The sequence below is a fragment of the Artemia franciscana genome, unplaced genomic scaffold (genome assembly GCF_032884065.1).
Source record: "Artemia franciscana unplaced genomic scaffold, ASM3288406v1 Scaffold_509, whole genome shotgun sequence".
NCBI classification, from domain to species: Eukaryota; Metazoa; Arthropoda; class Branchiopoda; order Anostraca; family Artemiidae; genus Artemia; species Artemia franciscana.
Genome location: NW_027065491.1, coordinates 180749 through 441162, shown reverse-complemented (window position 1 = coordinate 441162; position 260414 = coordinate 180749). Strand labels below are relative to the sequence as shown.

Genomic DNA, 260414 nt, shown 5'->3' with positions numbered 1-260414 from the left:
TGGCTATCTCAAAATTTTGATCCGGTGACCTTGGAGAAAAATGTGCGTTGGAGGGGGCCTCGGTGCCCTCCAATTTTTTGGGCACTTAAAAAGGACACTAGAACTTTTAATTTACGTTAGAATGAACCCTCTTGCGACATACTAGGACAACTAGGTCGATACGATCACCCCTGAGGAAAAAACAACAACAAAAAAAAACAAAAAAGTACGTAGCCGTTATCGGTCTTCTGGCAAAAATACAAAATTCCACCTTTTTTATGATAGGGGCTTGAAACTTCTACAGTAGGGTTGTCGGATACGCTGACTCTGATGGTGTAATTTTGTTAAGATTCAGTGACTTTTAGAGGGTATTTCCACCTATTTTCTAAAATAAGGCACAGTTTCTCAGGCTCGTAACCTTTGACCGGTAAGACTAAACTTGATGAAACTTATATATTTAAAATTAGCATTAAAATGCAATTCTTTTGATGTAACTATTTGTACCAAAACTTCGGTTTTTAGAGTTTTGGTTACTATTGAGCCTGGTTGCTCCTTACTGCAGTTTGTTACCACGAACTGTTTGAAAATATAACTTGTCCATGAATAAAAGTAATATATTCTACTATAACGTTGAGATAGAACTTACCAATGTCTCAGGTTTTCCTGTCCCTTATTTGTTCTCGTTTTTTTTTCTGCCCATTGTGAAAATTCAAATGCTAAACCGTTATCTGACTTGTAACCAACCAAATTCCAATGGTCAGCTGTTACCAATTAGACATGTGAAAAATTTAAATTCCCTTTAAATCCGGTCGTAATATCTCAGAGTCAACAGAGTTTAAATATTCTGGTACAACCCTCAAGAGAGCAATTAAGCCAATGAGAAAGGAGGAAATCTCGGTACGTATTTCAATGCTATCTTAATAGAATTAGCTTTCAACCTAGGAGATTGACCTTAATATCCCTCCAGTCCATAAATAAGACATTTGGGTAGAATTTGTATATTCTGTTCGTATTATCTTTTGATAGTTCATACTTATATTTTTCTTCAATCACTATCCGTCGCAGTCCTTAGTCTGCTACCAAACAACCAATTGATTTATATTGCTTTCTAACAATTCAAAATTGACAATAATCACTTTTCCCTAGAAAATTCGCTTAATCGCTAACAGCTTGAAAAGATTAACATCATAAATTATCGACGACAAATATAATTGGAAATCGATTTAATTACTGTCGCATGGAAAAATTTTGCCAATAAGCTATATTTGATAACTTGTCAATAAGTTGTATTTGATAACTGTTAAGATAACTTAAAGCTTATGACAGCAGACCTACAAATTAAGCAAAGCAAAATTGCAACATGAGATTACTAAACAGATATACAAGAACCAACATAATAAAAATATGAAATAATGACAATAAACTGAAATCAAGAGATATAGATATCCAGGTAAACAAAAACAAATGGAATTCTAAAAAAAAAAACACAAAAAGAAAATCCCAACTAGTAGATTTGATAAGAGCCTTAAAAGGTCCATCGTGTGGTATTTGTTTGTTTTTTAGTCGGCAAATTTCATCGAAAAATTTTGAGAAACATCGAAAAATTTAATTTAATTTTCTCATTGTTTCATTTACGTGGTATTTTAGGTCTTCGAAGAGAAGTGGGGAGGGGAGAATTGCCGATGTCCTCCTGTTTTCCATTACATGTTGGCCAAACTTTTGTTTATTTTCAAAGTAACACTAAGAAAGAAAACTTAATTAAATCGGAAAATTAGTTCAATTTACTTTCCAGCTTGTGGAAAATTACCATAGCAATGTCTTCGTTTTTTTACTGCTTTTAAGCCTATTTCAGCAAATATTGACGTCAGAACTGAAGGTGGATGCACTTTGGGGGGGGGATTTCAAAAGCGAAGAAAATAGGCGGCACTTATGTTAGCCAATACACTCCCAAGAATTTGGATCTATAAAATCCAACAATAACCGGCTACAATAACATCCTAGCTATATTTTTATAAATATTTAGCTGGTATTTCGGTTAGATTAGGTTACATTTTGCATCTAACCCCGCAATACTTAGCACACACCCCCCCCAATGTGCAAATATACAGACCAGACATTATATATATATATATATATTTATATATATATATATATATATATATATATATATATATATATATATATATATATATATATATATATATATATATATATATATATATATATATATATATATATATATATATATATATATATATATATATATATATATATTCCAAGCGTCTCAGTTATTTCGACCCCATACTTGTAGATCCAAATTCTCGAGTGTGTAGGCCTACTGGCTAAAAGATAAGTACCAAATAGGCAAATCGTGACCAAAACTTACAACAATTTTCAGAATTTTTAGGGTCAACAATTTCAAAAACATTTGTTCTTCTATGTGCGTACGTAATATAGCTGTTATGAGGGTATAAGTAACTTTTCCCGGGGGAATGACAAAGCAAACGGATTAGCACTGTAAAAGAGTGGCTTTTCGCTATCTTAGAAAGAAATTTTTTAGCTAGGCAAATATCGGCCTCTATCCTTCCTTTCCAAAAGGACACTGCGATGTAGGCTACTTGGACACTATTTGAATTATAAAAGTGAAACTTTCAGAAAGAGCAGTAAAGGACAAAGACACACTTAAATGAAACCCGAAAAGAATTTGAACACTATTTGAATAAAACTTATTTTTATATTTTGATTTGGGGAGGGGGGGAATCAGATAGGACAATAGCCGGTTAGTTTGCAATGAATAGTGATATATAGTGTCTCTCCATGGATGTTCAAGTTAAGATTTGGGGTTTACCAAGGACCGAAGAAAAGGTAATTGTATTTTTCCAGGACAAGGGGTTGTTGCCCAATACAAAACAGAGCGTCAATTGACACACCATGACGTTGTACTCTTATGAGAAGCAACATCTTTTGATGTTTAACCTAACCTTACCTTAACCACACTTCCCTTCTCGGGTGTTTCTCGTATAATACATAAGTACCCTTATTTTACTTACTCATATAGGCGTATTGCTTCACCACCCCCTCTCCCTCTCCCCCACCCACTATTGACAAATCTACAGCACACAACGTTTATAGTCAAAGACTATTTAGATAGCTAAGAAACAAACGTATCTCCAAAGTCAGAATTGCATCCTGAACAATATCGACGGACGAGAAGTCCGTCAACTTAAGTGCTCTTTATTGTAATCTTGTTTTACAGTAGCGAACGGTGAACGCCAACACTTTGCAGAACGCTGCCCGAACGACCTAAAAAAGAGTAGCGCTGTTTTGAAGGGTGTATGAAGTGACCCGTGATTTATGCATTGGGGGTGGGGGAGTACAGGTAAAAGAGGTAATGTGTCTTTAAAAATGAGGTAGCCTAAGTAATTATTTACAATCGTTTAAAGTAGTTTTTAGAATTTTTTTAGTTTCCTTATAACATGTCCCTATTCTTGAGGTTTGCCAATAGATATACAGTACACCTGAAGCCCTATCAAAATTGTTTTGAATCTCTGGGGCAACAACGATATCCTATTAGTGGCTGCCCACTTCTAAAGGAAATAGGACTATGCCAATAGGCTTCTAATAAAATAAAATTATTACCATTTTATTCCTTTTTTTTATACTCTCTTCAAATATCATGGTTGCTATTCTGACAATGATATCCTGCCCCCCTTCTGGTTGAACAATAAACAGTCTTATTAATATATCTCTCCATAAAATCTAGTGATAGGTATACGTCATAAATTCTTTGATAAAATGGATTTTCTGTAGTCTCGACTCGCCATTGATCTGTGACTGATTAGCCTATAATATTTAGCGTAGTCTTCCAAAATATTTTTTGAAATGATTTTTAAAAGGATAGGAATGGAAGGAACATGATAATTTGATTTTCTGGAAAAATACTACTTGCTAAAAAGTAAAAATTTACTGTTTCAGTGTTTTCTTTTAGTTTGTACATTAAATGCCTCTGAAAATTTAATAAATGGAATTTTCTGAATGTAGGCTAATGAAGCAAGTATAGCCTAGCGTTTAGTTCAGGAGAGGGGATAAACTGTATTGTTACCAAATAAGCCAACTACTTTGCCAGGTGGTAAATAGTCGGCGTTACTGAATCGTAATTCTATCGCGTTTCAAAACTAGCCTAGGCCTACTAAAAACGTACAGACCAAGAATATAGCTTAGACCCACGAAACGAATAAATTACCTGTATTTCTTTTAACAAGTAATCCAATTTTTATAGATATAATCCTTGATATTGACTTAGTATCCACATCTGATCACTTTTAAATTTTTCCTGGCTCAAATAAACCACTCCGAGGAGAACGTGCTTCTCCGGAGAGCCGCCCCACTAACACACGTATCTGGCTATAAAAAAGCCGTATCTTCGATTTGGAAAGGTAAGTTGGCTATTATTGTCAGTGTAAACTGATTGTAAATAGTTTTATTTACAATATTTATATAGGCTAAATTGATGACAAATTTCAAAATTAAATATCGACTCAAAATTTCGATGATTTTCAAGTAACCTATCTAAAATAAGAAACACTAAATAAAAAAATACCGCACATATGAAATTTAAAGTTTTTTATCTGGCTATACAAAATGCCGTATCTTCGGTTTGGAATGGTTAGTTGACTAAAGGTGTCAGCCTAAAATGGTTATAAAAGCTTTTATTTGCAATATTTATGTCCATAGAGACCAAATTTAAAAAACTAATGATAGGGATTCACTTCCAGGCTTGTCAAGGTGACGTCTTCGAATATCAGGGAAAAAGAAAGACTAAATATCAAAATGTCCGAACATATGGGATTTATAGTCTTTTACCAGGCTATCAAGTTTTAGCACTTTAAAAAAAAGCTTCCTATTCCAATTAAACGGCCCTTGTCTTTATCAAGTCATTCTTAAGAAATTGGAACAAACAGTCAAACTTTAACGCAAAGAGCAAGATACTAAGGAGGGGGACAACCTCTTCATATACGTAATAATTTCTGTTCGTTTTGAGGTTTGATGTTGCTCCTTAATTTCAGCTGAAACAACTTGTTTTCTTATATTTAATTTATAATCATCTTTCAAATAATGCTGGTGAAATCTAGCTTATCCTCCATGACAGATTCCCTCTCTTCACTGGAAACTCCTCCGTAGAAGACTCCCCCACGTAAAATACAACGCCTCCCTTTAAAATCCCCTAAGGACTATTCTGTCCTCGCTGAAAATCCCCTCCCCCTGTAAAGTTTCTTGTGGACGATTCAGCCTGAAAAATTATCCTTAGCATACTTTCATTTGAAAAAGACTAAGTTCTAGTTGTTTTTTCGATGAATCTGGCAATCCCCTACTCCGTGGAAATTTTCCTGAAATCTAAACACGCTGAAAATTTTGCATAACAATTTCCCCGGAACATCCCCACATTCTAAATTGAGTAGGTAAAGAGAAAGTATGACAAATAAAAAGAATTTCGTACAGAAATTCTGCCCAATCCCCCCAGTGTGAACCGAGAAATCCCCCTCGACACGGAAAGTTATGTCCCTGGAAACTTACCTCAAGCCAGTAATACCAAGAAACCAGACCAACCGATACAAGGAGCCTTGTGACATCTGAAGGTGTGTAAGCTGAGGGAAAGCTGTACCAATTCGAGAAGAAATAAGAAAATGTGATTTACCAACATTCAAGACCAAGTAATTGGTATTAAACTACAAAATAACTCTCTCGAATAATGCCACAAGGTTAGACTTGATATCACATTCCGTCTTCCCAAGGGTTTCAAAGGTATCATCAGCAAAAGCAACAAGAGAATCTTCATTAGAAGAAGTATTGGAACACGACTGAGCATCAGGATGACATAGTTTGCAGCATGCCAGAGGCCTGGTATTTTTTACTGCCGAAATCAGATCATTAACATAAATCAGAAATAAAATGGGACCAAAAACAGATCCCTGAGGAGCACCATAATATACTTTAGAAGGGCTCCGGAAAAGCGGATCAATTGAAATAAGCCTACCAGAAATATGAATTAAACCAAGAATAAGCGTTTGATCTTATACCAATATGCGATAGTTTCTAAAGAAGAATCCGATGAATCAAGGAATCAAAGGCTTTACGAACATCCAAAAATAAAGCAGCCAGGATATGACCAGAATCTATTGCCAAATGAATGAGATTCAATAAAGCTGCGCAAGTATACTCCGTAGAGTGACTCGCTTGGAATCCAAACTGGAAATCTTGCAAAAATTCCTTTGCATTCAGAAAACTAAGAAGCCTGGATAGCATAGCCTTCTCAAAAATTTTGCTTAAAACAGATAGGAGGGAAATTGGCCTATAATTAGCAAGATCACTCCGAGAACCACCTTTATAGAGTATTATAACCTTAGCTCACTTGAGAGATTTAGGAAAAACTCCTTTCTCGAAAGACAGATTGACGAGCTTAGTCAATGGTGACAGAATAGCAGGCAGAATGGCACGGATAACCCTTGCAGGAATTTTGTCTGGTCCTGAAGAGGATGATCCTTTAAGAGCATTCACGATACGAGCTAGCTCTAATTCAGAAACATATATCAAGACCATCGACTTCAAACACGAGGGTTCAAGAAAGGCTCTAAAATCGCAACGAGAAGTTGCAGAGCTTGCAGAGGAAGCAGTTACCTTTCCTATATTAGCAAAATAAGGGGTAAGCTCTAGGTGAATATCTACATCTCCTTGGACGGTTTTACCATCGATTATCAGCATTGATGGAACTGAAGGTAGAGGGGGAGTAGGTATAAAAACCGAATTAAGTAAATACCATGTCTTCCGAACATCCTTCCCACATTCAGAAAATTTCCTATGATAATACTGAGACTTTGCCTTCCGACACAGAGAATTAAATATATTCATATAGGCCTGGAATCGTTTGGAATGAGCTACAGATGATGAAGCCTTGTAAAGCTTCCACAAATAATTTTCCATTTCTAGATTTTATGGAGACCTGAAGTCATCCATGGATTCAGTGATGCTATCCTTTTCAAAGTATGGGTCGCTGGACCCCGATCGCAAATTTCCAGGATTCCTTCTTTTACTAAATCATAAAAGGTTATCGTTTTTTGAATCCAGGAAAGTTTCACATAATCCTATAACATCAGGAGTTCCATCACTAACGATCCATGTCAGCTCATCAAAAGACGATCAAAGTCACTGAATGTTAAGATGGAACACAGAGAAAATATCATCTCATTTAGAGGAGGCAGAACAATTTAATTGCGAAACATACTTACTTTTAAAAGTCAAATTAGAATCATTATTCTTCTGATTTCCACTTCCAATTGAATTATTAATTATATTTTCAATATCTAAAGGATTATTTTGTAATTCAAGTAAGTGTTCCCCCAAAGAGTTGATTTACTCATGGTGGATAGCAGTTCCACCCCACGACCAAACCCACCAGACCACAGGCATAAGGAAAAAATATAAGGAAAGAAGAGTAAAAATTAATATAATCAAGGTATGGATAAATAATGATAATATAATCAAGGTAAGGATAAATAAGAAAAAGCAGGGAAAGAGAAGAAAAAAGAAACAGGGAAAAACTAAGAAATAAACAAATAATCAGCACTGGTAATATAAACCATTCGATCATAATCATAATAATAATATCACCCAAACACATCAGACCACATAGGACCCACTACAATAGTTTATTCAACTTCAATACATACCAAACAAACATACTATCTAATAAACTAGTCATACATATAAACACAGCACTATCAAACAGACCTATTATCATACAAGCATAATTAATTTTATGAGATCATATACTCATTTTGGCGATTTCACCGTCATGTTTTTTTTTTCAATACTAGTAATTAAACTGAATGCTTCACTGATTGTTAGTTTTTAAATTGAGCCATTTTGCCGTTTGATGATTAGGCAGGGGGGTAGACCTTTGGACAGCCAAGAGTCAATTCCAAAATCGCGCAATTTAAATTTCACATTAAGCAATTTCTTGCAAACGTTAAGAATAGACTTAGGTGCGTCGTCTGTCAAAAATATTTTCTCAAATCCTCCAATATTTTTGTTTTTCAGTTTCTTAGCGTTCGACAAAATTTTCGTTTCTGATTAACTTTGACGGCACTTCAAATTTCAAAAAATTCACATTTTCCCTGAAATCCACCAACTTAGCTGAGTTCGGAGCTGGTAGATCAAGGCCCTCAGTAACAACTTTGGACAGCAGTTCATGTGCTTTTACTTCATCCTGATTTTTCACATTCCACATCACAAAATGTTTATCGTTTTCTTTACTTTCTAATTTCATCAGAGTAAGTGACCATACTGTTCATATGCGACTTGAGCACAACATTTTCCCCCACCACCACAGAAATTTGGTTTTTGACGCTAGTGATCTCTATTTCAACATACTGAACACGAGGTGTCAACTGCGCAACTTCTTTACTTGATTCAGAAACAATTTCCTCCAATCTTTTTACATTATTTAAAAAAAATTTGATATTACATTTTAATGCCTCCAACGTGGCAGTATCTCTTGTAACTGTGTCGAAAATCAACCTAATGTTTTCTGCTAAAGACCTTATAGAAAGTTCATCACCTTGGCTCGTTGCCGTAGATGCAGACAAGTTTAGAGATTCTTCCATTTTTTTCTTCTTTGTCTTCCCCATGCTTGAGAAAATTATAAAAAACAAGATATCAAAGTTTGACTCACGGCAATAAGATTAATCACGGCTAGTCTTAATTGTTCAACTTGACCAATTCATTCCACTTGTAAAAGGTCCTTGTGTGAAGAGATTTTACTCGGCTGAATGCATTCAGGTGTTTAGCATTTTCTGGAACCTAATAACACATTGATTTCCAGTTTACTAATTGACTTGGTATATGGGGACAATTATTTTTATGCTTATTTATTAGAACTTGACGACAGGCTTTTATTATTTAAAAGTTATCCCAGTCAACTTAGATCCAAAAGATAATTATCCAAAACTTAGTGAACAGGTTGGTTAAAGAGTTCAAGTACCGTAACTCAAATAAACAATATTCTGTTCTAGCAATATCTAGATTGAATAAAAACCAGTCAAACCAGTCTAATTAGTTTTATCCTTTCAGACTAAATGGTCTTCACACCACAAACACGAATGAAAGACTGAGTCAAAGTAGTATTATCGATATTACTTGTGATAGTATTGAATACTGGTAGTACTACTAGCAACGGTAATATTAACCTATTGCCTTTTATTCAGTAGAACATCCCTCTCATCAAGTTCTGGAAGTTTCAACTTAATACAATTAACCATTGCTACGACATTGCTGATATATCTTTTTGGTGACTTGTATGCTCATGCACATCTTGAAATGTCAATCTCAATGTTCCTATCCCCACAAGTAGTTGCAATAGAAGTTGTAGTAGCAGTTGTATTAGCAGTAGTAAATTTAGCAGTAACAGTAGCATTAACAGTAGTGGGCATGTATTGTCTTTTGGCGAGATGATCTTCCCCTTTAAGCACTCTTTGAAAGTTCCAAATTAATGCCCAAATCAATTCTTGAGTTCTTCAATTCAATACCAAATCAATTCTTGATCATTCAATTACCTTCCTCACTGGTGGCAGGCTTTTACCCTCCCCCCGGAAATTATCCCTCTCCCTTGCGGAGAACTCCTGCTTCCCCCTGAATCCCCCCGTGGAAAGTACCCATCCCCTTGCGGAAAATACTTCCGTAAAACACCCCCACCCATTATCCCCCCGTGGAAAATACCTCCCCCCATGAAAAATAAGGCTTTACGAAATTAGAATTTTATTTGAGTTTCGTTTTCCTATTTTTCGTAGGGGAAAGAAATTTTGGTACTTGTGTAATATACCCCATTAACCCAAGCTTACGAAGTGTAAAACCCAAGAATAAATCGGTTTCTTTGTTAGTTTCTGTCAGCTTGGCGTGAGACTATACAAAGACAAGTGACAGAATAGATAGGATATATATCATTTGGGCTATATATTTGCAGACAATGTGGAGGGGGGAGGGGTAGAGCATTTCGACAGTTTGAAGTCAGAAGACAATTCTTACTTCATAATATGTAGAATAATTTTTTGTACCTAACACATTTTGCATGCAGATCCGCCATGCTCTACTCCCCTTCCCTAATGTGCAAATATAGAGCCAAAATTTGTTTCTAAAGTAACGAAGAAACTACTAAAGAAACCGGTTTCTTTTCCAATTTTACACATCGTAAACCTGAGTGAGTGACGTATAATACACAAGTATTGGAATTTTTCAAGAAGAGAGAGTCCGATTACCCGGTATTTAAAAACAATTAGAAATCCAAATTTTTAAAAATTAAGGAAAATCATCAAAACTTAAAACGAAAAGAAATTATTACGCATATGAAAGGAGTTGTCCCTTCCACAAGATTTTGCTCTTTAGGCTAAATTTTTACTTTGTATCCTTTATCTTTAAGAACAATTCCTGAGACACAACGGCCGTTTGATTAGAATGATAAGCTTTATTTTAACATTCTATAAAAAAAACTTTTTTGCGTAAAGAGCAAGGTCTTACAGAGGATGCAATCTCTTTCGTACACATAATAATTTCTGTTTGTTTTAAGGTTTGATGTTGCTCCTTACTTTCAGTTGAAAAAACTCGTCGTTTTATCTAATTCCTGATCGTTTCTCAAATAATTAAATAAAAAAAAACAATTTTTTTTAAATGAAAGTAAGGAGCGACATTAAGACTTAAATCGAACAGAATTTACTCCGTATATGAAAAGGGCTTTTCCTCCTCAACGCCTCGCTCTTTACGCTAAAGTTCTACTCTTTCTCTTAACTCTACTTCTTAAAACAGTAAAAAACTTTAGCGTAAAGAGCTGGGTGTTGAGGAGGAAAGCCCCTTTCATATACGGAGTAATTTCTGTTCGTTTTAAGTTTTATGTCGCTCCTTACTTTCATTTAAAAAAACCTTTTTTTTATATTTTATTTCTGGACGTTTTTTAATAAATGCATGTTTTGATCTTGGCTCTCCGCACATAAATAATTGAAACGAAATTTGCATATTAAATTGTTTTGGCTAAATGACTTTCTCATAGTTTTAATCGGAAGATTTTGAGAAAAAAGGAGCGAGGGAGGAAGCCTAGTTGCCCTCAAATTTTTTGATAACTTAAAAAGGTAACTAGAACTTTTAATTTTTTACGAACAATTTCATTAGTAAAAAATATACGTAATTTACGAATTAACTTATTCGTATGTTCGTATGTTTTTTACTGCGTTCTATATGTTCTATATTCGTATGTTTTTACTGCGTATATGAGGGGGTTCACCCCTCACCGATACCTCGCTCTTTAGACTAAAGCTTAAATTATGTCCCAATTCCTTAATAATGACCCTTGAATCACAAAGGCCGTAGAATAAATAGTTGAAATTACTAAAAATACTTCAGCGTAAAGAGCGAGGTATTACGAGGAGGTAAACCCCTCATATACGTAATAATTTCTGCTCGTTTTAAGTTTTAATGCTGCTCCTCACTTTCAGTTGAAAAAACTTTTCATATTTATTTTTTCATTGTTTTTTTTTTAAATAATACTAAAAAATTCTGCGCCCCCTTCATTGAAAGTCTCTTCCCCCATGAGATGTTTTTCCATGGAAAGATCCTCCCACGTAAACCCCCCCCCCACCTCAAATCTCCCTCCGAAACCCAAAAAATCCCCCTGAAAACGTCCGTACACTTCTCAGTAACCATTACTGTACGTAAACACAGGCCTTTGTAACAGGTAAGTTTGTAACTTGCAACCCCGCCTACGGAGACTGTGGGGCAGTAAGTCGTCCCCAAAGACATAGTTATTAGGTTTTTCGACTATGGTGAATAAAATGGCTATCTCAGAATTTTGATCCGATGACTTTGGGGGAAAAATGAGCGTGGGATAGGACCTAGGTGCCCTCCAATTTTTTGATCACTTAAAAATGGCACTAGAACTTTTAATTTCTGTTAGAATGAACCCCTCGCGACATTCTAGGACCATTGGGTCGGTACGATAACCCCTGGGGAAAAAAACAACAAAAAAACAAAGAAACACGCATCCGTGATTTGTCTTCTGGCAAAAAATGCGAAATTCCACATTTTTGTAGATAGGAGCTTGAAACTTCTATAATAAGGTTCTCTGATACGCTGAATCTGATGGTGTGATTTTCGTTAAGATTATATGACTTTTAGGGGTTGTTTACACCTATTTTCTAGAACGAGGCAAATTTTCTCAGGCTCGTAACTTTTGATAGGTAAGACCAATCTTGATGAAAGTTATATATTTAAATAAGCATTAAAATGTAATTTTTTATGTAACTATTGGTATCAAAATTCCAGTTTTTTTAGAGTTTCGGTTACTATTGAGCCGGGTCGCTCCTTACTACAGTTCCTTACCACGAACTTTTTGATACCGGGAAATCTGGCTCTCTCCCCGTGAAAAATTAAAAATTGTTTTCTGACTTCAGACTGTCCAAATACTTTAACCTCCCCCTCATGTGCAAATATTTCCAATCATTGTGTGAAAATTATATATTTCCTATCTTTTCTATCACTTTTCTATGTCTCGTTTTACATTAAACTGAAAGAAACTAACGAAGAAACTGGTTTGTTCTTGGGTTTTACGCAGCGCAAACTTGAGTGAGTGGCGCATAACACAAAAGTACCAAAATGTCTTCCATCCACAGGAAAAAACAAAACAAACATCAGTTAAAATTAACAAATGTAAAAAGCCTTATTTTTACGGGGGGTATTGGCCGTGGGGGAGGGGGGTATTTTCTTTTGAGGGTCTTTTCTGGGGGGTAATTTTGTGCGGGGGTATTTTCCACGGGGTATTTTTCTCGAAAGGTGGCGGGGGGTATTTTTTGTGGTGGTGGCGGGGGGGGGGGATTTTCCTGGGAGATTAACGCCTAGAACCATCAACGAGCCCAGAGTCCTCAGGACAAGGACTGCAAGTTAGACAATTCGCTCATTGTTTACACTTAGTATAGGCCTATGCTGTCGAAAAAGGTTCTAGGTATCTACCCCCGGTGTTTATCCCCCCTCCGTAAAATACTATGTGTTAAACATACATAGTATAAAACATATGCTAAGTGTAAAAAATGAGCGGATTGTCTAACTTATAGCCCTTGTTTCGAGGACTCTGGATTGGCGGACATCCCCATAGACATAATTACTGGGCCTTTAAACAATTCTAAGCAAAATAGCTCTCTTTCAATTTTGATCAGATATATTTTGGGGAAAGACAGGCTTGGGTTGGCTGATTGCCCTCCATTCACTTTTGACTCTTAAAAAGGGCAGTAAAACGTGTGAATTACAATGAGATGAGCTCCTTCCGATCGAACGTTTATACGGATACCCGTTCCATATGAGCCTTATATGTCCCAGACATAACTTACAACCCTTCCTCATGGGCTCTGGGGGATTGTGTCCACCCTAAAGACATTGTTACATGATTTTTTTTTGTTATTGCTAAGCAAAATGTGTATCTCACAATTTCAATTGAATGCGTTTTAGGAACAGAGGATGTCAGGGAGGGAGGCTAGTTGCTTTCAATCATGTTTGACTCTAAAAATGGAGCTAGAACTTTACATTTCAACTCAAATGAACCTCTTCTAAAGTTCACATGACCACCCCTTCTATGAAAACATTTTATAACCCTGGGGCATAACTTACTACCCTTACTCCAGTCTCTGGAGAATTTCTTCCATCCCGAATGTCATATTATGTGATATTTGGACTCTTTTTGACCAAATGGCTATCCCAAAAATTTTGATGCAATTCTAGAAAATACGACGTATGGGTGGGTGGGGGTTGGCAATCTATGATCACTTTCACTCTTAAAAAAGAACTAGAACATCTGATTTCCAATCCAATGAGCCCCCTTCGAAGTTTATGCTGCCGTAATTTCCATAAAAACCTTATTTGCCCTCGGGGCATAGTTTACAACCTTTACGCCGAGGGCTGTGGGGGGATGTCAACCTTAAACACCTAATTTTTAACTACGCTGAACAAAATGCCCATCTCAAATTTTTTATTAGATCTGTTTTAGGAATTTATAGGCGTGGGGGGGGGGCTTGTTGCTTTCCAATCACTTTTGATTATTAAGAGAGGTCCTTTCGATTTCCAGTCGAATGAGCCTTAATGACAACAAATGGCCATCTCAAAATTTCTATCAGATACATTTTGGGAAATACAAGGTGGGGAGGGGGTGGAATCCACCCTTCGATCACTTTGGATCTTAAAAAGCCTTACTAGAACTTCTGATGACCAATCCAATGACCCTCTCCAAATTTTAGACGACCATCCTTTCTATTAAAACCTTATATGCCCCAGGGCATAATTTATGATCCTTGTGCTGAGGGCTTTTGGGGGGTGGGGTGTCATCTTCAAGGACATACTTTATTGACCTTTTAACTACGCTGAACAAAATGACTATCTCAAAATTTGATTCGATGTGTTTGGGGGTATGGCTTGGGAGGGGATTAGTTGTCCTCCAATTATTTTTGAAATTTATAAAGGGCACTAGTCCCTTCAATTTCCCATCGAATGAGCCTTTTTTGAAGTTTTTGCGACAACAAATTGGTCATCTCAAAATTTCTACCATATAAAATTCGGGAAAATGCAAGGTATTCAGGAGGGGGTATCCACCGTCCAATTACGCTGAATCTGAAACAGGGTAGTAGGACTTCTGGTTACCAATCCAATGATCCTCCTTCGAAGTTTATACAACCAACCTTTCAAAAGAAAACATTATATGCCCCCAGGGCACAACTTACAACCCTTACCCTGAGAGCTCTGGGGGGGGGGATTTTATCCTCAAAGGCCCAATTTATAGATCTTTTAGCCACCCTGAACAAAATGGCTATCTCAAAATTATAATTGGATATGTTTGGTAAAATGGTGGGCGCTGAAGGGGGGTTTGTTTTTCGCTAATTATTTTCGACGATTAAAAAGTGAACTTGCCCCGTCAATGTCTAATCGAAAGAGCTTTATTCCAAGTTTCTATGAAAAAAATGGAAATCTCAAAATTTCTATCAGATGTATTTTGGGAAAATACGAGGTTTGGAAGGGGGGGGGCTACCTACAGTCAAATTACTCAGAATCTTGTAAAGAGGACTAGAACTTCTGATTATTGCACCAATGAGCTCCCTCTGAAGTTTATATAATCACCCTTTCTATATAAACCTTATATGCCCCCAGGGCATAACTTGCAACCCTTGCCCTGAAGGTGTTTTTAGGGGGGGGGATCAAAGACATAATGACTGGACCTTCCAACTACGTTGAATAAAATGGTTATATAAAAGTTTTGATAATATGTTTTCTAGGAAATAGTGGGAACAGAAAAGGGGTTAGTTACCCTCCAATTACTTTTCGCTATTAAAAGGCACTAGCCCTTTCAATTTTCAATTGGATTAGCCTTTTTCGAAGTTTCTACAATCACTCCTTCGATGCGAAGTGCCCTGGTCTCAAATAAACCAAAAACAACCAAAAAAAATAATTCATTGTGCCCACATCGCTATTTACTCTGGCAGTGCTATTGCGCTGTCTATGACCAACAAATTGAAAGGCAAATAGTCACTTTTTCACAAATATGTTTTCCACAAAAATATCTAATAAAGAACTTTAAATAGCTATTATTTTCTGCATATTAACAAGTCCCTAAACTCTGCCTTTGGGAATGACATGACCCCTATCAATTTCTGGGTATAAAATCGTAGGCCATAAAATTTGCCCATCGTTAAACGTTGTATTTTTTATTTTGAAATGCATGGGCATTTTTCTAATGAGGAGGATTCCCTGGGCAAATTTTACACCGAGAAGGGGGGGGGGGTTCCCTGACATCCTCTGAAAAAAGGTGAGATGCTAAATGCTTAGAAACATTCAACTAAAATATTTCAAAGAAGCAATATCAAATTTTAAAGCGAACAGAAGCTATTCCGTATATTAGGGGCACTGCCTATGACCAAAAAGATTGAAAGGCAAATAGTCCCTTTTTCACACCTGTGTTTCCCCCAAGATATCAGATAATTTTTTTAAAATAGATATTATTTTCAGCTTAGTTGACAAGTCTTTAAGCTGTGCCTTTGGGAATGACATGACCCCTATTAATTCTTGTGTATAAGGCCATAGGTTATAAAATTTACCCATCATTAAATATTGTATTTTTACTTTGAATTCCATGGACATTTTTCGATTGGGGAGGATTCCCTGGGTAAATTTTATACCGAGAAGGAGGGGATTCACTGACATCCTTTGAAAAACGGTGATCTGCTAAATTATTACAAAAATTATTTAAAAAAATAGATTTACAATTAAATTACAAATAAAAAATTATTTACAAAAACATTTACAAGAAATAGGCTTCGAAATCAATCACAATTTATAGCCAGCATTATGGATACAAAAGGTGTTGATTGCTTATCCGTCTTCTTATTTGATTTTCTGTCGATTCGGTGCTGACTACACATTAAACTCGTGAAGATTTATATTTGACGTTTACAATCATTGGTTGAAGTATAATTACCCTTGCATTATCCCATTTTTTTTAAAGTCATTCATTTATTTTATTTTAAAACCAAAATTACAATTTCAATAAATATTTCTCCCCAAAATATTTTATTTTTACGTCACTGTTTACCATTTATTCATTAAAACTCAAAATTTCTTATTTTCCTTATTTGTAGTTTATTAGTCAGGCTGGGATCGTGAAAAAGTTCTTAGAATGAAAATTGGTTCGTGAGGTAGAAAAACAAAAATCTCGGAACCACTGCTCGAAACATTATATTAAAAAATGATTTGATATCGAATGATCTCGAATATTCCTCGGATTTTTCTGTTCACAGCGCTACCTTTATTAAACTCAGTTACCGCCGAGTGTTCTCTAAAAGAAAAGAGCAGCAGGCTTAGCACGATGCAGTGAAAGAAATAGTCTATATTATCTTATTTAGATAGGTTGCTAATGATATTTTTGGAATTGGCTGCTAATAGTTCTTTCTTAAACAGTCAATACAAAGTTCCGTTTTTGGCTAGAACTCTAGAAAATAGGGTGTTTAAGAAGATAGTAGCCTAGTTATTGTTAGGCTAACATGTTTTTCCTGTGATTCACTATACTTTGCCTTCAAATCTCACCCTAATGCTCAAATGCACAGCCCAAGCTGTATATTTCCTAGGTAATGGGTTTTATGGCTCTTGGTTTTGTTTGCACTGATTCAATTTTCAGAGAGAAGGGTTGAACTATAACTGATACATTGCAAAATACATAGAAAATGTAGAATCCCAGTAATGGGCCTCTTTAAAATTTGCTGAAAAATTCTATTTCTGAGCTAAATATGGCTAGACTTGCTTCAGCCTTGGGTTTTTGTCAACAGTTGGAAATGTTGAGAAAGAAGTAAGTTAACAAAACAAATTTTTCTTTGTAATATGTAGGCAAATTGTAGTTTCCTCTACGACTTATTTCCTTATTTGCAAATTTATGGGCCAAATTAGATTTCCCATGCATTTTCCTAGGATATGGGTTTTATGGTTATGGACCCTTGTTTCAACTTAACATCCACAAATTGAATCAACAATTATGAAACTATGCGGTTTATTTTTAAATGGGGGGAGAGTGGGAGTAAAGTATGGTAGTAGCACCCTCAAAGTAGGGTATATGAACTAAAATTTTTTATTAATATAAAGTAATTTTTTTTAACATGTTTCCTTTTCAATAGCCCCAGTTGTAGGCTGACAGGCTACCAGCATAGTGTTAGACACATCTCTGTTTAAAAATGAAACAAATGAATTGGGTATACAATCAAGGCAATTGAGAATGAAACCATTTACAGTTATGAAAACCACTTAAGAAATCCTAAAATACATACTTATATCTTTTTTAAAAGTACTTTACAATACCTTACAACCCCCTAAATATATAGTACAAATTCTTCATTTCCCTTTTTTTTATGTTTCTTGATTAGACTGCCTTTTTGTTCACTGATTTAACACCATAAAAGCAACATTTGCAAAATGTTGATAAGACAAATGCATAGGAAATTGTGAACAACCTTTTAAAGTACTGTTTTGGTAAAAGGATAATTCTTTCACCAAACAAGGATAATTATGAAAAATTAGAAAAAATGAGGTATTTTCAAATTACAAATGGGTGATTGGATCTCAATGAAATTTGATATTTAGAAGGATATTGTGTCTCAAAGCTCTCATTTTAAATCCCAACCAGATCTGGTGACATTGGGGGGAGTTTGGGGCTTGGTGCGAAAAATAAGCAGAAGTATTAGATACATGATTTAAATAATTGAAACGGATCCGCTCTATTGGGGGGGGGGGGGGGCTATTTCTGAAAAACTAGAAAAAATGACATATTTTTAACTTACAAAGGAGTGATTGGATCTTCATGAAACTTTGTATGTAGAAGGACCTCATAACTTAGATCTCTTATTTGAAATCTCAACCAGATCTAGCATCATTGGGGGGGGGGGGACCAGACATCTTAGAAAATACTAAAAGCAGAGAGATCAGGATGAAACTGGATGGGATGAATAAAAATCTGTCTAAGATACATGACTGACATAACCAGTCCAGATCTGCTCTCTTTGGTGGAGTCAGGGGGGGGGGGGTAATTTGAAAAAATTAGGTATTTGTAACTTACAAAGGGTCACCATATCTTAATGAAATTTGATATTTTGAAGGATCTTGTGCTTTAAAGCTCTAATTTTAAGTGCTGATCAGATCCTGTGACATTGGGGGTGTTGGAGGGGGAAACCAGACTTCTTGGAAAACATGAAAATTGGGGTATTTTTATCTTACAAATAGGTGATCAGATCTTTATGAAATTTGATATTTAGAAGGAATTCATGTCTCAGAGCTCTTATTTCAAATCCCAACCAAATCTTTTGACATTGGGAAGAGTTGCAGGGGGAAATCTTGGAAAATACTTGGAGTGGAGGAATTTGGATGAAGCTTGGTGGATAGAATAAGCAAATGTCCTTGATACGTGATTGACATAACCATACCGGATTTGCTCTCTTTGGGGGAGTTGGGGGGAGGGGTTCAGTAATTTGGCGAGTTTGGTGCTTCTGGATGTGCTAGGATGATGAAAATTGGTAGGCATGTCAGGGAGCTGTACTAACTGACTTGATAAAGTCGTTTTCCCAGATTCGACCATCTGGGGGGCTAAAGGGAGAGGAAAAATTAGAAAAAAATTTGGTATTTATAACTTTCGAGTGTGTGATTGGATCTTAATGAATTTTGATATTTAGAATGACATCATGACTCAGAGCTTTTATTTTAAATCCTGACTGGCATTAAGCCTCTGATTTTCATTTATATGCATCTATTGATTCATAGAATTTTGTTAGAGCTCATACCATATGAGCTCTTGGCTCTTCTTGCCTTGTCACAAGTGCCACATGAGCTCTTAGCTCTTGTTTATAATAAAACTTTTCTTTCTGCTGCTGGGTTAATGTTAATTTAATAAGAAGAAAGATTTAAGCTTGAGAAAAGTAATTTGTAACATTCTATCTTGGGTATTGGCTTGGATAACTTTCTGCATTTTGTTAATTATACTAACAAAAGTAGCAGCAAATTAGAGCCTTTATTTTTTTTATATTTAACTCTATTTTTGCTTGGCCAGGTCTAATCTCAGATAAATTTCTTGATTTAAAAATATTTTTTCAATGTATTGACAACAGGCTTCTTATCTCAAACATAAATAGATGATATTGGTTGATATGTAAGACTAGACTAGTTGAGAATAACCAACTACAATCTTGGAAAACTTAAATCATGTAAAACTATACATACTATACATAATATACTATACATACATACTATACAGTATGTATAGTATATACTATACATAATATACTATACATACATACTATATATACATACTATACATATATTAAAACTATACATACTGCACAGATTTTAACAAATTCAATGATGAAGCAGTCTACTTCTTAGATTGTATGTTAGAAAGTTTACAAGGATTTAACTGTTGAACTATCCAACTAATCTTTTGTTTAGGATTGAACAGTATTTTTGAAGATTAGACTAAAGATTTAAATTTACATCTTATAGAATAAGCTCCAATATTGAATATCAATGTATTTAAAACAGTCAGAATTTTTTAGGGGCTATTATATTCTGGATAATCACATTCTCATGAACAAAATTCAGAAAAATTATTAAACTATCTAGTATAACAGTTTAAAATAGGATGATTACTGTTATATTTTTGTCTTTGAAAGGATGTGTGGTCTTTGAAGTTAACTATCTAGTTCTTGGTGTTATAATAAATTTTACACCCAGATTGGTAGAAATAAGGATATATGGTGTCCTAGACTAGGTAAATTAGATAAAGAAAAAGAAACAGTAATGGCTACAGGCTACTGCAATTTTATAGGTATTACAACTATAGTTATAACCAATACAGTATTTAGTTGTACATGGCCTATACCTTTGCATGGTGTTCAAATTACAGTAAATCAGCTAAACCAATAGATTTTGTTTTTGTAAACCAAAGACTGTTAGGATCAATACAAGATCAAGGGCATATAGGAGTACTGTTATTGATGTTAAAAGTAAAGATTACTGTCTAGTAGGGTTTATGGCTCATTCACAGCTGAAATTAAGGAAAAATAACTACATTTCAGGAAGGTATGCTTTTAGTAAACTTCATGATGATAATTTGAGGGAAAATTTCCAAGAACAGTTGAATACCAAACTCGATAGTTTGAAACTTGACAGTGTAGAAGATGGATGGAATAATTTTTGGAAAGTCACATGTAAAGTTGCTGATAAAGGTACTAGTTTTTTTTTTAACTTTAGCTTATATTATGTGCTCAGTCTCATTGAGAAACAGTTTTTGGTCTTGCTTCAATTTTCTTGCCCAAATTGACAAAATTCTTGCCCCGATGCTTTAAAAGAAAAAGGCTTTTGCCAGCTTTGCCTCTTACTCAGACTATCAGTCTTGGGTTTTTCATCATTTATCCCTGTCTCTTAACTTATTTATTTTAGGACCACCAGCTTGATTTTAATTCTAAAATCTAACTGTTTTAAATTTGCCTAAAGATGTAAATCTATTAGAGGTGAGAAAAAAAAAATTACACAAATAAGTTCGTTTTTTATGGACTTCTGTCAATTAAATATAGAATATTAACTTAATTCAGGAAGGTTTATATTTGTTATTTAAATTGTGTTATGAAAGAGAGAAGAAGAAGAGGTTTTAAAGTAAAACAACGGAAAGAAGCGCATCAATATATTTATATTTAAATAGAATTACAAATTAAAATAACTTTTTTAACGAAATTGAATATTTTAACATAATTTTAAACAAAACAAAAATTTATAACTGAAATCAAATTCAAAAACATTAATTCTTTCTTGATTCTAGTATGATGCACTAAAACTTTGAAAACATAAGCCTTACTTTTAATTTAAAAGTTTGAAGGGCCATAGAAAAAAAATGATGTACTAATATCAATGGCATTGTTTTTATGGCACTTGGTATTAACCAAGTGACATATAGCAATCGCAAATCCTGTTGGTCTGTCTGTCCTGGTTTTGTTACTTCAGGCACTTCCAGGCAAGCTAGGACGATGATTTTTGGCAAGCATATCAGGGACCGGACAAGATTAAATTTGAAATAGTCATTTTCCCGATTTGATCATCTGGGGGGGGGGGGGTTTGGGGGCGGTTAATTCGGGAAAAAATAGAAAAAATGAAGTATTTTAACTTACAAACGGGTTATGGGATCTTAATGAAATTTGATGTTTGGAAAGATATCTTGTCTCAGAGCTCTTATCTTAAATCCCGACCAGATCTGGCGACATTGGGGGGAGTTCGGAGGGGGGGGGGTGAACCTAAAATCTTGGAAAACGCTTAGAGTGGAGAGATCAAAACGAAACTTGGTGGGGAAAAATAAGCAGAAGTCCTAGATATGTTATTGACATAACTGGAACCGATCTGCTCTGTTTAGGGGAGTTGGGGGGGGGGTTAATTCTGAAAAATTAGAAAAAATGAGATATTTTTAACTTTCAAAGGAGTGATCGGATCTTAATGAAATTTGAAGTTTGGAAGGATATCGTGTCTCAGAGCTCTTATTTTAAATCCCGACTGGATCCGGTGACATTGTGAGGAATTGAGGGGGGGCCTAAAATCTTGGAAAACGCTTAGAGTGGAAGGATTGGGATGACACTTGGTGGGAAAAATAAGAACATGTCCTAGATACGTGATTTACATAGCCGGAACAGATTTTCTCTATTTGGGGGAGTGGGGGGGGGGTTAATTCTGAAAAATTAGAAAAAATTAGGTATTTTTAACTTGCAAAAGAGTGATCCTATCTTAATGAAATTTCATATTTAGAAGGACCTCAAAACTCGATCTCTTATTTTTTATCCCGACCGGGTCCAGTGTCATTGGACTTGGGGGACCGAAAATCTTGGAAAACGCTTAAAGCAGAGAGATCAAACTGAAACTTGGTAGAAAGAATAAGCACTAGTCCAAGATAGGTGACTGACATAAACGGAACGGATCCGCTCTCTTTGGTGGAGTTTGGGGGGGAGGGGAGTAATTCGGAAAAATTAGAAAAAATGAGGTATTTGTAACTTACGAACGGGTGGTCATATCTTAATGAAATTTGATATCTAGAAAGATCTTGTGCTTTAAAACTCTCATTTTAAGTCCCGACCAGATCCGGTGACATTGAAGGGAGTTGGAGGATGAAGTCGGAATTTTTGGAAAACGTAGAATCAAGGTATCTTACGAATGGGTGATCGGATCTCAATGGAACCTGATCTATAGAAGAATTTTATGTCTCAGATGGTCCATTTTCAATTCGAATCGGATCCAGGGACATAGAGCGTCGGAGGGGGGGGGGAAACATAAATCTTGGAAACTGGAAATCTTGGAAAATGCTTAGAGTGGAGATATCAGGACGAAACTTGATGGGAAGAATGAAAACAAGTTATAGATACAATATTGATATAATTGGTACGGATCCGTTCCAAATGGAAATTTCTAATTTTATTTTGAACAATTAAATTTGATTGGTGGGCTACATGCCTCCCACGCTCCCCCCTCAAGTAATCCATGTGTCATATAACCCTCACCACGTATTGCTTGGGGGAAAGGGTTTCAAGTTGTACTCCGCGTTCATATAAGGTTATTGTGGAAGAAGTGGTCATATCAACTTTCGAGGGTACTCATTTGAATGAAAAATAAAAATTCCGGATTTCTTTTTAAGAATCAAAAGTGATTTAAGGGCAACAAACCTCCAGAGCTGGGATGAAGGGTCGTAAGTTGTGTCTGGGGGGTATATAAGGTTATTTTTGAAGGGGTGGTTATATCAGTTTTTGAAGAGGCTGATTTGATTGGATATTAAAGGTTCTAGTTTTCTTTTTGAGAGTCGGAAGTGATGAGAAGGTGCTTCTAGCCTTAACCCCTAATGCATTGCCCCTCCAAATTTAACAGATCCAACCTATGAGATAGCCCTTTTGTGCAAACTTGTCCACGTGTCTTAACAATGCCTCTGGGTTCGACACCCCCCTTGGCCCCAGAGCTTATGGTGAAGGGTTGTAAATTAGGCCCTGAGGTCATATAAGGTTATTTTGGAATTCATTACTGTCAAATAATGTGAAATCTAAAATTGGTGTTACATATTAACCCTTTAAAAATGTATTAATTCTATAATTAATTATATCATTCCACTTTACATTATTTTGTAGGGGAAAAATATTTTTCATGGTACCCTCATTCTTTGACTTTTTGTTTTGTTATTCAAACTTTTTAAAAATAAAATTGTCAGTTATTAGCTCCCTCGTCATTTTACCCTCTTTCTCCTAAGATTTTGCTCTAGATCTAGCTTCTCCAATATATACTCTTTTTTTTCAATATTCAACACAGATACTCATGCTAAACTAGGTATATTTGAGGGTACTTAGCACAACCGGTATTACAACGGACTAAATTGAAAAAAAAAATGACAGAAAAATATTTCATATAGGCAATAAATGGGTTTATCCGGAGAAGGGGGTACACTGCAGGGTAACGACTATTATGTTGAAAAAATATTATGTTGAACGACTATTATTAAAAACGAGTATAGACTAAGGAAATTATTAACAACTGAAATGAATTTTACAACCCCCTCCTTCTTGATGTGAAAATATATACTCTGAATGCAAAAGATTTTCTATTATTTTTGGAAAACTGTTAGAACAATTTGCGTTGTAAAGGGTTCTTAACAAAACTCAGTGACAAAATAGATGTGACGAAACCAAACCTTATAAATAATAACTGATCTACTAAACCGAAGGCTTAAAACACCCCTAAGAGTCTCATTATTTTAAAATATTGTTTTTACTAAAACAGGACAATTAACCAAGCTTAGTAGTACTTTCTGGTATATTATTTTTGATCTAGATATTTTAACTTTAAATTTCAATGAGTCAAAATGTGGTTTTCCCTACATTTTTTTTTTTTTTTTTTTTTTTTTTTTTTTTTTTTTTTTTTTTTTTTTTTTTTTTTTTTTTTTTTTTTTACAGATCTTTTTTTTTAATGGGATCATTCTGAATCCCACAAATAAAAGGAGAATAGTATCCATCCCTGTCTCTGAAATTTTGTGTGTAAGTGACTGGCTCTGTGGACCTCGCTCCCATAAGAACCTTGACTGAAAAAATATGATGCCATGTAAATTGTATGGTTGTGATGTTTCCTTTGAAGTAAAAGTTCACCTGGACGATTGAGTTATGATACCCATTATCATAACTTAAGGTTCGCTGTTTTTGGAAATAAAGAATGATTTCTTTGAGTGACTAGTGTAGTTGACTGCTATAAATATTAAAACAAATGGGAAAATACTTTGACAACTTCTAAAGAAGAGATTAAACTACACTTATCTCTGTCAAAGGCAATATGAGGGCATCGTGAAGAACGAAAAGATGGACCCAAGTGAAAGGCTAAGAAATAAATTTACTAATAGAGGCGTTAAATCAAAGGGGAAGGGGGATGAGTTGGAGAGGGGCAAGGGATGGAGAGAAAAACAGAGGGATAATGTAAGAGATAGAATAGAAGATATTTGAGATTTTTTGGGTTTCGCTTTTGTTAAATATACCTTTAGCATTCTAGTGTTATTTACTCTTTTGTATATTTATCGGAAAGGAAACCAAACTATTAGTTTACGTGTATTCTTTTATATCTAGGAGTTTTTCGAAAGCTCCTATGAACAATTAGCCAAAATTTCTAATTTTAAATCAACAAGCAAATCAATTTAAATAATCCGTTTCTCAGCCTATTAGGAGAATTATAACCCCAACCACATACCTCAAAGAAAAGTATTAAAAAAAACAAATTAATAAATTTTCTTTAAGTAATTTTCGACGGAGGGAGTATTCCGTAGATAAAGGAGGGTCCCAAGGGGAATTTTTGGTAAAGGGATGGATTTTTTCTAGTGGAATTATCTAACGGAGAAGATTTTCCACAAAAGAGAGTTTGCTTCAAAAGTTCATTTTTTATTACTATTTTTTTAGCTCTAACAATCGGCTGGTGGAGAGCCTTGTCAAAATATCTGTTTTTATTTTCTCTCTTCGTTTGCCCATCGGCTAGAAATATCCGTTAATTTCTAGATGATAATTCCTTGTTTGTTGTCATACGTCATGGATCTTTTTGTAAAAAAAAACAACATTTTTGTGTGTGCAAAAACCTTGTATTTCTAGAAGTGTATGCATTTCTTATCAAATTAAAGTCTGCGCAAAAAGCTGCAATTTGACGCAGGTCTATCTAAATTAGGATGGTGAATTTCTATTCTTTTTTTTTATTATAATTTCAACAAAAACCTACATTTATGCGTCAATTTTATTATATTAATTTGGATTTTCTTATTATTCATACAACTTTAATCTAAAAAAAAAAAAAAAAAAAAAAAAAAAAAAAAAAAAAAAAAAAAAAAAAAAAAACAGAACAAATTCTGAAAATATAATTGGGTAGATGGATAAAATAGATTCAAGGCTATTGATTATTAGCAAAACTAACTCGTTGAGTTAGGGCAAAAAGTTTCAATCACTTTAAACAGTGCAGTAATCAGTCAGTGGATCAATATAGAAAAAAACCTTCAACGGTAATTATGTTCTATTAGAATTATATCACAGTATATACATACAGAATATATAGAGACACCCTACAAGCAAGTAAAGTCTTGTTAAAATCTTGTTTTTCATTCCCCCCTTATTGATTTTAATTGATACTGAGAAATAAAGGCTCTTGATGACTAATGAAAAATTTGGGAGGAGGAGAACCTAGAAAAAGATGAGCAGTAGTATACTCTGTACAAAAGAGTAAATAAATAAAACTACAGGAATAGAGTCGTGGAGAAAACCCAGAGTTGCAAAAAAGACGTAGTTCAATCATGAGAAAAAAAAACAACTAAATTCTTCGAGTTTGTTCTCCCCCCCTCAACACAAAAAATGTACGTGGAGAATTAGCTAAAAAGTCAAACTTGTGAGAAAAACAGACTTCGATATCGTTTACTGTTTTATCCAAGTTTAAGATCAAACTCAAAAAGCACTGGCAACTTTTTACGAAGTACTGAGTCTTTGTTAGGTAATTTGCTGCTACTTACGAGTCGTATGATCGACGTTTATTACTCCATGTGATCTTGAATGCCTTGAACGGTAGGGGGCGAGGGAGGTAGGTGATGCCAGACGCCAAGAATAATTCGTCAATAGTGTTTGCAGACTGAACAGACTCGACGTATGTTCACCATCAGTCAACCTTCATCATCCTATCAACAATGTATTTCCGGTCTGCTTTTTTGAAATGAGACGCTCTTCTTGCTTTCCGAAAATGGCTTCAGCAAGCAATCGGTACAGCTTTTAAGTATCATTGCTTATCTCCGACATTTTGATTTCTGTTGCTACTCAATCTCAAATATGTCAATTTCATTTCAATATATCAATCTCAATTACCCATTTCCAAGTAGGCTCTCCATTTTAGGGTTCGCTTGTTGATGCACCTCTGCCCTCTTCGATAGTGGATCCATTCATTTCTTTAAATTAAGACCAGCAGTGCTAAATCTAAAGAGGAGGAGGAAGCTTGTCGAGGGAGGAGGAGGAATATCTGCTTTTATCTTCTCTTTTTGTTTTTCAAAAAAGCTTAAAATTACCCTCGTTTTCTATATTATATTTCCTCGTTAGTGTCAGGTATTTATATTTCCTATCAAACTCATGTATTTCTTTTCATTTGTGTTTATATTTCCTGTCATTTGTATTTCCTATATCCTATGAAATTTGACACACGTTTCTGGTTGTTTTTTTTTATAGCACTAAAAAAGATTGTAATTTGATGCAAGTTTCAGGTCTCTATTCATCAATCTTTAAGTTTCAGGGTTGTGAAATTATTGTGTCTGTATATTGTGAAAATATAATTAGGTAAATGTATAAAATAGATTCTAGGCTATTGATTATTAACAAAACTGACTCATTAAGTTAGGGGGAAAAGTTACAATCACTTTAGAAAAGACTTTAATCAATTTAATTAATCAATTTAGTAGAAAAATACCTACAAATGTAATTGTGAGTTATTAAAAATATATCAGAGTGTATACAGACATACAGAATATATATAGGCGCCCTACAAACAAGTACAATCTTTTTCTGTTTGGTTTGATCCGTCTGACAAACTTTGTTTTCCTTCAGTTTCCACTTTTTACACTGTCTGATTTTTGCAAACAGAAATCCGTGTACTCAACAGACAAAAATAGATAGATGAAAAACTTTGCTTAACTGATTTACAAGTGGAACAGGAGGACGGGGTATACTAAATTGTTCATACTTATGTAATGTTCATACTTACCTCTTTGATGTCACATTTGATGACACATTTTTGTCTTAAAAACCAGTAAATGTTTAGAATTAAAAATGAACGAATATTGCATACAATATGAAAACCCCTAGTACAAAAATGTTTGAAAAGTGTTGAATTGAAAGAAAATAAATAATTTAATTCGTCAGAAGTTTGTGGTGTTGGAGGCTATTGAACCCTTTACAGAGTGTAGTTAAAGCCAAATCTTTTCGAAAGGGGAAATATGGTATTTGATAGATTTTAAACTTCAGTATGTTGCTTTTTGCCCTACGTGTTTTTTGAAAATATCAACCCCTGTTTATACGGGTAGAAAAAAACACTAAAATTCCAGCAAAAATGATGAAAATAAGCACGTACAACAGAAGGGCAGGATGTACTCATCATTTACAATTATTTCTCGTTTAGTTTAACGGCTTTCTCTCTGGTTTTTTCAAAGTCCACATCTTTTTTTGGGGTTTTACTGTTTTAAAAAGAAACTGTTTTGGGGTTTAGAGTTGAGAGAAAGAGTCAAACTTTAGCGTAAAGAGCGGGGCGTTGATGAGGAAGCAGCCCCTTTCATATACGGAGTAATTTCTGTTCGTTTTAAGTTTTAATGTCACTCCTTACTCTGATTTAAAAAAACTTATTTTTGTGTTTAATTTCTGGACGTTTTGAATTAATGCATGTTTAGATCTTGGCTCTCCTCACATAAATAATTAAAACGAAATTTGCATATTAAATTCTTTGTGCTAAAAGGCTTTTTCATAGTTTTAATCGGAAGATTTTGAGAAAAAAGGAGCGAGGGAGGAGGCCTAGTTGCCCTCCAATTTTTTTATTATTTAAAAAGGCAACTATAACTTATAATTTTTTACGAACGTTTTTATAAGTAAAAAATATGCGTAACTTACGAATTAAATTACGTAGCGAACTTCTATATTCCTCACTCTTTTCATTAAAGCTTAAATTTTGTCCCAATTCCTTAAGAATGACCCCTGAATCACAAAGGCCGTAGAATAAATAGTTGAAATTATTAAAACTACTTTAGCGTAAAGAGCGAGGTATTACGAGGAAGTAAACCTCGTAATACCTAAACCTGTTCGTTTTAAGTTTTAATGCTGCTTCTCACTTTCAGTAGAAAAACTTTTCATATTTATTTTTTCATTGTTTTTTTTTAAATAATGCTAGAAAATCCTGCGCCCCCTCCATTGAAAGTCTATCCCTCCATGAGAAGTTCCTCCATGGAAAGATCCTCCCACGTAATCCCCTCCCCTCAACACTCCCCCCAAACCAAAAAAATTCCCCTGAAAACGTCTGTACACTTCTCAGTAACAATTACTGTATGTAAACTCAGGTCAAAGTTTGTAACTTGCAGCCCCTCCCACAGGGACTGCGGGGTGGTAAGTCGTCCCCAAAGACATAGTTATTAGGTTTTTCGACTATGGTGAATAAAATGGCTATCTCAGAATTTAGATCCGGTGACTTTGGGGAAAGAATGAGCGTGGGAGGGGGCCTAGGTACCCTCCAGTTTTTTGATCACTTAAGAAGGGCAATAGAACTTTTAATTTCTATTCCACATTTCCGTAGATAGAGGTTTGAAACTTCTACAATTACGTTCTCTGATATGCTGAATCTAATGGTGTGATTTTCGTTAAGATCGTATGACTTTTAGGGGGTGTTTCGCCCTATTTTCTAAAATGAGGCAAATTCTCTCAGTCTCGTAACTTTTGATGGTCAAGACTGATCTTGATGAAACTTATATATTTAAAATCAGCATTAAAATGCGATTCTTTTGATGTAACTATTGGTATCAAAATTCCATTTTTTAGAATTTCGACTACTACTGAGCCGAGTCGCTCCTTACTACAGTTCGTTACCACGAACTGTTTGATTACTTCCCAGTAGTTCTGCTTAATGTCATTATTTCCATTTTTTCTTCCAATTTGACAGATAAATACATACGAATCGAAATAAAATTTGTTAAGCGCATCATTCATGTTGGTGTAAAGCTTAAATTGCTATTTAACTTTATTTTTTCTCGTTTTTATGTAATATAGCTCTACTTTTCTATGAAAAACTTCTTTATTGGTAAAATTTTAAAAATTATTTTTTTCAAAAACAAAACGGATGCTGTCTTGTCACTGCGAATCTGAACATTTAAAAATACAATTTGCCCTCCTCTCAACTAAAGGCTTACATAAAATTAATATACCAAAAACCAAATGGATGTTGTCTTGTCACTGATAATATTTTAGCATCTATTCCCAAGTTTTTTCAATAATTTTTTTTTATCGCTCTAGTCTATTCTTTTAATTTCTACGTATCAATTGGGCTGAACATGGGACCAGTAGGCTGGGTAGGGGTGGGATATATTAACAACCAACTGGAATAGCATATCGGAAAAAAACACAAGAATAGGAATTGATTAGTATGTCAACTTCCCACTATATCAATTATGAATTATCGCCTTCATTTACCGGAATTGCAGTTGATATGCCGTATCTCCCTATGTCCGTCCATTGTTGTTGCCTTTCGTGTGTCGGTATTTGTACATGTGTGGGATGTACAGTTGTGGGTGTTGAGCCCCTTTAATATGCAATTTTTTCTGTTTTTATATCTCATTTATTTCAGCCTTTACTTGTTCTCTCCGAGCCTTTAATCTCTCAAAATAAAAATTTTGGATATGTTTTGAGTAAGGGACCTCAAAAGCAGTGATGGATCCAGGGGGGCGAGGTGTATACATCCCCCCTTGAAGAGGTGGTGGATTTGTGGTTGGGACCGTTTGCTCTGGTTTGGGTTGGGACGAAAGTTATTTTTTTTTATTGGTTTTTAATAGTTGAGGTTTTAAAAAGCTTTTTATTATTAAGAATGTTTCTTTCTCCAAAAAAGTTTGAGACAAGGTTTAGTCACTTTGTGCGGTCTCTGTTAGATTTTACTAATTTCGCATACCACCGAAAAGTATTTAATTATATTTAGGTTTATCAAAGGAATCTGTCTGTATTACCACAAAAGCCAACTGGGAGGTGAAAATCTGCATTCTGTATTAACAAGTAGGGGAAATTTAAAATTCTAACTTCCTTAGGCTGTCAAAATGATATTTCAGGATTGTGCTGTCACAACGTGGCTGAAAAGCAAAATATTCACTTCTTTTTTATTTAAAAAATTTGTTTTCCAGTCTTGCTATAACACTAAGGTGAAGAAATTTATACCATTACTTTTTTTGGCTGTTTTTTTTTCGTTTTTTTTGGGGTTTGCTTTTTTGTAAAGCAGGTTTTTTTTTTTTTCAACAATGTTGTTTTTTAGGGGATTTGTATAATAGAAAGTAAATGTAGTAGAATTGCAAAAATTATTAATTTGAGTTTTGGATTTTGGTGAAGAAATAGTTGCCACTTTACTGCCTATTTTCATCTAATTAAAGCTCTGCATTATATGACATATCACCTCCTCTGTTCATCCTAAAACATTAAAATAAAGGCAAAACTCTTTAGAACTTTAATAAAAGTTCGTATAAGTATACACTTAGAACTAAGTATATGAGTCGAAATACTCCTTCCAAGGTCGGAGTAATCATTTAAGAAAAATAAATTTTCGAAAAATTTTTTATAAAAGAAGGTAAATAACTACGTGTTAATTCTTTTTATCTAAAATGAATCCTTATTTTGAATCAGAAGAATGGTATTGATTTTTTTCCCAAACATTTACTAATAAAATGTTAATAAAATGTTTCTTGCGCACTTTCATTGGAAAGAGACTGATTTCTAATGGTTTTTATTGCACTTGGTATTTACCAAGTGACAGCGATTGCAAATTCTGTCGGTCAGTTGGTCCCGGTTATGCTAGTTTAGTTACATCCAGATAAGCTAGGACGATGAAATTTGGTAGGCGTATCTGGGACCAGACCAGATCAAATTAAAATAGTCGTTTTCCCGATTCGACCATCTGAGGGTGGGGAATGGGAGACGGTTATTTCGGAAAAATTAGAAAAATGAGATATTTTTAACTCACGAACGGGTTATCAGATCTTAATGAAATTTGAGATTTAGAAGGATATCGTGTCTCAGAGCTCCTATTTTAAATACCGACCGGATCTGGTGGCATTGGGGGGGGGGGTAGGATGGGGAAACTTAAAATCTTGGAAAACGCTTAGAGTAGAGGGATCGGGATGGAACTTCGTGGAAAAAACATACACAAGTTCTAGATACGTGATTGACATAACCGGAACGGTTTCTCTCTCTTTGGGAGAGTTGAGGGGAGGGTTAATTCTGATAAATGAGAAAAAATGAGTTTTTTTTTAACTTACGAAGGAGTTATTGGATCTTAATAAAATTTCATATTCAGAAGGATCTCGTTACTCAGATCTCTTATTTTAAATCCTGGTTGGATCCAATGTCATTGGGGGTAGTTGGGGGGGGGACCGGAAATCTTGGAAAACGCTTAGGCTGGAGAGATCAGTATGAGACTTAGAGGGAAGAATAAGCACAAGTCCTAGATACTTGATTGACACAACCTGACTGAATCCACTCTCTTTGGGGGAGATGGAGCGGGTGTTAACTCGGAAAAATTAAAACTCATGTTTGAAAGCTCTTATTTTAAATCGCGGCTTTCATCTGGCGGCATTAGTTAGCGGCATTAATCTGGTGACTTTAGGGGAAGTCGGAGGGGGAAGCCGGAAATCTTTGAAAACGTTTATAGTGGAGAGATTGAGATGGAACTTATAAAATATCGTAGATACGTGATTGACACAACCCGACTGGATCCGCTCTCTTTAGGGAAGTTAGGGGGGGGGGGTCCAGTACTTTGGCGAGTTCAGTGCTTCTGGACGTGCTAGGACGATGAAAATTGGTAGACGTGTCAGGGACCTGCACAAATTGCCTTGATAAAGTCGTTTTCCCCGATTTGGCCAATTGTGGGTGGGGGGGGGGGGCTAAAGGGAGAGGAAACGTTTAGAAAAACAATGAGGTATTTTTAACTTACGAGTGGGTGATCGGATATTAATGAATTGTGATATTTAAAAGGACCTCGTGTCTACGAGCTCTTATTTTGAATCCCGACCGGCATCAAGCCTCTGATTTTCCTTTTAAATTAATCTATTGATTCTTAAAATTTTGCTAGAGCTCATGCCATATGAGCTCTTGGCTCTTTCGACCTCGTCACAAGTGCCATATGAGCTCTTAGCCCTTGTTAAAATCATGGTGGTAATCCCCTCCGTGAAAAATTGTCCAACAAAAGGGTATTTTTCAGCAAAGGTTTTTTTTATGGGGGGGGGGGGGGTACAAAAGAAACTTAAAATTGCATCAGAAATGTGAAATTGATATGTACTCCCTTATGATTTCTGAGTATATTTCAGGTCTACGCTGTTATTCTGAAAGTTAAGAAAAACATTAAACCCCAAATGATCAGAATTTATTCCGTACAGGAGGGGTATTGCCCTATCCTTATCCACACCTCCCTTCAAGTTAAAAAAAACTTAGGAATGCACTTGTTAGATCTGAAATTGAGAGTTCTAGTCCTTTTTATGAAGTCATAAGGGATTGGAGACCAACTAGCTGCGTGGAGGTGATATATTGCGGGGGGGGGGGAGGGGTATTTTTCCTTGTTTTTTTTCTCGGGGGAAATTCTCGCGGGGTGTATTTCGCGGGGGGGGGGGGTATTTAACGCTGGCCGCCAAAAAAGGACAAGGAAAGATAAAGAATGACCGCGTATATCTTTAGATGCGTCAATTAAGGCATGCTTGATACCGATAAAAACCAGAAGAGAACAGAAACGTCTAACAATAAGAAAAGAGGCAATTGCAACTAATCAAGTGAAGAAAATAAGGGGACAATCATAATTGCTCGTCAATAAAACTAAAAGTAACTAAAATCTAACCTGCATTAGGCTGGACTCTTTGTTTCCTGGATGGGGTTGGAGTATCTTTAATACATTTGGTATGCTTTTTTTGTGGGGGGGGGGATTGTTTTTGGTTTTCTTTTAAAAAAATATTTTTTCTAGTTTTTTTTATCTCTTCTTGTACACTTCTTGCTGTTCCATTTTTCTGGTTTCGTATTGCTTTCGTTTTTATTGTTTTGTTGTGCTAATATAAATGAATGAATAAATCTTAAAACGAGCTCAGTAAAAATTGAATATGCACATCGAACTTAAAACAAACAAAAATATTTTACTGTTGTAGCATAAATGAATCCCAAATTGAACAGAAACTAAATAAACAATCATAGTAAACAAACATACAATATTCACTAACATAAGTGAACAAATAAGCCTTAAAACGAATAAGCCTTTAATTAAATATGCGAATCAAGATTGAAGCGATCATAGATCAGTTCAAATAGGAGTATGGGTACTGCCTCCATCCCTAATATCAAAATCCTAAAACCTTCTGCGTCATTGAAAAAAAAAAAAATAAGTTGCTGTAAAATAAAATTTTGAACTGATTGGCTTTTCAGCAGTTGTAATCACTATATATCAGTTATTTAGTTTAACCTTATTTCTTCCTAAGACCGTTCACGAGAAATTTAGTTTCACTACAAACAAGAATTTTGCTGCTACTTCCTTTCCTACCTTTAAAAATCTAAAGCCTACTGCGTCATTGGAATAAAGTTTAGAATAAAGTTTTGGGTACATCCTATGCTACATCATACTGCTTTATAGAAGAGCAGGAACGAGCTAGTTTTTGAAAATCTATTTTGGTGGACAGTTATCTTGCCTCTTAATCATATTTTAGTGTGATAATTTTTATTTATAGGGTTCTTGCGTTAATAGACCTGAAGGGCCAAACAATTATGACGAAGTATTACAATCAGACATATGGAATTGCTGTAAATCTATACACCGATCAAATCTACTTTTGAATTAGATCGAGCGAAAAAGAAGGTAAGTCTTAAAGCCCAATCACAGTGATATATCACCAATTCTCACTTTAAGATAACTAGATTTATAGAATTTACGATTGACAAAAATATTCTAATGGATGCCAGTTAAAGGTCAGTGTTGATAAAATCTCATATTGACCGGACCTTTTGGGTTTTTGTTTTAAAATCTACTGTTATCAAAAATGTTTGGATAACTTAATACAGAGAATAGTCAAAACTGAAATATTAAGAGAAATAACAAATTTCAGGAACATTTTCTGAAATTTCTATGACTTTCATAGATACTGTGGATCTTCCCTTTGAGCAGTTGTATTTAGAAGGTGCTGGGAAATCAATTGACAGTTTGCTTCCCAAACAGTTTCTCTTATTTGTGAAGTCTTGGACACATTTGACAAAAAAAGCCCGAAACTTGAAGAATCCACTTGAGGAGAAATTGCGCAAGTCATCAAAGTGACTTTCATTCATCATTGCCCTTACACATTTCAAAACTTTCAATCATCATTTATTATTACTCTTTTGGACAAACAACAAACATTCAGAGCAGGTTTAATAAGAGCCGATATTTTTTTTATACTGTATACAATAGATATGTGCTTCGTAAGAGTCCTGGTCTTTGTTTTCACATAATTAATAGGCGTTTTGTATAACGTTTTGTCAACACTGCTTATATGCTCGGGGTCTCTTAAATCGTTTTCATCATATGCGTCATTAATCTGTAACCAATTTTTTTTCTAGTCAAAAATATTTAATCATATTCTCTTGGTGGTCAACCTTTCCCATGTCCTTGCAGTCCTTAATGTGTTGTTGAATACATTTTCCTTGAGCCGTATCACTACTCTTTGTTGCTGAACTCCTGTCATTTACACAGTCTCTGTTTTAACCAATGCCTATTTGCATACCATTCTTCATTTTTTCCTGCTTATCAATGTCAAAATTCACTTTGGTTTCAATTTTTCTGACACCTTTGTTTTAAAGGGGGTTCAGTAACCATTCTTGTTGATTTTAATTCATAGTCTCTAGAACACTTGATATTACTTCTTTGAACCTTGGGCCTTTTGCACAAATATGTGATCTCCTGTCTTAGTATTCGGTGCCACGAATACCTCTTGTCTTCTTTTTTGACCCATAATCTGATTTGAAATTACAAATGAAATTAAAAAGACACATAATTTACTGTCATGATAACTATATGGACAGGTCTTCTCAGAAGTATCCAAAATCAAAGTAAAGAGCGATGTGGGCACAAGGTATTATTGTTTTTTTTTCTATTCTAGACCCGGGCACTTCGTGTCGAAGGAGTTGTTGTAGGAACTTCGATAAGTGCTCATTTGACTCGAAATTCATTTGTCCAGTTCAGTTTAGTTTTCAGTTCAGTTTGTCTATTAACAAAAAACAAATCACACACTGTAAACTAACTACACCCTAAGAGAGCACTGCCCGTAACGGGTGACAGTATTCATTTATTCATCAAGAAAAAAAAATATAAGGTAAGGAGTAATCGGAGTAATCCTTACGAAGGAGTAATTGGATTTTCATGAAACTTCATATTTGTAAGTACCTTGTAACTCAGATCTCTTATTTTAAATCTCAACCGGATCCAGCGTAATTGGGGGGCAGTTGGGGGGGGACCAGAAATCTTAGAAAATACTTAAAGCGGTGAGATCAGGATGAAACTTGATGGGAAGAATAAAAACCTGTCTAAGATACGTGACTGATATAACCGGACCGGATCTTCTGTCTTTGGTGGAGTTGGGGGGGGGGGGTAATTTTGAAAATTGAGGTATTTGTAACTTCCGAAAGGGTGATCAGAGCATAATGAAACTTGATATTTAGAAGGATCTTGTGCTTTAAAGCTCTAATTTTAAATTCCGACCAGAATCTGTGACATTGGGGGGAGTAGGAGGGGAAACCGAATTCTTGGAAAACGTGGAGATTGGGGTATTTTTATCTTACGAATAGGTGATCGGATCTTAATGTAATTTGATATTTAGAAGGAATTCATGTCTCAGAGCTCTTATTTGAAATCCCGACCAGATCTTTCGACATTGGGGGGAGTTGGAGGGGGAAACCTTGGAAAACACTTGGAGTGGAGGAATCGGGATGAAGCTTGGTGGATAGAATAAGCAAATGTCCTTGATACGTGATTGACGTAACCGTACTGTATTCGCTCTCTTTGGGGGAGTTGGGGGGAGGGGTTCAGTGATTTGGCGAGTTTGGTGCTTCTGGACGTGCTAGGACGATGAAAATTGGTAGGCGTGTCAGGGAGCTGCACAAATTGACTTGATAAAGTCGTTTTCCCGGATTCGACCATCTGGGGGGCTAAAGGGAGAGGAAAAATTAGAAAAAATTAGGTATTGATAACTTACGAGTGGGTGATCGGATATTAATGAATTTTGATATTTAGAAGGACATCGTGACTCAGAGCTCTTATTTTAAATCCTGACCGGCATTAAGCCTCTGATTTTCCTTTGAAATCAATCTATTGATTCGTAGAATTTTGTTAGAGCTCATACCATATGATCTCTTGGCTCTTAGCTCTTCTTGCCTCGTCACAAGTGCCATATGAGCTCTTAGCTCTTGTTGTAACTAGTTGCGATTCATGTCTAGTATTATGCTGGTGAATTTCATCGTTCCTTCAAGAAACCGACATAAACGGCTCAGGTGCGGTATATTTGCTTACTTTATATAAAGTTTCGACAATGTTTTTTTTATGGCACTTGGTATTAATCAAGTGACATATAGCGATCGCAAATTCTGTCGGTCTGTCTGTCGGTCGGTCCGTCGGTCTAGGCACTTCCAGGTAAGCTAGGACGACAAAATTTGGCAGGCATATCAGGGACCGGACCAGGTTCGTTTTTGCGATTTGACCATCGGAGGGAGAGTGGGGGGCCGGTTAATTCGGAAAAAATAAAAAAAATGAAGTATTTTTAACTTACGGAAAGGTCATGGGATATTAATGAAATTTTATGTTTAGAAGGATATTGTGTCTCAGAGCTCTTATTTTAAATCCCGATCAGATCTGATGACATTTGTGGGAGTTGGAGGGGGGCCTAAAATCTTGGAAACGCTTAGAGTGGAGGGATCGGGATGAAACTTGGTGGGAAAAATGAGCGTAAGTTCTAGATACGCTATTGACGTAACTGAAACGGATCTGCTCTGTTTGGTGGATTTGGGGGGGAGGGGGATGGTTAATTCTAAAAATTAGAAAAAGTGATGTGTTTTTAACTTACGAAGGGGAGATCGGATCTTGGTGAAATTTGAAGTTTGGAAGGATATCGTGTCTCAGAGCTCTTATTTTAAATCCCGACTGGATCCGGTGGTATTTGGGGGAATTAAAGGGGGGAACCTAAAATCTTTGAAACCGCTTAGAGTGGAAGGATTGGCAGGAAACTTGGTTGGAAAAATAAGCACAAGTCCTAGATACGTGATTGATATAACTGGAACGGATCCACTCTCTTTGGGGTAGTTGGGAGGAGGGTTAATTCTGAAAAATTAGAAAAAAATGAAGTATTTTTAGCTTACGAATAGGTGATCGGATCTCAATGAAATTTGATATTTAGAAGGATATCGTGTCTCAGAGCTCTTTTTTAAATCCTGACCGGATCCGGTGACATTGGGAGGAGTTGAGAGGGGGGGAACCTAAAATCTCGGAAAACACTTAAGAGTGGAGGGATCGGGATGAAACTCGGTAATAAATATAAGCATAAGTCCTAAATACGTGATTGACATAATCGGAACGGATCTGCTCTATTTGGGGGAGTTGGGGGAGGTTAATTTCGAAAATAATAGAAATAATGACGAATTTTTAACTTACGAAGGAGTGATCGGATTTTAATGAAATTTCATATTTAGAAGGACCTCGTAACTCAGACCTCTATTTTAAATCCTGACCGGATTCAGCATCACTGGGAGGGGAGCAATTGGGGGGGGGGAGGAACCGATAATCTTGGAAAATACTTAAAGCGGAGGGATCAGGATGGAACTGGATGTGAAGAATAAAAACAAGTCCAAGATACGCGACTGACATAATCGAACCGGATCCGCTCTCTTTGGTCGGGGTGGGGTGGGGGGGCGTTGTGGGGGGGATAATTCAGAAAAATTGGAATAAATGAGGTATTTGTAACTTACGAACGGGTGACCAGATCTTAATGAAATTTGATATTTAGAAGGATCTTGTGCTTTAGAGCTCTCATTTTAAATTCCGACCAGATCTTGTGACATTGGGGGAGTTGGAAGGAGAAACCGGAATTCTTGGAAAACGTGAAAGTTAGGGTGTCTTTATCTTACAAATAGGTGATCGGATCTTAATGAAACATGATATATAGAAGGATCTTATGTCTCAGATGCTCCATTTCCGACTCGAATCTGATCCGGGGACATAGGGGGTTGGAAGGTGAAACAGAAATCTCGGAGAAAGCTTGGAGTGGACAGATGGGGATGAAACTTGATGGGAAGAATAAACACAAGTTCTAGATACGTGATTGACATAATTGGAACGGGTCTGTTCTCTTTGGAGGAGCTAGAAGGGGGGTTAATTTGAAAAAATTAGAAAAACCGAGGTATTTTTAACTTAAGAACGGGTGACCAGATCTTACTGAAATTTGAGATGTAGATGGAAATCATGACTCAGAGCTCTTATTTCAAATCCCGACCAGATCTTTGACATTTGGGGGAGTTGGATGGGGAAATCGGAAATCTTGGAAAACGCTTAGGGTGGAGGAATCGGGACGAAACTTGGTGGGTAGAATAAGCATATGTTGTAGATTCGTGATTAACGTAACCGTACTGGTTTCGCTCTCTTTGGGGGAGTTAGAGGGTGGGGCTCGGTGGTTTGGCGAGTTTGGTGCTTCTGGACGTGCTAGGATGATGTAAATTGGTAGGTGTGTCAGGGAACTGCACAAATTGACTTGATAAAGTTGTTTTCCCCGATTCGACCATCTGGGGGTCTGAAGGGAGAGGAAAATTAGAAAAAATTAGGTATTTATAACTCATGAGTGGGTGATCGGATCTCAATGAATTTTCATATTTAGAAGGGCATCGTGGCTCAAAGCTCTTCTTTGAAATCCCAACCTGCATTAAGCCTCTGATTTTCCTTTTAAATCAATCTATTGATTCATAGAATTTTGCTAGAGCTCATACCATAAATAGATAGATAGATAAGTGTATTTCAAAAAACCCGTGGGCCATATACACAAAAATATAAATAGATAACAAGCAAGCAAGGAAATTAACAACAGTACGAACACGCAAAAAAAAAAGAATTCAACGTAAAAAGTACCTAATCTAACTACAAAAGAAATTAATCATATAAAACTTTTTCTTCTTATTAAAGATTTATCTACATATACTCCCACTCGAAATATTGTGGTTGGGTTACTATTTTGTAGAATACCCGGAAGCATCAAATTAACCCCATGCAAATAAATTTCCCGTAAATCCAAGAGCACCGGGCATTTCTGGAGAAAATGATCCAAGTCTTCATCATCATCTTTACAAAGGGGACAAACATACCGCCTATCAGGACCAACTATCATTTTATTTTTGTCGAATGTTTTTTGCCTGTTCTGGATTGGAAGACAATTTGCCCTAAGCTGAATCCAACGACGTAGAATCATAGCCGGTAAGTTAAATTTAAAATAAATTTCCTCCCCAAAACTAGGTTTTGCCTGATTATAATGTTGCAGGGTTGTAGAATCAAAAACCAGCCCTTGCCAATGCTGAATTTCCTGACTCTCTAATATAAATCGTACCTGGCTTTCTAAATTTGTTGGTACATCACGAGAGCAAAGACCATTATTCCATAAATAAGGCATTCCTACTTTTTCTAGTAATGATTTAATTTGGGATGGCCACGAGGTTTTTAAGCCACATTTCAACATATCTTCATATGCCGCTCTCACTAGTCTATCTTCATTACTCTTAGTTAACTTCAACCAGAATCTAAGCATTAAAATATACCTACGTAGCTTTAAAGAAAACAGGCCCATATCACCTTTCAGAATCTGTGAATGAGTTGTCTGATGTAGACCAAACACTCTTTTATAATACTGGAGCTGAAGGGACTCCAGTTGCTGCACCGTTTCTCCACCCCATATCTCTGCTCCATATTCTATCACGGGTAAAATTTTTGTGTTAAATATTCTTTTATGCATTTTTAGGTTTTTGATCCCCATTATCGTCGGGTTTCTAAATATAGCTGACATGGCCACCCTACCTCTCTTAATTATTTCATCAACATGACTCCTTAGGCTTCCATTATCCGATAAGATAAAGCCTAAATATTTTATTCTTTTACTTATAAATAGTTCCTTATTATTAAATTTAAATGTATATTTTTCATCTGAGTTCTTGGCTCTTCCGGCCTCGTCACAAGTGCCATATCAGCTCTTAGCTCTTGTTTTTTCAAATATTGATCTACTGATTGATCACTGTCTTTTTGAAGTGATTGAACCTAACGAGTCAGTCTTGTTAATAATCAATAGCCTAGAATCTATTTTATCCATCTATCTAATTATATTTTCACAGTTTGTTTGACATTTTTTAGATTAAAGTTGTAGCAATCATAAGAATCAAAATTAATATCATAAATTTGACACATAAAATGTAGGTTGACATTACTATTTTGGCATTTTTGACATTAACCGTTGACATTACCGTTTTGTTGACATTACTATTTTGACAAAAAAAAAGAATTTCTCTTGGAATTTCACATGAAACTTCTCTTAAATTACAGCTTTTCTTATTGTCAGGGCTTTTTATAAGAAATACATGCACTTCTAGAAATAAATGGCTTTTGCCAAAAAAATGCTGTTGTTTTTTTTTACAAAAAAGCTGCATGACGTTTGGAAAAAACAAGGAATTATAATCTAGAAATCGAGGGTGATTTTAAGCATTTGTGAAATAAAGAATGGTTAAAATAAAATTATATGTTTCGACTGGGATCTCCACCAATCTACAGTAAAAAAACAACCAAAAATCGAACAAAAAAACAAACATTTGAAGCAAACTCTATTTTGCGGAAAATCTTTTCCGTAAGAAAATTTCGCTGGAAAACCCCGCCCCTTCACCGGAAATTCCCTTTGGGACCCTCCTCTCTATGGACTTTTCCATCTGCGGAAAATCACCGAAGGAAATTTTGACATTAACTTATTTCTTCAAATCTTTTCTTTGGGTTTTGTGGTTGGGGTTTGAGCTCCATTATTGGATTGAGAAACAGAATATTTTAGTTGATTTACTTGTTGATTTGAAATTAGGGATTTTGGCCAATCATTCATGTGAGCTTTCGAAAGACTCCTCGATAAAGAAGAATGTACAAAAATTAATGGTTGGGTTTCCTTTCTGATTAAAGTAAATAGAAAATTACACTAAAATGCTAAATGAATATTTTGCAAAAGTAAGATCCAAATTATCGCAAATATCTTCTATTCTATCTGTTACATCATCCCTCTGTTTTTCTCTCTATTCCTAGCCCCCTCTACACCTCGTTCCTCTTTCATTTACCACCTCTATTAGTAAACATATTTCTTAACCTCTTACTTGGCGCTCCTCTCTTCGTTCTGCTCAATGCTGTCATATTCCCTTTGATAAAGATAAGTCTAGTTTTATGTTATCTTTTAAAGTTGTCAAAGATTTTTTTTGCATCTGGTTTTATATTCATAGCTGTCAACTATTTTATTCAGTCTGAGAAATCACTCTTTATTAAAATAAATCGCAGTCTTTAAATTGTGATAATGTACATCTTAGCTTCACATATCTCAGTCCATTGGGTCAATTATAAGATCTTCAAAGAAAAAATCCTTACCGTATAATTTACAAGACATTTTAAAGTTTATTTTTTCAGTCACGGTTCTCGTGGGAGTAAGGTCCACAGAGTCATTCACTTACGCACAAAGTTTCAGAGACACGGATGGATACTATACTCCTTTTATTTGTGGGATTCAGAATGATCCCATCAAGAAAAAAGGCTCTGTAAAAAAAAAAAAAAAAAAAAAAAAAAAAAAAAAAAAAAAAAAAAAAAAAAAAAAAAAAAAAAAAAAAAAATTATGACTCAGTGAAATTTATTTTTAAAATATTGAATTCAAAATTAATGTATCATGAAGTATTACTAAACCTGCAATTGTACAATTTTAGTAAAAATTATATTTTGAAATAATTTGACTTTCAAAATAAAACACTACTGCTAGCTTTCAAAATAAAACATATTGCCCTGACAGTGTACTCCCTTCTCCTGATTAACTCATTTATTGCTTTAATAACATATTTTCCTGCTATTTTTTTTTCATTGTTTAATCCGTTCTAATACTGCTTATGTTAATTAGCCTCGAATATATCCAGTTTAAAATTAGTGACTGTGATGAATATTCGCGAAAAAGCACTTTCAAATGTTAAAAATTTGAATAATAATCCTACATGGAGTGTAGCTCTTGTGTATGTAATACTTTTCATTTGATTCATTTTTCAGGGTAAATATTTTACCTATGATAAACTTAAATTTCCACTTTTTGTTGTGTCTGATTTTTGCAAGCAGAAACCCCTATGCTCCACAGACAAAAGATAGATAGATGAAAAGTCTTGCTAAAATATGGAACAGTTACAAGTGGAACAGTAGGGTGAGGCATACCACCATTTAGCAACGTCCACACTTTTCTCTTTGATATTGCATTTGATTCCACATTTTTGTCTTAAAAATCAATAAATATGTAGAATTAAAAAGGAAAAAATATGGCTCAACATATGAAGAGGGATACAAGTTTTGATTGTTTTGCTTTTCGTCTGATCCCTTGTAAAAAAACAGATAAATGTTTTGTATTTAAGCCAAAGTTATATTTAATTATTCCAGTTTAATTTTATTAGAGTTAAAATTGATTGGAGAGTTACAGGCGCCCATGCCCTCTTTCTCGCAGATAGTCCATGTGTCATATAACCATGCCTCTTGGGCTTACACAGCCCCCCAGAGAGTGGGGGATAGGGCTGCCATTTTGGCCTGGGGGCCTATAGTTATTATGGAAGAGGTGATAATGCTAACTTTGGAGGATGATCGTTTGATTGATCTTTTAAAAGTCTAGTTTTCTTTTTAAGAGTCAAAAGTGATTGGAGGGCAATAGGCCCCTGAAGCTTGGGGGACAATGGTTGTAAGTTTTGCCCCAGGGGTGTATAAGGTTATTTTATAAGGGGTGGTGATATATACGCTGGAAGAGGCTGATTTGATATTAAAAGTTTTGTTTGTTAAATCGATTAAAGTGCAGCTAGCCCCTCTAGCATCCTTTCCCCCAAATATATCTGATCAGAATTTTGAGATAATGTTTTGTTAAAAATAGTCCACTTGTCATATAACACTGCCTCTGTGGTTTACACTGGCCCCCAAAGCTTACGCAAAGGGGCTATAAATTTTGGCCCTGGGGGTATATTTGGTTATTTTAGAAGGGTTGGTCATATCAACTTTGAAGGAGGCTTGTTTCATAAGAAATCGAAAGTTCTAGTTTCCCTATCTTATGAGTTAAACGTCCTAGAAGAGCAACAGCCCCTCCATGCCCTCTTTTTCCCAAGTATATCAAATAGAAATTTTGAGACAGCAGCGTTGTTCAAAATAATCCCTGTGACATATAAAAATGCTCCTGGAGCTGACAATGCTACCGATCTAGGGGGCAAGAGTTTTAAATTGTGACCTTGGGGCATATAAGGTTATTTTCGATGGGTTGGTCATATCAACGCTGATAGAGGCTCGTTTGATTTGAAATTTTTAGTTTTATTTTTAAGAGTCAAAAGTTATCAGAAGGCAACTAGCCCTCCTAACGCCCTTTCCCCCGAAATGTATCTTGCCAAAATTTTGAGAAATCTCTGAGGTTGACATAGTCCCCTAAGATTTGGGAAAGGGCTCTAAGTTTTGTCCTGGGGCATATAAGGTTATTGTGGATGGGGTTGTCATACCCTAAAGCCAATCTTCTTTTAATCAATTAAAACCCTAAAGCCAATCTTCTTTTAAATGGTTTGTATTGCCAGTTAAGGTGCTATTGATTTACATGAATTGATATAAAATTGATACAAAATTGATATAAATCGACATAATTTGAGCCTCCATCCTGGGACTATTCAGTCCACATGGACAGTGAAATAAGAAAATTGGTTCTAAAGCAAAAATTAAATTAGAGTGTAGGATTATGAGGGAAAGAATTAGGATTGAACTCTAAATTTATTTGAATCAGAAATCAAAACACAAAGAAATAGAATTCAAAGGCATTATAATTAGGATTTTAAAATAAAAAATAGAATGCAAAAAGTAGATTTAGAATCCAAACAACTACATTAGAAAGCAAAAATGAAAGTAGGAAATTCTTGGCCATTTCTCTTGGTTTTCTTCGGAGCTCTTATGAGCCTTTGACAAAACTCAGAAACTAAGAAGAGATTAAATAAAAATATTCCTCCCACTAGTTTACATGAGTTGTTCAGAAGTCAAATCGATTAAAAAGAACTTCTCAGATTTTCTAGTTTGAGATTTTTTGTTAAAGGACTTAAAGGACAGAAATCTGTTCAAAAAGTCGCTGAGTAATTGATTTATTGATTGATTATTTGACGAGTTGTTTTTTGCCAAAAATATGAAAATATTCTCCTTGCTAAAACGCAAATAAATAAACTTTTGAAGAATCCTTGACATCTCTTTAAAATAATAGCCGGAAATGTATCATGTGTTTCTTTTATTTGTTCTATAGAATTATTTAAATTAGCCTCTTACCGGTATATGCCATGGTTAGCATGAGAATTAGAAAATGTGAAACTATTTTGCCAGAAAAATTTAAAGGTGTATGTGGCATTTCCCTAAAAGAAATCGGAAAAAAAGCTGTAGAACAATTTGTTCAGTTGTCAAACTGAACAAGTTCTATTGTTAAGCTAGCTCGTTTGTTCATTTATTCTCATTTTGTCCTCAAGTTAAATATAAGTTTCTATTGTTTCCTTTTCATAAGGGTTTTCCTGTGGAATTTATATTATGTAACATACCGTATTTGATACGGTAATAATATATTCTCCGAGCCTTCAATCTCTCAAAATAAAAATTTTGGATACGTTTTGAGTAAGGGACCTCAGAAGCAGTGATGGATCCAGGCAGGGAGGGGAGGGCAAGGGGTGTACGCCTCTCCCCTTGAAAAGGTGGTGTATTTGTGGTTTGGGTAGGGACGAAAGTAATTTTTTTCGTAATTGGTTATGATGGCACTTGGCTTTAACCAAGTGACATATAGCGATCGCAAATTCCGTCGGTCGGCCTGTCTGTCTGTCCCGGTTTTGCTAGTTTAAGCACTTCCAGATAAGCTAGGACGATGAAATGTGAAGGATGATTTATTTTGTGAGGAAGAATGAACAGGTGACTTTGGGTAACAAAACATTGATCAAGCAGACAGCTTAATTGACCTAGGTAGTATTAATAGTAAAAATGGTGGGTGCATTGAAAATATTAAAAACTGAATACCTAAGTCCCAGGATATTTTTCCACAGTTGAAAAAAGTTTGACAGGATATGAAGAAAAGTTTTCAAGCCCAGATTAGAATATTGGAAGCTAAATTGATGATAGAGTTAAGTATTTTGTATTAAGTATTAAGTATTTTCACTTTACTTAGCGAAGCCAAACAAAGGTTGCCGCATCATCTCACGTTGGCCTTGCTACGTAGATCTAGTTTTTGTCTTACTCTTAATTGTTGCATTCTTTATAGTATATTCAGAATGTGTGCATTATATTCGATGTTAAGTACATATAAATTGAAATTGAAATATTCAACTAGTATTTACTGACGATTTTGTAATTTTTTTTTGGGTTGCCACAATAGACTATTAATTTTTTTTGCCAAGTCTGTATAAAACATTGTGGGTACAACGAATCAGATATACCAAACTTTCGAAACAAAACTGAATATTTCGCATTAAATTCTGACCTATAAAATTTAAGAATAAATTATATGATTTTATCAGCAATTATTTCATAGTCAACGCTACCTATGTTCGAGATGTATGCTTTTTTTCAAAGAATATAGATGGCAATATCAACTTGTTATAAATGACTGATCTGTTGTATTTCCAATCCCAATGTGCCATCACAGCTTTATGCTAGTATTGTTTGGATAAAACTAACGAGTGAGTATGATGTCTGAATACAAAATACATATTTCTTGTTGCTTCAACTCAAAACATTATAATTAAAATCAGTTGTTGCTAGAACCAATGTTATTTTATCAACATTTTCCTTTTCTCTGTGATTTCATTTATATTATAAACATTTCAATAGCATTTACCCTAATTCATCTTTTCAAAAAAGTAGATGTCACTTCGTTTAAAAGGAAAGTAAAAATTCCACACCTACTATAATTTTTTTAATCCTCGATCACTCTTTATCTGAGTGATATATGCTTTCAAAATTCGATCTTCAATCTCTATAGTTTGTTGCATATACTACTAGTTTTCTTGCTGTGTTTGTTTCATAGTTTTCTTAAAGCAGTAAATGTATATAGTTTTTTGTTAATATTCACTTTTTGCTGTTCAACTTTTAATAAAAATTTTGCGAACTTCAAATTTGAAGGGCCATGTAAAATTCGCAAAATTAACTGTCGATTCTTTGTTTTTTTTTCTCATTATATTACAAAATTTATAATTTTTTTCTGCAAAATCTATAGTCTAACATTTCCCAAATTGTTCAATAGCCCCCCCTCCGCCAATTCTTTCGGTAACACACTCTTGAGACATATCCTTGTGCCTGAAGGCACAGGTTTGTACAAAATTGACACATTTTCATAAATTATAATTTCTCTTTCTTATTCCTAGAGACTTCACGTAGTTGCAGTTAAATGATATAGCTTGTCTCGAGAATTGCTCCTTTTATATAAGCATAAAAAAATTTGTGTAATCTCTTTAATGATTATTATCTTGTAAAATATTCTATCAATGCCTGGTAAAAAGTGAATTTTGAATATAATTAAGAATATCTTATTTTTCAGTAAGACGACAAGACAGTTATAGCTTCTATTTCTCCTTCGCCGGGCTTGACAATGGATAATAAGAGTTTGAGTCAGTTGAAACCATAGATGATGAGTATCGTCTTCTGTTCAGGGTAAGATGCAAGTTTTTTCCTTAAAATTCTTTAACAAATTTCTTGCCCTGATGCTTTAAAAGAAAGACTTTCGCCAGCTTTGCCTCTTACTCAGACTATCGGTTTTGGGTTTTTCATCAATTAGCCATGTCTTTTCACTCTTTAATTTTAAGGCCACCAACTTCATTTTAATTTTGAAATCTAACTGTTTAAATTCGCCTAAAGATGTAAGTCAATTAGAAGTGAGAAAGAAAAAAATACAACAAATAAATTAGTTTGTCAATGGACCTCTGTCAATTAAATGAAGGATATTAACTTAATTCAGGAAAGTTCAGATTCCATAGTTTAAATTACGTTATGAAAGAGAGAGAAGAAGAAGAGGTTTTGAAGTAAAACAACGGAAAGAAACACATCAGTTAAATTATATTTAAAACAATATTACAATTTAAAATAACTTTTTGAACAAAATTGAATATTTAAATATGATTTTAAACAAAACTAAAACTTATAACTGAAACCAAATTCAAAAACATTATTTTTTTCTTAATTCCAGTGTTAGGCATTAAAGCTTTGAAAACAGAAGTCTTATTTTTAATTCAAAAGTTTGAAGGGCCATAAGCAAAAGTGTATGTACTAGTATCAATGATATTGTTTTACGTGAAAAATTTTCAAGATCTGCGTTTTTCCAGTTTGGAGCAACTGTCAAAAGTTGCCATGAGAGCCTACCTGATGTTGGTTATGACCCATGACCCGAAGAAAACATAGAGGTTGGCAAAAATCTGTTATCAGTATTCTTGCTGTTACCTAACCGGTGCAATTGAAGCTGAAATAAGCCCTAATTAAAGGTATAAATACGTCTGGGAAAGCTTAGTTTAAATAAAGGAAAAGTAAGGTAGTTTGGCCATTGGGTGGGAGGGAAGTTTGAGCAGTGAACATCAAATGATGAAAGGTAAAAACACGTGTGGAATGTATAAAAGCAGTACCAAAAAGTAAAAATTTGAATGAACAATGTATGGTAGCAATTTAAGGAGGAAGGTCAGAAAACTACCCCGAGCTAGAGGCATGGGGATTTAGATTGTAAAAATAAGCTGTGATATTGAAAAGCAAAAATTAGCTGGTACAAAGGAACGATAAAATTCCTTTGTACCCGGGGTTATTTTTAGCTGAAGGGAAAGGAATCAAAAATAAGAAACAAAAGAAGCAGATCTAAGAGAGGCCTAAGAGAGTCCCCCTGATAAGATTGATGCAAAAATATGCATGGAAAAGGGACGTCAATTTTAATAAGATTAAGAAAAACCTGAAGACTGGGGAGGGGTGGGGGCTTAAGCAAATAAATAAATATCAAACCAAAATGCTCAGAATTTTGAATTTTGTACATATAACCAAGAGAGAGAGAGAGATAGGTTTATTTAAACAACATCGTAGCTAACAGCTAATTTGCGTTGCTTCACTATGCTAAATAACAAATTAACACACACAAAAAAAGAAGAAAATATCACACGGCTTTGTTTAGTAAATCTGTAAAAAAAGGTACAAACGAATTTGCGTGGCGCTTCGTGCGTGAAGCTACTGGAACCAGTTTATTTTGGTGACGCGTACGGTTGTTGGGCGGTGCAGTAGGTGGTAAGATGTCTCAATGCTGGGGTTTAGAGAGAAGAAACTTCCCAAACCTCAGGATAATCTGCTCGTATCTTTGGGCCAACGTGGGGAGGTCGAGTTTAACAAGCGCTTCACCATAAGATAGCTGTCGATCGCCAATAATAATGAACACGGCTCGCTTTTGCACCGACTCAAGTTCTTGGATGAGGTATATAGTACGCAGTGCTGCAGGCCCCCATAGTGGGCTTGCATATTCCAGAACTGGACGGACGTATGTAAGATAAGCTAGCAATAGGCACTGGACATCACAGCCAAATCTACGCATTATACTCAAAGACTGCAGACATGCATTTGCGTTTTTAACAACATTTTCAACGTGCAAGCCGAAAGAACAATCACTTGAAAAATTAACTCCCAAAATCTTTATTGAGTCGACAATCGGAAACGGAACATACGGTTGGCTGAATGTGCGCTTCAACGGATTAAAGCGTAAGAGCTTTGACTTATTCGTGTTAATGATCAATTTAGAGACATTGCACTCGGCAATAAACGCATCGAAGAAATCGTCACTGAACTCTTTCTTAACAATCCCGTTTTCAACTAAGTATTTCAATAGAAAAGAGATATCGTCTATAAACTTGTAATGATCCTCATATTCGACTAGTAGGTAGTTGATCACGGCTATAAATACAATTATAAACTTGTAATGATCCTCATATTCGGCTAGTAGGTAGTTGATCACGGCTATAAATACAATGGCAGCCAACTTTGTGCCCTGCGGAGCTCCACATGTTATACCTGTCCAATCGGAGTCAGAATCCCCCTCAAACAGGGCATAAACACGCTGTTTCCTATTAGATAAGAAATCCATAATCACGGATAACACGTGCTTTTTCGCACCCATTATCTTCAAATTTTGGCCAGCAATCAGGTGGTTAATGAAATCAAAAGCTTTTTGGAAGTCTATTGCACCTAGATCCAGGAACCGATTACCTTTATCCAGCCATGTAAGTATACAATCATACATGCGCACTAGATAAACTGTAGTACTGCACTCCTGGAGTCCACCATACTGGTACTTATCGATAGAAGAACTGATTTGGTCGAGCAATCAACGGAGTACAAATGCTTCCGTAACTTTAGCCAGGCAGGGGGTTATCGAGATAGGACGCAATTCATCACATGCTTTAGGGGGGCCTGACTTCGGAATAACCCGGATATATGCCTTTTTCCAAATATCTGGGAAAGTACCAAGCATGAAACACAGGTTAATCAACACGGATAATGGCTTGGCAATGAAGGGGGCGTATTCACGAACAAGTTTTACAGGAAGTTCCGAAGGATAGGATGCACTGTTGGGCTTAATTTTCATTAATTCTTTGAAGACGTCTTCTTCAGTGACTTCAATAACTTCCTCTTCTGAGCAGCCGTACAAGAGATCGGCTTTTTGGGACTCGGTGGGTGGAGGGTGGGTTGTGCAGATTTCAGTGAAGAAGGAGTTCACATCTGTCGCAGTGAGAAGTTTGCCACTATCGTCCAATATTCTCACACTAGAGGTATGGATTTTCCCGACATTTTTCGAACAGACTGATGCCATTTCTTTGGATTACTGACGCGCATAGGTGACATTGATAAACGGCCATATTGAAGTTTGGCCTTCCGTATTACAGTGACGGTGTAATTTCGTAGTTTCTTTGCGTTTACTACATCACCGATAGAATATAGGCGGCATCTCTCACGGATGAGTTTCTTTATGGCAGGGGTAATCCATGGCTTATCAAACTCACTAATGATAACTGACTTGGTGGGGAAAATTTCGGTGTATTTGGAGTACAGAATGTCACTGAATCTTTTAGTCTTTTCGTGGATGCTTGGATCCCCGTCAACTTCTGGGAAATCATAATTGCCTATCCACTGACCATAGGCTCGAATGGCAGAGTCCGTCAGCGGGCGGGTAACCACGCGGCTTAGTTTAGGCTTGGGCAATGAACTGTGGGCTTTCCACAGAATAGCAAAATGGTCGGACTTGGCCACTGGTCCGAGAGAAACAGGATTACAGTAGTAGGACTCACAGTTCGTAAAAATGAGATCCAGAATGCTGCCTGAGACGTGAGTAGGCATGTGAACCACTTGTTTAAGGGACAGACTGGATGAAAGCCAGCCTTTTTTCGTCTGGTTGGAGTCGCCTGCTATGATAAAAGCAGGATTACTATAGTGGATCCGAAGCACATCGACAGTCTTTTGCAAGTAAGAGACAAGGTCTCGGCGATTCTTTGCACTTTCTGGGTAATATACTGATGCCACAATTATGCACGAGTATAAACGGGGCAAGTACGTCGGTCTGCACATCGCCCAGATTACTTCATGGTTCGGATTAGCGAGATCAGAAAGGAGTTTACAGGGTATATCTTCTCTTACGAACAGACCAACACCGCCCCCAAGTTTCGATAGACCACGATTAGAGCGAGTGTTCAAGAACACAGAGTATACAGCCACACGACCTGTATTTTCGTCGAGGTTCCATGTTTCAGTAACGGCTGCTATGGCAATGTTGTTCTGGCGAATAACAGCTTCAAAATCTTCTGTTTTGTTGCACAGCGATCTAGTGTTGCAAACGAGGAAGTTAGGAAGGCCACGACGAGCGTTGAATGTAACAGGTCTTAGGATAAGAGGCGGCTCATTGGCATAGTCGTTAACGGGCAAACTGTCGAAGCGTTCGATTACGGGTAAGTCTGTGAGACTCGATTCAGTCGGTCTGCCTACATTGGCGCGGGTGTCACTTAGAGCGGATAAGTTACTCGGTTCCACTAGGGGATTCCTCCTCTCAGAAACGTGTTTACCACTTCTGCAACCGCGACTCGTTTTAAGGGGAGGCTTAGAAGTAGCTCTACTGTGAACAGTGCTGACATCTAAAAAAGGGACTGTAGCAGCATCTGGTGGCTTCGTCAGAAGATTAAAAGTCACCAAGTTCGAGAAAGTAGATGGCGGCACCGTATACAGGGGTGAAGAAAGGTCAAATAAATTATCTTTCCTGTACTTAATTTGCATATTGATGGCACAGAAAACTGTCAGGATAGCCACTGCTTTAAATGGTTACCCAAGCTACTGAAATAACCCAAGAACAAGGGAAGCGTAAGGACCCCCTCACCTATTCCCCGCAATTCCCCTCAAGACATCTGTCTTGAGAACAGTTTGGCCATTGGGTGGGAGGGAGGTTTGAGCAGTGAACATCAAATGATGAAAGGTAAAAACACGTGTGGAATGTATAAAAGCAGTACCAAAAAGTAAAAATTTGAATGAACAATGTATGGTAGCAATTTAAGGAGGAAGGTCAGAAAACTACCCCGAGCTAGAGGCATGGGGATTTAGATTGTAAAAATAAGCTGTGATATTGAAAAGCAAAAATTAGCTGGTACAAAGGAACGATAAAATTTACTGAGAGAGACGGGGATATTTTTAGCTGAAGGGAAATGAATCAAAAATAAGAAACAAAAGAAGCAGATCTAAGAGAGGCCTAAGAGAGTCCCCCTGATAAGATTGATGCAAAAATATGCATGGAAAAGGGATGTCAATTTTAATAAGATTAAGAAAAACCTGAAGACTGGGGAGGGGTGGGGGCTTAAGCAAATAAATAAATATAAAATCAAAATGCTCAGAATTTTGAATTTTGTACATATAACCAAGACATCTGGAAGGGTTCGTTCTAGGAAGTAGTTCTATTATAGGAAATAAATCATTAAATAGATTCAGAACCCTTTTCTGGTATTTCAATTGGAGTAATTAAAAACCACCATTCCGTGTGGTAAGTAAAGTAGGGACATATGAGAAAATATTGGTAGACGGATCAGAAGGTCCTCCCAGTGAAGAGGGACATGGACAGGAATATGTTAGTCTAAGAATACGCAAGCGCCTCACATTGTGGGTCCATAAACACTTTTAAATTCAGAGTTATGGATTTTATATTTTTTGATCCTATTCGGATTTTGTGTAATAGCTTGCGGTGTAATTTCATGTGACGTAAAAAAAAAATTCAATAAAATTCTAGTTATTTGAGTTTTACTTTCATTAGCTCTTGGGCTCAAAGTATAGCTTTTATGATGTTAAACACTCTAGGTCACGGACCTTTTGAATCCCCCCTCTCCAAATTGATATCCCAAAGATTGCACCTAAGATTTTTTATTCCCCCTTAAAAGTTTTGCCAACCTCGGCAAAGTTTCAAAACTGTCCTATACGATTTAGTACTGCTGCTCTTAATTTAAAGAAATGGTTGGATCCATTATCAAAGAGGCAAGACGTGCCTCAACAACCAAACCCAAAAATGGATACTTGGAAATGGACAAGTTTAAATATTCGAGATGGAGTAGCATTAGAAACTGAAACTTTCGCGATAATAAATGGTGCACAAAAGCTTTACCAATTGCTTGCTGAGGCCGTTTCCAGAAAGCAAGAAGAACGTCCCACTCCAAAAGAAACAGACTGGAAATTCTAGCAAAGATTCAGTACTACCTGAAGAGTTGCCTATGCCTTTTGGATTTGATAATAAAATTTGATAAAACAGTGAACGAGATCCACTTTTTAATACAGTACTATTTTTTCAATTTAAAACAATTTGGAGGCTAGAGGGGGGAGGTAAATTGTAAAAATCGTCTCGGTTTCTCTTCAAAACTGAACTGTTTTTTACTTTCATTTGACGCGTTTTCTCTATAGTTTCAGTATATATTTTCCCCAACATATTCAAAAGGCGGGGCAGCAATAAAGATACTGTAATAAAAATTTATCGGTGTTTTTTTTTGTCTTCTTTCTTTTTTTTGTAATAGCTATGGCATGCGGTGTAATTTGATGTGACGTAAAAAAAAATCAATAAAATTCTAGTTATTTGAGTTTTACTTTCATTAGCTCTTGGGCTCAAAGTAAAGCTCCTATGATGTTAAACACTCTAGGTCACGGACCTTTTGAATCCCCCCTCTCCAAATTGATATCCCAAAGATTGCACCTAAGATTTTTTATTCCCCCTTAAAAGTTTTGCCAACCTCGGCAAAGTTTCAAAACTGTCCTATACGATTTAGTATTGCTGCTCTTAATTTAAAGAAATGGTTGGATCCATTATCAAAGAGGTAAGACGCGCCTCAACAACCAAACCCAAAAATGGATACTTGGAAATGGACAAGTTTAAATATTCGAGATGGAGTAGCATCAGAAATTGAAACTTTCGCGATAATAAATGATGCCCAAAAGCTTTACGAATTGCTTGCTGAGGCCGTTTCCAGAAAGCAAGAAGAACGTCCCACTCCAAAAGAAACAGACTGGAAATTCTGTGCTGAAAATATGTTGAGAAATGAATGATGTCGTACAGGCTTTAAATCTGTTCAGTCTGCAAACACTACAGACGAATCGTTACTGGCCTCAAGCATCACCAACTTCTCCCCATCCCCTAAGCACCCAGGACCTTCAAGAACATGTGGTGTAATGAATGTGGATCACATGACTAGTAAAGAGTAGCAAATTACCTAGCAAAGATTCAGTACTACCTGAAGAGCTGCCTATGCCTTTTGGATTTGATCTTGAAATTTGATAAAACAGTGAACGAAATCCACTTTTTAATACAGTACTATTTTTTCAATTTAAAACAATTTGGAGGCTAGAGGGGGGAGGTAAATTTTAAAACTCGTCTCTGTTTCTCTTCAAAACTGAGCTGGTTTTTACTTTCATTTGACGCGTTTTCTCTATAGGTTCAGTCTATATTTTTCCCAACATATTCAAAAGGCGGGGCAGCAATAAAGATATTGTAATAAAAATTTATCGGTGTTTTTTTTTTTGTCTTCTCAGGATAGTTTGATTTTTCTTTTACCCAGGACATTCCTCCCGCCCCAAATTTCTGTTAGATTCTAAGAGCGTTCATTTCTCAATATTAATTAAAATCAATAAGGGGGGGGGGAGGCCTTATTGATTCTACTTACTTGATTTACCTGATTATATAGATGATTTACCTGATTATACCTGAATTGATTTACCTGACAAACAAGGTTTTAACAAGTCTTTAGTTGTTTTTAAAGCGTGTTTATATACTCTGTATGTCTGTGTATACTCTGATATAATTTTAATGACCCGTAATTACCGTTTTTTTTTTTAATATTCATCCACTGATTGATTACTGTCTTTTTTGAAGTGATTGAACCTAACGAGCCAGTTTTGTAAATAATCAATAGCCTAAAATCTATTTTGTCCATCTATCAAATTATATTTTCACAATTTGTTTACCGTTTTTTTAGATTAAAGATGTATGAATCATAAGAAAGGCCAAAGTATATCATAAATTTGACGCATAAAATGTTGGGTTTTGTTGACATTACTGTTTTCAAAAAAAGAGAAAAGAGTTTCTCTTGAAATTTCACATGAAACTTCTGTCAAATTGCAGCTTTTTGTATATGTAGGACTTTTGATAGGAAATATATGTACTTCTAGAAATAAATTGGCTTTTGCAAAAAAAAAATGTTTTGCTTTGACATTAAAGCTGGATGACGGCTGACAAAAAAAAAAAGGAATTATAATCTAGAAATCTAGGGCGATTTTACGCATTTGTGAAATTAAGAATAGTTAAAATAAAAACAGATTTTTCAACAGGGATCTCCACCAACCTGCAGTAAAAAAAGAAAAACAAAATGAAAAAGAAAAAAAAAGAAAAAAACACCTTCGAAACAAACTCTGTTTTGCGGAAAATCTTTTCCATAAGAGAATTCTGCTGGAAACCCCCGCCGCTTCACTGGAAATTCCCTTTGGGATCTTCCTCTCTGCGGACAATTCCCTCTGCCAAAAATCACTGAAGGAAATTTGTAACATTAATTTATTTCTTTTAAATCTTTTCTTTGTGTTTTGTGGTTGGGATTTGAGCCCCATTATTGGATTGAGAAACATAATATTTTAATTGATTTACTTGTTAATTTGAAATTAGGGATTTTGGCGAATCGTTCATGTGAACTTTTGAAAGACTCTTAAGATAAAGAAGAATATAAAAGATTGATGGTTCGGTTTCCTTTTTGATAATTAAACCAAATAGAAAATCATACTAAAATGCTAAAAGAATGTTATGCAAAAATAAGATCTAAATAAACGCAAGTATCTCATATTCTATCTCTTACATTATCCCTCTGTTTTTATGGCACTTGGTATTATCCAAGTGACATATAGCAATCGCGAATTCTGTCAGTCTGTCGGTCCCGGTTTTGCTACTTTAGGCACTTCCAGATAAGCTAGGACGATGAAATTTGGCAGGCGTATCAGGGACCGGACCAGATAAAATTAGAAATAGCATTTTTCCCGATTTGACCATCGGGGGGGGGGGGCGTTAATTCGGAAAAATGGAAAAATTGAAAAAATTCTGAAAAATTAGAAAAAATGAGGTATTTTTAACTTACGAACGGGTGATCGGATCTCAATGAAATTTGACAGTTAGAAGGATATTGTGTCTCAGAGGTCTTCTTTTAAATCCGGATACATTGATACGGATCCGGATACGGATCTGGATACATTGGGGGGGGGGGAGTTGGGAGGGGAAACCTAAAATCTTGGAAAACACTTAAAGTGGAGGGATCGGGATGAAACTTGGTTGGAAAAATAAATACAAGTCCTAAATACATAATTGACATAACCGGAACGGATTCGTTCTCTTTGGGGTGGTTTTTTTTTTTTTTGGGGGGGGGGGGCTAATTCTGAAAAATTTGAAAAAAATGAGGTATTTTTAACTTACGAATGGGTGATCGGATCTCAACGAAATTTGATATTTAGAAGGATATTGTGTCTCAGAGCTCTTATTTTAAATCTCGACCGGATCTGGTGACATTGGGGGTTGGGAGGGGGAAACCTAAAATCTTGGAGAACACTTAGAGTGGAAAGATTGGGATGAAGCTTGGTGGAAAAAAAGCACAAGTCCTAGATACATGCTTGACAGAACCGGAACGGACCGGCTCTCTTTTGGGTAGTTGGGGGTGGGGGGTTAATTCTGAAAAATTAGAAAACATGAGGTACTTTTAAACTTACGAAGGAGTGATCGGATTTTAATGAAACTTCATATTTAGAAGGACCTCGTAACTCAGATTTCTTATTTTAAATCCTGACCAGATTCAGTGTAAATGGGGGGGGGGAACCGAAAATCTTGGAAAATACTTAAAGAGGAGAGATCAGGATGAAACTAGGTGGGAAGAATAAAAACAAGTACAAGATACGTGACTGACATAATTGGACTGGATTCACTCTCTTTGTTGAAGTCGAGGGGGGGGGGGCAGGAATAATTAGAAAAATAGAAAAAAATGAGGTATTTGTAACATATGAATAATTGATCGGATCTTAATGAAATTTGATATTTATAAGGATATTGTGCTTTAGAGCTCCGATTTGAAATTCCGACCAGATCCTATTACATTGGAGGGAGAAACCGCAATTCGTGGAAAACGTGAAAGTTGGGTTATCTTTATCTTACGAAGAGGTGATCGGATTTTAATGAAGCTTGATATATAGAAGGATGTTATCTCTCAGATGCTTAATTTTCGACTCGAATCTGATCCGGGGACATAGGAGTCCCTTGATCAAATTTTCATAATCTTGGAAAAAGCTTAGAGTGGAGAGATGGGGATGAAACTTGATGGGAAGAATAAGCACAAGCTCTAGATACATGATTGACATAATTGGAACGGATCTGTTCTCTTTGGAGGAGCTAGGGGGGGGGTCAATTTAAAAAAAAATTGAAAAATTGAGGTAGTTTTAACTTAAGAACGGGTGACCGGATCTTAATGAAATTTGATATTTAGAAGAAACTCATGTCTCAGAGCCCTTATTTCAAATCCCGACCAGATCTGTTGACATTGGGGGGAGTTTGAGGTTGGAATCGGAAATCTTGGGAAACGCTTAGAGTGGAGGAATCGGGATGAAACTTGGTGGGTAGAATGAGCAAATGTTGTAGATATGTGATTGACGTAACCGTACTGTATTCGCTTTTTTTGGGGGAGTTAGGGGTTGGGGTTCAGTGCTTTGGCGAGTTTGGTGCTTCTGGATGTGCTAGGATGATGAAAATTTGTAGGCGTATCAGGGAGCTGCACAAATTGACTTGATAAAGTCGTTTTCCCCGATTCGACCATCTGGGGGGCTGAAGGGAGAGGAAAAATTAGAAAAAATGAGGTATTTATAACTTACGAGGGGGTGATCGGATCTCAATGAATTTTGATATTTAGAAGGACATCTTGGCTCAGAGCTCTTATTTTAAATCCCGACCGGCATTAAGCCTCTGATTATCCTCTTAAATCAATCTATTGATTCTTAGAATTTTGCTAGAGCTCATACTATATGAGCTCTTGGCTCTTCCGGCCTGGTCGCAAGTGCCGTATGAGCTCTCAATACTGTCTTTTTTGAAGTGATTGAACCTAACGAGTCAATTTTGTTTATAATCTATAGCCTAGAATTTATTTTTTCCATCTATCTAATTATATTTTCACAATTTGTTTTGCATTTTTTAAGTTAAAGTTGTATGAATCATAAGAAAGTCCAAATTAATATCATAAATTTGACGCATAAATTGTAGGGTTTTGTTGACATTACTATTTTGAAAAAAAAAGAATTTCTCTTGGAATTTCAGATGAAACTTCTAATAAATTACCGCTTTTTTTTTCGTTAGGGCTTTTGATAGAAAATACATGCACTTCTAGAAATAAATGGCTCTTGCGAAAAAAAAAAAACGTCTTTTTCTTTTTTACATAAAAGCTGCATGATGTTTGAAAAAAAAATAAAACAACAAGGAATTATAATCTAGAAATCGAGGGTGATTTTACGCATTTGTGAAATAAAGAATGGTTAAAATAAAAACAGATTTTTCAACAGGGATCTCCACCAACCTGCAGTAAAAAAAAAAAAAAAAAAAAAAAAAAAAAAAAAAAAAAAAAAAAAAAAAAAAAAAAAAAAGAAAAACAATGGATCTCCGCCAACCTGCAGTAAAAAACAACAACAAAAAATCGAACAAAAAGAACAACCTTTAAAGCAAACTCTGTTTTGCGGAAAATCTTTTCCGTCAGAAAATTCCACTGGAAAACCCTGCTCCTTCACCGGAAATTCCCTTTGGGACCCTCCTCTCTACGGACTATTCCATCTACGGAAAATCACTGAAGGAAATTTGTGACATTAACGTATTTCTTTTAGATCTTTTCTTTGGGTTTTGTGGTTGTGGTTTGAGCTCCATTATTGGATTGAGAAACAGAATATTTTAATTGATTTACTTGTTGATTTGAAATTAGGGATTTTGGCCAATCGTTCATGCGAGCTTTCAAAAGACTCCTAGATAAAGAAGAATATGCAAAAATTAATGGTTCGGTTTCCTTTCTGATAAATAAACTAAATAGAAAATTACACTAAAATACTAAATTAAAATTTTGCGAAAGTAAGATCCAAATAATCGCAAATATCTTCTATTCTATCTCTTACATCATCCCTCTGTTTTTCTCTCTATTCCTAGCCCCCTCTACACCTTGTTCCTCTTTTATTTACCACCTCTATTAGTAAATATATTTCTTAATCTTTTACTTGGCGCTCCTCTCTTCGTTCTGCACAAAGCTTTCATAATCCCTTTGACAAAGATAAGTCTAGTTTTACCTCATCTTTTAAAGTTGTCAAAGATTTTTTTTTTACATCTGGTTTTATATCCATAGCTGTCAACTATTTTATTCAGTCTGAGAAATTACTCTTTATTAAAAAAAAAAAAATTCGCAGTCATTAAATTGTGATAATGTATATCATAGCTTCACATATCTCAATCCATTGGGTTAATTATAAGATCTTCAAAGAAAAAATCCTTACCGTATAATTTCCAAGACATTTTAAAGTTTATTATTTCAGTCATGGTTCTCATGGGAGTAAGGTCTAGAGAGTCATTCACTTACGCACACAAGTTTCAGAGACACGGATGGATACTATACTCCTTTTATTTGTGGGATTCAGAATGATCCCATCAAGAAAAAAGGATCTGTAAAAAAAAGAAAAAAAAGGAAAACCAGATTATGACTCAGTGAAACTTACGTTTAAAATATTGAGTTCAAAATTAATATATCAGGAAGTATGACTAAACCTGGTTAATTGTCCAATTTTAGTAAAAAGTATATTTTGAAATAATAAGACTTTTAGGGACGTTTTATACTTTCACTTAACGAGATCTGTAATTACTTACAGGAGTCGGTAGCGTAATGTCTATATTGTCAGAGATTTCGTTATAACTGTCCACAACACAAATTTTTCTAACATTTTTCAAAATAATAGAAAATGTATTGCATTTATGCATTTCAGGGTATAGATTAGCACACTAAGTTATTTCTGTGGTTAATGAATTACTTAATGTATGCTAGTTTTCAAAATAAATCATCTTACCCTGACGGTGTACTCCCTTCTCCTGATAAGCTCATTTATTGCTTTAATAACATATTTTTCTGTTATTTTTTTTCCATTGTTTAATCCGTTCTAATACTGCTTGTGTTAATTAGCCTCGAATATTTCCAGTTTAAAATTAGTGACTGTGATGAATATTCGCAAAAAAAGCACTTTCAAATGCTAAAAATTTGAATAATAATCCTACATGGAGTGTTGTTCTTGTGTATGTAATACTTTTCATTTAATTCATTTTTCAGGGCAAATATTTTACCAATGATAAATTTGAATTTCCACTTTTTGTTGTGTCTCATTTTTGCAAGCAGAAACCCCTATGCTCCACAGACAAAAGATAGATAGATGAAAAGTCTTGCTAAAATATGGAACAGTTATAAGTGGAACAGTTATAAGTGGAACAGTAGGGTGAGGCATACCACCATTTAGCAACGTCCACACTTTTCTCTTTGATATTGCATTTGCCTCCACATTTTTGTCTTAAAATCAATAAATATATAGAAGAAAAAGGAAAAAACATTGCTCAACAAATGAAGAGGGCTGCAACTTCTGATTATTTTGCTTATCCTCTGATCCCTTGTAAAAAACAGAACTTCGAAATGTTTTATATTTAAGCCAAAGTTACATTTAATTATTCCAGTTTAATTTTTTTAGAGTTAAAATTGATCGGAGGATTACAGCCACCCATGCCCTCTTTCTCGCAGATAGTCTATGTGTCATATAACCATGCCTCTTGGTTTTACCCAGCTCCCCCCCCCAGAAAGTGGGGAATAGGGCTTCCATTTTGGCCTGGGGGCCTATAGTTATTATGGAAGAGGTGGTCATGTCAACTTTGGAGGATGGTCGTTTGATTGATAATTTAAAATTCTAGTTTTCTTTTTGTGAGTCAAAGTGATTGGAGGGCAATAGGCCCCTGGAGCTTGGGGGATTTTGGAAGGGGTGGTGATATATATGTTGGAAGAGGCTAATTTGATATTAAAATTTTACTTTGTTAAATCGATTAAAGTGCAGCTAGCCCCTCTAGCATCCTGTCCCCCAAATATATCTGATCAGAATTTTGAGATAGTGTTTTGTTAAAAATAGTTTACTTGTCATATAACACTGCCTCTGTGGTTTACACTGGCCCCCAAAGCTTACGGAAAAGGGCTATAAATTTTGGCCCTGGGGGTATATTTGGTTATTTTAGAAGGGTTGGTCATATCAACTTTGAAGGAGGCTTGTTTCATAAGAAATCGAAAGTTCTAGTTTCCCTATCTTATGAGTCAAAAGCCATAGAAGAGCAACAGCCCCTCCATGCCCTCTTTTTCCCAAGTATATCAAATAGAAATTTTGAGACAGCAGCGTTGTTCAAAATAATCCCTGTGACATATAAAAATGCTCCTGGGGCTGACAATGCTACCGATCTAGGGGGCAAGAGTTTTAAATTGTGACCTTGGGGCATATACCTTTGTCGTCATTTCTATAGATTATGAGCAATGGTTTGATTCAGCTTATTGAAGACCTTTAGCAAAGGTATTTTCTTTTTATGGTGTAGCCTAACAAACAAATACATCAAAGTAATTAGTGCTATGTACATAAATATCAAAGCTAAAGTCAAGGTAGTAAAAGAGGTTAGTAGCTGTTTTTTTTTCAAAATCAAGAGTTAAGCAGTTTTGTGTTCTATGCCTATTTGGATAGATTATTTTGATGGACCTGGTTTTAAGGAGATAAGCAAAGGCTATTGTAAAACATGGATTGAAGGGAAGTAAACATTTCTTGGAGTTAGATTTTGTTGATGATTTTAGCATCCTAGATGAAAATATGATGAAAATGAATGAGCTTCTAGACGTTTTGCAAGTTCAGGGTGCTACAATAGGTTTGAAAATTAATTTTTAGTAGACTAGGTTGTTAAGGCTAGGAGTAAGTCAAAATGAACGGGTGACTTTGGGTAACAAAACATTGATCAAGCAGACAGCTTAATTGACCTAGGTAGTATAATTAGTAAAAATGGTGGGTGCATTGAAGATATTAAAAACTGATTACCTAAGTCCCAGGATATTTTTCCACAGTTGAAAAAAGTTTGACAGGATATGAAGAAAAGTTTTCAAGCCCAGATTAGAATATTGGAAGCTAAATTGATGATAGAGTTAAGCATGGTTCTGAAGTATAGGTGCTTCAAAAAAAAAGAGGTGCTTTTTTTTAGGGATTAAGATGCTTTCCAAAGAAATTGCCAATAGATTGTTTTGGGTACCCAACTGACTGACCATATTTCAAACAGTAGGCTATACAAAAATGTGGTTCTAGTTTGCGTACCTATTATTTGTTTCCTGTGTATTTGATGGTAAGACCAATTTGGTCTCAGTGGTAAGAAATGCAAGGGATTTAACAACTTCACAACTTAACAACTTCAGCGTTTAATCGAAGCGAGGGAACAAAACCAATGTGTTGCGAGTGTTCTCGCAACACTTTACTTGGCGAAGCCGAAAAAAGGTTGCCGCATCACCTCACGTTGGCCTTGCTACGTAGATCTAGTTTTTTTCTTACTCTTAATTGTTGCATTCTTTATAGTATTTTCAGAATGTGTGCATTATATTCGATGTTAAGTACATATAAATTGAAATTGAAATATTCAACTAGTATTTACTGACGATTTTGTAATTTTGTTTTGGGTTGCCACAATAGACTATTAATTTTTTTTGCCAAGTCTGTATAAAATATTGTGGGTACAACGAATCAGACATACCAAATTTTCGAAACAAAACTGAATATTTCGCATTAAATTCTGAACTATAAAATTTAAGAATAAATTATATGATTTTATCAGCAATTATTTCATAGTCAACGCTACCTATGATTGAGATGTATGCTTTTTTTCAAAGAATATAGATGGCAATATCAACTTGTTATACATGACTGATCTGTTGTATTTCCAATTCCAATGTGCCATCACAGCTTTATGCTAGTATTGTTTGGATAAAACTAACGAGTGAGTATGATGTCTGAATACAAAATACATATTTCTTGTTGCTTCAACTCAAAACATTATAATTAAAATCAGTTGTTGCTAGAGCCAATGTTATTTTATCAACATTTTCCTTTTCTCTGTGATTTCATTTATATTATAAACATTTCAATAGCATTTACCCTAATTCATCTTTTCAAGTAAGTAGATGTCACTTCGTTTAAAAGGAAAGTAAAAATTCCACACCTACTATAATTTTTTTAATCCTCGATCACTCTTTATCTGGGTGATATATGCTTTCAAAATTCGATCTTTAATCTCTATAGTTTGTTGCATATACTACTTGTTTTCTTGCTGTGTTTGTTTCATAGTTTTCTTAAAGCAGTAAATGTATATAGTTTTTTGTTAATATTCACTTTTTGCTGTTCAACTTTTAATAAAAATTTTGCGAACTTCAAATTTGAAGGGCCATGTAAAATTCGCAAAATTAACTGTCGATTCTTTGTTTTTTTTCTCATTATATTACAAAATTTATAATTTTTTTCTGCAAAATCTATAGTCTAACATTTCCCAAATTGTTCAATAGCCCCCCCTCCGCCAATTCTTTCGGTAACAAACTCTTGAGACATATCCTTGTGCCTGAAGGCACAGGTTTGTACAAAATTGACACATTTTCATAAATTATAATTTCTCTTTCTTATTCCTAGAGACTTCACGTAGTTGCAGTTAAATGATATAGCTTGTCTCGAGGATTGCTCCTTTTATATAAGCATAAAAAAATTAGTGTAATCTCTTTAATGATTATTATCTTGTAAAATATTCTATCAATGCCTGGTAAAAAGTGAACTTTGAATATAGTTAAGAATATCTTATTTTTCAGTAAGACTACAAGACAGTTATAGCTTCTATTTCTCCTTCGCCGGGCTTGACCATAGATAATAAGAGTTTGAGTCAGTTGAAACCATAGATGATGAGTATCGTCTTCTGTTCAGGGTAAGATGCGAGTTTTTTCCTGAAAATTCTTTAACAAATTTCTTGCCCTGATGCTTTAAAAGAAAAACTTTCGCCAGCTTTGCCTCTTACTCAGACTATCGGTTTTGGGTTTTTCATCAATTAGCCATGTCTTTTCACTCTTTAATTTTAAGGCCACCAACTTCATTTTAATTTTAAAATCTAACTGTTTAAATTCGCCTAAAGATGTAAGTCAATTAGAAGTGAGAAAGAAAAAAATACAACAAATAAATTAGTTTGTCAATGGACCTCTGTCAATTAAATGAAGGATATTAACTTAATTCAGGAAGGTTCAGATTCCATAGTTTAAATTACGTTATGAAAGAGAGAGAAGAAGAAGAGGTTTTGAAGTAAAACAACGGAAAGAAACACATCAGTTAAATTATATTTAAAACAATATTACAATTTAAAATAACTTTTTGAACAAATTGAATATTTAAATATGATTATAAACAAAACTAAAACTTATAACTGAAACCAAATTCAAAAACATTAGTTTTTTCTTAATTCCAGTGTTAGGCATTAAAGCTTTGAAAACAGAAGTCTTATTTTTAATTCAAAAGTTTGAAGGGCCATAAGCAAAAGTGTATGTACTAGTATCAATGATATTGTTTTACGTGAAAAATTTTCAAGATCTGCGTTTTTCCAGTTTGGAGCAACTGTCAAAAGTTGCCATGAGAGCCTACCTGATGTTGGTTATGACCCATGACCCGAAGAAAACATAGAGGTTGGCAAAAATCTGTTATCAGTATTCTTGCTGTTACCTAACCGGTGCAATTGAAGCTGAAATAAGCCCTAATTAAAGGTATAAATACATCTGGGAAAGCTTAGTTTAAATAAAGGAAAGTAAGGTAGTTTGGCCATTGGGTGGGAGGGAAGTTTGAGCAGTGAACATCAAATGATGAAAGGTAAAAACACGTGTGGAATGTATAAAAGCAGTACCAAAAAGTAAAAATTTGAATGAACAATGTATGGTAGCAATTTAAGGAGGAAAGTCAGAAAACTACCCCGAGCTAGAGGCATGGGGATTTAGATTCTAAAAATAAGCTGTGATATTGAAAAGCAAAAATTAGCTGGTACAAAGGAACGATAAAATTTACTGAGAGAGACGGGGTTATTTTTAGCTGAAGGGAAAGAAATCAAAAATAAGAAACAAAAGAAGCAGATCTAAAAGAGGCCTAAGAGAGTCCCCCTGATAAGATTGATGCAAAAATATGCATGGAAAAGGGATGTCAATTTTAATAAGATTAAGAAAAACCTGAAGACTGGGGAGGGGTGGGGGCTTAAGCAAATAAATAAATATCAAACCAAAATGCTCAGAATTTTGAATTTTGTACATATAACCAAGAGAGAGAGAGAGATAGGTTTATTTAAACAACATCGTAGCTAACAGCTAATTTGCGTTGCTTCACTATGCTAAATAACAAATTAACACACACAAAAAAAGAAGAAAATATCACTCGGCTTTGTTTAGTAAATCCGTAAAAAAAGGTACAAACGAATTTGCGTGGCGGTTCGTGCGTGAAGCTACTGGAACCAGTTTATTTTGGTGACGCGTACGGTTGTTGGGCGGTGCAGTAGGTGGTAAGATGTCTCGATGCTGGGGTTTAGAGAGAAGAAACTTCCCAAACCTCAGGATAATCTGCTCGTATCTTTGGGCCAACGTGGGGAGGTCGAGTTTAACAAGCGCTTCACCATAAGATAGCTGTCGATCGCCAATAATAATGAACACGGCTCGCTTTTGCACCGACTCAAGTTCTTGGATGAGGTATACAGTACGCAGTGCTGCAGGCCCCCATAGTGGGCTTGCATATTCCAGAACTGGACGGACGTATGTAAGACAGCCAAATCTACGCATTATACTCAAAGACTGCAGACATGCATTTGCGTTTTTAACAACATTTTCAACGTGCAAGCCGAAAGAACAATCACTTGAAAAATTAACTCCCAAAATCTTTATTGAGTCGATAATCGGAAACGGAACATACGGTTGGCTGAATGTGCGCTTCAACGGATTAAAGCGTAAGAGCTTTGACTTATTCGTGTTAATGATCAATTTAGAGACATTGTACTCGGCAATAAACGCATCGAAGAAATCATCACTGAACTCTTTCTTAACAATCCCGTTTTCAACTAAGTATTTCAATAGAAGAGAGATATCGTCTATAAACTTGTAATGATCCTCATATTCGACTAGTAGGTAGTTGATCACGGCTATAAATACAATGGCAGCCAACTTTGTGCCCTGCGGAGCTCCACATGTTATACCTGTCCAATCGGAGTCAGAATCCCCCTCAAACAGGGCATAAACACGCTGTTTCCTATTAGATAAGAAATCCATAATCACGGATAACACGTGCTTTTTCGTACCCATTATCTTCAAATTTTGGCCAGGTGGCCAGGTCAAAACTCGGTGGGTGGAGGGTGGGTTGTGCAGATTTCAGTGAAGAAGGAGTTCACATCTGTCGCAGTGAGAAGTTTGCCACTATCGTCCAATATTCTCACACTAGAGGTATGGATTTTCCCGACATTTTTCGAACAGACTGATGCCATTTCTTTGGATTACTGACGCGCATAGGTGACATTGATAAACGGCCATATTGAAGTTTGGCCTTCCGTATTACAGTGACGGTGTAATTTCGTAGTTTCTTTGCGTTTACTACATCACCGATAGAATATAGGCGGCATCTCTCACGGATGAGTTTCTTTATGGCAGGGGTAATCCATGGCTTATCAAACTCACTAATGATAACTGACTTGGTGGGGAAAATTTCGGTGTATTTGGAGTACAGAATGTCACTGAATCTTTTAGTCTTTTCGTGGATGCTTGGATCCCCGTCAACTTCTGGGAAATCATAATTGCCTATCCACTGACCATAGGCTCGAATGGCAGAGTCCGTCAGCGGGCGGGTAACCACGCGGCTTAGTTTAGGCTTGGGCAATGAACTGTGGGCTTTCCACAGAATAGCAAAATGGTCAGACTTGGCCACTGGTCCGAGAGAAACAGGATTACAGTAGTAGGACTCACAGTTCGTAAAAATGAGATCCAGAATGCTGCCTGAGACGTGAGTAGGCATGTGAACCACTTGTTTAAGGGACAGACTGGATGAAAGCCAGCCTTTTTTCGTCCGGTTGGAGTCGCCTGCTATGATAAAAGCAGGATTACTATAGTGGATCCGAAGCACATCGACAGTCTTTTGCAAGTAAGAGACAAGGTCTCGGCGATTCTTTGCACTTTCTGGGTAATATACTGATGCCACAATTATGCACGAGTATAAACGGGGCAAGTACGTCGGTCTGCACATCGCCCAGATTACTTCATGGTTCGGATTAGCGAGATCAGAAAGGAGTTTACAGGGTATATCTTCTCTTACGAACAGACCAACACCGCCCCCAAGTTTCGATAGACCACGATCAGAGCGAGTGTTCAAGAACACAGAGTATACAGCCACACGACCTGTATTTTCGTCGAGGTTCCATGTTTCAGTAACGGCTGCTATGGCAATGTTGTTCTGGCGAATAACAGCTTCAAAATCTTCTGTTTTGTTGCACAGCGATCTAGTGTTGCAAACGAGGAAGTTAGGAAGGCCACGACGAGCGTTGAATGTAACAGGTCTTAGGATAAGAGGCGGCTCATTGGCATAGTCGTTAACGGGCAAACTGTCGAAGGGTTCGATTACGGGTAAGTCTGTGAGATTCGATTCAGTCGGTCTGCCTACATTGGCGCGGGTGTCACTTAGAGCGGATAAGTTACTCGGTTCCACTAGGGGATTCCTCCTCTCAGAAACGTGTTTACCACTTCTGCAACCGCGACTCGTTTTAAGGGGAGGCTTAGAAGTAGCTCTACTGTGAACAGTGCTGACATCTAAAAAAGGGACTGTAGCAGCATCTGGTGGCTTCGTCAGAAGATTAAAAGTCACCAAGTTCGAGAAAGTAGATGGCGGCACCGTATACAGGGGTGAAGAAAGGTCAAATAAATTATCTTTCCTGTACTTAATTTGCATATTGATGGCACAGAAAACTGTCAGGATAGCCACTGCTTTAAATGGTTACCCAAGCTACTGAAATAACCCAAGAACAAGGGAAGCGTAAGGACCCCCTCACCTATTCCCCGCAATTTCCCTCAAGACATCTGTCTTGAGAACAGTTTGGCCATTGGGTGGGAGGGAGGTTTGAGCAGTGAACATCAAATGATGAAAGGTAAAAACACGTGTGGAATGTATAAAAGCAGTACCAAAAAGTAAAAATTTGAATGAACAATGTATGGTAGCAATTTAAGGAGGAAGGTCAGAAAACTACCCCGAGCTAGAGGCATGGGGATTTAGATTGTAAAAATAAGCTGTGATATTGAAAAGCAAAAATTAGCTGGTACAAAGGAACGATAAAATGTACTGAGAGAGTCGGGGTTATTTTTAGCTGAAGGGAAAGGAATCAAAAATAAGAAACAAAAGAAGCAGATCTAAGAGAGGCCTAAGAGAGTCCCCCTGATAAGATTGATGCAAAAAAATGCATGGAAAAGGGATGTCAATTTTAATAAGATTAAGAAAAACCTGAAGACTGGGGAGGGGTGGGGGCTTAAGCAAATAAATAAATATAAAATCAAAATGCTCAGAATTTTGAATTTTGTACATATAGCCAAGACATCTGGAAGGGTTCGTTCTAGGAAGTAGTTCTATTATAGGAAATAAATAATTAAATAGATTCAGAACCCTTTTCTGGTATTTCAATTGGAGTAATTAAAAACCACCATTCCGTGTGGTAAGTAAAGTAGGGACATATGAGAAAATATTGGTAGACGGATCAGAAGGTCCTCCCAGTGAAGAGGGACATGGACAGGAATATGTTAGTCTAAGAATACGCAAGCGCCTCACATTGTGGGTCCATAAACACTTTTAAATTCAGAGTTATGGATTTTATATTTTTTGATCCTATTCGGATTTTGTGTAATAGCTTGCGGTGTAATTTCATGTGACGTAAAAAAAAAAAATTCAATAAAATTCTAGTTATTTGAGTTTTACTTTCATTAGCTCTTGGGCTCAAAGTATAGCTCCTATGATGTTAAACACTCTAGGTCACGGACCTTTTGAATCCCCCCTCTCCAAATTGATATCCCAAAGATTGCTCCTAAGATTTTTTATTCCCCCTTAAAAGTTTTGCCAACCTCGGCAAAGTTTCAAAACTGTCCTATACGATTTAGTACTGCTGCTCTTAATTTAAAGAAATGGTTGGATCCATTATCAAAGAGGCAAGACGTGCCTCAACAACCAAACCCAAAAATCGATACTTGGAAATGGACAAGTTTAAATATTCGAGATGGAGTAGCATTAGAAACTGAAACTTTCGCGATAATAAATGGTGCACAAAAGCTTTACCAATTGCTTGCTGAGGCCGTTTCCAGAAAGCAAGAAGAACGTCCCACTCCAAAAGAAACAGACTGGAAATTCTAGCAAAGATTCAGTACTACCTGAAGAGTTGCCTATGCCTTTTGGATTTGATAATAAAATTTGATAAAACAGTGAACGAGATCCACTTTTTAATACAGTACTATTTTTTCAATTTAAAACAATTTGGAGGCTAGAGGGGGGAGGTAAATTGTAAAAATCGTCTCGGTTTCTCTTCAAAACTGAGCTGTTTTTTACTTTCATTTGACGCGTTTTCTCTATAGTTTCAGGATATATTTTCCCCAACATATTCAAAAGGCGGGGCAGCAATAAAGATACTGTAATAAAAATTTATCGGTGTTTTTTTTTGTCTTCTCAGGATAGTTTGATTTTTTTTTGCCTAGGACATCCCTCCCGCCCCAAATTTCTGTTAGATTCTATGAGCGTTCCTTTCTCAATATTAATTAAAATCAATAAGGGGGGAGGCCTTATTGATTTTACATACTTGATTTACCTGATTATATAGATGATTTACCTGATTATACCTGAATTGATTTACCTGACAAACAAGGTTTTAACAAGTCTTTATAGTTGTTTTTAGAGCGTCTTTATATACTCTGTATGTCTGTGTATACTCTGATATAATTTTAATGACCCGTAATTACCGTTTTGTTTTTTTAATATTTATCCACTGATTGATTACTGTCTTTTTTGAAGTGATTGAACCTAACGAGTCAGTTTTGTTAATAATCAATAGCCTAAAATCTATTTTATCCATCTATCAAATTATATTTTCACAATTTGTTTACCGTTTTTAGAATAAAGCTGTATGAATCATAAGAAAGTCCAAAGTATATCATAAATTTGACGCATAAAATGTAGGGTTTTGTTGACATTACTATTTTCAAAAAAAGAGAAAAGAGTTTCTCTTGAAATTTCACATGAAACTTCTGTCAAATTGCAGCTTTTTGTATATGTAGGACTTTTGATAGGAAATATATGTACTTCTAGAAATAAATTGGCTTTTGCAAAAAAAAAAAAAATGTTTTGTTTTGACCTAAAAGCTGGATGACGGTTGACAAAAAAAAGAAGGAATTATAATCTAGAGATCGAGGGCGATTTTACGCATTTGTGAAATAAAGAATAGATAAAATAAAAACAGATTTTTTGACAAGGATCTCCACCAATCTGCAGTAAAAAAAAAGAAGAAAAAACACCTTCGAAACAAACTGTTTTGCGGAAAATCTTTTCCATAAGAGAATTCTGCTGGACTGCTTCACTGGAAAAATTCCCTTTGGGACCTTCCTCTCTGCGGACAATTCCCTCTGCCGAAAATCACTGAAAGAAATTTGTAACATTAATTTATTTCTTTTAAATCTTTTCTTTCTGTTTTGTGGTTGTTATTTGGGCCCCATTATTGGATTGAGAAACATAATATTTTAATTGATTTACTTGTTAATTTGAAATTGGGGATTTTGGCCAATCGTTCATGTGAACTTTCGAAAGACTCTTAGATAAAGAAGAATATAAAAGATTGATGGTTCGGTTTCCTTTTTGATAATTAAACCAAATAGAACATCATAAAAAAATGCTAAAAGAATGTTTTGCAAAAATATGATCCAAATAAACGCAAGTACCTCATATTCTATCTCTTATATTATCCCTCTGTTTTTATGGCACTTGGTATTATCCAAGTTTACATATAGCAATCGCAAATTCTGTCGGTCCCGGTTTTGCTACTTTAGGCACTTCCAGATAAGCTAGGACGATGAAATTTGGCAGGCGTATTAGGAACCGGACCAGATAAAATTAGAAATAGTCTTTTTCCCGATTTGACCATCGGGGGGGGGGGGTTAATTCGGAAAAAATAGAAAAATTGAAATAATTTTCACTTACGAACCGTTTATCAGATCTTAATGAAATTTGATGTTTGGAAGGATATCGTGCCTCAGAGCTGTTATTTTAAATCCCGACCGGATCTGGCGACATTGGGGGTTGGGGGAGTTTTCGAGGGGGAAACCTAAAATCTTGGAAAACACTTAGAGTGGAGGGATCGGGATGGAACTTGGTGGGAAAAATAAAAACAAGTCCTAGATACATGATTGACATAACCGGAACGGATTCATTCTCTTTGGGTTAGTTTTGGGGAGGGGGGTCTAATTCTGAAAAATTAGAAAAAATGACGTATTTTTAACTTACGAACGGGTGATCGGATCTCAACGAAATTTGATATTTAGAAGGATATTGTGTCTCAAAGCTTTTATTTTAAATCTCGACTGGATCTGGTGACATTGGGGGGGGGGGGGGAACCTAAAATCTTGGAGAACACTTAGAGTGGAGAGATCGGGATGAAACTTGGTGAAAAAAACACAAGTCCTAGATACATGCTGGACAGAACCGGAACGGATCGGCTCTCTTTTGGGTAGTTAGGGGTGGGGGTTAATTCTGAAAATTAGAAACCATGAGGTACTTTTAATCTTACGAACAGGTGATCGGATCTCAGTGAACTTTGATATTAGAAGGATATCGTTTCTCAAAGCTCTGATTTTAAATTCCGACCGGATCTGGTGACATTGGGGGTTGTTTGGGATGAGGGAACCTAAAATCATAAAAAACGCTTAGATTGGAGGGATCGGGATGAAACTTGGTTGGAAAAATTATCAGAAGTCTTAGATACGTGATTTACATAATTTGAACGGATCCACTCTATTGGAGGAAGGGGGGGGGGGGTTAATTCTCAAAAATTAAAAAATGACGTATTTTTAACTTACGAAGGAATGGTCGGATCTTCATGAAACTTCATATTTAGAAGGACCTCGTAACTCAGATCTCTTATTTTAAATCTCAACCGGATCCAGCGTCATTGGGGAGGGGGTGGCAAAAATCTTAGAAAACACTTAAAGCGGAGAGATCAGGATGAAACTGTATGGGAAGAATAAAAATCTGTCTAAGATGCGTGACTGATATAACCGGATCTGCTCTCTTTGGTGGAGTTTTTGATTTTGAAAATTGAGGTATTTTTAACTCACGATAGGGTGACCATATCTGAAAGAATGAAATTTGATATTTAGAAGGATCATGTGCTTTAAAGCAATAATTTTATATTCCGACAAGTTCTTGTGACATTGGGGGGAGTTGGAGGGGAAAACCAGAATTCTTGGAATGCGTGAAAATTGGGGTATTTTAATCTTACGAATAGGTGATCGGATCTTAATGAAATTTTATATTTAGAAGGAATTCATGTCTCAGAGCTCTTATTTCTAATCCCGACCAGATCTTTTGACATTGGGGGGAGTTGCAGGGGGAAATCTTGGAAAACACTTGGAGTGGAGGAATCGGGATGAAGCTTGTGGATAGAATAAGCAAATGTCCTTGATACGTGATTGACGAAACCGTACTGGATTAGCTCTCTTTGGGGGAGTCGGGGGGAGGAGTTCTGTGATTTGGCGAGTTCGGTGCTTCTGGACGTGCTAGGACGATAAAAATTGGTAGGCGTGTCAGGGAGCTGCACAAATTGACTTGATAAAGTCGTTTCCCCAGTTTCGATCATCTGGGGGGCTAAAGGGAGAAGAAAAATTAGAAAAAATTTGGTATTTTTAATTTACGAGTAGGTGATCAGGTCTTAATGAATTTTGATAGACTCAGAGCTGCTGTTTGAAATCTTGACCGGCATTAAGCCTCTGATTTTCCTTTTAAATCTATCTATTGATTTTTAGAATTTTGCTAGAGCTCATACCATATAGTTCTTGGCTCTTAGCTCTTCTTGCCTTGTCACAAGTCCCATATGAGCTCTTAGCTCTTGTCCTCTCTATTTATAGCCTTCTCTCCACCTGGTTCCCCTTTCATTTACCACCTCTATTAGTAAATTTATTTTTTAACCTTTTACTTGGGTGTATCTCTGTTCTGGACAATGCTTTCATATTCCCTTTGACAAAGATAAGTCTAGTTTTATCTTATCTTTTAAAGTTGTCAAAGTTTTTCTTTTTACATCTGGTTTTATATTCATAGCTGTCAACTGCTTAATTCAGTGTCAGAAATCACTCTTTAGTTCAAAACAGAGTTCGCAGTCTTTAGATTGTGATAATGTGTACCATAGCTTCATATATATCCATCCATTGGGTGAATTACTAGATCTGCAAAGAAAACATCTCGGTCATACAATTTACAAGGTATTTTAAAGTTTTTTTGGACTGAGGTCCATAGACCCATTCACTTACGCACAAAGTTTCAGAGATACTGATGGATACTATACTCCTTTTATTTGTGGGGTTCAGAATGTTCCCATCAAGAAAAAAGGCTCTGTAAAAAAAACAGAAGATAACGTAGGAAAAACCAGATTTTGACTCAGTGAAAGTTAAGTTTACAATATCCAGATCAAAATTAATGTTCCAGAAAGTATTACTAAGCCTGGTTAATTGTCCAATTTTAGTAAAAATGATGTTTGAAATAATAGGACTTTTAAGGGGTGTTTTATGCGTTCGCTTAACGAAATCTGTAATTACTTACAGGGTTTGGTTGCGTAATATATGTTTTGTCAGATATTTTGTTAATAACTCTTTACAACACGTATTGTTCTGACATTATAATTGAAAATCTGTTGCATAAATGCAATTCAGGGTATATATTTGCACACTAAGGGGGGGGGAGCAGCTGCAAAGTCATTTTCGTGGTTAATGAATCACTTAGTCTATGCTCGTTTTCAAAATAAAACTTCTTACCCTGACAGTGTACTCCCTTCTCCTGATAAGCCCATTTATTGCTTTAATAACATAGTTTTTGGTAATTTTTTTCTATAGTTTAATCCATTCAAGTACTGATTGTGTTAATTAGCCTCGAATTTATCCATTTTAAATGAGTGACTGTGATGAATATTCACAAAAAAAACTTTTCAAATGTGTTAAAAATCTGAATAATAACCCTACGTGGAGAGTAGCTCTTGTATTTGTAATACTTTTTGTTTGATTCATTTTTCAGGGTAAAGATTTTATCAATGACAAACTTGACTTTCCACTTTTTGCTGTGTCTGATTTTTGCAAATCAGTTCTAAAAACCCTTTGTCGGGCGAGGCATCTTTTCAAATGCGCCGATGATAGTTTTCGGAGCTTTTTTTCAGACTGACAGAGCTGAAGACCCAGCAAAAATGTCATATTCCAGATATAAATACATTTATTAAGCAAATCATATGTCGTATCACGAATAATACAAAATATCATAAAATAGGCACCATGGCATCATGTAAATACTCCCTTTTAATGAAGGGGGAAATTAAGAAGATCATTAAGCCCAGATCTATTGAATGATTAATAATGAAAAATATGAGACAAATTTTTTGTGAAAAACTAAGAAAACTCGATCAAAATTCAGTCTTAGCTCATAAGTTTGTTTTTCAAACGAGGGTCAAATTAAATAAAACTTCTACTTTGATGTTTTTCAGAACAGAACACATTTCTAAACAACTGATAAATTTATTTTTTAAGTCGAGCAACTGAAACATGCAACATTTTTCAGGCTGTTTATGTAATTTTATTTCCTGTACATTATAAGTACAAGTGCTCCGAACCTTTCGTACCAAGTGGGCTGGTAATCCTGCCCTGAGGGCCTGGCGGGAATACAGCTTTCCCTGCATGTTCCGGGGCAACCAGATGCTTCACTTAAATCTGATAATTCAGTCTGGATACTCTTGATTGACATTTTAGTAGACAATTGGTCAGTCTCAAAATTTTTATAGTTCTTGAAGTTATCAATAAAGTCTTTCGGTACTGACGAGTCAAGTTTTTGTATAGAGAAATGCTCTACTAAGGGTGATTTGGCATCATTTGTAAGTTTTTCCTATATTGCCCCCTCTGGTGCTTCATAAGTTTGCTCTTGTCACTTTTCTTTTTCTAATGTGACTCAATAGTCTCTCAACTCTTCTAGTGTGTATGCTTTATTGTTCCTATGCACAATATTGTTTGCTTTCAACCAAAGTCGTGCTTTGTGTATTTTTCTTAAATCAATAAGTGCTGCCCAAAAATTCTTGTTATTGGTTGTTTGTCCATTGGCAAGTACGACAAAACTGTCAATGTTTAGCAATTTTTTTGGTTTTACATCTACATTTGCTTGAACATCTACATGTAGATGTACAATTTTTCCTTTGAGAGTCTCTGTCAATTCGTTTGCTAGTCTTTGTGATCCCAGGACTTGTCCAAGCCTAGCAACTGTTAGATATGGTGTGACATATCTTATCATTAACAGTTCAAATTGATTCAAATTCTTAGTGCAACCTGGAGTTTCATAAGTTTTTTCCTCATCTGGCAGTTATAACTGCTTGCAGCAATGATAAGGAACTGATGGGTATTCGTCTTTTGTCTCAGTTACTTTTATTTGCTTTTTCCCAAAGAAGTTCATAATTTCTGATTCTTCTGTAGATACCTGAGGACGCATAGGCTCCAGAAAGCTTGTAAAGTTTTTCATCCTCAGTTTTGAAATTGCAGCTTCTACAACGGATCATAATTGTGCAACACTATTTTAGCTCCTAATTGTTTTCACCTCAATAATGAGTCCGCATCTTTCTACGGCCTTTTACAAGCTTTTAACAAAGTTTGCTAGAAGAGGAAATTGTGGTGTTTATGCTCGCAGAGCACGAACAAAGCTGTAATTTCCTTTACATGGGTGACAATAAAGTGAATGTCCCATTTTGTCAAGTTTAATTGACTGGTCTGCGCAGCAATTGGATTTATCCAAATACAATTCCACTGAATCTTCATTAATGAATCTTCTTTGTTCATCTCGGAAACTGTCCAAAAGAGCATAAGACTCATTTCAATGTCAAATGGCTCATATTTGCAGAGATCTCGATGACATTTCAATTTAATTTGGGGATTTTTGTCTACCACCTAACTTTTGACAGTAGAATGTATTTCGATTGTCCCTCTCTAAATTTTTTTTATTCAAATCCTTTATCATATATCTTTTATAAATATCGATGAGAATTTTAATTTGTTAGTATTTCAGTCTTCATCATCAAATTTGGTTGAAGATTGTGTTTTTAAATCCTTCAACTAACCTTTTGTGAAAAGGAGGTACAAAATTTGGAAAGCTATTCTCAGTATCATTATCTTGCTGGTTTTGTGTTGTCTCGTTCAATCATCTATTACCAACTTCTACAGCTTTGTTATTACTATAATAAAACAAATTTCCTCTTCCTTCCTCATCAGTTGGAATTGCAGCGTAAAGGTCACCAGTGTGACCACTTCTCAAACAATGGTTGACATCAAAGATTTTATACACTTACTCGAGATGATAAGCTTCATTATGCACAAAATGTTCAATGGCATTTCCCATTGCAAGGGTAAATTCTTCAACATCAGAGAAAAAATCTGCTTTTGGTAGATTCTCCATGATTTTAGAACACTGCTTTTGGATGTTTGCATGTAGCTTTACTAAAGAGTTCGAAGCTATGTTAATGACTACGTTAGCCTTTGCTAGCAGTAGCTTAATTTCAATGGTTGAACATGTTCTTTAATTTTTTTTGCACATATCAAAGTTAGTATTTAAATTATCTAAATGTGACTTCATATTTGCCACAATCCTGGACCTATATGCCCACCTTTGTCAATAATTTCTTACGAATAAACTGGATTGCATGTTATTAGCCAGAGATGAATTGTGCGTGGACTGGCTTATGAAGCAGGACATATCAAAAGATTTGGCGCTGGTTTGTGCTCGGTTCTGACTTTTCTTTATCATTTTTGAAGGATAACTTTTCACTTTCTTTTATGTAGATCCCATTGCAAGCTTAGGCAGAGCTGAGTTATGTGATAATGTCTCGTCATTTTTTTTTTCGTTGACCTAAGGCTTCTATAAAAATTCTTATAGAATTTGATGACTATTTTTGATGTTTTCCTCCTCTGTTCCTTACTAGAAAAGTCAGTCCCTCTTTGTGTTTTCAATAAATTGTAAACAGTAACCTTTTCAATGTGATTCCTTTGATACAAATCATCTCTCCTGTATTTGGTTCTTGGTTTCCAAGAGACTTATTTGATGTAATTTTTACGACACTTTTCATTATCTCTATAGATGATATTTCTCTGGATTGATATAGACTTGATGGCCTTCAGGCGATAAGTCGTCATTTTTATATTTATCCTTCACACGTCGTGATGCTAACTTGATAGTCTTCAGGCGATAAGTCTCTTCGTCTTTGCAATTATCCTTCACACTTTCTGATACTAACTTGATACTGCTCAGGTGATAAGCTTTATCTTTTTTGTATTAGTCCTTCACATGCTCTGATGATTAATTGATAAAATTCTGGTGATTGAAGAATTTCCAAGGAAACCAAAGACGCTGAAAAATATCCTTAACAATTGCCCCAGAATATCTCCACTTGCAAAATTGAGTAGACAAAGCACCTTGGTGAAAAAAAATACATTATGCAAACTTCGCATTTTACTTAGGCAGCGCTATTCCGCTACCTATGATATATATTTTAATCGGGAGTGTTAATAAGATTTAATTGAAAAATTCTTACGATTTGTTTTTAAAGAAATGTAAAGGGCCATGTTAAAACTTGTGTGTGTTTATGTGTTTATTAGTTTGATTATATTCTATTCTTTCTATTCTACTGATAAAATGTAATAATTTGATATGCTTTAATATTTAGTCGACAGTTCAACATTAATACATAAATAACTTATATTATCTTTTTTTTCTTTCAATAAACTTTAAAACCATACCTTTGTCTATTTTTTTTTAATTTCTTTTCAAGATCATCTGCTTTAGAATCAAAACGCTTAGGTGCAAATAGATCAACCATTTCACCTTTAAAATCAATAATGATAGTGATAGTCTTTCCATGTTTAGCTGCAACCCATTTGATTCCTATAATCGTGTATTCCATCCCAATATCTAAATCTTCTTTCCTAATAATTCTATTATATTTAATTTCTATTGTCGTTTCGTTTAAAAGCTTCTCCATCTATTAGTTTCTAATTTAATTAAACAATTTTCCAAATCGAAAACAATGCTAGCTGATATGATCTTGAATCAGATTTAGCAAAAGCGTAATTTGGTAACTGCCACCAAGATGGGGGAGGGAATTGGTCCTTGTTAGAATTCATGCAGGTTTGTACAAATAATGTCAAGGGAACTACCACCTTTAGTGGTTGGCATATTAACAATTTGTTTTAAATTAGCTTCCCGACAAAGACGACCTAACCTAACCTAGTTCATTTCCGTCACCGGTAAGTAGGATCCCAGCGTTTGGATGTTTAGACTGGAGGTAATCAAGTGATATAGATAAAGACGAAGGCCACACTGCCTTTCCATCACAGACACCAAAAACAAGAAGAACAATAGGGAATTTTTTAAGAAAGTGGGAAACAAATTAGAATGAATATTTCGGCCCTATGTCCAAGGGCCGTCCTCAGCAATACAAATAAGAAAAAACAACTTACAAGAGGATAAAATCAATAAAATTAAAATGAAGTTTTTCAAACAGTCCCAGCATCCTTACCAGTTCAACCAGGACTGATAAGTAAATTGTTATGAAACGAGGCAATTCATTGAAATGAAAGAAAATGAATGAAAAGCACGTTTTTAATGCCAGTCTAGCTTTTTTCGCTGCTGATCTTATAGGTCTATTTGTGACAGGTTCTGTGTTAATATCTATTGGTTTTTTATAATATTTCGTAAGGTCATTTTTAATTAAATTTTTGTATAGAGCATTCAGTGAATATTCTCCTAAATCCCTATTTAAGTAAATATTATTATTAATCTTAATTCTATTTCAATTACTTCTCGAACTATTTGCTCTATGCCTAGATCATTGCTAATAATGGCGGATTCTTCAAAAAGTATTTTGTGGCTAGGATTTTCGAAAACATGGCTGCTTAAAGCAGAATCAAAAGAAATAGTAGTGTTAGAATTCAGAGATTTGGTGATATCATCTTTATGTGTTTGTAGGCGTTTCTCGAAATTTTGGTGGGTTCTCCCTACATAGAATTTGCCACAGTCGCATGGTATTTGCTAGACATCTCTTTGGCGAGTAACTGGATTCTTATCTTAACTAGAATTTAGGATTTCAAATTATTGATAAATACAACTTACAGATTATTTTGTGTGCATACTTTTTTAAGATTTCTAGTGATTTTTGGGATATATAAGAGGTAAATTATGTTTTGGGGTTTATCGGGATTATCACATGGTAAATTATAGTTGATTTTATGGGAGTGTCTTTTCACTCTACGTTTAATTATATTATTAATAAATAAAAGAGGATACCCATTTCCAAAAAGTATGTCTCTGATAGAGTCTAGTTCAGCTTTGATGTATGAATCAGAACAAATGTTTAGGGCACGATCGACGAGAGATATTACGACCAGTCTTTTAACTTGTGGGGGATGGTTTGATTCAAAATGTAGATATCTATTGCTTTGTGTTGGTTTTCTGTAAATAGTAAAATTCAGTTCATCTAAGTTACGAATAATTAGAACATCTAGGAATGAGATTTTATTCGTAATTTCGATTTCTGAGGTAAACTGTAAATTCCTATTATATGTATTTAGGTGATCTAAAAAACCCTAAGTTCATTTCCACCATAGTTCTAAAGTGAAATTACGTCATCCATGCAGCATCCCCAAAACATGTGTTTCAACAAATATGAACTTAATGCCCAATTTTCAATATGCTCTACATAATTATCTGCCAGTAACCCGGAGAGAGGCGCACCCATGGATAAGCCATTTATTGGTTGGTAGAAAGAATTATGGAATTGAAAATACATTGAATATTTGTTACAAAGTTGAACCAAAGTCATTAAAACGTGACAATCTAATCCTGTTGCAGAAGCTTCTATTAAGTCTTAATTTTCATTTATTTTGTTTTCTAATAATTTCTCGGATTTTGCTACATTAATAGTTGTATACATAGACACAATGTCGAAGCTACTGATAACTGTATTTTCTGAAATATTTACCTTTTTGAGCTTTTCAACTAAATCAACCGAATTACATATATAAGATATTTGAGAAAAAAGCAAAGATTTGAAGGCTGTACACAACCATTTTCCAATGTTAGAGGTGGGGGCTTTCATACAAACTACAATTGGCCTTAAAGGAATGCCTTGCTTATGTAATTTTGGTAGACCATAAAATTTTGTACAAAAGCTGCCTCGGGGGGAAAATTTATTATATAATTGTGGAGTAATTTTACCATTTTATTTTAGGTCTTTTAATTCTTTTATAATTTGTTCAAAACTGATCAGTATGATGGTGGGTTATAGTTTTATATGTAGTTTTGTCATTTAGATACGCATAAATTTTTGTGTTGTAGTCTTTCGTATCCATGACAACCAAAGAATTGCTTTTATCTGCTTTAGTTATAATAATGGGGATCTTTGTGGACATTGGGTAGAATTCTTAGGTCACTCAAATTATCTGGTTTTATGTTGGCGGGAGGATTAGCATTTTTTATGGTAAAGTGTATCAATAAGACAAGCCCTAACTTCGTCTGGGTTGGAAATAGACAAATAAAATTTGTGCAAAGTAGACTCTAGAGAGGAAATCTAATCTAGTTAGACACTAAATCCTCCCACTTATTTTTTTTTAAGTTGTGCAAACGTAAACAAGCAAAAATTAAAGGAAACGGTTAACAACCACTGTATTAAAAAAACAAACAACTAAACTGCACTTGAATTCACTCAAAAAGGAATACACTTGTCAACACTTTTTGTCAAGAATTCTTTAAAAATTTCTTCCATTTTATACATTCTTTCTAACCACCTTCCGGCATAATTTGTGGAGTATGTTCTTTAAACTGCTGTGCTATTCCACTAAGCAACTGATCCCCATTGGTATAAACAATAGTGGCTCTGGTTGTTGCTCTACTAATTGCTTCTATAAGGTGATGGATCAAGAGATTATCTCGCCCTTCCTTGTCACTGAAATGTTTCATATTAGTTTTAAAGATAAACTCTTTCCTCTTGAAACCTTTAGAACTCAATTCTTGAATAATTGTTTCTAGCTTGTTTTTCTCCGTAAATGATTCCAAGTTCTCGTTAACAAAAATGACACTAATTTTATATTCCTTTCCTCGAAGTGGAAAATTTCTTCCATTAAAAAAAAATTAGTGAATGAGCATCTTTAATTTCTTCATCAGGACTTCCTAGAGAACTCATAAGGCTCTTTGCCTCCGAAATAGCACCTTCTGTATCCCTGGAATAAAAAAAGTGAAATAGATTATAAGGATACTTGCAAAAAAATTTCACCGAAAGTCCTTACTTTTTTCCGATCTTGCTTCTTCTGAATTTTTTTCCGAATTATTAGTGTAGATTGTATTATTACATATATATTAAGGCACTTATCGACACTCTATCACAGATAATGCCAACATATGCTGCCACAAGATTATCACTACCTAGTATATCATCAAGAGTAGAAAAAAAACGCATCATATTTTCCTTTGAACTGCTTGTCAATTGACCAATTCTCTGCATCTCACTCTCTACAATATCGAGAGGGTTGTTTTCCGTGTTTTTCCTTACAAGTATTTCTACTTCTGATCGCTTGTGGAGTTTATCCGAAAATTTCACCGAAAGTCTTTTAACTTTCCAATCTTGCTTCTGCGAATTTTTTCCAAATTATTGGTTTAGATTGTATTATTACATATTTTGTAAGGCGCTTATCGTCACTGTAGCTTCAATAATGCCAACACTTATTGGGTCCATTATATTGATTCTCACTGAATGAAATTCACTTAATAAATGGTACCCGAACTTTTGGAATCCGAACTGATGTTGTTGAAAATGACTTCGTAGGTCACAAATGAAATTTGTCTCCATACTCGGGCTTTCTACCCCAGCGTTTGTAATATTGTCCAGTCTTATCATTGTTACTTAATCACAAAAATTTTTCTTAAATCGTTCATTGCATTCTGGATCCATCTGGTTCATTCGATTCTCGTTCTCTAATAAAAAAGGATTTTCATGCATTTACATGCTGCCACAAGATTATCACTACCTAGCCTTTCATCAAGAGTAGAAGAAACATGCATCGTATTTTCCTTAACTGCTGGTCAATTGACCAATTATCTGTATCTAACTTTTTACAATGTTGGAGATGGTTGCTCTCGGTGATTTTCCTTACAAGTATTTCTACTTCTGATCGCTTTTATAGTTTATCCTAAAATTTCACCGAAAATCTTTTTACTTTTTTTCCATTCTTGCCTCTTTTGAATTTTTTCCAAATTATTGGTGTAGATTGTATTATTAGATATGTTGTAAGGCACTTAGCATTAACAAGCACCAATTATCGATATTGTAGCATTAATAATGCCAACACTTATTGGGTCCATTAGTTTGATTCTCACTGAATGAAACTCACTTAATAATTAATACCAGAACCTTAGGAATCCGACCTTATATTGTTGAAAATGACTTCATAGGTCACAATGTTAGTAACCTTCATGTTATGGAGTAACTTTATCAGTATAAAGTGTATTTTTATGGAGTAACTATCAGTATAACATGATGGCTAGTAACCATCATGTTATGGAGTTACTATAGAGTTACCAAATGTTATGGTTACTCTAGTGCACTGAGTCATTTTGCGGAACATCGGAAAAACATCACATTTTTTCTCTTGTCAAATGGCTTACATTGTTTGATATTGCAATAGTAGTATATTTAAAGTTTGGGTAAATTTCTCATTTGAAAACAGCTGGCCCGAGTTCAAAAAAGATATTGCAGTTGATTTTTAGTTTTTTTTTTGTATTCTGAATCCATCTGGTTCATTCAATGTTAATTCTCTCTATGAAAAAAAGTATTTTCTTGCATTTATATGCTGCCATAATATTATCCCTACCTAGCCTTTCATCAAGAGTAGAAAAAACACATATCGCATTTTCCTTTCAACTGCTCGTCAATTGACCAATTTTCTGTATTTAACTTTCTACAATGTCGAGTTGGTTGCTCTCCGTGTTTTTCCTTACAAGTATTTCTACCTCTGATCGCTTGTGTAGTTAATTCCGAATATTTCACCGAAAGTCCTTGTACTTTTTTTTCCAATCTTGCTTCTTCTGATTTTTTTCCAAATTATTGGTGTAGATTGTATTATTACATATGTTGTAAGGCCAGCAACTGTAGCACGAATAATGCCAAACACTTAATAGGTCCATTATATTGATTCTCACTGAATGAAATTTGTCTATTAAATGGTATCCGAATTTATACTGTTGAAAATGACTTCATAGGTCACAAATGCAACGACGTCACATTGTACCATTTTGACCTTTTTTTGCGACGGCTCGACCTGGCGACGAAAAATCTCAAAAATTGTATAACAAGCAAAACAAACAGGGTTAAAAACTCCATTGTTCATTGTATGAATTCACCTAAGATGGAGCCACGGGCCCAAAAAAAAGTTCATTTTCATGATTGTTACTTCAAAATCAACATAAAGCCAATCATAAAGAACAATACTGTCAGAAATAGAATAAAACATCACCATTTACATTTGCATATCACCAGTCTAGCGCACTGTGTCATTTTAGTGAAAATTAGAAAAAATAACATTTTTTTTGTTTGTCAAATGGCTTACATTGTTTTATATTGCAATTGTAGTATATATAAAGTATGGGTAAAATTCTCATTTGAAAACAGCTGTCCCGAGTTCAGTTCAATAAAGATATTGCAATTGATTTTCAGTTTTTTGTATTCTGGATCCAGTAGTTCATTCGATGCTCGTTCTCTGTAAGAAAAAAAAAGTATTTTTATTCATTTATATGCTGCCCTAAGATTATCAGTACCTAACCTTTCATCAAGAGTATTAAAAACACGCATCGCATTTTCCTTTGAACTGCTGGTCAATTGGCCAATTTTCTGTATCTCACTTTCTACAATGTCGAGATGGTTGCTCTTCATGTTTTTCCTTACAAGTATTTCTACTTCTGATCGCTTGTGTAGTCTATCCGAAAATTTCACCGACAGTCTTTTTGCTTTTTTCCTATCTTGCTTGTTTTGAATTTTGCCAAATTATTTATGTTGATTGTATTATTGCATATGTTGTAAGGGACTTAACGACACTGTAGCACCATTAATTGCAACACTTACTGGGTCCCTTATATTGATTCTCACTGAATGAAATTCACTTAATAAATGGTACCAGAACCTTAGGAATCTGAAACTTGTATTGTTGAAAATGACTTCATAGGTCACAAATGAAATTTTCGTGCATACTCGGGCTTTCTACCCCAGCGTTTATAATATTGCCCAGTCTTATCATCGTTACTTGATCACAACAATTTTTTAAATCTTTCTTTGCATTGTGGGTCCATCTGGTTCATTCGATGCTCGTTCTCCCAGAAAAAAGCATTTTCATGCATTTATATGCTGCCACAAGATTATCACTATCTAGCCTTTCATTAAGAGTACAAAAAAACACGCGTCGTATTTTCCTTTGAACTGTCGGTCAATTGACCAATTTTGTGCATCTCACATTCTACAATATCGAGATTGTTGCTCTCCGTTTTATTTCTTACAAGTATTTCTACTTCTGATCGCTTGTGTAGTTTATCTGAAAATTTCACCGAAAGTTTTTTACTTTTTTTCCAATCCAGCTTCTTTTGATTTTTTTTCCAAATTATTGGTGTAGATTGTACTATTAGGTATGTTATAAGGCACATCCACACTGTAGCATTAATAATCCCAACACTTACTGAGTTCATTATATTGATTCCCACTGAATAAAATTCAATTAATAAATGGTACCAGAACCTTAGAATCCGAACTTATATTGTTGAAAATGACTTCATAGGTCGCAAATGAAATTTTCCTGCATACTTGGACTTTTTTACCCAGTGCTCATAATAATGCCCAGTGTTATCATTGTTACTTGATCACGATTAATTTTTTGAAATAGTTCATTGCATTCCGGATTCCCCCTGGTTCATTTGATGCTCCTTTTCCGTATCAAAAAGAAGCATTTTTATGATCATTGTCACTACCTAGCCTTTTATCAAGAATAGAAACACACTAACTGCTACTTCTCAAGTATTTCTACTTCTGATCGTTTGTGTAGTTTATCCGAGAATTTTACCGAAAGTCTTTTTACTTTTTTTTTCAATCTTGCTTCTCTTGGATTTTTTTCCAAATTATTGGTGTAAATAGCAATATTATATTTGTTGTAAGGCCAGCAACTGTTGCACCAATAATGCCAACACTTATTGGATCCATTATATTGATTCTCACTTAATAAATGGTGCCAGAACCTTAGGTATTTGAACTTATAATGTTGAAAATGACTTCATAGGTCACAAATGCTACGACGTCATATTGTACCATTTTGAACTTTTTTGTGGTGGCTCGACCTGGCAACGGAATATCTCAATAATTATATAACAAGCAGGGTTCAAAATTCCATTGTTCAGGTATAAATACCTAAGATGGCGCCACGGGCAAAACAAAGCTCATTTTCATGATTGTTACTTGGAAATCATCGTAAAGCCAATTATAAAGAACAATAGACTGTCAGAAAAAACATCACCATTTGCAATTACACACTACCAGTCTTGCGCACTGTGTCATTTTCTTGAAAATTGGGAAAACATCACATTTTTTTGTTCGTCAAATGGCATACATTGTTTTATATTCCAATTGTAGTATATTTAAAGTGTGGGTAAAACTTTCATTTGAAAACAGCTGCCCCGATTTCAAATTTAATATTGAAATTAATATTAAGTTGTTTGCATTCTGGACCCATTTGGTTCATTTGATGCTCGTTTCCTGTAAGAAAAAAAGCTTTTTTATGCATATATATGCCACCTTAACATTATCACTACCTAGCCTTTCATCAAGAGTAGAAAACACGCATCGTATTTTTCTTTGAACAGCTGGTCAAATTATTGGTGTAGATTATATTATTACATATGTTGTAAGGCCCTTATCGACACCGTAGCACCAATAATACCGACACTTATTGGGTCCATTATACTGATTCTCACTGAATGAAATTCACTTAATAAATGTTACCAGAAGCTTAGAAATTTGAACTTATATTGTTGAAAATGACTTCATAGGTCACAATTGAAATTTTCCTGCATACTCGGGCTTTCTACCCCAGTGTTAATAATATTGCCTAGTCTTATCATTGTTACTTGATCACGAACAATTTTTTTTAATCGCTCATTGAATTCTGGATCTATATATAAAGAACAATAGACTGTCAGAAATAGAAAAAAACATCACCATTTGCATTTGCACATCACCAGTCTAACGCACTGTGTCAATTTGGTGAAAATTGGGAAAACGTTACATTTTTTCGTTTGTCAAATGGCTTATATAATTTTATATTGCAATAGTAGTATACTTAAGGTGTGGATAAAATTTTCATTTGAAAACAGCTGCCCCAAGTCCAAAAATAATATTGAAATTAATATTTAATTTTTTACATTCTGGATCTATCTAGTTCATTAGATGCCTGTTTTCTGTAAAAAAAAAGCATTTTCATGCATTTATATGCTGTCATAAGATTATCACTACCTAGCCTTTCATCAAGAGTAGAAAAAACACGCATCGTATTTTTCTTTGAACAGCTGGTCAATTGACCAATTTTCTGCATCCCACTTTCCACAATGTCGAGATGGTTGCTTTTTGTGCTTTTCCTTATAAGTATTCCTAATTCTGACCGCTTGTGTAGTTTATCTGAAAATTTCACCGATAGTCTTTTTACTTTCCAATCTTGCGGCTTTGAATTTTTTCCAAATTATTGGTGTAGATTGTATTATTACATATATTGTTAGGTACTTATCGACACTGTAGCACCAATAATGCCAACACTCATTGGGTCCATTATATTGATTCTTACTGAATGGAATTCACTTAATAAATGGTACCAGAACTTTTGGAATCCGAACTTATATTGCTGAAGTGACTTCATAGGTCACAAACGATCACAAATGAAATTTTCCTTGTCTTATCATTGTTGCTTGATCACAAACAATTCTTTTAAATCGTTCATTGCATTCTGGATCCATCTGGTTCTTTCGATGCTCGTTCTCTGTAAGAAAAAAGAAGTATTTTCATGCATTTAAATGCTGCCACAAGATTATAACTACCTAGCCTTTGATAAAGAGTAGAAGAAACACACATCGTATTTTCCTTAACTGCTGGTCAATTGCCCAATTTTCTGCATCTCACTTTCTACAATGGTGAGATGGTTGCTCTCTGTATTTTTCCTTACAAGTATTTCTACTTCTGATCGCTTGTCTAGTGTATCCGAAAATTTCACCGAAAATCCTTTTACTTTTTTTTCCATTCTCACTCAATGAAACTCACTTAATAAATGGTACCAGAAGCATAGGAATCCGAACTTATATTGTTGAAAATGACTTCGTAGGTCACAAATGAAATTTTCCTGCATACTCAAACTTTTTACCCCAGTGTTCATAATATTGCCCAGTCTTATCATTGCTTCTTGACCAGGAATAATGTTTTTTTTTAATATTTCATGGCATTCTGGATCCCCCCCTCGTTCATTCCATGCTCGTTCTCTGTAAGAAAAAGAAGAATTTTGTTATGATTATCACTACCTAGCCTTTCATCAAGAATAGGAAAACACGAATCGTATTTTCCATTGAATTGCTTGTCAATTGACCAACTCTATGTATCTAACTTTCTACAATGTCGAATACCAGAACATTCGGAATCCAACCATATATTTTCGAAAATGACTTCATAGGTCACAAATGAAATTTGTCTCCATTCTCAGGCTTTCTACCCAGCGTTTTTAATATTGCCCAGTCTTATCATTGTTACTTGATCACAAAATTTTTTCTTAAATCGTTCATTGCATTCTGGATCCATCTGGTTAATTCGATTCTCCTTCTCTGTAATAAAAAAAGCATTTATATGCTGCCACAAGATTATCACTACCTAGCCTTTCATCAAGAGTAGAAGAAACCCGCATCGTATTTTCCTTAACTGCTGGTCAATTGACCAATTTTCTGCATCTCACTTTTTACAATGTTGAGATGGTTGCTCTCGGTGTTTTTCCTCACAAGTATTTCTACTTTTGATCGCTTGTGTAGTTGATCCGAAAATTTCACCGAAAATCTTTTTACTTTTTTTCTATTCTTGCTTTTTTTGAATTTTTTCTAAATTATTGGTTTAGGTTGTATTATTAGATATGTTGTAAGGCACTTAGCATTAACAAGCACCAATTATCGATATTGTAGCATTAATAATGCCAACACTTATTGGGTCAATTAGTTGATTTTCACTGAATGAGACTCACTTAATAATTAATACCAGAACCTTAGGAATCCGAACTTATATTGTTGAAAATGACTTCATAGGTCACAATGTTAGTAACCATCATGTTATGGAGTAACTTTATCAGTATAAAGTTATTTTTATGGAGTAACTTTATCAGTATAACATGATGGTTAGTAACCATCATGTTATGGAGTTACTATAGAGTAACCAAATGTTATGGTTACTCTAGCGCACTGAGTCATTTTGGGGAACATTTGGAAAATATCACATTTTTTCTCTTGTCAAATAGCTTACATTGTTTGATATTGCAATAGTAGTATATTTAAAGTGTGGGTAAAATTCTCATTTGAAAACAGCTGCTCCGATTTCAAAAAAGATATTGCAGTTGATTTTTAGATTTTTTTTGTATTCTGAATCCATCTGGTTCATTCGATGTTCATTCTCTGTATAAAAAAAAAGCATTTCCATGCATTTATATGCTGTCATAAGATTATAACTACCTAGCCTTTCATCAAGAGTAGAAAAAACATGCATCGTATTTTTCTTTGAACAGCTGGTCAATTGACCAATTTTCTGCATCCCACTTTCCACAATGTCGAGATGGTTGCTTTCTGTGCTTTTCCTTATAAGTATTCCTAATTCTGATCGCTTGTGTAGTTTATCTGAAAATTTCACCGAAAGTCTTTTTACTTTCCAATCTTGCTGCTTTGAATTTTTTCCAAATTATTGGTGTAGATTGTATTATTACATATGTTGTAAGGCACTTATCGACACTGTAGCACCAATAATGCCAAAACTCATTGGGTCCATTATATTGATTCTTACTGAATGGAATTCACTTAATAAGTGGTACCAGAACTTTTGGAATCCTTCATAGGTCACATAGGTCATATTTGGAATCCCTTCACAGGTCACTTGACTTCATAGGTCACAAATGATCACAAATGAAATTTTCCTGCATACTCGTGCTTTCTACCCCAGCGTTTGCAGTATTGCCCAGTCTTATCATTGTTACTTGATCACAAACAATTCTTTTAAATCGTTCATTGCATTCTGGATCCATCTGGTTCTTTCGATGCTCGTTCTCTGTAAGAAAAAAAAGTATTTTCATGCATTTACATGCTGCCACAAGATTGTCACTACCTAGCCTTTGATAAAGAGAAGATGAAACACATATCGTATTTTCCTTAACTGCTGGTCAATTGCCCAATTTTCTGCATCTCACTTTCTACAATGTTGAGATGGTTGCTCTCTGTGTTTTTCCTTACAAGTGTTTCTACTTCTGATCGCCTGTCTAGTTCATCCGAAAATTTCACCGAAAATCTTTTTACTTTTTTATCAAATTCTCACTGAATGAAACTCACTAAATAAATGGTACCAGAAGCATAGGAATCCGTACTTATATTGTTGAAAATAACCTCGTAGGTCACAAATGAAATTTTCCTGCATACTCAGACTTTTTACCCCAGTGTTCGTAATATTGCCCAGTCTTATCATTGCTACTTGATCAGGAATAAGGTTTTTTTTTATTTTTCATGGCGTTCTGGATCCCCCCCTTTTTCATTCCATGCTCGTTCTCTGTAAGAGCAAGAAGAATTTTATTATCATTATCACTACCTAGCCTTTCATCAAGAATAGGAAAATACGAATCGTATTTTCCATTGAACTGCTGGTCAATTGACCAACTCTATGTATCTAACTTTCTACAATGACGAATACCAGAACTTTCGGAATCCGAACTTATATTGTCGAAATGACTTCATAGGTCACAAATCCCTGGAATAAAAAAAGTGAAATAGATTATAAGGTTACTTGCAAAAAAAATTTCACCGAAAGTCTACTTTTTTCCGATCTTGCTTCTTCTGAATTTTTTTTCCGAATTATTGGTGTAGATTGTATTATTACATATATATTAAGGCACTTATCGACACTGTATCACAGATAATGCCAACATATGCTTCCACAAGATTATCACTACCTAGTATATCATCAAGAGTTGAAAAAAACGCATCATATTTTCCTTTGAACTGCTTGTCAATTGACCAATTCTCTGCATCTCACTCTCTACAATATCGAGAGGGTTGTTTTCTGTGTTTTTCCTTACAAGTATTTCTACTTCTGATCGCTTGTGGAGTTTATCCGAAAATTTCACCGAAAGTCTTTTTACTTTCCAATCTTGCTTCTGCGAATTTTTTCCAAACTATTGGTTTTGATTGTATTCTTACATATTTTGTAAGGCGCTTATCGTCACTGTAGCATCAATAATGCCAACACTTATTGGGTCCATTATATTGATTCTCACTGAATAAAATTCACTTAATAAATGGTACCCGAACTTTTGGAATCCGAACTTATGTTGTTGAAAATGACCTCATAGATCACAAATGAAATTTGTCTCCATTCTTGGGCTTTCTACCCCAGCGTTTTTAATATTGCCCAGTCTTATCATTGTTACTTAATCACAAAATTTTTTCTTAAATCGTTCATTGCATTCTGGATCCATCTGGTTAATTCGATTCTCGTTCTCTGTAAGAAAAAAAAAAGCATTTACATGCTGCCACAAGATTATCACTACCTAGCCTTTCATCAAGAGTAGAAGAAACCCGCATCGTATTTTCCTTAACTGCTGGTCAATTGACCAAGTTTCTGCATCTCACTTTTTACAATGTTGAGATGGTTGCTCTCGGTGTTTTTCCTCACAAGTATTTCTACTTCTGATCGCTTGTGTAGTTGATCCGAAAATTTCACCGAAAATCTTTTTACTTTTTTTCTATTCTTGCTTCTTTTGAATTTTTTTTAAATTATTGGTTTAGATTGTATTATTAGATATGTTGTAAGGCACTAAGCATTAACAAGCACCAATTATCGATATTGTAGCATTAATAATGCCAACACTTATTGGGTCAATTAGTTTGATTCTCACTGAATGAAACTTACTTAATAATTAATACCAGAACCTTAGGAATCCGAACTTATATTGTTGAAAATGACTTCATAGGTCACAATGTTAGTAACCATCATGTTATGGAGCAACTTTATCAGTATAAAGTTATTTTTATGGAGTAACTTTATCAGTATAACGTGATGGTTACTAACCATCATGTTATGGAGTTACTATAGAGTAACCAAATGTTATGGTTACTCTAGCGCACTGAGTCATTTTAGGGAACCTTGGGAAAACATTACATTTTTTCTCTTGTCAAATAGCTTACATTGTTTGATATGGCAATAGTAGTATATTTAAAGTGTGGGTAAAATTCTCATTTGAAAACAGCTGCACCGAGTTCAAAAAAGATATTGCAGTTGATTTTTAGTTTTTTTTTTGTATTCTGAATCCATCTCGTTCATTCGATGTTCATTCTCTGTGTGAAAAAAGCATTTTCATGCATTTATATGCTGCCATAACATTAACACTACCTAGCCTTTCATCAAGAGTAGAAAAAACACACATCGTATTTTCCTTTAAACTGCTCGTCAATTGACCAATTTTCTGTATTTCACTTTCTACAATTTCGAGTTGGTTGCTCTCCGTGTTTTTCCTTACAAGTATTTCTACCTCTGATCGCTTGTGTAGTTTATTCCGAAAATTTCACCGAAAGTCTTTGTACTTTTTTTCCAATCTTGCTTCTTCTGAATTTTTTCCAAATTATTGGTGTAGATTGTATTATCACATATGTTGTAAGGCACTTATCGACACTGTAGCACCAATAATGCCAATAATTATCGGGTTCATTATATTGATTCTCTCTGAATGAAATTCAAAAAAGATGTTGCAGTTGATTTATATTTTGTATTCTGAATCCATCTGGTTCATTCGATGTTCATTCTCTGTATGAAAAAAAGCATTTTCATGCATTTTTATGCTGCCATAATATTATCACTACCTAGCCTTTCATCAAGAGTAGAAAAATGCGCATCGTATTTTCCTTTAAACTGCTCGTCAATTGACCAATTTTCTGCATTTCACTTTCTACAATGTCGAGATGGTTGCTTTCGGTGTTATCCTTACGAGTATTTCTACTTTTGATCGCTTCGTAGTTTATCCGAAAATTTTACCGAACGTCTTTTTACTTTTTTTTCCAATCTTGCTTCTTTTGAATTGTTTTTTTACAAATTATTGGTGTAGATTGTATTACTACATATGTTGTAAGGCCAGCAACTGTAGCACGAATAATGCCAACTGTTACTGGGTCCATTATATTGATTCTCACTGAATGAAATTTTGTTGAAAATGACTTCATAGGTCACAAATGTAACAACGTCAAATTGTACCATTTTGACCTTTATTGCGATGACTCGACCTGGCGACGGAAAATCTCAAAAATCGGATAACAACCAAAACAAACAGGGTTAAAAACTCCATTGTTCATTGTATGAATTCACCTAAGATGGAGCCACGGGCCAAAAAAAAGAGTTCATTTTCATGATTGTTACTTCAAAATCAACATAAAGCCAATCATAAAGAACAATAGACTGTCAGAAATAAAAAAAAACATCACCATTTACATTTGCACATCACCAGTCTAGCGCACTGTGTCATTTTAGTGAAAATTAGAAAAAATCAAATTTTTTTTTGTCAAATGGCTTACATTGTTTTATATTGGAATTGTATTATATTTAAAGTGTGGGTAAAATTCTCATTTGAAAACAGCTGCCTCGAGTTCAGTTCAATAAAGATATGGCAATTGATTTTTTTGTATTCTGGATCCATCTGGTTCATTCGATGCTCGTTTTCTGTAACAAAAAAAAAAGATTTTCACGTATTTATATGCTGCCCTAAGATTATCAGCACCTAACCTTTCATCAAGAGTGGTAAAAACACGCATCGCATTTTCCTTTGAACTGCTGGTCAATTGACCAATTTTCTGCATCTCACTTTCTACATTGTCGAGATGGTTGTTCTTCGTGTTTTTCCTTACAAGTATTTCTACTTCTGATCGCTTGTGTAGTTTATCCGAAAATTTCACCGAAAGTCTTTGCTTTTTTCTATCTTGCTTGTTTTGAATTTTTTCCAAATTATTGATGTTTGTTGTATTATTATTACATATGTTGTTAGGCACTTAACGACACTGTAGTACCAATAATGCCAACACTTACTGGGTCCCTTATATTGATTTTCACTGAATGAAATTCACTTAATAAATGGTACCAGAACCTTAGGAATCCGTAACTTGTATTGTTGAAAATGACTTCATAGGTCAGAAATGAAATTTTCGTGCATACTCGGGCTTTCTACCCCAGCGTTTATAATATTGCCCAGTCTTATCATTGTTACTTGATCACAAACAATTTTTTAAAATCTTTCAGTGCATTCTGGATCCATCTGGTTCATTCGATGCTCGTTCTCTCTAAGAAAAAAAGCATTTTCATGCATTTATATGCTGCCACTAGATTATCACTACCTAGCCTTTCATTAAGAGTAGAATAAACGCGAATCGTATTTTCCTTTGAACTGCTGGTCAATTGACCAATTTTTCGCATCTCACATTCTAAAATGTCGAGATTGTTGCTCTCCTTTTTATTTCTTACAAGTAATTCTACTTCTGATCGCTTGTGTAGTTTATCTGCAAATTTCAGCGAAAGTTTTTTTGCTTTTTTTCCAATCTTGCTTCTTTTGATATTTTTTTTCTTCAAATTATTGGTGTAGACTGTGCTATTAGATATTTTGTAAGGCACTTATCCACACTTTAGCATTAATAACCCAACACTTACTGGGTTCATTATATTGATTCTCACTGAATGAAATTCAATTAACAAATGGTGCCAGAACCTTAGGAATCCGAACTTATATTGTTGAAAATGACTTCATAGGTCACAAATGAAATTTTCCTTCATACTCGGACTTTTTACCCCAGTGCTCATAATAATGCCCAGTGTTATCATTGTTACTTAATCACGAATATTTTTTTAAATTGTTGATTGCATTCTGTCCCCTGGTTCATTCGATGCTCCTTCTTCGTAAGAAAAAGAAGCATTTTTATGATCATTATCACTACCTAGCCTTTCATCAAGAATAGAAAAACACTAACTGCTACTTCTTAAGTATTTCTACTTCTGATTGTTTGTGTAGTTTATCCGAGAATTTTACCGACAGTCTTTTTACTTTTTTTCAATCTTTCTTCTTTTGGATTTTTTCCAAATTATTGGTGTAGATAGCATTATTATATTTGTTATAAGGCCAGCAACTGTAGCACCAATAATGCCAACACTTATGGGGTCCATTATATTGATTCTCACTTAATGAAATTCACTTAATAAATGGTGCCAGAACCTTAGGTATCCGAACTTATATTGTTGAAAATGACTTCATAGGTCACAAATGTTACGACGTCATATTGCACCATTTTGAACTTTTTTGTGGTGGCTCGACCTGGCAACAGAAAATCTCAATAATTATATAACAATAAAAAAAAGCTGGGTTCAAAATTCCATTGTTCAGGTATAAATTCACCTAAGATGAAGCTACGGGCAAAACAAAGCTCATTTTCATGATTGTTACTTCAAAATCATCGTAAAGCCAATTATAAAAAACAATAGACTGCCAAAAAAAACATCACCATTTGCATTTACACATCACCAGTCTTGCGAACTGTGTCATTTTCATGAAAATTGGGAAAACATCACATTTTTTTCGTTTGTCAAATGGCTTACATTGTTTTTATCTGGATCTATTTTACATTGTTTTATCTAGATATATCTATAAAGAACAATAGACCGTCAGAAATAGAAAAAAACATCACCATTTGCATTTGCACATCACCAGTCTAACGCACTGTGTCATTTTGGTGAAAATCGGGAAAACGTTACATTTTTTCGTTTGTCAAATGGCTTATATTGTTTTATATTGCAATAGTAGTATACTTAAGGTGTGGGTAAAATATTCATTTGAAAACAGCTGCCCCGAGTCCAAAAATAATATTGAAATTAATATTTAGTTTTTTACATTCTGGATCTATCTGGTTCATTGGATGCCTGTTTTCTGTAAGAAAAAAAGCATTTTCATGCATTTATATGCTGTCATAAGATTATCACTACCTAGCCTTTCATCAGGAGTAGAAAAAACACGCATCGTATTTTTCTTTGAACAGCTTGTCAAATTATTGGTGTAGATTGTATTATTACATATGTTGTAAGGCGCTTATCGACACCGTAGCACCAATAATACTGACACTTATTGTTCCCATTATACTGATTGTCACTGAATGAAATTAACTTAATAAATGTTACCAGAACCTTAGAAATTTGAAATTATATTGTTGAAAATGACTTCATAGGTCACAAATGAAATTTTTCTGCATACTGGGGCTTTCTACCCCAGCGTTAATAATATTGCCCAGTCTTATCATTGTTACTTGATCTCTAACAATTTTTTTTTAATCGCTCATTGAATTCTGGATTTATCTATAAAGAACAATAGACTGTCACAAATAGAAAAAAAACGTCACCATTTGCATTTGCACATCACCAGTTTAACGCACTGTGTCATTTTGGTGAAAATTGGGAAAATGTTACATTTTTTCGTTTGTCAAATGGCTTATATTGTTTTATATTGCAATAGTAGTATACTTAAGGTGTGGGTAAAATTTTCATTTGAAAACAGCTGCCCCGAGTCCAAAAATAATATTGAAATTAATATTTAGTTGTTTACATTCTGGATCCATCTGGTTCATTGGATGCCTGTTTTTTGTAAGAAAACAAAAGCATTTTCATGCATTTATATGCTGTCATAAGATTATCACTACCTAGCCTTTCATCAAGAGTGAAACAACACGCATCGTATTTTTCTTTGAACAGCTGGTCAATTGACCAATTTTCTGCATCTCACTCTACAATGTCGAGAAGGTTGCTCTTCGTGTTTTTCCTTACAAGTATTTCTACTTCTGATCGTTTGTGTAGTTTATCTGAAAATTTCACCGAAAGTCTTTTTACTTTCCAATCTTGCTTCTTTGAATTTTTTCCAAATTATTGGTGTAGATTGTATTATTACATATGTGGTAAGGCACTTATCGACATTGTAGCACCAATAATGCCAATACTCATTGGGTCCATTATATTGATTCTTACTGAATGGAATTCACTTAATAAATGGTACCAGAACTTTTGGAATCCGAACTTATGTTGTTGAAATGACTTCATAGGTCACAAACGATCACAAATGGAATTTTCCTGCATACTCGGGCTTTCTACCCCAGCGTTTGCAATATTGCCCAGTCTTATCATTGTTATTTGATTTTTTTTTTAAATCGTTCATTGCATTCTGGATCCATCTGGTTCTTTCGATGCTCGTTCTCTGTAAGAAAAAAAGCATTTTCATGCATTTACATGCTGCCACAAGATTATCACTACCTAGCCTTTCATCAAGAGTAGAAGAAAAACGCATCGTATTTTCCTTAACTGCTGGTCAATAGCCCAATTTTCTGTATCTCACTTTCTACAATGTTGAGATGGTTGCTCTCTGTGTTTTTCCTTACAAGTATTTCTACTTCTGATCGTTTGTGTAGTTTATCCGAAAATTTCACCGAAAATCTTTTTACTTTTTTTTCCATTCTCACTGAATGAAACTAACTTAATAAATGGTACCAGAACCTTAGGAATCCGAACTTATATTGTTGAAAATGACTTCGTAGGTCACAAATGAAATTTTCCTGCATACTCAGACCTATTACCCCAGTGTTCATAATATTGCCCAGTCTTATCATTGCTACTTGATCAGGAATAGTGTTTTTTTAATTTTTCATGCTATTCTGGACCCTCCCCCCTTGTTCATTCCATTCTAATTTTCTGTGAGAAAAAGAAGAATTTTATTATGATTATCACTACCTAGCCTTTCATCAAGAATAGGAACACACGAATCGTATTTACGCAGGGATAGGGTATCAGGTACTCAGGAGAGGAAAACAGGTATACAGGGACTAAGGTAAGGGGTTTTGTTGAATCATATCTTCATGTTAACACAGGTACATTAGGGTGATGAGCGTCTTCGATGATGAGGGATCCTCTTCGAAGGTGCTGGGGGGATGAGTTGCTAGGATAGGTTCCTCAGTAACGATGCGGGTAAAACAGGTACCAAGGGGATGTACAACAGGAACAGAGGGAAAAACTATGTTAACTCAGGTACATTTGAGTGGTGTGGTTCTTAAATGATGAGGGATACCTCTTCTTTGATGCTGGGGGGATAAGCTGCTAGGATGGGTTGGTCAGGAACAATACGGGTAACACAGGTACAAAAGGGGGATTCACCTCTTCGGTGGTGAAGGGGGGATATACTGCTATGCCTGTTCGGGGTTCTTCAATGATGAGGGATACCTCTTCTTAGGTGCTGGGGGGATAAGCTGCTAGGATGGGTTGGTCAGGAACAATACGGGTAACACAGGTACAAAAAGGGGGATTCACCTCTTGGTGGTGAAGGGGGGGGATAGACTGCTATGTCGGTTCGGGGTTCTTCAATGATGAGGAGTACCTCTTCTTTGGTGCTGGGGGGGGGATAAACTGCTAGGATGGGTTGGTCAGGAACAATACGGGTAACATAGGTACAAAAGGGGGATTCACCTCTTCGGTGGTGAAGGGGGGATAGACTGCTATGCTGGTTCATGGGGATAAGTTGGGTCAGGAGCGTTGGATGTTTATAGATGGTGTGGTCCTTCTGATTGACGAGTTCCAAGCCCACCAAATGGTTACATCTTCGTGTAGGACGACTCTGGATAAAAACCCAAGCTGACGGGGTTAAAGTATACTCCCAGTGCCTTATAGCACTTGGGACTTTTCTGGCCCCGTCTGGCGAAGGTTATGGCTTCACATTTTACTGTCTCTAAGTCGTGGATTTCTTTGATCGTATCGATCAATCCGGGGGCTAATCTATAGTTATCCAGTTTTTCGTCGTGAAGCCTATCCAGGTCGTACCCCTCGGCTCTAACCTGGGCGTCGAATATAACCCCATCCTTGCCTTTTATTGCAAGGATATCAGGTCTCCAACGTCCCATGGCTCGTTTGGTGCCGGGGGTTAGGGTGGTGAAGGATGGCTCCCTAATCACTCGGAACCCTTCGTTATCTAACCATTTGGCGGCTATGTCCCTAATTCGGTCGTGTCTTTTTACACGATTCAGATGTGTACGTATGCAGCCCATCGAGACGTGATTTGCTGTCTCGGGAATGAGGCAGCCGGCTCGACTGGTTCTTGGCAAACCTTGACCCCTTGCAGTTCGGCTGCGGGTCGGAATCGCGTTGATTCTGTGATGGACCATTCTTATATACCTCCTGCTCTCAAGGTCGGCAGGAGGCTTGTCCACCCAGTTTTGGGATAGGGGAAAATACCCAAGGCCCTTAAGGGCCGCTCCGTCAATAGATTTATACAGTTGGTTGAAGTGATACTTGTCGTAATGGGCCTTAGACATAGCGTATGTCTCACCGACATTCAATAATTCTCGTAAGTAGTTACGGTGACGGTCCATTTCATCTGTCTTACATACAGGTAAGAAGGGGTGAGGAGGCTCAAAGCAGGACACTTTTTGGATAGACCTGGCGATTCTGCTCGCTCTTATTCGTGGAATTGAGAGCCTAAGCTCTCGGACGCCAAGGCCGCCGTCGCAGACTCTAGCGTGTAAGTACGCGTTAGGGACATCATGTGGGAGGTCCAGAAACGCTCTCACAGATGATCTGACGGACTTATCGAGCGCGGCAAGTGAACCTGCTGAGAAGGGGCTTAGGGTTAGCTGATGTGTGAACCTTGGTATGATGAATTGCTTTAGGCAAAGCAGGCGTTGATGGGGGGTTAAGGGGGCCTTCTTAATCTTGGCGAGTAAGAGATTAAGGTCGTTATGGGTTGATGGGTTTTTCATTCCGTAGGGAGCTATATCGACGCCTAAGTAAGAAACATCCTGATCTGCTCTGAGAGTCTTCACAGGAATGCTATCAACTGAAACAAAAGGGGCAGTTGAAAATTTGGTCTTCTTTGATTTAGGACATGCCTCAATGCCTACTGAGATGCTTTTTGAGCTATTTATGTCGAGACCCCGTCTCTTCAGCACATTCACTATAGTGTCCGCTGATTTTTGTAGACCGACCTTGGTGGAAGACACAATTACCAGGTCATCCGCATAGGCGATGGCCGGAATCAGGGTTTCCTTAATAGTGAAGCCTACCCCATGGGGAATAGCTCTCAGAGCTTCGTCCACCACGAGGTTGAAGAGGAAGGGGTTTAGTGGGTCTCCTTGCTTTACGCCCCTCGTTAGCTAAGAAGGCGTTTCTCCCCTGCCATTCCGGAGCTCGAGGATTGAGTTGGTTCCTCGGTAGGTCGATTCTATATAATCGAGGAAGGAAGGCGGAAGGCCTTGAGCTCTACATGCCCGGATAATTGAATGGTGGCTTACTGAGTCGAATGCCTTTCGGACATCCAAACTCAGTAAGTACACCGACTTATAGGACGCTTTAGCTTTTCTCAGGATACTATTAATAATTATTGCATTTACAATAGATCCGTCAACATTAGAAAATGCGGTTTTGGCAGGTCAAATATCGACAACTTTGGAGAGGCGGGTAGCGATAACTCTGTGCAGCCATCTTTGAAGCATTGGGGCTATGGGAATAGGCCTGAAGTCGGCAGGGTCTGTTGCTCCATCGGACTTGGGGAGGAAAACAGTGCGTGATTTTAGAAAGGGCTTGGGGGTGATTCTTAAGAAGTAGTTGGCCGTAAAAAGCACTGAGAGAACCTCGTACCCAAAATGAATACAGTCGACGATTTTCAGCCCGTCCGGTCCCGGAGATGGGTCTCCGGATGGGCGAAGTTTAACTATTTCGACTGATTCAATCGGACGCCACAATGTGGAAACATCGCGCTTATTGCCGATGTGAGGGAGAGGTTCTATGTCTGGGGGTTAGGGTCTCTCAAAGACACCGGTCCAGAACTGCTTAAACGCTTGAGTGTCTACCGGGCCCGGTTTCTTTGTCAGGTCGAGGATACCGTCGGCGGCTGTGGAAGGATTCTTCTTCCATAGTCGTTGGATTCTGGCATATTGTTGGCGCCTATAGGCGCGTTTGGCCTTCCGACTCTGGTGCCCGTCAAGCCTCATTGGGCCCTCAAATCGACTGACCCCTTTAGGCTTGGTGGGCTTATAGAAATATTCCTCGAGGATTTCGTTTATTATTGTAGTACCCTCACTGGGTTTATTCGCCAGACAAATATTAACCAGACTGTGTAATTTTGCGTCTAGGGCTTCGTTATTTGTTAAGGTTGTTAAGTTAGCTGATCTGAAAAAGTCATTGAAGGATTCAACTGAGGGATTGGCCGGGATAGGGGGTATAGTATCGGATGACGATGGAGATCTGGGCTGTTATGGGTGAAGGAGGATGAAATATGGGGCATCAGGGTAAGTTGGACATTGGGGTCATCACCATTATTCCTCGCAGGGATTTCGACTATGGTGTGGATTTCCACGGTTTGACTCTCGTCATCATTATTGATCTCAGGGATTTCAACTATGGTAGAGAGCTCGGCAGAGTGACTCTCAATTCTTGGACTATTACATTGGTGCCGGGCAAGGCTTCTGGTGGTTCTCCTATTTTCATGGATGGGATGTCTGCTGGGCTCGGGCTTAGTTTTAGCGGGAATATCAGTCTTGGGGGTAGGGAGAGGGGTTACTGATGATATTTTTGATCTGGATAATTTCTGTTGGTTTTGGGCTGGTGGTCTATAATCGCCAACAGCGGAGCAACTGGGTTGGTCAAAGGGAGTGTCGAATTCGATAGTTCGAGTTAATGGAGGTTGGCGAACTGGGAGAGATGATTGTGGGCTCGGGCTCGAGCTGAGTCTCTCGATAGCCTGAGCCACAAGGAGGTGGTGGTCGGCATTTCGTCGCCGGACCTTGTAGGCATCAATTGTTCTCTTTGGAAAGACGGTTTTTAGATGCGTGTTAATCTTGGGACCTGAAAGAGGTTTTCCGTCGTAGCTAAGAATGAGCCGAGCTTCCTCTTCCGCGAACAGGTGACACTCCTCGTCCACCCACGTGCGTGAGACCGGGATGGATAAATTGTTGCGAGAGCCCCATTTTAGTCGCGAACCCATACTGACAGCCATCAATTCCGTAGGCGAAGTGCCCTGGATGATCTGCTGTCAGGTGGTCGCTCAGACATTCGACTGCCTTCTGGCAAATAGGGCAGATTTCCTTCTTGGTTAGAGGGGCTGGGGCATTTGTGTGTTTTCGCATATGACTAGCGAATCCTCTCGGAATAAAGGAAAGATGACAAATGGGGCACTTGATAGTGTCGGCACTCTTTGGAGCTTGGCCAGACACATTTGTAAGAGTTGGTGGAACCGAAACACTTGGGGTATTTGAGGTAGGGACCTCTATACTAGGAAAGCCAGTCCCCCGAGGCCGGGACAGGCGGCTTTTGTTCGTATTTTTACTACTCATCTTGGTTTCGGTTTTGTAGGCTCCTTCAGCCGTCATAGCCGGGATATCCGAATGCAAAATTTACATCGGAGTGCAGGTCGGGACACCACTGCGGTCATATGCAATGGTATGACTACGTCCTCTCTTAAATATGGGGAGCGAGGGTGCTCCACCCCCTTTCCTACCTTCCTTCCCTTCCTACACACTATGACGTTTACCCGGGGTCCCAATTGGAGGGGGTGCCTACTGAGAGTAATGGGCTCGGGACTGGCGATTAAACTGAATGTGAGACCCTTCTCACACTCTATACATCCCGTAGTATTCACCATAGTCCGTCTTGGCTTATTTTACTCCCAAACCCCAACCGTCAGGCAAGTTCCAGAGTGTAACCATTAAACCTGACTTGTTACACCCTGGGCAGTTGTAAGGGGGATGCCAGCCTCCTTAAAGGGGACGCCTTTGGTAGTTGTTGCCTTTGACTGACAACATTTAACCCGTCCTCTACCGGCTTTGGTTTGGAAATGTATCTCTACATTACTCATTCCGCGGCCAATGGTAAAGAAGTAGGGACTTCCACGACAACCTCGTGGAGGACGGAGACTGGGATTTGCCACAGTTCCGGGCGACCCTGGGACCATGTACCCCAGGGAGCTGGGGCCGGGTATCGTAGGCAGCACCTTTTCCCTTGATAATGGGAATGGTTGCGCCTGCCCCTTTCACTGTATCAGAGATACAGTGGTGTAAAAGGGGACGACTACGCTCCGTCCCATTCCCCAGATTGATCAAATCAATCTGACGGGGTGCCATCCTTAGATGGCTCAGAGTTAGAGTCACTCAGTAAGTCGCCCGGTTAAGGGTAGCTTGCTGAGTGTTTCCATGCTTACAGGTAACATAATCCGTGGATCATGGTGCTGCGAGGTCCCTTTTCCTGCCTATGGAGAACCATCATTGCGGACGCCTACTGAGGTACCGGGGTAGTGTCGAGCTTAGGCCTCACTCCGACGGATTGAGTTCCCTATCATCTCAGGCCATTGAGGTGATTGGGAACAGTGATTTCAGCACTGGGTAGAAATCACATTGCGTCAACACGCGATGGTGCCTTCGCAATGCATTGTTTTAATTAGACAGTCGGATTCCCCTGGATATGAGATACATAGAGATACATCTCTATGTATCTAACTTTCTACAATGTCGAGATGGTTGCTCTCCTCCTTTTTCCTTACAAGTATTTTTACTTCTGATCGCTTTTGTAGTTTATCCAAAAATTTCACCGAAAATCTTTTTACTTTTTTTCCAATCTTGCTTCTTCTGAATTTTTTTTTTCAAATTATTGGTGTAGATTGTATTATTACATATGTTGTAAGGCACTTATCGACACTGTATCACAGATAAGGCCAACATATGCTGCCACAAGATTATCTCTACCTAGTATATCATCAAGAGTAGAAAAAACACGCATCGTATTTTCCTTTGAACTGCTTGTCAATTGACCAATTCTCTGCATCTCACTTTCTACAATATCGAGATGGTTGCTTTCTGTGTTTTTCCTTACAAGTATTTCTACTTCTGATCGCTTGTGTAGTTTATCTTGTGTTGTGTAGTTATGCTTCTGCGAATTTCTTCCAAATTATTGGTTTAGATTGTATTATTACATGTGTCGACACTGTAGCACCAACAATGCCAACACTTATTGGGTCCATTAGTTTGATTCTCACTGAATGAAACTCACATAATAATTAGTACCAAAACCTTAGGAATCCGAACTTAACAATGTTAGTAACCATCATGTTATGGAGTAACTTTATCAGTATAAAGTGTATTTTTATGGAGTAACTTTATCAGTATAACATGATGGTTAGTAACCATCATGTTATGGAGTTACTATAGAGTAACCAAATGTTATTGTTACTCTAGCGCACTAGAGTAACAATAGCCAAAATGACTCTAGCGAGTCATTTTGGGGAACATTGGGAAAACATCACATTTTTTCTCTTGTCAAATAGCTTACATTGTTTGATATTGCAATAGTAGTATATTTAAAGCGTAGGTAAAATTCTCATTTGAAAATAGCTGCCCCGAGTTCAAAAAAGATATTGCAGTTGATTTTTATTTTTTTGTATTCTGAATCCATCTGGTTCATTCGATGTTCATTCTCTGTATGAAAAAAAGTATTTTCATGCATTTATATGTTGCCATATTATCACTACCTAGCCTTTCATCAAGAGTAGAAAAACACACATTGTATTTTCCTTTAAACTCTTCGTCAATTGACCAATTTTCTTTATTTCACTTTCTATAATGTCGAGTTGGTTGCTCTGTGTTTTTCCTTACAAGTATTTCTACCTCTGATCGCTTGTGTAGTTTATTCCAAAAATTTCACCGAAAGTCTTTTACTTTTTTTTTTCAATCTTGCTTCTTCAAAAATTTTTCCAAATTATTGGTGTAGATTGTATTATTGCATATGTTGTAAGGCACTTATCTGTTGACTTCATATGTTGTAAGGCACTATGTTGTAAGACACTGTAGCACCAATAATGCCAACATTTATCGGGTTCATTAAATTGATTCTCTCTGAATGAAATTCACTTAATAAATGGTACCAGAACCTTAGGAATCCGAACTTATATGGTTGAATATGACTTCATAGGTCACAAATGAAATTTCTACCACAGCGTTTATAATATTACCCAGTCTTATCATTGTTACTTGATCACGAACAATTTTTTTAATTCGATCAATGCACTATGGATCCATCTGGTTCATTCGAAGTTCTTCTCCGTAAGAAAAAGAAGTATTTTTATGATCATTATCACTACCTAGCCTTTCATCAAGAATAGAAAAACACTAACTGCTACTTCTCAAGTATTTCTACTTCTGATCGTTTTTGTAGTTTATCCTAGAATTTTACCGAAAGTCTTTTTACTTTTTTTCAATCTTGCTTCTTTTGGATTTTCCAGCAACTGTAGCACCAATAATACTAACACTTATTGGGTCCATTATATTGATTCTCACTTCATGAAATTCACTCAATAAATGGTGCCAGAACCTTAGTATCCGAACTTATATTGTCGAAAATGACTTCATAGGTCACAAATGCTACGACGTCATATTGTACCATTTTGAACTTTTTTGTGGTGGCTCGACCTGGCAACGGAAAATCAATAATTGTGTAACAATCAAGACAAACAGGGTTCAAAATTCTATTGTTCAGATATAAATTCACCTAAGATGGAGCCACGGGCATAACAAAGCTCATTTTCATGATTGTTACTTCAAAATCATCGTAAAGCCAATTATAAAGAAAAATAGACTGTCAGAAAAACATCACCATTTGCATTTACACATCACCAGTCTTGCGCACTGTGTCATTTTTGTGAAAATCGGGAAAACATCTCATTTTTTTCGTTTGTCAAATGGCTTACATTTTTTTATATTGAAATAGTAGTATATTTAAAGTGTGGGTAAAATTTTCATTTGAAAACAGCTGCCCCGAGTCCAAAAATAATATTGAAATTAATATTTAGTTTTTTACATTCTGGATCCATATGGTGCATTGGATGCCTGTTTTCTGTAAGAAAAAAACACAAACATTTTCATGCATTTATATGCTGTCATAAGATTATCACTACCTAGCCTTTCATCAAGAGTAGAAAAAACACGCATCGTATTTTTCTTTGAACAGCTGGTCGTATTTTTCTTTGAACAATTGACCAATTTTCTGCATCTCACTTTCTACAATGTCGAGATGGTTGCTTTCTGTGTTTTTCCATATAAGTATTCCTACTTCTGATCGCTTGTTTAGTTTGTCTGAAAATTTCACTGAAAGTCTTTTTACTTTCCAATCTTGCTTCTTTAAATTTTTTCCAAATTATTGGTGCAGATTGTATTATTACATATGTGGTAAGGCACTTATCGACACTGTAGCACCAATCCAACACTTGTTGGGTCCATTATATTGATTCTCACTGAATGGAATTCACTTAATAAGTGGTACCAGAACTTTTGGAATCCCAACTTATGTTGTTGAGCCTTTACCTGAGGGTTTATTAACCTGCGTATAGCCTTATCTTTCCGATTGTGCTCACAATCTGGATGACGATGTAAGACGTTTCCTCCTCTTTCAGCAATTTAAAAGAGAAAAAAACGTCTTTCAGATTAGGAGCGCCGTATTGCACGCTCCTTCCAATATGTTGCTTGTGGTGATCTTAAGTAGGGTGGCTCCTGGTTTTGGGGCATAATGAATCCAAGCGATGGCGTTCATGATCGTTACAATCATCACAATGGCAAAATGAAAACAATCTGGATGACGATGTAAGACGTTTCCTCCTCTTTCAGCACATTAAAAGAGAAGAAAAACGTCTTCCAGATTAGGAGCACCGTATTGCACGCTCCTTCCAATATGTTGCTTGTGGTGATCTTGAGTAGGGTGGCTCCTGGTTTTGGGGCATAATGAATCCAAGCGATGGCGTTAATGATCGTTACAATCATCACAATGGCAAAATGAATTGTGTTGAGCCATTTATTCCCCACTTCATTTTCTAAAAACTTAAAAGGCCAATTGAACAATGCCACTCCTAAAACATAGAATGGTCAAAATTAAATTGTTAGTAAATTTAGGTACTTGATATTAAATAACAATCATAATAAAAAATAACACCAGCAACACAGTTAAAAGAATAAACTGGTAAAATGTATGTGAAGTTAATAGTTTAACTTGATGGGTTTAAGAAAGCCTTTACCTGAGGGTTTATTAACCTGCGAATGGCCTTATCTTTCCGATTCCCTTGCGAGTCTTCGCAGCTGAAGGAAAACACCTAACATTTCTTAGTTGCTCAAACAAGCACGGGCAATTATAAGGCCATAAAACACCCCTAAACCTATAAGTGTTATGAACAAAATATAATCATTCCCTTGGGACCTAATTAGAGTTACAAGGGACTCTAATAACCTGACACCTTACAGCATTAACAAATGCAAAAAAAACATATGGATTTTTCTTGGTATTAATCATGAATAGGCAGGTGTAATACTTCAGAATAGAATTACCTTAAACCGCATTTACAGCGAGATAAGGTGGACTGCATCCTCCTGTAGAACGTCTCGCTGTTGAATTGATGAGGTGACACAATTAGTGGGTGATATGGGGTGTGGCCTCCCACTGGCCCTTCGATTCCGCGTTACTCCACTCCAAATCAAATGTATTTTTGAAAGAATTAATCGATTTACCAGTGACAGTCTCATTGGAAAGACTGTTCCAAGTTGAGACAGCACGTACTGAGAAAAAAGTTCATCCTCTCTCTGCGTCTAGAGTGCTTCTATTGCGGCTTCATTGAGTGGCCTCGTGTCATAGTGGCAAGGGAGGGAGTAAAAATGGAGTTAGCCATGTTGTTTTGGTACATTTTCTTGACAAAATGACATCTCCTCTGTGCTGCTGGTAAACCAATGTGGGTATCTTTAGGGAATGCAGACGTTCAGGGTAGGGAAGTTGTTGGTGTGGGGCACAAAGCTTAGTTGTTCTTCTCTGTACGCTCTCTAGGGCTGTCACATCTCCCTTATATTGAGGATTTGTAACGGGGCAGCCAAACTCCAAGTGTGGTCTTACAAAAGTATTATATAATTTTCTTATTATCAGAGGATGGCGTGATGATATAAAAAAATTAGCTGAAATTAAAGATCAGAGTTACCGTCTCCTTAATTTACAGCTTTTCAAAAATTATTTTTTGTACTGATTTATTTGTCAGTTCAATCTATTGAGTCACAAGGATTATACCTGACACCTTACAGCATTAAAAAACGCAAAAAAAAGATTTTTCGTAGTACTTAATCATGAATAGGAAAGGGTAATACTTCAGAATTAAAATTCAGAATTAGAACTGATTAGAATTCTATCTATTCTAATATTAAATAAAAAAAAGTTTTTTTAACGGAAAGTAGGGAGCGGCATTAGAACATTAAACGAACAGATATTACATCGTATATGAAAGGGGATGCTTCCTTATAAATGTCCCGCTCTTTACGTTAAAGTTTGACTCTTTCTCTCAACTCTTCTTTTTAAAACAGTAGAAAATTTTAAACAGTCGCGCAAAGAGTGGGGCGTTGATGAGGAAGCAGCCCCTTTCATATGCCAAGTAATTCATGTTCTTTAGAAGTTTTAATGTCGCTCCTTACTCTCAGTTGAAAAAACTTGTTTATTTTAAAATTAATTTCTGAACGTTTTTGAATCAATGCATATTTTGAGTTTGGCTCTCCGCAGATGAATAATTAAAGCCAAATTTGCGTATTTTTTTTTTGGCTAAATGGCTTTCTCATTATTTTTATCAAATTATTTTGAGAGAAAAGAGCGGGGGAGGAAGCCTAGTTGCCCTCCAATTTTTCTTATTAGTAAAAGATATACGTAGCTTATAAATTAGCTTACGTAAAGAACTTTTTATTCTCATTTTTTTATTACATATATGAGAGGGTTCGCCCCATCGTCAGTACCTCTCTCTTTACACAAAGTCTTAAATTTTGTCGCAATTCATTAAGAATAACCCCTGAATCACAAAAGCCATAGAATAAATAGTTGACATCACTAAAAATACTTTAGCGTAAAGCGAGGTATTATAAGGAGGTGAGCCCCTCATATGGGTAATAATTTCTGTTTGTTTTAAGTTTAAATGCTGCTCCTTACTTCCAGCTGACAAAATTTTTTTAACATATTTATTTTTTCATTGTGTTTTTTTTTAAATAATGCTAGTAAAGCCTGCGCTTCCTTCATGACAAATTTCTCGATGGAAAGTTCCCCCAACATATCCCCCTCTTCTCAACCCCTCCCCTCAACCAAAAAATCCTCCCGAAAACGCATGTACACTTTCCAATAACCATTATTATATGTAAGCACTGGTCAAAGTTTGTAACTTGTAGCCCCTCCCACGGGGACTGTTGGGGAGTAAGTAGTCGCCAAAGACATAGTTATAATGTTTTTCGACTACGCTGAATAAAACGGCTATCTCAGAATTTTGATCTTTTGACTTTGGGAAAATAATTAGCTTGGGAGGGGGTCTAGGTGCCCTTCATTTTTTTGGTCACTTGAAAATGGCACTAGAACTTTTCATTTCCGTTAGAACCCTCTCGCAACATTCTAGGACAACTGGGTCGATACGATCGCCCCTGGGAAAAAATAAACAAACAAATAAACACGCATCCGTGATCTGCCTTCTGGCAAAAAAAATACAAAATTCCACATTTTTATAGATAGGAGCTTGGAACTTCTACAGTAGGGTTCGCTGATACGCTGAATTAGATGGTGTAATTTTCGTTAAGATTCTATGACCTTGGGTGTTGCCCCCTATTTTCTAAAATAACGCAAATTTTCTCAGGCTCATCACTTTTGATGGACAAAACTAAACTTGATGAAACTTATATATTGAAAATCAGCATTAAAACGCAATTCTTTTGATGTAGCTATTGGTATCAAAATTCCATTTATAGAGTTTCGATTACTATTGAGCCGGGTCGCTCCTTACTACAGTTCTTTACCACGAACTCTTTGATTGGTAAAATCCATCGTACGCTTACTTAAATTCAGAGACTTGTGGCTTCACGAATATGGGCTACAGAATAGTTGTATAAGCCTCTATTGAAAGTATAGGGTTCGGGGGAGGAAGGTCTTCAAGGAATTATTCACCCCCATAGAGCAACCCAACCCCCATAAGAGGTTGTTTTAAATACAACACAACCACCAGATCATATGCCTGCTTTCGCAATTAATTAACAAAACAGTAAGAATATTGCTTACTTTCTGGTTTTCGTTTTTCACTAGTGGTCCGGTAATCAGGTGTGGTGGGTTTTCATTATAGTTGAGACTTGTTTGGTGGTTTTAGTAGTAGTAGTAGTTTCCATTACATGTGAGATCTGCAACAAAGCAAAAAAAGATAAGTCAAAGCGAAGGAGAGCAGTAAAAACACCCCTTGTGTCTTCTTATACTAGAGCAACATTTATGCATTACTAAAACCCAGAATTTTCCTACTAGATGCTGAGAAATTGGTAAAATATACCAGGAATTCAACATCTGTACCCATTTCTTCACTAGGGAACCAGTTAAGAATTGAATAAGGATGACTTGAAGGGGCAGCAACATAATCTTCGGTTCCTAGCTAATTTATCTACTATGGGTTGCCTCCCCATAGTAGCATAATATTTGTAGGCATGAATATATAATAATAATAATTTATTTATCACCCACTTTACAAAACAGGGGTTAAGTGGAGTGAAATGCAAAAGAAAAACAGCAAAAGTAATACAAGAAACAAATTTAATCACATACAGAATAAAGACGGATAAGGCGAAGAAAACATCCTAGCCTATAAATCGCTTCAATAGCTAGATTGGCAGATAATTTTTCGAAAGCACCAGTAATATCTGTCGCACAATACTTTTTAACCAGTTTTGTATTCCGGTAAGAACGAGGTAGATATAAAAGAAATTTGCAGTACCGGTAATAATTTATGCGAATACGTTTTAGATCACCAGTCAACAGAAGTGGCCTAATATCAGAGCAGAAGAGTACAGCATGATCGCAAAAATTTGAGCAAAGCCGAGTTAGTGCTCTTCTCCTATAGTGTCCACGATTTGCTACAATCTTAGAGTAACCGACCCTCAGCTTATCACTAATATCTTCGACAGCACGAAATAGGAGAGCATTCATAGAATTGCAAACTGTTATACCAAGCCAACGAAACGATTTAACACGAGGAATACTAAAACCACCGCAGTGTAGCGATTCTGAACAATTATTACCGTTGAAAACAAGAAACTCGTACTTGTCAATATTTAGGTACAGGCCGATATCGCGGAAAGAAGAAGTAACTGACTTCACTGAATGGGTAAGACCAAACTCAGTTTGACTAATCAGAAGAAGGTCATCTGCATAAGCCAGATATGAGATATCAGATGGTCCTAGTAGGCACTTAGTCGAAATTTTTGATAGTGCATTTTCAATACAAGCATTAAAAATATACGGCGAAACAATTCGCCCTTGTCTTACACTGCAACGAACAGGGATATGACCAAAATAAGAATTATCTAATGACTTAAGCTGAAGGTAAGAATGGGATTACCTAAAACGAAGCACGTGAATTACCGACAGATTTACTCCTCTCTGGTATAATGCTGTCCATGCTTGAGTCTGACAAATACTGTCAAATGGTTTAGACAAGTCTAGGGTATCGAAATGAAGTACACGACGAGTGCGATGGGCATCTTTTTATAAAGAAGTCAAAGCACGGTGAGCATGCTGACAGCCTAGCTCCGATCTGGAACCAAATTGATTATCATCATTTAGAGCAAGCTTAGTGATATAAGGTAGTAGGAGGTGTTCAAAAAGCTTGCTAAGAGTACAAGCTACCGTTATGGGCCTAAAAAACTACAAGAAACCGGATCTTTTCCTTTTTAAGAAGTGACGTAACGCTACCGCATAAGAACGAGTCGGGCACAAACGAACTACTAAAACACATTTGAAAAAAAAACAGTTGGAGATGAGATACCAGTTCAAAAGAATTCGGAACAAGATTCAAATATCAATCTTAAATATAAGAATTCGGAACATTATTAAAAAATATCAAGATTAAAATAATGAGTCGAAGGTAATGGGTTTGGGACTGTCTGTGCAGTGTTTCGACTCTTGTTGATAGAAAAGCATCGCCAAGTGCTTGAAAACCATGTTGTGACCAAGATGGGCCTTCTTCCTATTATTCCAGTGTGAAAAAACACCCTGAGCCTCGGCTATTCTGACATCTTCGCTGCTCACACCGTCTTTACTTATAATACTACTAAGGTGAATGAAGCGGCCCACCTGATCAATCTTTTCGTTACCCATTGTCACCTTTTTTCATATAGTATATCAATATAGTAAATTGTGGAGCATGTGTTCAATCACTTCCTCAAAAAAATACTTATGTGTTTTTTTCAATCACATCCTAAAAAAAAATACTAATGTATTTTTTTTCTAAATCTTGATAATTTTTCTGAGCCTCGGCTATTCTGACACCTTCGCTGCTCAAATTTTCTTTAATTATAATGCTACTAAGGTGAATGAAGCGGCCCACCTGATCAATCTTTTCGTTACCCATTGTCACCTTTTTGTCGTGACTTATTCCTATCCTTAATGACTTAGTCTTCTTATCATTAATTTTCAAATCTATTCTAGCACCCTTAACTTTCGCAACCTCTAAAAGTTCATTCATTTTTTTTTTAGTTCAAAAATAATCTATTAAACAAAATTGCAATAAATCACCCACTACCTTCGACTACAGGAAAGGACTTTCATCTAATATACTTAAATCATCAGCATAATCTAAGTCTAGGAGAGTTTTTTCTCCCTATTTGATTCTTTTGTCTTCCATCGTCTTTCTTGTGTCTTTTTTAATGTTCGAAGGTCTAAATTCCATTGATCCATGCCCAGTGAGGATTTGGCTTACTTATAATTATCCAAGCCACGCCCCATTGCCACCCATGTATTATTTGTGCTTCCATCAAGGATCCTGACAGCCATCTCATGCAAGGTAGACGAATAAAGAATCTTCATATTCACACCACGGGACTTCAAATCCATGATGATTTCATATAGCATTTGCTCTTGGGTCTTTCTGTCCTCTCTTTGATGGTGTTTGCCTGTAGGTAAATATATTGTCGTTAAACCAGGGCAGCAACTCACAATCACGCTGCAGAACTGGGCAAAATTTCCAATCTGGTACGGTTGCCAAATATATGGATCCTCCACCATAACTTGTGTTATTTTTCTCCCAGATAGGGGCCAAATATTTTATCATACGAGTACCCAATTCCATTTTCTGGAATTTGGATCTTTGAAGTTTCGAATAAATCCGAGCTGAGTGGACAAAATTTACGATCGCAATTCTTGAAAGCTTCAATAGCATCTTGGATCCTTATGTACTTAATTTTTCCAAAACATAGGCTTTCTCGTTTATTTCCAAACCTATAAATGACTGAAGATTGGAAAAGGTGACCAAATTGCTTAAAGTAGTTGAAAACCTCCTCATTGGACATATTTCATCTGGAATTGAAACCCGCAATAGGAGAGGATCATTATTTAGTTCCTCCGTGTCCATGTTGCTTTTTTGGCTGTGCGAACCTGGTTGTCAGCTGTAATCATGAAAATTAAAAGTCTTCACAATGTCTTCCTGTACTGGAACCCTATTTATTGCCATCTCCGTGTACTTACAAGCAGTTCAAACATTTCAGCCTGAGGCTTGACTCTTAAGTCAATTGGCAGTCTCTTTAAGTCTTCAGCCTAAGCCATGGAGACCCAGTTCGCTGGTTGTTCTTTCTTACTTTTCTGTCTACCAATGGCATCCACTAAATCTCCATTTTTATTTGACACGGAAAAGATTGCTGCATCCAGGTCTCAAGGGTCACAAGACTTCCCCTACTTTTTGCGACGACTTGAAAAAGAAAATAAAATAAGCAAAAGAAGATGAATATTTGAACAACTATAAATTTTGATTACTGTGACAACAAGAAACTGAAGAGCAGCCCCAGCACAAACTGAATGTAGGAATTAGGGTGCGAGGCAATGGGTTTGAGCTACAACAGCTATGAAGAAATGACTTATATTATTAGCTTTTAATATAATAAGATTGACACATCATGATGTCTTATGAATAATGGGGCAAACACTTGATCAGTAAATTTCTTTTTCCTCTTACAATAGGCCACTTTACATTTATAACCAAGCTAATGCATGGGATTTTCGCATTCTCATTTAAATGCCTTCTATCAATTTGTTTTCAAACAATACAAAACATGCCACAATAGTGATCAAATCCAGCGGTATTACTTTAGTCTTATGCTTAAATGAGATGGAAATTACCTCTCAGACTTTGGATCTAATTGGGATGCTTTCTCTGCATCATTTTCTTTCGAAGATTTCTGCCATACTTCTTCAGCTTCTAGGGACAGGCTGACTATCGCTATTTGGTCTTGGCTTTGGATGTTGTCACTTCCACTAGATGCTTGTGTGTAATTAGTCATGCCAGCTCTAGGCTGGCGGAATTTAACTTAGTCGGAGCAAAAGGCATCAATGGAGAAGAAATGCGGCCTGGTAATAGGTTTCATTTCCCCACCTATGGCTCCTCATGGCTTCTTAAGGGTCCGCTTGTGGTGGTAATAGGTTTCTCTCAGCTTCTTCCCCTGCTCATCACACGAATGAGCTAAAAGACTACTAAATATTAGCAAGGTGATAGTGGTTCTGCGATGAAGATAGAAGCATTTAGAATAATTCAAATAATCCTGAATATATTTTCAAAATATTGAAATCTGTCCAGAGTGTGCTACAAAGGGACAGTCAACCACGAACCCTTGATTTTTGGATACCCTATACCAAACACTTGGTGTGCCTAGTATAGCCTATGCTTAACTCTGGACACACTATGACAAACATTAGATAGCTGTTGGCCACGTATGAATTATTATTGGTTGATTTTTCAGCTTCACTCAGATCATAAATATCTTATTGGGTCCCAATATCTAGCATTTGGAAGGGTTTGCAAATGTACAGGATGGTTGGCCCCCAACCCCCCATTGTACTTCCTGGCTGAAGGGCCATGAAACGGAGATCAGCACCGCCGGTAGGGACTGCAAAGTCTAATGCCGTATCCTTTACCTTTTTTAATATCCAGCATTTGGCAAAGGCTTTCCTCAGAACCAGGGATTTGTTCAATCAACGGGATCTAGCAGAAATTTGATATGGCACTATCACTGAGTAAACAAGACAATAAAGATGCAAGAAGTGTCAACACGTGAGCCTATTTTTGGCAATCTAGCCCTTGCCAATCTACTCTGGACCTCCTATTGGGCTAGATTCTTAATTTTACTGATTTTTTACTAATTGTACTTAATTTTACTTAATTTTACTTTGATTCTGCTATTCATCATTTGGCACAGTCTATCCAGCGTAGGTCATAGGGTATGCCAAACGTTAAAATTATATTGCAAAGGGTATGCACTGGGTATGCCAAATGCTACAAATAATCTATTTCTATATCAGGTGTGTATCTGTTGTAGACTTGTCTGCCATTCAGCAAAGGGGTATGCCCAAATAATTAATAGTGAGGCAGCATGTCAAGTACTAGACCAGGCAAAATACAACATTCGGAATATTGTACCTACAATTAGGGTGGCTCCTGGTTTTGGGGCACAATGAATCCAAGCGATGGCGTTCATGATCGTTACAATCATCACAATGGCAAAATGAAAACAATCTGTATGACGATGTAAGACGTTTCCTCCTCTTTCAGCACATTAAAAGAGAAGAAAAACGTCTTCCAGATTAGGAGCACCGTATTGCACGCTCCTTCCAATATGTTGCTTGTGGTGATCTTGAGTAGGGTGGCTCCTGGTTTTGGGGCATAATGAATCCAAGCGATTGCGTTAATGATCGTTATAATTATCACAATGGCAAAATGAATTGTGTTGAGCCATTTATTCCCCACTTCATTTTCTAAAAACTTAAAAGGCCAATTGAACAATGCCACTCCTAAAACATAGAATGGTCAAAATTAAATTGTTAGTAAATTTAGGTACTTGATATTAAATAACAATCATAATAAAAAATAACACCAGCAACACAGTTAAAAGAATAAACTGGTAAAATGTATGTGAAGTTAATAGTTTAACTTGATGGGTTTCTGAAAGCCTTTACCTGAGGGTTTATTAACCTGCGAATGGCCTTATCTTTCCGATTCCCTTGCGAGTCTTCGCAGCTGAAGGAAAACACCTAACATTTCTTAGTTGCTCAAACAAGCACGGGCAATTATAAGGCCATAAAACACCCCTAAACCTATAAGTGTTATGAACAAAATATAATCATTCCCTTGGGACCTAATTAGAGTTACAAGGGACTCTAATAACCTGACACCTTACAGCATTAACAAATGCAAAAAAACATATGGATTTTTCTGGGTATTAATCATGAATAGGCAGGTGTAATACTTCAGAATAGAATTACCTTAAACCGCATTTACAGCGAGATAAGGTGGACTGCATCCTCCTGTAGGACGTCTCGCTGTTGAATTGATGAGGTGACACAATTAGTGGGTGATATGGGGTGTGGCCTCCCACTGGCCCTTCGATTCCGCGTTACTCCACTCCAAATCAAATGTATTTTTGAAAGAATTAATCGATTTACCAGTGACAGTCTCATTGGAAAGACTGTTCCAAGTTGAGACAGCACGTACTGAGAAAAAGTTCATCCTCTCTGCGTCTAGAGTGCTTTTATTGCGGCTTCATTGAGTGGCCTCGTGTCATAGTGGCAAGGGAGGGAGTAAAAATGGAGTTTGCCATGTTGTTTTGGTACATTTTCTTGACAAAATGACATCTCCTCTGTGCTGCTGGTAAACCAATGTGGGTATCTTTAGGGAACGCAGACGTTCAGGGTAGGGAAGTTGTTGGTGTGGGGCACAAAGCTTAGTTGTTCTTCTCTGTACGCTCTCTAGGGCTGTCACATCTCCCTTATATTGAGGATTTGTAACGGGGCAGCCAAACTCCAAGTGTGGTCTTACAAGAGTATTATATAATTTTCTTATTATCAGAGGATGGCGTGATGATATAAAAAAATTAGCTGAAATTAAAGATCAGAGTTACCGTCTCCTTAATTTACAGCTTTTCAAAAATTATTTTTTGTACTGATTTATTTGTCAGTTCAATCTATTGAGTCACAAGGGTTATACCTGACACCTTACAGCATTAAAAAACGCAAAAAAAAAGATTTTTCGTAGTACTTAATCACGAATAGGAAAGGGTAATACTTCAGAATTAAAATTCAGAATTAGAACTGATTAGAATTCTATCTATTCTAATATTAAATAAAAAAAAAAATTTTTAACGGAAAGTAGGGAGCGGCATTAGAACATTAAACGAACAGATATTATATCGTATATGAAAGGGGATGCTTCCTTATAAATGTCCCGCTCTTTACGTTAAAGTTTGACTCTTTCTCTCAACTCTTCTTTTTAAAACAGTAGAAAATTTTAAACAGTAGCGCAAAGAGTGGGGCGTTGATGAGGAAGCAGCCCCTTTCATTTGCCAAGTAATTCATGTTCTTTAGAAGTTTTAATGTCGCTCCTTACTCTCAGTTGAAAAAACTTGTTTATTTTAAAATTAATTTCTGAACGTTTTTGAATCAATGCATATTTTGAGTTTGGCTCTCCGCAGATGAATAATTAAAGCCAAATTTGCGTATTTTTTTTTGCTAAATGGCTTTCTCATAATTTTTATCAAATTATTTTGAGAAAAAAGAGCGGGAGAGGAAGCCTAGTTGCCCTCCAATTTTTCTTATTAGTAAAAGATATACGTAGCTTATAAATTAGCTTACGTAAAGAACTTTTTATTCTCATTTTTTTATTACATATATGAGAGGGTTCGCCCCATCGTCAGTACCTCTCTCTTTACACAAAGTCTTAAATTTTGTCCCAAATCATTAAGAATAACCCCTGAATCACAAAAGCCATAGAATAAATAGTTGACATCACTAAAAATACTTTAGCGTAAAGCGAGGTATTATAAGGAGGTGAGCCCCTCATATGGGTAATAATTTCTGTTTGTTTTAAGTTTAAATGCTGCTCCTTACTTCCAGCTGACAAAATTTTTTTAACATATTTATTTTTTCATTGTGTTTTTTTTAAATAATTCTAGTAAAGCCTGCGCTTCCTTCATGACAAATTCCTCGATGGAAAGTTCCCCCAGCATATCCCCCTCTTCTCAACCCCTCCCCTCAACCAAAAAATCCTCCCGAAAACGCATGTACACTTTCCAATAACCATTATTATATGTAAGCACTGGTCAAAGTTTGTAACTTGTAGCCCCTCCCACGGGGACTGTTGGGGAGTAAGTAGTCGCCAAAGACATAGTTATAATGTTTTTCGACTACGCTGAATAAAACGGCTATCTCAGAATTTTGATCTTTTGACTTTGGGAAAATAATTAGCGTGGGAGGGGGTCTAGGTGCCCTTCATTTTTTTGGTCACTTGAAAATGGCACTAGAACTTTTCCTTTCCGTTAGGACCCTCTCGCAACATTCTAGGACAACTGGGTCGATACGATCGCCCCTGGGAAAAAATAAACAAAGAAATAAACACGCATCCGTGATCTGCCTTCTGGCAAAAAAAATACAAAATTCCACATTTTTATAGATAGGAGCTTGGAACTTCTACAGTAGGGTTCTCTGATACGCTGAATTAGATGGTGTAATTTTCGTTAAGATTCTATGACCTTTAGGGGTGTTTCCCCCTATTTTCTAAAATAACGCAAATTTTCTCAGGCTCGTAACTTTTGATGGACAAAACTAAACTTGATGAAACTTATATATTGAAAATCAGCATTAAAACGCAATTCTTTTGATGTAGCTATTGGTATCAAAATTCCATTTATAGAGTTTCGATTACTATTGAGCCGGGTCGCTCCTTACTACAGTTCTTTACCACGAACTCTTTGATTGGTAAAATCCATCGTACGCTTACTTTAATTCAGAGACTTGTGGCTTCACGAATATGGGCTACAGATTAGTTGTATAAGCCTCTATTGAAAGTATAGGGTTCGGGGGAGGAAGGTCTTTAAGGAATTATTCACCCCCATAGAGCAACCCAATCCCCATAAGAGGTTGTTTTAAATACAACACAACCACCAGATCATATGCCTGCTTTCGCAATTAATTAACAAAACAGTAAGAATATTGCTTACTTTCTGGTTTTCGTTTTTCACTAGTGGTCCGGTATTCAGGTGTGGTGGGTTTTTATTATAGTTGAGACTTGTTTGGTGGTTTTAGTAGTAGTAGTAGTTTCCATTACATGTGAGATCTGCAACAAAGCAAAAAAAGATAAGTCAAAGCGAAGGAGAGCAGTAAAAACACCCCTTGTGTCTTCTTATACCAGAGCAACATTTATGCATTACTAAAACCCAGAATTTTCCTACTAGATGCTGAGAAATTGGTAAAATATACCAGGAATTCAACATCTGTACCCATTCCTTCACTAGGGAACCAGTTAAGAATTGAATAAGGATGACTTGAAGGGGCAGCAACATAATCTTCGGTTCCTAGCTAATTTATCTACTATGGGTTGCCTCCCTATAGTAGCATAATATTTGTAGGCATGAATATATAATAATAATAATTTATTTATCACCCACTTTACAAAACAGGGGTTAAGTGGAGTGAAATGCAAAAGAAAAACAGCAAAAGTAATACAAGAAACAAATTTAATCACATACAGAATAAAGACGGATAAGGCGAAGAAAACATCCTAGCCTATAAATCGCTTCAATAGCTAGATTGGCAGATAATTTTTCGAAAGCACCAGTAATATCTGTCGCACAATATTTTTTAACCAGTTTTGTATTCCGGTAAGAACGAGGTAGATATAAAAGAAATTTGCAGTACCGGTAATAATTTATGCGAATACGTTTTAGATCACCAGTCAACAGAAGTGGCCTAATATCAGAGCAGAAGAGTACAGAATGATCGCAAAAATTTGAGCAAAGCCGAGTTAGTGCTCTTCTCCTATAGTGTCCACGGTTTGCTACAATCTTAGAGTAACCGACCCTCAGCTTATCACTAATATCTTCGACAGCACGAAATAGGAGAGCATTCATAGAATTGCAAACTGTTATACCAAGCCAACGAAACGATTTAACACGAGGAATACTAAAACCACCGCAGTGTAGCGATTCTGAACAATTATTACCGTTGAAAACAAGAAACTCGTACTTGTCAATATTTAGGTACAGGCCGATATCGCGGAAAGAAGAAGTAACTGACTTCACTGAATGGGTAAGACCTGACTCAGTTTGACTAATCAGAAGAAGGTCATCCGCATAAGCCAGATATGTCTTACACTGCAACGAACAGGGATATGACCAAAATAAGAATTATCTAATGACTTAAGCTGAAGGTAAGAATGGGATTACCTAAAACGAAGCACGTGAATTACCGACAGATTTACTCCTCTCTGGTATAATGCTGTCCATGCTTGAGTCTGACAAATACTGTCAAATGGTTTAGACAAGTCTAGGGTATCGAAATGAAGTACACGACGAGTGCGATGGGCATCTTTTTATAAAGAAGTCAAAGCACGGTGAGCATGCTGACAGCCTAGCTCCGATCTGAAACCAAATTGATTATCATCATTTAGAGCAAGCTTAGTGATATAAGGTAGTAGGAGGTGTTCAAAAAGCTTGCTAAGAGTACAAGCTACCGTTATGGGCCTAAAAAACTACAAGAAACCGGATCTTTTCCTTTTTAAGAAGTGACGTAACGCTACCGCATAAGAACGAGTCGGGCACACACGAACTACTAAAACACATTTGAAAAAAAAAAACAGTTGGAGATGAGATACCAGTTCAAAAGAATTCGGAACAAGATTCAAATATCAATCTTAAATATAAGAATTCGGAACAATATTAAAAAATATCAAGATTATAATAATGAGTCGAAGGTAATGGGTTTGGGACTGTCTGTGCAGTATTTCGACTCTTGTTGATAGAAAAGCATCGCCAAGTGCTTGAAAACCATGTTGTGACCAAGATGGGCCTTCTTCCTATTATATCTTCCTATTATTCCAGTGTGAAAAAACACCCTGAGCCTCGGCTATTCTGACATCTTCGCTGCTCACACCGTCTTTACTTATAATACTACTAAGGTAAATGAAGCGGCCCACCTGATCAATCTTTTCGTTACCCATTGTCACCTTTTTTCATATAGTATATCAATGTAGTACATTGTGGAGCATGTGTTCAATCACTTCCTCAAAAAAATACTAATGTGTTTTTTTCAATCACATCCTAAAAAAAATACTAATGTATTTTTTTTCTAAATCTTGATAATTTTTCTGAGCCTCGGCTATTCTGACACCTTCGCTGCTCAAATTTTCTTTAATTATAATGCTACTAAGGTGAATGAAGCGGCCCACCTGATCTATCTTTTTGTTACCCATTGTCACCTTTTTGTCATGACTTATTCCTATCCTTAATGACTTAGTCTTCTTATCATTAATTTTCAAATCTATTCTAGCACCCTTAACTTTCGCAACCTCTAAAAGTTCATTCATTTTTTTTTAGTTTTTTTTAGTTTTTTTTTTAGTTCAAAAATAATCTATTAAACAAAATTGCAATAAATCACCCACTACCTTCGACTACAGGAAAGGACTTTCATCTAATATACTTAAATCATCAGCATAATCTAAGTCTAGGAGAGTTTTTTCTCCCTATTTGATTCTTTTGTCTTCCATCGCCTTTCTTGTGTCTTTTTTAATGTTCGAAGGTCTAAATTCCATTGATCCATGCCCAGTGAGGATTTGGCTTACTTATAATTATCCAAACCACGCCCTATTGCCACCCATGTATTATTTGTGCTTCCATCAAGGATCCTGACAGCCATGTCATGCAAGGTAAAGGAATAAAGAATCTTCATATTCACATTACGGGACTTAAAATTCATGATGATTTCATATAGTATTTGCTCTTGGGCGTTTCTGTCCTCTCTTTGATGGTGTTTGCCTGTAGGTAAATATATTGTCTTTAAACCAGGGCAGCAACTCACAATCACGCTGCAGAACCGGGCAAAATTTCCAATCTGGTACGGTTGCCAAATATATGGATCCTCCACCATAACTTGTGTTATTTTTCTCCCAGATAGGGGCCAAATATTTTATCATACGAGTACCCAATTCCATTTTCTGGAATTTGGATCTTTGAAGTTTCGAATAAATCCGAGCTGAGTGGACAAAATTTACGATCGCAATTCTTGAAAGCTTCAATAGCATCTTGGATCCTTATGTACTTAATTTTTCCAAAAGATAGGCTTTCTCGTTTATTTCCAAACCTATAAATGACTGAAGATTGGAAAAGGTGACCAAATTGCTTAAAGTGGTTGAAAACCTCCTCATTGGACATATTTCATCTGGAATTGAAACCCGCAATAGGAGAGGATCATTATTTAGTTCCTCCATGTCCATGTTGCTTTTTATTTTGGCTGTGCGAACCTGGTTGTCAGCAGTAATCATGAATATTAAAAGTCTTCACAATGACTTCAGGTACTGGAACCCTATTTATTGCCATCTCTGTGTACTTAAAAGCAGTTCAAACATTTCAGCCTGAGCCTTGACTCTTAAGTCAATTGGCAGTCTCTTTAAGTCTTCAGCCAAGGCCATGGAGACTCAGTTCGCTGGTTGTTCTTTCTTACTTTTCTGTCTACCAATGGCATCCACTAAGTCTCCATTTTTATTTGACACGGAAAAGATTGCTGCATCCAGGTCTCAAGGGTCACAAGACTTCCCCTACTTTTTGCGGCCTCCTGAAAGAGAAAATAAAATGAGCAAAAGAAGATGAATATTTGAACAACTATAAATTTTGATTACTGTGACAACAAGAAACTGAAGAGCAGCCCCAGCACAAACTGAATGTAGGAATTAGGGTGCGAGGCAATGGGTTTGAGCTACAACAGCTATGAAGAAATGACTTATATTATTAGCTTTTAATATAATAAGAATGAAGCATCATGATTTCTTATGAATAATGGGGCAAACACTTAATCAGTAAATTTCTTTTTCCTCTTACAATAGGCCACTTTACATTTATAACCAAGCTAATGCATGGGATTTTCGCATTCTCATTTAAATGCCTTCTATCAATTTGTTTTCAAACAATACAAAACATGCCACAATAGTGATCAAATCCATGCTATTTCTTTAGTCTTATGCTTAAATGAGATGGAAATTACCTCTCAGACTTTGGATCTAATTGGGATGCTTTCTCTGCATCATTTTCTTTCGAAGATTTCTGCCATACTTCTTCAGCTGGGCTATCTTCAGCTTCTAGGGACAGGCTGACTATCGCTATTTGGTCTTGGCTTTGGATGTTGTCACTTCCACTAGATGCTTGTATGTAATTAGTCATGCCAGCTCTAGGCTGGCGGAATTTAACTTAGTCGGAGCAAAAGGCATCAATGGAGAAGAAATGCGGCCTGGTAATAGGTTTCATTTCCCCACCTATGGCTCCTCATGGCTTCTTAAGGGTCCGCTTGTGGTGGTAATAGGTTTCTCTAAGCTTCTTCCCCTGCTCATCACACGAATGAGCTAAAAGACTACTAAATATTAGCAAGGTGATAGTGGTTCTGCTATGAAGATAGAAGCATTTAGAATAATTCAAATAATCCTGAATATATTTTCAAAATATTGAAATCTGTCCAGAGTGTGCTACAAAGGGACAGTCAACCACGAACCCTTGATTTTTGGATACCCTATACCAAACACTTGGTGTGCCTAGTATAGCCTATGCTTAACTCTTGACACACTATGACAAACTTTAGATAGCTGTTGGCCACGTATGAATTATTATTGGTTGATTTTTCAGCTTCACTCAGATCATAAATATCTTATTGGGTCCCAATATCTAGCATTTGGAAGGGTTTGCAAATGTACAGGATGGTTGGCCCCCAACCCCCCATTGTACTTCCTGGCTGAAGGGCCATGAAACGGATATCAGCACCGCCGGTAGGGACTGCAAAGTCTAATGCCGTATCCTTTACCTTTTTTAATATCCAGCATTTGGCAAAGGCTTTCCTCAGAACCAGGGTTGTTCAATCAACGGGATCTAGCAGAAATTTGATATGGCACTATCACTGAGTAAACAAGACAATACAGATGCAAGAAGTGTCAACACGTGAGCCTATTTTTGGCAATCTAGCCCTTGCCAATCTACTCTGGACCTCCTATTGGGCTAGATTCTTAATTTAACTGATTTTTTACTAATTTTACTTAATTTTTTTCTTAATTTTACTTAATTTTACTTTGATTCTGCTATTCATCATTTGGCACAGTCTATCCAGCGTAGGTCATAGGGTATGCCAAACGTTAAAATTATATTGCAAAGGGTATGCACTGGGTATGCCAAATGCTACAAATAATCTATTTCTATATCAGGTGTGTATCTGTTGTAGACTTGTCTGCCATTCAGCAAAGGGGTATGCCCAAATAATTAATAGTGAGGCAGCATGTCAAGTACTAGACAAGCCAAAATACAACATTCGGAATATTGTACCTACAATTCTACGGATTTGTGCTGGTTCCCAGTGGGGTCCACAAGTTTTCTGGGTGATCACTCATTTAACAGGTCATCACTCCAGGGACTGATGGCCCACTCTTAAAATCTGGGTGATCTTTTTATGGAGTGATATGGATTTTATGGAGTGATTTGAATATGTCTGAGTTATCACTCTTTAGACTGATCACTCAGATTCCACACTGGATCATCAGTCCAAAGAGAGGTCAACCAGAATTCAAGAATAGGTCATTACTCCATCAAGAGATCACTCAGATTTCAAGAATGGGCCATCAGTCCCTGGAATGATGACCTTTCACATGAGTGGTCACCCATAAAGACCTTTGGACCCCACTGCTGGTTCCCCTTGCTTTGAAGGAATGAGTGAGCAATAGTTGCATTTTTGCAGATACTATAGTATTTGATATATGGTCTAATGTCCAACCAAACAACAAAAGTAGTGTTCAACTCACTTGTAAACTGATCACCAAACTGATGGTACATAACAGTGCTGATGTCTTTGAATATGTTTTCAATACAGATCCTGTCTTCCTTGATGAGTTTTCCTTGAGGAGACTAGTATATGACAGGTTTTTCTTGGACTAGAGAAATCAGCATATCTCCAGTTTCCTGATTCCACATTTCCAAATATGTTTTAAAGTTTTGCTCTTGAACTCTTTCCCTATTGGTCAACCTTATGAACTTTACGAAAAAAGTTAACTGAAGTGTAACTTTATTGCTTGCTCAGGTAAAGGTTTATGGAAGGTTAACGAAGCAATTTTACGAACTTTGCGAACGATTTTACGACCGCCGTCCTTTATACGGCAGAAACTCGTGGCCTTAATTCAGATATTTACTTATTTGAATCCGTCACTGATTTTTCCACTTCCGTTAATTGGTTTTCTACTGCCTTTTATCCGAGTGGGCTGGTGCGCTGGATTCGGGATCCCTTGTCTGAGAGGACGTGGGTTTGAATCCCAGTATACCCAATTCTTCAGTTGGGACGGGGGTCAGTGGCGTGACTCTGTAAGCTTAGCCAGAGTCGATCCAGCTCTAAATGGGAACCTGGGGAAGGTAAACAGGAAGGGTGTGTGAAAGCACATGATGGCTGCCCCCCCCCCTGAATTGCACTTCCTGGCTGAAGGGCCAAGAAACGGAGATAAGCACCGCCGGTACGGACTGTAAAGTCTAATGCCGTATCCTTTACCTTACTGCCCTTATACTAACCGCTAGACGTAAAGCAGTTGAATTGCCCTTTACTGTTGGTGAAATTATAGCTATGCTGTTAGCTAACGATTTTATTGACAATTCTTCAACCGATATGCCTGCTAAGACATTTGAAATGTGAATTGTCAAGCTCTTGCTGGTTCTTTAATTTTTTCGTCATTCATAATGATCCTCTCCAATAAATTTCAAATAAATAGTCAAAAGAATACACTCACCTAGAAAGCTCCTTTATTTACCCATATGGAGCGGAACATGCAATTTGCTTTATAGGGCTTTAATTGAGCTACTGCAACAGCTAAATTCACAAACGATCGGTCCTTCATTTGCAACTTCTCCTCTCTAATAAACGATTATTTTGACATTATTAACCGAGTTTCTCATCTCTTTTCCCTCCTCATGAACACCTGGCAACACATAATTGCTAGGTAAGGACACAAAAAGCTTCTGTGCTTGTCTTTCTTTGTTGAATGCTTCAGTATATATACGGTCAGTCTGCCAGGTACCCAGAACAATCCGTAAGCAATTTCTCTGTAAGTATCTAGTAAATTTTCATTTGGTTTTCGGAGCACCCATGCTTTAGAGCCATATTTTACCTCTGGCTTCCAATATTCTAATCTTGGTTTTCAGAATTATCTTTCTATTCTTTCAAACTTTTTTTTAACTGCGAAAATACACCCTGAATCTGACTATTCTACTTTTAACATCTTCACTGCTCCCACCGTCTTTAATAATAATACTGCCTAGGTAAATGAAGCTGCCCACCTGATCAATCTTTTCGTTACCCAACGTCATCTTTTCGTCTTCACTTATTCCTAGCCTTAATGACTTAGTCTTCTTAACATTAATTTTTAAACCTAAACTTGCACCCTGAACTCGCAAAACCTCTAAAAGTTCATTCATTTTGCTCGCACTTTCATCTAATATGCTTAATTCATCAGTAAAATCTAAGTCCAGGAGAGCTTTTCCATCCCATTTGATTCCGTAGTGTCTCTTTGCCTTTCCTGGGCTCCTTAAGACAAAGTCCATCAAAATAATCCATATAAATGGGGATAGAACACAACCTTGTTTAACTCCTGATTTAATATAAAATCAGCTGCTAACCTTATTTCTTAAATTAACCGCAGCAGTATTATTCTCGTACATATCTCAAATCACTATAATGTATTTTTCTGGTATACAATATAAGGATAAGACCTTCATTAAAGCTCTTCTATCAATAGAATCGAACGCTTGCTCATAATCTATAAAACTCAACTTCTCAATTATTATCCTAGGAGGGAAAATTTGGTTACAAATCTTCTACCTTTTCTAAAACTGCACTGTTCTTCTCTAAAAGATTTGTCTACAACATCTCTCAGTCTAAAAAGTATTATATTACTAAGTAATCTGCTGCCTACAGAGACCAGACTAATACTTTGGTAATTAAGACACTCGCTCTTATCTTCTTTCTTATTCAGTGGTTTTGTTAAGGTTTTCCTAAAATCATTAGGTATTTCTCCTTTTTCAAAAATCATTCATAATTTTCAGTAGCTTACTTCTAACCTCAGAGCTACCATGTTTAAGAAACTTTTTTTCTCGAAACAATCAGTACCTGAAACCTTATATTTTTTTTATTTTAGAACTGTCGCTAATTCTTCCTCACAAAAAAAAACAATTAATTACTAAAATCAATTAATAAATGAATATAGTAAAAAAAAAAGAGAAAAACATACCAAACCAATCAAAGCAAGTGGAATATATAAATTGAAAAAAGAGAGAGAAGGGAGGAGGTACCTGAATTTTGGGTATTGGAAGTGGTCAGTCGGGAGAACATTAAAAAGTTTTTCAGAAACAGATTAAGAAAATAAAAGGTTCATGCTGCCCTTTAGCTTAAATGTCCATCATAAGGCAAAGTCAGACCTTTCGAAATCTCTCAAAACTCAATTACATTCCTTTTTGCAATGGAGCAATGGAGATCAAGATGAAAACATCTCAAATGGCAACAGTCATAGATAAATAAAAAAAGAAGAAGTGTAAATGGGTCTGCCCAAAGACTATCATGGCATCCATTCTGCATGGTAGACTTTTTTCCAGAAAGTATATGAAATTGGCCATACAGAAATTAAGAATTAACCAAGACTTTGTGCTTCACTTGGATGCAACGGGAGGGGGATAATACGTTAAAAAAAGATCTAGCAATAAAACAATTCTTGTATTCATTAGTATCAGGAGGCGGAGTACCGGGCCTTCTTCCAGTTTCCTACTTTGATGCAATAAGTGATACTCAGGATACGCAAGCCATTATGGTATTTTTTGAAGATTTTATGTGTCAACTATACTGTAGAACCAAAAAGAAAATTCCTTTTATAGTAACAGATTTTTCTTGGGCCATGACGTATGCTGTTCTTCAGACACTAAATAAAAATACGTTAATCGAGTATTTGAACTGGTGTTATGATGTAAAAAAAAAAGGTGTCAACACAAATAAAAAAAAAACTAAGCTAACTATATGTGCAGCACATATGATCAAATTTATCCATAAGTTCTGCGCTCTTGGGTACAAATATTCTAAGACAACTGACCTTATAGTTCGTTCAGTAGCTATGATAATGCAAAAAGAATCGCTTGAGTCGATAAAAGAGCACTTTCAAACTAAAAATATATTACACATAAGGCAAAATCAAGAGCACTGGATCTATTAAAATCTGTAAGTGAACCTTTTGGCTTGAGGTTTCAACCAGATGCTGTCTCTGAATACATCACTATAGACGATTATGAGTTTACTGTTAATTGTAACGTTGATGATGAAAACCCTTTTGTATCTTTATTTGTTTTCATGATGAGTGCTCAGAGGATAACAGTAGGGACAGCGAATTAAGCCGTTATTATAGTTTTAAAGTTTGTCATAGGCTAGAAAAAATTATTATTAAACTATGCCCTTTAACAACTGCAGATTTACTAGGCATAAAAACGGATCACTAGATAATTGTTTCATAATAATGAAAAGTCAGGCTTACATAGTTGGGCTAAGTCCCATGGACCCTGATGAATTTGTGGATACTAGTTATATATATGCTTTACCTAATGTTTCAAATGGGATTGCTTTCCTAAAAAACTATCCCCCTAGCTCTAAAATTACGAGCTCAAGAAAATACATGCATATTGACATAGATCAACAAACAGAGGAGGAAATGGAAAAGTAATTTCCAAAAATGGATACTCTGAAAGAGATCTGGAAGGGAAAAAATCCATTTAAACAAATATGACTGGCTCAAAATATTATGACCCGTTCCCTGATCTGTGTCTTCCACCGGAATACACCATACCTGCCGAAAAATTGAATAGAAGAAACATAAAATCAGGTAAGAAAGTATTTTGACAAAAGGAACAGTTGGACAAATTCCAAGACTTCAGCAACGCGTATTCAAAGTATTCTTCGGGTTGCAGCGATTCAATTGTTATAAGAAGAGTATCAGTGGGGGGGGGGGGAGAGAAAAACAATTTGAACTGGCCAGACATGACAATAAACAACAAAGAGAAATAAAACTCAACAAAAAAAAACCTCAAACGAGTCTGCGGCCAGTAGAGAGGAATTTCCTCTCTAGTGGCTGCAGTCTCGTTTGAGGTTTTTTTTTGTGGAGTTTTATCTCTCTTTGTTGTTTATTTGAAAAAAAAAACAGGGATAGGGGAGGGGGCATAATTACCCTTCAATTTTTTGCGACTAGAACTTTCAACTTTATTTATGAACGTTTTTATTTGTAATAAATATGCGAAAATTACAAATTACCTTCTGTAACGAACTTCTATATTCGAATTTTTTTATTGCGTGTATGGAGAGTAAGGGTTCACCTCCTCGTCAATACCTCGTTATTTACACTAAAGTTCTTATGTTGTTCCAATTCTGTAAGAATAACGACTTTGGGAAAAAATGAGTGTGAGAAGGGGCCTAGTTGCGCTCCAATTTTTTTGGTTAAAAAACTTACCTCTCCAAGTGTTTCCTCATCCACAATTTCTGGAAAACCAAAAGATAAAGTTGGCCGAAAGAGAAAGAAAAAGAAAATCAGCACACAAATAGCTGATGAACCCTGCAAAAGAAAAATGATATTAAAGAATAACACATCTTTCCCCATATTTCACCGTTGAACTGAAAATGACTTAGAAGAGGTACAGAATGATGACCCAAGAAAGGGGAGAAACCACTTTTTTTTTCTTCGGAATTGTCCCTGTTTATATTATTTTGTTCATGCTGAAGAAGAGTTGTTTCCTCGAAACATTCACTTTCTGTATTTTCTTAGTATCTTCATTGGGCCTTTGAAAAACTCATTTTTGATCGTTTTCTTTCGTTATCCCTGGGTGTTCCTCTGACAATCGGTTTTTTTTTAGCCAATGGATAGAATGAACAACCTTAAAGCCCCGGTTTAGACACAAACGCCGCCCCATATTATCGGTGGTATGTTACTAATGAAAGACATACCGACGAGGAGAATAATTTTGCTGACGGGCCACGGGTCTGTTTATAGTTAAATGCGTGTTTTTGTACTGATATGCTGATTTATGTGTGTTAAGCAAGCTAAAGCCCTAAATAGCTAACGTCCTATCTCGCATCAAACTTACCTCTCCAAGTGTTTCCGTGTCTCTTTCCAAGGTCTTTTCTTGAACAATTTCTGGATAACCGACAGATAAAGTGGGCCAAATGAAAAACAAAAACAAAACCAGCAAACAAATAGCTGATGAACCCTGCAAAAGAAAATGATATTAAAGAATAATACATCTTTCCCCATATTTCACCGTTGAACTGGAAATGACTTAGAAGAGGTACAAAATGATGACCCAAGAAAGGGGAGAAACCACATTTTTTTTTCTTCGGTATTGTCCTTGTTTATATTATTTTGTTCTTGCTGAAGAAGAGTTGTTTCCTCGAAACATTCACTTACTGTATTTTCTTCAGCATCTTCATTGGGCCTTTGAAAAACTCATTTTTGATCGTTTTCTTTCGTTATCCCTGGGTGTTCCTCTGACAATCGTTTTTTTTTAGCCAATGGATAGAATGAACAATCTTAAAGCCCCAGTTTAGACACAAACGCCGCCCCATATTATCGGTGGTATGTTACTAATGAAAGACATACCGACGAGGAGAATAATTTTGCTGACGGGCAACGGGTCTGTTTATAGTTAAATTCGTGTTATTGTACTGATATGCTGATTTTGTTGTGTTAAACAAGCTAAAGCCCTAAATAGCTAACGTCCTACCTCGCAGCAGTCCTATTGATTTCTGGCGGCATATTTTGATAAGGCTCAGAACGATCGAAATTCTACCCACTTTTTAACTTATAGATTATTAGATTATAGATTAATTATAGATTATCAAAGATTTTGTTGTAACTAACTCTCAGTACAGATCGACTAAGCTAAATAATAACCAAGACTCTAAAGGACAGAACTTTGATAACAATATACAGATTAATTGAATCAGCTTTTTGTCCTGATCGAAACAAATAAAAGTTTTTATTTGTAATAAATATGCGAAAATTACATATTACCTTCTGTAACGAACTTCTATATTCGAATTATTTTATTGCGTGTATGGAGAGTAAGGGTTCACCTCCTTGTCAATACCTCGTTATTTACACTAAAGTTCTTATGTTCTTATGTTGTTCCAATTCTGTAAGAATAACGACTTTGGGAAAAAATGAGTGTGAGAAGGGGCCTAGTTGCGCTCCAATTTTTTGGTTAAAAAACTTACCTCTCCAAGTGTTTCCTCATCCACAATTTCTGGAAAACCAAAAGGTAAAGTTGGCCAAAAGAGAAAGAAAAAGAAAATCAGCAGACAAATAGCTGATGAACCCTGCAAAAGAAAATGATATTAAAGAATGACACATCTTTCCCCATATTTCACCGTTGAACTGAAAATGACTTAGAAGAGGTACAAAATGATGACCCAAGAAAGGGGAGAAACCACTTTTTTTTCTTGGAAATTGTCCCTGTTTATATTATTTTGTTCATGCTGAAGAAGAGTTGTTTCCTCGAAACATTCACTTTCTGTATTTTCTTAGTATCTTCATTGGGCCTTTGAAAAACTCATTTTTGATCGTTTTCTTTCGTTATCCCTGGGTGTTCCTCTGACAATCGGTTTTTTTTTAGCCAATCGATAGAATGAACAATCTTAAAGCCCCGGTTTTGACACAAACGTCGCCCCATATTATCGGTGGGATGTTACTAATGAAAGACATACCGACAAGGAGAATAATTTTGCTGACGGGCCACGGGTCTGTTTATAGTTAAATGCGTGTTTTTGTACTGATATGCTGATTTTGGTGTGTTAAGCAAGCTAAAGCCCTAAATAGCTAACGTCCTACCTCGCAGCAAACTTACCTCTCCAAGTTGTTCCGTGTCTCTTTCTAAGGTCTTTTCTTGAACAATTTCTGGATAACCGACAGATAAAGTGGGCCAAATGAAAAAGAAAAACAAAACCAGCAAACAAATAGTTGATGAACGCTGCAAAAGAAAATGATATTAAAGAATAACACATCTTTCCCCATATTTCACCGTTGAACTGAAAATGACTTAGAAGAGGTACAAAATGATGACCCAAGAAAGGGGAGAAACCACATTTTTTTTTCTTCGGAATTGTCCTTGTTTATATTATTTTGTTCGTGCTGAAGAAGAGTTGTTTCCTCGAAACATTCACTTTCTGTATTTTCTTCAGCATCTTCATTGGGCCTTTGAAAAACTCATTTTTGATCGTTTTCTTTCGTTATCCCTGGGTGTTCCTCTGACAATCGGTTTTTTTTTGAGCCAATGGATAGAATGAACAATCTTAAAGCCCCGGTTTAGACACAAACGCCGCCCCATATTATCGGTGGTATGTTACTAATGAAAGACATACCGACGAGGAGAATAATTTTGCTGACGGGCAACGGGTCTGTTTATAGTTAAATGCGTGTTTTTGTACTGATATGCTGATTTTGGTGTGTTAAACTAGCTAAGGCCCTAAATAGCTAACGTCCTACCTCGCAGCAGTCCTATTGATTTCTGGCAGCATATTTTAATAAGGCTCAGAACGATCGAAATTCTACCCACTTTTTAACTTATAGATTATTAGATTATATATTAATTTATAGATTATCAAAGATTTTGTTGTAACTAACTCTCAGTACAGATCGACTAAGCTAAATAATAACCAAGACTCTAAAGGACAGAACTTCGATAACAATATACAGATTAAGTGAATCAGCTTTTTGTCCTGATCGAAACAAATAAAAGTTTTTATTTGTAATAAATATGCGTAATTTACAAATTACCTTCTATAACCAACTTCTACATTCGAATTTTTTTATTGCTTGTATGGAGAGTAAGGGTTAGCTTCCTCGTCAATACCTCGTTATTTACACTGAAGTTCTTATGTTGTTCCAATTCTGTAAGAATAACGACTTTGGGAAAAAAATGAGTGTGAGAAGGGGCCTAGTTGCGCTCCAATTTTTTTGGTTAAAAAACTTACCTCTCCAAGTGTTTCCGTGTCTCTTTCCAAGGTCTTTTCTTGAACAATTTCTGGATAACCGACAGATAAAGTGGGCCAAATGAAAAACAAAACCAGCAAACAAATAGTTGATGAACGCTGCAAAAGAAAATGATATTAAGGAATAACACATCTTTCCCCATATTTCACCGTTGAACTGAAAATGACTTAGAAGAGGTACAAAATGTTGACCCAAGAAAGGGGATAAACCACATTTTTTGTTCTTCGGAATTGTCCTTGTTTATATTATTTGAAAAACTCATTTTTGAAAAACTGGCCTTTGAAAAACTCATTTTTGATCGTTTTCTTTCGTTATCCCTGGGTGTTCCTCTGACAATTGGTTTTTTTTTAGCCAATGGATAGAATGAACAATCTTAAAGCCCCGGTTTAGACACCAACGCCGCCCCATATTATCGGTTGTATATTACTAATGAAAGACATACCGACGAGGAGAATAATTTTGCTGACGGGCCACGGGTCTGTTTATAGTTAAATACATGTTTTTGTACTGATATGCTGATTTTGGTGCGTTAAGCAAGCTAAAGCCCTAAAAAGCTAACGTCCTAGCTCGCAGCAGTCCTGTTGAATTCTTGCTGCATATTTTGATAATTTATTTGATAAGGCTCAGAACGATCGAAATTCTACCCACTTTTTAACATATAGATTATTAGATTATATATTAATTATAGATTATCAAAGATTTTGTTGTAACTAACTCTCAGTACAGATCGACTAAGCTAAATAATAACCAAGAATCTAAAGGACAGAACTTCGATAACAATATACAGATTAAGTGAATCAGCTTTTTGTCCTGATCGAAACAAATAAAAGTTTTTATTTGTAATAAATATGCGTAATTTACAAATTACCTTCTATAACCAACTTCTATATTCGAATTTTTTTATTACATGTATGGAGAGTAAGGGTTCGCTTCCTCGTCAATACCTCGTTATTTACACTGAAGTTCTTATGTTGTTCCAATTCTGTAAGAATAAAGACTTTGGGAAAAAAATGAGTGTGAGAAGGGGCCTAGTTGCGCTCCAATTTTTTTGGTTAAAAAACTTACCTCTCCAAGTGTTTCCGTGTCTCTTTCTGTGTCCCGTGTTATTACTGGATAACCATATATAGTGGGCCAAAAGACCATATAAAACAAAGCCAGGAAATAGACACAGGTTGATGAAGGCTGCAAAAGAAAATGATATTAAAGAATAACACATCTTTCCCTATATTTTACCGTTGAACTGAAAATGACTTAGAAGAGGTACAAAATGATGACCCAAGAAAGGGGAGAAACCACATTTTTTTTCTTCGGAATTGTCCTTGTTTATATTATTTTGTTCGTGCTGAAGAAGAGTTGTTTCCTCGAAACATTCACTTTCTGTATTTTCTTCAGTATCTTCATTGGGCCTTTGAAAAACTCATTTTTTATCGTTTTCTTTCGTTATCCCTGGGTGTTCCTCTGACGATCGGTTTTTTTTAGCCAATGGATAGAATGAACAATCTTAAAGCCCCGGTTTAGACACAAACGCCGCCCCATATTATCGGTGGTATGTTACTAATGAAAGACATACCGACGAGGAGAATAATTTTGCTGACGGGCCACGGGTCTGTTTATAGTAAGATGTGTGTTTTTGTACTGATATGCTGATTTTGGTGTGTTAAGCAAGCTAAAGCCCTAAATAGCTAACGTCCTACCTCGCAGCAGTCCTATTGATTTCTTGCGGCATATTTTGATAATTTATTGGATAAGGCTCAGAACGATCGATATTCTACCAAATTTTTAACTTATATATTATTAGATTATATATTAATTTATAGATTAATTATAGATTATCAAAGATTTTGTTATAACTAACTCTCAGTACAGATCGACTAAGCTAAATAATAACCAAGACTCTAAAGGACAGAACTTCGATAACAATATACAGATTAAGTGAATCAGCTTTTTGTCCTGATCGAAACAAAAAATTCTACTGAAAGTACAGAGAAATATTATAGCTTAAAACAAATATTAATTCAAGAGAATGCATCTAGTTATGTATTTGATCAGGACCAGGTGCTCCTGGCCTTATTTTCTTTATAGCAGTCTCTAGTTTAGCAATAGTGAACGGTTCTATTTGACACCCTAGGTCATTTCTTATAAAATTATATAGGAAGATTTTCATTTTATCATCTGGAGCTTTGAACACCATGTCATCATTTTTTAGGAGAATATGAATTTTGGGGGGATTTTCGTTGGCCTGTATCAATTTTGAAATTTCGCCATATATCTTCAACATTTATATTATTTGAACATTTTCCTTCAATTAATTCGTTCTCTTGTTTTTTGGAGTATAGTTTTTTTTAATGCAGCATCCCTATTCATTTTTATTTCGTTATTTATTGTTGAAATTCTTGCATATTGATTTCTCTTTTTTCTTGTCCAATCAAGCTTTTTCACATTTTGCATTCCAACCAGGAATGGAATATTCTTTTTCTTTCCTTGGGCTTAGAGAACCCAAAAATATCTTCAGTAGTCTGCACTAGCTAATCGGTTACTTGTTTATTTAGTAAATCAATGGAATTATCAGTCAATATTTATTGTAGTTTAGATGCTATTGCACTTCGTCAACTAGGCCATTTTTTACTAGAGAAATTCCACATTTTCGTTCTCTGTAATTCAAGGTAATCTATGGATTCCTCTAGTTGCACAATTAATGGAAGGTGGTCAGATTCCACAGCACCAGTTAGTTCAACATGTTGGTCTTGGGCTAATGAATAGGAAACAAGTGATAAATCTAAAGTAGAACACTTACCATTGGTTACATTTAGTCTAGTGCCCAGGTCACATGGTGTAATAAGACAAAGATTACTATCAGGCTCTAAAATATAATCAGCAAATGCAAATGACTGTTGGTCCTGTTGTGATGAAGTGTCCCACATTTTATTATGAAGATTGAAGTCACCCCCTATAAATTTATCATTTTCACAGTAATCATTTACCTTTTAAATTGATTGAGGTCAAAATTCACTGTTGCCCTTTAATAGTAGTTGACAAGAGGTAAGCATTTATTTTCCTCTAGTTTAATATTTATCAGACAAACTTCATTTTTAACTGTAAAGGGCAATTTTACTTCCCTAAAGGATATATATTCTCTAAGCAATGTCAGCAAACCTCCCCATTTTCTCCCTTCTTTATCCCACCTTACAAGATGAAAACCAGCAAATTTTGGTGTTTTCTTTTCATTGGCTACAAGAGTCTCTTGAAGGAGTAACAAATCAGGTTTTGCTCATACAATTAGTGTATTTATTAAAGCAGTTTTAGTTTTCCCCATTCCTTGTGTGTTTATTTGCAAGACCTTCGTGATTTACTCATGTGCTTCTCCTTTGTAAATATTTACCTTTGTCTGGTCTTGTCTCTTAATCAGGTGATTTACGAGCTATTCTGGTCATTATTATATAACATTGATTCTTTTCTGCTTTTATCATTTCTTAGAAACATTTTAGTTGACCCAGGGACCAGGACAAAAACTTTATCTAGGACCCTAGTATAATTTTGAACAACTTTTGTTTTTTCTGATGTTTTTGCAACATATCTATCAGTACCTCACATATATTAGAGAGTAGGGAGGCCACTGAATTAAGACATTTTTCAAATTTGTCCAGTCTAGTACTTTGTTCACTTATGCTAGGGCTTTGCTTGCATTCAATATTATTTTTATTGACCCCAGTATTTTGACTTATTGAGGGAATGGTTGTTTAACTTATTTGGCATAGAGCCTCCTTATAAGTCATATTTTTTGTATATACTACTTTAAGAGCTCCTGTTTGCTCATGATAATGGACACTTTTTTTGTTAGCAGAGTATGGGCCATTGCAATTTGCACACACAAGGAGTTGATTTTCAGGTTTCTTATCTTTCTCAGAGCATTCATTTGAATTATGCTTTGCTTAGCATAGAAGGCATCTTTCACCAGCCCAGCAATTTAGTGCAGTATGACTGAATTTTACGCATTTGTAGCATCTTAAGGCAGGGGGTATATATTAGTTCAAAATGAAACTACTTGGGAAAACAATTTGAAACTACTTGGGGCAAACAAAACTGCACAAGAAGGTCCTTATTAACTTTCACAAGTGATCTGGCATTCCATGATAGTATTTTTAGATTTAAAGTCATTTGTTAGCACACTGATCCCTTATGAAACTGTAGTCAACTGTTGTCAAATTGAGTTTATCCATAAATTCACATATCTTCTCCACTTTTCTGCAATTGGAGCTGAGCCTGTTGAAAGCACTTCAGGGGATAGAGCCAATGCAATCAAGATCTTATTCACTGTGCCTGTTATAGTTTGACGTTTCATCGATTCTATGGTGTCTGTCCATATTCTATTTACACTGGTTCTTTCAGGTTTTACTGCACTACTGTAAACTGCTTGGGCATAACTTCTGTACATAACTTGAGCTCTTTTAAAGCTAACTTGATATTTTTCAGCCACATTCAGAATCTCTTTATTTTTCAGTCTAATTTGACAGGCTGGTGAAGTTGAAGAATGATTTCCAAGACAATTGGCACATTTATACATGTCTTTGTTGGTAGTGACTTGGTTATTCTTAAGATGACATTCTGCTGATGAATGCTTCCCTGCACATCGCAAGCAGATTGGTTGGTTGGCATGGCAGTCCTTTTGGATATGACCATATTTTTGGCACTTAAAACATTGGATCACTCTTCTGTTATAGGTATGAAGTTCCCTATTTCTTCCACAGAACCATATGCTAGAGGGAAGAAGATTTGATTTAAACGTAACTAAAACTGCAAGGCTGTCCTCTAATTTTTTCAATTCTTTGTTAAATCTTTTCTGTCTGATAACTGATAAAACTTCAATGTTTGACCTTATACTTGCAAGAATATCCTCATTTGAGGGATGTAGAGGAACACCTTTCACAATGCCTCGAGTCAGGCTTTCCTGTTTATTCACTTTAACTTTAGTTTCTGCTATTTGACTTATTGTACACAGTTGATAATTGCAAAATGACAATTTTCATAACCTAGGATTTTATAATGGGAATTTTAGGATTGTATGTAACATATCCTCCTTCCCTTCCTAGAATGATGTCCTCATCAGAGTAATTTTCCGTTTTTATAATAGTTTTATCTTGAATTTTTTTTTCCTTTAACTTTGATATTTTTTATTATTGTTTTAAATTCATCCTTATTTTTCTTTCACCGCGGAATGGTTATTTATATACATCTAGTACTACGTTCTTTTGGATTTATTATTTTTATCCTTACAACTTGAACCATGATAATTAAGGTAATATTAATGAAGTGATTGAACATCATAAAGCCTATCCTCCTACACCTTACATAAATATAATAAACTTAAATAAAACTACTGGTTTACACTTTGAATACGAAGTTTCAATAGTTTTTTTTCTCAAGACGTACATATTTTAATTGAAATTGATTTTAATTCAACTATCTTTCCATTTGTTTCAGGGTATTCAAAAATAAAAAAAGCATAAGAGTATGGTTAAATTTACATCAACAATTAAAAACACTTGGCAGTGTTATAATATTCTGCAAAGCACTACTGGCACATTTGTGTTATAATTCTTCGCTAAGTTAGTTTTATAATGTTTTGCAAATCACTACCAGCACTTTTTTGTTATAATTCTTTACTTAGTTTGTCATGTCTCTTTATTTCACTTCCAAGCTGTAGTTTTTCGTTTTCTGTGCATTTCACTTTTAGATTTCGTCAAATAATGTTCGTTCTTATTAAAATGTTGTTACTTCTTCACCTTCCCCTTTCAGCTCATACTATTTTTAATGCGTAAACTGTTCACTAGACTTGTTTAAGTTTGTAATGTTTTAAAAAAAATCTTTATATTATCCAAAAAGTTACTTCAGTTTTTTCTTTGAAAGGCTGTTTGATTCAGAAAGTTATCAAAACCTTTCTTGGATATTTTGATTCTTAAGTTATGACAAAACAGCTTACGTTGATAATTTCTCATATTCTTAATGGCCGATGATGTTGATATTTTGGATTTCTTAATGGCTTGGGTTGCAAATGTTGTCTTTGGTATGCAGAGTTTCGTATATGTGTAGTAGATATCTAGATATCTTGTTTCTTTGAGTTAATCCTTCAGTTGTAACCCAATATTAGTTTGATATCAGTTTCTGTATATTTTTTAGCTGTATACTTTGTCTTCTTAGGTCAACTTGGTCTTCCTGTCTTTGCGTGGATTAAAGGTGATCATTGAAGTAATCATAGTTAGAATTTTCTTCTTTATGACTGGGATTATCGAGGTAGACGATTATCGTCTTCGTTGGTCTTTGTGGGAAGAGAAATATTAGTTGTGTGGTTTTTAGACTTTCTTCGGTGGTTGATAAAGAATGACAAAAGATGTTACTGGTTATTTGATTTTTGACCAAAATGGGTGGTCGGTTGCCAGAGTATGCCCGTTTTCTTTAATAAAAATTTCTTTGTACAATCACCTTCTCAATAAGTAAAATTGCTCATAAAATAGGTAAATTCCTTATTACAAAATTAGAAATAATACCTAATCAGCAATATTTCAAGGATTATTAATTAACTACTAATTATAGCGTTGTGGCTGTGAATACAAGAACACTGTTCTGCAAAATAGCAAACTATTTGGTAAATATTAGAAAACTGATTTTACATGTGTTTTTCTGCCACTTCTTTTATATTATGGATGTATGGCTGCGCCAAAAACACACGAAGAAGCACAATGGATTGTGTCATAGCTGCTCAATCATATATTAGCATTTTTTTACAATAGGGACTGGGTATTGGTGTATACAGAAGACTACCTCTTAACTCTTTTGTACTGCGATATCCTCCCAGTTGTTATGGCTCAGATATCTTTGGAAGCATTGGGGTTGAATTGATGCTTCTCTCGTGCGTTAATTATCTTATGTTTTGCGTTTGTTTTTCGTAGTTTTAAGAGCTTTTCATCGTTCAGCATTAGCAGTGCTTTTATTGCTAATGAAAGGAGAAACACCAGAAATATTGTTGTTATAATATTGTAGCAAGAATTCGTTAAAATAATCCATACTGACTTTTCACATATTTTAATGTTTGGTCCTCAGTAGTGAAGACTGGTATTTGTGAGTCTAATCCCTGCTTTATCTTTGTCAAATGCTTTGTACCTTTAATCCTCTCGATTTCCAGCTAGATGGAGGACTGTTTTCTCACTGTTTATATTTTTGATGGAGGAATAGACTAGATGGAGGAATAGAAATTACTCCGTATATTAAAGGGGCTTTTTCCTCCTCAACACCCTGCTCTTTACGCTAAAGTTTTTTACTGTTTTAAAAAGAAGGTTTGAAATAAAGAGTGAAACTTTTAGTAAATATTTACTATAATTTATTATGATTTTTTATTATACTTAAGTAAATAGCTATATACATATATAATTGAAATATAAATTATAAAATTGTATGGGCAATCGTAAGATTTGAGGCCAGGGATAAGCCAATGAAGTATTAACTTCTACTTTGGTATCTTGAATAAACGGAAAACATGAACAATGCTACTACAGTTCATAAACTGAATTCATTTTATTTTAATATTTTAGGTTTTTTATAACAGAAAAATTTATTATGTTTTTTAATTGTTCCTTGTCCCCAACTTCTTTTATGCACTTTTTGAATAATTTATCTTCCTCTCAATATAATAATTTGTCTAACAACTGATGAAAATATATTTTTTGAAACATATTATTTTGTTACATATTATTTTCTTTTAGATATATCGTCTACCTAGAAAGAATTAACAATTTGTTTTTTGAATGTTTTCATAGCAATAGGTAGTTCTTCATCGAATAAAAACTAATCTATTAGGGCAGCACAGATTTTGTCTTTCATTTGACATTCTTTTATAGTATTTAATGAAAGTGAACTCTCTTTATACTCTTCCTTGATTGGGTTATTGGTTCTTAGCTTTAACTTCTTGTTTTTTTGGGCATATTTTGTCTTTCATGTATTAATTTCTTCGGTTTCACCTACTAAGGGAGTATCGCTGGAAATCTACTCAGGTAGATTTAATGTATTTAATTCGTAATCCAAATCGGGAATTTTTAGGATTCAGCGTGCAAATATGCCCCTCGCCTTTTTATAAGTCTGTAAATATTTGCACGCTTTTTTGGTCTGAATGTAGCTTAAATTTTCTTCCCATTAGATAGTGTTGAAATTTATCCAGGTGGTGAATTAGTGACAATAACTCAAGTTGGGTAGCTGAGTAATTACTTTCTCCGGGGATTAGGGTACGAGATGCGTACGCTATAACGTTTTGTTCCCCGTAAATTATTTGGGAGAAGATTGCCCATATTCCCTTGGTTGAGGCATCCGTTGTGACAGTAAATTGTCCTGTTTATGATAAGATGGGTTCTGAAATAAGTTTTTTTTTTCAAATTATATAAGGAATCTTGAACTTTTTTTCAACCTATGGATTTTTTGTAGTTATCGTCGGTTTTCGTAGTTAGCGAAAACCGCTTTTTGTAGTTAGCGGTTTCGCTACCTGTGTGTAATTTCGTTTGAATTTTTGAAAATAGCCTATTAATCGCAGAATTCCTCTTAAATGTTTAATTGTTTTTTTTGGGGGGGAGGTCTAAGATTTTGACTGATTTCACTTTGTCGGGGTCTGGTGGTATTTTACCTTGTCTTACAACTACTCCTAGAAACTTGATTTTTGTTTGATCAAGATTTATTTCTTCTGGTTTACATTTCAAATTTTCTTCTCTGCATTTTAGAACACTTTGGCTAGGGTTATGAAATGATCCTCTGAATTCTTACCCATACAAATTACGTCATCAACAAAATGACTCAGTTGATTTTTTTTATTGTTTGAAAAAATAGCATTGTGAAAAAGTTCAAACTAGCGTAAAGAGCGAGACGTTGAGGAGGAGACAACCCTTTTCATATACGGAATAATTTCTGTTCATTTTAAGTTTTAATGTCGCTCCTTACTTGGAGTTAAGAAAACTTGTTTTTTAATTTTATCTTAGATACAATGTTTGACATATGTTTATTGATCCATATTCCCTTTCTTATGTGAGTTTTTTAATTACTTATTTTTGGTTATTATTTTATGCTTATTGTTATTTATTTAATCCTATTTGTTCTCTTAGCATCTATTGTGGATCTTTTTTTACCAATCTTTTGGCTGAAGTAAGACTTTGTTTAATATAAAGGTTAATCGATATCACGTTGTGTTGGAGTCGTCTAGGCTTTTATTTGAACCTGTCAGGTTATTACATCTAATTCTGAAAGGAGCTTTTTTTTGCTGAGAACTGAAGCTCGTTTTTGGACCACTAGATATAATTAAAATTAATCAGGATTAATTCTAATATGTTTTTCAATTTGTTCGGTTGCTTATTTCGCTTTTATTCTTATTGCCATATTTGCTTGTTTTGGCTAACGTTTATTTTATTTATGCTAAGTTTCATCTTAATTTTTTTTCCTAGACTTATATTTTCAGTTGCTTTTCGTATCAAAGCGGGACCGATTTATTTTTTGGATTTATGTGTATTTTGTTTCTAAAAAATTTGCTGATTTTACTTTTCTTATTTTTTACGCCCAGTGTATTCAATAGATATTAAACTTTTTTTATGGATCACATACACATGCCTTGGGGATGGTATAATTGAGACGATGTAGGATTCAAGGGTCTTAAGTCGATACAATTATGCATTTCTCACAGGTTTTAGGCGTGTAAGTTTTAAGTAAAAAATAAACCGGGATTTGTTCTTGGCTATGCTATTTGCTTGAACTCTTAAAGACAAAATTGGGATAATGATTTTTGGAAGATCCAATTGATGTCATATTGAGGATAAATTGACCCACGCAACTCTTAGGACAAGAAGCGTGACTTATATATTAATATATAGGGGCCTATATTTTAAATATTATTTACTGATAAAATTAGGGAGAGACAAACGTGTTGCGCCTTTATTGGATAGGAATAATTTTTTTCTGTTAAACAGTTATGCTTGGTTGCGAAAATTGGTTCTTCCTGTTATTTCCACCGAAAATGTGTAAATGCTTGCTGTTCTTCCCATAGTGGGATTAGGGTAAATCTGAGGATTTCTCATTAGGTTGTATGTTTCACAAACTTTTATGTAATTCTTTACTTTTGTTATGGCAAACGTAACGAAAAAGTATTGTTTTAGTTTATGAAAGGTTTTATTGATTCCGAAGTTGCCGCCCATTTCTGAATGGATAAATTCGAATGAAGGGGTTTCTAGACTTTGGCGTAAACCTGGTATTGTGAAAGTTTGATTTCTGTTATTATCATTTGTGATAGTTCCAAACAATGTTTTCTCATGTAAATCATAAAAGAAGTTATCAATTTCTTTCTGAATATTTTCATAGCATTAGGGAGATCCTTATCGTATAAAAAATAATCTACTAGGGCAGCATAGATTTTGTCTTTCCTTTGACATTTTTTATATATTATTTAATGACAATAATAATGAAAGAATAAGGAAAGATATAATAAATAAAGAAAGAAAAAAGAAAAGCAAAAAACACTCACGGAACAACACAAAAAGAGAAAAGTATGTACTATAGGTCGAATACTAGTGATATATATTTAGTTCCGAATGCACGCAAGAGGAAAATCAACAATTCTTTCGCAACACTCTCGGAATTTGGTGGCACATCCATTTTTTCACATATTTCAAACACACCAAATCGCCTAGAAATATAACTGTTTCGTATCCAAATGGGTATGCATAGAAAATATTTACAAAACCGAAAAAATGCTGAACGGATCTATACATGCTCATTTTGAGAAAATAATCGCCACACTTGTATCAGGAAAAATACACGCGGTGCAAAAATTGAATTGTATAGCCGACCCAGTGTTCGTTTATCAAATTGGCCTTTTCCCCTAGCAAGCAACCGGTAGGATTTTCTCAGTTTCTCCTTCAGCGATTTTATAATAAGTGTTCTAGTAGCTTTGACCGAGCTCCCAAATGGGAGACCTAGAAACTTGAGTGAAGAAGATGCAAATACAATAGTAGGTCCAACCTAAATGGCCACATTCGAGGATTGTTGGGAACCCGAACCGAAAACAAGAAGTTCTGTTTTAGAAGTGGCAACTGAGAGTCCGATTCCTTTTAAAGCTGCGCACACACTGTCTAAAGCTTTATGTAACCCTTGCAAGTGATCAGACAGAAGAAGAATATCATCCGCATATGACAAAAGACTTGTATCTACATATGGCGGCAAATAGCGAGAGTTGCCGAACGAATAGCGTTGTTAAAAACCACAGGAACTAGCACTGAACCTTGTTTTACTCCACGATGAACATTAATACGCTTACTCACATGACCTCCTACTCGCACGCGAATTGATGCTTTCCGATACCATGTCCATAGACATGCACAAATAAAAGGGTCCACACCACTTCTTAGTAGAGATAAAAGCCCTTGGGATTGTAAAATCTTATCAAAGTCTTTAGATATGTCAATAGCATAAACGTAAAGATTCTTTTTCGAATGCTTATGACGTTCAAAAATCGCATAAAAAGCTGCGTGTGCATTTTGGACACCAAAATGACACTTTCACGGAACCCAAACTGTTGGTTCCCGTGGTCATACCTATGCCTAATTTCTCCGTATAATATCTTTTCAAATAGTTTTCCTAAAACTGAGCATACAGTAGTTGGTCTACATAAATCACATGATTTTTGATCTTTATTTTTCTCTGGGACACACGTTACAATACATTCACACAACGCATCCGTTACATATTGTTGAGCAACCAATGCCTGGAACAAAATTGCAAGGTGTTCAAATAGTTTAGGGGTTTCATGAATGCGAGGTCCAAATCTTCTTTTGATTTGAATTTCAGCCGAACCATTCGAGAGTTTCCGGAATGTATAGCACTATCGATAAGGCCTGGAATTTTAGAAACGTCGAATTCAGTATTCATTTTAACAATTTCGAAATGTTCAAATTTTAAGAATTTAACGCGAATTTTCAGTGAACTAGGTATCGCTGCAACAGCTGCTACAGCGGACTCTTCATCTGACATATGCACGACAAGCCCATCCCTGCGAGCTGTAATGTGTTTTACCTTGTCCGGACACCCGACCTTGGATTCTACGCTTTTAATCCTTTGGAAATGCTCATCAATACAAGAGGGATAGTTTCGGGCTGAAGAGTTGGCTTGAGGAGTGCCTGGATACTGAGTTTGAACTGTGGTTTCCTGTGTTCGCACCAGAAAGTTAATTTTTTCATAATCATTAAGGCCTGAAGTTACGATCATACTTGAGTGGTTAGGACTGGAAGTTACATCAGATGGTTCTACTATCACCACAAGTGGCAACTTAATACCACGCTCTACCCGACTACTGATCAAATTCAAAAAAGTAGCAACAGGACGCGTACCTCTGCGTATATCAAGGACGTCAAGTTCCAAAGCAGTTTTGCACACTTCAATCGCATGTTTGATTGCCTCTTTCCCAAAAACTTTGCGGCAATTTTTATCACTGTGTATTTGTCCATCGTTATTTGCGGCTGTAAATAGTCCCCAGCAGATTAAGGATATAAAAAATCCAGCCGGTACTACGGCACATATTTTTCGCTATCGCTCCCTTCTGCACAGTCCATCTCTAACAATACAAGAAAAACGGCTTGGTACTCTAACATTGAATCCGATTTAAATGGATTAATTAAATATTTAAGATATAAATAAGTGTTCTGAACTAGGACTTTAGAAGACAAAACATTTAATCCATATTAAAAGTTCTTTAAATTATCGCTTAATTAAAGTCCAGAGATGGTTGTTCGACCGGTTATGTATTGGTGCCGTCACACAGTAAATTATATAGGTTACCTATAATTCTTTGCCAAAGATTGTAAAATCTGACCCACCCGGATTAAAAACACTTACAAAGCTTACTGGTTTGTTAATGGAATATTCAATCTAACACAGGTGTATTCACTTTGAACTCTGAATCAAAAATCAAAGACAGTGGACTGTCTTTCTATTCTTCCTTGATTGGGTTATTGGTTTTTAGCTTTACTTTTTGTTTTTTGGGGCATATTTTGTCTTTAATTCATTAATTTCTTCGGTTTCGCCTTCTAAGGGAATATCGTCTGGAAATCTACTCAGGTAGTCGCAAGAGGTGCTACGTTTTCCCTTAAGGTATTCAAATTTGTAATTTAAATCTTGAATTTTTAGGATCCAGCGTACAAGTACGCCCGTCGGCTTTTTTAAAGTCTGTAAATATTGCACGCTTTTATGGTCTGAATGCAGCTTAAATTTTCTTCCCATTAGATTGTGTCGAAATTTATCCAGGTGGTGAATTTTTGACAATAATTCAAGTTGGGTAGCTGAGTAATGGCTTTTTCCGGGGCTAGGGTACAAAATGCGTACGCTATAACATTTTCCTACTCGTTTTTTATTTGGGAGAGGATTGCCCCTATTCCCTTGGTTGAAGCGTCCGTTGTGACAATAAATTGGCCTGTTTGGAAGTCTGGTAATGATAAGATGGGCTCTGAAATGAACACTTTTTTCAGATAGTCTAAGGAATCTTGAGCATTTTTCTGACCAATTAATTTTTGTGGGTGTCCTCCAGTAAGGAAAGTTAAAGGTTTCGCTACTTGTGCGTAATTTCGTATAAATGTTCGAAATTAATCACAGAATTCTTCTTAAATGTGTAATGGTTTTGGGAGGGGTCCAAGAATTTTTGACTGATTTTACTTTCTCACGGTCTGGTGATATTTGACCTTGTTTTACAACTACTTCTAGAAGTCTGATTTTTGTTTGAAGAAGATTTACTTTTTCTGGTCTATATTTCATATTTTCTGCTCTAAATTTTTCGAATGCTTTGGCTAGGATATTATTTCATTTCTTTCGAGCCCCTGGAGTTTATGTAATAGTCATTCCTTGTGCTTGTATGTAATACGATAAGACTGTGTATCCACTGGTAGTCTTGTAGTCTGGATTGCATGTTCTGGCTACGATGCATGTCTGGCTACGATGCTTTCCTATGCCACTTGGATTTTTTTTAATCTGCTTTATTTAAATTATTGTTTTTTTATGTTTATTGTCTACTGTCCTCTGGTTTTCTTGAAAATACAGTTGCAGGGCGTAGTGCAAATATTCTCATCGTTGGATTTGTTCTAGATCCGTCTATAGAGATACTCGGCTCCATCTGACTCGGTAAAGCTTCCCCCATCCCTTTAGAAAATATTGGATGTTGGGAGTGGAACACTTGACTGTCGCCAACGACTTTAAGCAGCCAGATGTTGGCCATTCTCCTTTTATAAGGTTCCTGTAAGAACTGCAAAAGAAATACATGTTTAGACACTTCTTGCAAAACACAGTATGGACCTATATATTGGAAACTATCGTTGGATTTGTTCTAGATCCGTCTATAGAGATACTCGGCTCCATCTGACTCGGTAAAGCTTCCCCCATCCCTTTAGAAAATATTGGATGTTGGGAGTGGAACACTTGACTGTCGCCAACGACTTTAAGCAGCCAGATGTTGGCCATTCTCCTTTTATAAGGTTCCTGTAAGAACTGCAAAAGAAATACATGTTTAGACACTTCTTGCAAAACACAGTATGGACCTATATATTGGAAACTAACGCCTTTTGGGGCACTAGGTTTAATTGCGTCATCTTTGATGAAGACTATGATTTCAATAGATAATAAAAAGACCGTGGTGCAACCTTTATTAAACTGTTCTGCTTGTCTTCCTTGTTCTTGCCAGAGGACTTCACTGGAAATAGGATATGTAGTGAAAGTTTCCTTTAAAAGCTAGACTTCGTAGTCTTCGTCATCTTGATAAAGCTAGAGTCGAGGTCGTGAGATCTGCATATCGAGGAGACTAATAGGTTCATCAGCAATTGCTAAGGCATAGGAAGAGAACCCTCTTGGATGATTGATCAAACTGTTCAAAATGAATTGACATAGATGAATAAATTCACTCCAAGATCCTGAAGTTACATCAAAATATTAACAAATTAGACGTTTGCAGAGTTTGACCTTATTCTCTGCTGCTCCATTCGTGGAAGGAGCCCGAGGACAGGTGAAGATTTTCTTCACCTTCAAGAAACTCATGAGGCGTTTAAAAAGACTTGAGCCGAAGGCCGTGTGACAATCTTCCAATAGAAAACGAAACAACCCAAAATAAGAAATAATGCAACACAGTAAAAATTTACAAATAGTCTCTGCAGCAAAATCAGGTACAGGTTCTAACACAACTAAGTAAGTACGGACATCTACGCAGACAACGACATATTTGTTGCCTCCAGACAAAGGCAAAGGACCTAAAGTGTCCAAACAGAATGTTATAAAACTTTTTTCAGCGGAGACATTCTTTTGTAGCTCGAGCAAAACTTTTCGGGTGATATTTCTGCGCATGCAAATATGGCAATTCTGAGTCTCATTCTTCATATGTGTCGACATCTTGTCGAAATAGCAGAAATTTCGCAGTTTGACTAAGCTTCTCTCCGCGTAATGGTGGGCGGCCATGAGGACTTGTGAATGCGACAGTTATAATACACCAGAAATCAGGCACCTAGGAATCATTAGTTGCAAAATTTGCGCATTTGATTTTCTGCCTTCCTCTGGTGACGGCATCCAATAAAAGATCCTTTCCTAAAGATGACCTGTCAACATCCTTCTACAGCCATGGTACAATGTTCCACTTTTCCTGTAACTTTTCAAGCTTTTCTGGATTTATTTGTGGATCTGTAAATAAACATTCATTTCCTTTCATATCATTCAATTCCTCATTTGTTTCCGAAACATCAGTATAATCAGGCTGGTTTTGGAGACTAGAAGCCTCTCCTAAGGAGTCATGGTCCTGCAGACTATTTTTAATAAGGCTATTTTTGCAGTTTCTGTCTTCGGTAAATCTCAACCTGGCGTCCCGGTCTTCCTGTCTTTGCAGGGCATCCCCATCTGTGCTACTAAATCCAAATTTTGCGTAATTATTTGTCCCGTGCTGAAGCATTAAGCTTATTTGGCGCTAATTCTACGTTGTTCATCTGGTACTTCCTAATCTGTTGAAATTCCAAATCTAGAAAGTCCGAACTTTCTTTAGCCGAAGTTGAATTCATTGTCGTTGATTCTGTCTGTACTTTCACTACCAAAATTCTGCTTCCTCATCCGTGAGTGAGAAAGGTCGAGTTTGAAGAAGCGTGTCGTCTGGTGGTCGGCTTAATACATTAACTGAGTTGAGCTTCCCGTTAATGTAGAGCTAATTTGTGTTTCTGTCGGAGTCGACATCTGTTTCAAGTGATACAGTTTCAGGTCGACATCTCTTGACGTCTGCATGTAAGTGATGGCTTTGCAGTCCGTCAGAATATAAGTTTCTCGTCCAAAAATCTCGTAAGAAAATCTCTTTAATCCAGCAACAATTGCGAAAAGTTCTCTAGAGAAGTTGCATGATCGACTAATCGCTAGACTGTCTACTCTTGAGTGTGTTGCAATCAGTTGCCATCTGTTGTCGTTGCCCTTCTGTAACAAAGCGCTGACAGATACGTCCTTGCCGCTGTCGGTAATGATGTAGTATGGTCTACCGTCATAGTAAGGAAACTTCAAGAAGACTTATTTAGAGATGTCTTCCTTCAAAAGATTAAAACAGGATTGCTTCTCTTCTTCCCATTTTGTGTCCTTGCGGAGCAGCCGCGTTAAAGAGGACGTCAGGTTAGCATAGTTCAGGGAAAATCTTGGGTAAATCCAGTGAGCCCGAGAAAACTGCAAAGTTCCTTTATGTTTTGTGGTGGCTTCAACTGTACCCTTTCTCTGATTTTGCTCTCCTGTGAACAGACATTTTCCTAAGAACAGACATTCCTACGGTCTGGTGCAGACACCACGATAACTATTTTAACCCCTCATCCTTCCGCGACCTCCACCAATCTGTTGTTGTAACCGATTGGAATTGTGACCTCTCTGACCTTCAAATATACCATCATAATTATCTCGCAAAGAGGAATACAAAGCGGAATCGGAACGACCACCACTAAACTGCGATCCTCAATGCGAGTTAAAAGCACCGCAGTAAAAAATCACCATTTTTATTTGGGTCGCTTCTAACAAAATTTTTATTTTGCTCATAATTAAGCCCTGAATTAAATCAACCTTTAAAATATGGAGTAGAACTACCTCTTCGATCAAAATGACCTCTAGGGCTTGAATAATTATAACTATCTCTGGGACTTCTTTCATAGTACCTCCCAGGACTCTGTGAATGCGATCCCCGTGGCCCTTGATAATTTCTAGACTGAAAAAAGGTATTTCCCGTATTTGATTCCCGCAATATCGGGCATGGACCCTGCTGGTAAGAATTGTATTGATTTGAAAATTTATTACCACGGAAAGCCCTTCCTGCTTGCCTGTGAGGAGTTCTGTTTCTACTAATATTTATTTCTGCGACCTCTGCCGTAAGATGTTCAAATTGGTCCATTTGGTTGTTAGATCTAAGGGGAGATTTTACTGATTCGATAGCATGGGTGATCTCAAGTGCTTCGTCTTAATTTTTATAGTCGTCTTGTCTTAACCTAACCGCTTCTTGGAGATCGCTCCGCAACCCCGTCTCAAACGCTTGCAGAATAATTGAGTTTACTAAGGCATATGCATCTACACTTTTTGAGTTGTTTAATCCTTCTGCTTTACAATAATCTTTTTCTCATCTCATCACTTTTAATCTCATATAAAATTGAAAGACAGTTTCCTCTGGTTTTTGCTTCATTTCTGCTTTTGCCCGCAGACATTGCCGAGGTGTATTTCTAACGCCTACATTTCTTAATAGTTGTTCGCATAGGTCGTTGAGAGTAAAAGTATTTCCCGACTCAATAATTTCGTCTATATATCGCTGGAAAATTTCTCTGCAAGTGTTTGACGCCATGACTAAAGTATATTCATCGTTCTATTTTGGAGTAACCTTCATGATTTAAGTTGTCTTATCCATGCTTTTACTTCAGATGGTTTTTTTAAACTTTAAATGTGCGAAAAAGTCTACCATATGATGGGATATTTGAGAGGGGACTTTTTGATAGGCTATTTGAGAATTATCTGGGGTATTTGCAGGGTTATGATTACTTGAATTTTCAGTAGACATCGTAAATCTTTAAAGTAAACAATGAAATTTATTAGGAGACAGATATGCTATATTAATTTAAGTATGAGTGACTAAAAATCTATTGATGTTACAGACAGTAAAGATAATGTGAAAATGAGATATGATGAGCTAAGGATAATTTGATGAGGCTAAATTCATGAATTGATGAAATTTTTTGTCATACCTGATGAAACTAGTACGTTAGTCTAGAGACAAAAAAATGCTATCTTATAGATAGGAATATGGGATTCTGCTCTGTTAAAACTGAGCTGACCCGGGTGAGGAAAAAAAAATTGTAGGGGAAAAATGAAATGAAAAAATATATAGAAAACAGCTAGAATACCACCATAGAGAAGAAAAGAACACTGATAGCCACCACATTGTAAGGGGCCACCCTTATGGGGTGGGTAAGTGACTACTGATTCTTTGAATATGGTAGCGCATCACCAGTAGCCGCTATGCGTATAGGTTCACTTTTCTGTCTACTATGGCAACAGTTTATCTGTTTCCTAAGACCTATTTCAAACTCACGATCCCTCCAAACAAGGAATTTTACTTTGAGAAGAATGCAAAAAACAGGTAAAAGAAATATGAAGTGAAAAGAATTCGAATTTGAGAGTTCCTCGTGCCTGATGCAATGTCGTGACTTGGGTGAAGAAGTATACATCTGGAAACGAAAAACTTGCGTTAAATCTTGTAGATTCACACAACAGGCTGTCCCTCATGTTATAGAAATGCTACCATCCAAAGAAAGTATGGTAGTCAATTAGGAAAACAGATAAGCCAAATCAGATTAGCATGGTTGTTATCTCTATCTGTCGTAACCATTGTGAACAAGATCACCCCGAATATTGTTCTTAAATTCGCTTTTAAGGGGAGTCCTCTTCGATCTGGTTTTGTGATAAATTAGAGATTTGAGTTTGACTGTTGGGGTAAAGGTTACTGGTCAACGGTCGAGGAAAATAACATTAGTAAATGAGAGCAGATAAATAAGAGGGGTGAATAAAGATATGAGGACGGCATCCTGTCGTAAAGAGATAAGGCACTAAATAAATAAAAGAAAGGGACTTCTCGGATGTTTATTTACCAATATGCCCTAAACCTAGTCTTGAGAAAAGAAAAAAAAAATCAGAATTAAACGTAAATTATTGAAAATTTTATTATTTTCTAAAATGTAGACTTTTGTCTTTGTGTAATTCTTAAGTATTTCATTAGGCTACAGAAGAAGTAGATATAGAAACTTAAAAATGACTTCCAAGAAGATATTTTTTGCCCTAATTTTTTGTCCTAGAAGCTTTTCTTACCTGTGCTAGATCGCTAGCCTTATGATATCTCAATATTCCTTGTAGTGGGGTTTCTCTCCTAACTGAACTCGAACAATTGAGACGCAGGGGTAAGATCTCCCTTTTTAGTGCAGAAAAATGTTACTGAAATTTGTTTGAAACTTTTTTAAAAGTAAACTGATTTATTTTGTTTTTCATAAAATTGTATATAGGAATTTATAAGTGTAAATCAGCTATCGTGAAGGGGGGACTTTGTGTCATTTTGTGCTTGGGGGGATAGATGCTTTAGAAGTATTTTTTAATGACGAAGAATTTTTTAATGACGAAGAATTTGGAGAGTTTTCACTGATTGCCTCGGATTACGGGAGATCAGAAGTCATAGAGAATGTCCATAAAAATTCACATATTCTTCTTCCATTCAAAGTTCTCGATTGGAAGAAGTTGCGATATTATAATGCCTTTGTAACAACAGGTATTTGAGACTCTCGAGATGTAGCAGTAATTGCTAGAGTTATTCAACGCTGATAATTCATCATTTAGTTTAAGAGAAAATGCCTCGTTGTTTTTTAGGTCCTCTTGTTATTGTTTTTTTCTTAAAGGTGACTCGATTATTGTTAAGCAGAAGTTCCTCTTCCATAAGAAGGCTATTGAAATTAGAGAGCTAACATCTTCACTTTGTATTAAAAGTTGTTAACACTCTGTATTAACACTTTTTATCAACAGTTCAAGGAAAGTTAACATCAAAAGTAGTCATTTCCCATTTTATTTATTTCCCATGTGTTCCCATTTGATTCATTCACTAACTCTCAATTGTGCTTGTATAATGCCTCCCGAAAAATCCCCCTTCCCCCAGAAAATATATCCCCTGAAAATATCCATCTGCGGAAATTATTCCCCAAAAGTCGCTTTTGGTATTTTTTCCATCAAACATTTCATCAAAAGTTTCTATTTGTGTTGTAGTCCCACAAACCATGCAAATGAAAAATAACTGATCTGCAATTATGTTTCCAGTAAGGAATTTCTAACGAATATTCGGGGTTTCACTCGAAGGTAAGAGGTTTGCAAAGGTGTTTTTATTGGTTGATTTTGATTTTGGTTTTTTCAAGTGGTTGATCTATAATTTTAGAATCATTTATTGGATCCTAGTTGCTATTTGTTGTAATATGTAGGCCTATTCCTACACATTCTGGTAAAATTACACTCTCTGTAGGCCTAACTACATCCTGATTATGCCGAAGGTCAGTTAATCTATGCTTTTGGATTCCATGAGAAAATTTCACTTTTCCTAAAGGCATTTATACATATCTCTGAGGTCATTGTCTTCCTAAGGATATATGTATGATGTTGACAAAAAGATATCTTCTAGACCCCTTTCATCGGACAAATTATTGATAATGTTAATTCTATTGCCATGTTCATTCACGTGTCCTTTCTCCAAAGGTTTACGTGTCTCTTTCAATTGTTCTTAAGGGGCTTAAATATACTTAGGTCCAAGGACTGCAAAAGGTGGGTAGCATTTTTTAATATGCACAAGAGCTTAATGTTCGTTTCTTTTGTAAATTCTGATGATTTCAAGGATGTATGACTTGTGGCCATCATAGTCAAAACGACCTTTTCCAAACCCTTTTTAGGCCCCTTATTGGCTTTCACCAATAAAACAATAAAAAAAAATTAAACACCAGAGCGTGAAGTTTTTGGAGGGCTTCCGGGGTCATACTTTATCGTATAGATTCCCTAGACAGCGTACCTAAGACCAAAGGAATGATACCTGGTGTCTGGATACATAAGCAAAGACGAAATTTAAAGAAATTGCATTCATTTCGGTACTTACTGATCTTAATGAATCTTACTGATCTTATGAGATCAGTACTGATCTCAGTACTTATGAGTTATATTACTGAATCCTAATGATCTTACTGATCTAATGGTGACCAGATCTTAATGAAATTTGATATTTAGAAGGATCTTGTGCTTTAGATCTCTAATTATAAATCCCAACCATATTCGATGGCATTGGGAGGGGAGTTGGAGGGGGAAACCGAAATTCATGGAAAAGTGAAAATCCAGGTATCTTACGATTGGGTGATCAGATCTTAATGAACCTTTATATATAGATGAATCTTATGTCTCAGATGCTCCATTTTCAATTCGAATTGGATCCAAGGACATTGGATAGGTGGTTGTAGGGGGGGGGGGACAGAAATCTTGGAAACCAAAAATCTTTGAAAACGCTTAGAGTAGAGAGATCGATATGAAACTTGATGGGAAGAATAAGCACAAGTTATTGATACATGATTGACATAATTGGAACGGATCTTTTCTCTTTTAGGGAGCTGGGGGCTGTTAATTTGGAAAAATCTGAAAAACTGAGGTATTTTTAGATTAAGTACGGGTGACCGGGTCTTAATGAAATTTGATATTTATAAGTAACTCATGTCTCCGAACTTGAAAATTGGTAGGCGTTTCAGAGAGCTGCACAAATTGACTTGATAAAGTCTTTTACCCCAATTCGACCATCTGGGGGGCTGAAAGGAGAGGAAAAATTATAAAAATTATGGTATTTTTAACTTACAAATGGGTGATAGGATCTTAATGAATTTTGATATTTAGAAGGACTCGTGACTCAGAGCTCTTATTTTAAATCCCAACCGGCATTAAGCCTCTGATTTTCCTTTTAAAGCAATCTATTGATTCTTAGAATTTTGCTAGAACTCATACCATATGCTCTGAGCTCTTGGTTTTTATTAGAGTACACTTTTAAATTCTGCCATCTTAATATTGTTTTCATTTCTTCCAAAAGGCTTTCATTAAAATTGTCATCCTTAAAAATACACATAAAACGTTTATAACTAAGTGGAATCGAAACCCAGTTCTTAAATGTGATTTATTTTTATTAACGAAGAGTGCGTTAATGAAACAATTTACAGTGGCTCCAGCACCACTTAGCACCATTCTACAATGGCTCCAGTATTCAATTATATTGGCTATTGGCGCAAAAGTACCTTTGTTATGCTATTATAAACTCTTTCTTGGTCCAGAAAGGCCAAACACAAAAGACCCTGAGGAGATCAATCATCCTGTGCAAGTTGTATCGACCAGGCAAAAGAATCTGCTAAGCCACATAACATCATTGACTTTTCGTTACTTGGTTTTGGACGTAATGTGAGTATTATTTATCCCAGCTAATGTTTTTATTGTTCTTGAAGTCATCTATAAAGTCTTTCAGTACTGACGAGTCAAGTGAATGTAGAGAGAAATGCTCTACTAAGTGTGATTTGGCATCATTTTTAAGTTTTTCTAATATTGCTCCCTCTGGTATTTCATAAGTTTGCTCTTGTCCCTTTTCTTTTTCTAATAAACGACTCTCAAGAGTCTCTTGCAACTCCTCTAGTGTGTACGCTTTGATGTTCCTGTACACCATATTGTTTTCTTTCAACCAAATTAGTGCTTTGTGTATTTTCCTCAAATCAATAAGTGCTGTCCAAACATTTTTATCATAGGTTGGTTGACCTTTGACAAGTATCACAAAGCTGTCAATGTTGAGCAACTTGTCTTGTTGTACATCCGCATTTGCTTGAACATCTACGGGTAGATATATAATTCTTCCCTTAAGAGCCTCTGTTAATTCGTTTGCAGGTCTCTTTGATCCCATGACTTGTCCAAGTCTAACAACAGTTAGACATAGCATGACAAATCTTATCATTGCCAGTTCAAATTTATTCAAATTCTTGATGCAATCTGGAGTTGCTTGGACGTAAAGGTTACTTCCAACAGAACGTACATTTTAGTTATTTGAGAACATTTTTCCTGCACAATATTCACACAGCTTGAATGTTTCCAATAAGTACTCCATCCAGTCAATTGACAGTTGGAAATCATCTCTCTCTCTTTTTTAGGTACATACTCATAAGTCTCTTCTTGAAGAATTTTGGTTATATAATCAAAGCCCTTTCGCTTCGAAAAAGAGCCAAGAACTTTTACCTCATTTGGCAGTTTTAACTGCTCGCAACAATCGCAAGGAACTGATGGGTATTCGTCTCTTATTTCAGCTACTTTCATAAGATTTTTCCCAAGGATATTCATAATTTCCGATTCTTCTGTAGATACCTGAGGACGCATAGGCTCCAGAAACATTGTAAAGTTTTTCATCCTCAGTTTTGAAATTGCAGCTTCTACTATGGATCTTAATTGTGCAATACTACCTTTGCTACTAATTGTTTTCACATATCTAATGAGTCTATATCTTTCTATTGCCTTGTACTAGATTCTAACAAAGTTTGCTAGAACAGGAAAATGTGGCGCCAATGCTCGTAGAGCACGAAGAAAGCTGTAACATCCATTGCGTGGGTGACAATAAATTGAATGTCTCATTTTGTCAGGGTGAATTGACTGGTTTTTGCAATAATTGAATTTATCCAAATACAATTCAACAAGGGAATCTGTTAACGAACTTTCTTGGTTCATTTCGGAAATTGTGCAAAAGAGGATATGACACATTTCAATGTCAATCGGCTCAAATTTGCAGAGATCTTGGTGACATTTCCATTTGAATGGGTGATTTTTGTCTGCCAACCGACTTTTTACAAGAGAATTTTTTTCGGTGGTCCTACTTTCATCAGTATTTTTATTCAAATCCTTTACAATATATCTTTGGCATATATCAATGAGAATTTTGCTTTGTATCTTAGTATTCCATTCTTCATCATCAAACTTGGTAGAAGACTGCGATTCTGACCCTTCAACTAACCTTTCAGAAAAGGAGATACAAAATTAGAAAAGCTGTGCCCAGTTTCATTATCTTGCTTGTTTTGTCGTCACACACAAGCATCTATTACCAACTTCTACAGCTTGATTATTACCATAATCAAAAATATTGCTCTTCCTTCCTCGTCAATTGGAATTGCAGTGTAAAGGTCGTCAGTGTGACCACATCTCAAACAATGGTTGACATCAAAGATTTTATACACTGATTCGAGGTGATAAGCTTCTTTATACACAAAATGCTCCCTGACATTTCCCATTGCAAGGGTGAATTCTCTAACATCAGGGACATAATCTGATTTTGGTAGATGCTCCAAAAATTTTGAGCACTGCTTGTGAATGCTTGCATGTAGCTTTGCTAGTGAATTTGATGATATGTTAATGACTGTCTTAGCTTTTTCTAGCGGTAACTTAAGTTCAATGATTGAATATTTTCTCTTTTTTTGTACATATAAAAGATGGTATTCAACTTTTCTAAATCTGAGTTCATTTTTGCTAGTCCTGGACCTATATGCCCACCGTTGTCTATAATTTCTCACAAAGAATCCGGAATGCTTGTTATTAGCCCAAACCGAATTGTGGTTTGACTGGCTTATGAAGCAGGACATATCTAAAGACTTGGCACTGGTTTGTGATTGGCTCTGACTTTTCTTTACCTTTTTTGAGGATAAATTTTCCTTTTGTTTGGTGTACATCTCATTGTGAGTTCAGGCAGAGTTGAGTGATATGATGATGTTTCCTCATATTTTTTCGTCAACCTGCGGCTTCTGTAAAAATTCTCATAGAATTCGATGACTTTGTTTGATGTTTTTCTCCTCTGTTCCTTGAGTGAAAAATTAATTCCTCTGTATCTTTTCAACATATTGTAAGCAGTAACCTTATCAATTTGATTTCTTTGATACATTTGATCAGTCCTGTATTTGGTTCTTTGTTTCCAAGAAACTGATTTGATGTAATTTCGACGAAACTCTTCATTTTCTCTATATTTTATGTTTCTCCGAATTGATACACACTTGATGGTCTTCAGGCGATAAGTCCCGTCATTTTTATATTTAGCCTTTCTACGTGCTGATGCTGACTTGACGTAATTTTGACGATACTCTTCATTATCTCTATATTTGGTATTTCTCTTGATTGATAAAGACTTGATGGTCTTCAGGCGATAAGTCTCGTCATTTTTATATTTAGCCTTTCTACGTGCTGATACTGACTTGCCGTAATTCTGATGATACTCTTCATTATCTCTATATTTGGTATTTTTCTTGATTGATGCAGACTTGATAGCCCTCAGGCGATAAGTCTAATCATTTTGTAGCTATCCTTCACACGTTCTGATGCTAACTTGATAGTCCTCAGGCGATAAGCCTCATCATTTCTGTATTTGTCCTTCACTTGCTCTGATGGTGAATTGATGCAATTCTGACAATACTCCTCGTCATTGTTATGCCGTTTTAAAACTCGACGTTTGTTTAGAGCTGCTGCTTTCTCATCCTGCTTAAATCTGCTTTTTGCACTCAATTTGAGAACATCCTTCTTTTTCTCATAGTACTCCTTCTTTTTGACAGCAACCTGTTTAGGTCCACTGTCATATCTTTCCTTCTCTCTAAGTTTCTTCTTTCGTTCTTGTGATACCATTGCAATTGCTGTCTAATTCCCTGTTGACTAAGAGAAAGTGTCTTCTTTTTCACAATATTTGTAACCTAAAAAGCCTAAAAAAAAATCCCTGAAAAACTGTAAATAAGAAAAATGATTAGTAAGATTATCCAAACCTACGACTAAAAACCGTCAATATCACTTTAGATGAAGCACCTGTAAAAAAGAAATGAAAAAGAATTTGTATTATTAGAATAAGGTAAAACAAAGAGAAAGGTTTGTATATAATTTAGAAAAGAAAATACCCCCAAAAAAGGAAACATAAGAAGACCTAAGAAATTAAAAAAAAAGTATCCACACAACGTAAAATCTTAAACAGCATACTTGCCAAAAAAATTTTTTAATGAGAACAGAAGAAAAACTAAAACAACTGTCTTACAATAGTTTTGTCTGAAGATAAATATGAAAGTGATTGTCTGTTGTACTTGAACATTTTGTGTATTTAAAACTAATTGAGCTGTCAGTGTACCCAAAGGTGTGCTGACAATGCATATATGATGCTACTCAAATGTGATGTACATGAAATGTTTGATCTTATAAGAATTAAAACATATGGATGTTTTTGTTTATAGTATCACACTGTACTAGCAAAGCCCTATTTTCTTTTACAGTTTTATCGAGTACTATTTAATAATAACCAATAGCTTCACTACAAGCTGACAGTGATTCACCTTCAACAGTAGAAAGGGCAAAAAAATACACTTTGTAAGAAAAGTGTAAACTCCTTAAATACCAGCTAAATTTCTGAATGTAAGCATCTCTAGACTATAATCCAAAGAAAAACTAGCAATAAAAGAATCCTTAGTTGTATATAAGGTTTTGAGTGGTTCCTAAACCCGTGCCTAATCTTTTGCAACCCCAAAAATCTTCAGGGGGAGGGGTAGGGTAGGGTACAGGTTTATTGTTCTAGGAATGCTGTTACAAAGTATAAAACAAAATGATTTCAATTCCCTTTTGGATAGAAATACTTTATATGTGATAAAGAAATAGAACTATCTTTAATAAAAAATTTAGGTTGTCTTATGCTCAAATTAAAATTACAAAGTAGACATTTATTCCTTAAGAAAAAGCATGTATAAGGCAAAAATATTCTATCAAGAATTAGGCTAATAAAAAAAATTCATTATGTTGACAATGCAAATGTACCTTCATTTCTCTAATTTTCTATGTGCCTATGGTTGTTTTTCTTTATTGTGTTTCTACAATGTTGGTGATATATTATTTCATTATATGTAGATTGTTTTATTATAATAACTTGTTTCTAAATCTTCAAGCCTGACTTGGTTGATTTTCTGAACATTATATTGTAACATAATAAAAAATTTGTCAAGAATGGCAAAACTCAATAAATAGTGGGTATAAAGCTATTTAACATATGTTTTGAAGAAGCATAAAAATGTATGGAAGAAAAGTATCTGGATAAATAGAATTCCGGATATCATTTAAATTATCAGATCATTCAAAGGAACTTTAGAACCTAATGGATAGTTGTGCTGTAAATAACTTTTTTTGATTATTTGAAATTGTCTGATAGTCAATTACCATACCAATAGTAATATCAAGAAATTAGTATTAATGGAATACTTCAAATGTAACTACATAACTGGATGACATGATTTCATGCTAAGAACAAATACATAAAAATACAATTTAGTAAAGATTGTAAGCATATTGTCACCTTTCAAAAATGACAATGGTTTGCTCAATCAATTAGAGGCTCTGCAGACTTCAAAATTGTGGTAAGCTTCAACATGAAGAGCAACCTAGAAAAGTTTAAACTATTTTCAATATATATCCCCCCCACACCAAATACAAAGCAACTTTAAGCATTAAAGTTGCATACTACAATAAGTTTGAATATAAGCTGACAATCCAAAAACTATAACTGTAAAATTGGCACTAAAATAAGTGATGAGTACACTCTCCCTTAAAGAAAATGAAGAATTGAATGTTTCTAATATGGAATTGAAGCACACTGGAAGCACCTTTAAAAAATTGTAACTAACATTTTTCTTCATATTATAAAGTAAAAACTGTTTTCTCAACGGTCAATATAATTATACAGTTCAATAGTCAATAGCACTAATTGTAAGCTTATCATTTCTAAACATTGCTGCATATAGCAAGTCACAACATTTTCATTGACAGTCAAATCATATTTGGAGGAGCTTGTTCATTTCCCTGGTTACAGTCCATCATTTATCCTGCCCCCCCACCTCACAAAAAATCTAAAGATTCAAGCCTATATAAAACAAAAATGATTAAGGTAAGCTGTACCAAAATAGCATTATAATTTTAAATTAATAAAGTTTATGAAAATTAAGAAATTTAGCCTGTAATGTACACTGAATCAAATAAAATATTACAACTTTTATATAGCCAAAAATCCAATGTAGGCTATTGTTGCCCTACAGCAGTTATCATCTGCTGTAGATATACAGCAGATATCCCCAAAATGAAAAACATTATGTAGTTTCAATAAGAATTGCAAAAACCATCTTATGCTACAATAATAGAAGGCTTGAACAGTTATAATAGGCTTGTGGTGATAAAATTATAATAGTAATATTGCAAATTATTCTTATTTTGGACAAAATGAGACAATAATCAAAGATTAATATGTAGGCTATAATTGACCATCCAAGTGTTTTCAAGAAAAATCTTCACATCTCTAATTTTGCTCATTTCCCTCCCTAATGGATGGATATTAACCTTTTAGTTAACAAGAAAATTGCTGTTTGTCTACATTTATTTTTGTGCCTAGTCTATGTAGAAAAACTGAAATTAATACATTTTGAAGGAACTTCTACTATGCACAACCCCCTCCCCTTAGTTGAGAATATACATAGGCTAACCAATATTATTTATGTTTTTGTTTCTGTACTGATTCTATTTATGAGTGCACACTTAAAACAAGAATGACACATGGAATATAGTTTTGGATAAATATTTGCATATTTCTGGTTTTGGGGTAAATGTTTTGTGTATATTATGAAGTAAGAATTGTCTTTTTGTTTCTACATGTATCCTTTTCTATAGTCCAAAGTCTTGGCTAATACCAAAGTAAATTATAAAGAGAACTAGCAAAAAAAAATTACCAAGTGTTTTTTTTTTCTCTTCTGGTACAAAGAAATAAATTTACTAGGGGATTCAATTCTAAGCCTTTTTTAGGCCTTCTTTAAAAATGTTACAATTTGTTTCCCATTTTTTAGGTAAGCTACACTGTAGAAAACAGTTAAAACATTAGTTTAAAACTTAGGCAATTATTTCATTGTAGATCTGTTGTGTAAAAGTTGTATAATCCATTTCCATCATTTGATTTAATCAACAATTTATAGCCTAAATCTTTGAAAAATTGCCATGTGTAATTTAAAACAGAAATCTATTCTTGTCAAGGTGCCATAAATGTATTAAAACCAAATTTCTAATCACACTGATTAATATATTTGGACCAAAAAATAAACAAGAAGTGAAGTGATATGTTCAGATAAGCTGTTGCAGAGTGTTAAAAAGATATATACACTTAGCTACACTTGATATCCACACTCTGGACCAACAATTAAATAAGAAAGAAAGTGATATGTTCAGCTAATTTGTTGAACAGTATTCAGTGATGATAGTGATGTAAAAAATGGTGGATGTAAAGTGAAAATAGTTATAATAAAAAATAGAATAACAAAGAACCTAGACACTTTTTGGATATACGTTACTGGAAAAGAAATTACGGTGAAAAATAAATTTACAAAATAATATAGGCTAACCCTCACTTGTAAATAGTTTCCTGATAGTGATGTAACAAATAATGGATGCAAGGTGAAATAGTTAATAGCCTAACAAAAAATAGAATAATAAAGAACCTAGACACTTTTGGACATATATCACTGGAACTGAAATTACTGTTATAGCCTAATAAAAATAGAATAACCTGGATATACATCACTGGAAAAGAAATTATTGGAAAAGTCGAATTTAGATTATAATAAAACCCTCACCTGTGAATAATTTCCTAAATCTGGATAATTTCTCTTGTTTGTTGTTGTTGTTAATGTGGTGAAGAGGGCGCTGCTACATTAAAAGTGAAATTTCCTAAAGTGCCAGTGTTGCGACGTGTAAAAGATACCAACCAGTCAAAATGGCACCAAAAAAGAGACAACGTGAGAGCCCCGTAAAGGGACAGGATAAGTGCCAAGGATGCACAAAAAACCTGGATGAGAATTCACAAGCCGTCAATTGTGACATTGCCCCAATTGGTTCTGTATTGAGTGCCTAGGATTAAGCGATGAACAGTATGTCCTGCTAGGGAAAATGAATCGCACTATGAAATGCGAATGGACCTTTCCCGGTGCATCTTAAATAAACTTGTGCGCGACGCCGACACCCTAACCAAAGCTATTGAATCTTTCAAAACAGAAGTACGTGAGGACATTGGTAGCATATCATCTAATGCATACAAGGGCCTCAAAGAGATTCGAGAGATTCGTTAACGAGGTAAAAGCGATTGTTGACTCTGCAATCACTGCACAAGTGACAGGGCTTGCACCAAATGCACTAGATGAACACATACGCCGCACAGTCAGAAGCAAGCAAGATCCAAGAAAGTGATGAAAACTTCCTTGCCAAATATTTCCAGGATATCTACAAAATAGCAACCAAAATTTTCACTGTGAAGAGACTACCAGCCTCGTCCGCCACGACTGAACAACCACTGCGATACCCACCAGTCTTATTCACGGTAGCCAGCTTTACTGAAAATAAACTTATCCTGGATGTCTCCTACCAGCGCAAAGACACAATTCGATTCTATGGCGACAGCTCCAAAGAAGAACGCAACGCCAGAAAAACCCTGTTGGAGGAGATGAAGAAGAGACAGGCAAACGGAGAAACAGACCTAGTGATCAGAAAAGGAGAAATCACAAAAAAAGGGCAAACTCGAGCAATTTCGATGGTGGGCTGCTCGAGCATGGAAAAGTAATACCGTCTTAGAGGTACCTTTTCCCGTGTCAGTCCCCCTGTAAATAGTCTATGTGTGAATGATAATAATTATGTAACAGTAAACGTGTGTGAAAGTAAAAATAGTAAATTAACAGTTACGTCCCCATGCCCCTCTGCATTGTCCCTCAATAGCAGCTCCGTGTACCTCAGCTGTAACTCACCTACTTCAACCATCAGTGAGAACAATAGTGTGCATAGCCAAAAGTTACCTAGACACACCCGAAAACTTATAAACATTATGACAGCTAACGTTGATGTTATCACCAATAAGATGCCAAAACTGGCAACAGTGCTCAAATTAAGTCAGATAGATTTTGCAACTCTGACAGAAATTAGCCCTAAAAATTCCAGATTTCAACTGACAGAAGACTCCATCTGCCCCATTGGATAAAACATCTTCAGCAATATGTCCGATCCAAACGGCAGAAGAGGAGTTGCTGTTCTAGCTTCCAAGGAATTCCAGGTAAGAAAAATTTCTGTCCCGAATTCTTACTAACCTTGGGTTGAAGCCACTTGGGTATCCCTGTCCCTACCTAACGAAATGTTTGTCCTAAGCTCAATTTACAGGAACCCCAGTAGTCCATGTCAGCTGTCCTCTCAAAGAGCAATTGCTGAAATGACGCAATTCATACTATGCAACTTCCCAAAGGCAACTTTGTTCATGACAGGGGACTTCAACCTCCCATGCGTGTTCTGGATAGATGGCGAGGATGTGACCAGGTCAAGCCTTGAGCAAAACCCACTAATCCAAGTACTTGCTGATAATGTTGCGTACCAAACAGTAACTGTGCCCACAAGAATTTGTCCGGGACAAAATCCTTCAACACTTGACCTAGTCATAACTAATGATCCAGAAAAGGTGATCGGGACACTGACTTTCAGTCCGATTGGCTCAAGTGACCACATGCCAGTCCTCTCACCTATACAACTCAACTCCAAATCATCAAAATATACTAAGCAATCCTTTACTAATTTCAAGATGATGGTGGAAGAGCTGATAGATGCCAATCTTGAAATTCTGATCTCAGATGACGTGGAAGCTTCATGGCTAATCCTAAAAAATACCCTACTAGAGAGCCTAGCCAAACATACCAGCGTGACATGGAAAAAGAAACAAAAAACTCTAGCTTTCCTCACCCCAAAAATCAAGAAACTATGCGATAGGAAGAAAAAACTTTGGGAGAAGTTTGTGAAACAAAAACAACAACAGTATACGAAAAGTACAAAATTGCCAGGAATCTCCTCAGAAAAGAAACGCGGAAACTCACTGTAAACTACGAAGAACATCTGGCCAAAAATGTCAAGGAAAACCCTAAGTTATTCTGGAAACATATCTCCCTACGTAAACCAGGCTGACACTCAGTACCGGACCTGGAGAATAACAGCTCAGTCTCTTCCTGCGCATCCGAAAAATATAGCCTATTACAACCAGGCAGACAAACAGTACCAGACCTGGAGAATAACAGCTCAGTCTTTTCCTGCGCCTCCGAATAAAATAGCCTACTGGGTCCACGAGGGAAAGAATGGTCAGTGGGAGGGAGAATTTTTCCGTTGTGCTACGAGCCGGATTTTCCAGAATTAAAAACAAATATCAGAAATTACAATATCAGAAATTACAAACATAAATCATTACGTAAATGCAGAAATTATACCTTCATCAACATTACAATCTTTTCACTAATGTTTGAATTGTATCCCGTTTCATTAATAACGACTTCCAAAACACAAGGGTCACTTAGTTAGAACATTAAAAAGTTTTTTATTACTAGTAAATAGCAATTCATCGTGAAGAGGGAGGTGTTTAGAAGTGTTTACTGGTGTTTTAGAGGTTTTAGAAGAGTGAATTTTTTAGGAGAGGGGGAAACACCCTTTATATACCAGAAAAGGATAAGGCTGTGGAACTTATCCCATCGGTTTCAGCACGTTCTTTTATTGTACTAAAACAAAAACAGTTATCATATGGAATTTTAACATAAAATAATACAAAAAAAAAATTAAATAAAAAGTTATATTTCATTCTTAGTGTAGATGGCGATGGCGGAGCATTTCATTTCTTTTTACCGTGGCAGCAGTAACATTACTTGCAAAAAAATTGATTAGGTTATTGTGCGCCCATACTGTTTTTCTTTTAATTGGTTTCCAGGCTTTTAGAAGCTTTTCCTGTTGATTAACATTTGTGAACTGGTACTTTTTGAGACTTGTCTTTGTTCTTAACTTGTTTTACTTTGTTTAAAAATCAGTGTTTACAAAGCATCAGTGTAGCCTACCCCACAAAACATCTTTGTTTTGTTACATTTTGTGAATATCTCTGTTTAGTGACATTTTGCTGAGACAATCCTGAAGTACTCCTGAGCTAATCCTGATTTTTCATAATCGGACTTAGATTGCACAACAACAATAAAAATGGAATTTTTACCAGCATTGTAGGCAGTGGCTACTGTTTTGTGGTCTACTTGATCGACAATGAGAAAGAAGCCAAGGGAATCATGATTATAGTAAGCTTTTTGATATATTTATTGCTGCTTTTTTTTCCTGATGAGTACAAATTTAGTCGAGATGTCGACGAATATTTGAATCTGCTGTGACGACATTTTGTCTTATTTTGGTAATTTTTCTTAATATAAAAAAAAGTTCAACCAGAATCCGTTCAATTTAAGCTATAACAAACCTGTAAGAAAACTTTTCTTTACGAGCTTATTTTTGCCTTTGCATAGTGAATATTGACTCTTAAACAGGTACGCTTTTCTATTTTGAGTAGCTAGTAATTATTATCAAAATAACGGAAACAGCATAAGTCCAGCTACAGATTAAAAAAGAAATAAGTGAAATGTCAATAGAGCTTAAAAAACCTGATCCTCTGTGCAAAAAGGTACAATAATTATATGTGGAATTTTCTTCAATCTCGGCATCTCTGAACAAGAAAATTTTCGAAGTGGAAAAAGGTCTGAAAATTCAGTTGCGGAAGTTCGTGAGCTAAAAATGGAAGTTGCAAATAATAAAAAAAATAATGGATCGATTTCAGGCGGATCAAAAAGGGTGTAATGTGATACTCTACAATTTTGACCCAAAGATAAGAGGTTCTGCTATAAAAAGAGGCATTTTTAGATTCTTAAATGAAATTGTAAGACACATCCCGTTAATGCAGACAGATATCAAAGATGTTAGATGTTTTTCGTTTACCGGCAGACCAGTCGTAATTAAATTAGTGTCGATGGAATTAAAAAAAAAATCTCTATTTGCTTCAGCGGCACTTTTCAGAAGGTTTTATTTGTCATTAGCCCCAGACTACACTTCTTCAGATATATTGGCGCGCAGTAAGTTGATACCAATTTTTGAAGACACTCGTATGGAAGGACATTTGCACGCAAAACTGAGGGGTGTGAGACTTTGTAGGGGATGAGATTTTTGCATGTGATAGTAAACTTGGTAAAGGGAAAGAAATCGATCGATAACAGCGAAAGGTTTTAGCATTAGAGGAAGTGAGAACCCACGGTAATCAGAATTTAGACTTAAATCGTAATATGCAGAGGTGCAATGAAGTAATAGACAATATAAATTTACTGAATAAAGAAGGATCAAGGTCAGTCAAGCATGGGACAGCTATTGAAGATCAGACAGAAACGTGTATGCGTGATGAGATGGCTAGCTCCCACAATGTTATTCATGAACCTGGGACATTTTGCGCGTGAAAGAAGCGGATCGTCAATTTCTGATACTAGTGGTCAGAGTTTTGGAAGTGCTGCTTCTGTATTTAGTGTAGGAGAGGGGGCTATTAAAATCTATTAGAGCCAACTACCTTAGCCGGTTGTGAGAGTTGGGATGTTGTTTGCCTTGTTGAGACGTGGAATTCTCTGGATCATTTTTCGTCATGTGAAGATTTTGATGTTTTTGAGTGTAGGAAAAAAGTTTTAGGCAAATGGTAGATACTATGGAGGAGTTTCGGTGCTTGTAAGGAAGGGTGTATTTAATTTATCTCGTAGGATAGAAGGCGTGTCTGAAAATTCATTATGGTTAATAATATCAGTTAAAATGTCAACCCCAACGGTAACAAAACAATGACGAAAACATACACTAGAATATGGGAACAATATGAATACAAAACGTACGAACATTTTCTGGGCATATTCACAGCCAAAAGAAAAAAGATAATGCAACCCACTGTTGAAATTGATTCGAAAACAGTTCTTGCGACTGACTTAACCAATGACAAACAAACATGGTCTGAAAGACAGAAAGATGGTGAAACTGGAAACACAGGTGAGTAAAATTATATTAAAAATAAAATCGAATATACAATCCTTCCTGAAAGCAGTCTTTTCTCTACACTTATAGGAATACACTCTTTAGCTTAAAGAAAAAAGAAGACTCAATACATATAAGAGAAAGAAATATTCTTAGAATGGTTGATTTAACTGAAAACGATATCTTTCATGCAGCAACAGAAGAAAAAGCTCTCTAATTTAAGAGCTCATTGTACAGCTCTGCTGATTAGCAAAAACTTCAACAGCCATGTTACAACTGAAATAAATTTGGCAAATAAATCAATGCATGCTTACAAAATTAAACAACATTCTCTGTGAGATGATTTGAAAAATACATGAACAGATTTAGGTTAGCTCATGGTCAAATAAGTCAGTTTAACAGAGGCCATATTAAATTAGAGTCGACAAATCCAGATTTAAACTTTTACCAGATCAGAAGACTTTTGTCTCAGAGTAAGAAAGAAATTACAAGAATGAGCATCAAATCAGTGTTTAACCTTGCAAATATTCTTTCAGCCATTTTTGGGAATCATGGAGGAATTATTACTTGGAACTGAAGGATTTGTAGACTTATTAACTACAGAACAGACAATGAATATTGACAAAGAATATCAAGATTACTTGTTACTTAGAACAAATTTCAACAGAACAAATGAGTTAAGTAACAAAATTAAAATTTTCATCAAAAGTGTTAAAACGAGCTTTTAAGGCTATAGAATTGGAAAAAGCCAGGACAAAAACGCAGAACAGATGTATCAAGAACATACTACAGAGTTGATAAGGAATCATATCAAACTTGCAAAACAAATATATCAAGTATATAATGACTTTCTTTTTTTATTTATACCTTTTCCATCTATTTTAAATTTTCATTTAACAACACTGGAATAACGGATCAAACAGATTGGTGTTCAATCTTCTAATTTGATGAATGCTTATACTTCTGTTTCTTTGGCAAATAGTGATATAAGCACAAGGTTACAACGTCATAAAGTTCTCCAGCTGCTTTCTCAGTTGAAAACTGTAATTTTTGATTCTTCTAGCCAACTAGGAGCCCAAAACATACCGGAGCTTGATTCGCAGACGTCACTTGTTGATTTAAAGATTGATTTTGCAAAAAAGCCATCAAAATTAATTCTGAGATTACTGATATCCGGTTCACAATCGATGAAATTCAAAGACATACTGAAATCCTACGAAAACTTGTTAGCGTATGTTTCCGTATGATTCGTTGTGTATGTTGCTTATTTGCCTCTGAATAATAGTTCTTACAGCCGTGAATATACTACAAGCCTTTGCGAATTTTGTAACGAATCTGATCGAGTATCCTTCACATGGGAGTTACGAGTTCATAAATACGAAAGTTAAGGTGGTTTGAAACCTAAGAGTGTAAGTCGTTAATTCTATGCCTTATGATAGATTTTGGTCTGAATATGATTACCTGATAAAATACATTTTTGGATCCAAAATGAAATGCACACCTCATGACAAGTAAATAAAAGAATAAGTGTTTCGGTAATTTTATGAATTCGAAGATTACTAATAAAAAATGACCCATAGAATTTCATTTAAGAAAGTTTTCGAAGTTTAATTACTTAGTAATTTTTGCGAAGGCTGATCTTCAAAATTATGGAGGGAGAACACCTTCAAATATTTTGGAGTAATACCCTTCAAATATTTTGAATAAAGAACTCCTTCAGATCTTTTGGAGGGAGGACCCCTCAAAGACTGAAAGCAGAAACCTTATTCGGTAAATGTGATTATTTTTCATCAATTGCTCGGAGTAAAAGTCGTTTTCAGGACTGAAAAATTACCATTCTACTCTTTGGGATGCATAAGGCATGTTAGTCTTACTTTTTCTGAAATTTCTGTTCTTTTTAGCTTTAACGCGATAATTTATTTTAATACTATACTATCCTTAGATATACCACTGTTTAAAGGCCTTTTTTCTAAATTACCTCACCCTGTGCCTACTCTTTTGCTAGGTTGAGCTGCTGGAGCTGAATGTCGAATGATGTGGTTTCTAATGTTTATGTTTTTCAAGAGGAAATGGTGTCGAAGATACAATTTTAGCTGTCTACAGAGTTTTGAAGTCTCTGTGGATTTTTAATTAAATAAAAAAAATTCACAATTTAAAATTCAACAATTAGCCATCCAGGTAGCTTCTCAAGAAGGTATTTTAACAACTTTAATCGCAGGGCGCTCTCTTTAGATACTAACCTTATTGATTTATGCTGATAGAATATATTTTGCCTGTTCCGTATTGCATGTGTAGAAATTTTGTTGTGTTCTTATTAATGTTATGTTGTCCTAAAGTACAAAATGTCAAATTTCATTAAGATCCGATCATTCGTTCGTAACTTAAAGATACCTCATGTTTTCTAATTTTTCCTAGTTAACCTTCCCTCCACTACCCCCCCCCCCCCCGATGGTCGAATCGGGGAAGCAACTATTTCTAATTTAATCTGGTCTGGTTCCTAATACGGCTGCCAACTTTTATTTTCCTAGCTTATCTTGAAGTGCACGAACTAATAAAACTGGGTACCGACAGACCATCCGACAGACGGCCAGAAATTACGATTGCTATATGGCACTAGGCCGACGAGCAAGTGCCACAAAAGGGAATGAATGTGAAATTAAAATTTCTTAATGGACAACGTAATTCCAATAAAATATTATTTTCGAAAAATATAATTCATTTTTCGGCCCCAATCATTACCATTATGTCAAGCTAATCTTGTCTCTTCTACAATTAACTATGATCAAATAGCCCATAACACAATTGGCAATAATTATCTTCAAAAATTAATTGCTTAAAATCACTTATCAAAAACTCGTAAAAATTAGCCGTGTCTAAGCTTAAATTAATAATAACATTAATTCTAGAAGGAAAATCACAAGGCTGTGTCCAACAGTTCTGACGATATTTTTCGTTGTTTATGCAACAGCTCAAGATGTCTTAAAGCATGGAATCATATTTAAGCCATAAATAAGAAAAATAAAAGGATGAAAAAAGGAATTTTACCTTTGATTTTTAAATATAGGCTAATACGTCACATGATACTCTAAAAGTAAAAATTACGTTTGTTATACAAATTGTATATACATATAAGGTTGTACATTAATGAGCATATAAAGTTGTACCATGAGCCATAACTATGTTCTTTACCTCATCCGGTAAAGAGAGGGAAGTCATATTTTTAACATGTGCATTTTTTTCTTTACTTTTTTTGAGTTGACCACATATATACTCAACGAAAAAAATTTCCAGTCCTCTTTCCTTTTTCAGATCACAATCGTATATTCATCTGTTGAGTTCCTGCCTTTTTCGAGTTCCTTGTATCCTATGCACTTATAACGATGGCCTATTTCTAGTTTTGTGATACTGCTGATGAAACAAACATTCGAAAAAGCAATACAATTAATTGAGCATACGCATCGTTCTTTTCATAAAGTAGTTCCCTGTATTCTTGCGCTTATTTGTGTACCAGTTTTGTGATGCTGTTGATGAAACAAGCATTCGAAGATGCAATACAATTATTTGAGTGTTCTTCTATATTCAAAGAAGGTGTTCTTCTATATTCGCTACCAGCCAATCAAAATGCTTGGAAGATAATCATGAAATTAGACCCTAAACCATTCGAAACATTATTTAAGTAAGTCATTAGACTAGAGAAAAATACTAACGAACTTAAGGAATCCATATTTCAATTTTTGAGATTGGATAAAGTCTACATTCAGTAGGAACTTAATTGGAAAGAAATCCCGCTACCTATGATCCCAAAACTTGTCAACATTTATAACTGATTATTTCGATAAAGATGGACTAATTTAATATGGCACTAGGAACAGATACAAGAGAAAACAAAAGTAAAAGGTGTATAAAGGATATAGAGAATTCTCCAGGCGAATATGCTTTCCCACAATCTACTAAAAGCCCCGTAAACCCATTACCCTTCTGGGCTTTATCCTAATTTGGGAATAAGGATTTTAGTGATATTCAAGTGTCCTATTTCCGTTTTTGTAAATATCTCACTCGAATAGAGATATTCGAGTGGCCTATTTTAGTTTTTTTAAATATCTTCCCTATCTTACTCTTTGGTATAGGAATCGGAAAATAACAAGCATGCGGGACCCACTATACTTTGATCGCCCCCCCCCCCTAATATCCAAATATATAGCCTAAATTCGTTTCTAAAGTATTTTATTTTAATTCTTACTATGGTATATTTCATTAGGGTGAGCGTCAGAGAAACAGGTTCTACTTAGATGAAGAATATTAGGTCGGGGCTAAAAAATACAAGTACCAATTTTTTTTCTTTTTTTCTTAGTAAAAATATGGAAAAACAGGAGTTTCAAATCTAGGACGGGATTATTATTTAAAAATCATTTTTAAATGTTTCTTTCCTTTGCAGGTTGGAGCATGTTGTGTCCAGCTGATCGACGCATGTGGTAGATGTTGTGGTCGTTTTGGTAATTGCTTGGCACAGCAAACTGCGGACATTAGTACGTCAGCACCTCTGGATTTTCGAGTAAATGTTAAGATAAACAAGTAGTAGTTTTTTATATATGATTTTACATTCAATACATTATATAATTTGCTCTTCTTTTAAATGACGCGAAGGAGCTCCTACTTCGCATTTCTTCTGGGAACAGGTTCCGTGACCTTGCACAATTTATACTAGGATCAAAATCCGATCGTACACTCGAGTTGAAGTATATTTGCAGTTTTGATAACAAGTTTTACCCTCCGAATAATACTGACAAGCTGACAGATTTACACGAAAAGCTTTAGGGAGTTGCTTATCGGTGTTTGTTGCCTCACTGTGGTTTTATTCGTTTGTTTTATTAGTTTCATTTATTTAATGTTATTATTGTTTAATTGTTATTGCTAACAATTATGTGTATTGGAAGTTACCAATTCCAAACGAACACAAACCGAATCAACTAAATCAGAAGTTGGAACAACAACAATAATAGAAACAGTATTTGAAACAAAGACAGAACTATTTGAAAGTAACCCTACAATCCCACCCAAAAAGAACACAACGACGAACGAAATCAAAACTTCTATCCCAACAACCACTTAAAAATCTGATAAGCAAACCGAAGAATTGAAATCTTTAGTATTGGAAACTACCAAAAATATGGTCCCCGACCAAATTGAAATCAATCATGAAACATCACGAAGTGCTGACAAAATAACCCACCAAGTACCAGCGAATATTAAATGATAGATACGGAACAGATTTGCAACAATAACAAAAACAACATCCTTTGGAGAAATCCATACAAAATGAAAAGCAAAACCCCAACAGTCTATAGTGATTATGGCATTCATGCTACTGAAAGAGGAAAAGGATCTTCCCATGACGAATACTTTCACAAAGAGATTTTGACAATAGATAATAGAAAAACATGCGCATGACTATCCAGAACCAATGAGCCGAGTTACTATAGGTCGAAATTTGTTTTTTAATTAGGTTTTAGCTATTGTTAACAAGAAAAGCCTGTTCTAACAGAAGCAAGACATTGGTCAGAAAATATAAAGCCGTCTTCAATTTCAGTTTGAATTTGCCAATTTACCAGTTTAATGCCAGACTCTCAATTACACTTTTTACATAGAAGGCTAGAAAATCTACAGCTGAAATCTGACATTTAACTTTCTCCTAAAGTCTTGATATTTGAGAAAAATTTCGAGCAGCTTAAGATTAATGTACTTTTAGACATAATCAGGAAACGGAGCGACAATGCAGATCATTTAGAACCCATTCTTGTAACAGACATAATACGGAACTCCAAACAATGAAATCAGTTCATCTTGGAACCCTGACAAAACTTCTATCAGTTTCGCCATCATCTATTGGAGGGTTTCTTTTTAAACCATACTTATTGAAAATGTTACACTCATTTTTGTTAAAATTAGTGCAGAAAATCTTTCTTTCTTTCGGTTGTTAATGTAGATTAGCAATGTTTGAGCACTTAATAATGATAGATGGTAATAAGCTTACCTAAGCTATGGATGTCAGGTGACTGATTTTTTCTAACGATAATTTCGACAGGACCTGTGCCTGTCATCATCAGGTTAAATTGAAATTTCTTGCCAGAAAGTTAAATCGCTAAATAAAAAAAAAACTAAAAACACTGAACAACACTAATGATGAGCCAAACCTGGAATTATTGTTGTGCCATGGCCCGAATTTTGGTAAGAGGCATTGATGGCTGCTGTCATAGTAGATCTTAAAGAGGTTGGGCCTATAGGAAGGGGGTGGAGTTTTTTGTGAATCTTCAATTTATGGGTGACGGTTTCCCAAATTTCGCAAATGTGAAACTCACCATTGTCTTTATTGATGGCTGGTTTATTTTTAGCAAATTCCAAAGCGTCTCTGATTTTCTGCTTTAAGAGTTGTGGGACAATAGCAATAAGTTGGGCTTGGTCAAACTTAATGGAGTGGGAAGGGTTTTCAAAGATATGATGGGCCAATACAGAGAAATTATTTCCTCCTATAGCTTTGTCTTTTTAAGGCAGGCATCAATGGAGTCAGCATGTTCTTTTCAGGAAGCTTGACTTTAAGGTGTTTTTTTCCCTCTGGAAGGACTATCTCCTCCTTCTTGAACAAATGCAAGGACAAGATCACTTCAGATCAACCAGGGGTATATGAGATTCCTTGTAGCTGTGGTGATAGCTATATAGGTCGTACCATGAGACCTCTATATCACCGATTAAAAGAACATTTACCATCTATCATTATTATGCATAAAAGTCAGGTGATTTTGTCTGTGAAGAAAAAATAAATAAAATATCCAACTAGTTTCTCCCTTTTGTTTTTATTACAGTGTCTTTTTCTGACTTGTATTTGTTTCAAGTTTAGTTTGACCGATTTTCTTCTTTAAGACTTTTTAATTAGCTTATTATAGTTTATTTATTGACTCATAATAAAAATTGTGGGTTCCATCCAGTCCAATTTTGCCTAAGACCAAATTTACCATTAAAGTGGTATAAAACAAAATACAATTCCTTAAAAATATGTGCCTCTTCAGTTGAAACAAAAAGGAATACCAGATCCACGAGACAAGACATACTAGAAGACGAAACTGACAAATACAACTGCAGCAAACTAGTAGTTTGCATGAACCTCAGATTGTAAAAAAATAAAACTAGGCTTTCTAATATTTTTCAAAGTTAGTTCTAGTGTCAAATATTTACAAAATACTAACAGCTCACCACAGCACCAAGTCGCCAGAGACCGACACAGCCTCTGGACAGTATAGGACAGTGTGGTTTTCCATAAGAAAAAGGTTATAAGAACGAGAAAGGAAATTACAAAGACACTAGCCTGATTTCTGTAGGAAGAAAAATACTTTGTAATATGAAGACGTTGTAGATAAAATCTTAAGAAAACGGCTGCATCTAAAAAGCGGATTATATATGACTGAAATTGTGAAATACCTAATCCAGCATTCAATTAGTTTGACTTGTGAAATATAAATCCTGCAGAACTTGTCGAGAGGCTAATTTTCTTCGGATTTTGCTGATAAGTTTTTGAATACAGATGAATTTGAAAAGATTTGATTTGGATCATTTGAATGCAGCAATTAGGGATGCCGGAGTATGGTGGAAAAAATTGACAGGCTCACACGCTCCACCGGGCCCTCTCCACAAGGGTGTCTTCCACCGCATAACGTGGTCCTGTCCACTAAAGGTAAGTAAACTTTCGATTTGTTACATTATTACTTTCATTATTGTACAGTTTCAGAAGGGAGATTTAGAAGTAGCTCAGTTAAACGGATACCCCCTCTGGCCAGTTCGGATTCTTAGCATCACAAACCGAGAAAAGTCTACACCAAAATTCGTTGCATTTTGCTACAGATCTCATGACTTTCAGAATGTGGTGGAAGCAAATCTTCTGTCTTATGATACCAAACGCTTGAAAACTTTGGAAAGTACAACTAAGGGTGTCAATCATGCTTATCGAGAGTGTGCATCCTCCCCTGATATTTATTTCCAGTTTCATAAAAAGTAAGTTACAAATAGCCCAGGTACTGATTTAACTGCCTCGAGCAAAACTTCTGAGACTAGAAATCAGCTTACTTTAGCACAAAATGAAGTAGCAAAGCTTAAGGCTGACCGAGCTAAAGAAATTAACAAAAAAGTTCAGAAAAAAGTTACTTCCATGGGAGGAGCAGAAAGTTCATCACAGTAAGCCACTCTAAACCCAGAACTGATTGTTTCAGAAATTAATGATTCGATCTTTCTAGAATACAACGGATATTTTGAGAAAGTTTAAAAATTGTTTTCATCTCTGAATAGCCAGATTCAGTCAATAGAGCTTCGAGTTGCTACTATTGAGGAAAAGCTTGACGATTACGAACAGGAGTGTTTGCTTGATTCTTTGTTTTTATTTTTATTTTTTTAGTGAAACAGGACTTCGGAGCTGACCTGGGTACTACTGTTCTGGATGTAGCAAAGAAAATGGCTATAAATTTTCAGAAGGAACAGGTGTTGTCGGTGAACCGCTTTAGACTAACGAACTCGACGGCGAATATCCAAACACCTACGCCTATTGCGACAGTTCTAGATAAATTCGTGACTAAAAATATGGCGTATACTGTTTTCAAATCAAAAATTTTAAAGTTAAAATTTTTAAGTCGATAAAAAAATGTTTCGTGATGATGGCAGGAGAGCTAAATTATATTAACCTGAAAAACCATTTGTATCCAACTACATATTTCTAATTTTCGTCTTCCTAGTTACCATTGTTCTATCGAATTTTCGCATTACATTGGCCATCAGCAACACCCAAATAATTAGAAAAGAGGCCGAAATAGTAAGCTGTGCTAATCAAATCGAAATGATTTACTACTATGAATCAATGTTCTACGACACTCGTCAGTGTTCTACAGCAGACCGATCACTAATTGATGCAATATTTTACCGAATAAGACAATTCTTTAAGGTTGACAAAATGCTACTGTTAAAATGTACTAACAAAGAATTATCAAGTGTATCCAAACTATAACCAAGAGTCAACGTCGATAAAAGATAAGTGTATTTGCCACGCAAACTACAGGATCGACAAGGATATCGTGTGTGAAGCTTCGGAAATAGGTAAGAAAGAGACCAGTTTAGCTTAGGTTAAATTAATGAAGTTGGAATATACACAAACTGGAGATATTTCCTAAACTTTACCTTTTCCTATAACATTCCAATATAATAGCCAAAAAAAGTATAACAGTATCCACGCTACATATAAACAGCGAATAGAGAGAAGAAAATGTTCAGAAATTAACTGAGCAGCCAAACCTGTCAAGTAGCCAAATGTAAGTAAAGCTACCAAAAAGAAATTATAGTAAGTATAGTAGCAAAAAGAGAGTATAACAGTATCCATGCAAAAAAAAATACACAGCGTCAATAGAGAAAAACTGTTCAGAAATTAGCAGAGTAGCCAAATTTGTCAAGCAGCCAAATGTAAGTGTAACAGCTATAAAGAAAGTATAGTAGCAAAAATGAAAGTATAACAGTATCCCAGCTAAAAAATACCCAGCGTCAATAGAGAAAAAACGTTAAGAAATTAAATAAAAAAACAATTTTTTTAACCGAAAGTATATGGGGTAACTGAGTAACCAAATCTACCAAGTAGCCAAATGTAAGTATAACAGCCAAAAAGAAAGTATGTAAGTATTGTAGCCAAAAGAAAGTATAACAATACCCACAAAAAATACCCGTCAATAGAGAAAAAAGTTAAGAAAAAAAAGAGCAGCCAAATCTGCCAAGTTGGCAAATGTAAGTATAACAGCCAACAAGAAAATATAGTAAATATATTAGCCAAAAATAAAAGTATAAGAGTATCAACACTAAAAATACCCAGCGTCAATAGAAAAAAAATGTTTAGAAGTTAACTGAGTAGCAAAATCTGCCAAGTAGCTAAATGTGAGTGTAACAGCCAAAAAGAAAGCAGAGTAAGTATAGTAGCCAAAAAGAAAGCATAACAATATCAACACTAAAAATACCAAGCGTCAATAGAGAAACAAAGTTCAGAAATTAAACAAAAAACAAGTGTTTTTAATTGAAAGTATACGGAGTAACTGATTAGCTAAATCTGACAAGTAGCAAATTGTAAGTAAAATAGCCAAAAAGAAAGTATATAAGTATAGCAGACAAAAAGAAAGTATAACAGTATCCAAGCTAAGATTACCCAGCATCAATAGATAAAAAAAATATTCAGAAATTAACCAAGTAGCCGAAATAATACTTTCTCTTTGGCTGTTATACGGTAAAATTATGGCAAACAGTATAACTGGCTTTCGTAGAAAGTGAATATACCACCCGATGATTTTCTTACGCTTTTTACAAATGTAATAATTGCTTCTAACTCAAATTCAGATTTAAGCACTTTTTGATCTCTTAAAAATGACCTAAATATGGGGTATAAAAAGGCTAAATACATTGGTCTCAAACCTTAAATACCTTATAACATCGATCTCAAACTTACTGCTTCATTATAAATCTATTTTTATAATGTTATATAACCCACAAGCACTGATTTTCCAATATTAATTTGGATAAATTAATTTTTCCAATGTTATGACGTTTTTTTCTTCCTTGACATCAAATTTTAAAATAAAGGCATGTGTTTTTGGTCGAAAATATGGAAACCGACGGAAGAAGGTGTAGATAAATATTCCACGAGGTTTCAGTCCTATCCAAAGTGATATTTAAATTTACAAATATTGAAAATACCTGCAAATTCAAGCTGTGGAGGTTCCAAAATCAAGCTATTTGAGGCTGCAATTAAATTTTTGCACAAGGATGATGACAGTATTGATTTCTCCATTTCTTTTTTTTCACATCTTTAATAACATACTAATTTAATCAATGCTGCAAATGAATTGGAATAAAAGAAATATGCTGTTCATTTCAAATATGATATTTCAATATATCATGTATTTTTTTTCTAATGTCTTCTATTCTTAGGGCTCAAGGTTTTCTGCCAACTGAAGCAATTTGTCCCCGCTGTCAGACCCCCTGTTTGCACTATACTTCCCCATCAAATAATAAATGGATATGCAATAACTCTGTTCGACTCCCACGTTCAAAAATGAGGAAACGATGCAACTTCTTTGTGAGTGATAGGAAGGGAAGTTTTCTACATTGTTTCAAACTGCCGCCAAATTAAGCCCTCATGTTTATTGCATTTTATTTTACTGATATGTGGAAGCACTGTTCAGCAATGTTAGAACTGGAAATCACCTTAAACACTGGTGTGTACTGGAAGTCTTGGTGTAGTGAGGTGCTGGAGAATTGGGTAGGACACCAGGAGCCAATAGTAGGTGAGGGTATTGTTGTCGAAATAGACGAAAGTGTGATGGTTCGAAGAAAATATAATAGGGGGAGGCCTATCAGCCAGGTTTGGGTATTTGGAGAAATCGAGCAGGGTGAGCAAGAAGAAATTTATTCTACCTCTATTAGATGGTGGTGAGACTCTGAGAAGGGATAAAGAAACTCTAATCCCTCTCATTCAAAAATACATAAGGCCGGGTTCAATAATGATGAGCGACTGCTGGGCAACATACTCCAGTCTTTCACAACTCGTCTTTACTCACCACCCAAATCAATCACTCCAACAACTTTGTTGACCCTGATGATGCGACCACACCCAATGTGTTGAGGGGCTATGGCGCTCTCTTAAGAAAAGTTGCAAAAGGTATAGGATGAGGAGTCTGTATTTTAAGCACTATATTGCTAGATTTCTCTTCCTTGAAACCTATGAGCCAGAAGAGCACCTGCATTATTTGTTAATTGAAGAAAAAAGCTTTACCCCTCCACCCGTTTCCCAGCCCTCCCCTTCTAGAGCTGTGGAGATTGCAGCCAACCAAGAAGAATATTCTGATGAGGATTCGGATATCCGGCTGGTTTCAACTTCCAAGATTGTTTATCTGCAATAATAATGATAATTATCTTTTTTTGTTACTATTGAAATAGTTGTTTCATTCAATGTTTTTCTGGTTTTTCTGTTTTCATGAAATACAATCGACGTTTTTCATATTTTTATGTTTTTCTGCGTTAATTATCGTAATATTGAACAAATTCTGGCGCTGAGAAAACGTAGCCTATTATTTTGTAAACATTCGACCGAAAACGTATGCTTTAATTGAAATTTCGGAATGAGTATAACAGACAAAAAGAAAGTGTAATAAGTAAAATAGCGAAAAATAAAGTTTAACAGTATCCAATCTAAAAATACCCAGTGTTAATAGAGACAAAAACGTTCAGAAATTAAATAAAAAAATGTTTTTTAACTGAAAGTGTATTTCAGTAAAGATATAGAATGTGCAGATTAATGCATAGATTAGGCAAAGAATAAATAGCATTGGATATTTCCTATGTTACGAATATGTACTTGAAATATCTGTCTGTGCATGACTATGTATTTTTGAAATTAATAAGATTTACCAAAAAAGGTATTTTCTTGGCTAAACCAAAGACAGCAAATAAGAATGAAGAATGTACACACCACCTGTGTTATTTCAGTAATAGCTTATTATATTGGTTATATATGTACGTGTATCAAGCTGCTAGAAGGACCTGAAAAAACTTAATTCTGTCTAACTTATTTAGCCAAACCAAGGTCTAGGCCTACCTGAAATTAACAATCCTTGACTTGTCATCTGATTTGATGTATGGTAGGTCAAATTTTTCCAAGTTGCCTATTCATTCAAGCCAGAAACTTGTCAAAATCTTACGGCAAAATACGGCACCTATTGTTTTTCTATTGCAGGTTACCTACCAGTGACTATTAAAAATCGCTTTGAAAATCTACAATACCCTACTAGGCTGTAGATTCCCTTAATAATAAAAACCATATAGCCAGTACTAGGAAAAAGTAAGCCATATAGTTGCATTGTCTAACAGGTGAACCCACCAAATAGCAATAGCCTATAAGCAAAGCTTCTAATAGCCTACTAGCATTTCCATTGATTAAAAATCGCACAACCTTCATAAACTATTTCGAAGTGCCTGAGACATCAAACGGCTCTAAGTCTCAGTTAGATAGATTCTGAGAAAGCGTTTGAGTTTTCTGATATAAGAGCTTTACCGAAGGTCCTATTCTACTATGGTATAGCAGAAAAATCTATTAGAATGATTAGTGCTATGTATGAGTGTAACCTTGGTGCGGTATGGGTAGGAAATGCGCTTAGAAGCTGTTTCGGATTCTATCAGGAGTGAAATAGATTTGCGTTCTATCAGAACTTATAAGGATCATTTTGACGAAAGCATGGAGCACATTTTAGGCAGTGGGAGATCACATAATCAAAAGGAGAGGTAAAACACTACTAGACTTAGATTAAGGTGATGATTTATGCATCCTAGATGAAAGTGTGAGAAAATGACGTAGATAAAGCATGAAAATTTGATCGACCCATTCTCTCCTCAACGCAGAACAAACTATTCTTCACTTGGGAGTTTGGACAGAAGCCAAACTCTTAAATGTAGTGATTTTTCCTCATTTAACTACAACGTCAATATTCAATTTAATTTCTAAATTACATATTGTAGATGTAACTCTTTGAGAGGACATTTCTCAGTTAACCTTTAAAGTTACAACTAAATACCGTTAGCCGTTCTTCAGAAATTTCTGTTGTGGCATTTTGCAAACTATCCTGGACATAGTGTATTTTCTTTGTGTTTGCAATCCCGCTCACAATTTTTTAGTTTCACTTTAATACACTTAATCTTTTTGGAGACCTGTCCTAAAAGGAGTAAGACAGGTCATGTCATCACCAGTGTCAAGGTTATTTGGCTTTTTGACCATATTGAACAAGATGGTTGTTTCAAATCTTAATCAGAAGTTTTGGAAGAGAGCTACCAAAAAGAGAATAGAAAAAGGCCTTATTGGCCTTTATTCAATTTGGCATATCTTTCAATATTCCAAATACTTCTAAGCAATACCCTCAACCTTTCCGAACACACCCAGAATCAACTGATTTTCTTCGGCATCTTTTTCCAAGCCTATGAGGGGTTCTGTCACCCCTAAATGCAGTGTTATTCGATCTTTCGACTATTTTGAACAAGATGGTTGTTTTAAATCTTAATCAGAAATTTTGGAGGAGGGCTGCCAAAAAGGAAATAGAAAAGTTCCTTATAGTCATCTAACCCACTTTTTAACATTCCCCTCAACATCCAGGGGGGTTTAAACTGAGTAGTATCAGCTGTTCTTTACATATTGCTGACATGCCTTTTTGATATGCTGGTTGTACGTAGTATCTTTCGATTCAATTTGGCATATCTTTCAATATTCCAAATAGGTTTTTTAACTAATTACCCTTAACCATTCCAAACACGCCCAGAATGATTTGATTGTCTGTGGTATCTCTTATCAAAGCTGTGAGGGGTTCTGTCGCCCTTAAAGGCAGAGTTATTTGATCTTTTGACTATGTTGAACAAGATATTAATTTCAAAATTATGATTGAAACTTTTTCGGGCAAGGACAACTAAAAACGGTGGGCTCACAGGCTGCTGAGAGGAGGCTCCCAAACCTCCAATCACTCTTCAACATCCCCTTCAATATGTCCAATAAGTTCTGACTGAAAACCCTAGACCGTTCTGATGACGTTAAAGATTGTCCATTTTGATGAACTAAACATATATAGTGTATTTGAATTAGCATAGCTTATCCATCAACTTTCGGCAAAGCGGTATTCTCCAGAGCTTTTCGGATACACCCAGAAAAAAAGCTTTCTCCTTTTCTTAGCAACAAATCCTATATGTCAACAATTGGTAAAATGAAATTTTTTAAAATCTTTTCCCCAGAGTTACGGGGAAATGGTATCTCTGAAGGCATAACTATTAAATCTTTTTGACTAATTTAAACACATTGAAAACTAAAAACAATTGATGATTTTAAAGGAGAAGAAGAGCCTAAAAAGATCAAGAAGGAGGAGAGGTTAGGTAAAGTTGACGATCTTTCCTCAAATTTATATTTTTCCCTCGGAAGTAAAGGGATATACATGAAAATTAATACAAGGTGTATCACTGCTAAAATAAAATCTACAAAAAGAGCATACAGTATGAATGAACTGGAAATTATAATGTTTTGGAAATTGGCTTCTCATGCTTAATCGTATTTTGGCTTTAGCAAATATAGTTTCTTTGGCTTGCAGCCATTTATTAAGAAGAAGGGGTTAAATAAAAAGATAATCAAAACGTTTAAATGTATGTAAAACACAAAAATTAGTAAACAGCAGAAATCTTGATATTCCAACAGACAAAAAAACCTGGAAGTCTCACTCATCCTCTTTCCTGGCAGCCCTCTTCTGCATACTTTTCCATTTCCTTGGTTTCAGTGTACCCTTAGCTTTTCGAGATGAGGTTTTAGGAATATTCGAAATGCCCCCTACTCTTAAATTTATAAGAAAATGCTCAAATTAACGTAAAGTTCTAAACTCAGCTAACAACCATAACTTACTGCAAGCCAGTAGCTTAACTCATAAATTTAAAAAGACATGCGGGATGTATATGAAAGAGACTTGAATAATTAAAATACAACGGATATTTAAGCAGGAATTCAGCAGAAATAGTGCAGATGCCACTGACTCTTGTGACATTTGGTTTTCTCTGGCTTGCCATTCTAAACTATCAACTACTCCTTAATATGAAGAAATAGAAGTGTTATCTACTGTTACAAAGGAAATCTTGATACATATACACTTATATTACGCCTTAAATATATATGTATACGGGTCTGCACATATATTTTAGATTACATGCAACGAAAAGAAAATTCTCACGAACTATTATGCTAGTAAATTCACATTCTATTGTTAATGAATTGTCATCGTTAATGGCATTTATTAATTCAAAGACAAAAAGATGAATATCCCTCTGTATTTCATCACTATCTTCACCCCGTTTATATTTTCCCCGGCCTAAGGCCTTGAATTAGTTTACTTTCCATGAGAGCTATAATGGCATAGAGAATTATAACAATTGTTTTTTTAAAATACGGCGTGTAGTGGTAACCCTAATAACAGATTCCTTTAAAAAAAAAGTAAACCCTGATAATTCTGGTCAACGGGCAATTACCAAACCTCTGTTACTAGAATAGAATCGTCGGCTAATAAATTCTTTTTTCCTATTGTTACCTAAATTATTTAACTCAGCTGAGTTTCATAGTTTGTCAATATATTCGTATTAAATATGATTAAAAATTAAGACAAATTTATCCATTAAATATGATTTTTCTGGGGGAAAAACACATAAGATTAAGGTTGATTCCAAGAGTTGCAAGTGCGTAAACTTTTCAAGCAGAAATTGGTAGCCACTCCTTTATGCCTAGTCATAATTCAGAAAGAGAAACTTCTTTTGAGAAAAAGGAGCAGAAAGACAATACAAGCTGCTGACCATTATAATATACTAAAATAAAATAATTTCTGCCAGCAGAGAACATTTAAATCAGCTACGTACTTCAATAAAATTTCAGAAAATGATCATCCTCCTGTTTAAATCAAAGACACTCAATATCCCTCAACCGTTATCCAGGAAATAATACAAATTTTTTGAAATTTAATAAAATTTAATTAATTTTAATTAAAAATTAAATTTAAAGAAATAATTACAAATTTTCCCAATCTATGTGTACTACCTTTCATCATTCTTTGCCATACGGGAATGGTATCGCATTGGATGTCACTGTCAATTCTTCTCACCTAAATAACATCCAGCTGCCGTTTCCGACTTACTATAGACGCTGTTCTTCTTTTTTGAAGCTCCACTTCGTTCACAGTGCGATGAGTTTTCGGAACTGAAAAGTACATAATTTATTTAAATTAAACTCTATCAGCTTACTAGTTTACAGAGCAACAAGGGCTACACTAAAGTGTGGTTGTAGGAAACGTAAACTCGCTAAACTGAGTTGCACCCTGGCTATTCAACATGTAATCTATATTTCAGAAGGTTGAAATTCCCAGTCTAAAACCGAGCAGTAGAATGTTAATTTGAAATTTGTAGATAAGTTTCCCCTCGTTTTGCAAAATAAGTTTAGTTTTGCAAATTATTCTGTTCCCACCCCTTAATATTCCGTTAATAATCTCAAGGTTGACGTGTTTAATACACAAATTTCGTTTGTTTTGCTTACACAGCATCCGCCTTCTAAAGTAATAATGCTACTGAGGTAAATGAAGCTATTCAGCTGTTCACTTGATCAATCTTCTTGTTACCCAACATCAGCTCTTCGACTTTAACTTATACCACTCTAATTGTACATCCTTTTTTTAACAAAACATCTAGCTTGTTTCAAAACCAAACACTACAACAAAATTGGTTGGTTGTTCTTGCAATCATTAATGGCGCAACAATACGCATATACACTATAAAAACAAAACCGGTTTCTGTGGTCAAATCCTTAGTTGAAGCATAATCTTTAAGAATTCGATGCATAAAAAATATCAAGTTTTCTAAATCTTTGGTAAATTATGTGCTCTACCAAATTAAAATACAACCGTACGTGAAGACAAAAGGCTCAGTGAGCCCTGCGACGGCTTCTCATTTCAAAAGAAACCCGCCTTTCCATTAGAAATCCGAGGTATATGTCACAAAATAGCTTCTATCATTGGTCTCAGTGTATTAGAATTTTTCCAATACTATTTTTTTTTATTTGCTCCATACTTTCGGTGGACTTTGCATTTCTTCAAAAATTTGAGTTTGTGTCAACTATTTTCAAACTGCCTCACCGACAAGAAGCAAATAGATTCTACCCTAAACAAAGTACATCATCCTTTCCATTACCATGTGTGTTGGTAGTTGGGATTAATTTCATGTGCTGCGTTTTATTATGCCTCTCCGGCAAGAACAGCAGATAAACAAAAGATTTGGCCTTATGACAGAAACCCCTTTCATTGAGTGTTAGTTAATTAAAAATAGTTCTGAAATGTAAAAAATGTGTTGCGAGAAACATTATGAGCAAAATTAAAGCCTAAAATTACACAAATTTAGTGGTTATGCGAATCAAACTTAAAGCACAAAGTAACTGGCCTATATTGAATGAATAAATAAAACTTGAAATGAAAAAACAAGAGACAGTCAAAGTTTGATATCACCATGACTGAATAGATGTAACTTGTCACATACAGATATCAATACGAATAAATGTCTTTAAACGAGCAGAAATTACACATTAGAAGTCATTATTTACATAATAGTTATGTTATATCTAGAATATACCCATTTATTATATAGAATATTATTCGCTTTTCATATATATTTCGCTAGAAAGCCCAAATACTGGACATATATCCGTTTGCTTTTTCAACAATAAAAATGATAATACTAAAATGACTACCACATTTTCATCGGTCAAAAACGAAAAATCATTGGAGCGATAAAACTGAATCTAGCAATAGAAGCAACTAACTTTAGAGGAAAAATATGAACTTGAAAAGCGATTAATGGATTTAATGAAAGAGGAATTTGAGGGGAGGGGGAATGAACTTATTTTCAATATTTAATGATTTAAACTCACTCCTCTATATGCTTAATTTTTACATGATCCTTGATTTTAAATATTCTTTCTGCGTTAAAATGCCATTCATTGATAGGAGTGAGCTAAAGAAAGGGAAAAAACTTTTGGTCATTTGCATTGATATACAATCGTTGACAATGTAAAATCTTCAGAATTTTGCAATCAAATACGACTGGAGCCCCCCTCCCCCAATACCTCTCGCTCACGCATTTCTAATCGTTTATTTTCAGCTTCCATTTTACTTTTCATACTTTGCTGTTAAAGTATAAGGCCACGACACTCTTAAATTCACTCTAACATGATCAAAATTTACTCCAAGTTTTCAAATTAGGTATCAACATTTGTTAAAGCTTAACTCTTACCTTTGACTCATTCATTCAAAAGAAAATAAAGGAAGTATTTGAGAGACAAATTGGATAACCATTATTTAACAGACCTCAACTACCCCTTCCCTCTCTATTCATATACACAACAGATGGCACTGGCCCTTATTCTGTTTGTTTCTTTCAACTCGGCCCTCTTTATTCATATACAGAACAGATGGCGCTGGCCCTTATTCTTTTTGTTTGTTTCAACTCGATAATACCTGATTGTGTTCCTCCTACATCTGTTTTTCCTAACTTTCCTTATGCTAGTTACAATGATCAGAAGTATGCTATGACTGGAGTTAATTCCTCTGCTGCACTATTTTTCTCATGGCCCCAAATCCATTTAGGGTCAAGTTTCTCGAATCGTTTCAAACTCCCTAAAATCCATATACCATCGCTGAAAGTCTATATTGTCACAGGCAAATGGAACTTGAGGCGTTATCAGAATTCAACCAAATAGAAGTTCAAGCTGTCACAGAAGAACAGTACCCAAACCAGGGACTGTTCTGAGGAACTTCAATAATTTACCTTCGATAAATTATTCTCAGTATATTAAATTCAGTTACTCATATAACACTTTTGGGGAAAAAAGGGTGGTGGTGCTTAACTAAGAGTAACTTTTACCACAAAATTATCGTAGTTCCCTGAGCATGATGAAATCAATTTCCTTAGCGTCAGACCGAAAGGTCTCTTTCGTCTCTTTGATAGTAGTGAAATCTTTTTTTTCTAACATTCACGAAACCAAAATGGTTAGGTTTTATCCAAAGTGTTTCTAATTAGTGACCATTGACCTTAAGATGGAATCAATTTATTCTTCACTTAATGTTAAGAAAATATTTCAAATGCCGAATCTCCAGTAATACATATCTAAACAACGAAAACAAATAAGCCTGGCAATTTAAATGACTCAAGAGATAAAGAGCGTCAAACTTTTTCGTCCATTAATATCAATTAGACTATTAGACTAAGACGCTGAAAGTATTATGCAGTCTTCACGAGTGTAAATTTCACTAACACACTAAGAAGACTTCTTAGTTGAAATGATGTCATGGCTTAATCTTGCAAAAGAGGACTTGAGGGCTGTCTTAGGGATTTTCTGGGACCTGCAGGACACACTGTCAGTATTATCTAACCAAATACCAGCGGATAAAATTTCTATTTTGTTCCCATTCCCAGGGAAGCTTCGTCCTGTCTCCCTCACTTCTAAAAACTATTCTTATAACTACATGAAGGATTCGCTGCTGATATACTGAAGGAAATAATCCTTCTTCATTCAAACCTGAGGTGATTTGGGAGCCACAAATCCGTTTCTAACTCCTATTACCATATATATCTTGTAAAAGCCACTAGAAAATGACTTCGAAAGAATGATACTTATCTTAGTTTAAATTCTATTTATGATATCCCAACAGTATGATACCCCGTGAATTACAAGGCATTAGTTCAAAAACTTGTCGCTGAATTCAATATTGACACCCTAGTTCCTAAGGAGTCACCAGCCACTGCTCATGATGATATAGTAAAATAAACAAAAAGGCAAAATTACAAGCCGAGTGTGGTTTTACCAGCCCATGATCAGAAAAAGAAATAGTCATAAATCCTTGAAGTCATCAGAATTTGCAAAAAAAAAATTTAGGCTATTGTGTATATTACCAAATGCTACCCAGGTTTCACAGCCCTTGGACCTAGGTATATTTAGGCCCCTTAAGAACAATTGGAAGAGGCATATAAACCTCTGGACAAAAGGAAACATGGATGAACACGGCAATAAAATTCAAATTATCAATAGTGGTCCACCGAAAGGGGTCTAGAAGAAGTCTTTTTGTTAACATCTTCCATATATCTTTAGGAAGAAAATGCCCTAAGAGATATGTACAAATAAGTTGAGGAAAATTGGAATTTTTCCATGGAAGCCCCAAAAAATAGATTTTAGTAAATTAACTTGACCTTAGGCCTACTTTTGATGTAAACTTTCCTAAAACTGTCAATACAGAGTGAATACAGAAAAATTCAATTGAAAAGGATGGAAAATTAGTTTGTTTTTCTTCCTTAAACAAATGTTTTTTTTTTCCTTATTCAGCCTCACTATGTAATTTTCGTCACAGTGTACAACACGACCAGCACAGCAGCAAATGCAATAGAGATACTGCATGGTCTGAACTCAAAACTATTTGACTACCCTGGCAGACTCTTTGTCAAATTCGATTATGTTTACTATCCCAAGAGTATGATTTCTTGAAACTGCTAATAAGTCTAGTTCGAAGAGTTTGATTAATAAAGAGGAGGGGTTGAAAAATACCCCCTTGGAAGCCATTTTTAAGTTTTTATATCTACTCCTTCTGTAACCTATTGAAATACTTAAGAAATTGCACAAAACAAAAGTCTACATTTTAGAAATAATATAATTTTCAGTAATTTCCGTTTCATTCTGATTATTTTTTGCTCTAGGTTTGGGGCATGATGAATAATATATACATAATCTATATCATATATCAATATAGTAGAAAGAGAGGACGATTAATCAATCATCATAATAATGAATTTTCTAACCCTAGTCATATGGTTATTATTGATCATCGTTGGAAGTGTGTACTGTTTTGTTGCGTACTACCACGGTGAGCGATCAGCCAAGTGGGTAATGATTTTCATAAGGGTTGCTGTATGTTTAATTCTTTATATAGTGAGCCCTGACGAAGATAATTGGCAATTTCACTATTCCCAGACTGGTGAGGCGTCAACAAGCCTTGTGCAAAACAATACTTGCCCATGTGCTTATGGGTTTGTCTTTGGCTTCCTTTCAGTTATGGGCCTGCAGATTTCCTTAGCCGTCGCCTCACCATGGAGCCCTCCAGAAACTCCACGATCTTGTATTTAACTTTTATTGTTTTTTTGTTGAAAGCCAATAAAGGGCCTAAAAAGGGTTGTGAAAAGGTTGTTTTGAGCGTGTATGGCCACTTGAATCATACATCCTAGACGTCATCAGAATTTGCAAAACAAAACAAAATATTAACAGAAGGAAAAAAGGATAAGTAAGGCAATAGACAAATGGCCATCGGGCACTCATGCAAAGGCAAGTAACTTAGATAAGAACAAACTGCCTATAAAGAAAAGGCTAAAAAATTTAAATCAGAAATATCAAACAAAATGAAGAGCCCATAAGAGGCAAAAAGGTAAAAGATATTCAAGGGATAAGGACGAAAGTAGAACAATTATTCCAGATTACAGAAATGGCAAATATCCAGGTCAAAACGCAGAAAAGAAGTATCAAGAACACGTTACAGAGTTGGCAAAGAATCAGAGTGAACTCACAACAAAAATATATAGAAAAAAAGCAATACAAAATGACGTAAATTTGAGCATACGTCAAATAAATCTTGAAGTATCTCCCTTAAATTTGAACCTGCGTCCAGCTTATATCACAATAACACGATACCTCATTAGGAGCATAATTACAAAATCGTGAAATCCTGGTTCATGGGAAACCAAATTGAGAAACGTTGAGAATCTGGTTCAGAGATCTGGTTAGAGGGAGGTCAAACATCCCATAAGAAGTTAAGATATATGATAAAATCAGAATGCTTTAAAGTCAGTCAATACCCAGGCAAAGTTAATGAAGTGCTCCTTTATAGAGAAAATATTTTGCTAATAAGACTGAGTTGATGTGTGTCCCGATACACAATTTGTTGAAGGGAATCAACCAGACAATTAGTATGTAAGTACTAAAATAAAATTCATTGTTTATTAGGATATCGTTTTTGTTTCTGAATCCAGACACCAGGTATAATTTCCTTGGTCTCTAGGAGCATTCTGTAGGGAATCTATGCAATAAAATAAGACTCATCCACCCCTAAGATAATTCTGTTACCAACAATATGGAGCATTGTTAACATTGTCCCTCAGTCCTTATCCCTCACTTATTTTACTCCCTTGACGTCATCCTAAGTTGAACCTCCCATATGTTATATCGACAATAAACCCCTCGTAACCTAAACCATTTCAATAAACCCCCCCCCCCCCAATCTTGTAACTTTAAGTGCGGCCTTCAAAAAAAGACAATCACGGGAACTTTAAAACTTGGTGCCTGGTAATGTAAACAATTACGATTATTTATTATTTGATTTTAAGTGTTTGTTTAGTGCCATGTACTTTTTTATGCAATTTCTATCTTGTCCCAGTATAACTGAGTCTTTAAAAATAAAAATTAAACTTCAGTAAAATTCAAATACCCAGTAAAATATTACAAAATTTAATTTGTAATTTTACTCGTACCTGTTTTTATTATTAAAATAAAACCAAAATACAATAATACAATGACCCAAGAGCAAAAATAAATATTACAGAATCAAAAATTAATAGCAAATTCAGTAAAAATCGTTGCCAGACTATGAAGGGGATACAGACGTTGATCAATTCAATATCCACCTAGCTGAATTTGTCAAAATGTCAAAAATAGATTTTAAAAGTCTTAAAAAACATGCTACTTCTAAGATGAAAAGATCAAGCATTAACATTTTTCAAACAAATCAAAATACCAAAGGCGCAGAAGTCGCCTCAAAAATAAACCCAATAGAACTACTACAAAAAACCTTTCAAAAAAATTCATTAACATCAGTTTACTGAATAAATTGAAAAATGGTAGAGTTACATTCGAAAAAATACAAAACCTGAGAGTATATTTACATAAAATTACAATCTCAATGGAAGCAAGATACGGTTCTGGTGAATGAGAATTATTAGAAAAAAATGCTAAATGCATTCAAGTAGGAGCTCAACCCAAAATTGCACCGTTTATTGATTGCAAAAAAAAATGAAAATTTAAAATTGTCAGTCCAAGAGGTAGAAGGAGCGTGTGAAATAGACTATTGTCTCAACACACCAAAAAATGTCAATAAATACTGTAGAAAATAAAAGCCCTACAGAACATGAGATCGATCTCCGCGATTTTTCTCAAGAAAATCATCACCAAAACCCATTCAAAATAGAAACCGATCCCCGACAATTGCAAGACTAGTAGGTTTTGCCCCAATAATCAATTAAGATTGCCCACGAGCAATCAACTCACAAGGTGTTACACTTGTATCCGAGTAGGCCATATAACGAAAAAAATGTTTTGCAAACAACAGTTGCCGCTCCAATTTCAGAGGGACGATCAACCGTTTCTCCAAGGGGACAAACTTTAGTGGGTAAGCCGCAAGAAGTAATACAGGGAACACCAACTTAACAAGAGGCAATTACCAAAACTCAAATGAAAATTTCCAACACAACACGTCTTGGTGTCACGGGAGGACAAATCAACCTGGAAACGATTGGAACACAAGAGGTGATTATACCAGCCAACGGGAATAATATAACAATTCCACTTGGAATAACAACCAAGTAAACCGAAGTAGAACGAATGAACGCTCTACACTTAATAGCTGGGAATTCCAGGGAAACGACACAAGCCTCCAAAACCTGTAGGACCAAAGTTTGTCGGCAGATATTTTTATAGGACCCCACCAGTCATCTTACCATTTTTAAGTGAAGCAAATAACAAAATATTTTCGATATTTAATGATTTTAGTGTAGCTTATATTTATTTTGCTGCCCTTATAAACTTAGAGAAAACGGTAAATGGAATAAACGCATCCGTGTACAACAAACTACCCAAATAAATTAAGCAACAAATATACAATATATGTCCTAGCCTGCTAAGTGTAGCCGGACATAATCTAGACGTTAAAGGATCCATATATCCGAGGCTACGCATAAAATAATACAAATTTTAATACACGCTTCATAATTTGCAAAAATTTCCAATATCAGGCAATAATAGGTCCAACTTTTTAAGGAAATAAAATATTATTAGATGTAGCAAAGACTAAATTTATTTACCCGAAGAAGAACTAAAGAATTATAAATAATATTCAAACTAACACGATAAAAAACAAACAAAGGCAACATGAAAGAATATAGAGAAAACAAACACCGAAAATTTCCAATATATGGAAAAAATTTGCAAATGTAGGACCCGTCATAAAGGTACCAAAGGATAATATTCTAAACTCAATAGATACAAGTCTTGATTTTATTTTTTCTAAAATTAAATGCCGTTTCACTTATTATCAACAGAGAATTTAACAGTTTTGATCTAAATTTTTACCTAGCAAAAATCCAGCATTCGCTGGAAGTTGCTTCTGCTTCCGCGGTACCTTTTACAATTATTCGTGATGGGACCCGAAAGAAAGGATGGAGTCAAGATGAGGAGTTGCAAAAAGCTAGACACCATCATAAGCTTTGGTTCGGAATTTGGCTTGACTGTAATCGCCCCTGGACAAGATATATTTTTCGTATTATTACGTCTACTAAGGTTGAACATAGGAAGGCTGTTCGTCGATAAAAGCTGACACAAGTTTCTAGCCTATCAAATAATATCCGTAATAATCCCCAACAGCATTGGAAATATGCATCTAAATTTACTTCTTCACCTTCTTCACAGCCTAATCCAATTAATATAATGTCATGGGAAAAAAATTTCTACTTTATTTTCTGATGATTCCCCACCATTGAATATTAGGTTTCGAAAACCTTGTTACAATCACTCTATCACGAATTGAGACTATGAATCGGCTTCTGAAGAGTAGAAAAGCACCAGATTTTGATGGTCTTCACCCCGGACATTTGATTCATAGAACCTCTAAACTATTTGAACACCTTGCAATTTTGTTTCAGGCATCGGTTGCTCAACAATATGTAACAGATGCGTTATGTGAATGTATTGTAACGTGTGTCCCAGAGAAAAATAAAGATCAAAAATCATGTGATTCATATAGATCAATTAATATATGCTCAGTTTTAGGAAAACTATTTGAAAAGATATTATATGGAGAAATTAGGCATAGGTATGACCACGGGAACCAACAGTTTGGGTTTCGTGAAAGTCTTGGTTTCCAAAATGCACACACAGCTTTTTTTGCGATTTTTGAACGTCATAAGCATTCGAAAAAGAATCTTTATGCTTATGCTATTGACATATTTAAAGACTTTGATAAGATTCTGCATTCCAAAGGGATTTTATCTCTACTAAGAAGTAGTGTGGATCCTTTCATTTGTGCATGTCTGTGAACCTGGTATAGGAAAGCATCAATTCGCGTGCGAGTAGGAGGACATGTGAGTAAGCATATTAATGTTCATCGTGGAGTAAAACAAGGTTCAGTACTAATTCCTGTGGTTTTTAACAACGCTATTCGTTCGGCAACTCGCTATTTGCCACCATATGTAGATAAAAGTCATCTGTCACGTGCGGATGATATTCTTCTTCTGTCTGATGAATTCCAAGGGTTACAGAAAGCTGTAGACAGTGTGTGCACAGCTTTAAAAGGAATAGGACTCTCACTTGCCACTTCTGAAACAGAACTTCATGTTTTCGGTTCCGGTTCCGAACAATCCCAAAATACGGCCATTCAAGTTGGCCCTACTACTGTATTTGCATCTTCTTCACTCAAGTATCTAGGTCTCTCATTTGGGAGCTCGATTAAAGCTACTAGAACACTTTTTATAAATTCGCTGAAGGAGAAACTGAGAAAAATCCTACGGGCTGCTTGCTAGGGAAAAAGGCCAATTTGATAAACGAACACTGGCTTGGCTATACAATGCAATCATTGCACCGCATGTATTTTTCCTGATATAAGTGTGGCGATTATTTTCTCAAACTGAGCATATATAGATCCGTTCAGCATTTTTTCAGTTTTGTAAATATTTTCTATGTACACCCATCTGGATACGAAACAGATGTATTTCTAGGCGATATGGTGTGTTTGAAATATGTGAAAAAAATGGATGCCACCAAATTTCGAGAGTGTTTCGACAGAATTATTGATTTTCCTCTTGCGTGCATTCTGAACTAAATATATTTCACTAGTATTCGACCTATAGTACATGTTTTTCTCTTTTTGCGTTGTTCCGTGAGTGTGTTTTGCTTTTCTTTTTTCTTTCTTCATTAACTCCTCTATTATGAACTTTTTGTACAGAGGGTGTTAATAAATTATTACTGTCATTATATAATATATAAAAATGTCAAAGGAAAGACAAAATCTGTACTGCCCTAGTAGATTATTTTTTATACGATTAAGAACTCCCTAATGCTATGAAAATATTCAGAAAGAAATTGATATCTTCTTTTATGATTTACATGAGAAAACATTGTTTAGAATTGTCACAAATGATAATAATAGAAATCAAACTTCCACAATACCAGTTTTACCGCAAAGTCTAGAAACCGCTGTATTTGAATTTATCCATTCATAAATGGGCGGCTACTTAGAAATCAATAAAACCTTTCATAAACTAAAACAATACTTTTTCGTTACGTCTGCCATAACAAAAGTATAGAATTACATAAAACTTTGTGAAACATGCAACCTAATAAGAAATCGTCAGATTTACCCTAAATCCGCTATGGGAAGAACAGCAAGCATTTACGCATTTTTGGTGGAAATAACAGGAAGAACCAATTTTTACAACCAAGCATAACTGTTTATAAGAAAAAAAATTATTCCTATCCTATAAAGGCACAACACGTTTGTCTCTCACAGCACGTAATTTTATCAGTAAAGAATATTAAAAATAGGCCCCTATATATTAATATATAAGTCAGGCTTCTTGTCCTAAGAGTTGCGTGGGTCAATTTATCCCCAATATGAAATCAATTGGATCTTCCAAAAGTCATTATCTCAATTTTGTCTTTAAGAGTTCAAGCACATAACATAGCCAAGAGCAAATCCTGGTTTATTTTTTATTTAAATCTTACACCCCTAAAACCTGTGAGAAATGCATAATTGGATCGACTTAAGACCCTTGAATCCTAAATTGCCTCAATTATACCATCCCCCAAGCATGTGTATGTGATCCACAAAAAAAGTTTAATATCTATTGAATACACTAGGCATAAAAAATAAGAAAAGTCAAAATCAGCAAATTTTTTAGAAACAAAATACACAAAAATCCAAAAATAAATCGGTCCCGATTTGATACAAAAAGCAGCTGAAAATATAAAATCTAGGTAAAAAAATTAGACTGAAGCTCAGCATAAATAAAATGAACGTTGGCCAAAACAAGCAAATATGACAATAAGAATAAAAGCGGAATAAGCAAGCGAACAAATGGAAAAACATACTTAAAATTAATCCTGATTAATTCTAATTATATCTAGTCGTTCAAAAACGAGCTTCAGTTCTCAGAAAAAAAAGCTGTTTCAGAATTAGATGTAATATCCTGACAGGAATAAATAAAAGCCTCGACTCCAACACAACGTAATATCGAATTACCTTAATAATAAACGAAGTCCTACTTCAGCCAAAAGATTGGCAAAAAAAGATCCATAATAGATGCTAAGAGAACAAATAGGAGTAAATAAATAATAATAACCATAAAAAATAACCAAATATAAGGAAATAAAAACTCACATAAGAAAGGCAATATGGATCAATAAACATATGTCAAACATAGTATCTAAGATAAAATTAAAAAACAAGTTTTCTTAACTCCAAGTAAGGAGCGACATTAAAACTTAAAACGAACAGAAATTATTCCGTATATGAAAGGGGTTGTCCCCTCCTCAACGTCTCGCTCTTTACGCTAGCTTGAAACTTTTTCACAATTCTATTTTTTCAAACAATAAAAAACTTCAACTAAGTCATTTTGTTGATGAAGTAATGTGTATGGATAAGAATTCAGAGGACCATTTCATTACCCTAGCCAAAGTGTTGATCAAACAAAAATCAAATTTCTAGGAGTAGTTTTAAGACAAGGTCAAATACCACCAGACCCCAAGAAAGTAAAATCAGTCAAAATCGTAGACCTCCTCCCCCCCCAAAAGAATTAAACATTTTAGAAGAATTCTGGGATTAATAGGCTATTTTCCAAAATTCATACGAAATTGTGCACAGGTAGCGAAACCGCTAACTGACCGTAAACGACGATACCTACAAAAATCTATAGGTTAAACAAAGTTCAAGATTCCTTACATTATCTGAAAAAATACTTATTTCAGAACCCATCTTATCATTACCAGACTTAAAACAGGAGAATTTATTGTCACAACGGTCGCCTCAACCAAGGAAATAGGGGCAATCCTCTCCCAAATAATATATGGGGAAAAAAACAAGAAGTTAAGGCTAAGAACCAATAACCAAATCAAGGAAGAATACAAAGACAGTCCACTCTCATTCAATAGTATAAAAGAATGTCAAAGAAAAGACAAAATCTGTGCTGCCCTAATTGATCAGTTTTTATTCGATGAAGAACTACCTAATGCTATGAAAACATTCAAAAAACAAATTGTTAACTTCTAGCATACGAAGCTTCGTTCCTACGACAACACTTATAGCTATAGTGTTGTCGTAAAATTGCGTCTTTCATAGTAAACATAGAGCATAATGTGTCACTGTTTCAATGCCCAAACAGTAAATCTTACGATTTGTGTGAGAGAGAAAATAAGCGTTAAATATTTTCAAGGAGATGGCATTTTTATGATTTGAATGGAATTGTAAAAATCACGATATGTATATGAATAATTTAGCCTGAATACTTTATCTGGTATTGAAGGTAATGTGCCAGGGAGGTTTTTACCTATTTATTATTTATAAAATGTATTATTTATAATTAAATTTTGTGCTTTATTTTAAAGACTTATTTGGAAGATTTATATTATTTATGAAAATTATTATTTTTAATTAAATTTTTTGCTTTATTTTGAAGGCTTAAAAAATTGCCAAGCGCAATCATAAGATTCAAGAATGTGCCTTAAATAAACAAAATTTGTCAAGTAAAAAGCGGAAAGTAAAAAAAGTGTCTGAAATACAAAACAATAAGAGACTAGAAGAAGCCCTAGAAAATCATCCAAATCAAAGGGAGATTGTCGCAAATTATAGAATTATTGAAGACGATGTTGTTTTTGAAGATGATGATGGAATTTAAACGGCAAAAAAACTGTATGGTTACTCTCAATGGGCAATTCATATTGGGCAAATCAAACATGAAAATGGTAAAAATTGTGACGAAACACACCGTCTCTCAATTACATCGAAAGTCGTTTAAGCCCCCTAAACATATGTGTTCAGAAAGAAGTCCGTTCATATTTTCCAAATATAGGCCCGCCTCTCTTGCCAAAATGGATGTGAAAATAGAAAACAGCGAGGATTGGCAAATCAATAACGCTGACATTCCCTGTTATGTTAAAAGGAATAGATTTACTATAGTAATAATCGCTATGGGTGCAGCAAGACATGGCTCATCAGCGGCAGCCGAAGAATTTAAATATTACAATCTTCTGTCTCGGAACTGTGATCATTTTGTGAAGTGGGATGCTTTAAGCAAGAAAGAATCAGATCAGGTCAAACTACACAACATTCTAAGGTTACTTCGCCATGGGATTGCAATCAAGACAGTTTTCGGTCAAAGCGAATACTAAAATCTTGCTATTTTTTAATTTTACATAATTTTTATACATTTTTTTGCTTTCACTATTCAGAAAAATTTTACCCTTCTTATTCGTTTAAAATTTCTGATCTAGTGTTTGATATGTGCAATAAAAAATTAATTGTGGATCATTGAAAAAAAAGTGCAAAATAGTGGAACAAATAACCTCCCTAACTTAAACAAGTCAGATGTTATTTAATGTCTTTGATTCTTATTTAATTTAATTTTATTATTTTTGATTCTTATTTAATTTAAACAAAATGACATTTTGATATATTAATCGATAATCTAGTCTAATTTAGTAAGTATTTACAGGCAACCACAAATCCAAGATTTGAAATAACAGTTGATGGTAACCTCACCATTGAAGGTTTAAATCCTAGTGATTTCGGTTACTACATCTGCTCTTCTCCCGGTTACTCTCCTTTCAGCTCTGGAAGTGTAGTTCAAGTCCTCATTGCTAATTGTAAGTGTTTTCCAATGATACCTGAAAGTTATTCTTCCATTGTTTTGGGCTGATACTCCTTGCACTATATGTTTTTGATTTGTAATTAAATTGCAGATCTACGATTTTAATATTTGAACACATCATTGTTGGATGGATGAAACTCAAATTCATCCAGTAAAATGTCACAAATGATAATAATAGAAACCTAACTTCCATTATACCAGTTTTACCCCAAAGTCTAGAAACCCTTGCTTTCGAAAGTCTGGTCAATACATCAAAAATACACCACAAGTTAAAAGATCAAATTTTTGAATGGGCATTACAGGACACGGTAAATGAATTAAATTATATAGTACTTTATTTTATTTTACAAATTCCTATCGTTCTTAGGAATGCCTCGAGAATAGAAGTGATGATCCCACTCTTATACTGTTTCTTTTCACAAAAAGTGATCAGGGAGAACTTCCAATATTAATAACTATTTGCGTCTCTAACTTTCACTGTACTACTCAGCAGGACTCCAAAAAAAGCTTATCCTTTAATCACAACCCTAATTTGCGAACTTTCGGTATATGTATAATAAATATGGCTTCACAATCATTTGGCCTTTGAGATTTCTAACGATTCAAATGGAATAGAATTATAATCTATTAGACAAACCAAACTTGCTTCTTAGCATTTATAAGGACTATGTGAGTTATAGTTTTGAGCACGATCTCGGAGAATACAATTCAACGCATTACCCGTATGAAGAATATTATGATGAACTAAAAAAAAAACTAGCTTCTACAAAAATAATGAATACTTTGGGTCAAAATTACTACCAGGGATAGATATTATTGTGTACGAGAAAATATTTGACCGTATAAACCCTTTATATTTTCAGAACTATGAATATACAAAATAATTAGTATTGTACCAAATCAACCAACTTTAAAAGGATTATGCAGACAACATATACGTCATAATATGCAGAAATGGAATATCAACTACACTCTGAATAATCTTCAACTCCCTAATGTTTGGAACAATATTTGATGTATATCGAGCATAATTTAAAAAAAACAAATATTCAAATTAAGAATCTCAACCTCCCAAATATAGATGAAAAACCGGCTCAACTACCAGCGACGGCCCCATTTTTGGCATCCCGAAATAATTATAAGATTTTCTATTTAAATATTTAACAGATGAATAATTGTTGCTTACCAAAAAACCTAAATAAGAATCATTTGTTCACCCATGTAAATTGTTACATAAAATATTATGTAAAAAGAAACAGATTCTTTTCAGATAAAAAATAACTTTTTAAGTTTTTCAACATTTTCAAAAAAATATAATACAACAACTAGATGTATGTATCAAAAGTAAAAGCATTTACACCTATTTGGCCAAATTAACATGAAGCACCAATTTATGCAACCAAACATGGCTGTTTAACAAAAAAAACCATTCCTATCCAATAAAGGCACAACACGTTTGTCTCTCCCTAAATCTTATGAGTAAATAATAGTTATAAGATAGACCTCTTGCCCTTAATAGTTGCGTCGGTCTTTTTATCCTCCTTGTGATATTAATTGGATCTTCCAATAATCATTATCTCAATTTTGTCTTTAGTTCAAGCAAATAAAATGACCAAGAGGAAATTTCGGTTCTTTTTTCACTCAAATCTTTCACGCTTCAAACCCGTGAGAAATGCATATGTCAAAAATTGCCTACAATTCAACTAAGTATTTGATATTTAAGCCTAACCGTGCAAGAATATATACTCACATTCAAGGTTTAAATTCCATTTTTTTCTGGAAGTTAGGCTAACAAAAAAGGGGAGGAAGGTAAAAATCGAATTGTTAAATTTGCATATAGGATGAAGACAGCAAGCGACTTAATTACAAGGGAGCACGGCATATGGTTAAAAGTTAAATTGACTTAGTATAGCAATAAATTACGATTTATATAACACGTATTAATACAAGAAGATTCCAAAATTTGTACAGGTTTTTAGCAAGCTTACCACTTTTCATTATCTTAATTTTCCAAAGCAGCGAACTCACCAATGCAATAGAACCCCCGCACCCCAACTCCATTTATTAACTCACGAAAACCCTTTTAGAGGTGGATACCTTAATAACAGTTTAATCATTAAAAAAATTTAATTTTTGAAAACCAGGTTCTAAAAAATCTTTTAATTAGATAATTTTGACTAAAATATTCAGCCAATTTCGGCAACTATAAAAGAATATAGAAGTATAATATAATTTAAGACACGTACCATTATTCCTAACAAAATTTCAAGGTTCTTATATCAGGATATTATTTGGATAAACGGGATATTATAGGATATTATTTGGAAAAAATCAAATTAATGATTTTTTCTAGAAAATTTACTTAAATTATATATGTATTTTTAATTCTATAATTGTTATATAAAATGAAATGTTTCATGTAAAAACTAATTACATCCTAAGTTACTGCTTACTTTTTTACCAAAAACAAAGTTAGTAAGCAGTATGGTCCTAGTGGTACTACCCTGCCCTATCCTATATTTTAAATTTTATTAAACAATACAATAAAATTCTCAACTGATATTGCTAACATTTATTGATTGTGCTGTAAGTTTTTTTTTTATTAACAAGTAGTTTAGCCTTAATAGGACTCGAGTTAACCTCAAACCAAAATATCAATCAAGATCATTAATAACTTATTATCCTTTAAAGTATTATTTTATTTTTCTTAATTTTTTAGTAGTATACATTATATGATACAGACGGCTACATAACCCCAATCTTCAAAATAAATATATAACTAGTATTTTTGCCATATTTTACCGTTATTATCTGTACAAACACATATTTCTTATTCTTTTATTAATATTGCTCAACCATACCTCTAGACCTTGCACCTTATAACCAATAAGGCTATGAGCATTAACAAGAACAAAATAGAATGTTTAGCTGAACATTGTAACTAGTATATTAGATAGTCTATGATTCAACTCATCAGTAATTCATTTTCAAGAATTATTAATAATGTAGACCACATTCCGAATATTCTTTTTAAACAAAAATACCCAAAATTTAGTACAATTAAGAGAATTACTTTTGAACTTGACTAAATGATATTAATTTTAGAAAGCAAAATGAAGATTATAACGATTTTGATATTATTCATACAACTGCACAGGACATCGTAAAACATGGAGTAATATTCAAGCATGAAAATTCACTTCTAACCAGCCACAATGCATGGAAAATATTCATGAAACTAGACACTACACCCTTCGAAACATTATTCCAATAAGTAATAAGACTGGAAAAAATACTAACGAGCTAACAGAATCAATTTTCCAAATCATAAGATCAAACAAGGGATTGCTATCAAGTAAGGATGTGCATAAAGAAAGAAAATATATCCCACTTCCTACCATTCCCAAACTCAAATAAAAAAAAATTAATGGATGATTTCGATAAGAAAATGGCTGAAATTGACAAAGTCACAGGGTTGAAAAAAGAAAGACGAAAGAGATCAATAAATGAAAACCAAAGCTCTTTACTAAATCATATAAAAACCCTAACACAAAGAGACCAACTAAACCTCCCCAAAAAGAAAAATTTTTTAATTAGATATTTTTTTTGCAACTTTTTTTTTTAGCTAAAATTTTGGCAACTAGAGCATAATATAGAACTGTCATATTATTGAGGACATGCACCATTATTCCCAACAAAATATGGTTTAAAATTTATTTCAATTTGTCTCCATTTATTGGTAGTATATATTATATGATACTGAAGGCTACATAGCCCCAATTTTCAAAATAAACATACAACTAATGTGTTTGACATAGTTTATCATTATTATGTGTACAAACACGTACTTTTTATTCTTTTATTAATATTAATCAACTGTACCTCTAGAAATACTGCCTCTTGCCCTGTAACCAATGAGGCTATGAGCATTAACAAAAACAAAATCGAATGTTCGGCTGAACATTGTAAGTAGTATATTACATAGTCAATGATTCAAGTCATAAATAATTCATTTTTCAGAATAAATAATTAAATAGACCACATTCCGAATATTCTGTTCAAAACGCAAATACCAAAAAAAAATAGTACAATCAAGACTTACTTATGAACATGACTAACTGACGTTAATCTTAGAAATCGTTAATCATGACGATTTTGATGAGCATTTATATTCATACAAATGCGCAGGAGATCGTAAAACATGGAGAAATATTCAAGCATGAAAATTCACTTCTAACCAGCCACAACACATGGAAAATATTCATGAAATTAGACCATAAGCCATTCAAAACATTATTCCAACAAGTAATAAAACTGGAGAAAATACTAACGAGCTAAAGGAATCAATTCCCATTCCTAAGATCAGACAAGGGATTGCAATCTATTAAGGATAAGCATAAAGAACAAAGGTTATCCTAATTCTTACGACTCCCCAACTCAAATCAAAAAAAAATTAATAGATGATTCCGATAAGAAAATGGCTGAAATTGACAAAGCCAAAGGGTTGAAAAAAGAACGAAGAAAGAGATCAATAAATGAAAACCAAAGCTCTTCAAGAAATCATATAAAGACACAAAGAGACCAACTAAACCCCCCTAAGAAAAGTCGTATGATGACAATTACGCAGTTTTAAATAAAATACCAAATATATGGAATTTCGCCAAGGGACTGTGGCGTAAACCGATATTATCTGGCATATTCGATGAAAACCCAAAAAACGAGGTAAAATACCCGTCTGGAACAAACCCGACTGACATAAGCCGACACAGATCAGATCTGAGACGAGTATTCCTTAAAACTCGTAAAAAACCATGCCAACCGAAATTCAACCAACTCAAATCGAGTCAAACATTGTAACACGGAGAAATAAAATACCAGAAATAATAAAAAAGAAAAATAGAAGGTAACGAAGGTATAACGTCAATTCTACTAATAATGCTAGTAGACCGATACAGATTTAAATGCCAATACTTTTTTTAGAAAGGTAAACGCTACAACAAGAATGGAGAGAAATATTACAATCTCATCTAGCATCCAATGTGTGAGGATCTAGTGTTGTTAACTGTTGAGCCAAGTTTTTCAGCCGGACTATTAACCTCTTAAAAAACAATGCTCAGACAAAGACTAGTTTGTCCCGAATGTAGGCTTAGAGTCTTTTCAAACTCTGTGAAGTGTAGAGGTTGCAATTACTCGTTTCATGCAGGAGCAAAAAATTTACAAGAATTGATACAGCTAATTGGAGTGAGAGCTGGCGTTGTCCTGACTGCTCCTCTAAGAAAATGCCAATTAATCAGGTAAATTCTTTAAATTCACTTGTTTTATCTTCACCTCGCACCCCTCGTTCTCCAAATTCAAGAGCTAGGATGCTTAATATCTTAAGAGTTTAAATCGCCAGTTCTCCCCTCTTCGCAAAAGTTGACTCTAGCCTCTCCCTATTTACAACATGAAGTGACGTCCCCCCCTCTTGAAGTTTCTTGTCAGACTGAGGGCAAGGCCTGTTCTTCCGTCGACCCATCCTATACTATGAATACCACCATAGAAAAATTACGCACCTGCTCACGTAAGGTATCAGTTCAGACCGAACCTTACTCATATGTTACCAAAGAAAATTTAACGTATCCAAATCCCAATGTTAAAGATTTAGCAAAGAATAATGAAGTCAATCAAGTGAAAAAAAAATATACAGAAAATGCTATATTACCCTTTGTAAATTCATTTGAGAGGTTAAGGGCGTTTGAACCAGTGACAAACCAGATGATTAGCAATGACATTGACCGGAATGGTCAAGTTAATAATGTTGAAATGAAATCAATTATTCATGAATGTAATCCCACTGACAAATCTTCTATGGTAGAGGATCAGGCTCCCAAATACAGGTATAACTTATCGGCTTCCGGCTGTATGCTGAATTTGAAAGAGGATAATGACACTTTTGTTTTAAAGACTAATAAGTTTATTACGAAATCCGATGCAGATATTGAAATTTTTTAAGAAAAATTTGAGGCGTATGAAAGTGAAGGAAACAGAAAAATTAGCTGGGGAAAAAATAGTGATCAGCGGGTGGTTGAAAATAGAAAAAATAAATCAGTTTGCAAGAATTTTTTGCGTGCATAATGTAACCACGGAAAAAGATGTAATCGGCTCCATATTTGTAAATATTTTTTGACAAGTTCTCGCAATAGGAGTTCGTGCTTGTTTGACCATGTTTCAATTTGTTCTGTTTTTATGTCGGGTCGTTTTTGCGGTTGTGACAAGTATCATGTTTTTATACCAAAGTCTTTTAGTAGGTTATTTTCTAAGCTACAAGCTATACTTTCGCATGGGTACGATGGTAGTTCTAAGAATTTGACAAAAAACTGGGATGGATTTGGGAGAGAGGCCCCACCCTTTCCGAGTATGATTTCAGCTCACAACACCCTGTACCAAGATCATTACGATTCGGTTCCTCTGGAGCTCTCCCGAACGCGTCCGACTTCCCCCGCGTACCAAAGGCCGGAGTTTTACATACCCACCCAAATTCCCTCGCACACATTTTCGTTCCCCTCCATGTCTACCCAACCCACTTCCCCTGCCTCAGTCTCGTTTGCAAGACCAGACAGCACTCCCACTGAACAACAGCAACTAATAGCAGCCATCCCACTTAGTAACAGGTTTTCACTATTAGAAGAAACTGATCTTGCATAATCATTTGAACGCCACGAAACTTTTACCCAGGGCTCGCCCAGTTTACCCCCAGCTGTTAAAACTGAACCTCTTCCCTTCCCACTTCAAAACCAGTTTAGTAGTCACCCTACTACTAGCCAAATTGATCTTAAGCCTACCCATAACACCTCCACCCCTTAAAAATGTGATAAAACCCAGCCACCAAGAAACCAGAAAGTGTTCAAAGACCTCCTCGCCCTCATACTTCTTTTTCAAAATCGTTTTCCAGATAAAACGGGTGTTTTAGATGTTTGTCATGTTTATGAGTACTCCAAATTCAAAGCTTTAAAAATAAAGCTCTTGGATTAACTTTGTGACAAATTCCAAACTATCCCCTTTATTTTCACAATAGTTAAATTTCATTTTATTGAAAACGGAGAGTTAATACTTGAAACTCTCATGTGCTTATTTATCCCTAGCGTTTCAAATTTGCTGTTTTTTTTAGTATTTTCTAGTCTAAATACTTAGTATCAAAATGCTAGAATTGTGAAATATTTTACAGTCTTATAAGCCATCCAGAGTTTTAAAAACGTCGTTTTTGTGCTACCTTTGGGGGAGGGGGATATAATACTATCTCGTCTGTTTTTTTTACACAAGTTTTAATAACTTTTAATTGGTTTAAAACAATAAAGCTACTCTTTCAGGGGCCAAGTGGATGAAACTTACTTTTTCTTCTTCAGGAAAATGAGTTTCCTTTTCAAAATTTAAAAATCACAAATGAAAACCTTTATCAACATAAAATTAAGGGCGAAAAATAGCATTACATCATATTGGAATCACAAACGACAATTTCTTCTAGAACTTTTTTGCTGTTGACATTTAGATTTTTAGATCATATTAATATCTTTCACAATTTACAAAAAGAGGGGGAGGGATCTTGAATTTTATTTTTCCAAGCAAGCGTTTTTTTAAGCTCTACGAAAAAGAGTCTCAATCAACAAATCAAATGATCAACAAATCAACTCAAATCAAATCAACAAATATCAAACAAATCGGAACGCCACAACATCACCCAAAAAAAAAATTGGTAAAGCGGCTTTAGATACTACGATGGATGACCTTCTTAACAAAATGATAGAAGATAAAATTCTCGATCCTGCTGATGGGATCATAAGGACTGGAAAAGAGGCAAATGTTCGTCTTCTAGTACTCATAATAGTAAACATAAAAATAATAAACTAATTTACCATTTCTCTAGGTTGTTACTAAGTAATACAGAAAGCCTTAATTTTGAAAAACTTATTGAGCTTGAAATTACGGCGAATAACCTAGCATCAGATTTAATTTGTATAAACGAGGTTTAGTCCCAAAACCTGGATACTCTGAAGATGGCTTATTTCAATGATTTTATCAACCTCCACCCACATTATCATTACTTTGGTAAAAGTGGTGGAGGGGTAGGGAACTTAATGTTCCAGGAATAAATGAGCATGATGAAATAATTTTGATTAAAGTTAAACCGAAAGTTCTCCCGCGCCCATTAACTAATATTATTGTTGGCTGTTTTTATTATTCACCCGGCCAAAAATTGGAGCAGCGTAAAGATTTCTTGGAAAAACTCCATGCATCACTTGATTACCTCCAATCTAAACATCCAAACACTGGGATCCTACTTACCGGTGACGGAAATGAACTAAATACAAGTCATCTTTGTCGGGAAGCTAATTTAAAACAAATTATTAATATTCCAACCACAAAAGGTGGTACTTCCCTTGACATTGTTTGTACAAACATGCATGGATTCTATCAAAACCCAATTCCGTCCCCCCACTTGGTGGCAGTTACCATCTTACGCTTTTGCTAAATCTGATACAAGATCATATCCGCAAGCATAAATTTTATGTTTTTAAGTATCGACGAATTACTGATAGTGGTCTACTCAATTTTGGTACATGGCTTTCAGAAGAGCAATGGGAAGACGTATTTGCCGCCAAAGATTCGAATAAGAAAACCGAACTTTTCCAAGAAAACTTATCAATAATTATTTAATTCATTTTCCAGAAGTCAAAAAGAAAAAAAAATGTTCTAATGATAAGCCATACATAAATCATGCAATAAAAAGTTCAATCCGTTCAAAATTAAGACTGTTCCACCAAAGAAAAACTGTAGAAGCTAGCCTACTAAGAAAATCTATAAAGAAGCAGATTTGGAAAACTTCAGCCCAATATTACCGTAATAAATTAAGTGAACTATTTAAAGCAGGGCCGAAGCAGTAGTATAATATAGTCAAGAAAATTAGTGGTAAAACCGTCAACAATGTTGACTTTAATCTTGACTTTAATGTTGACTAACTCATTAAATAAAGACCTTGCTGCTATTATACAAACCCTTCCAGTTCGTTCATGTCATATTCTCCGCCCCAGCACCAGACCAGGATACCCCTGTGGTACAACCTGCTGATGTTGAGACGAAAATACGTAAACTAAAGAGAACTTCAATATGCCCCCTTGACAATCCAATTGATTTAATAAAAGCATTTCCTGATAAGTTATCAAAACCTTTATCAAATATTGTAACACAATTACAAGAAGTGGTTCATTCCCACTGCTGGAATTGCTGCCAATTGCTGGAAAAAGGATACATTACACCCATACAGAAGAAAGGCGTTAAATTAGATTTTTATGGAGTTCGACCAATTACCTTAACACCAGTATTCTCTAAACTGTTTGAGAGTTTCGCAGCAGATTGGCTTAAAAACACAATCCTTGTACTTACTAATGAACAACAATTCGAAAACATGAAAGGTTTATCAACAAAACATTACCTTGTCAGTCTCCTCGATACTGCATATAAATTACTTGACGAGCCAGATACCCGGCTCAATCTTCTTTTAATTGACCTCCAAAAGGCTTTTGATCTAGTTAGTCATAATGTGTTAGTTGAAAAATTGCTCAATGAATTTAATGTCCCCCATTTTCTAGTCAATATTATTGCATCTTTTCCGTCAAATAGGAGTCAAGTTGTTAAGTATAAAAGTGTTTATTCTGATTCGCTCCCCATTTCTTACGAAGTTCCGCAGGGTACGCTTCTAGGTCCTTTACTATTTTTAATAATGATTAACAATCTTGCTAATGAATCAGCCAATCGATGAAAGTTTGTGGATGACATATCATTGCTCGAAAAGTGCAAAATAAATATTAATAGCAGTGCAATGGAAATTCTCGACGACGTTGAAAGTGAAGCAACCCAGTCAAAAATGAAAGGGAATTTTCATAAATTTCATATTATGACATTTAGTTTTCTTAAATCAAAGCCATCATATGTAACCCCAATACCTAATGAAATAATTGTAACAAAAAATAAACTCTTAGGGGTAACACTGACTAGCGATTTGGAATGGGATGCCCACATTTGATCTATTGTTAAACAGGCTAGTACATCTCTGTCTCTCCAATTTTCGTGTCCAAAAGCATACATCCTCCGCCTTTATATATCTTTTATCCGTCCACAGCTTGAGTATGCTTGCCCAGTGTGGCATTTCAGGCTTACATTGGATAAGTCCGATGGACTAGAAATTATCCAAAATAATTTACAGCCAAGAATCATTTACAGCCAAGGCAAAGTGCCTTACATTTTACTTCTCAAGGAATTCCACCTCTCTACCTTGGCAGCCCGACGTGTTACTCTTTGTACAAACTTTGGGAATAATCTGCGTTGTGACCCACGCTTTCAATGTATACTCCCAGCCAATTATTGCCCTCCAAAGCCTAGTTTGCCTCGATCAAAAGCAAAAAAAGTCCCAGTTTCAAATCCTATTAATGCAAGACCTGAGTGCTACAGGAAGAGCTTTGTGCCAGCGTTGTTGAAATTATAAATAAATGAAATTTGTAATGCATCATGTTAATGTGTCATTAATATTGCTAATGTATTAGTTTTGATGTTTCATTTTTATCTGTCATTCTAATGATATTATTCTATTCCTATACTTATTTTTATTCATTTTACTTGTGTAACTTACTTTTATTCTATTTTACTCATTTTTATTTGGCAAGCCAGTCTGGCTCATTGCTATGGGCTATGCTTATATATTGTACTTTTTTGCTTTTGTTTTTTTTGTATACAATGTAGGTTAGCTGACAGACAGCAACAAGCTCGGCAGTTTTTCATGTTGTGAGAGTTTGCTTGTTAATAAAGTAATATTCTATTTTATTTTACTTCAATATTAAAAATTAAAAAACTAAATATACAACCTCAACAGATTTTAAAGACACCTTCACCACAACAATACAACATACCAACCCACAACCAATTGAATTGGATACCGAAATTTCAGAGACTACTGCAGAAATCATACCTGACATGCTAAGACCGGATGAAAATGAGAAAATCCTAATAAGAGTGAGACAGCCAGTAAGATCCACTCGATGGGTATGGACATCCTCCAAAAAGAAAGAATACAAGTTAATGTGACAGTCCCTATTGCTGACACTGACTATAGTAGCACGAAAAACATGGATAGAGACGAAAATTGTTCCAATGACAAATTTAGGAGAGTGTTGGACAATTGACGGTAAAATAACCTGTGCAAGAATGGTAATGGCTGACAAACCTGCAAAAAGTAATTTTGAAAGCTCTCCCAGATTTAACTAGAGAAAACGTATTCAAATTATCTACTCACCAAGCCTTCCTTTGACAATACAGGCAAAGGTTAGAAGCGTTATTCGAACTGTTTAATGAAGAAATACAAAAACTTGAGAAAAGCCCAACGCGAACATTTAAAGTATTTTTTCAAAGAAGTAAATATATAAGGTCAACAAGTCTAATTCAAATCATTGGTGAACTTGCATCTCGCTTATTCGGTTTGTCCACTGAAGAAGATTTAAAAATACTAAGAGAAAATGTGAAGACCAAACGCAGCCATGAATACCACGCTAGATATACAGAAAATACAAGAGAGTATAGCCAACTATAAAAAAACAAAATAGAGACGAAAAATTTCAAAAGCAGTCAACACCATGAGTTATTTAAAAAAAGAAGTTGTTAGAGTAATTTCTAAATCAAGTAAACGCTAATTTCAGCTGATATAGTTACAATGTCATTCTTAAACCTAGCTACCGATGTCAGTAAGTTCGAATTAAAACTATTTGAACTCTCAGGAGGAACCCTGTCCTACGACTTAGAAGACCTCTCAGGCTTGAAAAATATTCTACATGAAATAAGAACCCAATTAACATTCGGTCTCCATATACCAGCAGAACCCTAAGTTGCTAACTAATTTTTATATTATACCAAACTTAAGATGCATATCACCGAAAGTAATGGACAACACAAATAGCACAAGCCCAAAAGTAATGAATCAAGATCTTCCATCTGGCCAGAAATTGAAAAAATATAGGCTGCACTGCAAATGACGAAGATAAAGGAGGCGATAGATTTACAAATACCACTCTTCTATTATGAAAACCAAAGATTAAAATATGTAGAAAGTCAGCATGGATTATTTTCGCAAAGTTTTTGGTACAATATTATAATTACTATATTTACTATATATAATATATTACTATATTATATATTACTATAGATAAGATGTGTCACTGAGATTTAAGAACCTTCAGAAGGTAGTGCTGAATCTTCTTTCGCTTCCGTTTTCAAATATTGTGGTGGAAAGGTTGTTCAGCTCTCTAAAAAACATCAAGACAGACAATTAAAACTCTCTGTCATCTGAATCTTTAGGTGCATGTCTCCAATCTCAGAGTGGCTTCAAGAGGGTTGGACTATCAGTGGTGGATAATTATCATTTTCCGGCTCAGTGGCTAGTTTTTCCTCATCATTGTAGACTCCCCAAAACTTGTTCGGGAGTCAGGTTCTAGTAAGAAGTAAGTGGGATGTGGTAAATAGATGGCACCAAGAACCTCCCTTGTAGATGCAACACCAAACCAGACCCAAACCCCAGTGAGTAAAAACCAGACACTACTAGGAGCGCAGAATACGTGCCAATTAATGGAAAGCTGAGTATAAATCAAAATGAGTGATATAGTGATCTGCTGCCAAATTTGGGTTCCAGTTGAACACTGGATTCAAAATATAAACAAAAGAAAATTCTCATGCGAAATCCCATGTTTTTCAAGTTTCAACGTTCTCATGTTTTCTCATGTTTTTTGGCTATGATAATATATTTTTGACAATGTCGAAGCGGAAGCCCTGTTGGAGATATCATGACCCCCCACAGCCCGCGGGGAGAGGTCTTTTAAGTTACAAAATTTGTCCATTCTTTACGCATATTATTCGTTATAGGGAAGTATAAATATATTTTGGGGGGAGGAGATGGGGGATTGGGATGCACTTCTTGCTGATGTATGAGGATAATGTTCCATGGAGAGGGAAGTTTCTATGGGGTGAATTTGTCAGTAAAAATTTTACACTAGGGGAATTCACCTAAACTCTTATGCGAAATTGTTCTTATATCCTGGTTTCTCATTGCCGACTCAATTCTATGTGTAAATTCGTTAAGGGTAATTGTCCAGGGCAAATTTTCACCAGGATTGAATAGTCTAGAGAATAAATTTGTGGGCAGGAAGGATTTATGCGCGGAGGTGTTGCCAGATTTCCTGACATTACTTAAAAAATGATCAGAAATTAAATTTAAAAAAAAAGTTTTTTTAACTAAAAGTTGAAAAGACTAAAGTTGAAACAGCCAAACTGAGCAATTCGAGCAAATATTCAATTGCACTTCCCTCGTCTATTATAAAATAATGCATGAAAGGCAAAAACAATCCAAATTTCTAGATTTAAACAATTTAGCAAGTTAAAAGCTTATTTCTGCTTTAGATATGATCAATTTTTTCTAAGGAAAAAGGAAATACAGACAAATATGAAGTATGCTTCATGCAACAAATGAAAAAACAGTCACGTCTGCACTTACAGAGGTTGGAAAAGTTCCCCAAAGTTGGTTTGAAGCACCTCTTTCAGGTTTTCCACATAATGACTAATGTTTTGAGATCCTGGACCACCACTCCAAGGAAAAACTCCCTCATACTTATGACAAACTTTCACTACTTTCACTATTTTTTCATAAATTTTAGAATCTGAAATGGGAAGAATAACTGCAGATTTGAACAAGTATGAAGTAGAAAATGTTTTAAAATGTCAAATTGGAAAAGTCATAAGTGGTGGAATTTTCTATAAAAAATTCCAATTTAAATGTATAAATCCTTTTTTAAAAATCCTTAAGATTGTTCCAAGCTAATCATAATCAATCATGAAACAAAAATACACACACAATGAATGATTTTTTACTGTAATTACTTTCCATAGCATATAAATGTGTAATGCCCCCTTCAGTGACAGATATACTCTTTATTTCATCATGGCTCAAAATACTAAATTGAACCTTATTTACAGGGCGAGTTGAGGCCTTTGAGCCCATACCCGAGAAAGCCATTTTGGCTTATAAGTTCCAATGCTATAAGCCTGAAAAACAAATGAAAAATAATCAAAATAGTTGAAAGCCAAAAGTAATAAAAGCAATAGAAATTAAATCCTAGCTGTAACTCCAATAGTGTCCAATCATGCAACCATAAGCATTTTGTCAGATTTTTTACCTAGAAGTTGCTAAAGCAAATGGCGTATCACCATAATTTATTATCATAGAATATAGCTACTACCATAACCTATAAGCAGTTTCTGAATTTGACTTTGTCCCCAATATCATTAGAAGTAGCACAATTGCTGAACAGTTTTAATACCAATGTCAATGAGAACTAATCCAAACATTTTTATTGTCCCTTTTATTTGAAGTTCTGATACTGTAGTATCTTCAAGGTATGCGACTTTCATAGTTGGACACTGTTTTTCCCCTTTATTGGGATATTAACATTTTTATTATTATTATTATTATTTTTTAAGTGGCGAAAATGTTCATATTTCTTATGTAAGCAATGTCTTTTTTTACACAAAAGTCTTCAAACCTTCTTGGGATGAGAGGACTAGGACATGCATAATTACTTAAAAATCTATTTCTTTTTAATTTAAACACTCACCTCATCCATGCCCCCAAATATAAGTTATGGTAGTAGCTATATTATATGATGATACATTATGGTACATGATGCACCCTTTGCTTTTGCTAAGGGTAAGAAAACTGACTAAGAAAAGGATTTAACTTAGTCAGCATATATATAGGCTTTGCAGCCAAGGACAGTGGACATGTTCAAGTCTTTGCAATAAATTACAAACAGAATAGGACTTAAAATTCCCCCATGGTTTAGACCCAAATCATTTTTAACCTCAAAATTTGTACTATACCCACTAGTAGCTACCCTAACCTCACGATTTCTCAAATAGCTAGAAATCCAATTTATGCAATTGGCAGGTATACCTATTTCCTCTGTTTTCTTTAAAAGTTTATCCAGGTCAGCTTGGTCAAAAGCAGACTTCATATCTAGGAAAACTGCAAATATATCTTTCTTGTATCTGAAGCACTGTTTTATTTGATCCTCAGGTCTAACTAAGCAGTCAGTTGTGCTCCGATCTGGGAAGATGTTAGAGAAATGGGCCTATATGAATCTAGATTAGAGATACTTAGGAAGTAAAGTTAGGTCAATCTTTACGAATTATACCAGAAAAAATGAAAATATAAGACTTTGGTATAAAAATTAAGGAAACTACAACAAAGAATTATGGAAAGCAGGCCACCCGAAACGCATTATATTAAATACCTAACATAGTTCACCTTAACCACCTTTATATATAAATATTTAATTAAAACATACAAGCATCGTAGTTTTTTTTATTGGGACGAATACATAACCGATTTTAAACAGTAAACCTGGTTTTTATCAAACAAACAGAGCAAACTTCTTAAGTGTTGTCGTGCTAACACGTAAGTACCAATCATTATTTAGCAAAATTATCTAGCAATATTAAATTTAAAACGAAAGAAATTATCTCGTATATGAGAAGGACTGCCCTCTCTTCTGTTTCTTCTTTGCTACACTGAAGTTTTTCTGCTCTTTTAGAAGTTTCTTATTACAATTCAACAGCTTTTGTGATTCAGGAGTCGTTCTCAAATAATTGGGACAAAAGCTCAAACTTCAGCGTTAAAACTGAGGGACGAGGAAGAGGTAGTCCCCTTTTATTTTTATTTTTGGAGGTGTTCATTTTAAGTTTTAATGTCAATCCTCACTTTTAGCTGAAAAAATATTTTTTTATTAAATTTTAAAACAGTGTAAATTTATTGTCTTAGAACAAATCTAAGTACTTTTTAATTATAGCGACCACATCCAAAAAGTAAATTATAGCCACCAAACACAAGAAGTAAAGTCAGAAAACAGTTATACTTCATAAATGTCAGAATAATTCTAGCTAACACATTTTTCATACAGACCCGCTATACTTTACCCCCAATCCCCCTCCGATTGTGCAAATGTATAGCCCAAATTATAAATTTCCCACCTATTCTCCCAATTCAGGTCTTTTGATTCAACCTCTGTGTCTTGATTGTCTCAGGGATGAAGTGTGTCTCAGGGTTGATTTAACCCTGAGAGTTTCCCTTTTAGCGTTCCTGGCCTACCCTTTGGACAACCAGATAGCAACTAGTACTTAGTTATAGCTTTAGTTGTGGCATTAGCATTAGTAGTAACCTTAAGAGTTTAACGTCCTGAGTTTTAATAGCATCCTTTTGCACTCTTTTGATAAACGGCAAGCACACAGTTTTAGTTTAGTCTAGCTTAACACCTCCCTCAATATTTTTATCCAGCTCCCCCTCCATGAAAAATTCCCTCCTCTCATGGGAATTTCCTCCGTAAAAGTTTCTCCAGCGTAAAATAACCCCTCCAACCATAAAATCCCACTGAAAATTTCCTTTTAACCCACTGTAATTTGAAAGACAAATTTCTGATGGTTTTCTGATAGCTCCAGAAATCCCCTTCTGTAGAAATATTTTCTGGGAACTCAAACCTGCTGAAAATTCCCCTGGGCAATTCCCTCAGAACATCTTCAAATGCAAAATTGAGTTGGCAAAGAGAAAGTAATACAAATTACTCGGTAAATTTGCCTCCCCACGGCAAATTTTCGAAATAGGATTAGACAACTGCCATTGTCTTGAGGACTGTGGGGAGGTTGAACTCCCCAAAGACATATCTACCGGACCTTTAAACAATGCTGAGCAAAATAGCTCTCTTAGAATTTTGATCACCTGTGTTTTGGGAATGATAGGCAAAGGTGGAATGCTGGTCGCCCTCCGTCCACTTTTTACTCTTAAAAGGGCGCACTAAAACTTTCGACTTCCAATCAAACGAGGCGCATCCGATCCGAAGTTTTCTACGACCACATGATCTGTAAAAACCTTCTATGCCCCAGGACATAACGTACAACCCTTGCCCCTGTGCTTGGGGGGGGGGTCAATCCGGACAATAATATATGTTTGTTGTATTATTATCGTAATTTGACACAAGTTTAATGTGAAATTAAAAAAGAAATTCTTTTCTTTTTTTCAAATTAGTAATGTCAACAAAACCCTACATTTTATGCGTCAGATTTATGATATTAATTTGGATTTTCTTATGATTCATACAACTTTAATCTAAAAAAAATCCAAAACAAATTGTGAAAATATAATTTGATAGATGGATAAAATAGATTCTAGGCTAATGATTATTAAGAAAACCGACTCTTTAAATTGGGGAGAAAAGTTTCAATCACTTCAGAAAAGACAGTAATCCATCAGTGGATTCAATATTAAAAAAAAATCACAACGGTAATTAGGGTCTATTAAAATTATATCAGAGTATACACAGACATACAGAGAATGTGAAGACGCTCTTTTTTTTGGTACCTTTATTGCTACCTCGCATTTTGAATATGTAGGGAAAATATATATTCTGAACCTACAGGGAAAACGTGCCAAATGAAAATAAATAGCAAATCTTGTTTTAAAAGGAAACGAAGACGAATTTTACTCTACCTCCCCCCTCCAACCTTCATATTGTTTTAAATTAAATTGATAGCATTGTATTGAAAGTGGCGAGAAAAAACACGCAAAGAATTAGCAAGTTGTGAGCAAAGTGTGAGCAAGTTTTGACTTCTATCTCATTCACTGTTTTATCGAATTTTAAGATTAAACCCAGAAGGGACAAGCAACTCTTTAGGTAGCCCTGAATCTGCTAGGCAATTCACCACTCGAGTCGTATGATCCACCTTAATGATACCATATGTTTTCAAGGCCCTGGGTGCTTAGGAGATGGGGAGAAGTAGGTGATGCTGGAGGCAAGAAATGATTCGTTTGTAGTGTTTGCAGACTGAACACCCTTAGTCTGTTCAGTATCGTTCGGTTCTCAACATCTTTTCAGAACTGAGTTTTCAGTCTCTTTCCTTTGATGTGGGATGTTCTTTTTGCTTTCTTGAAATGGTACAGCTTCTGGGCATCATTTCTTATCTCGAAAGTTTCACTTTCCTTTGCTACTCATCTCAAGTATTATTACTTATCCATTTCCAAGTATCCATTTTTGAATTTGGATGTTGAGGCACCTCTGACCTATTTGCTAGTGGATCCAACCATTTCTTTAAATTAAGAGCAGCATTACTAAATCGTATGGGATGGTTTTGAAACTTCACTTAGGTTGGGTAGGACAGTAAAATGTTTGTTGGGGAATAAGCAGCCATAGGTGCAAGCTTTGAAATATCAATTTGGAGAGGGGGCTTTCAAAAAGTCCGTGACAAAGAGTGTTTAACATCTTCGGAGCTGTACTTTGAAAGTAAAACTCGAATTTATAGAATTTTATTGATTTTTTACGTCAAATCAAATTCAACCACATGCCAAAGCTATAAGACAAGATTCAAATAAGATAAAAAAATATAAATTCTATAACCCCGAATTCATAAGCATTTGTGGGTCCAAAATGTGAGACACTTGCCCATTCTTACACTAACATATTCCTGTCCATGTCCCTCTCCACTGGAAGGACCTTCTGATCCGTCTACCAATATTTCTTCTTATGTAGTATACTTTACTACTACACGGAATTGTCACTATATTTCAAAAACTTTGGTTTTAAATTGCCCCAAGTGAAATACCTGAAAAAGGTTTTGGGTCTGTCTAATGAGTTATTTCATAGAATAAAACTAACCCTTCAAGATGTCTTTAAAAGAAGTAAAAAACTTCAAAATTATGAGCATTTTTGCTTGATATTTATATATTTTCTAAAGCAACTCCTGACAACACTGACAATAGATTTTACCAATCTATGTTTTCTCCAGGTCATAACCAACACCAGATAGGCTATCATGGCAACTTTTAACGGTTGTTCTAAACTGTGAGAACGCAGATCTATATCGCTTGTCAGCTAGTTAGTATCATCGTATGGAGAAGACATTTCTTTCTAGGTGGTATGTCCGTGATTTGTCTCATGGACATTTTGGACAGATGAATTTGGGGTGAGTGATTTGTTACAATTTGAAATTTCTCAAATAAAAGTCAAATTAAAAGTTTTCAAAGTTTTAATGCCTCACATGGAATGAAGAAAAAAATAATGTTTTTGAATTTAATTTGAGTAATAAATTTTAGTTTTATTTAAAATTATATTTAAATATTCAATTTCGTTCAAAAAGTTGTTTTTAAATATTAATTTTGTCTTAAATATAATTTAATTGATGTGTTTATTTCCGTTGTTTTACTTTTTACCTTTTCTTTTTCTCTCTCTTTCATAAAATAATTTAAACTATGAAATCCAAACATTCCTGAATTAAGTTAATATCCTTCATTTAATTGATAGAAGTCCATTGACATACCAATTTATTTTTTGTCATTTTCTCTTTCTCGCCTCTAGTGGATTTAGATGATTAAGCGAATTCAATGCAGATAGATTTTAGAATTACAATCAAGTAGGTGGCCTTAGAGTAAAAGAGTTAGGAGCCATGGCTAATTGAATAAACCCCAGACTGATGGTCTGAGTTTGGCAGCCTGAGTAAGGCTGCTAAAAGACTTTTTTTATTTTTAAGCATCAGGGTAATAAAAAAAATTTAAGTATTTTCAAGAAAAAACTCGTACTTTACCCCGAACATAAGACAACACTCATCATCTATGATTTCAACAGACTCAAACTCTTATTATCCATGGTCAAACCCCTCGAAGGAGAAATAGAAGCTAAAATTGTCTTGTTGTCTTATTGAAAAAAACAATATTCTTAATTACATTTAAAGTTCACTTTTTACCTGGCTTTGAAATAACATTTTACAAGGTAATACCAATTAAAAAGTTTATACTATTATTTTCATGCTTATATAAAAGGAGTAATTCTCGAAACAAGCTATAACATTTTATTGCCACTATGTGAAGTTTCTTGGAATAAGAAAGAGAAATTATAACCTATAAAAATATGTCAATTCTGTACAGAGATATGCCGTCAGGCACAAAGATATTTCTTATGAGTGGCTCACCGAAAAAATTGAGGGGTAGTGGGCTATTGAACAATTTAGGAACTATTTAACTATAGCTTTTGCAGAAAGAAAACAGATCCTAAATTGTGAAATATAATGTGAAAATCAATAAGGAATCAACAGGCAATAGTTTTGCGAATTTAATGTGACTGCTCAAACTTGAAGTTTGCAAAATTCTTATTAAAAAATAAACAACAAAAATGAACATTAACAAAAAATTATATAGTTTACTGCTTTAAGAAAACGATAAAACTAACGCCGTAAGAAAACAAGTAGTATATGCAAAAAAGTATAGAGATTATGGATCAAATTTGGAAAGCATATAACACTAAGATAAAGAGTGATCAAGGATTTAAACAAAAATTAATAGTAGGTGTGGAATTTTTACTTTCCGTTTAAACGAATGACATCTATTTGGAAAGTTGAATAGGGGTAAATGCTATTGAAATGTTTATAATATAAATGAAGCCACAGATTATTTTTTGTGCAAATATTTTTTAATGTTGTTGTGATATTTGGGATATACTGAATATAGACAATATTTGAGGGCTTATCAGTAGCCTCACATTTTGAAGTACCTTCTTCGATTTTAAAAGAATGTCTTTTTATTCTACAGTTAATTATTTTATTGAAAAAAGGAATGGGGTAACTATTACATAAAGAATATCTCTGATAAAGCTTATTTCTGTATTTATATACGAGTCAGAGCAAATATTCAGGGCACGATCAATGAGGGAAGTTACAATTGCTCTTTTAACTTGTGGGGGGTGATTTGAATTAAAGTGAAGATATCTATTGTTTCGTGTTGGCTTTCGATATATAGTCAAATCCAGTTTATTAGCATTACGAATAATTAATACATATAAAAACAGTAGTTTATTTTCAATTCGAACTTCTAGGGTGAACTACAAATTTCGGTCATAAGTGTTAAGATGATCTAAGAAGCCCCGAAGTTCAGCTTCCCCATAATTAAAAAGTGAAATTACGTCATCCTTATAACGACCCCAATAGACGTTTAAAAAAAAATAAGAATTCAATGCCCAATTCTCAAGATTCTCGACGTAAATATTTCCTAGTAGCCCGGGTAAAGGTGCCCCATGGGTAACCCATTTTTTTGCTGATAAAAAGAATCGTGAAATTGAAAATACATAGAAAACTTATTACAAATTTTAACAAGAGTCATTAAAACTTCATAATCAATTCCTGTCGCTCATCAAGTCTCGATCAAGTGGTAATTTTCTTCTATTCTATTTTTTAATAATTCTTCAGAAATAGTTACATCTATATTTGTATACATGGAAACAATGTCAAAACTACTAACTATTGTGTTTTCTGAAATACTTGTGTTGCTAAGTGTTTTAACCAAATCTGCCGAGATACGAATATAGGAATTTTGAGAATACAATAAAGGTTTGAAATCGTTCTGTAGTTCTGTGGATATTTTGGCCCTATGTCCAAGGGCCGTCTTCAGCACAATACAAAAATAAGAGAGAAACTATATGTATATGTATATAAATAAACAAATTTGGAACAAAAGTAAAGGGCGTATCACCAAAATTTATCATCATAGAATATAGCTTCTACCATAACTTATAAGCAATTTCTGAATTTGACTTTGTCCCAAATATCATTGGAAGTAGCACAATTGCTGAACAATTTTTATACCAATGTCAATGAGAACTAATCGAAACATTTTTATTGTCCCTTTTATTTGAAGTTCTGACACTGTAATATCTTCAAATAGTTATGCGACTTTCATTGTTGGACACTGTTTTTCCCCTTAGTGGGATATTAACTTTTTTTTATTTATTTATTTATTTACTGGCAAAAATGTTCATATTTTTTAGGTACTGCAATATTCTTTTTACACAAAAATCTTTAAACATTCTTGGGGTGACAGGACTAGGACATGTATAAAAATAATTACTTAAAAATCTACTTAAAAAAATATATTATACGATGATACATTATGGTGATACACCCTTTTCTTTTGCAAAGGGTAAGAAAACTGACCAAGAAAAGGATTTGACTTATTCACCATATATATAGGCTTTGCAGCCAAAGACAGTGGACATGTCCAAGTTACTGCAATAAATTACAAACAGAATAGGACTTAAAACTCTCCCTTGGGTTCAACCCAAATCATTTTTAACCTGAAATTGTGTACTATACCCACTAGTATTACTAGTATTACTAGAAAAGGATTTAACTTAGTCAGCGTATATATAGGCTTTGCAGCCAAGGACAGTGGACATGTTCAAGTCTTTGCAATAAATTACAAAAAGAATAGGACTTAAAATTCCCCCATGGTTTAAACCCAAATCATTTTTAACCTCAAAATTTGTACTATACCCACTAGTAGCTACCCTAACCTCACGATTTCTCAAAAAGCTAGAAATCCAATTTATGCAATTGGCAGGTATTCCTATTTCCCCTGTTTTCTTTAAAAGTTTATCTAGGTCAACTTGGTCAAAAGCAGACTTCATGTCTAGGGAAACCGCAAATATATCTTTCTTGTATCTGAAGCCCTGTTTTATTTGGTCCTCAGGTCTAACTAAGCAGTCAGATGTGCTCCGATTTGTTTCTGTTCTTTCTGTTCAGCTTTTATTACAATCCCAAGGATTCTATTTTTAATCAGATGTTCCATTAGTTTACAGAGGCAAGATGTTAGAGAAATGGGCCTTTATGAATCTAGATTAGAGATACTTAAGAAGTGAAGTTAGGTAAATATTTACGAATTATACCTGAAAATAATGAAAATATAAATATTTGATATACAAATTAAGGAAACTAAAACAAAGAATTATGGAAAGCAGGCAATCCGGAACGCATTATATTAAATACCTAACATAGTTCACCTTAACCACCTTTATATATAAATATTTAATTAATACATACAAGCATCGTAGTTTTTTTTTTCATTGACACGAAGATATAACCGATTGTAAACAGTAAACCGGTGTTTCTCAGACAAACCAAGCAAACTTCTGGAGTGTTGTCGGGCGAACACATAAGTACCAATCATTATTTAGCAACATTAAATTTAAAACGAAAAGAAATTATCTCGTATATGAGAAGGACTGCCCACTCTTTTGTTTCTTCTTTGCTACACTGAAGTTTTTTAGTTCTTTTAGAAGTTTCTTATTACAATTCAACAGCTTTTATGATTCAGGATTCGTTCTCAAATAATTGGGACAAAAACTCAAACTTCAGCGTAAAAACTAAGGGATGAGGAACAGGTACTTCCCTTTTATTTTTATTTTTCGTTTTGGAGGTGTTACTTTTAGTTTTTAATGTCACTCCTCACTTTTAGCTGAAAAAATATTTTTTTTATTAAATTTTAAAACAATGTAAATTTATTGTATTAGAACAAATCTAGGTACTTGTTAATTATAGCGACCACATCCAAAAAGTAAATTTTAGCGACCACACACAAGAAGTGAAGTCAACAAACAATCATACTTCAATACAGACCCACTATACTTTACCCCCAATCCCCCTCCTAATGTGCAAATGTATAGCCCAAATTATAAATTTCCCATCTATTCTCCCAATTCGGGTCTCTTGATTTAACCTGTGTGTCTTGATTGTCTCAGGGTTGATGTGTGTCTCAGGGTTGATTCAACCCTGAGAGTTGCCCTTTTAGCGTTCCTGGCCTACCCTTTGGACAAACAGATTGCAACTAGTACTTAGTTATAGCTTTAGTTGTGGCATTAGCACTAGTAGTAACCTTAAGAGTTTCACGTCCTGAGTTTTAATAGCATCTTTTTGCACCATTTTGATAAACGGCAAGCACACAGTTTTAGTTTAGTTTAACTTAACACCACCCTGAAGATTTTTTATCCGGCTCCCCCTCCATGAAAAATTTCCTCCCCTCATGGAAAATTCATCCGTGAAAGTTTCTCCTGCGTAAAATAGCCCCTCCAACCATAAAATTCCCCAGAAAATTTCCGTTTAACTCACTTTAATTTGAAAATGCTCCGGGGGGTAGTCCGGACAATAATATATGTTTGTTGTATTATTACCGTAATTTGACACCAGTTTCATGTGAAATTAAAAAAGAAATTCTTTTATTTTATTTTCAAATTAGTAATGTCAAAAAAAAAGTCTATTTTATGCGTCAAATTTATGATATTAATTTGGACTTCCTTGTGATTCATACAACTTTAATCTAAAAAAATACGAAACAAATTGTGAAAATACGATTTGGTAGATGGATAAAATAAATTCTAGGCTATTGATTATTAACAAAACTGACTCTTTAAATTGGGGAGAAAAGTTTCAATCACTTCAGAAAATACAGTAATCCATCAGTGGATTCAATATTTAAAAAAAAAGTACAACGGTAATTACGGTTTATTAAAATTATATCAGAGTATACACAGACATACAAAGAATATGGAGACGCTCTTTTTTATGTTTTAGTACATTTATTGCTGCCTCGCCTTTTCAATATGTAGGGAAAAATATATTCTGAACCTATAGAGAAAACTTGTCAAATGAAAATAAAAAACAACTCTTTTTTTAAAAGGAAAGGAGATGAATGTTACTTAACGCCCCCCCCCTCCAACCTTCACATTGTTTCAAATTAAAATAATAGCATTATATTAAAAAGCGGCGAGAAACAACACGCAAAGAATTAGCAAGTTGTGAGCAAAGTGTGAGCAAGTTGTGACTTCTATCTCATTTACTGTTTTATCGAATCAAACAATTCGTGGTAACGAACTGTAGTAAGGAGTGATCCGGCTCAATAGTAACCAAAACTCTAAAAAATAGAATTTTCATACCAATACCTACATCAAAAGAATTGTATTTTGATGCTGATTTTAAATATATAAGTTTCATCAAGTTTAGTCTTATACATCAGAAGTAACGACCCTGAGAAAATTTGCCCCATTTTAGAAAACAGGGAGAAACAACCCCTAAAAGCCATAGAATCTTAACGAAAATCACACCATCAGGTTCAGCGTATCAGACAACTCTTTTCTAGAAGCTTCAACTCCTATATAAAAAATGTGGAATTTTATATTTTTTGCCAGAAGGCAGATCACGGATGCGTGTTTATTTGTTGTTGTTGTTTGTTTGTTTGTTTTTTGTATTTTTTTCTGGGGTGATCCTATCGATCCAGTGGTCCTGGAATGTTACAAGAGGGCTCATTCTAACGGAAATGAAAAGATCTAGTGCCCTTTTTAAGTGAACCAAAAATTGGAGGGCACCTAGGCCCCCTCCCACGCTAATTATTTTCCCAAAGTCAACGGATCAAAATTCTGAGATACCCATTTTATTCAGCGTAGTCAAAAAACTTATAAATATGTCTTTGAGGACCAGTTACTCCCCCACAGTCCTCGTGGGAGGGGCTACAAGTTACAAACTTTGACCAGTGCTTACATTTATTAATGGTTATTGGGAAGTGTAAAGACGTTTCAGGGGAATTTTTGTTTGGGGGGAGGGGTTGAGAAGAGGGGGATATGTTGGGGGATATGTTTGGGGAACTTTCCATCCAGGAATTTGTCATGGGCAAAATAATTTCCATGAAGGGAGTGCAGGACTTTCTAGCATTATTAAAAAAAACACAATGAAAAAATAAATATGAAAAAGTTGTTTTCAACTGGAAGTAAGGAGCAGCATTAAAACTTAAAACGAACAGAAATTATTACGCATATGAGGGGCTCACCTCCTCCTAATACTTCGCTCTTTACGCTAAAGTATTTATAGCAATTTCAACTACTTATTCTACGGCTTTTGTGATTCAGGGGTCATTCTTAATGAATTTGGACAGAATTTAAGCTTTAGTGTAAACAGCAAGGTACTGACGAGGTGGTGAACCCCCTCATATATGTAATAAAAACATGAGAATACAAAAGTTCGTTACGTAAGCTAATTTATAAGTTACGTGTATCTTTTACTAACAAAAACATTCGCAAAAAATTAAAAGTTCTAGTTTCTTTTTTAAGTTAAAAAATCGGAGGGCAACTAGGCTTCCTCCCCCACTCCTTCTTTTCTCAAAATAATTCGATCAAAACTATGAGATAACCATTTAGCCAAAAAAAATGCAAATTTAGTTTTGATTATTCCTCTGCGGAGAGCCAAAATCAAAACATGCATTAATTCAAAAACGTTAAGAAATTAAATAAAAAAAACAAGTTTTTTAACTGAAATTAAAGAGCGACATTAAAATTTAAAACGAACGGAAATTACTTCGTATATGAAAAAGGCTGCTTCCTCATCAACGTCCTGCTCTTTACACTAATTTTTTTACTGTTTTAAAAAGTAGAGTTGAGAGAAAGATCCAAACTTTAGCGTAAAGTGTCGGACGTTGATGAGGAAGCAGCCCTTTTCATATACGAAGTAATTTCTGTTCGTTTTAAGTTTTAATGTCGCTCCTTACTTTCAGTTAAAAAACTTTTTTTTATTATTTAATTTTAAGATTAAACCCAAAAGGCACGGGCAACTCTTCAGGTATCCCTGAATCTGCTAGGCAATTTGCCACTCTTTTCGAGTCGTGTGATCCACATTAATTACACAATATCGTCCCCTGAGAGCGGTTTTGTTGTATCTGCAACTTTTTCGGAAAGTGGAGTTAAGAATGCCATCTAATGTGAAATTGTTTGCCCTATTTTATTGTATCTCAACTAGAATTGCCTCAATTTTAGATTTCTCGTTTATCGTATCTCACATTTTGCCGTTTTGTTAAGAGCGGTTAAGTCGTATCTCATATGGGAAAATTACATGGACATTTTTGTCGTAACTCTATCGACGTACACTTTTGAAGAAGAAAAGATTTGGCAAAAGTTTTACTATGAGACCTAAACGGATATTATTTCCATCTGCACTAGCTGTAAAATATTTACAGGAACCCAGGTACCTCATTTTTGTGGAATTTACTAATATTTTGTTCCAAGAGTATTATATATATTATATCTTATATTGTATATATTATATTATATATCATATATATATAGAGTATAATTTGATATTATCAAATACCGGATTTGTTATGATTCTTGGTACGTATTAGTGGTTAGAATAAATCTTGGCTATGATCATATTTTGGTAGTGCTTCCTTGTAATAGAACAACCTGTCGGTAAATCTTTCGCAGTTAATATTATTGACCTACAAATAAAGTGAATATATAACTCGATGCCTTTTTTTATTTCCTTAACGAATGTATTAATCGCTTCTCTGGCAAATTGAAATTTAAGCACTTTTTGACCTCTTGAAAATGACCAAAATATGGGGCATAGAAAAGGCTTAAAACATTGGTCTCAGACTTTATAACATTGGTCTCAAACTTACTGTTTCATTATAAATCTATTTTTTTAAAGTTATATAATCCACAAGAACTGATTTGCAACTATTAAGTTAGATAAATAAATTTCATTTTGCCGTTTATGCCGTTTTCTTCTTCCTTCAGTACTGAACTAGTTTTCAGTACTGAACCCGTTTTCAAGGTTACAACATATAAACTAATAGGATTATCATTTCACATTGTTCATGATCTGAGCTAGCTGCTGCTTTGAATTAAATGTGCTGTTACGAAGTAACTTGCAATTACTGAAATAATTTTTGCAAATTGGGACTGGAATTTTTGGAGGATTATTTATTGTGGAATTGACAAATTGTGGGCCCTCTTTGGAAAGCGCACTGCTCACTGATACGAAGGAAAGTCTTTTAGGCCAACTTTATACAGGTTAGATTTGAATCCACTTGGATGCAATAGGGAGGCTCGGCCCTCACATAAAGATAAGTCTTTTTGCTCTGCTTATGGACTTCTAAAAATAAGATACTGTTAATGATGCAGTATTTCAAGCAGTTTGATGTTGTGCTAACTAAATTCAAGAACTACCTCCTATGGCCTGTGTGAATTTTGCAAATAGGAAAGGATTCGCACGGAAAGCCCACTTACCTGGTCTTTTGTTACGGTTGTCAGGATGAATTTAGGCTAATAGAAACGAATCTTCAAGAATATAACCCTGAAACGATAGATTCATCCACACCTGCTGTCAAAAAAGCAATTGTGGAACTTGATAATACCCCCAAGCTTATAAAACTCTTTCTAAGACTTTTTTAGCCCTGAAAGCAAGTGATAAATTAGGGTCTAACTCAGTTTCTTCAAGTTTCGCCCCAATTTTTGACAAATTAGTTGCAACTGAAGCCCAACTAGAGAAGACAAGAAGTGATCTGCTGGAAACTATTACACATTTAAGTGACTGAAAAGTTCAAAGACCTAAGGTCACTGAAAGGGGCTACTGAACTGATAGTCAGCCAGGTTTTGATTCAGTCACACTCGAGTTTAATCCAAAGTTTGTAAAAATTGAGTAGACTCTAAGTAGTCTGAGAAATCAAACTAAAAATTTGGAGGAGAGGATTAGTAGAATAGAAAAAAAGCTTGATGATTATGATCAAAATCCTTACTCGATAGTTTTGTTTTTCATGGGGTAAAGCAGTTACCTGGTGAAGACACTCGTACGACAATATCTCGCATTATAAATAGCAAAATGTCTGTGACAGACGTCTCCTCTTCTGATTTGATTAATGTATACCGTCTCTGATTGAATAATCCGACTACAGAGCATGAAGAAAGGTCTATTAGAGTTGCTCCGATCGTTGTTAAATTTTCTATATGTGCCCCGTAAAGTGTTTAAAGCAAAAGCTAAACTTGCTTCAACTGTTGGTTTTTGTATCGGAATATCTAACTAAACGTCGCCGGGACATTTTGAACCAGCGAAAGACAAGTAAGGTCAATGAAATGTTTGGTTAGATCAAGGTCAGATTTTGGCAAAGCCTAGTGCAGGGTCAAAAATCATGAAAATCCGTTCTATTACCGACTGTATTAAGTTACTTAGTTTCATATGTTATGATTAGTGTTTTTTTACATTTCTTTATTTTGTTATAAGGTTTTTGCTTATATTTTGTTCTTTTCTTTTTTTCCGTTTTTATGTGTATTTTTTCTTTCTTGCTTTTTTTCCATTTAGAGAGATTTGTTTTGGTACGAGATTTCATTTACTATCGCTGCGTCTATACTGGATGATTTAATGAGCCGACCTTTTCTCCTTGAACAGGTTTTGTCGGCACAAATAGCAAATGATATTGAAACTTGTATGAACCAAGTTAAATTTAAACAGTTGAGAAACAGTGCTTATGTTCAATGTTCGCAGTTAAGCCCCGTGGAATCTGATTTACTGAGTTTATGTGCCTGGAATTGCCACCTAACCACGTGTTATGAGGATGTGTTGCAATTTCTCTCTGATTCTCATGGTAAAGTTAGTTTTATTGGTATATGTGAAAGTTTTTTGAGTCAAAAACACTCTGTTTTATTGTATTCTTTTCCAGATTATAATTTGAAGATAAAAAACCGGACGTCACTTTATAGAGGGGGATTTGCGTGTTTGATTTCTAAGTTGCTGACATACCATGTTGGAAATGATATTGATGTTTGGATAAAGGGTAAATTCGAAAGTTTTAGTCTGGAATTAGATTTGGGAAGTAGTAAATTTGTGATTAGCGTTGTGTATAAGCCACCAAGTGCTAGCTGGGAAGAATTTGAACGTAGGTTTGATCAACTTGCGCGTGCAGTGTCACGGACAGGTTTAGATTTTATTTGTATGGGTGATGTCAACTTTGATCTCCTTACATTGAATGGAGCGAATTTTGATTTTTTTTTAATTTGATGGTTGCTCATGATCTTTTCCCCATAGTAAATATTCCAACACGTGTTACGAGTCATTCAGTCACTCTTATTGATAATATTTTTGTTGGTTCTAAGTATCTGGACCGCAGTTATGCAGATGTGGTTCTATACCCTTGTTTGGACCATTTCCCAGTTGTTGGAGCGGTACCTTGTGGTCGAATAAAAAGAAATAAAATGAGAAAAATAATGACTAGGTCATTGAAAAAGGTGAATTTACAGAGGTTTGGCGACGAGTTGAGTACCATTGATTTTAGTGAGATTATGGATATGAAATATAACACTTCTGGTGCATTTATCGTATGATGGGGGTCGTACAGCCAATTTATGATAAGAATTTCCCAGTGAAATTCTTGAAACTCCGTAAGTCTGAACCCAGGAAGCCCTGGATAACTATTGAAATTCTTAAAGTGTCAGATTTGAGAAATCAAGCGTATGTGGAATATTTGAATAATGAATGTGCAATTAAACTGGAAGAATTCAAAATAATACGCAACAAAGTAAACTCGATGAGAAGAAAGGCTAAAAAGGAATACTTTGCCAACCAATTGAGTTTAAATAAGGATAATACTGAAAGAATTTGGAAAGTTATTAATGACCTACTGGGAAAAGAGAAAGAAGCTCCACCTAATTCACTACTGATTCAAGGTGAATTTCTTAATGATGAAATGTGTATCACGACTAAATTTGCTGAGGTTTTTCAAGTGTTGGGAAAAATGTACAGGCACAAGGGTTGGTGAACTTTAATAATGATTTAATGAAAGATGAATTTGTTGATGATAAAGGAATCGTAAATGAAATTGAATTTCAGCCTTGTACTGGAGATGAAATTCTGAAGGTTGTGAGAACAATCAAATCGAATTCAGCAGGGACAGATGATATTAATCTGAAAACTTTTAAGTCAGTGATGTGTTATTTAATGCCATATCTAGTCCCTATAATCAATCTTTCCCTCCAAACCGGTATATTCCTTGAAGCACTTAAAAGGGCAAAAGTGATCCCCCTTCACAAAGGTGGCGCTAAGCTGGAAATTGAAAATTATAGACCCATATCAATCCTATCCTTGTTTTCGAAAATATTTGAAAAAATTGTGCATAAAAGGCTTTGTGATCACCTTATGAAAACGGGGATGTTAAGTGAAAACCAGTTTGGCTTTAGGAAAGGTCATTTTGGTTATTTGGACGCCGTGCATTCCATTTGTGATATTGTGAATAAATGCTTTGAAGGTTTTGAAATCCCTTTGACCGTTTTTATCGATTTTAGAAAAGTATTCGATACAGTGGATTTTCATATACTACTCAAACGTCTACAATCCATTGGAGTTCGTGGTAACTATTTAAAGTGGTTTTCAAGTTGTATTAAATGATGTGTTTTCGTCTCCTTTTCAAGTGAGGTGTGGTGTACCTGAGGGGTCTGTTTTGGGACCACTTCTGTACCTTGTGTATGTTGATTCAATGCGTTTCTACTTACCTGAGTGTTGTATTACGACTTTTGCGGATAATACAGCTTTAACTATGTCTAGTCAATTGGTCGATGATTTGTTATTGAAAGTTAATAGGGTATTAAAGGCATTTTTTGTATTTACAAGTTTGAGCCTTTTGTCAGTGAACTTTAATAAAACTAATTTTATGATTTATAGGAGAGTTGGTAAGCCTCCATGTGTTGATTAAAAGATATTTTTTAACGGAAGGCCTTTGTCACAGGTGCATGAAGTGCGTTATTTGGGGTTCCAGCTTGATTGTAATCTATCTTGGAAGAACCGCAGTGATCTTGTTGCAGCTAAAGTTGCTAGAGGTTTGGGAATTTTGCGTCGATGAAAGCATGTTTTACTATTACCAGTTCTTTTATTATTATACCACACCATTGTTGTGGCTTATATTTCTTATGGTTGTGTCCTTTGGTTTAGTAATTTCTATGCAAATTTTAAAAGAGTACAGATCCTACAAAATAAAACAGTACGTCTTTTTGTAATTGTCTAGAAAATGTGAATGATACCGCGTTATGTTTTAAGAAATTATTCGAGATAATCAAGTTGCTGTTTTCGCGTATCGATGTTGCAATGATGTATGTCCTCCAGTTTTTACCAGTTTTTTTCGAGTAAATCGTTCACTCCATGGGTATGAGACTTGAGAGGCAGATAATTTTATTGTTGAGTACCGAGACACCACAGGTGCAGCTTTCGGAATTAGGTATTTAGCTCTGGTTATTTGGAATGATATCCCAGCTGGCATTATTTTTTTTTTTTTAATTAAATTAGGTTGAGAATCAGCCGTCCAAAACCTTCCCCAGGGCGGTTGTGTGTATTTATAGTTTTTGTAATTTAGGAGTTAATAAAGAGATTTTTCTCTTTCAAATTTTCAATTAAAGTATGTGTTGTCGGTTGTTTTTAATAAAACAATACTACCTCTTTTCAACGCCAAAATTATTTATAGTTACGTTAGGTTAGGCTGAGTTAGTTTGTGGTATGTTCACTTTATTGGTAAGTCAATAATATGAATTGCGAAAAATTTACCCAAACTGTCTGTTAAGCAGCAGAGCTGTTGCTCTGTTGCTTAACTAGTTCTTCAGATAGGAAGAACAGAGTTAAGACAAAGATAAAGGCAGCAATAAATTTTGGTACTGTATATATGAATCCTAACTACCAGAAAAACTCATGGGAAAGAGAAGATAGTGAAGGATGTTGTTTGCAATAAGAATTTTCATTACAATAGCAGTCAGGCTATTGCTTCTGAAGAGAGACAAAAGATTTTTGATGATTTCTGGAGACTAAGTAAAGATTTGAAGAAATTGTTTTACTTGAAAACAACTAAGACCGTTTCAACGACGACTAAAACCAAAAAGAAAGTGGAGACGCGGAGGAGTTGCACACTGCGATATTATTTTGTCATTAACAAGAAAACAGTCCGTATTTGCAAGAAATTTTATTTGGCTACTCTTGATATTTCAGAGAGAAGAGTTTATTATGCATATTCAAATATTGCTACAAAAGGAGTGCCAAATCCAAAGGCAGTACAGGTACTTCAAAACAAAAATAGTAACGAGGACATTGAACTAGTGATAAAGCATATTGAATCTTTCCCTTGTGTTGAATCGCATTATACTCGAGCCAAGTCTACTAGAAGATTCTTGGAGGCAAATCTAAACATTCGCAAAATGTATAAGCTGTGTCAGGAATACTGCAGAGAACTAGCAAGAAATGATGTTGGTGAGTTCAAGTATCGTGAGATCTTAAACACGCAGTTTAATTTGTCATTTCATATTCCGAAAACAGATCGATGTGATGTATGCGAGGAAAAAGGTTTAAGTGAAGAAAACAGAACTGAAATTGATCAGGAAATAAAAGACAAGTATGAGGCTCATGTGAAAAGTAAAATTGAGACCAAGATTGAACGTGACGGGGAAAGGTCAAACCTATCTACTTTGTTTTGATCTGGAGAATGTTTTTCCGCTGCCCCGGGGTAATGTTTCTTCATTTTTCTTTAAAGGCTAGATTACTACATCCAACCTCACGGCAATTCTTTCATTCCAGAGAAGGACTGGAGAGAAAATCAATGAAGTATACTGTTGTATTTCGTCCGAGTTTTAGGCTGGACGTGGAGCAAACGAAATAGCTAGTGGACTAGTGGACATACTGGAACAAGTTCTTGATACTTACCCTGATATCTGTCAATTAATTACTTGGTCGGACTCCTGCGTATCCCAGAACCAAAACTCGATTATAAGCTTCGCCATCCAAGATGTTCCAAGAAAATTTCCACGCTTAGAAAAAGTGGCTATGAAGTATTGTAAGCCAGGTCATTCGACTATACAGGAGGTTGATGCTGTACATAGCACTATTTAGCAGGGGCTAAAGCACCTTGATTTGTTTTCTCCACTAGATCTCCACTAGGAAGCTACTGAAAGTAAGAAAGATGCGTCCTTTTAATATCCTGTAAATGACCCAGTCAAAGTTCTTTGACTTTCAGAAGGCAGCAAAGCTGTACAAGTACTCGTTGGTACCGTATTCAAAGGTAAACAACTTTAGTTCCGTCAGGATAACGCTAAGAGAGCTAGGTTCAAAACCTCCTTCAATGGAGACTTACAAATGGCTACTATATCACAAGAATGTACTTTGGTTAAAAAGTGTCCCAATACTTCGGCTGTCCCTGTTGTTGAACGTCTTGTTTTGCCCAAACTTTGTGGCAAAAATATTGATCTACCTGATGCGAAAATCAAAGATGTCAAGTATCTCCTGAAGTTCATCCCCGACCAAGACCAGAAGTATTTTGAATCCAAGATTAAACAGTACTACAAGGCCAAGGGCGATTTGGAAGTCTATCCGTCTGTGCGAGATCCATGTCCAAAGGAGAAATCCATTGAAGCGAAACGGTGGCCAGCAAAGGAACTCAACAAAAAATGAACGTTTCTGACGTTTTTTTTAATTTTTTACTTTTTGAAAGAGAATTACATCAGAACTCGTTTGTCGTATCTTCATGGTGAAAAGAATAGGCAGCCCTCACCGTTTTGTCGTATCTAAGTTTACTAAAATTTCGCCAAGGTCGGATTGTCGTATCTGTATTTCATTTCAAGTTATGACAATGAAAACTTCACCTTTTCCATCTCATATTCGGGAGACTTTCCTAGCTATTTTTTCTTTTTTTTTATGTATTTGCGAAGAAAATCGATTGTACCGTATAAGTTCCAGCAAAGGTGAAATTTTCAAAGTCGTTTTTCTCGGAATTTTGAAAACCTTAGCTACGACAAAACCGCTCTCAGGGGACGATATGCTCTTAAAGGCCCAAGGTGCTAAGAGATGGGGAGAAGTAGGTGAGGCTGGAGGCAAAGGAACGATTCGTTTGTAGTGTTTACAGACTGAACAGGCTTAGTCAGTTCAGCATCGTTCAGTTCTCAACATCTAATCAGCAATGAGTTTTCAGTCTCTTTCCTTTGGAGGGGCACGTTCTTTTTACTTTCTGGAAAGGATACAGCTTTTGAGCATCATTTCTTATCTCGAAAGTTTCAATTTCCTTTGCTACCCATCTCATATATTATTACTTATCAATTTCCAAGTATCCATTTTTGAAATTGGTTGTTGAGGCACCTCTTACCTCTTTGCTAGTGGATCCAACCATTTCTTTAAATTAAGAGCAGCAATACTAAATCGTATGGGACGGTTTTGAGACTTCACCGCGGTTGGCTAGGACCGCCAAACGATTGTTGGGGAATAAGCAACCCTAGGTGCAAGCTTTGAAATATCAATTTGAAGAGGGGGCTTTCAAAAGGTCCGTGACAAAGAGTGTTTAACATCTTCGGAGCTATACTTTGAAAGTAAAACTCAAATTAATAGAATTTTATTGATTTTTTTACGTCACATCAAATTAAACCGTATGTCAAAGCTATTAGACAAGATCCAAATAAGATCAGAAATATCAAATCTATAACCCCAAATTAATAAGTATTTATGGGTCCAAAATGTGAGACACTTGCGTATACTTACACTAACATATTCCTGTCTATATCCCTCTCCACTGAGAGGACCTTCTCATCCGTCTACCAATATTTCATCTTATGTAGTATACTTTACTTTATACAAGGAATTGTTACTGTGTCTCAAAAACGTTGGTTTTAAATTAACCCAAGTGAAATACCTGAAAAAGGTTCTGGGTCTGTCTAATGAGTTATTTCATAGAATAAAACTAACCCTTCCAGATGTCTTTAAAATACGTACAGAACTTCATAATTATGAGCATTTTTGTTTGATATTTATATATTTTCTAAAGCAACTCCTGACAACACTGACAATAGATTTTACCAATCTATGTTTTCTCTGGGTCATAACCGACACCAGATAGGCTCTCATGGCAACTTTTTACAGCTGCTCTAAAATTTGGAAACACAGATCTAGATATCTTGTCAGCTAGTCAGCTTCATCGTATGGAGAAGACATTTCCTTCTAGTTGGTATGTCTGTGACTTGTCTCATGGACATTTTGGACAGATGAATTTTGGGTGAGTGATTTGTTACAATTTAAAATTTCTCAAATAAAAACAATATCGTTAATTTAAGTAAATACATTTTTCCTAGGGCCCGTTAATGTCCGTAAATAAATACTTCAAACTTTAAAATTCAAAAAAAAGGTTTCTGTTTTCAAAGTTTTAGTGCCTCACATGGAATCAAGAAAAAAATGATATTTTGAATTTAATTTCAGTTATAAATTTTTGTTTTATTTAAAATTATATTTAAATATTCAATTTAGTTCAAAAAGTTATTTTAAAATATTAATATTGTCTCAAATATAATTTAATTGATGTGTTTATTTCCGTTGTTTTACTTTTTACCCCTTCTTTTTCTCTCTCTTTCATAACATAATTTAAACTATGAAATCCAAACATTCCTGAATTAAGATAATATCCTTCATTTAATTGATAGAAGTCCATTGACAAACCAATTTATTTGTTGTCATTTTTTCTTTCTCGCCTCTAATGGATTTACATCTTTAAGCGAATTTAAAACAGATAGATTTTAGAATTACAATCAAGTTGGTGGCCTTAGAGTAAAAGATTTAAGAGCCAAGGCTAATTGAAAAAAAATTGAAATTTTTTTTTTAATTAAATTAAAAATTTTTAAGGATTTTCAAGAAAAACTCGTATTTTACCCCGAACATAAGACGATACTCATCATCTATGATTTCAACAGACTCAAACTCTTATTATCCATGGTCCAACCCCTCGAAGGAGAAATAGAAGCTAGAACCGTCTTGTTGTCTTACTGAAAAATACAATATTCTTAATTACATTTAAAGTTCACTTTTTACCTGGCTTTGAATTAACATTTTACAAGGTAATACCTATGAAAAAGTTTATACTATTTTTCTCAAGCTTATATAAAAGGAGTAATTCTCGAAACAAGCTATATCATTTTACTGCCACTATATGAAGTCTCTAGGAATAAGAAAGAAAAATTACAATCTATAAAAATATGTCAATTCTGTACAGAGATATGCCGTCAGGCACAAAGATATTTCTTATGAGTGGCTCACCGAAAAAGTTGGGGGGTAGTGGGCTATTGAAGAATTTAGGAACTGTTTGACTATAGCTTTTTCAGAAGGAAAACAGATCCTAAATTGTGAAGGTGAATAAGCACATTTGAAACAGAAGTTGTATACGTTGGACTAGAGCTGGACAATCAACATTTAGTTGTTTGGCACTTATACCATCAAAATCAATAGAGCTAGACTTAAGCTTCTTTATAGCTTGTGCCGCCGAAACTAAATTAACTGATAGGATCTGGTTCTGGTGGAGTGATAGAAGAAGCGCAGAAATACGAAACCTCATAAAATTAGCATGAACAAAATGGTTTATAGTTTCAAAAATCTGGTCGCAATATTTGCACCAAGCAGCAGGACTAATTGCGCTGCTTGTTGACGAAGAGTCATCGATTTTTATCTGATTTTACCCCTTTTTTCCAATCTAAATTACTTGACAGGAAATTGCAAATTTTAGATTTTGCAGACTGTAAATACTTTTTATACTCTAATTTAGTTTTCTTTTTAAGCTGAAATACTACACTGCTACCTGGTCGTTCGCAAGCAAAACCCAAATACGTAGTCAAAATTTGACTTTATTTTGACTGATTTTTATTATCACTGATTTTAGACCCGGATTCCATGACCATTCAGACTTCTGCGTATTAAATTTAACACGTTCTTTGGGAACAGCCACCCTGTCAGCCTCCGTCATGCATAATATAATATCTAAATAATATTTGTTCTGAAAATTCTTATCATTTAAAATTTAGATCCAACCTGAAGTAGCTGAAATCCGAGACAAAAAAACTGTAAGGGTAGAAATATAAAGAGCCAATTTAGCCTTATTCCAATTTTTCTGGTAGACCATCTAGGATTCCCACGTCTAGTAGGACTATCTTCCGGCAGAGAAATACCAAGCATAAAGGAAATTAGCAGGTGGTCTGTATCGCTTTCTGTTTCGTGTACAGAAACTGTCGAAACAGATAAATTGGGAGATTAAAGAACATGATCTATATTAATAAAGCTCCCACAGTGATGGATGTAAGAAAACGGACGATTCTTATCCACTAGCTAAAACTCAGATAAAGACTCGAAAACCATATCAGACTGAATGTTTGAATTCAATAAATCAGCATTAAAATCCGTGGCGATAATAAATTGGTAACCGAGAGATGGTGCGGATTCTGTCACTTTTTTCAAAACCATATTAAATCGGTACGGCAAAGTGGTTGTCGTCACTATGGAACAGCGCAGGCATCGTGGTTAAGAAGGAGCTCAGTCTCAGTATATAGGCGAGGCCTCCGGAAGGTCTACCAAACGTAGACCATGCACCACTCACAAACGTAATATGGTTTGCACTCCGTTTCAACAAGTTGTTGTTAGCTGAAGATAAAAGATGTTCTAGATGACAAACGTTGCTCAAAAGTTCATCAATGATGTGCTCTTTTTGACGTGTTCCATTTAAATTGTACGAAATAACCGTGAATTTTTGCGACATCATTTTTTCCCACTGGTCACTATACGAGACTTGAGCTTTGACCATAATAGACTATATGAAGTGGGAGAGTCGCTGCAGTTTGCACATTTAGGGTATTTGTACTGGGCTATCTTTCGGAAAAATGTGATTTTTGGTGCAGCTCGTACATTTTTCCACCTGACTGGTACAACCGTTGAAAATGTGATCAGGAGACCAACACTTAAAGCAACATCACGGTACATTTATGAAGTAATAAACTCTGAAATTCTCGTAACCGATTTTACCTCATCTTCATAGCGTCACCTTTTGCAAACGAATCCGAAAATTCTGGCTTGATAGATTGGGACCAACCAATTCGGTTTGCGTCAATGACTCCTGGATGAATTTTGAATTCGGAAGCATTAAACGAGAGTTGGACTTTTTTTTATTGTTCCAAGGTAATGTTTCTGCAGAATCTTTTTTTTTAGATTCTCACAACTCCTGTTTTTAAAACAATAAAAACTTAAAAACAGCAAATTTTATGTTGCACAAGACATACTTCTAGACATGCTTCTATACATTTTTTCTAGACATGCCTTCTTGGAGGTGCCATTGGCATTGTCCCTCCCCAGCAGAGGTACTACCCTCTGAATGGGTCTCTCTAAAATATGGAAGAGTCAGGAAGATCTCCATGAGTTGTGAATTGATACATAAATGCTCCTATGAAAAGCACAATTGAATAAGTCCAATGGAGCGTAAATTTTACTATCAATGAAAGAAAAACCAATGTAAAAACAAGGCCGCCAAAATTCAGAGTCCAGAACAAAGCTTGCCTATCCAGGTACCAATTCATATTTCCAAAATAAGATGACAAAACTTGGAGTACCAAAATTTAGGAACTATGCTTCAATTTCAAATTTCAATATCAAATTTTCTTATAGGTTTAATCAAGATAACAGGACATACATCAGGTTTTTCAATACTCCACAGACGTTTTGACAGTATTTTCAAATGTGTTTCAACAGGCAGTTCTTGTTTTTTCTTCAATTTTTTTCTGAAAAGCATCTTCAATCCATAAAGACAAATCTTCCCTTAATTTAAACTTTATATCATCCTTGATTATAAATACTAAGCCTCCTTTTCGCATCGCTGACCAGTTCTTGGAAATAAGTGTGTAACCTCTTCTGATAAATTTAATCTAGATTGGAGGATGTATGCTAGGTTTTCCAATATCCCATAGATGCACTGATGGTTTTCTCTCTGTGTTTCTATTGGCAGTTCCTGTGGCGCTAGTGTTTCTTTTTCAACTGGCCTTAGAAGTACACCCTTAAGAACATCCGCTTAATTACTGTTCATTTGGTATGTAATACACACATTTAAATCCAGGTATGTGTTATCTTTTATAACATGTAGCTATTTCAGACCCTCTATTCTAATCTTTTCCATTTCAACCTAAGCATATATTGACCTTCTACGAATTTTCGCAGTAAATTCTTAATCTTCTTAGGACACTAAGTGATGAATCTGATGATTCTAGTAAGTATTGTAATAAGTATAACTAAATGAATATAAGCCATTATTGATTAAATGTTAAAAACCATTCCTTTCCGAAAATTTTACTCGCTTTTTACCCCGATCCTTGTTATGCTCTCCTTCTGTTATATTGATCGACATTTGCTCAAATTTTTTCATTGTTTCATCTATTTGTATTTCTCTTTCTATGAGCGTTATGGATTCATCTAGTGAATCTGGTTTTCGAGAAAGTAAAAGTCTAATTAATTTTTTCGGCAATCTGCTTAAATGTGTGTAATTGTACTTTTTGGATTGTTTCATCTGCCCCAGTTTTCCTAGCTGTAAACATACTGCTCTACGAATTTTGTCTGCATGCTCCCTGATTCTCATGGAGCTATCAAATGTTACTACTTCTGTTTTTATTTTTTCGGTTGAACTTGTTTCAATAAACCTAGCTTTAAAAGCTTCTATCGATTGTCGATACAGTTTCCGTATTTCTATCAGAATCAAAATATTGCAAGGTACTCCCTCCTAGCCTAGTCACTAGACATTGCTTCTTAGTCTTAGTCATACGGCTGCACAAGTTCATTGACGATTTTCAGTCTACATCGCTTGTTCCCATATATTCAGGAATACTTTTCGCTATCTCTAATACCGTAGTGAGAGAGGATATTTTCTTTTCCTTGGATGTCTTATTGCTAGACATGCCATCGCTGCCACCACTGCAATGCTCTTAGGTCATTCGGTTTGCTGCGCCAAATAGTGTACTAGCCCAACGGTCGACTGCCTGGCGTGAATCTTTTTTGGCGGTCCTTAACGCTTGTTAGGGCGAGCCCACCGGGTTCCAAACAACCAGTGCTAGCAGCCGCAGGCGTAGATAGCTATAACACCACAGTCGATCCCCAAATGCCAAGACAAGTATGCGCTGGTCCTGACCGAGTTCAAACTATGGAAATCCAAGGTTCTCTTTCAACTGCTGTATTAACTGAAAATGCAGTACAAGCACAAGACAACCAATAACATTTATAAAAACGCCTTAAAAAAACCTAAATCACACTTACTTATGCTATATCCTTTTTAGACGACAAATGAATTACAAAAACAAGCGCCAAGGCTAGAAAACTTTACTTTATATACTTTCCCAAAAAAAACACATTTTTCCAGCCAGGTACTTTTCTGTGGTTTAATGACATGTGTCGAATCAGCTTAAACTCGATAAAGATTTATTAATTTATTTTGGTAACGAATGGTTTTTAACATTTAATCAATAATAGTTAATATTCATTTAGTTATACTTAATGCAATCGCATAGATTCCCTGCTAAGCGTTCCTAGGGGACACGAGAATAATACCTGGTATTTGGATATATAAGCAAAGGTGATATAACAAACAATAACTTTATTTTGGTACTGATATACAATTTTTATGATAAATGCACTTCAATAGAATGAGCATACAGACAAGCATAAAGTCAGGTTTAGACATATGTCTATATTGCTTCAAAATCCCCTCACGACTAAAACTTGACTGAGCATCTAAAGCTATCTATCCTTACGTATATATTATACCCTTTTACGTTCTTTGGCCTTCCTCTAAATAAAGATGTCATGACTCTGCATTATAACAGGTATTTTTCACTTAATAAGGTGTTGTACTCTTATGGGATTGACAAAACATAAATTTCAATATATTCAAATTTACGTTATTGTTCAAATTTACGACTTTGTTCTTTTCACCTTGATAAGATGTCATTTTATTATTTATTGCATTTCAATTAATGCAATTCACGACTGGAGTCACAAACAGTTGGTAGATTCTAAACGACTAGTTCCTTTTTTTATTAAATAAAAAAAACAAGTTTTTTCAACTGAAAGTAAGGAGTGACATCAAAACTTAAAACGCACAGAAATTACTTCGTATATGAAAGAGGCTGCTTCCTCATCAACGCCCCGCTCTTTACGCTAAAGTTTGACTCTTTCTCTCAATTCTTCTTTCTAAAACAGTAAAAAACTTTAGCGTAAAGAGCGGGGCGTTGATGAGGAAGCAGCCTCTTTCATATACGAAGTAATTTCTGTGCGTTTTAAGTTTTGATGTCACTCCTTACTTTCAGTTGAAAAAACTTGTTTTTTTATTTAATTTCTGAACGTTTTTGAATCAATGCATGTTTTGATTTTGGCTCTCTGCAGAGGAATAATCAAAACGAAATTTGCATATTTTTTTTTGGCTCAATGGCTTTCTCATAATTTTGATCGAATGATTCTGAGAAAAAAAGAGCGGGGGACGAAGCCTAGTTGCCCCCCGATTTTTTGGTTAATTAAAAAGGCAACTAGGACTTTTAATTTTTTACGAATCTTTTTATTGGTAAAAGATTTACGTAACTTATAAATTAGCTTACGTAAAGAACTTTTGTATTCTCATGTTTTTATTACATATATTAGGGGATTCGCCCCATCGTCAGTACCTCGCTCTTTACACTAAAGCTTAAATTTTATCCCAATTCATTAAGAATGACCCCCTGAATCACAAAAGCCGTAGAATAAGTACTTGAAATTACCGAAAATACTTTAGCGTAAAGAGCGAGGTATTAGAAGGAGGTGAGCCCCTCATATGGGTAATAATTTCTGTTTGTTTTAAGTTTTATTGCTGTTCCTTACTTCCAGCTGAAGAAGCTTTTTCACTTTTATTTTTTAATTGTTTTTTTTTAAATAATGCTAGTAAATCCTGCTCTCCCTTCATGGAAATTTTCTTCTCCCATTACAAATTCTCGAAGGAAAGTTCCCCCAGCTTATCCCCCTCTTCTCAACCCCTCCCCCAAACCAAAAAGATCCTCCTGAAAACGCCTGTATACTTCCCAATAACCATTACTATATGTAAGCACAGGTCAAAGTTTGTAACTTGTTGCCCCTCCCACGGGGACTGTGGGGGAGTAAGTCGTCCCCAAAGACATAGTTATAAGGTTTTTCGACTACGTTGAATAAAATGGCTATCTCAGAATTTTGATCCGTTGACTTTGGGAAAATAATTAGCGTGGGAGGGGGCCTAGGTGCCCTCCAATTTTTTTGGTCACTTAAAAAGGGCACTAGAACTTTTCATTTCCGTTAGAATGAGCCCTCTTGCAACATTCTAGGACAACTGGGTCGATACGATCACCCCTGGGAAAAAAAAACAAAAAAAAAACAAAAAAACAAATAAACACGCATCCGTGATCTGCCTTCTGGCAAAAAATGCAAAATTCCACATTTTTGTAGATAGGAGCTCGAAACTTCTACAGTAGGGTTCTCTGATACGCTGAATCTGATGGTGTGATTTTCGTTAAGATTCTATGACTTTTAGGGGGCGTTTCCCCCTATTTTCTAAAATAACGCAAATATTCTCAGGCTCGTAACTTTTGATGGGTAAGACTAAACTTGATGAAACTTATATATTTAAAACCAGCATTAAAATGCGATTCTTTTGATGTAGCTATTGGTATAAAAATTCCATTTTTTAGAGTTTTGGTTACTATTGAGCCGGGTCGCTCCTTACTACAGTTCGTTACCACGAACTGTTTGATCATATTTAATAAAACATGTGTTGAATACTTAAAGAATTTTTTTTTCATTATTTTGAAATCTGATTGCAAAAAATAAATATTTGAAATCCTTGGATTTTACAGATGGAATTATAGGGCTGTATTTGACATATCCCCATTCCCGTCGTAGAATGATGTCCTCATCATTCAGACTAATCTCTCATTTTTATGAAAGTTTATCTTGAAATTAAATTCTTTGGAGTTTGATATTGCTTATTGATGTTTTAAAATTCATCCTTATATTTTCTTAACCGCAGAATGGTTATTGATCTACATCGACAGTACTATATTCTCTGTGTCTATTATTTTTATTCTTACACCTTGAACTATGATAGTTTAGGTAATACTAATGACAGAATTGAACGCTATAAAGCTTATTATCCTACTCCTTACATAAATATAATACACTTGAACAAAACTACAGGTTTATACTGTGAATACCTAGTTTCAAGTTTTTTGCTTAAGTCGCACTTATTTTTATTAAAACTTATTTTAATTCAACTTTCTTTCTTATTGATTCAAGGTATTCAAAAATATTAAGCATAATAGTCAGGTTACAATATTCTGCAAATCTCTACTGGCACTCTTGTCATAATTCTTCACAAGTTAGTTTTATAATATTTTGCAAATCACTACTGGCACATTCCAATTATATTTCTTCACTAAATTTTTCATGTCTTTCTTTCACATCTATGCCATAATTTTGCGTGTCTGCCCATTTCATCTTTTCATTTGGTCAATTATTGTTTGTCCGAATTAAAATAAGTTTTTAGTTGTTTCTAATCCCTCTTTCCCCTTACGCTACTTCTAAGGTTTAAACTCTTAACTAGATTTGCTAAACTTTTCCCTAGATTTGTTAAAGTTTGCAATGTTTCTTAGAAATTTATTAAATTATCTAGAGTTTCTTCCAATTTTCATCTTTGAAAGAATATTTGATTCAATAAGTGGTCAAAACCTTAGTTGGATTTATCGATTCATAAGTTATAACATTGCGGCTTATGTCGGGTATTTCTTAACTTCATGATTGATGATGATTTTGTCAATTTTGGGTTTCTTTGTAGTTCAAGTTACAGGTGATATGTTGGTTTGTTCATGGTTTTTGTTGGAGCACTACCGTATTTGCGGTAGGTGTCGTGTTTCTTTGAGTTACTGTTTAAAGTGTTTACTCGATAATAAATCAATATCTGTTTTGGTATGCTTTTCAGCTGTATACGTTTTTTTCTTACGTTTCCTTAGTTTTGCTGTCTTAACATTATAGGGTAACATTATTGTTACTTTGTAAGAACTCTGTGCATAACGAATCGGCATCTTCACACTCCTTGACGTCATGTCTGATTATTCTCGATATATTTTTCTTCACTTGCTCAGCTTTATATGTTATCAACTCTACTTTCTTGCTAAATGCTGAAAATGTCTCTTCTGCATTGGACTCTGAACTTAGTTCAAGTGAAATTTTGTTATTCTTTGCTGGTACTTTCATTTTTACAGCAAATATTTGCTGTCTTCGTCAATAACCCGGTAAAAACTTTGGTCAGATTTTCTAAATTATTTTATCCCAGAGGCTTATCACTACTTTTGCCATATTCCATAGGTTCTAGAATGACCGAGTAAATCCTTGGGCCACTTTCCGCCGATGCAAACGAACGGGGTAGGACTGCAGTCAACTCTAAAACCCCAAACACAGAAACTGATGTGAATACAAGATGCGGATAGAACGAGAATCCGGTTGCATATTTCTTTGACATTGTCCTTTCCACCAAGGACTTTTTACATTTCCGAAAACTTCTTTCACCAGGCCTAATAACCCAGCGACACTTGTATTGTTCGACGGAAAGTAGAATTTCATCATCAGTTCGATTGGCTGGATTAATGCCCGAAGCCATTGCCACTGTCAAGTGAGCGTCAAATTCGGTCAGCAGTAACGTTGCTCATTTCTCGGATCGCCAATATTCAATAGATCGTTCACATTATTGCATGTGATTTGTACACAGATCCGTCCGAATAATGTGACCAATATTTAGTTGTCCTGTTCTAAATTTAACTGTCTACAATGTGATGTAATTCATAATTCTTTTCATTGCTGAATAAGCAATGCACGCACTTTTCCCCAAATCTTGTAATGGAAGCTATAGCACTTGGATACATTGGATACATTGAGTATCCAATGAAAACAGGTTTATCCACAGGCTCTTTGGATGTTCACCCTTTCACAGATTAAATAAAACTCCAGGGCTGAGACCCATTCAGAAAACAAAGAGAAGGCTGGCCCTCAAACATGGGTACTGCATGGCTATCAAACGCAGTCTATTCTGAATCGATATTGTCAGCATTGGAGTTGATTGATGGCTGGGAGAAATTCATGGCCTGACACCGTGCTAAATTCTTTTATTTATAGTTTATGTAAAGGTCAAACACTCAAAGTTCTAGTGCTCTACAAAAACTTTCAGTGGTCAAATTTCAAAAATGTTCCAGTAAGTTCTATTTATATAATTATAAGCTCATTTCATGGTCTAATTTGTTCATTTCCACTCGTGAAATTATGATCTTGTGGTCGTCCTCTTTGTTCTGTCTCTTGTTGTTCTAGTTTGTTGATTTTGAGCAATTGTTCACTTAAATTTTCTTAAACTTCCTTAAGCCCCTTCCTTCTTCTTCACTTTGAATTTCAATTCGTTCTGATTTATTTCTTGCGCATAGTGTTGTATGTAGTTTTCTATCTAAGTTCTCTTCCTTGTTGTTTTACTTCGTGTTTATCTTGCTTTAATTCTCTTGTTTCTTTGATCAACACCACTTCCATCTGTTTTAGTTCTTTATGCAACATAAAAAATAGTCCCTTCGAAAAGGCGAATATTGTCTTCCAAACTTGATCCCAATACTGGGCCTTCGGGACGCAGGAAGGAATTTGATGTTTTCCCTAAGAAACTAAAATTTAAATGATAATTGATTATGTATGGAAACTGAGACGCATAAAATCAATTTTCCACGAAAAATCAAATGAAGAAAATGGTAAGTTTCAAGATTAGGGCCCGACGATCAATATATCAGCCGGTCAATATTTAGGTTAATTTTATTATAAGGCCCCCTCCTTATGGGGGGGGGGTGGTTGACTACAAGTTCTTTGAATATGGTAGCGTGCCACCAGTAGCCTCTATGCGTATAGGTTGACTTCTCTATCTACTTTTGCGACAGTCTATCTGTTTCCTAATACCTACTAAAACTCACCATAAGATTTAATAAGAGTGTTTAAACAAAACAGGTAAAAGAAATATGAAATCAAAAGAAGTCGAAATGGAGAGTTAATCCCTGCTGATGCAATTTTGTGATTTGGGCGAAGAACTTTAAAGCTGGAAATTATAAAACTCATGTTAAATGTTGTAGACACACAAGACAAGCTGTCCCTCGTGTTAATAGAAATACTAGTATCCAAAGAAAGAATAGCGATCCAATAGGAAATTAGATAAACCAAATCAGAGTAGTAAGATTTTTATTTTCATCTGTCATCTACAAAATGTGAATTAGAACTCACCAAATATTGTTCGAACAGTCGCTTCTAAGGGGTGTCCTTTTTGATCCGGTTTGGCGAAAAAACAAAGATTTGAGTTTGACCGTTGGGGTAAAGGTTACCGGTCAACGGTTGAGGAAAATAAAATTGGTTAATGAAAGCTAATAAATAAGATGGGAAAATATAGATGTCAGCAGTTCGTAAAGTCATTAGGCAATAAATAAATAAAAGAAAGGGACTTCTCACATACTCCCCAGCTTCGAAAAATTACGGCTCGGTGCTACGCCAACAAGCCGCATTTGTGTTTTTGAACCCTGTTCGGGTGCAGTTTGTGTCAGCTAGATATCTTACTATTCTGAAAAATCTGAAAGATAGAGGGTTTAAAATATTGAAAATACAACCATTGAACTAAAGATCGGAGTGTTTGGAAAAGATATCTCTACAGCACCCTAGCCCATTAGGTTTCATGAAATGAAAAATTTCATGAAAAAAAGTAGAATTCGATAAAAACCTGAGGAAAAAAGAATTTTTTTATTATGTGCATTTTGTCCGAAGGAATTCAATATAGTTTTGTAGTAATTATGAGAGATGTAAGATGAATTAGTGTCATTTAAAAGTCATTTAAATTGTCATTACGTTTATCAATTTCTTCCTTAATCTTCTTTTTTCTATAAGTTAGTCACTTTGATTTCGGTGTAAACTTATGTTAACTTTAGAATTTCAAGTTTGGTTCGAACAAAACTCATTACACAACTTATAATATATGATTATAAATGATAGCTCTGCATTGTCACGAATGCAAATCTCTGAAAAATATTGGTTCTTGTTAAGTATTAGTTTTGACGAAAAACTGGAAAATACATAAAGTGAATACTATTGAATCTTTGATGGAACAAAACCTCTCACAAGGAATATCAAGAAATTATTGAATTAGATAATAAACATCTTTTTTTTTTACTTGGATCCCTGGAGTTATCATTTTCTTCCCAGTCTTGTTTTTTTTCTGTTCGATTTATTTTTCAGTTTAATTCTTTTCAAGGATTCTTCTTTTTTTCCTTTTAAAAAACGTCAGACTACACAAATTATTTTAACTTAAGCTGTTATTCCAAGCTGAATATTGAATTCCTCTTTTCCTGGTACAGTACCCCAAAAACCTTTACTGATATGAACTTTTCTTCAGAGTTTGAAATGCTTTGGTAATAAAAAGATGATACTACGAATATACTTCTGTTAGTCTAGTTATGAATATTCTCGATTCTAGTATATTTATACTTACGTAGTGTTCGTCAGAGTGTCGACCCCTTTGTTGTGTCATCTATGCTCAACATGTCCGAGCAGACAGAAAGGGTTTTAAGTGAAGCTGTAGACAGTGTCAAAATATAGTGTTGAATAACCACATATAATACATCGACTGCTATGCTGAGAAGTGTATCTTTGTTTGCTGCGTAATTGCAGTACATCCGTCCTTGCCATAAGGTTGTTGAATATCCCTTAATTATCGATCACTCGACTTTGAAAAATTCGAATATCTCTCGTGAAAAATTTAATAGCTTAAACTAATAAGAGCAAGTAATGAATGCTAGGAGAGGGGTATTACCGAAGTAATTGTTTTTTCTCTTCCAAATTCCTCCTTGAAACCTTGTTTAATCTTTTTTTATTTACAGTAGGCTCCCAGCTAAAAAATTCAATTTTTTTTTCAATTTTGATCAACCGTTTTGAGCATTAAGTCACAAGATAACTTTTTCACAAGGTTCTTTCTTCTGGAGGAATTTTTTCCCTCAGATTTAAAATATGCATAAACATTTTATCTGAACATTTATTAAGTTGTCTGTATAAATGTACAGACATGCACATACATAAAATAACTGCATCTGTTAATATAGTTAAGAGTATAAAAATTTGTGTTAATGACGGTGAATGAGCACTGGTTGGTTCGTCCGTCAAGAAGACTTCGAGCGGAAGTTCAATGGTGTAATGAATTATGTTAGTTTTTGATGTTAATTTTTCTTGTCTTTACTCATTCAGTTCTTTAATGGTAAACTTTGACGTAACTTGATCTAATGGTAAAATAAGTTTTTCTCCTTCTGAAACGGGCAAAAAGATTTGGCACGAAATGAAGTTGTAGGGCTATAAAAATCTTGAAAATCCTGCAAGCCCTAGATAAAAGATAACTTATCTTAACATGTTGTGGGCTGGTTGCCCTCCAATCATTTTCGATTAATGAGCTTGGCACTAGAACTTCATTCTACAGCCAAATAAGTCCTTTAAGAAACTTCTCCAGCGCTCCAGACAATGTGCCTTGGGCGTTCAGGAAAATAGTATATCATATCCTCATTGCTCTTTATTTTGGCAGCACTATTGTGCTTTCTATGACTGTCACATCTTCTATTAAAAAGCAGTAATATTCAAATACAATCCTGGCCATCCTAATTTTCTGTTAGTTTTGAGTATTATTGTGCTGCTGATAGCCCTGAAAAGAGTTTTTGGGTAATCTAAATTAAAAATAAATAGCAAAAAAACACCAAAATTTTGAAATTTTGAAACATGACTAAATATTGAAACGAACAAAACCTTCACAGAATTTTAACAGGAGATTGAGACTACACAAAATTTTGAAACTAACAATTTCTTAATTCTGTAACTAAAATTTTGACGATTTTCTCTGCGAAAAAATTTGCAACAGTTACTCTTTGTTTCATTCAGAACTTAGGCAGCTGAGTATTTGTGCTGCTTTTTAAATACTTGTGTTAAATTCATAGGTCTATTCTTTTATCCAACACTTGAGTTACATGATTCTGTGTCTACGATTCTAACTTTTTAGGTCTGATAAATACTGTAAACTTCTTTACTGCAATTTTTAATCTAGTAAATTAGAATGGCTTTGAGATGTGTCTCATAGACTCTGTCTGAGTCTTCAACTGGTGTTCTCTGAGAATGGCTCTGGGGCGTATCTCATAGACTCTGTCTTTGTCTTCAACTAGTTTTTTCTTATTAAGTGGCCTGCCCCGATCACCTTTTTGTAATTCAAGCTCAATTAATAAGACCTTTTTTTTCCCTAAGAAAGTGTTCCCACTCAGTTGGTGCCACTGGTTGGACCTCTGTCATAGATTATTCAATTTGCCTTTTCTTTCTATAATGTATTAAATATATATCGAAGAAATACAGTTAATTATTTATTAATAATTGTTTATATACGGCAAACAGGTCAACCTGGTGGGTTTATAACAGCGTTTTACCACTGGATTCATGAGTTTAGGTTTTTATTTTTGGGCAGGGATATGTCCAGAAGATATTAGTCTATGTAAAATTTGGCATTATATTTACTTATAATCCAACTTTTCAGGTTTTTGATTACTCCACCCGATTCTCTGGTAATTTCTTCTTCCGTTGCTTGTGGAAACATTGCGTTTCTGTAAGTGTCTCAGGATTCACTGCAAATATACTTTGCCTGGTTATAATAGGATAATTTATCATATCCATTGTTTCACGCAAAGTCTTCTTTTGTGGGTCGCTGAGATGTATCAACTTTCGGTCACCAGGAGTATAAATTGCCTTGCTTAGATTATCATACAGTGATAAGTCTCTCTCTAAACGTGGTGGGTGGCACCATATCGTCTGGTAATCGTTTGGGGGGATGAAGGGTCGAGATTCTAGAGAGAAAAAATTGAATTGTCTGTAAATTGTATAATATAGCTCGTCTTAATTTTCACTCGAAGATGAATCGCTCTTTTTGTGTTATGCCAAGATTGGGGTCTTGTGTTTAGGAGCAACCATTTTTGTCTTTGTTACACTATCGTTTTTGAAATACTGTTGGTTAAAATTAAAAGGTTTCAGTTCCCCTAATCTTGATTGTGGTAATTTGATCTCATCATCTGAGGAATTGGACGTCATGGGCCGTGATTGCTATGCTTCTGCAAACTTTGCCCTTCTTAAATGATTAAAGTGGACCTTGTAAATTTTTCGAAGGCTTAAGTTTGAGATTTGTAATATTATTTCGTTAACATACTTTTTTACTATTCTGGAGGATCCAGAGTACTGGTTAGAAGATTCTTGCCTTCGGCTTTTATCTCATTTTTAAAGTATACTCAATCTCACACTTTAAGGTTTTGTTGTCTCTTAATATTTTGTATATTCTTGGGTTCCTGTTTTATTTTTTGATCTCTTGTCTCACAATTTTATAGGTTCTTCTTATGATAAATGATAAATTCTTGTTTTTAATCTTCGAAATCATTGTAGTATTGTCTTGACTGTATAATGTCATTATAGTGGATTCCAAAGTCACGATCAAATAGTATGTAAAAATTATTTTCGTTTACTGTTGGTGAAAACCGTTTTAATTACATATTTTAGATAGGGTAAGGTTTAATGCCAATCTCTTCCATTATCTTTTGTATTATTTTCTAGAATATTAGAAATAATTTGTGTCTAATGCGAATTGTTAAATATTGCCAAATTACACCGAATTTCTCAAAAGGTTAAGGTCATTCTTCAATAAAAACACTGAGTGATCGTATTTCAAAGTTTGCCTTATTAGCTACTTTTTTTTATTTAACTGATTGATATTTTTGGCGTTAATAAATGTCTCTTATAAAATACCATTCTTGTGTTTTATTTATTCCTTTTTGCGGTTGGATTTCTGAGTTTTATCCCAGCATTTCCTTGTAATTAATATAGCAATCATATTCATAGTGAAAAAAAAGTATTTCTAAGAAACAAAGAACAAGACACATCAAATTTCAAACTGCTCTTCTTCTCGTATTCTCTTTAAATTTTCTTTCTTAGAGCAGAAGCTATTGGCTGTGGTAGATATTTTTTACTGCAATTTAGGTTTAATTTATCGATAATACTTTATATTGACGATTATTTTTCATCTCTTATTCTGATCAACCTACACTAACAGTTCTTGGTGTCTGTTGCCAGGTGTCTGCTGTCTAATAAGCCCTATAGTTCCGCTATCCTTGAAACTTCTCAATATTTGCTTCCTTCACTCATAAATACAGTTAATTTCTCGGTTCTTCCATGCCTTTATCTATGCCTCCATTAGAATCCATGCCTCCTAAAGTTTCAAACATTTGAGAACGTTGACTCACAGTCAGAAAACAAAAATCATTAAAGTCACAGTCATAAAAATCACAGGAAAAATGATACTGTTGTTATAACCGTAGTCTAGTGATACCAAAGAGTTCGCGGTATCGAACTGCTCATTCTTTCACTCACCCATTCATTGTAACTTAAGTCCATTCATTGTATTGTATTATGATATGCCGGCTATTTTCTTTTGACTGTTTTCGTTGGAACGCCATTCTGGTGTTTCATTTCTTCCTTTGTCGGTTGGATTTCTGAGGTTCAACCCATCATTTTCCTGTAATTTATGCAGCCATCGCACTCCCAATGTGAAAATTGTATTTTGCAGCACTTTAAATTTTTTTAACAACAAAAATATGAATTTGGATCTCTTACAGCCAGTTAATTTATTGTGTTGCATTACGATATTCAGTTTTTTACATTTGTCGTCTGAATGCCATTCTAGTGTTTTAATTATTCCTTTTTATAGTTGAATTTCTATGGTGGAAACCAGTATCTCCCTTTAATTAATGTAATTATCATATTCACAGCAATAAATGGTATTTCCTAGAAACACAGACCAAGAAATAAAACATCTAAAAATTATCGTCTTCTCGTATTCTTCCTAAATGATCTTTTCTACAGTGACCACTGGGTAAATGCTAACGAATATTGTTTATTGTAGCAGCTATTGGCTGTGGTTGAAATATTTTGCTAAAATTTTAGTGCTCAAATTTTTGTTAATACTTTATTCTGAGCCTTATTTCTCAAAATGACCCATATATATCGGGATTAAACGCAACCACACTTAACTGTTAATTTTCAGCAAACCTCCTAAATAGCTTCATTACTTACGTTTAAACACGGCAATTTCAGCAGCTTATCCAGATTAAACCTTTTCAATATATTTATCTAGTACCCTATACAAGGATAGGATCTTCGCTTTACCCACTCATGTTTTTGGCGAGGGCTTTTGCTCTTAAAGGCAGAATAAAATACTTGTACTGTACTGACACAGTGCATTTAAACTTAGATTGAAAATACGGTAAAACTGGTAGTACAAGAATTACTATCCTTTAAATCCTTTCAGTGCTGTCACCAATTCTTCCTCCCAAAATAAATCTTCCTTCACATCCAAGATGTCGCAAACTTTTTCATTTTCTTTTATACCTTTTCCTGTAGCATTTTATTGGTTTTGCATATTCTCAAAATGTTCTGTCTATCTCTTTTAAGTATTTCCTCATCAAAATTATTTCCCAGTTCATATCGTCAACTTGATTAAGTCCAGATTGACAAATCCCTCTGAATTTACTCACATGCCAGTATAATATTATACTGTTATGCCGTCTAGCTGCATCTTCTACATACTTAGCAATTCTATCCATGGCCTCCACAGCAGATAATCTTAGTTGATATTTTAATGATTTTTCCACTTTCTGAACATTTCTTTGGTATTCATATGATATATCACTCTTGCACAAGTTCCTTGTCCTCTCTATTACACATAAAACTTTTTTACTTATATACTAAACTATCTTCCTAACTTTTTTATCTAAAATATCATCAGCAACTTCACAAATTATTTTCCTAAAATTATTCTATTCATCTTCTATATTGTCAAATTTTGAACTCTCCAGTCTAGTATTCAATTGTTCCTTGAAAGTGTCTCAAATTTGTATTCTGGATTCTTCTAGCGTCATAGTCTCATGGGAGATGTTTACCCTTCAGAAAATCCAGCTTTAAATTAACCCTAGATACTACTAGATGGCGACATTTGGCTTTGACGTATGGCTTTGAAGCATAAATAAAAATTTATACTTCTACCTAAGATCCTGTCTATTTGTACCGGTAACTGTAAGAAAAATTCATCTGAGTTGGGACTATCTCCATCAGTCGGTTCTACAAGGGCATGTGCTGATCTGACTAATATTCTCTACTTTTTAGTCATAAAACGAGCGATTAATTTTCCAGTGTTAATACCTTCCCAGCCTAAACAGGATTTAGCAGCTTCCTTATTCATTATTAGCCTTAAGAGATAATTTATTAAACCAAATTGGCCTACCATAACATAAAGGAATAAAACAATCAAAAATGGCGTTTTTAAAGACGAAATGAAAATGCTGAAAAAACACAGAAAGCAAATAATTCGAAAAAAACAACCGCCTCTCTTCTTCATTGCGAACAAAGCAATACAATCAAGGAAAACCAAAAAAATTGGAGAGTGCTAAAAAAGAATGAAAAAACCCAGCAAAAAATAAAATAAATTTGAATAAAAAACAAAAAGAAATAAATAATCAAAATCAAATACTTAACGAACAAAAGTCAGTTATTGGCCAATATCTGTGGTTTGCATTAAATCCAAAAAAATGTGAACTTTTGGTTGTTCATATTTATTATCAACTAGCTGTTGGTGTGGCGCTTCGCACCAAACCAACTAGAACCATGATAATTAAGGTAATATTAATGAAATTAATATCCTAATCAGATTAATCTCCCATTTTTATTATAATTTTATCTTAAAATTTATTGTTTTGAAGTTTCATATTGTTTATTAATGTTTTAAAATTCATCCTGATCTCTCCTTCGCCGTGGAATGGTTATTGATCTAAATCTATAGTACTATATTCTTTTGTGTTTATTATTTTTATTCTTACAGCTAGAACCATGATAATTAAGGTAAAATTAATGAAATAATTTATTGCCATAAAGCTTATACTCCTACACCTTACATTAATATAATACACTTAAATAAACTACAGCTGTACACTTTAAATACCTAGTTTCAATAGGTTTTTCTTCTGAAGTCTTACTTATTTTATTGAAATTAATTTAATTCAACTATATTTCCAATTGATCCAAGGTATTCCAAATTATTAGAGCATAATAGTCAGGTTAAATTTACGTCAACAATTAGTTTTATAATATTCTGCAAAGCACTACTGGTACATTTTTGTTATAATTCTTTGGTAAGTTAGTCTTATAATATTTTGCAAATCACTACTAGCTCATTCTTGGTATAATTATTCACTAAGTTTGTTAGGTCTCTTTATTTCATATCCTTGCCATTATTTTTGTCTTCTGTCCATTTCACGTTTAGATTTGGACGTTTAGATATTTCAATTAATAAGTTATAATATTACAGGTTACTTGGGGCATTTCTTGTATTCTTGATTGCCAATGATGTTGATATTTTGGGTTTTTAAATGGCTCGGGTTGCAAGTTTCGTAGTTTTTGCATGTAGAGTTCCTTATATGTGTGGTAGATGTCTTGTTTCTCTGAGTTACTGCTACAACTGTTACTAGATTTTGTTCCATTTCAGTTCGTGTATATTCTTCTGCCAATACATTTTCTTCTTAGGTCGACTTGGTCTTGCTATCATTGTATTGAGAATGTGGGTTGAAGGTGATTATTGAAGTAATCATAGTTGCAATTTTCTTCTTTATGACTGGGATTATCGAGGTGAACGATTATCGTCTTCGTTGGTTTTTGTGGGATGGGAAATTAAAAGTTTTGTGTTTTACTGGCATTCTTCGGTGGTTGATAGATTATGACAATAGATGTTACTCGCTATTTGATTTTTAACCATAATGAGTGGTCGGTTGCCATAGCACGCCAGTTTCTGTAATAGCAATATCTTGGCAGAATCACATTCTCAGTTGGTAAAATAGCACATAAAATAGTTAAAATCCTTAAAACAAAATTGTAAATAATACATAAACAGCAATATTTCAAGGATCGTTAGTTTACCACTGATTATTGTGTTGTGGCGGTGAGTACGAGAACATTTCTATAAAATTGCTATCTATTTCGTAAATATTATAGGTATGATTTTACATGAATTGTTCTGCCACTTCTTACATATTACTGATGTATGGCTGCACCAAACATAAATGAAGAAACACAATTTATTTTGTCATAGTCGCTAAACTATACTTTAGCAATATTTATTTACAATAGGGACTGGATATTAGTATATACAAAAGACGACTTCTTAACTATCGTGCGATATCCTCCCAGTTTTTTATGATTTAGATATCATCGTGTTCCGTGGGGTTAAATTGATGCATATCTTGTTCGTCAATTATCTCGTGTTTGGCGTTTGTTTTTCGCAATTTTAAGAGCTTTTTATAGTTCAGCGTTAGCAGTGCTTTTATTCTTAGTGAAATGAGAAACACAAGAAATTTTTTTATTATAATTTTGTACCAGGAATTTGGTGAAAATAATCCATACTGACGTTCTACATATTTTTATGTTAAAAATATGTCTAATTTAGTCCTCACTAGTGAATTTGTGTGTCTAATGCCTCCTTTATCTTTTTCAATAGCTTTGTATCTTTAATCTTCTCAATTTCTGGCCAGATTAACTGCATTTTCTCATCGTTTATATTTGGGATTGCAAATGACATATTTACTTCTTGAAAGTTCATGACTTTTGGGCTCTCTTCTTTCACAAGTCGGTAAACTTGTTTAATAGTTATTGTTCAAACGTTCTGTAAGAGTAGCTCAGTTAGATAACTGGGTTTGATTTTGTCGGTATTATTGTGACAGGATTGGGCTCCTGTTGTCTTTTAGGTCGCAGTAAATAACCATCATTTCGTAGATTGATAAATATTTCTATTTTTGTGCTTCCTATTAGAGCTTCACATGACTTGGGAATATTTTGTTATTGTGATTATTTCAAAAAGAGCCAACATGCACGATCTTGTTTTTACGTTATAGATGGGTAACGCTAGTTTGCCAACTAAGTTTTGAATGTGGACGGTTTTTGAAAAAAAATTTGGGGGGGGGAAATTGTTTCATTTTTATGTTTTCGATTGTTGGCTATACTGGCGTGTATTTTGTGTAAATTTAGCGTGGCATTCACGGCTGTGTTTAGTTTTTAGATTTTTTCTTAGTAAATTTAAATCTTCATCGGTGGACAAACCGAATAAGGTGGACGCAAGTTCGCCGATAATAGAAATCACTTATTTGGACAATTTTCATCTCCATCCATGCATTCTGTTTTACCATAGTCAATATCGACGATAGGGACTTTCTTACTGAATCGTATTTTACCTTTTCGTATGAATCATTTTTGAATCGTATTCCTTTGAATCGTATTTTAATCGTTTTTGAATCGTTTTCCTTTGAATTGTATTTTATAATCAACTTTGTTTATTTCTTCTTCGATTATATGTTTTGTGTATCACAAAAATCATATACAAAGTATGAGTTATCAATAAGGATTGACAAAATACAACAAAGCCAAGACACGAGGCAAAATAACACGTTGGCCGATCAGATGGCCACCTGGTCACCTGGCAGATCATATTTTACTTCATATTTTAAATTCCATATTCAAGAAAATGCAATTGGTTATTCTTATGAACAAATATTTAGCCCCCATCTTGGTAGAAATGTAAATGATGCTAAAGTTGAAGATCCGTACATAAGGCAACCAAACCGGGTAGGTTTTGAGATTGTATTTGTTTTTGTTGAAATCTGAAAAAAATTAGTACAAATTGTGCTTGGGTTGTTAATGTTTCTATCTTTCACTGAAAGATAAAAACATTGGAACTGGTTTTTCTTGATCTGTTAGTGATATATTTTGAACAGTAATGCATGCACCTAAAACGAAAGTCTAAATATATGCTGGCAACATATTTTTGCAAAATTGCAAGAAATCTCCAAAACATAGTAAGGAGTAGCTAACAGGCAGCAGCAACTACACAGAAAAAAAATCACAACAAAATTTCTTAATTCAGTTTCAACAGCTTTCACACATTAGATTTCCGTCTAGTAATGTCCAAACTGAATAAGGATCAGTTAACAGCCAAAACTGACTACACAGAAAAAAACGTATTAAACGTAATTACTCTACGTTTTAATAGCTTCCTGTTCCGTTCGCTTGACACATTCGATTTCCTCTAAGCAAAATCCAAACAGAATAAGGATGTAGATATTCTCCAAGCAGTTACCAACTGCCGCTCCCTCATACTCTTGCTGACTCAGTTGTCCTCCTGATGAAAGGCAAAGGATACTGAGGTTTTTTTGCATGGTCGAAGGTCTAAATTCCATTGATCCATGCCCTATGAGGATTTGGCTTATAAATATCCAAGCCGCGCCCCGTTTCTGCCACCTATGTGTTATTTTATGCTTCCATCAAGGAGCCTGACAGCCCTGTCTCTCATGGTAGAGGAATAAAGAATCTTCATATTCACATCATGGCAATCCAAATCCATGTTGATTTCATATAACATTTGCTCTTGGACTTTTCTGTCCTCTCTTTCATGATGTTTGCCTGTAGTTAAATATATTGTCTTTAAATAAGGGTAGCGGCTCACAAGCACAATGCAGAATCGGGCAAAATTTTCAATCTGATACGGTTTTCGTATGTATAGATCCTCTATTATAACTTTTGTCATTTTTCTCCCAGATAGGGGCCAAATATTTTATCGTACGAGTACCCATTTCCATTCTCTGCAATTTTGATTCTTGAAGTTTCAGTTAAATCAGATCTAATTCTACAAAATTAACGATCACAATTCTGGAAAACTTCAATAGCACCTTGGATTCTCATGTATTTAATTTTTCGAAGAGATAGGCTTTCTCGATGATCTCCAAACCCACGAATGACTGAGGATGGGAAAAGATGACCAAATTGCTTAAAGTGGTTGAAAACCTCCTCATTGGATATCTTCTGGAATTGAAACCCACAATAAAAGAGGATCATTATTTAGTTCCTCCATGTCCATGTTGCTTTTTATTTTGGTGGGTTTGGAAGTATCTTCTTCTCCAGAGCTATTTTTACCATAGACAAAAATCGTTTTTGTTGAAGAGCCCTTGGCGACATGACGGCAAATGTTCTTATCGGAATAGTGAGCAAAGCGATGATTCTCATCTTAACTCCTACAAACACGTCTTCCTTTGCGACGTCAGCCTATAAATGTTAATGGCTATTGAACTAAGAATTACTTAATTTTTATATTTCAAATAATTAATCCTCTTTACTAAAATTCTCTGAACATCCTAATTTTTTGACCTTTGAAAAAAAAAATCTATTAATCCTATCTTTTATATTTAAAAATCCTCTTATACCTTTCTTCAAAAATTTAAATGTCAATAATTGTATCAATAACAAATCAATAATTTGTTATAAATTGACAAACCTATTAAGTTTTGAATAGAATTTAAATTAATAAAAAAATACCGGAATTAAAATTAACATACAACTCGAAAAAATTACTTTCACTAGTTGCCCACAGCAGCAAGGGGCTGCTTCCTTCTCATCTTAAAATACACTACAAATACATAAAAACATTAAACGCATTAAACAAATCATCACAATGTACAATATATTTCTACATAGATAACACAAATCTATATGAACTTGAATTAAAATGCGTTTAATCGTATAGAAAATCGTTTAAATCGTTAATAAAATCGTTTAGAGTGCGGAATTCCCAGATGATAGGTGTGGTTGAATATTTCTTTGTGATAGATACATTTTTTCAAAGATGCTGATGCTTTGTTAATGGTTGTTCCTATATTATTGTTGATGGCAACATTGAGATGTTGGGATATTGTGGTATTTTTCTTTTCTTCCGTTGTTGCGTTTATTCTTTTATACTAATTTCAGTTATAATGTCCTTGGTACAACAGCATCCTCAAGCGGCCTAGATATGAAGTGTTAGCCTCCCAAGATGAAATCACAGACTGAATGAAATTACATACTGTAAACTGAATCAAATAAGCAAGTTAAGCTCCAAAAATCTCAAACCAGAGTACCAAATGTTTTGGAAGGCAATCGGTAAAAAAAAGTGCAATTTCCTACTATATTTATTGTACTTAGAAATACTTTCAATAAAGCAGTAAAAAAAACTCTATAGCATTAAAAGCAGGGACCGAAAAGAGGAGAAGCCTCCCTCGTATAGAGGGAATATAACAATCACTTGCCTTGGATATGAACTTTACCATCATCACCCTACTGTGCAAATATATACCCTGAAATGTATATATGCAATGAGTTTTCTTTACTTTTGACAAAGTGTTAATTTAATTAAGAGAATAGTTTGACTTAAGGAGAATTCAATGCCCATGAATGAATGTCATATTTGGGTTAAGGATGCAATTCTGACTCTAATGGTATGTCTACTTTTTAGCCAAGTCGGTAATTTAAACTCGAATTTTACCCAATTTACAAGTTTAATGTGACTCTGTACTTTGGTTCGTAGAGTTGAATTGGTCAAAAATATTCCACAAAGGGATAGATAAAATTTCTATAGATATCAAAGTGTGTGGAGGGAACTCAAACTTTGAGTGTTTTGAAATTCAAAATATTTACCTGTATTAAGAAACACCGGTTGTATAGCACACGTCATTATTTTCTGACCTGAGTTATATTATATTTTAACGGTAAATTACTCTGCTGAAATGAAACTATCTTATCTCCAAATCGGCTCCGATTGAAACTATCCAACGTTCAAACGTGGAAAAAAAATGAATTATTGCTCCGTTATGTGTAAAATTTTGTGCTGAATCCGAATTTTCAGCACCATGCCGCTGGATGTATTCCAATCTGTTTTTTTATCCTATATTGAAAATTAATTTTGAAAAGTTGCTTTAATCATATCTTGAAGCTATTCTAAGTGCTTATTTGGACTTTTAAGAAGTAAATTTTAACCTAATTTAAGAAACTCGAAAGGTCACTTCTTCCCCTATTTTTCCAGTACTGGGAAAAAACCTTAAACACTTCAAAATATCTCCTGAAAAGTAGCAATTTGGACATGGATAGTTTCAATTAGAGCAAATTTGAAGGTAGGATAGTTTCATTCCAGTGCATTGAAATGTTCAGCTGCAAAGGTGTTAAGATTTTCAAGACCATGATCATTCGGCAAATAAAAAACAAGAAAAATGCTACAGCGAACAAAGAAAAAGAAGGTAAAAAGTTGATATAAAAAAGCTAACCTTATCTATAAGCTTAGGGGGTATGATTTCATCACACGCTGCTAGTAATTCCATCTCCCACACAACCAATAATACCACCTCTTTGCACTATCTTAACGTCCCGAGTGAACAGATCTGGCCGTTGGTAGCGACTAGCGTCAGCCATTATTTTCAGTTGATTCTCACTATGAAGATAAAAATGTTT

General features: G+C 35.1%; 1 long non-coding RNA gene across 6 annotated transcripts; it reads left to right on the top strand.

The window, feature by feature from the left end:
* Nucleotides 1–16891: 16891 nt before the first annotated feature.
* Nucleotides 16892–173199, top strand: LOC136043370 (uncharacterized). Of its 6 annotated transcripts, none has more exons than XR_010621596.1 (9): nt 16892–16953; nt 20655–20804; nt 34577–34704; nt 47678–47790; nt 64599–64711; nt 138052–138271; nt 155858–156092; nt 166653–166831; nt 173014–173199. It is a non-coding gene; the product is annotated as an uncharacterized LOC136043370 (long non-coding RNA). The 6 variants fall into 6 exon arrangements; XR_010621593.1 differs by having other exon boundaries at nt 155858–164799; XR_010621594.1 differs by adding an exon at nt 169115–172254 and having other exon boundaries at nt 155858–166831.
* The last annotated feature ends 87215 nt before the right edge of the window (nt 173200–260414 follow it).